Source organism: Aythya marila, assembly GCF_965140915.1.
Source record: "Aythya marila genome assembly, chromosome: 2".
Classification (NCBI taxonomy): domain Eukaryota; kingdom Metazoa; phylum Chordata; class Aves; order Anseriformes; family Anatidae; genus Aythya; species Aythya marila.
In genome coordinates, this window is record NC_139043.1 from 6712128 (window position 1) to 6960445 (window position 248318).

Consider the following 248318-nt stretch of genomic DNA (forward strand, 5'->3'; position numbering starts at 1 on the left):
ACTTGGTCCTAAGGAAAAACAGCATGAAATCCTCTAATATAGTAATATCTGCCTCACTTGTGGAATGCAGTCATTGAGTAATTTTTACTTATGTACTTCAGCTCACATTATTCCCTGAGCAAATGAGTTTATCGTACAAACCCTATATCAGTAGCAGCAGAATACTCTGAAATCTGAGCACAGTGGGTCACAGCTTACTTACTAGTTCATATTCCAGGTGATGCACACATGGCAACTCAAACCACTGCATCAATAGATATCAGTTGTTTCCACTTTTTAATCTTTTTTTTTTTTCTTTCCCCTTAAACACCCGTGGGCAAGGACAACGAAGGAAGTGGAAAGGCTGTTCTAAATCCTCTATTCCACTGATGTCTAGAAACAAAGATCTTCTGACATAGCATATTTCAATGTCCTTTGTTTAACCTTCCCCCTTGAAAGACTGGAACACAGAGTCTTTGTTTTCTGATGCTTTGTAGGCTAACCTACAGGTTATGCTTTGATAAATATCCAATGAGCTATGGAAACATCAAGGCTTCTCCTTAAGATGCATAGTTGCTATTTTGTCTAACATCTACTATTCTTGTTAGACATTATCATAAGTATTTAGGAGGCCTTTCTGCCTCTGAAGCTCTGTTTGCTGTTAGTACAGCATGTTAAAGTAGCCAGTGCTGGTATTTTATCTGTTTTAGCCACTTAAGACTTCATTGGGTCCTTTAGAATTCACACTTCTGACTCCGCCTCGGGAGAGGAGGCAGCGAGCTTCATCTTTACAAAACAATCACGTCCCTGGGGCTTGACACACACTTTAAAGCAAAAACAGAAACCCAATAGGAGTGATGTTGCAGCGCTCTGGAAGCAGGAGGCTGATAGTAAGTGACTATCCTGGCATAACACGAATAAGCTCGTGGCAAAGTTCCTATCACAGCCATGTCCATGCATATTACTCCTGATGTGCAGCGGGATGTATACATTCCTCCAGTCCTAGTCGCAGGAATTCCACCTTGTTGAGCTCATGGGCAGTTCCAGACCCCATAATCCTAGGTAAGGACAGTTTCCACCAGGGCTGCCTCCTAGGGAGGATATGCTGCAGTGAACAGCAAAACCATTACTGTCATTACCGATGACATACAAAAATCTCTGGAATAGAAATTGGTGGGATAAACCTACGTGATAAAACAGCAGAGAGGAAGTGGCTGCCGTCAGGGCTGCTTGCTTTGTGCACTGCATTTTGCTTCAGATCTTCACTGCTTTGAGATGTTGGGCCTAATTCTCTCCCGGATTACAAAGTGCTCTAAGTGCTTTTCCTCTTGAGTGTATTCCCTGGAGTCACCTTTCCTTTCTGAGGTTAGCCTCACTACTTCGCAAGGTCAACTGTGTCTGGATTTTTTTTTCAGTGCAGTTTCAGGTGAAACTCAGGCCAGCTGTTAGTCCCCATCAACCCCCAAGTGACTGAGATGAAAACTTCTGTACAGTTAATGTCTCCTTCTTTTCTCTGTGAAAACAAATGTGCCTGGAATGAACTAGTCTAGGAATCAGAAGACAGAATCCACACCTCTCAGGAGAGAGACAACAGACCCATCTTCCACTAGGAATAGAGGCTAACAGATCTACACACCTCCAAGATCAAGTGTGGTCCATTCCTGGGAGGAATTCACATCCCTTGTTGCATGTGGATGTTGGGTGAGCCAAGCATGTCCTCAGCTGCCCATAAGAATTTGCCTCTTTGGATTTGCCATCTTGTCCTTGGGTTACCATCAAAGTTTGTAGTTTTAATTAACCCGGGCTGCTGAAAGTCTTGCCCAGAAGACAGGGCAGGAAAGTAAGGCATGATTCAGTCTAACCTATGGTCTAAGCAAATTTTCCTCTACAGGCGTTAGTGAGCATACTTGTGCTAGGGCCACATCATCATTTTCAATTTCAAGATTGTTTTACAGACATTTAACAAACCACGTAAGTAATTCATGGCACGTTTGGGACAAGTTAAAGATGAACTTATGTTTAAAAGATTCATACCTGCTTGAGATGCCTGGGGCTGGAACTGAATAAAGTACAGTCTCCGGGTTTATTGTACACGGTGAATGATGAATGGCTGTTTTAATGCTAAGGGACTCATCGGGACAGAACACAAAGTTGCAATGCCAGAGTGTTAGGCTAATGTGCACTGAGGAGCTGCTGCAATTTTGGGGAGTAAGAAAATGCTTAAATTGTAAGGCTGTTCCACCTGGGAAGGTGTGGAGAGCAATTAGCACCAGAAGGCAAAGGGAAAGTGCAGGTGCCTGCACCGCCCCAAGCAAATATATCCAAGAATTTTCTGATGGATGAATGCACCAGAGTCTGCCTGCTTCTTACATGCAAGAAATGCACAGCTAAAATAGCACAGAGCATCATTTGGAGCATCTTGCAGAGCCTCCTGCAGCCAGAGCAGGCTCCTCAGGGCAAGCTCCCATCGCAGGCTATTGCTGAGATAATTATTATTTGTGACAAAGTGGAAAACTGTACTCTGTCCCTTCAGGGAGGAGAAATGAGCTGTAGTGGGGAAAGCAAACACGTGCTGCATATACAGGAGCTTTTTGTGTCAGTGCAGTGCACGCAGGCTGCCTCTCCTCATCACCCCACTGCACCAGAGGGGCTGAAACCCCAAAGAGTAACCAGGACAGCTCTTCTGCAGTAGGTCACTCTGACCAGAGCCTAGCAGTTGTCACCTCTGCAAATGTGTCACCTGCAATGCCATCCCCTCACTGCATTGTGTCAGCATGTCGTGTAAGACTGGGACCCTTGGGAAGTCCAAGCTGGTGAGAATGGGATCTACCAGGGGAGGTGTTGGCATTTTCCCTCCTGGTTTCAGCTGCCCTTCACCAAGCACAAAGTGCCCTGCTCCAGGATGAGACCCCCTCGTGCTCCAGGAGTATCAGAAATGCTATTAAAACCACAAAACACAGTGACACATACTTTAATTCTGCAAACACTGGAAACAGCCCCGATAGTATATTCCATCATAAAGCCATTAGATAACATATGCACATTTTGGAATCATCTTATTTTATATGTTCCTCATTAAACGTATTTCCTTCTGAGTGCTTTTTCTTCTTGAAGAACACAGAGCACATTTATAACTAAACCTCATTTCGGCCATTTTCCCTGAGAATAAGCAAAACATGCTGTTAGTCAGCACACTTTCCCCACTAAGCACACTGGGTGAGGGAGCAGGATGTGGGCACAGGAGCCCATGGCCACACACCTGCAGCTCCACGTGGTGAAGGTCTTCTCCATCCCCTGATCTGCACATTTTCTGCACATTTCCACCACCCAGGCTCCCCCTGTCACTTGCAGGCAGTGCTGTCAGTGCACCCACAGAAATACAATCACGCATTGCCTCTTCCAAGCACTTGTTCTCTGCTGGTTGTTTTCAGCATGCACAAAGCCCTCTTCACCAAAAAAAAAAAAAAAAAAAAAAAAAAAAAAAATTAAAGGCATGTGAAAGAAAGAGCCTAGAGAGCCAGGGCAGTGGCTTTGCCTGTGTTAACACTTGGTTCCCATCTGTCTTTTCTATTTTATTTTTTTTTTCTGCAGTTGTTAAGGAACTCCATCGTTTATATATGGGGAAACTGAGGCACGGACGTTGGAAAGAAGGTCACTCAGGTAGGACTTCATTTTGCTCTTCCACTCACATAAGCATGTGCTAGCAAATCTCCAACACAGATGCAGGTGATGTTAAATGTTTGCCCATTGCAAATACGCCATCATTGCTAGCACATAAAGCAAGGCCCCATGAAGGTAGGCCCTGTCACTAGAGAAATGGGTCTCTTCCCAGGGAAATAGCAACAGAACCCCTCAAAACTCAGAACACAAAAAGTACATTCAAGTGGGGCTTCCTTTTCCTGCCCCCGATGATGTCTGGCCACCACAGATCCCCCACTAATTTCCGAAAACCTCTTCCACCCTGGGTGTTCATTGAAGGTTTGCACTAAATGTGTCCCCTCAGAGCTCTTTTGCCATTTGCAAAGCCCAGGAAGAGCTTTGTGCATTTGTGAAGGCCACATAACTGCCCGTGAGGAACCACAACAGCCTGCAGGAGCCCTAATTAGCACAAATTACCTCTCTGATTGAGCTGCCCCGACTCCATAGGTCACTTGGGGAGCTGCCACCTGGGTGTCCACACTGCCTGGGACAAGGTTGGACCATGGGAGGCCCCAGGCACCCCAAGACCATATTTCACACACACCCAGCTGCTCTTGGAGAACTTCCCAGGTCCTCCAGCCACCCAGGAGGAAATCATGGGGTGTTATCACCCGGTCAGCCCACGAGCGGTGCAGCTTGCCTCCATGCTCTAAAGCAGGCCGAGGCTCCACAAAGCTTCCTGTAGTATCGCAGGAAAAGGTAAACAGCCCATCTGTGGAGCAGAATAACACAGGAAAAGGTAAATAGCCCATCTGTGGAGCAGAACAGGAGAGATGTCCCCATGCAGCCCAGCTTGCTTGACTGCCTGCGACAGCCTGACGGCGACAGAAGGGCAGAGCAGGAGCATCTCAGCCACTTGCTCTGCAATGCGTGGCCTCTTGCTGGGCACTCTCTTTCTGAAACATATGATGCACTAATGACGCCACCCAGGGATGACAAGCAGCTTAAGAGCTGGCTCTGTCCTCTGGACACCTGGCACATTAAGCCATGCAGCAAGAGGCATGTGCTGGCTTGGGAAAAAGCCATTACCGCTTTGGACAGCCACCGGGCCCAAATGTTAATCCAGTGCCTTCACCTCCCCTATTGCTATTAATATCAGAAGAGACAGGAAAAAAAAAAATCCAGGAGGAGGAATTGACTTGGCCATTGAAGCATGTTATTAGATTACTGATTCAAACCTCAGATGATGAGCTGCAATAGAATAGCGTAAAATAACAGTGAATTAAACCTGGGAACGCTCATGCGGTGTCTAATCATTACAGACTAACGATACCCGTCCCAAAATCAGCCCATGCTTTCTTTTCTGAGACTTAAGGACCAAAACCTGTCATAATGTGTGGGAGAAGCCCAAAACCCCACATCCAAACCTGGACATTGCTGCTGAGGAGCTGCTGCAGCAGGTCAGGGCTGGATCTGGCACCCCATGCACAACCAGGGCAGAAGGACCTGGTTACATGAGAGTTTATCCCCAAAGAAGCTCTCCTCACAACTGGAAGAGTGTTTTTTCCTCGTGCATGAAGGTTTAAGTGATTTCCATTGCCCTTATTTTTGCAAACTTAATTTCACATTCAATTAGGTTGCGAAAGGCCTCCAGAAGGGTTTGAAACCTAGACTGGAGTCAAAAGAAGCTGACAGGAGCCCCCTCCTGTGACACAGAATAGGGTCACAAGCTTAGATTATCTTATATGTGGACATTTAACATTCCTCCGGGAGGGCAGATAAATCTTTTATTTCCAACAGTGACCAACACCTCAACATTGTGTTGCTTTATCTGCAGAGAGAATTGGCTGCTGCAGAATTTCAGGGCTGCTGAAAAGACTGAAAAACACCCTCACACCATCATCTGCATGCACCAGAACCACAGAGCCCTGGGACACCTCTGTTCCTTAAACATACCGTTGTCCCTCCTCACACTCAGCAAACCTTCAGGGTCTGTTTTATGTAGTCACCTAGAGATGTTGCACATCGAAGTGATAAAGAGCAAAGGTTGCATAAAAAACACAAGCAGCTTTTGGACTGAGAGTTGCAATTGCAAGAACCCCCGGCTTTTATATTCAGGTCCTATCTGCTCTCCACACTGAGAGGACAAAGCTGCCCTCTGTGGATGCTCAGGTCAGTCACAAAGCAAATCCTCTTGTGTCACCAAGGCCACCGAGCAATCCACAGAAGTGTCAACACCTGGTCTCAAACCCTCCCCAGCACCAAGTGCAGGAGGAGGAAGTGCTGCAGTCGCCAGCGCACAGACAAACTGTGAGCTATTAGGAGTCTAAAATAAAATTCTACCACATACAGTGTAAAAATAAATAAAACAAAGCCCTTTTCTAATTAAATAGATGATGAAGGGGAAAGCTAACAAACGGTGCAGCTGGGAACCCTTTGAAATAATTAGATCTACCTACTTGGCTCTACAGGGTTTTTTTTGTTTTTATTTTTTTTTACTATCAGGAACATCAAGAAGGGTGTCAGCAAGAGACCTTCTCATTTCTTAGGGGAACGGCACTGAAGGATTTAAAATCTATTGAGAGAAGCCTGGGATTCTTTAAGTTCACTGAAGCCAAAGTAATTTACCCTGAATGAAGGCCCTGAAGGTGACTGTGGAGCTTAGAATAAGGATGTCAACACCGTGCTTTCATCGTTTGCTAGCAGAGCTGGTGCTGCACATGGAGCTTGCCTTGACCATTTAATTAATAAAGGGACCCACGCAGCTGGAATTAACGTGAACTTTCAAAGCATCAAAAAGTCCAGCAAAGGATCAAGCTGATATTTTCATTTATATATATTAGCTTATTCTGGGCCATTGTTGTACACCTCATTCACATGATACAGCAGCCTCTTACTCACACACACACCCTTACATATTTCCTTTCATTTTATCTCCACAGTGCTTCTGTGTGATGGGGGCTATCACCAATTAACACTGACAATGGGAGCTGGAAGGGAATTTTAGCAAGCACAGTAGGTTTTTTTTCTCCCCAAAATCTTTTAGGAAAGGGATTATTTCCCTCCTACTCCCTGAAAAAAAAAAAAAAGGAGGTCCGTGCCAATGTTTCTCTCTGATCTTTTTTTTTCTCTTCTTGGTTTTAGCAAGGAGGATCCTTCAAGAATATTTTCATTGTCGTGTGCTGAACAGAGCTGGCTTCAACGCTGCCAGGTCAAAACGTTCGCTCCACTCCTCAGCACTCCATGGGGTCCTATAAATTAGCCCGTGAGAATCCATCAGTTACTACTACCTCCAGTCCTTGTAAGCACTGCCTTTCCTCTTCTTCCAGTGCCAAGGGACAAAGGTCTTAATTAATATGATAACAAAATAATATCTGATAGCATTTGTCTATTTATAGACTCTACAGTTGCTGTTTCACTCCTATAATTCTCTAGCAAGATGGGACTTCTGGTTAAAGCAGTCTGCAAACATGAGTGATAAGGATTTCAAATTGACGCAGATGGTCTAATCAAACATAAGACCTTGGGCTCAGTGCACACATCAGTGGATGACATTTTCTACCTTCTATGTTCAAGAGAACAGAACAGATAATCAAATTGTCTCTTCTAGCCTTGAATCCTACTGATCCTCGGTACTATGAGTTCATCCACTATCCTGGTTTTCATGTTTCAGCTCTGTAGATAATCATCATTGAAGCCACGGTGGATCACTATTCCAGATGCTGAGGATGCTTGCACTTTAATGATCCATGCATCTTTTAGTTAGGTGGCAAAACAAGTAAAAATTGCTTCGTGTGAAGTCCCTTGTTCTAGGGAATGCTAAGTCTTTAAAATTCATCTCTTCTCTTATTCTCAATTAAGCACCCACTGAGGCCACTGCAAAGATTGCTTGTGATGGCCTCAGTGGGTATTTAATACAGCTTTAAAGAGCAAGAAATTGGTTCCCAACCAGTATCTTATCAAGCAGCTGCTCCTTGGATGAGAAATAAAACTGAGACTGTAAGCAATTATGAGTGCAGTAGAACACAGACATTTTCTCAAGATCATAGAATCATAGAATTGTTTTGGTTGGAAAGGGCCTTAAAGATATAATAGTAGAATCATTAAGGTTGGAAAAGACCTCTAAGATCATCTAGTCCAACCTTAATCTTCCAGTGCCATCCTTTACCATGGGCAGGGCCCCCTCCCAGCAGCCCAGGCTGCCCCCAGCCCCATCCAGCCTGGCCTTGGGCACTGCCAGGGATGGGGCAGCCACAGCTCCTCTGGGCAGCCTGGGGCAGGGCCTCACCGCCCTCTGAGTGAAGAATTTCCTTCTTTATATCTACTCGAAACCTACTCTCTTTCAGTTTAAAACCATTAGTTCTTGTCCTATCCCTACACCCCTGTCCAAGAGTCCCTCCCCAGCTCTCCTGCAGCCCCCTTTAGGCCCTGGCAGGCCGCTGGGAGGTCTCCCCGGAGCCTTCTCCTTTCCAGGCTGAACAACCCCAACTCCCTCAGCCTGGCTCCACAGCAGAGGTGCTCCAGCCTCTGATCATCCTTGTGGCCTCCTCTGGACTCACTCAAACAGCTCCCTGTCTTTCTTGTGCCCCAAAGCTGAACGCAGCACTCCATAAGAGCTATCTTTAGTGTCCTCACCAATTTGTGTTGAATTCCACTTGGCTTTTCAGGTCAACTTTTATTTCTCCTCCTCCAAAGCCATTAGCCAAATCCCTACTTTCAGGACATACCACATAGGTGTCATGATATGCGTGTTTACCAGAGCTGCCGTGTTCCTCCACAGAGGAATAAAATCATAGTTAGCCACCCTTTTTCAATAGCCTCAATTTGTGAGTCATCCTAAACATTAGGACTACAAGGGAGTTAAAGAAAAAAATACTTATTGGACAAGACGTTGACACTAATAACTAACATTAGTTCTGTGGGACTTAGGAAAAATCTGATGTCTTCAATATATGAGTGTGGTAACTTCTGTCTGTGAGTGGCCAAGGGAGGAATTAAGCATCACTAATATTTCAGGAATCAAGAAAATCACAAGTCAACTCTGATTTGCTGTGAACTCTCATCTGTCTCTAAAGAGGGACACAGGCCCTCAAGTATTGATACTCCCAAATCCAACTGCTACCAAAGCAGTCCAGATCCAAATGAGGTGCCCAAGGCTTCAGAGACCTGGAAAACAGGAGGGGAAAGACAAGAAATTCAAATCAGGATCCAGAAAAAACAGCCTGTGGATGACCCAGAGGCTGGTGGGCATCAGAGCTCTTACCTTGCAATGGTTTATACCGTGCTGCAGAAAGATGTCTCTCCTGATGCTATGCCCACAAATTCTCCTCCTTGGCAGGAGGGAGAAGAGTGGTACCATTTACTAGACTAAGTCCTGATGCTGCTGCCTATAGAGATATGAACACATTTTCTTGTCTCCCCAGAGATCGTATTAAGAAGCTTTTTGGGAAGTCTCCATCTTGTCTGCTCAACCTCTTCTACCTTACAGAAAGGAGTGAGATTGACTTGACGGTTAGCACATTCCTCTGCAGAGGAGGTGGAGAGACTCTCTGTTTTTAGGGCTGTCTGCACTTGATATTAAAAATATTCAGAAGAAAATGCATGATTCATTCCTGGAGTGAGGACTGGACATCCATAGGAAGCGTGGTGCTGGAGGTGCCCTACTTTTAAGCAATTACTGGTGATCAGAAGCCTGGGGAAGGAAGTAGGAGTCCTAGGTTTAATGACTTCCTCTGCCTCAAGGAGTTCAGATCCAGGTCTCCCACCGCGCAGGAGATACCATGCCTGCATGGTCTACTGGGGACTTAAGGGGACAATACTCTGAGAGCAGCTGAGGTAACTGACAGAAATACAAACTGTAACTCTTTGATGCAGACTAGAGAAGTCAAATAGCAAAAACTGCACAAGAGTAGATTTAACGTGTTTAACCTCCTGACTTAAATTGATAGGGATGCACCATATGCTCCAAAAATATGCCTATTTAATGAAGGAATTGGTCTCCGGGCACCAGTTTGAGACAGCACCCAACAAAGTCAAGACTGAAGTACTTCATTAATGACAGGTACTGGTGGGAACAGATTTCTCCTCTTATATCAGGCATTAAACTGTCCCCTGCTTCCCATTCCTGCCATCTCTTGTGTCTCTTTGAAGACCTTTCTTGCACAGGCTGTTGTCAGGCCAGAGTCACCACTGGATTGGAGCTTAATTTTGGACTTTAGTCAATCATTCTTCCCCAGGCAGAGAGCATGGGGGTAGGCTGATTCTCCCTCTGTGGGGGTTTATTCACCCCAGAAAATGCTTTCAGGGCAGAAACCGAGGTGGATGTGAAGTTTAGCACAACAGGACTAGGCAGAAGGTGGGGAGGGTTGCAAATCGCAGGGCTGCAGCTGAACCTCCCAAATCCAGCTGGAGTTGGCCTCCAATCTCTGGCTGGCACAGTGCAGCTCCCCTGGGCCTTGACTATTGGTTCAGTCACCTCCCAAAGTCTTCCTAAAGTGGAAACTCACAGAAGTTTCTGGATAAAACAGTATTCAATTGATTTCCACTAAAGTGTCTTTTACTAGAATCCCAATGTCTCTCTGAGAGTCTCAGTTAAATATTTTGGTAGCTCCACTAGCTGCTCCTCGGCACAGCCTGACAAACATTTCACACTGGTTGCACGCCTTTTGGTTGGAAGAAATCCCAGCTTTGTTGACACTGACTTCAGTCAACTTCAGAGGGCCTCTTAACTCTGCTTTTGGGCTTGTCAACACGCATTGGACTGAGACACACTGTCAGCAGGCAGCTCCTTCTAGAAAACATCATTCGAATCCAAATTGTCTCCCAGGCATTTTGTTTTAACTTCATATTGTGCGAGTAGCACGCTTGTCGGAATGGAAAATCTGGGTTACTCCTTCATTGTTCGTATTTGAAGATCATCCCTCCGATCCTGCCCCTCAACCCCAAAAGTATCACTTCCTGATCATTCAAATGTTTTCCATATGGCAATGAACAACCAAACCTAACACGGAGCTGCTGAATAATAACCATATGCAAAGACAGATGACCACAGTAGCACTTTGAGATTATTTATACTTAGAAAAATAACTTCATAAGAGGTGATTTTTAACTTATTTTACCTGAGCGATCAAATGCCATTATTGCTCTTTTGAACATGAAAATCTCACAGTCCCCTCTTATGCCTGTGGTCTCCAATAACAAGACAACACCTCTGCTTTAACATGGATATTGATATATTTAGTCCTGTTTAATCAATGCACTCCTGGGGTTCTCAGCCTAGATCTCTTTAAAAATACTCCACCACTTGCAAAACAGCCAAACCCCACAGGAAGCCTCCCCAGCACATCCTTCAGATACGTTCCACTTTATTCAAAGGAGAAAGTAGGGAAATAGCATCAAAGGGAGAGCTTTGCTCATCACTCCATAAGTATAAGACCAAACACTAATTTTACTACAAGTCTTGCTTTATCAGAAAACATTTATAGTGACCAAACTGAAAATGCTGTAGTTCTGTAGAAATTATAATCCTTTACCTGAATTAAAGAAGAGCCTAGAAATGTCAAGATTAAAGCCCCAGGATACTAGGCTTTGTACTGAGAGTAGAAAACTTTCAGGTTTTTGAAGAAGTTCTGCTCCAAACAGCACAAGCACACCACAGGTGAGGAGAGAAAACAGTCAGAAAATAAAATGTTTTATCCAAGAGCTTAAAGAAGTCAAGAATAAAACCTTGCTTTTCCTGCCACAGCACTTGGTGTATTGTATTGGGTTTACATGGCAAGGGTTTGGTAGCAGGGGGCTGCAGGGGTGGCCTCTGTGAGAAGAATCCTGAAGCTGCCCCATGACAGATAAGGGTCAGTGGATGAGATAAGGTGGATGTGGCCTGGAGGAGGCTGCGGCCCATGGAGAGCCCCTGCAGGAGCAGGCCCCAGGCCGGAGCTGCAGCCTGTGGAGAGGAGCCCATGCAGGAGCAGGGGATCTGGGGGGAGCTGCCACCAGTGGGGGACCCGTGCTGGAGCAGTTTGCTCCTGGGGGATGGACCCCATGGGACGGAGCCATGTGGGAGCAGTTCTTGAAGAGCTAATTTAGCTAATTCTTCCTCTATTTTTAATTCACAGAATCCAAGTGCAATTGGGCTGGGGAATGGCATGTTGGTAGAGAAAACCCACCAAGCTCCAGCACAGGAAAGTGTTTATCCATCTTATCACTAAAAGTAAATGTGAAGGAAGAGGAAAAATATTGTACAAACGTGCAGGAACCTGGTTGATCCATCCAGCTTCTGGCAGCCAGAAGCTCAGGTGTTTTTTTCTGAGCTGAAGTTTGGGTGCAAGCCATCATTAATAGCCACCAGTAATGCTATTAATTCTGCTATTAAAGCTATTAATGCATCATAAGTCTGTTTAGTCTTAAGTACACTTAAAAATTTGGTCTCCCCAGCATCCAGTGGCAATGAGTTCCACAGCTTTATTATGTGGAAAACACCACCTTTTGTTTGTTTCAGGTATGTCACCTGGTAATTTTGTTGGGTCAAGGTAGATCTTGCCTTTTGAGACAAGGTGGATAATTATTCCCTCTTTGCTTCCTCCTTTCCATCCCTGATTTTGGAGCCCTTGAATTTGTTCCCTCAATGTTACCTGCTTTCCAAATTAAAAAGACCTGACCTGTCCAGTCCCACCAGTGCTTCCTCCTGATGGTGTACAGGGCACGAATGCAATTTGTCTCCCTCAATGAGTCAAAGCCACTTCACCAATAGCTTCAGCTTCAGCCTTTAGCTCTGTACCCACCCAGAGAAGATGGAGGTCATGGAGATAAATGTCAACCAGGCTGGGGGAGCAGGAAAAAAAGAGTTAGAATACAGTGCTCTGAATATTGTGGCTGTTTCAGATGCAAAATCCCTCCAGGTTATTAAAATAAAAGAAAAAAATAAAATAAAAAGTAACTAAAACTGTAAATGTTACTTGCTTTTATTGTGGGAAAGAAAAGCTTTAAGTTTTTGTCCATCTTAAAATAAACAGACATTGGGATAGCTGCTTGCAAAGAATTTTGAAATTTCATAATTATTAAATAAGGTCTGGAATAAGCTACTGTGGATTTTTCCCATGCTTCAATTTCCTTTATGTCATCTTCATTTTTGTCTCCCTTTTTCCCAGCTATTTCAAAAATATCTGAAGATCAAGTGGGTAAAATTGAAAATGAAAAGGAAAGGATGAAAGAGAGAAGAAACAAAAGGAGAAAAAAGATTGGGGGGGGGGGGGGGGGGGGACCACCTGAAAAGGATTTCTCCAGAATGCAGAAGAAAACTGGTATTTTCAGTGCTTATTGGGAGTGTCCCCACCAGGTTGTCACTGCAGCTCCCATGGCTATGCTTAGGAAGCATTCTCCTTTTTCCCGTTGTTTGCAGCTCCTCAGACTCAAAGCGCCATATGGAAATTACTCACGTTGCTCTGACTGCAGATTTGGGCCACAACCACTCCTCTCTAAACCTCATTGGAGGCCAGGAAAAAACTTCTTTCTGCGAGTGCCAGCAATGGTCTATACCTACAAAGCAAACACCAGATGCTAGAAGGATGGGCAAATGTCCAAATAGATAGGACAACCCTAATTAAAAGAAGTTTTCTCATGAAAAGCTGGCGATTATTAAATAAGAAATGCTTAGCTGGGCAAAACAAACCACACTGCTATGCTGAGTGTACTGTAATACACTGTTAAGATATGCAAAGGTGTGGTTAAGTTTCCTGATAAGACAATGACAAAGGCACAGCATAAATTGTGATAAACTTGCTACACGTTGTCAGAGCAGATCAGTTACTTCAGAAAATTCTGATTTCTGCTTCTTTGCCTGGGTCTTGAAAAGCATGAAGTCAGGAAGTTGTCCTTATTCTAAACAGCTCTCAAATTTCCAGTTTGCTTCATCAGGACTGTGGGACCCTGGATCCAGGCTGTCCAAAGACAAGCTCTTCATGTTTCTCCACACTCCATGGACCTCTCTGCCACGCAAGGAAAAATACAGTTTAAAATGGGCAATTTGTTATTTCCTTGCAGAAGACAGCTCACCCTTGCAGAAGACAGCTCACCCAGCTCTCAGAGATCTTTACTGAAATGGATTTTTTCCTCCAGTGAACTACATTATCTTTTTTTCTATGATTTTTCTCACCATTTTGGTCTGCCAATGGACATAGGTTTTCACCACAACTATTCAGTATTCACAATGTACCAATGAGTGTTGTTTGTCTCAGGGCATTTCCCTTCTGATTTGGAACGAGGCACGGCCTGACATAGTCAATAAAGGTCTGGGGACAGAAATCAAGGTGTAAGAAAACTGGGTGCAAGGGAAAACTTCTGAGCTACTGGGAACTTGGGAGTAAAGTTGCAAAAAATCTCCATCAGCATCTTCAGAGCCTGGACACACAGCAACAGTGAGCAGACTACATGTGCCCAAAAAAGCCCCTGATCAGAAGAGCCCAGCTTAAATGTTAGAACTGTGCAATTATTGGGAGTGTTTTTAAGGAGTAAGTGCTTTTTCCCAAGGTAAGAAATAAAGCCATTGAAATGCTAAAGAAGGTTTTTTACAAGCTTCAGGCTTGGATAACATGAAGACATAGGATGATCAAACAAGATACCCTTTAGTGTGATTCAGTGATCAGAGGACAGGGCTGGGAGTCAAGGCTTCCCATTTATTCTTCTATTTACCTTTAAACAAATCCCTGATGGGATTCTTACTCTTCACAGACATCACATACCTGTGACTTCTCCTGACTTCAATTCAAAGTGCCTGTGTTCCAGCATCTCCATCGCATGGACCTTTGCTCTCTCTGGGCATTAAATTAGCCAGTGCCAAAATAGGGTTAATGCTACTGACCTTCTGTGATAGATTTTGCACCTATGTTTGAAGAGCAATTTGAGGTCCTCAAATGGGCTGCTCCACATGTGCAAAAATCTTGCAGTGATCCTTCTAAATAAACCCTGTGGTAGTTATTATGCAGAGAGTGCTGCCAGACCCAGAATGAAAGAGCAAATGTGTGCACAGCCATGGTGTTGGACAGCCTGGCACGTGAGCTTGTAACACAATCAAAACTTTTTTCTTGCATTGGTTTATCCCCAAATCAATAAAGGATTCCTTTCAAAATTACACTGGCAGAAGCACATTCCTTTGGTCTGTATCTGTGCACTTACTTACTGGTAGAGCATGCACTGTCTTAAGCAGGTGACAGAATCCAGCTGAGGAGCACAGATTTGATATGGGCCACAAAATATTTTGGGCCACAAAATATCAAATATTTAATGTACTATAAAACCAAGAGTGAAAAGAAGCCTGGTTTCTTCCGTGGGGCACAAAATGCGGGGGAAGGCAATAAATAAATAAATAAATAAATAAAATCAGCAAGTCAAATGCAAGGACACAGAGCCCAAAAATGATGCAGAGGACAGAGCTAGGAGTTGTGTGAGCCTTCTAGGGAAAAAGGAAGGAGAAAGGAGGGGGGACAGACAACAAGAAGTTTTAGATGATTGCTTTTCATTGGCCTAACTAGCAATAAAAACAAATTGGGCAAGCTCCTGAGAATAGCTCTTGGATAATCAACCACGGGTAACAGAATTAGGCAGAAGCACTGAGCAAGTGGCGGGACGTTAATTCAAGCTACATTTTTAACAGCCCTGGGTGAATAACTCCCAACAAAGTATTTCCTAGATGAAGTTTATGCATTTCTCTTTTTTTCAGTCTTTCTTTGCCACCTGGCCAAATGCAGAATACAGTCATCTCCAAAATTATTCATTACCTGGGATTCTGCACTGGATACTTTCTGTCACATATTCACAGAATCACAGAATCCCAGACCGGTGAGGCTGGCAGCACCTCAGGGTCCCTCGAGCCCAGCCCCTGCCCCAGCAGGGCCACCCAGAGCAGGGTGCCCAGGCCCATGTCCAGGTGTCTTTTGGAGCTCTCCAAGGAGGAGACCCCACAGCCTCTGGGCTACCTTGGGGTCAGGGGAACCTCCTGGGCTCCAGGCTGGGCCCACTGCCTCCTGTCCTGGCACTGGGCACCACTGGAAGGAGACGGGCTTGTTGCACCCTCCCTTCAGGTGCTTATGGATGTCAATGTGGCCTCCCTGAGCCTCCTTTACAGGCTGAACATGGAGGTTCTCCAGGCTTTTCATCCTCTTGGAGGCCCTGCACTGGGCTCTCTCCAGCATGTCCAGGCCTCTTTTACCCTGGGAGGCCCAGAACTGAATTACAGCCTTGTCAGTGCTGAGCAGGGAGGAAGGAGCACCTCCTTTAACATTCTCGTGATAATTCACCTAGTGCAGCCAAGCATCCTGTTAGCCTCTTAGCAGCAAGGGCACGTGACAGACCTGATATTTGACATGGTGTCTACCAGGAGGCCTAGGTTGTTTTCTGCCTTTCCAGCAGGGTGGCCCCCAGCATATCCAGGTGCCTGAGGCTGATCCTCCCAGGACTTCGCACATCTCGTTGTTGAACTTCATGAGATTTTTGTCAGCTTACTTGTCCAGCCTGTGAAGGTCCCTCTGGATGGCTGCATGGCCCTCTGGTGAGCCAGCCACTACCCTCAGTTTTGTGTCAGCTGATGTTTCTTCCAGATCATTAATAAAGATGTTAAACAGGACTGGACCCAGTATTGACCCCTGAGGGATTTCTGCTCATTAGTGGCCTCCCACAAGACTCTGCACCACTAACCATTCATGATCGGTAATATCTCAGCAGAGCTGTGTTTAGAATTGAGCCCCAAAAAGCCAGAAAGACCACCATCACTAAGGAAGGGGAAGGCAATATGGGCTGGCAGCCATTTCAAGAGAAGGTGTCCCCTACAAGCACCCCCATTCCCTGCCTTGCACAGTTGCTGCAGGGCTAGTACTGACCTGCTGCAGCAAGCAGGGGTCACAGAGGAGACTGGGGGGGCTGTGGGAAGAGCAATGCAAGCAGAGCAGCACCGTGTCAATATTACTAAGCTTACATATCCGGATCCTAAAATACATCCATCCCTGCTTGCACATCATTCAAATAGTACTTGGTGTGAACAATCTGATAGCACACTTCTCTATTCACTGCCACGTGGGATTGACCATACTGACCAAAAACCCTCTCCCATACAGATCCACTCCAAGTCTCACTTTGTGCATATATAGTACTTACTCAATGGGGTTCTCCTCCTGGCAAGCTTCTAGCAATGCTCCTATACTAGTACAGCACATAAAAGCGGCTGTACACATATTAATATTTCTCCTCCCCGTTGGAGAAAGTCTGATCTTAAAATTAGGTTTCTGCAGGGAATAAAAATAGTCACTCTGAATATTCAGTGTTTCTTTATATCTCACTGCTTCCACTAGCATTCCTGTCATTTAATTTGTTTGATAGACTATCCAGAGGAAACCAATATGTGGCACAAAGACAAGGAGAGCTAAAAGATGCTGAAATCTAAGCACATATTCAGTGTCATTAGCCACACTATTTGCCTGGCTCTACTATTTAAAGCTCAAGTCAAAGGGGAAGTTTTGTTTTTAAAAACAAAGACTTGCACACATATGAACTGCATCTCCTTTCCTCAGAAGCTCTGTTTGGATCAGACAGGTTCAGCAATCTGCATAGAAATAGGGAGCAGTAATATTGCACTTGCAATGAAACAGATTTAGCCCTGATGCAAGCACAGCCAGCACAATTCCCTGGCTTCAATAGGAGTTCTACCTGTTTATTCCGGACTCATAGCTGCTTCTAAGCTTCCTAGCCTGTTAGTGTTATCAAAATCTTAAATTAAAAGAAAAAAAGAAAAAAAAAAAAAAAAAGGAAGGAAAAAAAAAAAGGAAGGAAAGAAAAAACTGCTTTTGGAAACACTTACTTGCAATTGAATGTCCACTTCTAGAGACTTTAAGCAGGCAACATATTCAAATATTGGATTGCTGCCATGGTCTGAAATAGGACAGGGAAAAAATCAAGTTTTGACTCAAGTCAAAAGTAAAAACGTAAGTGCAAATACTAAGAAAGAAAAATGAAGTAGCATTTGCACATAATAGAGAGCGTTTCCATTAAATTTCCTACTTTGAGTAATGCGGTAATTTCTGCAGGTTATTGGCAACATTAAAAGACACAAGATTAACATTGCATGCCCTTTCTTCAGAGAGAATAAACAAACAGAGTATCTGAGCTTCAAGTATCTGTTCTTCCTGATTGGCTTGTTATAAAAATTCTCTTGTAAGACTGAAATAGTCAAATCAAAGTAATTTTGCTGTGAAGAATGTGTGTGCTAACAAAAAAAAATAGGTCCCCTGTATGGTGTGTACATAAATACCAGACCTTTAGCCTAACCTTCTGGTCTCAACTTTTGTATACATACTGTGGTTGCTCAGAATGGGCACCCTGTTGTGAATATTAACTGGAGTGGCTGAAGCAAGCCTGGGGCTGATAATTATAATTTGGTCCCCTGGATGGTTGAGAAGCCCAACATAGGACTGTGCAGTGCAACTTTAACAGCACTTGCCGATGCCTAACTAGAGAATATGTTTCAAAGGGGCTCCATGAATTGTAGGGTACAGTCAATTAACTTGAATATTAATTATCTATAATGAATGTACCCTTCTTCAGGGCTTGAAAAGAAGCAAATTACTTGGAGAGGGACTAATTAAGATGATGTAATCTTGACCATGAAGAATAATTTCTTCCTAGTGACAGAAATGATCTAATTGAAGTATCTCATTAATTAATGTCTCATGAAATTGACTGATAAAATGCCTCTATGAATGCCTCCTGAACTCGGGGCCAGCAGAGCATTGTAGCGCATACACTCCCGCTTCAGACCCTATTGCTGACAATATAATTAGGCCTTGGAAGCACGCTGTGCTCAGAAGGATTTATAACTCTGCAGTGTGGATAATCTACAAATGCAAAGTTAAGACAATGCAGCTTGCCACTGCAAGAATCCCGAAGTCAATGAGCGAAACCATAAATCAGGTATAATCCAATGGATGACAAGAAAATTCCCCCTCCCACCAGCTTTGTCAGCCTGCACCGAGACCAATCCCACAAAGCGCCGATAACCCTATACCAGGTGCTGGCAGCTCCAAATGGCTTCTTAACGGCACCATGTCCATGGGCTCTTTGTATTGTTTCCGAGATAAATAGAGTCAGATTCCAGGGGGGCAATTTTCCCTTTTCCACTAGATTAGTGCATGCCCATGGATTTTAGTTAATGATGCTCTAAGCCCCTGGAGAGTGAGGGGAAGCAGAAAGACCCTTCCCCCTGCTATGCAGAAGGTCTTTCTGGGGAGATCCTTCTGACAAGCAAGTCTTTATAAAGAAGATTTCAGTGGAGAGTCCAAGACTCCTGACGTGGCTCGGTGTCTTTTTGGAAATGAATGTCCTTGAAGAATGAAATTCCTGTTATTCGGGATCACAGGAGATGTTTGCATGGTTTATCCTTGAAGGTGGGAGATGTTCATCACTGGGACCACCCTGTGGGTGGCCATGGCCTTATCTGTGCCTCTTGGTGGGACGCAGGACCCCATGGTCCCCACTGTGGTTGGTCCCACTCTGATGACCTGCACCTACACCCCTTTGCTGCGAAGTGCCATCAGAAAAGAGTGTTCTTAGACCCTTCAGTAACAGGAACAGGGAGAAATCCCTGAAGTGCTGTTAGCTTCCAGGTGTGTAGAGTGCTGAGATACCTGTGACGAGTGCTGTATAAGAGCTCAGGAAAGGCAGGCAAGCTTTAAAGATGATCAGCACCTCTCCAGCGTGTCTGGACTTTGAACTTAACTTGCCTCGCATTAACTTACCGTAAAGTGGAAATAATAACCAGAGCTCCAAGACAGCTTTTTTTGACAACCAGTAAATACGCTAAAAATTCATTTTCATCAGTCTGGAGTTATGTGCAAATTTGGTCTTCTTATTCAGGCAGAGTAAATCAGATCTCTAGTCTCTGCAGCTCAGGCAGGCATCTCTCAGCTTATCTTGTTGGAGTCGGTCTGCTTTGAGCAGGTGACCCTCCTTGTAGGCATTCAGGACACACACACCATGAGGCGGTACACCCAAACCTACTCTCTCTTTTGGTAAACCAAAACCTACTCGAGGCCCATAAGCCTTTAGTTGCATAAAGTAAAATGGAGCCAAAGAGAAAAACCAAGTGCTTCTCACCCAAGACAAGCATTTCTCCTGGTGGCCAAAGTTTTCTCCTGGGAGGTGCAGGAGTGGATGCAGGTTTTCTCAGGCTGAAGCAGAAGCTAAATTTGGGTCTCTAACATCCTCCATGAGTCTTCTGAAATGCCCACTATTTGGGAAATTTGCTGGTCTTTGAGCCCTTACTTCCTAAACAAATGACCAAGCAAAATATATTCCTCCAGGTTGAAGGGAACATGCTGAGGCCAAGTGATATTTGGGGTTCTTTATTTTAGCCAGATAACCTGGATAAAAACATGATTTTGTTTAATCCGAATGGTATATATTTTAGTTTGACCACAAAAGTGGGGGAAAAAAATGCATTATTTGAAAGCTTTGGTAGTAGCATTTTTCCTATTTTATCTGTTTTTCCCTGCTGAGAGTCTTGAGCAAGGACCTCTAAAACTGACGGAGGTTCCTGGGCTCCAGTGAAATATGATAAGCAGTAATAAATGGTCTGTGGATGGTATAAAGGGAAATTTGAATCTCTGAGCTAACAATGATCAATTTACTACAAGCCTGCGGGAGCTAAAAATCATATAAGGAAAATGTAGAAACACAGCAGCCAGGCAGGCAAACAAGATGAAACTAGGCCAGTTTCAGGACACTATATTGTTATTTGTTTATGTCTTTCCTGTTAAAGTGAATTAAATGCCCACAGCTGATAAAAGGTTCATCTACCAGTGCTGGTGCTCCTGAGTATCTCATATTATTCCAGCACTAATTACATTTCATAAAGCTACCAAATATACCATAACTAACATTTATTGGCCAATGAAACATTGCTGTAAGTTAATAATTACAGATAGATGTAGACAATAAAAAGTGGAACATCAGCCTGGATGCAGGACGAGAGATTAAATGCTTTTGCTCTTACTGAGTATTACTGAGAGGCTAAATTTAAGACCAGAGGCCATATTGGCCCAGGAAAGCATGCAAGGACAGAAGAGAAAAAAGAGATGTGAATCTGGGGAGTTATCCAGGAGAGGGATATTTTACTGTACCCATCTGGAGTACACCTAGTGCTCCAAGACCACATATCCTTCTGTCTCTGAAAGAAGAACTCAAATGGAGGTCCTGGGACTTCTCCCTCCAGCTTGCACCCAAGTAGAAACTCCCATAACCGTAGTGATAGGGGGATTTCCTATTTTGCTGCCACCACATATCCCAGACCACTTTCAGCATGCACAGGTTTATACGATGCACAGAACAAACACCTCTTCCCTGCATCTCAGCATATCTCTGCCACCTCTGCTGGCTACCTGGGGGTGGCCTCCTGTTTTGGGACAGGTTAGGAGTGGAAAAGGTCCTGGCTAAAGCAGAGCTGTAATTCATCCTGTGAATACACAGCAAACATCAGGCCTGCTACAATTTTTTTTTTTTTTTTTTTTTTTTTTTTTTACATGCGCCAAACCAGCCTAAAGTAGTCCCCTATAGAAATAGAAAGCAGGTCACCTCCTCTCTGGTATTTCACCAAGGTAAGGATGAATCTGCTCAAACCACATCCAAACAAAATACCAGCAGTCAATGGTTGATTATTGTTATTAATTTTCTTTACCCAGATGAATTGGGAAAACGTTGGTTAAACCAAAAGGGAAGCAGAGAGAGGAATCAGCCTCCTTCTAAATCTTTTTTTGTCACTTGGCTGCCAGGTCACATCTTCACTCCCATTGATTCCCGTGTAGTCAGTAACCAGACACTGTGGAATTTTTTTTCACCCTGTAGTGCTTAGAGCCTTATTTGAGCTGGCCTGCTTGGGTACAGATTCTCCCTCTAAGACTCTTACTTCCTTATGTAATGAGATTAAAGCAGACTTAAAAGAGCAGTAAGGAGATGAGGAAGGTCAAAAGTGCCATTAGCTATAAATAAATGCTCTGTCACACGGAAGGCACAGCACCATCATGGTGCAGACAAACCTTCCTCTGCTTGAAAAGGTAGCGTTGAGCAGGCTGTCAGTCCTTGCAGACATGTCCCCGTGGGTGGGAAGGGAGGCTGGGAGAAGAGGGAATGATCTGTGGGGTGCTGATAGCGTAGGATGATGTGTTCCTGCTCTAGCAACACCTTGCAAATAGAGACAGGATCTCTGAGTAGGAGGCCAGGCTTGATTATCATCATGACCCCTGTGGTCTTTAAGGTTTTGAATAGATACACACTCCTGTCACTTACTATCGCTAGAGCACTAATGAATCCCAGTGAAAGGCTGCAGGGATGGTCTCTGCCAGGAAAGCATGAACTGGTGCAGATCACTGTGACAATGCAGCCCCAAAACTTAAAGAAAGTTTGAGGATTAAAAGATCAAACTAATGCCACAGATTTTGAGCATAGTGGCACTCTTGAAATGGTTTATATTTTTCTTCTTTATCACATAGATAGATTCACACCTGATCTGTGAGGCAGCTCTGTTATGCACACACAGCCCATGTCCCTTCACCAAAAAGAGAAGGGGATACAGGGATGCCTAAGGGCTCACACCCATGCACCATGAAGAGGGTCCCATTCCTTTTTCATATTCTACCCCACTACTGCTAGGCCAGGTAATGTCCCTTCAGAAGCCTTCAACCCAAGGAAAAAAGACACTTGAACTCCTGAAGTGGCAGGATTTCCCCTCTTAGAGACTGTTCCACAGCTCATGAAATGTGACAGTGCAAAGCGTGACCTAATATTCAAACTAAACTCCCCACCCCCTCAATTTTATCCCATCACTCCTAATTAATCCCCTTTGCAGCAACTGCTCGTCTTCCCTGGCATGTATAATTGCTGATTGTTGCCACAGGGCTAATTCCTTTCCACGTAGGGTTGGTATAAATCTATTCTATAGGGCAGCAGAACATTTGGGAGGTTAACTTTTGTCTTATTGCAATTCCATGGGGAAAACATTGCAAAACTATCTAGAAGTTGTCCTATTAGAAGCGAGAGAGCAAAGATGCCCTGGGCTGGGCACCGGAGTCGTGGAGTAAGAGAGATGGGAACTCTGTCTACTTATAACCATGGCATTGCTTCAGTATATCGGCATTCACTCCTTTCAGACCCGCCACAGCACATTGACCTCTACTATTTGCAGGTCGTTTCAGTACCATAAATGATGAAACAAGATGTCAGGCATTGGGGAATAGCCTCCTGTGGATGTAAGCACATAGCTCCCATTAATGTGAATGGGAGTTATGTACATGCATCGAGCTGAGGATGTGCTCTCCGGTCTGCAGAACACACTTGGCAAGTCTGAGTAATCTGTGGTTGATTTTAGTTTTCTCCCCAGAGCTCCCGATAAAGGGAGATACATGAGAAAGCTGGTGTGCAAGGCATTAGCATCGAGGCACAAGTGAAAGAGTGCTCAATGGGATTATTAGTGCTTATGCAGCACAAGTAATGGATGGTGTCCTATAGGAATACTTCACATTCAGAAGTCATGAGCCCGGCCCCTCTTCTCAGTGTAAATCAGGAGTGGTGGTTAAAGCAAAGGGGAATAAAGCTAAAAGCAGAGAAAGATATTTTTTCCTTTCCCTTTTTGTGGCTGGGAGATGTCATTTCTCTCTCCCATCTTCACTTAACTCTTGGTAGAGAGCCACTTGTATTGCCCATGTGCTCTGCACACTCACACTCTCTTCTGCTGATTAGTGCCCCTGTGTCCTTGCTGCCAATTTGGGCCACTAGTTCTCAGGCAAGATTTGGTCGTCACCTGCATGGAGAAAGCAGAGACCCACTTAGCAAAGAAGGAGAGAAACACTGGAGGTGAACCTTCACCTCCATGGGATGTGCACTCATAGCAGAGAATGATTGATATGTTGAGCCTACACTGGGACACTCAGAAAAATTAATTCCTTTTCTGTTCACACTTTAAGTTAATTTGGATTATTTAATCCACATTAGGCTCCTTTATGCACACTCTCATTCAGAATTAAAGTGTCCCTAATTCAGTTTACAAAGTAAATTAAGCTCAGCTAAATGAGTGCTATGTTATACTTGAATGAGGGTCTGTGAAGAGATTTAATGTGGTTTAATTACCCACTTTGCATATCAAAAAATGCATAAAATATCACATTAAATTACAAAAACAGTCCCTGGAGCAGGAGGGACAGGAAGCTGAAGCTTTTCCTCCCAAAATATGTCACTGGATGAGAGTCCAACTCCTTCATTTTAACTTGGGGGATCACCGTGTTATATGGGAAAAGTGGAAGCCTTTCAGCAGCTTGAGTAGAGGCGGTTGACCCCTCTTCCCTGCCCCTCATCATGACTGCAAGATAAATCTCCAGAGACACAAGGGATCGAAGTCTCCTGGCTGCTGAGAAGTGCTCTACTGGGTGAGACTGCTCACCCCTCTGTTTAGGACAGTGGCTCTGAATATTGTGCACAGTCCAGCAAGTATGCTTGAGGAGATGTTCACAGATCAAGCATTTTGGGGAGGTGCACAGAATAGTACCTGCTCTACATGTATCCCCAGGAGTTGCACAGCATGAGGTGAGGATCCAGCAGCTCAGCAATGAAGGACCCAGAAGGAAGAAAATAGCTAAGAAAGCATTGGCATTGGCTTTGCAATAGCAGGCTAAAAAAAAATCTAGAAGCCTTTGGCAGGGCTCGTCTGGATCTCATGAAAAGTGGTGGTGATTACAGGGAACTGGAAAATGGCCAACATAGAGGGAAGGGAGAGAAACAGTGGAAAACCAATTTAACTTCAATTTCTATAAAAATACTGGCACAACAAAGTTGTTTGTAAACATCTAAGAGATAGCCAGGAACACTGAGCAACACTCAGTTTGGATTTTTTGAGATCAAATCATTTCTAAACCAATCCAATGCTCTTATTTGGCAGCATGAATAGGAGAAGAGCAATAGAGTTCATACCTCAACTTCAGCAACTTTATCTTTTCACAACAAGGTGAAGCTGTCTAGGTGAAACTGCTATTGAACGTGCAAAAAAATCCAGGAAAAAAAAAAATGCATTTGTGGAGTAGTAAAAAACAGGAGGTATATAACAGGAAAAAATCTTCAAGGTTCTGACTGGGATGTCACACTATGCAATATTTTCCTTAACAATTTGTATGACACCGTAACCTTTATGTTTACATGTTCGCACACACACCACCACAGAGGGAGGGGCTACCAGCACACCAGAAAACACAGGGCTAGAGTTCAAAATCATCCTGGCAAATGATAGAAGTGGTCTAAAAAAAAAAAAAAAAAAAAAAAAAAAAAAGGATGCAAATGAGCTTTTGTTCTTACAGATATCAAGATCAAGGAGGAACAACAACTGCACCATTACAAACCAGGAACAACAGACTGGGTGGCAGCTCTGAAGAGAAGGACGTGAAGGTTGGAGTGGATATGCAGTTAGATGCAAATCAACAAGGTTACACTGAAAACAGCAAACACCATGCTGAGGCATGCAAAGAGCACCATCATATTTCAGACGTGTGAAGAAAGCCTTCTGCTCCATTTGCTGCTGGTAAAGGCTTTGCTGGAGGACTCTTTTCTGGTTTGGCCACTATATGTCAGGAGGAGTTAGATTAATGGGAAAGAGAGCAGAACAAAGCAAACAAGCAACAACAATAACAATAATAATAATAAATAAATAAATAGATAAAAAACAGCAGACCACCACCAGAGAGATAGAACACATGGCTTGCATAGAAAAAGACCAGGAAAGACAAGGGAAGAGAACATGGAAAAGTGGTGCCACTGCGGTTTCAAACACATAAGAAGCAGCTGCAAATACAAAGGGAATAAACTCTTTCTGATGACCACAGTGGGTAGAAGATGAAAACTGCCACAGATTGAATTAAGGGGACTTTACTTCAGACAAGAAGAAAGCTTTCCTATTAGTCTGTGCCAGGCTAGCCAATGGAATTGTCACTGGAAGATTTTAAGAACAAGATAGAGAAGTTTTTGCTTAAAATGTTGAGACATAGTCATGTCTGACGGACAGACTAGATCACTGGTCAGGGTCCCTCACAGTCTTTGTAGGTCAAAGAGTTTGGGGATTTGCTTCCATTTCTGGCAGGGCAATGTGATTTTGGCCAGATCAATAAATTTCTTTACTTATCAGTGTTCCCATATGTAAATATACAGAAACAAAATATTCTTCCCTTTTAAGGAAAACAAAATGCACCTAGAAGATCTGTTTGATCATAGATCTTCTGGGATGGTGCTGACTTCTGAAAACAGGAGGCAGTCTGCTCTACTCTACATGTAGATGGAGATAATGTAGATCAAGGTCCTCCAACTCATTTTGTATATCTGCAGTTATCATAAAAGAAAAGCTTTGCAACCTAAACAAATACCTGGTTTTAGTCATAAAGCCTCATTTCCTGGGAGACTGAGCAAATATAGTTCCTATAAAAATTTCACCCTTTGCAGCAAAGCAAGAAGAGATTCAAGACTGCAGGAGTGTACAGAAGTAACAGAGCATCGGCATCACTTTAACTTTGAACCTGCGTCCAACCACTTCTTGCTCAAAGGACAAAAACAAAATGTGTGCAAACACAATGAAAGGAGGATTGTTTATGTGCCACCCCCATACCAGCAACCGTGAACTCTGGCTGATTTTGCTTATCATCCATTAAGGGAAATGGCTATAGGTCATCTCTGTGATTACCTAACACTCAGGAGAAGCAATAAAGCTCAGCTGGAGTTGTCACACTGCAGCAAAAAAGGAAAGCAAGTCCAACTCTCGTTTTTGTTTTTCACTACATTACTTCAGTTAACATAGTGCACTGTTAACATTAACTCCTGGCCATATATTGCTTTATAGATAGACAATCAATACTGCGACTGAAATATGATTTTGTTAAAACGTCTAGGGGACTGTATGCATTTAGCTTTCACACTATTTTCAGAAAATGAACATCAATATAAAAATAATGAGCCTCATAAAATAAAGCCTAGTTCATGTGGCTGAGCTGGCTTTTAAGAAAGGGGGCAGAGATTTATACTAAAGGCATCACAAAGGAAACAGCTTAGAACAACATTCAGCATCTCTTTCAACCCCAAATGAAGGACGTTCAAGGCCAGCACTGAAACACAGTTTGCCTTTGCTCAGTAGGGCATGTGCTGTGATGGCAACACTTGGCAGCAGCTCTTGGATACACCAGCAAGAGGAAACTGCAGCAGGGCTTTTGACAGGAATACAAAATCACCTCGTATTTGGAGATCATTGAAATAAGTCACAAGCCTCATTTTTTTACTTGAGCTGCTTCTGCTTATGAAAGAACACAAGAAATTAAGCACAGTTCCTCCTAGTGACTGTAGGGACACCAAAGAGGACAGGAAAGTCCAAGGGACAGCAAGGGTACTGGTACTGGTGGTGGCAATGCAGGGAAAGTCCTGCTCCTCCTAAGGGAACCAGTGCATTGCACACCAATAGGCACTGTTGTCTTATCATCCGCTATTTTAGCTTAGGCTTCCTTGGGATGAAAATACAGGGGGTAGGGTTGGGGTTGAAACAGGGAGAAAAGGCACATTCCATCTCTTTGGCAGGCACATGATGTACCATGAACCTTCACATACTGTACCTCAAAAAATAAAGATTGTGGATCCTCACATGTGGCATGTGAGAGTGCCACATAAACAAGGCACAGCCTATGCTAAATAGTGCAAGACAGAAGCTATACATCAAAGCCAAGAGGAATTAGGACATGTACACTGAAAATGACGCCCCCCCGACCCTTCCCATCCCTGTATTTATCAGGATTTCCTAGTACTACTTTTGTTAGACCCTTCTGAAACATTTGTAGTGAATGAAGAGGTGACAGAGTTCTAGAAAGTCATGTTGAAAGGGAAGCCTGTAAAACAGCTGAATGACACTAGCCTGAATCAAAGCTGACGGGGGACAGTTCACTTTAGGATCAGATCCGTTTTAATTCATTTAAAGCAAGTCTTCCTCTGACCCCTCCAGCATTTTCACGGGATGTCTACATTCAGAAATGAAGGCACCATAACTCTTTGCCAAGCCGTGAACAATTTTCTGCTCATAGCTTTCCCTTTCTACTCAAGGGACATCACAGTCTTGGATGTCCCCAAGGAAAAGACAATCAAGTGTAAAGCTCAGCTTTGACATTTCCACGTTATACCTCTGTTCCAGCTAGCTCTGACCACACAGTGGTTGGTCATTGGCGTTGGCAGAACACCAGGAAGCACCACAAGAAGATCTGCTCAGGATCAGACCTAAATGGGTACCAGCCCACGAATGTTCCTCTTAGTACCAAAACTGGGATTAAACACACATCAGAATGAGCAAAAGATGCATTAGATCTGAAGAGCCTGAAGCAACTGACTGTACCTCATCTATTGTCAAGTTCACCTGAGTAGCTTAGTTTTCTTTTCTGTGTGTGATATGAATTTATGGAAACTTTAATTTTGTTTCAAACCCAATAAAATATGAAGTGTTTAAAAAAAATAGTTAATCATTTGTAATTTTAAATTAGGGACCTGCATGGACTGAACAACTTGTCACCCCAGTCAGGCAGGAGGAGGTGATTAAAAAACATCCCTTTTTGTAGGTGTTGTACAGTACCGACTGGTTTCTGCTTGCCTCAGGGAAAGTCCTTTCATCTATCACATGTTGTGTTACGGGTAGATTATGTCATATCAAATCCAATTACCTCATGTCATGTCAGTTCCTGACATAATGCAACAGAACATACTTGTGAGGTGCAGATCAATGTAGCAGGAGGCATCCTAAATGTTTAAAGGACGCAATGTTCCTTGCACCCATAGGGTGGCTTTGGGTGCTAAAGTGTCCTTTGGCAGTTATTTTTGTCCTGTGCAAGGGCAAATTCTTTCCTTACTACCTAAGTCTCAGTAATCCCTGCATGAACTCAAAAGTCGTTCTGGGATGAACTTCTTCAATCTGATGTAAGATGTGGGTAAGTCAGTCTGACATCAAGCAGCCAAAGTTTCAGATCACAGAATCACAGAATGGTTTGGGTTGGAAGGGACCTCAAAGCCCATCCATTTCCAACCCCAATTCCATGGACAAGGACACCTCCCAGCAGCCCAGGCTGCCACCAGCCCCATCCAGACTGGCCTTGGGCACTGCCACGGATGGGGCAGCCACAGCTCCTCTGGGCAGCCTGGGACAGGGCCTCACCGCCCCCACTGGGAAGAATTTCTTCCTTATATCTAAATCTCCCATCTTTCAGTTTAAAGCCATTTCTCCTTGTCCTATCACTTCACCTCTGCCCAAGAGTCCCTCCCCAGCTCTCCTGCAGCCCCCTTTAGGCCCTGGCAGGCCGCTGGGAGGTCTCCCTGGAGCCTTCTCCTCTCCAGGCTGAACAACCCCAACTCCCTCAGCCTGGCTCCACAGCAGAGCTGCTCCAGTCTCTGAGCATCCTCGTGGTCTCCTCTGGACTTACTCCAACAGGTCCCTGCCCTACTGTTGGGGGCCCCAGAGCTGAGCACAAGCTCCAGGTGGTCTCATGAAAGTAGAGCAGAGGGGGACAATCCCCTCCCTCACCCTGCTGCCCATGCTGCTGTTGGTGCAGCCCAGGACACAGTTGGCTTTCTGGGCTACAGGCTCATGTCAAGCTTCTTATCCACCAGCACCCCCAGGTCCTTCTCCTCAGGGCTACTCTCAATCCACTCATTGCCCAGTGTTTATTTGTGCTTGGGATTGCCCCATCCCAGATGAAACATTTCAAAACCTCCAAATCATGTGTTATGAGATATGGACAAAGCTTGAGTGCTTACATGAAAGGTTGACATATTTGATCTGCGGAATGGTCCTGCCTTGAGAAGGAAAAGAAGCTCTTAAATTCAGCCTGGGGGGACTTTGGGAAAGGAGAAAAACATCAGGACTGAATAATCAAGCATCATCTCCTAATCCATTTGGAGAAGCAGCAGAAGTCCTACTCCCACTTCAAAATTTTCAATGCATTGTATACCACAGGCACAAGGAGAAACAGCGACGGGTGCAGAGATAAAGACGGAGGGAGGCTGCAGAAAGGCTACCGCAGGCTGAAGCAAGCACAGAAACACAGGCATGCATATCTCCTTCAGCAGGCAACACAAGCAGCAGCCCAGAGCCTGATTAAATCGGGGAGGCTGGGCTGCCTGGTTTATATTTGTTTACATGTTTCCTTTCCTTTTTTCATTTGTCCCAGAAAGGCAAGCTCCCAGGGAAGGAATTTAATCACTATCCTCTCTCATTTAAGAGTGTGTCTGAAAGCAGCTCCTGAGAGGATGACAGGACTGCTATCCTTTCCTGCTGTGAGCACAGGGAATGGTTTCCTTTTAATCCTCAGTCCTGCGACTCTGTAACGCATTCTCCACTGCCTGCATGGGTGACTGTGAACATGAGGCACTGCCTCTTCCAACTTCCAACTCAAAGTTTACCTTTTTTTTTTTTTCTCCGGATTTGAAGTCAGCCACTCTCTGTGCCCTTTCCCAACACAAAAAGGTGTTAGCTAAGCACAACTGTACAGACCCTGGTTTGAGCAGGCTCTGATTTAACACACATCCCTCACTTTCCTCCGCCACCTCCCAGAGCTGGGTCCAGGGTGCACGTTGCTGCCTACTTGCAAGCTGGCAGGAGTCCCTGGATCCTGGCCAGCCCAGCTGCATGGAGTCTGAGGCTCTGCTGGAGCTTGTAGGACATTTGTGATCTTCACGCTAATACCTAAAGGATCAGCTATTGGCTCATGTGAGATTGCAGCGGCAGGAAAGTAATGCTGCAGGCAGCGATATGGTAGAGAAAAGCATGCACCATTTTGGAGTAATCACACAGAGCTTTATCCCCCATCCCTTTGATATTTTCTTTCAATGGCCTTTAATGTGTTTGATATGCTAAGATCCTTTTGTTTTACTCCAGGACAAGAGCTGACCTACTGGATCCTTCCCATTGCCCACATCAATAATTCCCACAAAAATTACCCTGAAATTTCTGAAGGTTCCTCTGCTGGCATAAGGCACTGAGGGAAAAGCCCAGAGGTGGGACAACCTAGGGCTTGCCATGGAGGTTCTCCTGTCCAAGCTAGCAACCTTTTCCATGCCTTACATGCCTTGCACTTTTTAAAAACTCCCTGGAGCAAGAGCTACAACTTTGTGTATTCATGCAGTATGTAGCACAACATGTCCTAATTGCTCCTGATTTATTTCGTAACATAAATATTAAGTAGCAATGTTATGACCCTTTGTTGATAACAGCACCAGGGTGATGAGGATTTTGGCACAGGATGAGCAATGTGTGCTTGGAGATTTTCATTAGATCCCTGATACTCCAATTACTCTACAAATTGCCAGCTGAAGAAATATGATCATATTGAGGATTTGGATCCTTACCAAAGAGATCAAGTCTCCTTCCTATACCATACGTAGTTTATACACTCATATTCTGTTCTGGCTGTTTTTACAACTATTGCTAGCACAGCGGTACTCTCCAGAGAGAGATATTAAGTCCCCCAGGTGAGGACAGCTCTGTTAGCAAAACCATCCTGGATGGCCTACCCCAACCTGCTGGGTAAAATGTGACTAAGAAGCTAAGTTGTGCATTGATGCCACCATGTAAATGTTAATTAGAAGGCTACTTCCCATAGGTAGATCAAAGACACTTGACTTTGCTGCTGCCTTGAAGTGCCTTGAGGTGTATGTCAGGTCCTGTATGTCGTGCATGACAGTTTTGTGCAGATGCACAAGAGAGAACTCCTAAAGAGCAGCACCAAGCATGGGACTATGCCTGAATTAATTAAGGCACTTTGCACAGGTAATGATCCTTTCAATTATTTTTCAAGATACCTGTCTATCATCATGGTCTACACAGGGACACGAGGAAACAGTCTGAATGCAGAGGTTTACAAGATTTACCACCCCATAAGTCCTGTCCTCTCTGCCAGACATTGGATTATTGCAGTTTTGGTAGCTTTGGTGAACAGGCTCCCAAATTGGTGGCCTTTATAGAAGATGATCTGGAGGTGGAGCATGGGAGAGGTGGATATGGGTTGTGGCAGATCTAGGGATAATGGTCAGAGTACAGTAAACTCTGAAGATTTATAGATTTAGCCTGATATCTAAAGCTCATCTAACCTTGCTATCTTGTGCATTTCCACACAAGGGGACCATGAATTAGGTGGAATAGTTTTACACACCCTTCAGTAGAAAAAGTTACTGTAATTAACAGAGTCTTTTCTTCCTAGTGGAACAGTGGGCAGCAAGACTATAGGGCTTTGACAGGTTCCATATAACATTAAAGCAAACAGTGAGATAATAGAAATCACATTTAACTGCCAATGAAGAAGAGAAAAGCCCAGCAGTTCTTATCTCAGTTTTATTAGTCCCTGTACGATGCTGTTAGCTTTTACTGTTGTTGATACACCCAGTGTCCATTCCCATAATTTGTACTGCATTACTTATCACCTGGAGGGGAACGTGAGAAGAATCTAGGTGTGTCTGAGGCACAGAAATTAAAGCAATGGGAGAGAGAGAACATCACAGCACAAAAGTTTTTCCTTTGCATTAGAGCTAGACTAAAATGAAGCTAGTGGTGTGCCTACATGGAAGGCACGGTCCCTCACACTTGACTTTGGGTATAAATCTAATCTGTATATGTTCCCCTTCCTGTGAACAAAAAACCTCTCTATTATAATCTTCACAGACAACCTCCTAATACTCACCTACACTCCAAATTCCTGACCTATCAAGAAAATCACAGAGTTGTATTGCAACCCTCTTTCCAGGCAAGAAGTCTCCAAGGTCCTGCCTTCAACATGCACTGTGAAATACATCAAAAATCCTCCAGAAAGCACTGAATGCACTACCCCAGAGTCAGAAGCCATTGGTGCACCTTTGGAAGAGTGCTAAATAGTCCTCCTGAGAAATGGGGCTTGTTAGGTTGGGCAGAGCACCTGACTAACCTGTCCTTGGATTCCAGCTGGATCCCAAAGGCTGTCCAGTTGTTGAATTGCCCTGCACATATCAGGCCGTGCCATTCTGGTCCAAGGTAAAAATCAACCAGGTGAACATGGGCAGGCAGAAAGAAAGGGACAAATACACATGAAACTGCAAGATGAGAGTCTTCTGTCACTGCAGAGTCACAAGTACCATAAGGGGAACTGGAATAAATTTGAGCCCTCACATAACAAAATCCATCAAACCCACAACATCAGAGTGATCAGCAGGATATTTAGAATAAAGATAATCCTGCCCATCTAAGACAGGGCTAGTACCTCTCCACAAGACTTCCTTCAGCCTCCACAGTAACAGGCTTAGTTCAAACAGCAATCTTGCTGATGATCTCCTGAGGTGTCCCAGCTGATGGACTCATTTCCATTTAGATGTCAGAGCAGCAAAGCATCTATGAACTTCATAATCTTGATCATCTTCAGCCTAGGGAGCCAGAGGCAATTGTGTTTTCGCTCAAGCAAGAAAAACACTTGAAACACCAACATGGGTAGAAACACTTAACTCTTTAAAATCTCAGCCGATGGCAGCTGTCATGTTTCAAACTTGATCATTCTGGTTTTAGGAACAATGGGCTGAAAGGTACAATTTTAAATTTAGGAACAACTGGAAGTGCTAATGGGCTGAACCAGGCAACCTTTAATTTCATACATATAGGATGTGGAATAGGAAGAAAAAAAAAAAAAAGAAAAAAAAAAAAAAGACTGTGAAAAGACTGTGGAGTGCACTTGAAAGCCCTGGTCAACCCAAGACGCTCCATTATCCTCCCGTGTCATGGAGGCCTTTCCACTTCCATAGCTCTCTACAGGCCATGTGCAACCCAACCAGTTCAGATGGATCTTGAGACTTGATGCCCCACAACAGGATCAAGGATTCAGTTTTCTGGATCAGCAAAGAGCACAGTGCAGGTCACCATACACATCAGTGAGTACAGCCCTGGCATATCATCCTGGGGAATTTTTCCAGACACGACTGTCCGAGGAAGTCCTAGAAGCCTGAAGAATCAATCATCTACATGCGTATTTTTGGTACCAAATAAAAGGTCTGATTTGCACATAGGTAGAGCTGTCTCCGCTCTCATTAGAGTTTGAGGTCTTCGTTGCGGGGCACTCACATGGCTGATTTCCATCTCCAAGTTTACAGTTTTGGCTGTTCAGTTTTAGAAGTTGCAGTTAAGTGGGTTGCATCAGCACAAGGCTGCTTTGCCAGCCTTATCTCAGCATCTCTCCTATTCTACCACTACCGCTGGGCCAGAGAGCAACTTGTCATTTAGCGTTGTGCCTAGGCATTTTGAGCAGTTACCTCCAGGTTAGCAGGAGTGTACCAGCTTCGTATTGATCACTTGTCAAATATCATGCACATGGATCTGAGGCTGGTTAAGAACCATTTCCTCTAAAAGTCAATATTTATTCATTAACAACCTTTTAGCTGGTTAATTGAAAGTGACAGGATGCATTTTGCCTAACAGATTGCATTTTACTGAGTAATTTCTAATTTACAGTAAATATGATTGAAAATAAAAGTTCATTCCTGCTATCAGTTTAAAAATGGTTTGTGCTTCCAACAATTGTACCATAGGGAGCTGCTCGGCACTGATTTATTTGTGCATGCGTGTGTGTGTGCATGTTTTCTGAATTGCAGTAACTTAGCCGAGTTTGTCTCTTAATTCTGGGTATCAGAGCAAAGGGACCTTGTGGTGAAGGTGACAGCAAATTGTGTTAAAGAGTGATTATTCTGTTATTTCACCTTCTGGCTCTTTTTTAAGCAGGATTAGATTTTTTTTTCCCTCTCCCTCCCTCTGGCATCTCTTACATGTTTAAAAACCTAAGCACCTAGGGGTTAATATGCTCCAGATAATAGTATAACAGAGATTTAAAAAACAAGTCAGACACAGAGAACTTTGAACAACACTACTTGCATTGTGGAAATACTTATAAATGGGCACAGAAAGGAATAATAGGTGCAAAGAGATTTTATTGCCTCAGTAACAAAAGCACTCAGCTTGTTAGCATGCCTTCCCCTCGGCTCCTCTCACTCTTACAGGTGAAGAGCACTATCCCTTTTGCTTGAAGTGTGTATTGCAGAGCAGATGAGAGCTTGAGGCCTCCCAGACTGTGTTCTCAGCTCAGCCAGGGTGTGGGAGATGCTCTGAAGGTAGCCCCAGGAGCTCCTTTGTATTGTGGTCCAGCAAGGTTATGTCCAGCATTCTTCATTTCCAAATAAAATAGTAAGCATGACTGTCTCTTCCACCCATCTTGTAAACTTATCCACTGTTCTCAATGTCCAGTGGGTTATATTTTGTTCATGTATCAAGGAAAAAGAAAGTATCCAGAGCTCGAACTGAGGAAACAAGCCCGCAGACAGGACAGGCATCAGATTAGAGCCCGCTTCCTCCCCTGCCCAATTCACACGGAGGGGCAGGCAAGGTGCAGCCCCTCTGCCCTAATTTCAGTTCCCAAAAGTCAGACATCAGAGACTTGCTCATCCTCAGCCTCTGTTATAGCCAGTGGTGAGATGGGAAGTGATCTCATCCTAAAATAAGCATCCAAGAGAGGTCAGAAGAACTGCCCTCTGGAAAGGGACACTTTTCTCACTGACAAAATGTGAAAGGATCCTGCAGAGATTGTTCCCCTGAATAAAAAAGAAATGTGCAATCACTGACTTTAAACTTAAAGACCTCTAAACTTCTCCACTGAAAGCATATCTAAATCAGATTAAATGACTCCTACTTTTAATTGATCAGTTATCCCACTGAAATCCTTTTAAAGCTGCCTATAAATTTTTCGGCAGCTCCCATATGGGGCTGAGCTGCAGCAGAAGACGCTGTCCCCAGCTGATCGAGTGGGCAGATGTACTTCTGCCTACAGGTAGTTGGCAGATCAGTGCAATGAGAAGATTATATTTCTCACTGAGATATTCCTCAGAGCCAGAGCCACGCTTTTGATCTCTGTAGGAATGGATAACGAACTATGAGGATAATCCCTGCACAACATTTAAGTACCAAACAGAATTGTTTTCCCGTTTAATTAATAACTGCTTTGTAGGGTGGAAGGAAGGTGTAATGTGATTACAGTAGCCTTAGCATATCATCAGAGACTGCTTAGGAATTGTTTTTTGACAACTTTACCCAAGCTAAGACAGCAAGCATGGACACACCAGGGAGCACGAGGGGTTAGTATTTCACAGGGCACCCTGTCCTCCATTTTCAGGGCAAGTTCCCTTAGTTCTAAGGGAGAGAGCCAGAGGGGGAAGGTTGTGCCACACACACCCCAGGAGCATTTTCCCCATCTATACTCATACCCATATTCCCACCATGTAAGCATTAATGTCAGGAATGTACCATAACTAACACTTCCTATATCTCAGTCCTAAAACAGGGTAACATTTTTTAAACAAAATTTCTTCTTTCTTCACCCAGTTTCTATAAGGTTTCACCACAAAACTCTGTGACTTTATGGTAGATTTGTCAATAAGGGAAACTTTAAAATCCAAGATAATTTTTTAAACCAATGCTTCATTTCCTCAATTATTTTGTAAAATAATAATAATAATAATAATAATAATAATAATAATAATAATAATAATAATAATAATAATAATAATAATAATAGATGAAGTACCAGCACACCATATTGTCAGCACAACTCTCCCAGGACATCCAACAACAGGTAGGAATTTTTCAGTAGTGCTTATCCAAAAATTTCTGTGAACAATATGAAAGGTGTCCCCTTCAAGCAGCAAGGGATGGATGTCAGCTTTTGGGGATGAAAATGAGCATCTTAGCATTGTGTGAAACCTGGAGGTGGGCAACAAAATCCATCTCCCATCCTGGGCATCCTACCCTCTCTATTGACCCCCTAGTTTCAGACACTAATCAATAAAATATTGGGTCAGTAATACGGATAAATATGTCTGCCCTATAACCAAGTTATCAGTAGTTTTCCATGGCTTTTGCTCCAATAATGAGAGGTCCTATTTCAACGTTTTGCTTCCTGAAAATCCCCCTGAAATCCTGGTAATGCTCACAGTACAAGGTCCCACATGGACTAATAACCTCGCTGAAGGACACCGGCGGCTTAAATACCTCATCTAGAATCTTTTACGGATCAGGAGACAAGAAATGCCATCCTTCCTGCATGACATTATGGGGAGGGGAGCAGTATGTTAAAACAGCACGTTGGACTCAGCGGAGAGTAGCATCACTGCCAAGTATCACAGCTCAGCCCGGAGACAGACCTCTTTTGTTTTAAATCTCTCTGGCTACACTTCCTTTGGGACGATGCAATCCTCAAAGCAAATTAACATACACAGGAATCTCCAGTGCACAGGAATATGTCATAAGAAATAACTATTTTTAATGGTGTTCTACCAGGGCTATGACAGAGTCAGCGAGTCAGCTGAATACAGAGATGCTTCTCCCCTGCAGTACATTCAGCGGTGCCAGAAATCCAAACCCCATGAACAGTCTTGAGTCTTTGTTGTTCTTTAAGTGCCCTCAACATGGAACTGGAAATAGAAAGAGCATTAAAAAAATAAAAACAAACGAATAGGGATGTTGTGATTGCAGGCGAATCTGAGCTGAAGGTTACTGTCATTTTTCCCCTGCTTATATTGTTCCTGTTGCACATTTATAGCACAATAAGGCTTATCTCCATGGCCTTTAAAGAGGTTTGAAGAAGTGAGGGTTTGTTCTTGGAAATCCCTGCTTCTCCTCTCTCCCGTTGCTACAGAAGAGACACAAAAAATCCTCTGTTTAAGGCCCTAGCTTGGGACTCAGGAGACCAGAGTTCAGTTCTCACTCTGCTGCAAATGTCCTGGGTTGCTTTGGGGAAGTCTTCTTGCTGGCTCTTTAAAGCTGATTTCAACAGGAGAGTCTCTCTGAAGCTTCAAGAATGCCTCAGTTGCTCATCTCCAAATGCCTTCAGCTTTCTCTGGCTGCAAAAATTATAATTACATCACAGTAGGAAGAAGAAAAACACAACCAACATTAGATATTACAGCACTCAACAGAAATCTCAGCGGTCAGGTGAGAAGCAACCCCAACGGGGATGCTAGTGGCTGACGCAGACTTTGAAAGCATCAACATGAAGAAAACAGTAAATGTGAGCTGTCAGCTTGTGAGAGGCAGTCTATGCCTCTGGTTTGTGTCTAACAGACTCTCTCCAGAGTTTCCTTAAACAGGACGAACTGCTTCCCCAGCAAGCAGCTAAAACGGCTGGTTTTCCTTCTGATATTGATTACTCTCTCTAGAGCTAGGAGAGGAGTCATCATATCCAAAGGAAATTAGATGGAGGTGGGAAAGTGTTGTCAACAGAGCTGTAAGAAATTAGGAAAAACTGCCTGGGGAAACAAGCTGACTTGTACTTCTTCTTAGAAAGGTCATCAGGATTAGGAGTCTTGGGAGAACTTCATTAAAGTCAGTAGAAAAAAAGAAAAATTGCAAGTGGGGAAATTAATTTGGGCAGCAAGAAATTAAACGTACACAGAAAGAGACATTGAAGTCGGTCGGGAAGGCGCCAAGAGGGAGATGCTGGTACAATTCACCCCGGATGGAAGGGTTAGAGAAGTGAGGGGCAGAGAAGGTCCCTGTTATGTTGAACAATGGGGTGCACACCTCACTGGAAACCTTCCCTACAGCTCAGACCACGTGTGCATTGCTGAGTTGGACACCAAGGCTCAAGGCCAGCCATAAACAAATTTTTCTAAGACGTGAATTAGTATCTGTGGAGGACAATTCTCTTCCAGAGTGGGGTGACACGGGGTTGCTGTGCATAAGGAAGCAGAGCTGCAGCAGGTTGGTCAGGGTATGAGTGTGATAAAGTGCACCTCACCGATAAGCAGACACTAAAATCCCCTCTGTGCCCTGGGGAATCAGTCTGGTGAAGGTATAAAAATTCATCTTGGGAAAGAACTACATTGAACAATGTGACAGAGGGTTGTTTAAAAGGCAAAAAGACCAAAGGAATGCTGTCTGACTTACTTTGCTTCATCAAACTACTGAAAAAAGAATAGAGGATAGAGTCATCTAGGCTGGAAATAGAGTCATCTAGGTTGGAAAAGATCTTCATGACACCTCGTAGCCCAGAGCAGGGTCTTGAAAGTGATCCTTGCACATCCAAGCCAAGTGTCTTACACATAATATGGCTTAGCTGACAGGAGTTAGTATCCATGTATCCCTTTCTAATTTTCTAGCATCCTTACCTCGAGAAACTCACCCTCCTGAAGTCACACAGATGGGTGCCTGTTCTGGGAAGAGCTCACTTTTGAAAGATGGGTGTTTTTGGAGTGGAAATTTCTTTGGAAGATTCCCACTTAGATCAAATCATAACAAAAGTGGAGAAGAAGCTGCATTTTTGAAGTGTAGATCCACATTGTGCCTTCAAAGGGAACCCCTGAAGATGCATCTTTCTCCTGGGTTTTCACTGCACAGAGTGAGGCAGCACTGAAGCCTTGGATCAATGCCCCACTGCGCGTTATTAAGGCCCCGTTTCAGCTGGATTTCAGCTTTGCTGCCTAAACCTATGGCAGCTTCATTATCCTAGGTGGAACTTAAAGCAGCAAAAAATGTAAGAATAGAAAATGACCTGCTCCTGAGTCTTTGAATCGCTCCTGATCATTTTCTTATAGGACTATCGGTTATAAATAGAGTTTCCATACTAGGAAACAACAGAGGCCTCTTTTCTCTAAGAAGGGCAGAAGAAAACCTTCTGCTGATCCCAGGGCAGGAGCAGACTGGTACGGGGTGACTGACACCAGCCGAGCTGCGAGCCATGGCCCTGTGATGCTCTAAGAAAAGGTACAGGTCCCCTCTTTTCCTCTTTGTGATTTCTAGCACTACCTAAAAAAAAAAAAAGAGTTTGACGCTAGAGAGGTGTGAGACAGCACGTCAGGATGGAGGCTAATTTAGGACTATTTGGGTCTGCTTTCTGCATATTCAGAAATAAAAATAAAAAAATAAAAATTAAAAAAAAAAAAAAAGGAGAGGGGCTGATCCTGGCCTGTTACAGGCAGCTGTGGAAAATGGAAAGCACTGGACTCTCAGTGCCCTCTGCACCATTTGTCAGGACCAAAGAGCTCTGCCACCTTCAGTTTCCAGACTCACACAGCCAGGAATGAGTAGTGCAAGGTTGGCACAACCAATTAAAAGTCTCTACTTGCATCCCAGGCATGAAGGCTTCTCCTTCAAAAGAGATGCCAGCTCTGTCTGGGCAACTCGATTACTTTCTCGAGTGTTTTTTGTACATCTTCACCACCCATGGAAGTACAAAATGATGCCCTGAGCATGCACAACTAGGGGAAGGCACCAAAACCCTCTCCCTCCAGGGCTCAGGTTTGGCATCATTTTTTGGACCTGCCCCATGTTCTCCAACCATCCACTGCCTCTGCACAGGGACAGGCACAGGACACGTGCCAGGCAGCTCCTCTGTGCTCGTAGCAGCTTGCAGCTCTGATCCAGGGGATTCAAGAGGGGCAGGGGGCTCTGCCCTACATTTTGCAGGGCACCCAGAAGCCCAAACCCAAGCAGTGCAGCTGTGGGGGGAACGGTTCTTTGCCAACTCCTCCTTGCAAAGCTGCTGCATGTAGCAGGGGTGATTACAGAGACAAAAATGCAGGTACCTTTGTTTGAAAAAGAGAACAAATAAGCAAAAGTGTTTGCAAAAGAGACATTTGTCATGAAAGAGGAACATAATTAACGGCCCTTCATGTGGCACTAAATATGGAGAGTAAATGAGCGCCCTCTGATCTCCAGGCTTTTATGTTTATTTCTCTATTTTGCTCTTGCTGGGGGACAAGAGCAGCTTTTCCCAACAAGAAGGCCCTCTCACAATAGCAGGTAATTAGTCAAGGGGCCCAAAGGGATCGAATCTTGTCAAGGGAAACTCATTTATACAGTCAGGTGATGAAGCCACATGATTGCAGCCGAGCGCCGCAGTGGCCCATTGAGACACAACGGCACGCTTGTCACATGCCCTCCACCAAGCTGGGAAATTGCTATTTTCAGACATTTCCCTTCCCCCAAAAAGGAGCCAGAAAGTGCAGCAAATAGGTTTGTGTGCCCAAGCATGCATGCATGGAGTGGGATGGGGGGACCAGACCCTGTGTGGAGAGGGAACAGGTTTGTGCAGCCAAGCTCCCCGTGATGCCTCGCAGAGCAATGACCATAACACATCTTGCCTTAAGAGCTCTTTCCCTGGGAAGATTGCTGGCCTGTTTATAAATATTGCCTATAACGAAGCCTCACACTACCCCATGTGAGCTATCCGAGTGCTATAATTAGGGCTGTGATGAATCCACATTGTTATGGATGCGCTGGACACCGAATATCAGGCCTTAAATTTCCGAGGATGCCAAACGCGAGCGTGGCAGATCAGACACTCTATCCCATTTGTTGAAAACAAATGTCTTATTTACGTTGCCCTGGTTGTAATCTCTATCCCCAAGCTGCTGTTATTAACTAACATGAGTTTTCTCGGATAGCTGAGCAAGAGACAAAGATCATCAGGGAGGCAGGAGTGTCACGGGAGAGGCAGGATTAGGAGCATACTTTACTCAGACAATTATTTTCAAAGCCTGTGGATGTTTAGGCCTTTATTATCTCCCCAAGAGCAGCACGGTTTCCCTCTGCCTCTAAACACTGAGGTATACGACCAGCTGCTTTTGCAGCACGATTCCCCGTACGCCGAAAACACAGCCTGTTCTCACCTGCTGGAGCCAGGAGGATATTCTGCAGTGCCCAGTGCTGATATAACACTCGTCATCCCCTGGTGGCCCACCTGGCCCATCTCCACCACTTCTGAGCCCACCCTCCAGTCCAGCTCCACCCAGCACCAGCCCACTCCTCAGCCTCGCTCTCCAGCAGCCAAGCCCAGCCCTGGAGGGCTCTCTCTGGGGAAGAGCAAGGACCCCAAGCCACATCCACGAAGTCTGGATGAAGGCAGCCCAAGTTCAGTGCTCCCAAAGCACCGTGGAGGTGTTGAACTCAAGCCAACAACTCGTGGTACAGAACAAAGTCAGAAAAGTCAGAAGCATTAGCACGGCTTGAAGCTGCCCACAGGTCCGAGCATCATTTCACAGCCTGGGGCAGAAATCAGGGTGGTTTTGAGCATTTTCTACAGCCACCCTGAGCTTTTACCTGCTGGCATCGGGAGCCAAATCTTCAGCATCAAAAGAGGAGTGAGAACTCGTGCGGCAGGCACCTTCCCACTGCGTGCCGAGGAGACGTTCCTCTGAGGTAATTTAAAACTCAGGGCTGATTATTCATTGCTTTGGGAACCATCCCAATTAAAACGGTCTGTCTGAAACTAAGCTTTGAGCTTAAAGCCTTTCCATCTGGGGCCACGGCGTGAGCTCTTCCTTGCAAACACTGGTCCCTGGGAAGCGTTCCTGGCTGGGGAAAAGTACCGCTAAGTACAGTCAGAAAGATGGAGAAAGCCAGGGCTGAACTTGCCTGCGCCTTTGTGCCTGCAAAACGTCTAACTGCATGCATAAGCACCTTGTTTGCGCAGGCAAATGTGGATTTAGCATGCACAGCCAGGCTCTGTGAAGTAATTTTACAGTCAGTACGTACGTGCCAACCTCTGAAAATTTGTCCTCAAACATCCTTTGGATTCCAGAGTTTATCCGTGCAGGAGTCAAAGCGACTCCTGTGTTTGTGCTTGCCGCGAAGTGCCTCCTTGGCAGAAACGAGGCAGGACCAAATTTTGTCCTTCCCTTTTCCTTTGGCTGGCTTTGGGGAGTGGGCTCTGGGGTGAAACGCTGCACCAGCACACATTCAGATGTAGCCCGGCTGCTTCCAGGAGCTGCGTTTGAGCCCTGCTCACCAGCCTGGGGCTCTGCCACTGGCCCAGGGGTGCAGGTATTTGGGAGAGATGTGCAGATCTGTAGGGGTTGGTGAGGAACTCATACAGGGGCACTGGGGAACGGTGGGTCAGGCCGAGGCTTTTTCCATTGCTTGTTTTTAAAATCCCTTGTCATGCACAAGCACACCCCCGCTGCAATAATAAGGTCCCAGAGGCCAAGAGAAGCCAGGGGTATTTAGGTTAAATTTACAGAGTGTTTTCATAAAGTCTTTACTTGTGTCCTTTATGATCTCCCTGCTCTTTCCCATAACCTTCCTCCCTCGGTCACCATCTTCCATCCTGAGAGGTCACTGGAGAGGTTTGGGGGGTCTGTAGGACGCTTTTCTTCACCTCCCCTCCTACTTTCCCAACTGCCTCAAAGAGCCAGAGACAGAAAGCACCAAATTCAGCTCAAGCTGCCCTCACATCAATATTGTTGAGCCAAAGGAGGCTGGTGGGCAGCAAAAGCCCAGCCCTGGGGGCCAGCTTGTGGCTGTTGTCACATACCCCACTGACTTCTGTGCTAGCAGACCATAGGATCAGCATAAGGATCACAAATGTGCTTTCTTCTATGGTAAATAAATAAATAAATAAATAAAAGAAGAAGAAAAATATCTTTGTGTGGGTGTATATTGATGATTGGGTGTAGATGCTGAGACACTGGTTTGATCTCTCACCAAGCACCTCTCCTGGGATGGGCCCATCCTAAAATTCACACCACCCTGAACTTATTCCCTGCTGCGAACCACATTTTCCGTAACTCTTCTTGGATCAACCACCCAATTTGCAGCAAATGATCCGATTCTGCAGAAAACCAGCACGCTTTTCTCCTCCTTCCCTTGAAGATCATGCAGCCCATGTTCAGCCTGCGGCTGGTGGGAGTTTTCGCGTTTAAAAATACACGTCCCCATCCTCTCTCACATACATGCATGGCTTGCACATGATGATCGTTTATTAAAACTCCTCGCTCGGAGGCGAGCGGCTGCTGCAGATGGATTGTTGCAGGAGAGCTGGCGATGGAGGAGGTGAGCACATCCCCACACCATCGCCGGAGGTGCCTCTGCCAAGCCGTGCCCGGCAGGTGGGCTTTCTCTCAGACCTGGCCCCTTATATCTTGGAGCTGCCGTGAGAGAAACCTCGCTGGGGCCACATCTTGGTCCTTATGTTCTTCCTCCCAGCTGCCCTCTTGTTTGCTCGTTTTATTCTGCCTCTTAGTTAATGATGAGCTCTGATGTGGTTAAACACTGACACAGCCAGCGAGACTGACTACAGTGATATATTTTTATTATTTCTTTTGTGCAGCACTTCATTTACAGTGGTTCATATTATACCAGGAATCTGTTTAAAACACGCTCTGGGGTCTCTTCTTCCTATTCACTGCATCCCATTAATGCATCCTGAAAGGGATTCTCACATATACACACTTTCTGTGCTTGCTATTTTCTGCCCTTTCTTCCCTTCACCAATCTGCATCTCTCCATCCTGCCGGGGGATTAGGGCCATTGTTGCTATTTAAAACAGCTTCCCTTTGGTCTGTGCTCTGAAGGCTGGACGCTGGCCCGTCACTTTCCCACCTGCTTGGATAGTCTCTGCTTGGGACTGAAATCCCTCATTATGTCCTTGACTTCAATGACGCAGATCTGCCGGGGAATCAGGGCCGTACACAATGGGCAGCCGGTGTGGTCCTGCCTCTGCAAGTACCGAATCAGGGCAGCCTTTCAACTGATCCACTTGGCCCACCGAAACCGAGAGGCGATGGCTTTGTGTCTACCATCATATGGAGAGCGGGCCTGGCTTCTCCTCCATCCCACAACATCACGCCTGGGGCACGCAGGTACACACAATTGCAGCTCCATCATCTGAACCTCATCTCCACGTCCAGCTGGGCTCAGCTTCGTGCAAGGTCTGCAATGAGGTAAGGAAAGAGCAATCAATCAATATATATATTTATTTATACATATATATATACATCATATATCTTATATATTGGGAGGAAACCAGCTTCAGCACTCGTTTCCTGCACTGGCTGTAACTCCTCTCCCGTCCTCCTCCCTCCAGCCTGAGCACAGGGCAGATGCAAATAGGGGCTGCCTCATCTTTATGCCACCTGAACATTAAGATGACAAGACGATCTCTGGCAGCAAGGCTAAAGCAGCTCTCCTTCCCTTTAATGTAGCTGGGGCGGTTTAAGAGACAGATCTAGGTGTTTGGGTCCAGCCCATTATGTTCAATGGAGCTGCATCCATTTGCAGCCGTGCCGCGTTTGACTCCCGTAAAACACATCGACACGGGGAATAAATGAGTTTCTATAGGTCCTGGAGTTGTACACAAATGCACAATGATCTCAGATCCATCTGCTCCCCAAGGCCTGAAAGTAAAATCTGCTTCCAATCTTATGTTTTATGCTTATTGCTGTCATGCTGTTTATACACCCGAATGCTGCACATTCTCGTTTTGTTTAACATAAACAACAACTATGCACCGTCTGCTGAAACTTTGTCAACTGCCTTTTCCTTCTGTCTGGATAATGAAAAGACACAATCCAGCAAATGCATCTTATTCTAACTGTTTGCTTCCAGACGTAATACATCAAGCCCGAACATAAGAGGCGAGGGGAAAAAAATTAGATGGATTTCATTTTGGTAGATGCAATTCAGCTTAGTTTCATGGAAGTCGGTACAACAGCAAGCAAGCAACAGCCAACAAACCATACCAGTGCTGTATCCTTCTAAATCCCATCCCAGAGCTTGCTGATGTGCCGTGCCAGGGTGGTCCACAATCAGCTTTATGCCTCATGGACAGATGTTGTGATCACTGGGACAATATTTGCTTTTAAGGTATCTTAAAGAAAGACCTGTACATGGAACAGCCTTCCCACCTCTGCAATGCTGGACTTTCCTTTGATACATAAAACTGTGGGCTGCATGGACCTTGTCCGGTATAGAAACAGAGGATACTGTGAACCTTTTAGGTATTGGATGCTAAATATTTGAATGCTCATAGCTCTTGTGCCCTATGATGCATCCAGTCGACAGTGGCCAACACCTTTAGGGGAGATGAAGCTATTGCTCTTCTCAGGGTCTCCATTACATCCAAATGTGTCCTGCACTGTGCTAGGCATTCTGCTCCTCCTAATTAGACTGAGCAGTGGTAATTCCCCTCTGAAAGTGAATTTTCTTCTAAATGAATGCTCTTATGCTCACAGCCAGGGTTTGAGAAGTGATGTGCAGAAACGAAGCTATCTGGCTGTCATTTTCTCCTGGACACCAGAAATGCAAGGATGTCAGCCCTGTCCAAACAGCGTGTCATTGCTGTTCCCTCAGCAAAATGACATCCAGCTCCTCGGCTTAAGCTGCAGAGCTTATATGAAGAACAACAGAAAATACAGAGAAAGAGAGAAGAGAGAAAGAAGGAGAGACATTGATAAACTGCTTTTAAACTCACTATGTGCATTACTGTTATAAAACATATGTATCATCTTAGCTTCTGTTGTGCTAACTGTGCCAAATTCAGGGGGGAAAAATACATAGAAAGCTCAGCAAAGCCCCATCCAAGAATACAGAATCTGAAAACTTCAGATTTCTCTCTCTCTTTTTTTTTTTTTTTTTCTTTCTCAACTCACATATCTGTGTAGTGGCAACAAAAATCAGTTGCCTAAAATTCTTTCCACCCTGAATTCACAAAGGGACATGGGTTTATGCAGGTCCCCTTCTTTACCCACAGCCTTCTTTCCTGTAGGATTTCTCCAAAGCTGCTCTCCACTACTAACCCTTGCGTCTCAGGTTCCCCCTGCTCTACCTGGCCAATTGCTCTATGCTGTATTTGCAAGTCCCAGCACCCTTAGCCCAAAATTCAGAGCATCCCTCAGACCAGAGATGTCCATCCCAAAGACATAGGGATGCTCCCCAGCAGCACGTCTCCACGGAGGAAAGGTAAGGGCCAACTTGGTGCCTCGCTGCTGCAGCATCCTCAGCACAATCCCTGTGCAGGGGTGTGGATTCCTGCACTGCACAAACCATCTTTCTTTGGCTTACCATAGCCTCCAGGCAGATTGCAGCAGAATTTACAACATCCTCATCGGGCAGAAAACAAACAGGAATGGACTATCATAATGTTTTGCAAATACAGAACGACTCAGGAGCGATGAAGAAAGCAAGAGCATGAAGAGTCACGGTAATGATAGTTACTGTTATTGATAACTACAAAATTACTGGGAAAAAAAAATTAAAAATAATGCATTACACATAGCTCTTGTCTGAGCAGTTTGATCATTCCATTTCCATTTTTGAATAAAGAAAAGCTTGTTTTGCTATTACAGCTTCTGAAGCAATCCGAGCCATATGCAGGGATGCCACACAGAGAAAATAAAACACACACACATCCACCACCAGAGACAGCCCGACATTTTCCAAACCTAAAAAAAAAAAAAAAAAAAAGAACCGTGAGTTTATCCTGAATGTGGGCGAGTTCTCATTTCACTGAGACAACTTTCTGGTGAAGATGGCTAAATAATCAGCTGGGAAACTAAAGGCACTAAAAATCACTTCACTGGAAGATTTCTGGGGCCTGGGATTTGACATAGAGCACAATTCATCCATGCAGTTCACTGCTCAGGTGAGTGCACACCCCTGAATGAGCTCAGTTCACTGCACATCTCTACAAGCCACAAGTTTAAGGCAGGGTTGGACATTTCGATAGCAAGAATGGCAAGAGTAATAAAACAAGGAGTTAAAAAAGCCCCATCAGTTCAGCAGGGATGTAAAAACCCTTGGTGGGAGGGATGGGAGAAGACGAAGAAGACAAAACAAGTATTTTGTAGGCAAGTTTCTCTCTGAGTAAATTCTTCCATAACAGTAGCATTTTTACTGTCTTTCCTGAAGCAGAAAGGAGCAATGGAGTGATAGGATGGGCATGAGGCAGGACTGTGGATCAATCGAAAATCCAGTTTTCTGCCTTCCACAAGAGAAGCGTATTCATCTCAAACAAGACAAGAAATGTAGCTGGAAGCCAGGACCCCATCTCTCATTCCTTCCAATCTATTTCCAGGTAGGTGTAAGAGCTAGCCTTCATTTTGGCTAAATCCTGTCCCTGCTGAGGCCACCAGGGAAGCTCAGAGGTCCCCAAGATGTGGTGTTTGTTTGGGGCAGGGTGCCCGAAGGTCTCCTGCCGGAGGGCTGAGCAGCCAGCTAGCTTTGTAACCATGGGTGCTGAGCACACACATTCCCCATGCTCAGCATCACCAGCTCTAAATCAGGCAACGGTGAGGTCAGTTCCTGAGAAGGCTGGAAAAGACAGAGCTGATATTATCACAAAAGCTCCTGTTGAGGGCTGTGTTTGCTGGCAGCAGCACAGTGGTGTTGCTCATGTCTGGAAGTGCCGGGAATGACAGCATTTCTGCAACAAAAATCCAGCCCGAGCCAACATGCAGGAGCAAGAGAGGAGCTAGAGGTCTGGCAGCTGACCCACCTGGAGAAGACCTTAGCTTCTGGGTCCACTGAGGAGGGCATGGGCTGCTCTATCAAAATAATAATAACGATTTTAAAAATGGGGATTCATGCACTGATGCTCTGAGATATGATACCCAGCTCACCCTTGCCCTGTTCTTGGTGCTGAGCAAGGGGCTAGCCAAGGTGGGTGTGGAGGAAGGATGGAAATTCACCTTGGGAGCCCTGCTGGAGCAAGCAGGTGTCTGTGATCTGGGGTGAAGCACTTGGTGAAAGCTTCCCTGAGCTCATGGCGTTTTGTCACCATGAATATTTAACTAGGCCACGGCCTGCCTGGCACTTTGCAAACACATTCCCAGTGCCATGGGGCTGCCCGAAGCCTCCACCAAGACAGAGGGGACATGGAAAGGGGTCCTCAACCTCAGGCCAACACTTCCACTCCTAGTCCATCCTAAACTCTTGACCTGCACACTTGGCTTGCTGGTTGGAGTTGTCACAATTGGCACACTAATGCCAGCTTTTCACATCCATCAGTAGGATTCACCCTTTTCAAACTAGGATCTTCAGAAAGATGAGCCTGTTCTTGTTCTCCCACCATCCCGAAATGCACCCAGCACCTCCCAGGGCAAATCCAGCACCAGGCTGAGCAAATCGGACACACTGCAGCCAGGAACACTGCATCTGTCAGCATCACTTTGGTTGAATCCCATGCCCAAGGGCAGCCAGAAGCCAATATCTTGAAGACAGTAGGTTTGAGGACTCTGCTGAGACCTGAGCACTGCATAGGCTTTTGAGAATGGAAATTTTTTCCTGAGAATTTGCTGTGGGTGACCACAGCAAATCTGGCAGCTCAGGACAGATAGTTTGACTCCAGGTAACTGCAGCCACTCTCAGGGATCACCATCCCCAGATCAGCTCTAAAAAGTGGTGCATCTCAGGCTGCTTCTTCTCTTTCTCCCATTCCTTTTCTGTTATTAGAGATGAAGGCATCTCCTTCAGTGAAAAAAAAATATATTAAAAAATAGCCCTGATCTCTTTCTCTCGGGCTCACATCTTTCCCATGAGCGCATAAACCTCAATCATCCTGACATTTTCATTGATTCCAATGAAAGGACAAATTAAAAGCTGATCATTAATTCACAGGCTCCCTCTGCCCCTCTCCCACATAGGAACATCGGCTTATTTATGTCAAATATTCACTTTGTGCTCTGTCCTCAAACGTGCCATTTATGCCCCAGAAGAAAACCCTCTGCATCATGAGAGCTTATTTGGGAATTATCTGGACTGCAACAGACTCTTGCCCACTGGAGGTCTCTCCTCAACCAACCCTTTCCCACCACTGCAGTCAGTTCCTAATTTTCTATGCTTTTAACCCCATCATGCCCCTTCATGCCAACTTGGCTTGGTTTTGAAGTCTCAGCAGGCTTCCAAAGGAAAAAATCAGCCTTAGGATCCTTTGACACCAGCTTGCCTGCTGTAGCCCATTGAAATTTAATTTACTCTTCAGTGGATGAGTCGTTGGCTTGCAACCACCCCGTGCAAATCAGCTTCTCTGCTGACATGCAACCACATTGCAACCAGCTCCAGTAAACGTGTCCTGCTCGTGCTCCAAACCTTCTTGCTGCCTGTAGCCTGACTGCTTCCCAAGTCTTTGCTTGGGAAAAATGCTGGAGTCAGGGAAAATCCTGACTCTTTCAGCCCCGGGGGCTGAGTCTGCTTGCACATAGCCCCTCACACCCCACCAGCTCAGCACAGCATTCCCTGAGCTCTTCCACCCAAACTTCATCTGCCATGAGCTTAGCATCAGCTCCCCCCACCCCAGACCATGCAACTTCGGCCGTGGCTTTGTGTTTGCATTGGTTTTCCAGGCAGAAAATGTGGTGCGTGTTAGAGACCCCAGAGCTGCAGCAGGAGGAGGTCAAATAACTTTGACAAAGTCACAGAAGAGAAGCTAAGAGAGGCCGTGGTCCGTCTGAGGCCTCCCAGCCCCATACATTAACTGCAGCCATCCTTGCCTTACATCTCATTTTATCCTCTAAATGCTGGAGGCTGTTTAGTGTCTCTTTTTTTTTCCTTTTTTTTTTTTCTTTTTTTTTTTTTTTTTTTTTTTTTTTTTCTGTTCAAATATTTTACTAGCTGCACTGAAAAGAGAGCTACAAACAGTGGGGGAGAATCTCTCATGGCCAGAATACAATGAAGTGCATAAGTGCGAGGGATTGCTCTTTACAATGCTCGAATCAAAGATAAACATGAAAAGAGCCACATCCTCAGAGCATAAAACAGAGGAAGACACCATTCCCAAGGGGAGCGGTAATGCCTTTAACAAATAAACTACCTCAGAGGTCAGAGCAATGTGGGGAAGGATATTTTTTTTCATCCTACGACCCACCTGAATTTCAAATCCTGGCAATTTGCTGGCAAACAGCTCTGGAGAACAGCACTGAGGTGTGGGATGTGCTGTCGACAGAGCCCCTCTTCCAGGGACCCTGGAACACTCTGAGGTCTCTAACTGAGGAAACTTCACAGCATCCCTACAAGCTGCCTGGAACATTCGTAATGTGACATCAGGCCCGTATCAGGCTGATGGATCACTTCTGGGCAGCCAGGAGCACAGTGTGCTCCTTGTGTTTTCCAACCTGGAGCTGCCTTGCAGAGTTTCAGGCCAAAATACCCCAGGGAAGCAGGCAGATTCCTTCCCAAATTCAGGAGCTGTAGTGGGTGCCTCCTGGGAGACCCTCCAAAGGGCAGGGAGAAGGCAGCATTTTCACTCGCTTTAGGAAACAGAGCATTTACAATATTCAAGACCCGCAAAACATGCAATCTCATGAAATTAAGAGGCACAGCAACAGGGACAGCCATTCCTAAATCACTATGGAAAGGCCAAAAATGAAGCCCCTGTAAGCTCCTCCGAGGAACCCCATTGCCCCGGATGGATCTCCCTGCCCAGGACTGCCCCATTTGAAGCCCTACACAGAGCATCACCCACAAGGGCAGAGCAGTCCTGCTCACGAATCACTTCTACAAGCTCTTCACCTCCCCTGGGATCAGCACCAATGTGACCCCCAGGCCAGGGTCCAGCAGTGCAGAAGTGACCTTCAGCATGGTCGCTGTGCACCAAAAGCATCGGGGCACGTCTGGAGCCCACCACCTTCATGTTCAGTCACCAGAGCGAATTGTAGCTGTGTCCGGGGGAGATGGAGGGCTGCTGAATATTTATCAGGCTTTGAGGAAAGCTGCCTTTCCCCAGCAGTCCCATAGAAACAGAGTCAGGGCCCTGCCACTGCTGGCTGTAGATGTCAAATTATTCTACGCTTACACCAAGTGTACAGCTCTGCAAAACTGCCCTGCAGCAGGGTCTACGCGCCCGGACTATCGGTAATTTTATTCAACACTGATGAAAAGATGCAGGAATCAGCCTGGCAGGGGAGGGACAGGGACGGACAAGTGCCCAGGACAGACCCTGGGACATGCTCAGCTGCTGCAGGCACAGCTGATGGTGGGGAGGAGGACATTTGGGGAGAGGAAAAAAGAAAGGAAAGATCAGAGAGGAAGCAAGCATGAGAAATAAAATGAGCAAAAAAGAAGCAGAGCACAGCTCCTTTCACTGGTATTCCCCCTAGCACCCGCAGGCAGCCGAAAAGTTGGGGGGAAAAAAGCGGTGTTGTCTTCCAGCAACTAATCCTTTGAGGGAGCAAATCAAATTGATGTACTGCCCAGGGAAAATAGGAGCCCACCAGCAGCACCAGAGGAATTCGATCGTAGGAGGGCTAAGTGAAGAAAATGCTTTTATATTTTATTCAATTTGAAGACGTCTTTTCCAGAAAAAGGGGGGGATCCCATTGTTAAGTTACATCAGTGCCCTCCCCGAGTCCCATGAAAGCCTTCTGTTGCCATCCACGAGCGTGGGAATGGGTCATCTGGGGCACGTCCCAGCCAAGGAGAGCTCCCCTTGCCAGATACCCACCAGACGGGGTTGGGTTCCCCACGGGACCCTTGTGCTTTATGTTTCAAGTCTGAGGACGCTCAGCCTGCACAGTTACCAGATAGTTATTCTGCCCAATTTATTGCCTTTTTGTGGAAATGGGACCTCTTTGTCTTGCTCCCTGAGCTGGAACAGCCTTTTCTGCTCACATACCCAGTCACCTGGGCACTTTTTCTGAGCTCCAACCTTGCTTGTGCTACAGGTTACTGTTGGTATTTCCTCTGCTATGTGATGACTGAGTTGAATAATGCTTAGGTTTCACCAAGGTGTCTGACACAGTTACTCCAGTTAGCACAAGAAACACACTGCTTTAAACAAGAATAAGAAAACACCTGCCTACATTCACCTGCCCCAAACCACAGCTCCTAAAACACAAGGCAGGCAGGAAAAGGTTAGCCTTAGCAGTTGCTGGCAGGCCTGAAAATCATCTCCGTTTCCACCTGGTGCCAAGGAAAGCTGCTCCCAAACCTCTCTCCTGCAGTGCGGATGAGTAACAGAACAAAGCTGAACCTGCTCCAAAATGTGGCTATGGGGCCAAGGTCGAACATGTGCTCAGGACAGGTAAAGGAGTGCTTTGCCCTCACTGGATTGGTAGGAGCCCAAGGAAACGGCTGCAAACGTGACCTCAGCCAGGCAGCAGACCACTTGTCTCTTCCCTGTGCTTCTTGACCCGCAAGAGACAGAAAGAAACACCCGTCAGACTGTATTTATGGCAAATTCACAGCTCTCGCTAGGTCTTGAGCAGCCCAACAGGACAAGCATCAGCAGCTCTTGCTTTTGACTACAACACAAAGCCACCACAGGTGAGACCAGCTCCTTGCACATCCCCTGGCTCGCTTTTCCTGCAAGATCTCTGCCAAGTGTTTGGTCCCTAGGAGAACAAATTGTCCACACTTTCTGTGCAGATACACCCCACTGGGAGCAGGGAGCACTGGGACTGAGATTTGCAAACTCTGGCTTGAAATCTTTTTTTTTTTTTTCTCCATCATTTTTAGTGATGGCATAATTATTTGCAAAAAGTAGCGGGGAAACTGGGCCACAACACTCGCACTCAGCCAGTGTCAAGGATGCCCAGCCTTACAGGCGAAGCAGCCCCCAGAAATGCAGCACACGGTTGCTGAGGGCCTCCCATTTGCACTGCTCGAGGTGGCCACGTTCCCCAGCAAGCACGGGGCTCAGGGAGAAGAAAGGCTTTTGCATGGTTCATGTGTCAGGCACGGCCCAGCAAGGTCAATCGGTTTTGCAGGGGGAGCCAACGGAGAGGGAAAACTGCAGCTGATCCCGAGGAAAGGGGGGGAAGGGGAGAAGGAATCCGGGGCTGTGCCAAGAGCTCTGCAAATAAACCTTGCTGCAGCCTCACAGATGAAAGAGCAGCGCCCGGCGAGGGGGCTCCTGTTCCTAGGCATAAATCAGGAGCTGCTCAAACCAAACCAAGGACACCCTGCTGGCACGGGCAGGAGGAGAATCACCCCCTCCTGGTCCCGAACAACAGCCCTGGGCCCCCAAACACACTGCCCAGCTCCCCGACGGGAGCAGCTCGCTCGGGTGGCAGCATGGCCATGGAGCTGGGGGAGATGCAAGCCCTGTTCGGGTTTTGGGAGCCATCAAGCTGCAGCCACCCATGGGAGGCACCTCCAGCCTTTGTTTCATCCTCCCAGCCTTGCCAAAACTCCTTGGACACCCGGCATCATACACGGGTGCCCAGGAAGGGAAAAGGGCGGCTTTCCCGAAAGGAGAAGAGCAGTGACAAAGACCACAGCTCGCTGACAGCACGCTGAGCCACAAGCCACTTTTTACACCCTTTTTACAACAAATATTAGCTGGAGGGGGGCTGCGCTTTTCCCACTCTCCCGCCAGCACAGCCTCTCATTGTTTACTCTCCCCCAGCAGCCCAGGCGCTCTCGTTAATGTGCTGTGATTGAGCACTTCGGAGGGGACGGGTTTGGGGTTAGCTCCCGGCTCCCTTCGGAGAGCTGTTTACTCTTTAGTGATGCCTATGGCCCGCTGAAGACAGCGCTCCTCCACCCCTGCTGGGCCCATCTGCTTTGTCTGCCTGTTTTCCTGCTGCCACCGGCAGGCAGCTGGCCCGCGCGTTTCAGCGAGCGCTCGCAAACCCCTGGAGGGGAAAATAAAATTAACCCGGTGAAGAAGGGGGCTGGGGAGGACAGGGAGGAAGGAGAGAGCAGGGTGGCTGGGGAGCCTGCGAGGACAGGACCCAGCTGACATCACGATGCTGCTGGCACCTGGTGAGGGCTTGGCGAGGTTTTTTTGTCTCATTTTGTGTGTTTTTACCTGGAGGAGACAGCGTGAAAGAAGACTTCAGCTCTTCTTGGGTCCTAACATTGCTGTCCCATAGTGTGAGGGCTTCAGACCCCATTTCTCCTGGTCATTGTGTTGTGCCATGGGTCTCCTCTGGTTGTCCTACCCCTGCACCGCTGTCACATCTGGCCCAGGCCACCTGCAGGCACCCATCCTTTCCCCAAAAAGAGCCCAGCACAAGAACATGGCTATCAGACCCCACAGTCACAGCCAGGGGCTGGCCTGCTCCCCCCTGCTGTCACCCCAGCTGTGCCTCTGTCATTGTCCTGCCAAAATGCCGCACTTGGCTGCAGCCACAGCTCCCTGGGAACCCACACATGGTCTCAAGGCTCATGAAAAAAAGGTCTAAAGAGAGCCGTGACCACGGCCACAGCTGGTACAAGCCACAGGGCTACATCCACAGGCACAGAGATTTCCTGATCGATGCCTTTGGAAAATCTGGCTCTGCCTCCTCCCACAAACAAGACCCTTTGCAACTCAGGTGGAGGTGTCAGCAGAAAATAAAAATGAAAAGTGAGTAGAGGTCTGTCCAGGGAACCCCCCTTCCCAAATTACAGCCATGTGCTGGGGGCAGGCAGGCTGATGCAAGCACGCACATGCATGCAGAAATTAATGTATTGCCTACACTTCATGTGCACACGTACACCCTGCAGAAATCACCAAGGGGGGGTTCTTCACATGGTATTTCCTCTAAAGCCCCCAGGTCTGAGCACTGGGAGCAACCAGGAACCAGGGGGGTCTCTGGTTCACCTTCATCCTGTTTCAGATCCGCAGGCATAAATGAGATCTACGCTTCCCCTCCCGGCTAATGGGGAAAGTAAGTGGAACCAGAAGTTGGCCACAGTTGTCAAGCCGATATTATATGCTGGGAAACCGGCAAGTGTCACTAATCTCCAGAGAAAACTGAAAGTCCCCGTGCACACAAATACCTATAGATAAATAGGTGTGTAGGATCGAGCATCCCCCAGGGGTCTCAGCTCCTGAGCCTGCTTGCTGGGTCTCCTGCTAAGGTATATTTTTTTCAGCTTTATGCCACCCACTAAGCCCATGCATCCCCTCTCCTTTGTGGCGAGGCAGCCGTGGCAGAGGGAGGGGGCAGTGTAGCACTCAGCAGGGCTCCAGATCATGCATGTGCACCATTGCCTGCTGCTACCACAACCAACAAAACGTTTGCAAAATGTGAGCCCCTGTACCATGCTCCCTCCCCAGCACGAAGGGGTGAGTGATCAACATGGCCTGCCTGGTATGTTTGCCCTGGTATCCTCCTCTACGGGTATGCACAGCTCCTGCTGGCATTAAAGGGAGATGCTCCAGTGCCTGCAGCAGAAAATAGATCCCACTCACTGTCTGAGCTGTATTTACAACAATCAAAGTCTCCGTAAATTACGGTTATCCAAATGTTCTGCTGGTCTGGATCCACTGGTGACACTTATTTTTCTTCCCTTCCTTTCCTTTCTCTCCTTCCACGTACCAGGCTTTGCCAGCACTGGTCCCATCGTGCTGCCCATCAGAAAGAGCTGAAGGGGGAAAGGCTGAGGATATTCACTCCCCAGAGCCTTTGACAGCACAGAAAAGGAAGAAAATGCCACCTGCTACCTGATGGGGACTAATTTCCTACCTGGAAAATCTGTTTGCTAAACATCTGGCCTGACAGGCCAGAGAGATGGCTTCCAGCAGAGCTGGGGAAGGCAGCAGCATGCATGCACTGCACTGGAGCCCTTGGCCACAGCTCAGCAGCACCAAGCTGCCCACAGAGAGAGCAACAACCACAAACCCCCTGATTTATCCTAAATTTCTCATACTGTAATCCTCTGCAAACTGTGCCCAGGGAGCTCAGCAGCACCTGTGTGTAGGGGGAGGGGAAAAAGCTCTTCCCCAGGTGAGAGCCATCCCAAAATGATGGGTGCGTTGTGTGAGTCAGGACCTCCAGCTGCGTCATGGCAGCCTATGTTTTGCAACACAGCTGCATGCTCAGAAATTTATTACCTTGCATTATGAACTATTTCTTGTAAGCTGGAGGTTGTGAGGAGATGATCTGGAAGAAGGTGAAGCTAACAGAGCAGCACACACAGCCACAGACGCGAGACAGCACGAGGACCCCTGGGTGTTGGAGCTCAGCCTCCTGCCCCTATTTCTTCCTCTAAGGCACATCACAAAAAGAGACACAACCTCTGTCCATGCTTTGGATACAAGGGGACTGATCTGATTTTGCTTTTCTTTTTTTTTTTTTTTTTTTCATGAAACGGAATGAGCTCTTTTTTAGCAGTCTGACAACAGAGGCTTGGCATTGTCACCATGAAGCATGAGAAAAACCATGAGCCAGGTTTGGAAATCATGAGATTGGCTTAAAAAGCAGAAGATTTTTTTCCCCCCCCCCTTATTATTCATGCATCTGTTTAGAAACAATACACATTCTTTGTGTTCAGCTCCATCCCTCTAAAATGTCAGGGACTGGGCTTTTAAGGAAATTTATCTTTTTCAGCCAGAAGGAATGAGAACTTACTTCTTTTCTCTTCTGCGATTCTTGTGCGGTTGCACGATACAGAGCTCTGGGTTTTGGGGTGGGGGAAGGAATAAAGACTTCCATGGGGTTCACTGTCAAATGACCGAGCTCCCTGCTCTCACCATGTGGCTGCACAAGCCAAGAGCATCCACGCTGCATGCAGGCACACAGGGCACACAGAGAAATCAAGGCCTGACTCCCTATTTGTCTACAGCATGCATTAAGTGAGGTTATCCCCCTGCACAAGGCGAATTTCTGACAAGATTTGTCAGACCTGAGCATCTGGACACGGGGGAACGTGGAGCCACTGTGGAGCCCATCAGCATCCCTGTGTGGAGATGGAGTTGTCAGGCTTGAGGTCTGCATCTTACCAGTCTCAAAAAGGAGGTGCTAAAGCCTTCCTGTTGCTTTGATGTAAATGTCATGGCTGAGAGTCATCACAATGGGTCATGCTATAAACAACCCCAACACGTTTTTCTGCCCAGGAGAAATCCCACTACAAATCTGGTGTTAGGCAGAGCCCATCCCCTGACACCAGCTAACACATACAAGCAGGACCAGAGTCAGGCCATTCATCAAAGAAGTGGGCAGTTTTCTCCAAGTCCTGCAGTAAAAAAAAAATAAAAATAAGAAATAAAAAATGACCATTGGTTTGCATGAAAAAGAAAACATAAACTTCTTATGAAGCATCCAGCCATGGAAATGCGCTTATGTGGCTCCTGGGACCCCTTTTCTTTCGTCAGACTTCACATGAAAAGCCCTCTCGTTGCTTCCCCATGTCAGCATTAACTCCTCCAAAGCGATCAGCTTCCTGAAGGGAAGGGAGCAGCAGTCGGTGACTTACAAACACGCTCAGGATCCTGCCTCGTGAACGGTAGCCAAACCCTAAAGATTTTCTGCAGTTGTACCTGCACGGGCGTTTCTGCCTCTGATTATCCACCACACCGGTCTTCCAATAGCACCGGAATTGCAAAGCTAATTGCACTGTAAAAGTAACGGCCTATGAAATTTTTAATGGAGCAGATTGCACTTATATTTTTTTCCTCTGTGGTTCAATATACTTCGATATCTTTTTTCTCTCTCGCAGCATTTCATTCAGGCTTACAGTGGATTTATACAATTGCTTTCCCCAGTGCTATAAAGGCTGGACCACAGGACAGCACTGGTTTGTTTTCCAGCTGGACCCAGGCAGCCGAAGCCCACAGCTGGGCACTCAAGTGTTTTGAGGAGCATCCAAAAATACATCCTCACCCCCAAATCACTGATACATAGATACGTGGAACAGTCACTCATCACTTCATAGCTGGCACAGCGTAGTGCAGGCTGAGGACGAGAGGCACAGGAAGGCATGGCTGATGGGCTTCTCCTGCTCCTCTCCTGAAAATACAACAGGGAAAGGGAAAAGCAGGGGAAAAAGAAAAAGGAAAAGGAAAAGGAAAAGGAAAAGGAAAAGGAAAAGGAAAAGGAAAAGGAAAAGGAAAAGGAAAAGGAAAAGGAAAAAGGAAAAAAGAAATAAAGGAGGAATATGTATGAGGGACAGAAGCCAAGCAGCATTTAAGGTAGGATGAGGATAAGTTTTAAAAGAAGTCACGAGGAGCGGTGTGATCGAACACAGAAATAAGAGCAGTGATGGAAGCATACCAATGGCAACAAGTTCTGTGCCAACTACAGCACTCAGGGTCACACGAATACAAAAAAAAAACAGGGCCAATGAAGGAGAAGAAGGAGAAGAAAGAGGAGAAGGAGGAGAACGAGGTAAAGTATTGGAGCTCTGTGTATGGGGTGAGGACAGCCAAGGAGCACAGGGATCCAGGGATGTTCCTTAGAAGACATCAAAATGAAAACATCCTCTTAGTTTTTTCATATCAATGTTGTGAAATTCCTGTTCCCTCTGAGGTAATGAAGTGGTCCATCTTCCATGCTGCCTCGGAGAATTCCTGGGCGAAGAATTCCAGCTCCAGACACTCCTAATGTCAGCAGACGGGCTGTGAAGCACCTGCCGAACCCACTGGAAGAGATGGGACCTCTTCAAAGCAGTGTGTCACTTGAAATAAAGAGCACAGAGAAAGAACAAATAGAAGAAATGTGGAAATGCCCACATCCCAGAATTAACTGACACCCTAAGCATGATCAGCCCCACCTTGAGCTGAACACATCATCTGATGATGACAAGTCCAGTGCTCCAGTCCCAGAGCCACCCATCACATTTGCAGAGAGCATCAATTTTAACAGTATAGCGTGAAGCTTGCATTACTAGTGCATGCAAACGTGTGCAATTCAGATATATTCTAATAGACAGCTCTGGCCCATGACATTCCTGCAGGTCAAAATTAAAATAAAAGGGAGAGACGCGCCGTGCACCTCTGGTTAGACTCCGGGCTGGCTCGGCGCAGAGGCAGCCTGCAGTTAATCAGCCTTCTTTCTCCACTAACTGTCACTGCAAACAAAGGAATTAGCAGAAGGTCTGTAGGGAGCATTGAGATAATTTGGCTGGCTGAAGAAAAGAGAAAGAAAAGAAAAGCAAAACAAAATTACTGAGAAATTTACTCGCGCTGACCTCTCCATAAATATTTAGATATAATCATCATTACCTTGGAGTAAATTAAGTTATAAACAGCCTCCACAATTGCTCATGATGAATGCGTATCGGCATCAGAGAGCACTTTATTGCAAGTTAATGTGGAAACGGAGCACCTCAATCAATCAGGACACAGAAATGCTGCCGGATGACATCAGCCTGGCTCACCCTATCCATGCTGGACACCGTACGCTCGCCCACCCGGCCTCCTCTGCCCCCGATGTGTTGTGTTAACAAATACACATCGAACCGATGGCAAGGGGTACGTATGTGGAGCCAAAACAACAGGGGAAGTACAACACGTGTCCTAGGATATGTTAGTGGTATTATTTATGCTACAGTAGTGTCTACAGGGATTGAGGATGTGTCTCAACTTCCATACAAAAATTCGCGTACGGAGCTCAATGTGCTGAGCTCCGTACACAAATGCAGCCAGCAACCTGGGGGGGATCCATCCAACCCAACCCAGACACCCACAACGGGGATGTCCGCGGCCGAGCTAAGTAATCCCCATCAGCCCCCTTCACAGCAAGCAGACAGAAATCATCACTTTTGGAGCTCAGCTCTCCAGACCTATTTGAGATGTCTAGTGGAAGCAGAGATGAATCGTGCCCCGGGCTCCTTTGGTGCCTTGGCTCCATCTCCATTTGGGAGCCCCGGGTGACTGCTGCTGAAGTCAGCATCTGCTCTGTGGATGCCGATTTGATGAGACGAGTCCCATCCGCTCCAACCAAGAGGCTTAGAAAAAGCAGACAACCACAGAGCAAGCAAACGGGAATCATCTCCCGGCTGCATTTTTGGACGTGAAACCCACGGAGCCTTGCAGGGCCGATGACTTCCCTGAGAGGTTTTTCAGAGTCCAGCTGCTGAAGAGGAGAGCGGCAGGGGGAGCATCTGCAGAGGCGTCCCTTTGCTTTTGGTGTGAGAACTGAGAAGTCAGGAGCTTTGTTTTCCATTCCAGTCACCACGTATGAGAAAAATCAAAATTGTTTCACACTCTGCCCCCTTGGGTCACCCACCTCCATCTCCTTCCCACCCAAGCCAGCACCGTGGCATGTATATGGCAGGTCACCCAGTGAGCTCAGCACTGGCGTCGCCTGGTAAAGGCAGGATTTAGGGTTTGGCTACTTCACGACACCTACTAATCACCCTCACTTTCCCATCACCACCACCCACAGCACCCAGTAGCTAGAGGTGCTGCACACAGAAGACTAAAAAGGGAGTTCCATGCTGCAAGGTAGGAAGGAATGAGGTACAAGACAAGCGGTGATGAAAGTGTTTCTAAAAAAAGGAGCATGATCAGAGATTCATTAAGGCTCATGACTTCAGCAAGATGTTGAAACTTGCAAGAGAATAAAGATTTAAAAATGGAGTTTATGTATGCCTAAACTTCTTAAGACACTCATTGAAATAGGCCCTAATGCCACAAAGAGATGAACTAGGGTCAATTCAAGAAATCAGTGCATCATGCTGTGCCAATGTTCTTAGGAAAAACCATCTTCATCTGGTCTTCATCTCACTTCAGGGCTTTTTCTTATGGAAAAACTTTGTTTGCATTTCCCATTAAAAAAAAAAAAAAAAAATAGTTATTATGATGTCCAGTTCATGGTGCTGCTTGTCTCGAATTTAGTGTTGGAAAACAACAACACCAACAGACTCAACAGATGAAAAGTGCCAGACAGAGAAAATAATTAAAATGCAAACAAAGTGGGCTGTGAAGATCCTTCTCGCAAGCAGGTATTTATAGCAAGAGGTGAAAGAGAGACAGCGTAGCACTGACTGTCTCTACCCTGTTGCAAGGTGAAATAAAAATACTCCTCCTCTTATCCTTCTTGCATACAGCCTAAATAGAATGAAATAAAACTTAGCTGGTAGTTGCCTCATTCCCTGAGTTGTGGGACCTTTCGAAAAGAATCGTCATGGATGAGTTTGCTGTTTTTGCTCCAGCATTATGAATTTCTCCTGACAAGACCTTATCTTCTGTCAGTGCTTCCCTCGGTGCTACAACACCGACCTCCATCTGACAATTTCCCAGCCCAGGACAATTAAACCCCCCTTCCCGGCTGAGGACAGCCTCCGACAGGGCTCCCACCAAGGCTCGTTTTGTCACCCGTGTCTCATCCCCACCGAGCCTTAGTCAGAAGGGAAAGAAAGAAATCTCTAAATCTTTTGACACAAGGCAAAGATTTCTATAGATACCAAAAATCTATTGACTGGCTCAGATCAAGGGGTTTTTAATTGAGTGAGCAACGTTAATTAGTAAATCTACTGACTTCTAAACACCACGAGGCCCAGGGCTTCGGATTGCCATTGTGCAAGGACAATGCTGCTTTCAAGGTCTAGAGAGCATTTTCCCTGGGCTGCCCTGCCCCCAAACACCAAAAAGTTTTGCAGCTAATTGTGGAGGCATTCGGGTGGTGGCAATCAGACATCTCTTCAGCTGAGGAAAGGGCTAAAAGGAGTCTTCAGGGATGTTTATCTTTGAAAGAAGTCTGGAAAAAAAGAAAGAAAGAAAAAAAAAAAAAAAAAAAAAAAAAAAACAAGGTGTTTCTTGAAAACAGAAAGATCAAAGGTAAAAGCATTTGGACGGATAAAATGGCTGCAAAGATTATTACTTCTTAACATATAAATTACTCAAATCTCTCCCATCTGTCTGCCTCCACTGCCATATGAGAAAGGAGACCAAAGGCTTAGCTCCCAATACATTAAATCCTAATAAATCCACCCATGTTTTAAGTTGTAATACACGAAACACTTTTCCTGGAAAAACTGTCTGCAGACCAGCAGCAAAGGCTTTAAAACATGTTTGTTATGGAATCAGGAAAAAGAAGGGATCAAACTGTAGCAGCTCAGCAGTGAAGGATTGCTGGAAAAGCAGAAACTAAAAATGTAATAACGGGAACACGAAGACAGGAGGAAGAAGCTTAGCAGAAGGAATGGCCTTGCTGGGGAAAATGTACCAGAGTTTATGGCCCTGCTCTTTATTAGCCAAGGAAGTCAATGCAGGCTTCTGGGGAAAAAATAGGAAAGGAAATAAAAAGGAGTTTAAGATCATTTTAATGGTTCGAGGCCAGATTCATAGCAGACCTGAGCTGTGCCTGGGGATCTCACCTCTATTTTTAACATTCCCTGAAGTCTTTCCAAAAAGCAATGACCAGGAGGCTGACAATGGCCATGTTTATCCCATTCATCCACCACCATGCCAGCCCACAAAATCCCACGAGTGGCACACAGCAAATGTTCAAACCACCCTCTGCTTTTGGAAGTCTTGGCCCCCTTTCTGGAAACATCAGGAGCCCTTTTACATCACAGCAGTGAGTGATGTGCCATGGCTGCACATATGAGACACACTTCTCCATTTGGAAACAACCCCTTTGCCAAACCATGGTGCCTCTGGGGTCTTACACAGACTCACACAGGGACATGGATGGGCAGGGGACATATCTCGGCATTCAGCCCTGGGTGAGGGCAGCCTGAGAATTTTTCAATGGCCACAACATCTTTGCATTTCAACTCAAACATCAACAGTAGAGGCAGGGACTTGACAAGGTACTTGTTCACAGTTTGTGCGTGCCCACAACACATTATACCCCTGGTCCATGCAAAGTCAGAATTTACAGAGTCCAGCAAAAAACAGGACAATCCCAGAGCAACTTGTAGTGACCTATTTTTGCCTTGACAAAGTCAAAGCCCAAAGGAGAGATACCTCCTAAGTCATGGACAGTTCACAGCCCCTGGTGGCATGGTGGCACTTCACCATTATTTTATTGGAATTCTCTTACAGGGTTTTGTTCTCTTGACAAGAACAGCTACCAGTGCAGCAAAAGGTTCTGCTGGGCTTTTTAGCATAATCTAGAGTTAAACCTCACAAGTGGTGTTTCCTGTGTCAGCTCACTGCTTCAGATCTTACCTGACATCCTGCATCATGCATGAGACATCTGCACGACACGTCGGCGGAACAAATCCGTCAGCAGCACGAACTTGCAGGGACAAATCCATCCCTGCTCCAACAGCAGTGGCCTTACCCCAGGGGACCACTTTTGGCCTGCTGGAGTCAAACGGGATTCGGAGCAAGTAGGTCCCTACGTGCAGCTTGGAAGACAAAATGAGTGACTAAAATAGCATTAGTGGAAGCAGGAGTGCTTGGTATGCTGAGATACCTCAGCTCGGCTGCGTCTGTGGCACTCACACTACGTTTGGCTTCAGATGGCCACCAATCAGTTATGCCCTATGCAAATCCCTCCCCCAGTATAAAATAAATAAATAAATAAAATAGAAGAAAAACTTCTTAAAGCCTATCTTGTGTTATGCCTTCAGGGCAAATTTGCTTTTATGAGCATAAATAATTCATGCATGTTCATTTATTATTAATTAATATTCCATGAACATGCATGGTTTATCCACCCAAACAAAGCCCCACGCCCCACGCGCCTTCCCCGCAGCCTGACATCAGCTGCTGGCTGCTGCCCGGCTGACCAAGGCATTAGATCAGTACCATTTATCACCTCTTTCTCCCCAGAAGCTGCTGAAAACTTTCTGAGACTCCTTGCAGGTCGCTGGCTTGCTACATTCCCAGGGCTGAAATAGGACGATTTGATTCTTCTGGGCATAAATATTTGGGAGAAGGTAGAAATGTGGCAAGAGGGAGGCATGAGGAGGAGTTAGGTTTTTGGGGCTTTTTTCCATTTCATGTGTCACTGGTGAGCATGGCTGGTGGGAGGACCTATTTCTCTCTCAGTGCCACATCACCAACACCCCCAGCAGCATCATGCAGGTGGAAATATCTCCCATTATGGGGACTCTGGCTCTTGCACATGCCTCTGGCAACTCTGGTCATCTGCAATTGGGGTCCCACTCTGTGCTGAGTGCCATATAAAGGCGGCAAAAGATAAATCCTAGCCCCAAAGCCTCATTTTTTTTGATAAAGAATTGAAAAATTTGGGAAAAAAATAGATTTACAGTGAGTTTTTTTCCCTTTTGCAGTGGAGTGAGTTAAAGGACCTTGGCTGTTACATTTAAGGTCCAGTGTGTCAGGTATGAAGATGGGGAAAGGGGTGGGAGGAGGCAGGCTCAGCACCATTTCATTGCTTATGGCAGGATCCATGCCAACCACGTTTCCGTGCTGTGCAGGCAGCTGGCTGAAAGCACACAGGGATTCCCCAGCAAAGCCAGGAAACTAATGAAAATCTCTTCCATCTCAATATAGATCCTCATGCGTATTGACTCCAGCATTGGTCCACGCTGAAGAGAGGCAGCCGGATTTTTCTTCTTGGTGTCTGTCTTCTGCAGATCCCACACTCGGTGGATTGGCTCTGTTGACTGAATCAGCCCCCGGTGCATGAGCAAATGCCTGCAGAGGTAGCACGCATCCTGGTCTGAGAAATCCCTGCGAGCCCCTCCAAGCAAGGTCAGAGCTGCCTCTTGTAGCTCTCTGCAGCCACCACCATCATCTAAAGACTATCAAAGCTCCACATTTTTCAAGAACAGGCAGTGCTACCAAGTGCTGTATAAAAACACCACCCACGACACTTCCTTCATTTCCACCTCTGCACAAGCACAGGACTCCAGGTGCATGCAGACTCAGGTCCCTGCCAATACCCACAGGACCCCACACAAGATGTTCAGCTCTCAAATCTTCACCTGGAAGCAGCAGCCTTGTCACAAGCCACTCCTGGATGCTCCATTCATGTCCCAGCTCTCCAAACACCCCCCTCACCTGCATCTTGGGTTACAGACATGAGGATGCAAGACCAAGAGCTGGATTTTCTTTATTTGGCCTGAAACATTGCAATCTCTTTATACGGTCCTATGTGAGTCCTGATTTCAAGCACAGGAATGCTGCGAGGAGATAGTAGAAAACTCCCTGTGCGTTAGACACTGGAACAGCTTCAAACCAAGAGTGAGCTGAGGCAAACAGAGACACGATTTTGGCATTTGCTAAGGGCTGAAGCAGAGCGCACAGAGAGAGGCAGAGAAGAAAGCATCACTTACAGGAGATGTTCCCATGGCACTCAGCACTGCGGGGACCCAAATCCCTTGATATTCCTCAGGTGGCACGTGGAGGAAGAGAGAAATGAGAATTTACAGCCATCCATGCACAGTTAGTGCTGGGTCCAAATCTCAGGTCTAGAGCCAGATATCCTCCTCTTTCAGGACCTGCAGGAGGGAGAGGAGTCGGTCTCCAGTGGGTGTGAATTGCCCAATTTCTCCTGTTTCTCTGTAATATTTTACACCAAAGGCCTGTGTCCAAATTCCCCCAACCTTCACGTGTTTCACAAGCAGACCTGAAGTGATTCCAGCAAATACCCTGGCAAATATTCCAGTATCCCAGCAAATACCACAGGAACCCGCCTATCGCCTCGTATTGTTTTACAAATAGAGATAAGTTCTATAACACCGAGAGTTACAGACAATTTAACACACAGGGGCTGCTCTGGGAAAACTTAAAACTGTCATAATTCATCCTCCCCTTCCCCCAGTCCAGAAATGAAAGATTAAACCTTGGAAGATTTATTAAACTGACATTTTAATAGAATTTTTAGACTTTCCCTGTTAATAGTTTAAATATAATTGAATTCCATGAAAGGGAGGAATATGGGATAAAGTCGGTGTCTCCCAACAATAAGAGCATTTTAAACACTGGGGCATATCGCTACTGCATAATTTAGTCTTATTTGCATGGCCCTTAGAACTGGGAGTAACGAAAACACAAATCTAATTAACAAAGTAAAAGAATTGCCTCTACCAGCAAACTTCATCACAAGCTCCACTACCACACACCCACCCTCCCCGAGTTACAAACACGAAACAGATGGCAAGAAGGAGAAAAAAAAGAAAAGACATCACACGTCAGCTCTTGGAGAGGAAGGGGGGGGGGAAATAAGAGAGAGAAAGCAGAAGGGACAGGATGGATAACTATGCTACTTGACGATGCAGCAATTAACTTGCTGAGGGTGGAATAATTCTTGCGCTGCCTCTCCGGTCGGAGCACTCTCCCAACTTAGCCAAGTAGTAGATGTATTGAGTGCAGCGGAGAGTAAACTAGTTTTCATAAATCCCAGCAGGACTCCGTTTCGCTTTATGAGATTCGTGTGAAAAATTGAAAATTCAGGTTTTTCCAAATGCATCTGTAATCAGCAGCCTGAGCTCTGCGGGTCCCCGGAGGTAACTGATCACAGACAGCACAAAGTAGGGTTTCACAATCACACTGAGCTTCTACACTGCATTTTTAAAGGTTAGACATTAATTCCTGATCAATACAAGGAACAGCAGGCTATCCCCTACCCCCACTCTCAGAATTGTCTTACATTATTAACTGAGCCATAGCTTTGTCCTAGAATTACTTCAAATCACAACTTGGGGCTGTAAGATGTGAAGTCCCTTTGGATGTTGAGCAGAGGGAGGTGAGAAAGACCCTCAGTGCCTTCTTCCCCCATACAAATCCACCAGATCCTAGTTCTGAGTGGCATTCACATTTTGTTGCAGCCCCATTTTATTTATTTATTTTTATCCTGCTAAAGGTTCACTCAGGTCACTGGTAGGTTTTGTCTTTTTCACTCTAGAGGTATCCCCTTGCTGGACAGCTGAAGGCAACAAGGCTTGCTGTGCTCAGCATGGCCCAGGCTGTCACCCAGTTAAACACAGATGGCAATGAAGACCTTTAGAGTTCAGCCATAACCACAGACCTCCTTCTAGTCAGCATTAAAACAGCCATGAAATCAAGGGCACAATTCATCCTATTCTAAAAGAAACAGCTAAGTTTAATCAGATGAATCACCCCCTAAAGGTCTGTGTTTCTGTCCATTGTAAGATACATTTGGACCAAATATTGAGAGGCTTTCTGATTCAATCCCCAGAGCACATTCACATGCATACACATCCATAAACACAGATTTCATATTTTGCACTCAAAAATAAAACCAGAACTCGATGCTTCTCCATGCCCAACAGTTCTAGCTGGATGATGTACAAACAAGCCATTCAAAGTTATTCTTCATGTCTGAGTATCCCTCCCCTAACAATGTGCCACACTAAACCCATTTTTGCTGGGTTCCTCTGTGCCGTTACCATTGCAAATTTCATTGACACCCAGAGAACTCCCTTGAGCCCTGAAAACAGCATGTCCCAAGCATCTAGTTTTCCAGCAGCTTAAGAAAAAAAAAAAAAAACAATCCAGGCTGCTCAACAGTCTTTAGGGATCAAAAATGTTCTGGTCTTCTCCACACTTGCATATTGGGCTGTTGTTACTTTCCACTTGTGTGATAGATAGGTGGTGGCTGCTCTTATGTGAAGACCTGATACAGTTTGACATGGTCTAGGTCAGCAGCAAGAGGGATGTAAGCAGGTCAATCAATTAGATTTAGGATCAATGTTTGACTGTTGGCTATGATGGAGAAGGAATCCTGCACCTTCCTTTCCCCGTGACAAAACTCCTGGAGCTCTGAAGGCCTCAGCTGGAGACCTGGAGAGAGTCTTGGAGGAGTCTTGGACTTCAGGCAGCCTTCTGGCGAGGTTTTGGAAATCTTCACAGATTTCTAGGCAGGCCCAGATTCATTAGCATGCACTCATGTTCTCATATTTTTACTGACTCTCTTCAGGGCTCATTTATTCCACTGAAATCAAACACAAGAATTCCCCCAAGGCATCCTTGTCAGATATGAAGTGACTGGGCTACACAACGCGCTCTTTCCAGGTACTGCAACAGGTACAGGAAGGCTTATTGCATTTTTCGGTGTCATATCAATTCATTATCAAAGAGAAATTGATGAATATCCACTTTTGCTGAATTAGAGAGTCTCCTGATGGTTAATGAGCGTGAATAAAACGTTATGCAAATTAGTGGCTGAGAAGGGACTTCTGGATCCGAACTTGAATATGAAACAGATCATTAATATGACATGTTTTTAGCATCTGTTGATTGTTTCAAGTGTTACATTTGTGGAGAAAATGGCTAAGATTCAGTGAGAAGAACATAAGATACCCCTGTTCTCATGCATGCACCCCTCTGAGTCCTGTGCCACTCTAGGTGTGAGAAAACAGAGAAATTCTGGAAAAACAAGCAGGCCCCTGCTCCTAGTGAGGAAACTCAGTTTATAGCCCAGATTGCTATTTGCTCACCTGTTCAGCACAGCTCAGTATTGTGTGTGCCTAGCCGGCTGTGCAGAGATCCTCATAAAATATGAATACTTCTTCCAGATACGGCTGGTTCTTAACTTGCGTTTACAGTATGAACAGTTATTGGGTTCTATTATTATTTATAAGCCTACGGTGTGAGAAACCTTTCTCTAATGCTTAAAAAGTGGCAACTTCTCTCTTGCCCTGAGCAGAAAGACAAGGGGACGCAGTAAAACAAAGTGGAACAAAAAACGAGATGCATAGACATGACAGCCTAGATTTTCTGTGAGCTGTACAGGCAGTCTAAATGTTTAAAAACAATTAAAACTGGGATGGATTCAGACTTTGTGGGCTTGGCAGTGTAAGGTACAGTTTGTGTCTTGTTATCCTGTTGGTACAATCCAGCCTGTCTGGGTTCCTTCTCGTGGGGTTACTTGTTTTTTGTTTAAGGTTGAAGAACAAGCGACAAGGGCCAGCAGATAAAATGGGAAAAACAGCTTCTTTGAAGTCAATCCGTGGTGTTTGTAAGTTCCTCCAAAGGGTCCCTGACACATCACATGGGAGGAGTGGCAACCTAATATTTTGAGGGAATCTTGCAGTGTTTTTTAAAAATGAGAAATGATTACTGTGACATTAAAAAAAAAAAAAAAAAAAAAAAAAAAAAACTGTCAGAGTAACAGAAATGTTCCTTTGTGAAAAACAGACATTTGGACACACAGACATCTGCACATCCCTTACCTCCCCTGGAACAGGATCAAGACCTCCCAGGAGGGCTAAGTCTGGGTAGGAAATGGTTATCATTACAAGACATTTAAAATCTGTTTCTCCAAAGCTGCAACCTTATGGTCTTCCAGACATTTAGAGGGAAGGAGGGAAGAAGTGAGGGAAAGCTCTTTCCTACCTTCTCCCTCGGCAATGGTTATTGAGCTACCCATATGAAGTGGGAAAGGTGCAAGAGTAGAAAAACAATCCAACCAACAAACTGTAAGCAGGGCAATATTCACAGGATGCAGAAAAGTGAGTTTCAAGCCATGGCAGTGACACAAGCTTCTGTTTCTCCCTTCTGAGGTGACCGCCCAACTCATTCCCACTCCAGGTATTTTAGGTGAGCATATTTCTCCCTGACCAGAAATTCTACCCATCCAACATAAAGTTTCAGCTTCCCCAAACTACTTTCTACCATCCTTACAGAAATTTCTACACAAGATTCCCGACAGAACAGCATAGTAGCTCTCATCCAAATGAGGTACATCCTCAGGAGGATATAAGAATGGCCTTGTTCTCCTGTCATTGCTTCAGGTCCAGCTCTTCATTCACATTCATCATTTATGAAAAGGAAAAGTAAATCAAATCTTTTGCCAACAGATTTTAATAGCTGGCACAAGTGGCCTACGCAAACCTCGGTCTAGAGGACATGACACTGATATTGGTCAGCAAAAGGAGTAAAGCAGAATACAACAATCACTTCAACCTGAGGCACACAACCAAGGAGACACAAATAGGATGACTCTTCAGGAGAAGGCTGGGATGTATTTCTTCAGAGACAATGCATGAAATGTCATTGAAATGAAAATTTAAGGAAAAAGAAAGAAAAAGGAATGACATTTTGACATCTTCCCAGCCAAACTCTGTGTAGTGTCTACACTTGCATATTACATATGAAATCTCAATCTGCATGATGTAGGACTTTTAATCCAATGTGTTGGTCTCCCCGCTGACAAGATGTGCCCAAGTTTTCTATCTCACATGGATAAGGATCACAAAACATTCCCTTCACCAGAGCAAGTGAGAGGGCAGAAGAATAGCAATGCAGGTACTCGGGTTGTAAAGATTCTCCTCAAAATCCATGGCAGTGTTCTCAAAGCCCTTATTCCAGGTGAGACCACCCCTATAAACAAGGGTCAAGAAGAGATGGTAACAAACTTTTTCCATCCAAGGTGTGTTGCAGCCCTCTGGATTGAAGCTCCAGGGTGGCATAAGGAATGAGAAGTCATGGGAGGGCAATGAAACCTGCAAGTCATGCAGTTCAACCATGGTCCACAGATTGGAGGTGCTGAGACATCACGCTACCAAGATCAAGAGTCACCTTATTTCTTGCAAGAGGACACAAAACCAAGTTCAAATAATCCTTTACAGGGCCCTCTATTTCTCATTCATTGCCTGCCAGCAGTCACCCCAGCAGCTTCATCTCCAGCCTGCAAACCACAGTGGTGGGCTACTATATTTATTTTCCCATCACAATTAACCACTTCTGATTAGTTCAACTAATTACTGGGTGCAAGCAATTATTCTCTGACAGGCCTCCTCAGTCTTTAATGGCTGTTCCCACAAGATCAAACAGGTGAAGGCCAAAAGAAGAAAGTAAAAAAACTAAACAAGTGGGAAATGAGGGAAAGAATTAAGAAATCCCTGAACAGATCCAGGTCCTTTGAGACCCAGAGTAGCAAACAGCCGAGCTAATTAGCATGCCTGTTGCCTTGCCAGCGTGCATGGAAATTTCCCCTCCAGCCCTTTTTCCTGCAGAAGTTCATGATCTGGGATACCTCCACAATACAAGCACAAGACAAGATGCATTTGTGCATTCTCATTTCAACACCGCAATGCCTCTTATTTGAGCAAAATCCAAAGCACTAAATCATGTCTGAGAAATTTTGTTTAGTGGGTGAATTTTGGATCCTAGTCCTCCAAGTGGGGGGATTTTCTTTGCGGCTGAAAGAAGACCTCTGACAATGGGAGGGATTAGGAGAGAATGGAAATGCTGACAAAGGGATAGCCTTAACTGATGGAGAACATACTTTTATGGATCTCAGAGGCAAAATCTTTAGGAGGATGCTCTAAACATTTTAATGGCAACTGTATGTTTTCTGCCTCGGATCCTGCTAACAGAATTGAATAGAAAACAAAGTGTTAAAGACATTCACAGAAGAATGTCTTCTCAAGAAGAGGGCTTGATCTGTATTAAATTCTCTAGGATACAAGAAAAAAAATCCATAGAATATTTGACAGAGGCGCATATTTGGCAGAGAATACTCATTCCTATTGCCATTGAATTTCATGTAATTTTCCCCAAAAGAAGAGTGCATCCAGATAATATTGTGGTTCCCAACTGTGTCTTTTTGCACCTCTGGTGGGGTTTTCAAATGGCTGGTGAGGTCGGCTGAGGTGCCAGCACCACCTTCAACTGTGCCTCAAGTCAGTCCCCTTAAAGCACCCTTGTCCATGGTAGCCATGGACACGATGGTTTCTTTGTGATGCAGATGTTTGTTTTCAGAGGGAAAGATGTTCAACTCTTTGAGCCTAGTTGTGCCACACATGCCACGGAAGGTTGGACATGGAAAAGGTTTTCTTAAGGAAATGGACAGAAAACACCACCCCCTTTGGACAAGCTTCAAGGGCACAGCCCTCATCCCTGGGGATGGGCATCAGACTTGGGTATCTGTGAGGGGTGTGATGAATCCCACTCAAAGCTGATAAATACAGGCGGGATCATCCACAGACCAGGTGGAGAAACACCAATCCTGCATGCACACAACTTTAGTCCCCCACGTGTGCACCCTACTCAAGAGGGGAAGGACAGAGAGTGTGGCAGGAGAGCTCAATCCCTGGCAAACAGCACCACGCAGGTCCTCCTGCTTTTTGAAGGAAAACAAGGGGAAGAGGGGGAGGGTTATGGCTAAAGCTAAATTGTCCCATAAAACATTTTACTACAACAAACCGATTAACATTTGACTCTGCTGTAGAACGCTGAACAATGCTACAGGCTGCAAAATGCCTCTCTGAAAAGCGATGCCAAACAATGCGGTCTCACAAAGAGCCCTTGGGGAGGCAGAGGGGCCCCTATACGGCCCCCGTATACATCCCCACCATCCAGCCCACGGCTGCTTTCATCTTCACGCTAGCTACCCATGCTGAAAAGGCACAGGAAAGGTGTTTTGTTTCAAAGCAAAATCCTTCTGTAGGAAGCATACATTGCAAAAAGGCAGGGCACAGCCCCCGTCACGATGGCGTTCTGCTTTTACAGCACTGACGGGAGGCATTTGCTCTCACAAATCAGAAATACTCCTGGTGTCCTGCTTTCTGCCTTCAAAGCTCTCTACCCATGCATGAACCCCAACAGGCTCAGCCCCGGGGGTCCCTCCTGTCCTGCTCGCGTGGAGGTCAGAAGGACACGGGGACCAGGGGAAGCAGTCGTGCAGCCACCCTGAACTCAGACAGACTTTTGCTACCTCTCTCTCTTCTTCACCTCTGCTGGTACTTTCATCTTCACAGAATCACAGCTTGGTGAGGCTGGCAGCACCTCGGGGTCCCTCCATCCCAGCCCCTGCCCCAGCAGGGCCACCCAGAGCAGGCTGCCCAGGCCCATGGCCAGGTGTCTTTTGGAGCTCTCCAAGGAGGAGACCCCACAGCCTCTCTAGGCAACCTAATAGGCTTATAAAAATTATCTTATACAACTTACATTTTTCTACACTACTGGGTGAGTTTTCTAGACCTAGTGAGGACATTATCCTTTGAACTGGATTGGGGAAGACTAAGAACTCATGGACTTTTGTAAATATATTCAACATTGGAAATCAGATGAGCAGCTACAAGTGTCTCACAGGTTAGATTTGATATTTTCAGTCAGTTATAAGCAATACTTTCTCCTTCAAACACATATGCACATAATACACTTTTTTCATTAAAACTCTATTCAGACCTTTCCACCTTTTTCCTTTATCTGCTTGCTGTTTCGGATCACAGAGCTGATCCCCACATGGTTGTTGCCAGTGGCATCCAGCATTTGGGGACCCAACAGGAAAGCAACAAGGGCTGATGTGCCACCATTTCATCCACCTTCCAAAATGCAGCAGGCTCAGGTGTCCAAGAATTTCCAAGAAAATCCAAACAGTGACATCCAGGAGCAGCAAGCCATGGCCTGAGGAAGGTGGGCAGAGGAGTGTCTGAGAGTGGCTGCCATCAGAAAACCTGCATCACTTGGGAGCCTCCTGGGTGGGAAAACATCAGACCCACTTGTTAGGCAGAGGACACAGGCTGATGAAGGCAAGTTTCTTGTTGTGTTTTCCTGGGGATTTTTGTGTGTGTGTACTCACAAGCAGAAATTCTGGCTCTATCACAGTCACAACGAGACACCTCTTGCAAAGCATCTCCTCTGCTCCTCCAGGCAGGCAGCACCCCAGCAACGATCAAGTCCAGCCTACAGCTCCAGGTCCACCAGAAGCAACTAGCATGTCATGGGCAGGTCAAGCAGCACTGGATGGGGGCTTGTTTTCAGGGCTCTGTGTCTGCAGGAAAGGGACTTGCTGTCCCTCAGGAGGGAGAGGTGCCCCAGGGAAGCCGTATTCCTCCCCTCCACCAAGGGGAGCACGAATATCCACACAGTTCTGGGGTGTTTAACATCAAACGGAGAGAGAATTAAAGTGCTTGTGTCTGTGGCTGCTTTACACATTAGCTTTTGACAGGATGAAAACATAACCCACTGTTTTTGCCTTTATAAGCGATACTTGGCTTTTTCTGCTCCCAAGCTTGTCTGCTGTGCAGCGTATTTCTTCTGCTGATAAATATTTATGCTCCATGATTTTGATTTATACGAAGGGCTTAAATATCATAAAGCTGGATAAAACCAGCATAAAATAACATAAAACAAAGCACTAGTATCCAGAATGGGATGGACTAAAAAGGCATGGCTCCCATGGCAGCCAAATTTTGCTCCAGAAATGACCTCTTTCCCCCCAAGAATGGCACAACTTGGCAGCTTCCCCCTCTCTGCATTACAATTGAGATTCCAAAACTGTGTGTATCAAACAGGAAAGGTGTTTGCAGTATTGCCAAGGTTACTAGAGTGAAAACATTGCAAATGTCATTTGCATGATTGTACTTTCAAATCCTAACTTGTAGCAACAGTGCATTTTAAATGAAGGTGATTTATAACTCCAACCAGAACACTAATCATATTTTGGAGTAATAGGATTTATTTGTTGGTTGTTTGGTGGTTGTGTTCTTTAACCTCAGAGACAACAAGCTATGTTCATGAAAAGGGACATGGCTGGGCTTAAACCCTACCCCAACAACATTTTGAAAGGATTAGAAAATAAACACGAATGAACTCTATTTTCAATATGCCGTTCAGAGTCTGGGTAGTCTTTAATGTTTCCTTGCTATGAGAACATCCTAAATTGCTAAGCAAGTTCAGACAATTTCCATTTTAAATGAAAAACTCAGATTAACACAAAAAAGGAGTTGTCGTTTGGGGATCAAGAATGGATGTTTAACAGCGCCCAGCTGTTCTCCAGCTCTGAAACTCCTTACCCAAAGCACATTGGGCTCATTACAAAGCAACATTCAGTCCTACACCAAGACTAGGATTTATAGCCCAATATTTTGACCAACTAAAACTGGAAGCAGTTGCCATGTTCTCTATGACACTGGATTTTTGGGACTGACCGTTAGGTGCTGGGGCACCTAACTTTGAGTCATGCAATATTTATGGGGAGAAACAGCTTGTTTAGGCCACAATTTAGGAGGCGCATTAAATCTCATCTCATGGCCCATATCCTTAACATCGAACAAATGGATTAGGTCAATACATACCACCCAAAGAGCTCGACTTTAACCTCCGTGCACACCAGACTTACAGGAACAAAGGGGTTCCACGAGGGACTAAAAGTTACAAGAAATAGTTCCAACAAATTCCCACCCACACCTTTAAAAAAAAAAATATTTTCCAGACATTTCTGACGTATCTCTGTAAAAAAAAAAAAAAAAAAAAAAAAAAAACGAACAACCACATTTAAGCCACCTTCTAGGACTTGTTTGAATATGACTATTCTCAGTGGAGGCCTGTTAAGCTAACCTGGTAGACGTGGGAAACCAGGAGGGTTCATGTGGTCTGTTGCTGCAGCCCAGCCGAAGGGATGATAAACTTCATCTGGCCACTGGGAACTTCATAAAACACACGCTAATGTGGCCACTTAAACTGCATGATCATACACTTATTGGCAATTGAGTTTGGGCTAGTTAAAAGGGTGTCAAGTGAAACGTCTAGAAACAGCACCTAAAGACTCGAGTTGTGCTTGGAAAATTTGGCCTTGAGTATGTTCACACACACACACACTGATTTTATACAGTGTGTGTATATATATGTGTGTGTGTATATATATATATGTATAATTTCACATGTACTTATACTCACATCTATAAATGAAAAAATTAATCTAAAATATGTCGCCCTGCAATCTGTCAAATAAAGCTGATATAATAAATATGTCACTTTATTTAACAACTGATGCTGAAGAGAACGAGGCAGAATGAAAGAAATCAAGACAAGGCTTAGTAAAAACACTGAGGAAGGCAGAAATTAAAGCAATCAATCACATTCTCGTGGAACGTCTACACCACTCGAAATAATATTTTATTGTCTGCTATTGATTGGATGCCACTGAACAAAATTGCAAACAATGAATCTGGTGTTATAAGCAAGAATCACAATAAGAATAACTTATTTCAAAGCCTCGGCCGCACAACAGTTTGCAGTTCCAGGCACGGAGCATTGGACTTCTTCTTGCTCTACCACTGAAACCTAGGAGAACATCCTTGTTCATTAACTACTGTAAGGTTCTTCTGCAACTCTGCCAGAAATAAGGGCACATTCCCCTTTTGCTCTCCTTTGTATTTTGTATGTGACCATGCAAACTGGCAAACTTTGGTAGAATTAGAGGGAAGGACAAGGAAGCCAGGGAGAAGTGGAACTGCTTCTTCAAATGGGGAGCTCTCCATTCACAGAGGAGGAGGAGGAGAACACCCTTAAGGAAAATACTCTACATCATTCACCAGCAGCCACACAGTTCAAACCCAAGCAATTTTGTGGAAAAGAAAATTTCCATGGGCCTTCCAGCAGGCCTAGCCCCTTCCCAGGTGCTTTGCCCTTGCTTGGATGGGATGCTGCCACACTGAGCTGTGCAGGGCCAGGACTTGGGCTCTCATTCAGTCCTGATGGAAAGAACTGGGTGCAGGACAAGCCATGAGAGGCCACATCCTCTTGCTGCTAACCAAAGCACAATTCTCATTGAACACCCCACGTGAAGCCACCAGGACAACCCAAGATGGATTCAGCTCCAGAAGGGATGAGTTGTCACAATACGGTGCTTTACAGCAGCAAGAAGGACATCCAAAGCTGGTACCCAAAACCCTTCTGAGCTTGGCTTGCTGTAAGGTGCAATGAATATGTGGCAGGGCTTTTTGTGCAACAGAGAGAAAGTCCCACTTCTTTCTTTCCTTTCAAAATGCACAGCCTGTGCCACCTCTACGAATGGTTAAACAGAGCATGATTCACACAGCCAGGAAAATCAAAGGGGGTGGTCTCTGGGTGAGCCATGCAATCCTGATAATATCCAGACTCTAAAACAAAGGCAGGCAATTATGAATGCAATAGGCTGGAAGAAGGAGCGGGCAGCCAGGCTGGATTAGGAGGACACATCACTCCCTGGGTTGTCTTATGGTCACGTTATCCATTTGCATACACGTGTGAACAGCACGAAAACTCTGGACCAGATCCATCCACAGTGCAAACTCATTCAGTTCCAGTGGCTGTACCCTGGGTGTTAATTGACATTTTTAATTACACCTCATATCACAGCTCTAATCTGCCCACAATGAGTAAGAAAGACATAACACACAGACTGGGGTCTGGCTCCAAGTGTGACAGAAACGGGTAGAAAAAAGTAAAATCATCCTTGGACCTGTGCAGTATGGCCAGAGGAAGAGGTGGAGGCTTCCCCCTGCTGAAGGAGCTTTTTACTCAACTGGTATTCAGGAATCAGATTGTTTCTAATTTACTGTGACTCAGCTGTAGGAGTTGGACTTGATGATCCTTATGGGTCCTTTCCAACTCGGGATATTCTAGGCATTCCCAAGGGGCTTCCAGTTAATCTGGAAGAGATTTTGGTACTCTCGGTATACCCACCTGCCAGTTTGGGAGGAAAAGTTCTTTCCTAATGTATTATAGTTACTTCAGAAAGGTTGCCTGCACAGTAGTATCTGTGGGCAGATCCATGGATCCTGGTGAATTCGGACCACGGATGCTCTGGGCCCAGAAATCACAATAACCTCAGGCTGTGGGAAACGCAAGGGAGGAAAGGATGCAAGTGGTTGAAAGACAGCGTGCAAAGTGGTTAGTGATGGCTCACTCCCAAACCTGCAGAGGCTTGCCTCAAATCCGGGCCTGGCCAATGTTTTAATTGATGCCTTTGAGGAAGGGTAGAGAAAATGTTTGAGAAATGCATAGTAGAACTCAGACCAAAAGGGGTATGAGTGCTCAAGAGGCGAGGAGCAGGCTTCAGACCAACCACGATCTGCAAGGCAGTGGTCTGAAAGAAGCAAGGAGAAATCTAGCGGGGAGAGCTGAACCTCCTGCCCCCGGGAAGGACGTGTCCAGAGTACAGGCATGAAATGAGATGCTGCTTTGTAGCCTCAGAGCAGGCAGAAGGCCACAAAGAGCCATCAATGGGAATGACAGCCCAGTAAGGGCTGCAGGGAAGGGGTACATGGGAGGCAGGAGGGGTTGGGGGGGGATTGCCCCAAACCTCCCTAGCAGGAGGGCTGAGGGCAGCTGCTGCTATTCCAGCCTCTGGGCTCCCTACCCAAGCCCAGGGATTATTCCTGCTGTCAGATCAATGCACCTCCTATGAGCAACACAATTTTTTCCGTGCCCGCCACCCTATTCCAAGAAGCAGCTCTGCCTTTCGGAGCAAGCCAGCCCGTGCCGAGGTGGACACCGCATGGATTTGAGGACGGCCGGCGGGCTCTCAGCAAGGCTGTGGCTCGTACAACGAGCAATTAAAGAGGGAGGAAGGAGCCAGCGAGGTGCACAAAGCCAAACCCCTCCAAACCTGGGCAGAGGTTCGCGTGCAAGGCAGGCGCGGAGGGAAGCGATCTGGCACCCTCTAGCGCGATGCTCCGGGAAGCGCTCGTCCCCCCGGCACCCATCGCCGGGCCCCAGCCGTGTCCCCTCGCCCTGCAGCCCCCCAGGCAGTCCGAGCCCATCTTTCCAGCCCAGCAGCCCCCTTTGGATGCCATTTGCTAGCCCAAGACACGTTATCTCCCCAGCAGAGGAGGCGCAGCTACAGCCGCCCACGAATGTTTCGCCTTTTACGACTTGGCTCTCGAGCTGTTGGAAGGGAAGCAGCTTTCTTCCTGTCCTCATCACCTTCACCGTCCTCTGGTGAACTTTTGGGTAATGTATGCTGTGTCACCGGAGCAGCACCAGCCTGTGCATGGCAATCAGGCACCCGCATGTTTCCCAGGAGGACATCTCACACCATCTCCGAAGCTGAGGAGCCTGCACGGAGCATGGGCAGGAGAAAAAAGATAACCCCAGCTCAGGGCACATCAGTCCCTTCCAGGGATTTGGACCAATTCCACAAAGCCTCCTGAACAAAACCTGCTCCTTTCCCGCGTTGTCACAAGCAGCATGGTTTGAGGGGCAGATGGGGGGGGTGGCCTCAGCATCACCACCCAGGAAGGTGCAGGTGGGACCGTGCAGAAGCCGTCACCACCAGGACAAACACCTCTGCGAGCCCTGAGACAGGGCAGGGCCAAGCCCTGAAATGTTGCTGTTGGTAAATGTTGCTTCTGGTCTTCCAAACGCATAAATGTGAGAGCTCCACTTGGACCTGGAGAGCTGGCACCACACCAACCTTCATGTCATTGAAAAACACCCTTCTTAGTTGCCTAGTCACTGACATTTTTGTTGAAAGTTTTTATTATCTGGGGAGAAATGGGTATTTTGTGCTCAGTGCAGGGCAAGCTTCCCATCCCAAAACACAGAGTCCACTTTATCAACCCCCCTTCCATTCTCTTTCTTGTCCCCTTAGTCCAAAACCAAAGGACTGCTTAGGCAGGAGTCAACCCACGTATCTCCTGCCCCACTCTCACCCCAAAACACCCTCCTCCATGTCCTGTGCTCCTCTGCACCAGCCAGATGCTTCCCATGAAAACCAGCTGCCAGTAATGCAAGCCACGGGTCTGGCTCAGCTCTGTCTCAAGCTGGATCCAATTTTACAAAACTCATCTCGCAAGCAAGTTCATCTCCTACGAATAAACATAAAACCTGGGATGTTTGCCTGGCCCCTGAAACAAAAGGACTTTTGCTACACAGCTTAAATTTTTATTGCTAGTTAGTGTAAGAGAGGGGGAAACACAAAAGCGAGGACTGAGCCAGGATCCGTGCACGCTTTTGCAGGCAGACCAGCCAGTGAATCCCCTTAACGACCTTTAAAAGGCTTCTTGCCTGTCGTGCTAATTGCGTGGTCACTTTGTGATGTGGACACATGTTCGCAGGATACTCAGCCGAGACCATCAGCGAGACAGATTGCTCTCAATTTATGCACATATTCTGAAAAGTGTGATTTTTCCCTCTTAAAGATGTAAGAGGCCTTTTTTAAAATCGGCTTACATTTCCAAACCACAGACCCACCAAACTGAATAAGCCGAATTCAGCGAGCCAGAGCTATCAGCAAGGAGACTCAAGCCCTGGTCAGGGTGTCAGAGTTATGACCACATCACTTGCTCCCAAGAAGCAGCAATTTTTTATTTTTTGGAGGCAGGGCAGGAGGATAAGCATTAAAGCAACTCGCTCACACTGGCTTTTCCACTTGAAAACCACAAAGCTTCCGCGGCACGTGCAATGCTTGCATCCTTTTAGAAGACCACAATAAGATCCAGCGTTGCCATAAAACCAGTACGAGAGCGGTGGCTTGCAGGAAATCACTAAAAAATGGTCTGGGCAATGTGGAGAGGTTGAGTAGTGCCCTCCCTGCTTCAGAACAACCAGTTAAGACTGTGTTAGATCAGGTGCATTTTTTAATTATGGATTACAGAAGACACAAAAGGGAAAGGAACAGGGGCATGGGCAGGATGCTTGGTGCCCATTTGAAGAGCAGGGCAACGTCGCACCCGTCCGTGCACACAGATGTTAAGTGCTAGTGCGGTGGAAAAACTAATGCAATAATACCCAAATCACTTGAGACGCCCTGTGCTCCCCCCTCCCTAGGAGCTTTAAATAAGAAGCATTAAATGAAAGCCGGAGGGCAGATTGTTGCTTGGGGTCAATCGATGTTTCTCCCGCACGGTCAGTGACGTTGCATCTGGCGAGTGCTCGGCCCCGGGGCTTCAGGGGCTGCGATGGTGAGAGCAAAGTCAGGGACAAGGAGAGAACAGCCTGGGCTGTGGTAGCACCAAGCAGCTGAAACCACCACCTCTCTGCCCATCCTGGGGAAAGAGAAGCGCAGGAGCAACAGCACATATCTGTGTTTGCACGATTAGGAGGAAAACTTGAAAGTTAACACGTTATTTCTTGGTTTCAAAATATTACTGAATCGGAAATGGATTTCTTTTTTTTTCTAAATATCCCTATTACCCTACTATTCTTGACTGCTCTTTAGTCATTACTTAGTTAACTCAAACTTGCTGGTGAATGTACTCCCATCAATGCTGGTCAAAAGAGCATCTAGGCACGTGCTTAACTCGAAGCAGATAACTAAGGCACATTCAGCGAAACTCACCCATCTGCCTCAGTGTTTTTTTTTCTCTGAATAGGGCCCCTCTGTCATTTTAAAAGCTATATTTCTTTTGAGCATAAAGTACTGCAGCAGTGAAAATCAATGCGTTGTGCTCCATCAGTGTGCATCTGTCACTCAGCTCCCAGCGCGGGGAAAAGGAAGCAACGCACGGAGAAAACACTCGCCCTGTCCCCTTCCTTTAAGAACAGCCAAGAGTAAAAAGATGCATAATTTAGTGGAATGGCTTTATTTGTGTGTTGGGTTATACTCAACGTCAGCCGAGGTTATGTTCTTGCCTTCGGTTGCTGCTGGGTGTTGCTTCAAAGTCATTCTGAGTCACTGCTCTCCGTCTTCATCTGCTGATGGGCCCCCAGGTAGTGATGGAAACATAACTTCCCTTGACATGGATAACCTCCAATAAAGGAGTGACTTCTCTTTTGACATGCTGATTAGAATAAATGCAGGGAGGCTGAAGGGAGGAGGAAGGGGGCCGTAGCTCCTGGAAAGCAAAGAAAATGGGTCACATCCTGCTCTGCCTCTGTGGCCGCAGATTCACTCCGAGCTATTTGCAAAGCAGCAAGGAACTCGTTAGGCTGCTGCTAGGGCTATTGATGGAAATGCAAATCTTTACCTACAATACCTTATTCCACAGCAAATGAACAGCAGCCTGGGGAAAACCAGAGAGCTGTAGTCTAGGGAACACAAACCTCCCGGTCCCGGAGTCCGTCAGGATTGAGGCATCGCCTCTCTTTTTCGGATCTTAGCCCGAAAAACAAACCCCGAGGTCTGACTTCACTCAGATTTTCCATTAGCTGTGTCAATACTGACTTTAAAGAAATTCCTCCAGGTTTCCACGAGCCTCAGGAAGGTGAGAATCAGAGCCTGAGTATTCAGTAAATCAGCCCTGGCTGGTGCAAAGGGAAAGGTCTGTGCTCAGAGGGACGCGGTCTGGCTGGCACTTTGCAAGACCAAGGGAAGTCTCCTCCGGAGCCGAGCTTTTGTTTCAGCCTGACACGAGGCTTGCCAAGGCCAGTAATTCTTTCCATTACGTTCAATGGGCTTTGGGTCAGGTTGTTTATAGTGAATTCAGCTTTGGCTGCCCAGAGCAATACGTTGTGAGATCAGCTCGCTCAGAAACCAGGTGGGGGGCTTCCAGAAAAATCCTGCCCTGGTCTTCCAAAGGATCCTTCTGCAACAGTGCCCCACTCACTGTACTGGTCCCAGTAATGCTACCTGCAATGGGATCACACAGCCAAGGGCTTCCCCTCTCTAGGAAAGAGCATTAACACTCCCCATCTCGACCCCTCAGTGGGGTCTGCACTTGCTGTCACATGCAGGCTTTCCACCGAGCACCAAACATTGTCATTTACACCCATAAAAAGCTGAATTCAGCACTCTTTCCATAAAACGGATCGTGAACCCTTACCACCACTTGCCTCTCCTTGGAATAATAAATTATGAGGACAAATGGCAGAATCATTATCAGTTTCAATACCCAGTCATAAATAGTCTTGTAAGAACACTGAAATGATGGTGTTTTATTGCGTTAGATATCACTTGCCATTAATTACAGCATGAAACTTTTGTACTTTGATGAAAAGCATTTTAGCCAGCTCAGTTATAAATTTAAAACAGCCTTAAAACAAAAGTCACCTCAAGATGTGTTGGCCTTTTTTTTTTTTTTCTCTATAGATCTAAACCCAAAATAGCATTTTAAGCTTGGACAGACACAAAAGCAAGATTTTATAAAGCTATTTTATTGCATGCACATTCAGCTTTCGCATTTACGGCAAACTAACAGTACCCATGGCTATTTTTTACAGTAACATCGTTGGCAGATGGATTTCACTGGTGCAGATACTTCATAGTTGGCTTGGTTTAGTACGGGTTTTCTTTGTAATGATCAAGTGCTGTTGTGAATCAACGTGATCTAGTTTACATTTCTGCCCTGTTTCCTCTGTTTGGATCATTTCTCTTCCCTTCTGTCACTGTAACCACAGAGGACAGAAGCAGCTGAGTGCAGAGCAAGCTTGAAGTCAACAGGAGCTGGTGGGCTCAGCTCCTAACAAATCTGGGGGACCCCCCAAGACGTCACATAAAGAAATTGATTTCAGCCTAACTTTGGTGCAACAACCCACAGGAGTGAAGCTAAAAATCTACATTTTCAAACATTTCAAACATTTTTTATGCAGAGGTCGAAGGGCTTCCTGCTGTGGCAGTTTAAGTCGCTGCTCCTGTGGAACAGGTTATCAGCCCGTGGCATTGATCCCATTTTGCATTCATTTACAGAAGGGATTATTCCACCCTGCTTTGGGATTGTAATCTTGAAGCCACTGCAGCCAAATCCCACAGAGAGCAGGATTCTGTCCTAACCTAATCCCAGCAGGATTGCTCACATCCATACATGAATTTATCTTGCTAAATCCAGATGAACAGCACCAGCTGTACTGGATCTCTTATTTTGAGTAGACTTGGAGAAGACATTTCTCTTTCCTTTCCCATTCCTCCAGGAGGGAAGCTGTGAGGCCCAGAATTTGAGTTAGTCTCATGAGACCTGGCAGGCCAAGGTTTGGCTTCTGCCCTGCCAAAGGCTCTTGTTTTGTCCAGGCACACCACAAGAACCTCCTCAGAGGTATGGTGGGAATCAGCTCAAGCTTAAAACAAGCCTAGGAGTGTGCCCATTTTACTTTACTAGCCCCTAAATTGATCCTCCCCACCTATAGGTAGAGCCCATCTTCCCCAAAATCTGCCACTGGACATAAAGAGGCTTGGCAGCACATCTTGCCAGTAAAGACAAAAGCAAAGCTTTTTCCATGTTCTTTATGACTAGGTTGGCCAAACCAATCAGCAGCAGATCAATATACTTCATGATTTTCCTTTTTCTGATTATTTACCTATAAAAAGCCTTATTCTTGCCCCTCACGTCCCTCATCATCAGTTTCATCTCGCTTCTGGCTTTTCTAATTCCATCCATGTTGGACCATATCTGAGATCTGAGGACAAGTGACGTTCCCCAGGACTGATGAGCACCTGCAAAAACAGATGTCATTATAGCAACTGAACTGGTGCTTGAAATGGTGACCATTTGCTTTTTGACACAAAAGTGAGAAATTGGAAAAAGAAAAAAACCAACAGCCTAATTGCTCATTTAAAGCAGCCTGTTCTTTCCCTTCTGCTTAGCCTCATTTGACAATCTGAGAGTTTAGCTCCCAGTGCTCTTGCTTAAAATATAACAGATGGCCTCTAATAAGTAAATTGAAAAGTGCAAATAAGGTTAAAACAATTTTTCTTTATTGAATATCATTAACTTCAAGGCTGTCCACTTTAAAATGCTAATTAAACCTCACTTCCTTTTGCAGGGTTCTAGTGAAGAAAGATTGCCACGGGGTAAATTCCTCTTGCTTGCAGAGGACTAACCCAGCAAGCCGAGAGCAAACGGGGCTGTTACGTGCCCCACTGTTACGAAGCTGAGTTGGAACCTCTCAATTTATCTGCCCCTTCCATGCTCCTTCTTCCCCACAAGTCCAACACAGTCAAGAGGAAATTCAGAAAGAGGTGAAGTGTGAAACCCCACTCGGCAAACAGCAGTTTCTCCCAGGGTCACTTCTGGTCCAAGGCTAATGTAGGGTTTCTGAGGGAGCAAGGGATTGCTGACATGGTGCTACGGCCCTGCCACGCGTCATGCTGCAAGCACGTGGCTCTGTGCTGCTGGCACCACACTCAGGGGACGGGAGGTCCTCCAGCACCTTCCCCCCGCCTCACTCCTAATTTCCAGTTCAAATTTATTCCTGGTGCGTGTCGTTTGCTTGTGTGCCAGCACTGTCCTTTGGCTTGAACAACTCTTCTCCTGCTCTTTACCCCCAACCTGAAGGATTTATGCTGCGTGATGGTGTTACCTCTCAGCTTCCACTTGGTAGGTTAAGCAAGCCAAGCTTTTAGGACAGCATTTCTCTTCCCCTGATCAACGCATCAGCCCTCTTCCTCGCTTGTTCCAGTTTAAATTCTGTCTTGAACACAAGAGCATCGATTTGCAAATGCCCTCCCCGACGGGGTCCCACCAGTGCCTTGCACGAAGCAATGCTCCTACCTCAACTGGAAAGGTGCCCAGCTGAGCTCAAGGACAACACTTAACCTTCATGGCCAGTTCACACTTAATTTCTAGTCACCATGTGGAGAAAAAAAAAAAGAAAAAGAAAGAAAAAAGTGTGTTGAAATCTTTCACTTCCTTTGTTACTGCTGAAGGCTGAGGTCCCAATCCAACACGAGGCCCTGGAGACACCACAACTCCACAGCCAGCCCCACACACACCTGAAAGCAGTGGCTGTGGGGCATTCAGCCTTTTGGACAGCAGCCTTGGGGTGCCAGCCCATCACGGGGAGCTCTGGTGCTACCTCTGCCTGGTGGGTTTAACCCCAGTTCCCAGTTAGTTCCCAGTTTGCAGACTGGGGGAAGCTCAGGGAGGGGGCCGTGTCCATGTCCCCTGGGAGCCTGGAGCACTGTAGAGAAACAAAGCAAGACACATCAGGGCAGAGGAGGGGTCCCTCCCCCTCCAAACACAGCATTCTCACTCATCTGAGAAATTTAATTTACTTCTTCATTTAAAGACTCAGAGCGTAAATTACAAAATGCTGGACTTGGTATATAAAACACTGAACTTGATACAAATTACCTGGCCAGTCTCACCTCAGTGATTTCTCATCTAGACAATCTGGCTCACCATCAGCACACCCACCCCCTACTCCAAAATACTCATGTTATGGACAATCCAACTGTGCCTGTCCCATGCCTGAGTCACAGCAAAGCTTCTAGGCCAGGAAAGAAGGCAGTTTTTTGATGTTCCTTCTGGCCTGTACTATGAGCACTTGTCCCAGCGGTGCCTCTTCTTTTTTTTGCTATGGAAAGCTCGTGCATGATGGGAGTGACTACTGACAGGCAGGGGAAGCTGTTAGCAACAGTTGTTTAATTATAAAGCATGCCAAAACTGCACACAGTACAGATCAAAGTAGAAAATCTACATTCTCTGGGCAAACAGCAAAAGGAGTCTTTGCAGAAAAGCATTTGGGAGAGTTTGCCACACGGCAAACACGGTGAAATGGAATCAAATAAAACACCACGGACATATCTTTGGAGCCAAGAGTCACAGTGAGAAAAAAAAAATGCTTTCACACCAAAAGAAGTCTTGAAACGCAGTTTATTTGCTTATTCATCCACATGAACTGACTAAATCACGTATTGGATTAGCTACATTCAATGCCTTCTTTCTCCCTCTGCTTAAGTAGGCATTTCTTCTAAGGGACAACAATGGCAGGCACCAGAATAATTAGGCTGAGAAATTGAAATTAGGGAAACGCATTGTTGCCTTTCAACAGTATCTTTCTTGATCAAAAGGGTATTTTTGCAATAAGCAACTGTCCTCAGGTTGAGTCCTTTAGGGCAGGAATCTAACAAAGAAACGTTATCAGGAGTGACAGGGGAATGTCCTGTCCTAGCCTAACAAGCCATGGCAGCAGTGCAAAGAGATGCTCTCAGGAGACGTAAGCTGTGACATCAAAGTTGTGTGAGAATCCTTTGCTTCATACTTGTTTTCTCTAATGTGTTTTATTTTGAGATGAAAGTCCTCAGCTAAGAAGCAGCTCCGTTTCTGCCCTTTTTCTCTAAGCTCTTCTTTTATCCAATGTGGCTCAGGCTGTTTTCAAGGAGAATGCCATCTTCCGACACAACGGCACTGGAACAGAGCTGAGGTTTCAGGAGGGTAGTGCATACATGTCAGTCAGAGAGTAAATATTGTCTCCCAACAGCAAGTTGAACAGACCTTTGTTTTCCTCTGCAATGCTTGTCTAGGTCTTAAGGGAGCTGTCTTTTACTGTACCAGAGTACTGAGCTTGCAGGCATAATACAAATGCCTGAAAGAGTCCGGCTTGAAGGGATAAACACAAGCAAGGGCATGCAGCAAAAGGACAAAAAGCAGAAACGTAACAAAGCTCCCGGCCCACGTCCGTTGGATATCTCCATGCAGGTGTACAAAACGGGCTGTCTGAAGGGAGCTGGGGAGGTCAATCTCATGGATTTGACAGTAAAAACAGAGCAGTCCTGGAACAAGAAAACTTTCTCGTTGTACAACAGTAACTGGGGACAACTCTTGCCTCCGAAGTTGAGAGCAGCTTTCAATCAAGTCTTCAAGAGTTTTGACACAACCTGAAAAACTGGCTTTTTCTGCCCTTTCTCCACAAAACTGCCTTTCTACTCCCTCTGTCAGCAGGGAAGAAGGGCTCACTCAGGAGACAATTCACCTGATCTCTTGTAGACATCTGCTGTAAGATAAGAAGAGCAGCAGCCAAGAACTCCTTTCCCTTGTCAACCTCTTCTTTGATTACAAAGAGAGCCCCCATCACAGGAGACAGATGTCTCCTATGTCTGGTCAGATGAATCCCATCCCAAAGGTAACCACAGACTTCTGTCTGATCAGATGCTAAGAGAGAAAGGACAACCAGAGAGATGCATCCCATAGGACTAAGACACAATTTATCCAATAAAAGCAGAGTTTGTAGCAGCATCTTAACAAGAAACATAGCACTAATTTCTGTCATCCAAAGGTCTTAGAGCAAGAAATGCTGCATGCAATAATAATATCCTCAGTTGTTCTAAGGGAAAGGTTGAATTATTGAGAACTGAGGCAACCAAGATCACCTAATCTCAGAAAACCAAGAGAATAGTGTTGGGGTTGACTTTCAGCAGGAAACAAGCTCACTCGGGAAAGTACCATGTAAGAGAAGTTCTTAGCATCCCCCAGAAGTGGAAACAGCTGTCCAGGCAAACCGTGTACGAGAAAAAATCGTATCTGCTGCTGAAGGAAAAAGGAAGAAAAAAATAGATCATGGGGGGAAAATATCTAGAAATCTTACATTCCAGCAATGTAAGCTTTGGTGACTGAAAGCTAAATCACTTGTACAGGCTAAGCACAAAGGCTTGACCTAGGCTGCAATCAAAGCACAGAGAGTGCGCAGGGGCTGTAACGACTCTGAAAACCTATGCTGAAGATGTCGTGTTAGCACACTTCAGAGACATACTCAGGAAGAAGCTGGTTACCAAAAAAAATCATCCTAAATTCTTTTTGCCTAGCACATCCCATTGCAATTTTGACCTGCGCCAAAGGAACAATGTAATAACAGATATGCACCTTTGGTGCAGATATGACTTTCTGCCCAATTCACATGTGTGAATTGTACCAAAACTTCACTGTAGTAAAAGTTCAAGCCACATGAGATCAGGACTACATTCACCTCTAGTGAAGTTTTGTAACACTCCTTGTGGGATGGTGATCCCCTGCTATCGGAGGGAATATCCACCCAGCTGCTCATCATCCTTGGCCATATTTTTAACCATTTACCAATTTCAACCCAATTTAACCAAGGGTTGAGATCTCATTAAGATCCAATTCCTGAAGGTTACATGAAAAACAGCAGTGGCTGAGAAAAAGAAAAATCAGAATTAGCAGCTTTCAGAGAGAAAGGGGTTATAACTTGGACCCGTATTCATGACAAGCACCAGATGCAGCCAGTTTAGTTCTCTAAAACAACTGTGCTTTTCTTCCCCACCCTCTAAGCTGCATACAGAAGTCTGGGGATGACAGCAAGAGAAATGTGGATAAAACAAATTCTGCTTTGGCTTTTTGCAGCTTTAGATACACGGCGCTGCTCTGTGATCTGTGGTGGTAGCCACGACTCCAAAGGAAAAGAAAGCTGAAAAACAAAAAGGTCCCACCGGGATCACACACGGCGCTACTCAGCTCAATTACTTATTAAAGCACCGACAGAGCGTGGACTTTTTCAGCACATTACTTATTCAATCAGAGCTCCAGCTCTTTCGGACCGATCCCTTAAGAAAACCCAAGCACCTTTCCCTGTTTGTTTCCAGTTGCATCACAAAAAGATTTTAAAGACTTCAGGCTGCCAAGAAAAGTGTCTCTGGGTCACGGTACACCGAGAGCTTGTGGGCGAATCCTCTGCAGCTCCAATTGACTGACGAGGGCACAGGGCCATCGAGCTGAGGAAGCTGCTTGGATTTTTCCATGTACCTCCACGACCCACCTACAACCTAGAGGGGCTCTGTTCCTACCAGGTGGAAGCTCTGGATCACACAGCACCGAACAACTTCCTTGTGGCTATAAAGTGTTTTGTTTTTTGTTTGTTTGTTTTTGGTTTTTTTTAGTCAAGGAGGTGAGATCAATCTTCCATACAAGTTCCAGCAGATTAATCTGGACCGGGAATAGCTCAGCAGGTCTTTAAACACAGAAGCTAGCCTTTCCTCTAGACCAGCTGGGGATACCTTGTGGCTAACCTTGAAGCACAGCAAGGTCCCTTGTTGCTAACCTCAAAGGTCCCTTGAGATGGAGGGTGGGCATCAATCCATGAGATACGTTGAGGTAGAATACATTGCTTTTAGGTTTGTGCTCACTAAGATCTTAATTAACAGGGTAACCTCTTTACTCCAGCCAGCCAGAACATGAGGTAGAGAAGCTGGCAAAATGAAAACAAAACAAACAAACAAACAAAAAACACTTGATTTTTGAAACTACATTGCACCAGTCTTCCATCACTGTGGGCTCCTTTACAGGGATGTGCACATGAGAGCAAGAAACCTGTGGTTCCTTGACGGGCTAACGTGCATTTCTAAGAAAGACAAAAAGAAAAGAGTGGTAAAAGTCTTAACCAAGGGAAAATCATGTTCGACCAAACTCATAGCCTTCTATGATGGCATTACCAGCTGGGTAGATGAGGGGAGAGCAGTGGACGTCATCTACCTTGATTAGCAAGGCTTTTGATACTGTCTCCCAGGTCATCCTGCTAGTAAAGCTGAGAAAGTGTGGGATAGAGGACTGGACAGTAAGGTGGGTTGAGAACTGGCCGAGCTCAGAGGGTTTTATTGACGGGCAACGTCAGTGTGCCCTGCACAATGCCACTGCCACCTCACTGGAGCAGTTTGAGTGGCCCTATCATAAAAACGTGCCCCTTGGAAGGTGGGGGACAAGGCGAGGCAGAGCTGGAGGTCCTGTCAAGGAAACCTCAGCCCTAGGAGGCCGGCACCGCCCTGCAGCCTCCTGGCACCCACTGGGTGCCCCAGCTCCATGCTGCCTAGCAACAAGCACCACCGGCCTCGCTATTGGCTGAGCCAAGAGGCGCCAAGGTAGGCGGCCAATGGGGCGGCGCCTGGCTGTGATGGAACAGAGGTGTCACAGAGCAGGGTGGGTGATGTGGTGCTGGGTGTGCCGGGGCTTCAGCACTCCAGCGATGGCAGCGCGACAGTGGGCTGCGTGTGGCCCCTGAGGAGTGCTTCTGGGGGCAGAAGTTCTTCATCATGCAGCTTTGGGTGTTTTCTCCACTGAGACCCTGAGGAATTCTTCATCGTCTGTCTTTTGGGGTTCTCCTCACATGTATCCCCCTGAGGAGAGCTTCATCATGCAGCTTTTCGTATCATTTTCACCCTGTTGCCCCTGAGAAGTGTTTCATACATGTATTTTAACTTTTGGTGTTTCTCTCTCATTCCAGGTCCCAAGGAGTTTTTCACCGTGCAGCTTTTGGTGTTCTCTTCACTGCAGCCTTTGAGGATTTCTTCATCGTGCAGCTTTGGGGGTTTTCTTCACTGCGGCCCTGTGGAGTTCTGCATTGTCCAGCTTTTGGAGTTCTCTTCACCATGTTTACCCAGAGGAGTTCTTCATCCTGCAGCTTTTGGTGTTTTCTTCGCTACAGCCCTGAGGAGCTCTCCATCGTGCAGCTTTTTGGGATCTCTTCACCACGTTTCCCACGAGGAGAGCTTCATCATTCAGCTTTTTGTGTTTTCTTCACTATGGCGCTCGAGGAGTAATTCTTCATGGAGCTTTTTGTGTTTTCTTCTCCTTGTCGGCCCTGCGGAGTGCTTCTGCTTGCTGCTTTTGGTGTTTTCTTCACTACGACCCTGAGGAGTTCTTTATCGTCCAGCTTTTGGGGTTCTCTTCACCACGTTTACCCTGAGGAGTTCTTCATCATGCAGCTTTTGGTGTTTTCTTCATTGCAGCCCATGAGGAGTTCTTCTTCGTGCAGCTCTTCGAGATCTCTTCACCACGTTTCCCCTGTGAAGAGCTTCATCGTCCAGCTTTTGGTGTTTCCTCATTGCAGCCTCTGAGCAGTGTTTTGTTGAGCAGCTTATGGTGTTTTCTTCGCTACAGCCCTGAGGAGTTCTTCATCGTGCAGCTTCTGGGGGTTTTCCCCACACCATGTTTCCCCTGAGGAGGCTTCATCATTCAGCTTTTTGTGTTTTCTTCACTATGGCGCTCGAGGAGTAATTCTTCGTGGAGCTTTTTGTGTTTTCTTCTCCTTGTTGCCCCTGAGGAGTGCTTCTGCTTGCAGCTTTTGGTGTTTTCTTTACTACGACCCTGAGGAGTTCTTTATCGTCCAGTTTTTGGGGTTCTCTTCACCACGTTTACCCTGAGGAGTTCTTCATCGTGCAGCTTTTGGTGTTTTCTTCACTGCATCCCTGTGGAGTTCTGCATTGTTCGGCTTTTGGGGTTCTCCTCACCATGTTTTCCCTGAGGTGAGCTTCATCATGAAGCTTTTCATGTTGTTTTCACCCTGTTGCCCCTGAGAAGTGCTTCATCTTGTAACTTTTGGTGTTTTTCTCTCATTCCAGGCCCTGAGGAGTTTCAGCGTGCAGCTTTTGGTGTTCTCTTCACTGCGCCCCCTGAGGACTTCTTCATCGTGCAGATTTGGGAGTTGCCTTCACTGAGGCCCTTTTTGGCATCTACCATGTCTGCAGCCAGACCGACCGCTCAGTGCCTGAAGTGTGAAGAAGCACATCCTCCCGTTTGTTTTCAATCTGCCAACTGATCCTTTCATGTAGAGCTCTTTCTTTTTTTACTAGGTGTCATGTGTAATCCTTTCTCCTCCTTTTCAGTTATGCTGCTATAAATCTCTTTCAAACCATTTATGAGTTCTCTTGCCTTATTCTATTTCAAACCGTTTATGAGTTCTCTTGAATAGGCTGCCACGGGAGGCTGTGGAGTCTCCTTCTCTGGAGATACTCAAGGCCTGTCTGGACGCTTACCTGGGCAACCTGCTCTAGGAACCTGCTTTGGCAGGGGGGTTGGACCCAATGATCTCTGGAGGTCCCTTCCATCCCTACAATTCTGTGATTCCGTAATCTCCTACAGCTGCGTCTTTTCAAAGGACTTTTCTAGGGGGAGATTTATTGAGTGTTATTCTATCTGACACTAGTCAGTGAACATGTGCAACTTTGGTGAGCTAGAAAAAAAAGAAAAAAAAAAAAAGATGTTGTCTATAAATTCTTATACTCCAGACACCGTTCCTCAGAGGCCAGCCCTAATAAACCCATCACCACAGCAATACTGTAATTCAGTGGTGCTCAGCTCCTGGTCTTCCAGAGTCTTTTTGCAGAGACTCCTGCAGCAAGCACACAGTGCATCAGCTGCCCTGGGGAAACAGCATTTTAATGCTGATACGGGACACATCAGAGAGCCCCAACCTGACTTACCGGGGCCAGAAATGTTCATATGTGGCTGCGGTACAGCCTTGAATGCAGAGAAGAGCTCAGGCCCTGAAAGTAACTAAACCACCTAAGCAATACCCCACTAACAGTACTGCTAATAATCTAGAGATGCTCTGACTACCAAAAAATAAATAAAATAAAAGTCCTTGTGCCTTGTAGCACTGTGCTATGAGCTGGGAGATGTGAGCTTGCTCACTTTCTTCAGCTCAGCAAGGAACTGAATCTCTTATTTCACTGGCAAAGCACCAAAGCTGGACGAGGTATCAGTCTGCTCACTCGGGTAAGCCAGCTGAGCTACTCAAACTGTCAGCAAAACCAGACAAACCTAAAACACCTCCGAATCCCACCTCTATCAATTAGTAATTAGCTAATGATTAATGATGACAAACTAGTAGGCATCGCTTAACTCGCATTAACAAATTCCTCGGTGCCTTTCCACAGCCCTTCTCAATGACAGAGCGACTGCTGAAGGTGGAGGCTTGTAAGAAGCATTACATGTTTTAGCACTGTACCTTGGGACTCAGAATAATAAGCGCATAAAAGAGATAAATGTGTATTTGTAATGCCACCTTTTAAAGCAATTGCTTAGAAGAAACCAGCTTTAGAAACTCGGAAATGTAATTCTTGACCCCGCTGAGTAATCTTGCTAATATCAGGCAAAGTTACAATTATTCAGTTATGAACAAAAAAGGCACTGTTCATACTCACAATGAAGCACTCATGTATAAAAGGGAGAGCAAAGGAGAAACGTGCCCATTCCCCTACCCCTCACCAGGTGAGTCACTGCAAGGGGTTCCCACTCCAACCACAGAGATGCGGCAGGGACAAGGTGAGTGCTGCTATCCCGCTGTAAGGTGAAGAACACGAGTCTGAGTCACCCATCTCCAGCAAATACCCAATAAAGAGACCTGCTCCCTACAGTTCCCTACCTTACTCCCTAGGCACTTTACAACTTCTGCAAGAACAGAAGAAAGGCTTCAGTCACTTACGTTAGAACAAGCCTACTTTATTCCCAGAAGAAATTTTATCCTAAGGGAAAAATATTGGCACTGTACAAGGGTGCAATAAGGTGTTCCCACTTGCAGAGGGTGATTTAGGATGTTCACTCGAATTCTGTGACTTCCACACATCTCTGTAGAAAGATCTGTATTTTCTCTGAGATTTTCCTCAACTAGCACCTACTTAATCGGGACTGGAACATTTGAAGTGGAAGAGTAGCATCAGAGCAAGACAGCTCAGCATTCTGCTCAGCATTTCCAAGAAAGAAAAATGGCATCCTGGTGGTATAAAAAACAAACAAAACATTGACCTTCCTGGCCTGTTTCTTCTGCACACACACTCAGCATGAAACAAAGAACTTCATGGCCATGACACCTGAAGGAGGAAAGGAAAACAGCAAACAATTACGCAGATGAAACCGACTCTTCATGAAACAGAGAGAAAGCATCTAAAACTTTCCGCATCTGACCCTTATTTTCATCTTTTCAAAGCTGTTGTCAGATAAAACTTCGTGCAGCTATGTGGGCATCACACAGGGTAAATACAATGCATCTACAGATGCCTCTGCAATTTCTGATTTCTAAAACCCAGTCACGTCATGTTCCATCACACGGTGGATTTTCATGAGGTAACAAGAATTCCCCATCTCTGAGGATCCCAGGGAGTGGACAAAAGCTTTAATCAGCCTTCACAGAACACATCCCCTGTGTACTGAAGGAAAATGGGATGGAGTATGCTTCAGCTTTCTGTTGGTGTTATGTGGGCATAGACGTAAATATAGATAAATTATGTAGGTGGAAGAGGTTGCGGAATTAAGATACTGCACTAGATGGGTACAGAGAGAGTCCAGCACACTGAACACATGGAATCAAAGCTGATGGAGATGGGTGGAGTGATTCGTATACACAATGGACGTGACTTGGTCAGCCAGCTATTCCAAAACAGCAAGCACCCTCTGAAAAGCACTCAGGAAAAATTGGGAGTCACACACAGAGAACAATAAGATATTTTTTTAATTAGGGTTTCGATCACAATGTAACTTTTTCCATCAACACATTCCAACTCGGCCATTTACAAATTATTCATCTACAATGAGGAAAAAATGATTTAAACAACTCCAGTAAATTCTGAGCAAATCTCTTTTGATCTCCTTGGGAGTCCACCACAGCCAATGTGTATATTTTGTTTGCTTATTATTTCACAGGAAAAGAGGTTGGGTTGTAGATCACCTTCTGTTCAAGCTCCGCATATCTTTTCAGAAGTGGACGATAGAGCTAAAAGGGAAAAAGAAACAAATACGTCAAATTTGAAAAATCAGATTTTTCAATCACACTGCAGTTAAAAATACCTTCGGATCTGAGAAATGTAGCATCTTCATAGGCACCTGGAGGTTTCAAGTTTTTTTTCCCCCAATTTACTGAAGAAAATGCTGCAGCGTCTTCCTTCTTCAAATGTCACTGTCCCTTTTACTGTCTCCTTTATAGCCTAATTTTATGACACGTGCAGGTTGTTCTTATTGTGATTGCGTTCTTGCTATAAGCAGAAGTCATTGCTTCCAGAGGAAGCAGCTCTGGTAAAGTCACCTCTCCGAGCCTGGTGTGCCCCCCCAGTTATAGCTGTCCTGACCACCCAGGCAGAACTCCGTCCTTGCCTCCCTCCCTCGGGACGGATCGCTGCCTCTGTCCCCTCCTCCTCTGCCTTGCTAATAGGCACGCCGCCACCCCCAGCACACTGAAATACCACTGCAAAAAGGTCCTCCTTGGCCAATGTGCTGACTGGGGCTTTCTAAAGTACATTTCCCACTCCCTCTCCCACCCCTCTTGTACTCCCTTATCTCCTTTAGCTTTACTTCTCCCTCACGCCTTCCAACACCCACAGCCCTTCCCATCTACGATGTGCTCACGGCCTGGCTCCTCGCCCTGCAATCCCAGGGCACAAACAAAGACCCAGCTCCCTTCCACAACCACACCAAGCATACCAGTAGCTTTCCCCTATTTCCTTAGCTGGAATCCACCAGGAATTTTTAGATCCAGAATTGTTCCAGCTATGAAAAGTACAAGAATCAACGTACTCAAAAACCCAGATTGAATATCTCGGGCTTTTGGATATGGCCAAGATCCTAGCCCTACTGTAGCCCTACTGCTCCAACCTTACATTATACCTCCAGATCTGAGAAATAAACCGCTTCGTTAGCTCCTGTACCCACTTTTAACTGTCTGTCTAATAAAAAAAGTAATTTGACGTGCCACACCAGGACAGCATCCCTTATTCGCTGGCCTTAGCGCAAAGAAGGGACAGCCAGGAGCCGGTGTAGGCTCTGGTACAGGCTCGAGCAGTCCTTAGGAGGATGCCATAAGGTCAGATCCCTGCTGCACTGAATCCTATGGGCCGCCAGTCTGGTCTACGAGCCCTCTGCACTGATGCTATACATAATCAGAGCAGTCTCGCTCCTGGCTCCGGGATCAGAGAGGTTACAGAGCCACAATGAATCATACCCAGTAAACTGAATTACTGCTCTCATCAATAAGTGAGATCCAGCATTTAAAGGCATGTGGCTCTTCCACATAAGAGCCACAACCAACAACTGTAGCTGCATGAAAAATTCAGGAGGGAGACGTTTTGAGTGCAAACTGTGAGGCTGCAGGAAGAGAGAGCGCTGTTCTTGCGGAGTTTTATGCACAGTCCTGCACTGGCCTCATATTTGCACCAGTCACTTTCTCAGATGAAAGAAAAAAAATGAAGTGTTTGCAGATTTTTCTCATCTAAGAAATAAAGAAGCGGAGTGTTTTATTCTTGTGGTTCGGTTGATGGCAAAATATGCAGTGCTCGCTTTCCTCTTCCCAAAGGGTAGTGTCAGTCTGCTGGGTGAAACCTGGAGGCACTGCTTCAGTCCCACTTCCACCTTCCTCTAGGGCAGGTGAGAGCGACCTAATGGACACGTTCTGCAGCAGGAGCCTGTTTGATCAACTCCTCCCTTTCACCAACACCATGGTGCAGCAGGTGAAGTACATTTCTTCAACAGATTAAATATATCAAGGGGAAGAAGAGAAGAAGCACCTACAGCAAGCAAGCACTGTTGTTTAGCCGTGACCTCTTCAGGACAGTTTTTTCAATCCATCTCACAGTAATTAATAGTCTTACAATGCCTTAAACTTACAATTAAAATAGATTAAAATGAGATTAAAATAGAGAAATCTACTCCCTCCTTCCTCGGCAACAGGCTAACTCAGTGGCCTTGGGCAAGTCATTTAACATGCACGTGCCCCAGCTCCTCTTCTCTACAGGACAGTGATGTTGAGGCCTGTAGAGGTTTATGCAGACTAAGGAGTTAGCAAATGAAAACAGTGCTATTGTTAAATGCCACATGACTCAGCATGACATTTTTAACTGACTACACAGGGACCTTGGGTGTTCAGTGAAGTCCATACACATATTATTTTCATGTGTCTGAAGAATGTTATTGCTCCCATTTCTGCTGAATGCACACATCACAGTAAACAAAATATTGAGCAGGCAACCACAGCTATACCAGGAATAACAGCATATCAGACAAAACCAGCTCTTTTAACCACTGAAGCGTTTATAATCAAGCTTCGCTATTTCTTATTTTGCTGTTCTGTAAATTTGGAAAGCCCTCAGTGTTTCTCAACAAGGATTCAGCACCACAGAGCTGCATTGGCAAGTGTGCTCAGCTGCTAAGAAAGGAGGCTCCTTATTACTTACCCAGCAGTGTTTTTACAAAATATACAACAGCACATTCACTGGAAGGCTGGGAAGTATTATTGTTAATACATCACTCTAAATTAAAATGTGTCAAAATAAAGGAACAACCACGTTAACTGATAACAGTTCCTTTTCCTGTTTATTAGACTTAAGCACTTAGCCTGCTAATTGACAAAATTCAGGCATTTGCAATACCCTTCCCAGCCGTTAGTGTAAATGAACATTGCATTGTGTACCCTCTGAAAAAATGCAAACAACAACTAAATTCAAGACCATTTCTTGTACTCTATTTATTTTCAATTGGGGTTAGAGGGAAAAAAAAAGGAGAAAAATAACAGCAGCACAGTTCAAAGGGCTAACACAAAGTTTTAAATTCCTCTTCATTAGGGAATTTGGCTGCAATACCTCATGGCTGGTAAGGGCAGCAGTGCTTCAAGCTTTTCATAAGCTGTGCTTTTCATGCCAGCCTTACAGCAGATGACGTTTGGGGCCAAAGCAGCACTGCTCCCATGAAGTACACACAAGAAATGCCAAAGCATCAGCTGAGAACCTGGCCTGAGCATGCAGCCAGCTACGCTTGTGAAAGATGCGTCTCCACATCTGCCATGACTGAACTGCCTCTGCAGAACCTCAGGCAACTCCTCCTAAGCGATTCCAGGACCCTTTTTCCTGAGGCAATTATATAGATTTATTTTTCTAATTGAGGTCCAAAGGGAATAAAGAACTCTCAATGATGCATAAAAACTCAAGTACATAAATTCCCTCTCTGTCATAGCTTCAAACCTAATATATCAGAGCATGATATTTAACGAAAGTAATTACATGTATCACAACATGAACCTTATTATTGTCCATAATTTAATTGTCCTTGCTATATTATGGCCTTTTCTCCTGCTTATCTCTATAGCCTACTCTGCAACATTAGCAATACTCCGATGGCTTCATTTACAAACCCTAAACTTCACTCCTGGGACAACTTGGCCACACTCCGACAATCCCACAAATAAATAAGAAAATGGTAATGACACATATTACCTTATAACAGAGGAAAAACTTGACCTGTCTTTCCTGGGAAATATGTTCAAATAAATGTATCTTGCTCTCTAGTCCAAATCAAGTATGTCATCCTCGTATTTTATCTCACCATAGTACTAGCCTATAAACTTAACACAGCTGTTACTATTTCCTCATGCAACGCCGAGGAAAATGGGACTTTGTCCCTCTACAAGCAAAACCAGCTACAAATTATTACAAGTGACAATCCTCACGGATCCTTCTGTCTCCTGCAATGCTGTGTTAGCCAATGATTGGAGCAATTCAAAATTTACAAATTACAAAGATGATGCTGATGATTATCTAATTTTAATCTACCCAAGTACATTTAATCTACCCTGAATAGATTAAAATCAATCAGTCCCTTGCAAACACTTGCTACTTTTGATAGGTTCTTTTTTTTTTTTTTTTTATTTATTTCAACCACATTCAAATTACTTCAGCATCAGAGATTTGCTTAAAAAAATCAAGAGAGACAGATATTTTATTTTTAAAATCATGGCAGTTGTTCACCTTTTTTAACACAGAATGAATATGCTTAAAGCAGAATGGATATGACAGTGTCTAGAAATACCCCGAAGACAACTCCAAGGAACCACACCCCAGTCTCTTTATCTACTCCATGTATTCATTCCATAAGCATATCTGAATCAGTTTAACAGGTTACAAAATTTATTGGCTTCACAAATCACTTTAATCAAACTTCCATCGATGCCTATTATCATATTTCTATAGCTGTATTATTATTACCTACTTTGCACTAAATTACCAACCGGCACCAATCCTAGAAAATAACCATCCCCCTCCAAAATCTAACTCAACAAAAAATATCGTTATTTCAAATCAATAAATAGGTCGTTATAACTTTCCTGGGTAACAGGGTCACTTCCATAAATACACATGCTTACAAGGCAGTTCACCAAAGTCAAGAAAACCATGTTTTCCCACGTTTTTCCTCCTTGAATTTTTGCAGAATTAATACATCTCAGTACAGTCAATAATGCAATCAAAATACATATCCAGAGGTAGTGAACTGCACCATGCCTTCCCCCTGCAAAACCCTACACAGTATTACAATAAATCTGGTGCTATGTCACAGGGACATGGTTTGTATCAACACAAGCAATCAACTCCAGATAACCATGTTCCTTCTCAAGCTTTTCTGTTAATTAAGCAACAAGCTAAACAACTCTGTTTTAATAGATTACTGAAACAGAGCTGAATTCTGATGCCATAATAATAGATTCTTTTTGTCCTTTAATATATATTTATTGCTCTAGAATCTCCTGGCTATTTCTGTCATGCTTAGTGGGTTCTGATTAATTTTTTTCCTTGGGGGATGAGACGGCTCCAAAGAGGTGAGATGACTTATTTTTGTTGTTCTGAAAATAGAGAAAGGAATTCATCAGGTTAACCTACAGATAGCTGACTTCAGCTAGCCTGGTTGAGTCATGACCAAAGATTTTTGGCACAGTGCTTACCACCAGAATTCTTTATGACCTGTTTGGGTATCTACAGAATTATAAATAAGCTCAAGGTAGTGATGGGCCCCCACGCTCTACAAATATTCTGTGAAGTTGTGTTCAGCTAAGAGGCTTAGGGTCAGCCACAGAGAGGAATTTATCCTCTTTGGAATAGTCTCTTCCACAGGAAAAATTGACATTTTCACCAGACAAGTTGCAACTTCTGGGACCTCGGTTTCCACTACTAACTCACCACACATCACAAGCTCTCTACTTCTCATCTTGTGACTCTGTTTTACCTGCTCATCAGCTTAACTGAACTGGAAGAATTGTTTTGTGTGTCCTGCTCTTCCTTTCAAAAGAAATCATACTCATTATTACAAAGGATCCTTTGGCAATCAAAGAAACACTTTTTGCGTTTTTGGTTCCTGCAAAGTCCTACTGCATGGATAAGCCTTGGCACCGAAGAAGCAGCCACATCAATCTGTCGCATTTGACCTCTTGTCTATAGGAGGTTTTCCTCCTTCCAAGGATGTAGCACATGTTGCCTTCAACCTCCACCAGGAAGAAAGGACAAAACCAGACCAGATTGCTGTGTTATGACTGTTTTTTCTCCGCACTGCCAAGATTTAGCTGTAGCTGTCCAGAAAATGTAGGGAAGTGGTCCAGGCAATTTCACATTGGTTAGCCAGACTCTTTCAGAAGAGCTCCTCAGTGAGACAGAACCTAACCTCGGGATGACTTTGAAGTTTATAAAAAGAACCGTCATTTAAGTGAAAGCCTCTAAACTCAACAGAATTAAATCGGAGGGACAGGGAGATGCAGCTCTGTAAGAAACAGAATCAAACTGACTCATCACATTATGAATTTTTACTGCACTGTTCATGCTAACACACTATTACTGACAGGCCCTCTGGCTTTCTGCAGTTTCACAGCCATGAAACTAGCCAGGGAATCCACCATCAACTGTAAAATTGTAAGACAGGAAGGAAAAAAATGGTGTGGAATACGTAATTGCAAGAAGCTGCTTTTAATGGAATGAAGCTGGCAAGCAAAGCTAAAGCAGAGGAGCGGTTATTCCTTTGCATGCTGTTTGGCCACTACCTTCTCTATCATTCACTCCCATCCATTGGGGCAATAATTCACTGCTGTACATCATTTAAAACCAATAAAAAGATGTGCTATGAGAGCCAGGTTTAACCAAGTGGAAAAGGAGAAGAAAAGTATCGAGAGGGAGATAATTAACTCTTTTAGCTTCCAGGCCATTTTATGCAGACAGTAAAATGGAAAGAGGTAAATGAATTCCCCACTGATCCTTCCAGCTAGGTTAGCCTGGCCCCTGCAGGGGCACAAGGTGCTTGCTGCTCTTGCAAGGCCTCTGTGAGTGACAGCTGTATCCCCTGCCCTTGAGCTTTCTAGCTGAAGCAGCACTGGGGGGTCAAAAGCAGGTCTCTGAGCACTCTCCACCTCCACCAAAGGCAGCCTGTCAGCTTTTCAGCAGAGAGCGTTTTGGGGGGAAACAAGGCAGCGACGGGAGGCTGAACCAGGCACCAGGGAGCTGCTCCCGAAGCCCCTGCAGGAGCCTTCAGCTGCAACACATGCGGCACAGGCCACTGCTGTTAATTATTTTATCTTTCAAAATGAGGGGGGAAGGTTGAGTAAATGAGATCAGATCAATCAAGTTTAAATTATTCAATGTCTTAATATTTCTGAAGGGGACTTCTATTCGATTACTGAGCTCCTTCATCTCAGTTAATAATTAAATAATATGCTGGCAGGCACAATGCAGCATGATCATTTCTATTATTACTCATGATGATATCTGGTGCTCCACTACACATGTAGCTGGGAGTTAGTACTTTTGGCAGATCATTAATTTCCCAGTTTAAATAAAAGCTTTAAAACCTTGTTGCCTGTAGTTAGGGCACAGCCAAATCTCATAAATGAAGAGCGTAAGGCTGTCTTGATTTAAAAAGTTTCTACACAGCTGAAGACGGAGGTAGACTTACCCTTTCTAATTTAAACCCCTATTTTCTAGGAATCTTGCTATATCTTACTGTTAATTTATTATCTGGCTTTATATTTCAGAAGCTGTTGTAAACTAAGGCCTTTGGCACTCAGTAGTGAGAGGTACGGGGTTGTACTGGAGGGCCTGAGACTGCAATTCCTTCCTTGGCAGGGATACGGGCAAGAACTGTGCTGCTAGCAACAGTGACTGCTTTGCTTTATCTCTGAAGCACAAGCTTCACCTTCAGATACGCTGAAATTCCCAGGGTGGGCAAGGTCCCAAGAAGACCTGTGACTACTGAATCCTCCCGGCTAGCACACTATTAGCTGTTCCAACTTGGAGCAACAAGAATTGCTGTCCTCTCTTTCAGACTGGAAGGATTTTGCTGATGTTTTCCAGTAAGCACCCCCACCGTGCTTTTTTTCAATGCTGCTTGCTGCAAGCAAGTAAAGACTGTTTTGTCAATTATTATCAGTTACAACCTGACCTGTATCCAAAGTCTACCTATTTTATAACTTTTTCTGTCCTTTAAGAAGCAGATTCTGCTCTCTGATCACACCCAGTTAGGAAAACACATCTCAGACCTGGATGGAGTGATCACACAGATTACTACATCGTTACAACACTAGGCATCTCCCCAGACAAAATCAATCTTTACAATAAGAACTGTGCAACAAAATAATTCTTGAATTAATCTATTGTATTAGAAAAAAATTAGTTAATGACTGCATTTTGAAGCAGACAGGAAACGAAAAGGAAAATGACATTTCCAGGCTTGCTCACCTCCTCAGCCCCAGTGGTTGGTGTAACAGCCAGTCTAGGCTCCGGTGCTAATTTCACAACATCAGCCAAGGACACATTTGTCTCAGCTACAAGTCCTGCAATGAGAATCACAATCCTGATCAATGCAAAAAGCAAGATGAGGGATGTGCCTTGACTCCCTGGCAAATTAATACTTTATATTGATCTTCCCTGTTCAGGTCAGCATTCGGGATTGAAGGATAAATGGCAAAAGATCTTACATTCCAATGCAGTGGGAAGTAGGGACTCTGTGATTGAGGTTTTTGCCAATCACTCAATTCGTACCCTGGAGAATAGGCAGGCAGCAGAAACGCTACTCAACAATATCAGTAATTATTTATGGTTACAACAATACAGTAAGCAGCAGTGGAAATACGTGGAAGCAAAGGATTCAAGGACAAAATGTGACCCAAAAAAAAAAGGAAGTGAAAACAGTGTCAAGAAAACCTGCTACAAGTCATTAAATATATTGATATATAACAAAGCAGAATAATAGCGGGGTCCCTCTACCATAGCTTTTTGCTTTGCAAGTGAATCACAGCATTTCAGGACTTCCTTGTTGCACCTGCTAAGAACCCCAGGCTAACTGTGGAAAACCCTGCTTGCAGATGTACACGGTAATGTTATTAAGGAGCCCCTGTCATCAATATTTCGTTTATATTAACTAGTCTTTGCTTTTACCCAATTCCTTTGCCTGGCCAACAGTGAGTCAGCTGAAGGCATCAATCAAAAATGGCATTTAGAAGCACACACAGCATGCCCCGGGGGCTTGGCTGGCAGAGTACCTGAGCGAAGAAACCCCTCTGTCAGCATGGCATCCAAAATCTTCCCTGAACCGCTCTGTCAAGCAAGCCCCAAGATTTCACATGCCAACTGGCAGAGGGAATTTACATCTTCCATACATATGAAATAACTGCAAAAACCTTAACGACAGCTTGACTCTGCAGCTCACTTATATTCGTGGGCAAGGGCTTTGCCTGTGGCATTACGAATAGGGAAGGTCCTGGTGGCTTCTGAAGCAGTAGGCAAATTTTGAGTAAAGAGTTTGGAGATTTGGCCCCCAAAGTGCAAAAAGGAACCCATTACGGCCTCAAACATACCGATAACCTAACAGTAGTGTTTCCACTGTCCTGCCATACTTTGCCTGACAGAACCCTTGTGTCTTTTCTGGAAATCAAGCAGAGAGCATGCTGTTTGTGTTAAACACGTTGACTCAAGCTTTTGGCTGTGCTGCTTTCAGATGCACGAGAGCATGTTGTCTTCAGATGCTCTAATGTGACAGCAGAATTGGCTTCTAAAATTAAAACATGGCTGATTTTTCCTGATGGCTGATGTTATCTTCTCCATGCTTGCTGCAATGCCATGGATTTTGTATGAACCTGTACAGAATCTATCCATTTCTTAAGGGCCAAATCCTAAAGCTTCTTATTAGAAAAACTGAGGCTAAACTGAGTTGGTCAAAGCAAGGACTTTACAATTTTATCCACATTCCCCAACTTATTTAGCACTAGGGTATTAGCACTAGGGTGTTTAGCACTAGGGTAGAAACTTTTAAAACTACTTTAATGAAATGTCCCGTCTGGGACTGAGCTCTTAAATGGCTGAGGGCCTACCCTGAACATACAACCCCATGCATTAATAAATACAAGTTCATTAACCCTTTAAATATGGGACTTGGACCGCTGTGCTACAGTGAGTGATGTAGTACAACGAACAAAATGACTGCATAACCTAAGAATATCCCACGATTTACACTTTTACAAGACAAAGTGCACACAGCTTGAGCGTGAAGCCCAGTATGCCTTGTATATCCTATGTCTTGACGTTTAAAAGCTGGAAGATATATATAGGTTTAATAACATTTACTCAGCTCGCAGTATTACTAGTCCTGTTGTCCCTGCCCTCTTGGATCTTATTTGCTTGGATTGATCCTTTGTTTGTTTTGACCATTTCAGCAGCCCAGTTTACAGCCTGGTCCACGATCCATGGCAGCAGGGTACGCTGACCTCTTCAGATGGCTGTATTCTTCCTCAGAAAAGAGGCACGGAGATCGTAACTTAACTCATTAAGCTCCTAGACCCTACCCTGCCGATCTCAGCAGTTTCCAGGCCCTATTCCCCTGGTTGAGGAGCAGCCTTGAATCAGACTTGAATTATAATGCAAATGCTATTCTTGGGCCTGATCCAAGTGTATTAAACCAAAAAAGAAATACCCTTTGACCTCAGTGACCTTCCAGTCAAATCCACACAGCTTTATTCTCTCCTTATTTTCAGTAATGTTAATCCCAAGTATTAACCAGCTGAAATTAAACGCCCAGGCTGCTCAGAAGTATCTCCTTACAGTCTTACCGTGAATTGCTCTGTAAGCACTTCCCAAACAAGCAGAGTTGGCGGTATCAATAGTGTACACCGGTGCGTTGAACACATCAGACAGGACCTGAGGAGTATCAAAGCTTCAGTTATAGCATGCCCGTGAAAGACAATAGGTAATCCCCTAACACTGCACAGAAAAACAAATGACTACTGTACACTCCAACCAAGCATTTGGGTACCCATGCAAAGAGGCCCTGAACTTGTCACACAATGGGGTATTGGTAAATCTGACCTAGAGATGTAACTGCAGCCAGGAAATGAAGCCCCATTTCTCTCCAAATCTCATTACTACAAGTTCAGAGGACTCTAAATTTGAGCATCACCTCCATCATAAGCCCACAATCTACCTAGGTACCTATCTAGGTAGATTTTGCACAATCTACCTGTGCAAAAGGCTTACATGAGGGCAAAGACATCCACTGAGGAACCCACAACTGGTTCCTCGTTCCCTCCATCAAGTTTACGACTGAGCCAAGCGGAAAGGAAGGAGAGAGGAGCCAGTTGTGTCTCCTCAGTTCTCAGCTTTGAAACAACAAAAGCTACAGCAATATGAAGGTCTACATTTGTCGCCTTTGCCTCCAGCACTCCCACCACATTACGGTTAGCAGGAAAAATGACACAGGAGCTGGTTACACAGGCTTTACACGCACTAGGAATCCTCCTGTACTTGTGGGATCCTTAGCTACGAAGACAAAGCAAGACTGCATGTTCTCAACTTTGCTTTGCAATACAAAGATAATTGTACAGACAAAGAATTGGCTATGATATCCGACAGACACTACAGTTACTCCACCACGCACCGTTCCACCCACTGCACTGAAATCTACACCAGGCATCTCATATTTAATGAATATATGCTCTATCCCCCACAGTGTAGGTATAAGGAAAAGAGATACAGAAGAGGAAAAATGAAGACAAATTTGAGTAAGGACAAAAGAGGTTCAAGAACTTTTTTTCTGAAAACACTGCCAATAAATTCATTCCAAATTAAACAGACATTCTGGTTTCATCACCCTGAGGTCTGCAGGTGTCCCTCGGGCTAGGCAACGCAAGAAGCAGGTAGGAATTGAGATTTAACTTGTGATGGTTATTACTTTTACCAAAGGCTACAGTGTATCACCCAATTTACATCAGTATGTAAGAGTCTGAAACGAGACCAGCATCCAAGAATCCAAACCATTCAGTTTCATCATCTGCAAACCCCAATCCAGGAATTAACAGCCCCACCAACCATGGGCTCCAGGGGTTCATAAAAGATGAGGAAGGAATTCAATTCATATATGCTGTACAAGAAATAGAATATTACATTTCTAAAGGATTTTGCCTCTTTCTCTGAAAGGTTAGGTCAAATCTGCAAATCAAAACCTTAGAAAATCATCTATTTTGGGACTTTTAAACAAAAGTGACTTGTTGCTAATAGGATTCATTGAGAGCCTGAGCTTATACACTTAACACTCATATATATCTAACTTCAGTTGCAAACAATCATTGAGCAGTACATGAGCTTCAGTGCTAGAGGACAAGTAGAAAATTAATCACAGTATCCATCAAAAAGTCCTCTGATAAAGGCCACAGAGTGCTGCTTCCACTGCCCATCCTGCTGGCCAGTAATACTGCGTGGTTTCAACACATCCCCCATCTGCTGCTTCATCTCTCCATCCCAAACAGGTGTTTCTTGTCTTATGCTTGAATTGTAAATTCCTGTGGACAACAGAGGTCTTTTGTTTTGCATAACTGCAGAGCCTTACACAATGCAGCTCTACTCCATCCTGAATGCTAACGAGTACTGTAATACTACAAATAATAACTATCTTGTGCCACATGATTATCAAATTAAAATGATTCAAAGTTCATATTTTTAGTATGTCATTTGAAACCACGATCTCTCTCATGAATAGGTTTAAAAGAAACTGTTAGAGGTTTTACTGTTAAAAATATTTCATTGTGTTTCATGTGGTCATTAATCAAGCACCAGGTATGTTATAAAAAGCTTCCCAGAACAGTGGAAAAAAGCTGCCCTACTATGGCTATATTTTTTAAGCACATTTTCCTAAGTTGCCTCCTTTACTACGTAAAATATAGGAGTTACTGAATGTTGATTAATTAAATGATACTCTTTTGTAGCCCTGGAACAAATTATCCAAAATTGAGCACGATAAGGGGGAAAGCTGTTATTCTTCATGCAACTGATATGGTTTCTGAGGTTTTGATTAAATTAAAAAGGAGGACCCAATTAACCAGCGATTGGATTAAGTGGATGACACTGTATTGATCATATTATTTTAAGACACCTCTAATGAGTTTTAAAAGCAGCTCCATTGTTGCACTTGAAGAGCAAGCACCACAGCACTCTCTCACCCCCACAATTTTCAGCTCTGTTTCAAAATCCCATGTTATAAAAACATCCTGCTCTCTGCCTTCATTCCACAGCAAGGAGAACCCCTTGCACCTAAATACTGCTTTAAAAACAAACTCAAACTAAACTAAATTCAAAACAAACCCTACTAATTCGATCTCTTCCTTGACATACTCTTAGTGGAACTACTTCAGCAAGGACCAATGTTTTAAGCAATTAAGCCATCAGCTAATTTCCCAATGTCAAGTTCCTGAGCAAAATAACCAAAGCAGATGAAGAGAAGTGACATCTACAGGCAAAACATGCCAAATCTGTTGTGTCCCAATCAGCTCTACACCCCATGGTTATACAAACATGCATTTTAGATGACTGAGGAGAAAGCGAGCTCTTCGCTCTTCAACCTCCATTTATTCCAACTTGGGTTTCGGAGAATGGAGGCAGTCACTTTGTACAACTGCAATTGGCAAAGAGCGTGGTGCACAGCTGACTTGCTGTAGCTGATGGAAAGGGACCGGCATCCACAGAAAGCAAACGCCCTGTGTTTGACTAACATCAGGGCCAGGACTCAGCCCAAGACTAAGACAGGTGCTTTTTGGTGCAGATGCCTACCTCCAGCCTCAGCGTGTGAGGCTTTAGTCAAAAGGAAGCTTGTCAGTGCAGTCAGTGGAGTACAGAAAGCTCTTTGGCTCACCCGGAGGGAGACACCTACGTCTGATAAGTTAAAACACCGTTTTCTTTGCACTGTAACTGCCTGGCTCTCCCCTGACTATTACAGGATTTTCAGTGACAGACCGCATACAGACATCGCATCACAGATGACTGGATTCAGACAACGTGAATCCTAACCCAGAGGTCTAATTCTGCGACAGCAAAATCTAGGTGAGAGGCCTCTCACCATCAGCAAGAGGCTTTGCTAAATCTCAGTGCTCGCTTCTGCTAAGTAAAAAACTGCCCAGATCTGTTGTTAGTGGCTAAGTGTCCCCACCCTAAATGCAACGCCACTCCTCTAATGCTGATTTTACAAGGGAGGCCAACAGTTAAAGAAGCTGTAGAGATTAAACAACCTTTCTATCACTTAGGAGAGTCCCGACAGGACAGGGCCGAAGTGCAGAAGCAGAGAGCACACCATACTCTGCTCCCAAGACATCTTCTTGAGACAGAGAATCTTAACCAGGGCTGGATGTGCAGCAACAGCAGGAGATGAGGAAGGTGGGAAGATGGAAGAGAGACTATACAGAAGCACAGCCTCCCCCACAATATGTGACACACTGCTAATACGTAACAGCTGCTCAAAACAATAGGGACAGGGTGTTTTGGTGGTGGTGGTAGTTTTTTTCTGTTTGGTTGTTTTTTTTAAGTGTTCAGAACCAGCACAATCCCTCTGCAGTTTAATTCTAAGGTCCAACTCTGGCTTTAATGACAAAAACTGCAAAAATATCAAGTATTTTAGCAAGCCTCTTCTTGATTTCTTTGCTGATTGATTTGACCTAAGTGATGAGATCTGGAAATCACCAGTGTTTCAGATACACGTTCATGAAACTAGTCAAGTATATAAAAAAAAATTAAACTTCAATACAAAATTAGCACTGGGCTAATGGTCTCTCCGCATTAAACATGAGGAAAAATCCCAAAGATCTGAAGCAGATTCATAATCTCATACCCACACCTTCCTGTGCAGCTGCAGTGGTTTGGATTCTGTACACCAAAATAAAAATGCAGATAAAACTGTGCTTGAGTTCAATGGATTTAATTTCCTACTTACCTGTAATATCTTCTTATTGTGGGATGCACCACCAGTAGCCAAAATCCTTGTTCTGGGCACTGCAACGCAATACAACACATAGATCAGACTGAAATTGCATATTGTCGAGATTTGCACTAAAATCTCTGAACCAAGCAATGAGAACGAGGTGGTGGGAGTCAAACGGTCTGGGCTCTCTCTCTGTACCTCTAATCTACCTTCTGTAAAAAAGGAGATAAGACTAATTACCCACCTTTCCAAGCCACATTAGAACACTTCTTTGGACAAGGCAATATAAATTTTGTTGATCTATTATTATTATAGCACTATCAAAGTCTGGGAGATTTGCAAAAGAGATAGCCAATACGAAAGGCTGAGTGTTATTACACTACAGCTCTGGTTTGAGGTCAGATTGGTTTGGCTCACAGCTGTATATATACAAGCTGACAGATAACCTTTAAAATCAGCAGTATTTTCCAAACTTGTCTCCTCGTGACGTTCACAATCAGAATTCACTGAAACCTGAGCAATCTCTATGTGCTTGACTGACAAGGAAGCGTGTCAAAAGGCAATTAGAGATAGTCTAAGTCAATTCCACAAAATAAAAAATGATCTGAATCTTCATCCAATTCAAACCCATAGATTTGGAGGTACTGAGAAAAAAAAAATTACCCTGCATTCTTCAGTCTTTAAGGAAACCCACCCTTCCTCATCATGTTCTTGAATTTCTGTCCAATGCCTCATTATTTATTTGTGTGCATGCTCCTCTGGAGCACAACATGCAACAAGCCAGACGTCTATCCACAATCACAATTCAGCAAGGTGTTATAAGCATCTGTAGTCCAAATATCTCACTGAAATTCTTTAAAGGCTTAACACTAAATAAATGCATAAATACTTCAATATTTTATATTTTAAAAAAGACATGTTTAATTATCCTAATCTATGACAATAACACCATCCTCCTGAAAGGGAAATTTTAGTGTGATATTATTATGTTATTTTAACCTCATTTTTAATAAAAGCTAGAGATAATTTATTTCATAGAAAGCAAACTTGGTCAACTTTTACTGAGGCTCAAAATGACTTCTTGTCATTTTATCTTTTCAAGTACCTTAATGACAAGGCCTCTGAAGACAGAACCAGCAACAAAGAAGATGGAGCTCACAAAGGTTCCTCATGCCATTTCTCGACCCACTACTAGATTCTCAGGTGGAGTCTAAGAACCAGCTAAAGCATGGAGGACCCTATTTTGCTGATAAATTTAATTTTATTTTCCTCTTTGGAGGATATTCAGAGATGCACAAATTGGGTTTTCAAAGCCATTAGGATCTCTGTCAATGTCAGTAAACAAATAAAACAAACAGCAGAGCGATTCCTCAGGGAAAACAAGTTTCAATTATACCAACACATAGTGACAGATCCCTGCCAAGATTATCACAACAACATAATAGCACAGAAACCAGTGAAAAATAACTGGTAAGCCTCTGTTCCTAGAGACCAAGCTGAACTCTGAATGATTTGCCTAGTAGTTGCAATTCTGTCTTGCTAAAACCTTATTGTGAATATAAATTCTTGCCAAAGTACCGTATCCAGCACGAAACCACATTTCAAAGACAGCCAGCAAGACAGAATTAGAAATAAATGTTTGCTACACTTCACAGTGACTAAACAAACCCAATGAATGAGGCGTGCTTACTGCCCCCTGCCTCTGGAAAGGGGCTTTGTGTACTTCTGGGGTATCCCCATTCGGAAAGGATGGTGCACAAGACACTGGTGGTAAAGCCAGGCAGTGACCACCTCTGCCTGGCTTTGTTTTTTTTGCAAACAAATCTTAGCTCAGCTGCTTCTGGTACTTCCACCTGCATGCCAGCTCTCTGCCTTAGGGCTGCCGCTACACGACTTTCCAAAAGTTTTGGGGTTCTGTCAGTAGATACTGCATCTTCTTTCACTGGCATAGTAACTGATAGGCCAGGTAGGGCTGCCTTGTGCCTTCAAGCTGACTTCAGTGTCCCTGTAACAGATAACATATCTGCATTAGGAAGTGAGGACTGGACAAGAGACTTCTACTCCTTGCTACATCAAAAGATTCGGGTTTTGCATCCATTAGCATTTTATGCCATAACTATCTCAGGATATTTCTGTATAAATACATTCCCCTAAGAAAAATAGGGGTAAAATTACACTGCACGAACTATTCTATAAAAATCACCCGTGAACCTACATTTACCCTAGTTCTAGTTGAGTTAAATACCTAACAATAGAGGAAACGACTTAAGCCTAGAAGTGCTTAACACCCTGATTATCTGCACACCTATCTTAATCTAGACTAATTCTTTTGTAGCTAAACACTACGAATTATTTCAGTAAATGGCTAACCTGCTGCATAAAAGAAACTGATGTAGTTTATGCAGTGAAGTTTCTGATGTTGGTTGGACATCTCAAGTTCTGAATGGGGTCAGTTTATGGGTACAAAAACACAGATACACATAAAAATAAATAAATAAATCCTATGCTGAAGCTACATAAAGGGCAAAACCATTCATCCTCCTCCACTTTGAATAAGTAGGATGGTTTGCTTCACCAAAACATATCCCAGTAGGCAACAGCCTAGTGAACCATAGCCATCACAATCTGACAACTGAATCTGACCCAGTGTGCTGGTGGGACTGGTCCATCAGGGCACGTAGAAGACAGATCTCAGGTGAACCCAGTGCTCCAGCAGCAGCTCTGTATGTGTCCAGAGCAGAAACAACAGCTTCACTGGTTGAGTTTTATTACAAACAAGAAGGTCCCAAAAGAATCGATCTGAATTCACTGAATTTTAGGTTTATTCCTCATTTCAATCTCTCCCTTGAGACTGGGGAAAAGGCATTGATCACTGATTACAGGATTGCCTTCTTAACGCCAATACTGTGTGCTTTACCGAATGGTGGACATTCGCTCTGAGGTGTGTAATTGGATACATCTTATAAATAAATAAAGCCCATCATTTATGTATACGGGGGCATTAACAAAGACATCGTTCATCCATCACTAGTGGTGTTCTCAGCCAGCTGCGTTTGAATCTGTCGGGAGCTACCATCTATCCCCTACGGCGGTGCACAGAAAGAACTTAAATACAGTGCTACAAAAAAAAAATAACAACAACTGTAGCAAACATAATTCATGAATTCAATTCTTTGACAGTTGAATCAGTTTAAACACCTTTTAATTAAAAGCTCCCTGCATAGTACCTAACCAACCAGTTTATTTCCTTCCTACTTAAAATTTTATGATTTTTTGAGCGCCGATACAGATTTTTAACCCTGTCTAGAAAGTGTTCACAGGGCATGGTGTCATCTTGCATCATGCACATCTTCCTCAGATCTATTATCTGCTGCGGAATGGGGTGACTAATTTAACGAAATTCAGTTAAAATAATAATTCCCATGGCAGCGGAGAGAGCGAGGGGGAGAAGAGGCAAGTAAAGAAGTTCACTTGCACAGCAAGATGGAGCATAAGGCTCCAAACACGACTGCGATGTTAGCCCTCCGAACGTGTTACTGCTCACACAGCCACCCCCACTCCGCCTTTCAGAGATCCAGCAAGAAGAATTGAATGATGTTAAAGTTCATCTCCTGGCTCTTGTTTTCAGTCAAAATATTGCTTTCATGGAAAGGCACAAAGGGGAACAAAAAGCTGTCACTGAGAAGACAGAGAAATTACAGTGGTTTGTATTACAGCAGTTTCAGTGCTCCCCAAAAGACTGAAGCTCTGTGCTGATGATGCCTTCCCAGAAAAGCAAGCAGCTTCATCGTGTTCAGACAAAAAGTTGGGGGGTGTGGAAGCAGCAGAACAAAAGTTTTAGAAAGTGCAAACTCAAAGAAAATTGCCCACATGGATTCAGCATGTGGAACAGGAACCAGTGGCACAGGGAGACGTCAATCCGGAGCAGCCCAGCATCCCCTCCAATGGTCTTGGCACATAACCATAGTTATTAAGAAAAATAATTACACGAGTAAACTCACATCAATCAGGTTAGTGCCGATGATTAGCACCAAGGAGGCTGGAGGTAGAAATTCACCCTCCTGTTCCACCAGGAGCGGGGTCGGAGCACAGAGCTAACAGGTCCAGGTGCTGAAATCGATGGGAAGACTCCTGGCCTCGAGGCTTTGGGATCTGGCTGTATTTCAGCTGACAGCAACAACGTGCCTGTGTCAGTCCTGAATTTTGCTAGCTCATGCATGGCCAAGTCAGAAAGCAGAATCTGAGGGTGAAAACCCTTCAACTTTTTCCTCTACATTTCCCAGCCCAGCCCTGATTTGTACCCCAAACTCCAAGCGCTAGCTGACATTCAAAACTCCTAAAAGACATTTCCAAGGCTTCATCCAAACAACTTCATAATGTCTTTCTCATCACAAATGAATCCATAAATAAAACAGAACAATAGAACATGCATTCAAAAAGCAGCTGATTACGCACACGAACCCACGCCAGCTATAAGCATGATTGCGAATAACTGCAATTTACAATTTGTAAGCAACAAGAAAAGTGTCAGCCCCTCCTTTATTTCTCTGATTAACTCCAAACACTATAATTTTAAAAAATATATTTTCTTGCTTTTCATTCAAGAAAAACAAAACAAAAATACATCATTATTTTGCCCCATTTATAAAGCCAATGTTCCAAAATCTTCCTCCTTGCAAATTAACTCTTCAAAAACTCGTGCTAATCATTCTTATTCAAATAAGCACTGTGAAACTGAACTCCCGCTATGGTAAAAGGCTTTTCTTGTCTATACCTTTCTAAATATGAAATTATGCAAGCTACAGGTTACCAAGTGACCCTTACGTCCCTGTGACTTCTAGGATTGGGTCCAAATGCACTTGCTGCTCTACCTTATTGTGCTCTGTTACTTCTAGCATCTCCAAGCATTTTGTAATACAAAAGAAACAGACTGCCACAGCCTTCAGCACATTAGACAACATCTGATTTTTAACTTTTTTTTTTTTTTTTTTAATTTAGAGATCCATACAGCTGCCCCAGTGAAAAAACTACAAGCTTGAAGCCAAATAATAAAACAAATTCATCCATCTTTACAATACTAAAAAGAAGAGTAATTCGTAAAAGCTTTTCCTGGCTTATAAGCAAACTTTTCATATTTCGTTAACAGACTTCTAATTTCATTGCGGGTTTCAATTGCTCAGCTGCATGTTAGAAGTTTTCCAGGCACAGAATTTATTTTTATTTTTTTTTTAAATGCAGTGCCCAAGGAAGAAAAATAACTTTTAAGGACAGAATTGATCATCAGCCTGTATGGCTACAGCTCCTATCAAAGCAGCTGTAATTCAACAGGAGAAAATAAAAGCCTTGATTTTCTCAGCAGCAGTGACAAATATGGCTAATATCCTCAACATTTACGCTACTTACATAGACAATGTCTCTACAATGATGTAGGGAAGAACAAGCATGATTCTTCTTGATCACACTGCTGCAAGGCAAGAATCATACCACTACAATGAGCTGATGTGCACATGCCTAAGTAAAACAGAGTAGAAATGTTACCCATAGTCAAGATTCATATGCTACTGGCAGTCTAGATGGCCTTGTGTTCTCATGCAACAATGCTGACTCCTAAGAGCAGAGATTGTTCTTCGTGAAGATGCCAAATTCAGCTTTCCTAAGACCTTGCTTCAATAAAGACAAAACTTCGTATTTCACAGCCTGAAACTTAAAGACACCAAATCACCTAACTCTGAAATTCTTCTTAATCTAACTCACTTCAGACAGGAAAAAGCCTTCCCCGTTTTAATGGATTTCAGGAAAAACCAACGTAGAAAAAAATGCGTACAAAAATTATCTTTTTAACCTCACCCTACTTCATTGCAAATTACCCCAAAAATACAAATAGTCCAAGACGTACTATAGGGAACCAGAAAAAAATTACGATACAACCCTACTGACAATTCAACTTCATTGACTTCAGCTGAGTTACGCAGCAAAGTTTGGTTCATGAACGCTAAAGACTTATTTGGGAACAAGCTGATCGATAGTCATAACAGTGCTATAGCATACATATTGACAAGTGCACTATGAGACCTCTGGAATATTTGCACTTCTTGTAGAAATACTTCAGAGCTGCAATTGCTTATCAATTCGCTGTGGTTTTTATTTTTTTGAAGACATGGATCTCTATTTGACGGAATATTTTCTTGAAGCCTGGGCTAAATTCCAAGTGTAACATATAAAAACATACCCACAACTCAGCACTAGGGTTTACAGTAAGCAGTTAAAAAAAAAAAAAAAAAAAAAAAAAAAAGGAGCCAATTCAGGCCAGAAGTTTTCATAGATACAACCTGAATAATTTGGGAAAACCTTCCTGCAGAAGCTTTTAAGGAAAGAGGCAGAAAGCAAACAAGAAGGAAACACTTAAAATCTATTTGGTCAAGACTGAAAATGTACTTGGGGAAAAGTCCTCTCCTGAAGACATTATTACTAGATGTAATTTAATAAATACTTGCTATCTCTTTGACTTGTATAAACTCTTGGTTCTGAATTAATTCCTTATAGAAAAAAATAAGTTACCATGAATTAGTGAGGTAAAATGCATTCACTTAGCAACAGAACTGGTTTACATCAAGTTGATTTATTTATTTTTTTGACACTCAACGTTTTCATCTTTTCTTTACCCAAAGTTTAAATATGGTAAGAACTGTGGAACTCAAAAATAGTGTGTTGGGAAAAAATACTAATCTGCACAAAAACTGTTCAGCAGTTGTCCAAACATCCATGAAGTAGCCAAGGCTGCCAAGGCTTCAATTAAAGGCTCAACAAAGTGTCACCTGCTTTGATTTACACCATGCCTCTGTTAATTATTCAGAGACTCTTGGCAACACCTCTGTGTTCCCTCTCCAGTTCAGAATTGTTGTCCTTCAGCAAATAAACATTACATCTGGAACCAATGGGACAAATTAATTGATTCTCAAAAAATGTTTTCAACCAGAACTTAGAGGAGACCAAAACTTAGAGGAAACCCAACCTGTGTATTTGAAATCTAGCCATTACATCCAGCTATTTAATAATCTACCGACAGAGAGCTCCAAAAATGTTAAAGGTCAGAAAAGACCATCTGTTTTAATGAGGTCACAAAACTTCAACACCATGATCCTACCCAACCACCATCCAATGCAGCAACGCATTTACTCAAGGACAGTAATGCGAAGAAGATACAGAAACTCTCAGTTGAGAGACACAAAGGGACAGAGAATTTACTGTGACTACTGGCTATTTTCATGCTGAATGAGACTTTAAAGTTAAATATTTATATTTTCCCATCATCATTTAGATTTGTATCTTTTAAACTTATAGCTAGTTGATCTTTGTGGGCTCAGCCTTCCAATTAAAACACTACTGTGGAGCTGGGCTTCCCCTTTATGTCTTGGCACTTACAGACCACAATTAAATTACACCTTGTCTTTCTTTTTTTGATAAGCTAAGTATATTAAGTTCTGCTACTCATTAAAAGGCATATTTCCAAGACCACAAACCGCTGATGCTTAGAGCCGCTGGTACCCTACCAGTACCTAGCAGAAACGTCTTCACCACCAAAACCGCTAGGAAAAAAGAGCGGAGTCAATGACAGCATTAAAAACATCTACCCTAGAATTATCTGATGCTGCATGTTGCCAGTTTGCCTATCCAAATATTTAGCAGGAAAGTGCCAGTGTATAAAATAGGTTACACAGAGAGGTGGTGGAGTCTCCATCCTTAGAGATCTTTAAAAGCCGCCTCGATGTGGTCTTGGGCAATCTGCTCTGGGTGGCCCAGCTTGAGGGGGGGTTGGACCAGGTGACCTCCAGAGGTGCCTTCCAACCACAGAATCACAGCACAGTTTGGGTTGGAATGGACCTTTACAGATCATCCAGTTTCAACCTTAACCATTCTGTGAAGAACTCCTGATTAATCAGAGAACCTTTGGCTTGAAATCTGCCAGGTTTCTTGGAGGCATGTGCCAGCTTTGAAGGTGTGCAGCTCTGGAAGATGTGCTGTGTAGAGTCCCACGGGAAGAGGGCAGGCATCCTCGGTCCCCATTGCAGGAAGCACCAGAGTTTGGGAGGGCTCTGCACCGATCCATGCAGCAATGACCCTAGGAACACTGAAGATGCAAAGCAAGAATTCCTACTGCTCTGTTCCCTGGACCGGAGGTGAGACGTTCACCTACAGTCAGGACCATGCAAGATGTTCCCAGAAACTGGTTTAAAAAAGAAATAAATAAATAAAGTCACCTCTACCTTAGGCATTTTCTACTAACTAAAAACTATTATTTTCTTCAACGTGCTCTGTTGCTAGCATTGCAGCACAGCTGAGTATTTCTTCAAAATATTCCAACACAAGAAACTCACGCCTGAACCTGAGCAAAATATATACCCTCCCATGCCTATCCCAGCTCTGACGTGAGTAATCATCACGTGGATTTAGAGACCACGCAGCAATGTATAGTGCTGCTGAGTTATTTAGAAGCACAAACTCACCATTGCTTCATTTTTAAAATCTATTAGTCCTCACACACAGCAATATTCATCCTTGCAAATCTTTTAAGGGGACTAAAAAAAATTCCATTGGCAAATCAACATATGACACCATCCATGGAAGGTTAAAATGGGAAAAGCAAGGAAGGAGATAAATGAGCTGCCCAAGGTCGCACAAAATCAGTAGAACAACCAAGAATAGAACAAAGGCCCCTTCATTACTTAGATCACAAATGCATTCGATTCTGCATTAGTTAATCTGCACAGTCTGCGCATCAGTAGCAAGACATGTCCACAGGAGAAAATATAATAATAATCAGCTGCAAGTTCAGCATTACCTAAAGCCACAGAATATAATTAAAAGGCACAGAGTGCGACGACTTGACCTTGAATGCCACTTGAGGGAAGAGAGGAAAGAACATCCTACGGGGTATTTTGATTTTCAACAAACCCAAAGCATGACAAACTTTGTGAAGAAACAGCTTGAGATCTAGGTTTGCAAACCAGACCTCTAGGAGATTGTAAATCTACTCTGCTTCTTTACAAGTTATCAAAAGACATTAACAAAGGCCTACAAATAACAGGAAAGAGTCAATGTCCAAGCATCATCTTATTTTTGCAAAGGAAAAACCAGATGAGAAACAGAAAAGAAAATACAAAACAAGGCAACTTTGGTGTTTGTATCTCTCTTCACGAGATATTAAAAAAAAAAAAAAAAAAAGTTTTACATGTTTGGTACTCACAAATGTTGCCTGTACCTCTCATTCTCCTAGTCCTGTAAGACTGCTTTGTGCTGGTGAAGAAATTTGCTTCTTGATTTTTCTCTTTAATACCTCCTGTTTCTCTCACTAGATGTAACCTACAGGTCATAAAGGACTTCAGAAGAATAAAACTAATTAATAAGAGGGGTTCACCTGCTTGCAAAACACCAGGCAAGTATTCTGAGGAAGACAGAAAATGTGCTTATCGGTTTCATACACCCAGAAGGGAAGCAAACAGAGTGAGTTGGCAACAGTTTCTCCTTTTTCTCCCTATAAACCATACAAAACTTACTATCAGAAAAAAAAAATAATAATAATAACAAACACTAATCTTCCTTACATGGCTATGGTGGGTCACTTCATTGCCCAGAACCTCCTCCTGTCTGTACCGACAGCACGCAGCACTGGGGACCGCTTGCATCAGCTGAGGCTCTGAACACTACTAAACTCCTCTGTTATTAATAAACCTCCTTCTTTCCGAGAGGATTACTTATAAATGAATTTTGTGACCTCTGGCGAACTGGAACTAAACAGAGAACAGAGGGGTTTTTTGCCTTTAACTAAAAAATAAAGGCTATAGGAAGACGAATAGAGAGGAGCAATTAATATTTCCTAATAATTGTCATAGCGAATGGGAGAAGCACTACGTTTCTAGGGGTTTCGGAGCAGAAAGGTTCCAGGTAGCTGTTCCTTCCCGGGCTGGGTTCATGTAAATCGGATGCAGTTGCCAAGCAACAATAGGTGCTAAGGAATGAAATACAGGCTGCAGAAACCTAATAGCCTGGAGAGAACAAGAACTACAAGCTGAGATTTATGGCAGATATAAAAGGAAAAGAATCATTCTCCCCCACACAAAGAACACAGATACTTTATTATCAGTGTCCTTAGCATGTTTTTTCTAAGGCATAATTAAGTAATAAAATCCCCACTCCACCCGAAATCAAACAGGTGATTTTTTTTTAACGCTTTGTTCATTAAGCTTTTTAGAAAAGGACCTTGAGAAATTAGCTACCAAGACAAAAGCTGAAATTGAACCCAAAAAGCTTTCTTTCGCACGAGAAAGATGTCAGCTACACAGACAGCGCTGCGACTGCCAGTCAGCGATCCACGTTACCTTCTTGTGTTTTTATACCCTGCTCATTAACATTGCATCTGATCATCAGAAATTCTCTTTAAGCTTATTAAGATTTTAAAATATTTTTAGCAAGTTAATTAGAATACATTAACAGAGCTCATCTGTGTTCACCCATCATGCATATTTTATTTTATTCAGGCAAATTGCTTTTAAATGAAATATTAGACCCAAGAAGGGTACACCGCTGGGCACTGTACCAAGGGGTTGCATCGTTCGATACTCCATTCCCAAACACCCCCAAAACTTCATGCTGCTGGAAATGGGGAGATCTGGTGGCAAATAGGGGGTTTTGTGGTGCCTGCTGTATCACATTCCCCTCTAGGTGGGGTGCGGGTACATCAACCTGATGGCTCTTCCTAGTAGATGAACCATCCTTAGCTGCCATCATGTTGCTGCACAGTTTCCAGGGGTCAATATAAATTAAAGGCATCAAGAGAGCACCTGAACGGGAACCAAAGGCACACACAACGAGTGCCTTCAACCCCTCACTCTGCAGTGGAGCTGCTCTTACAGATTCATGTATTTATTTTTGCTGTTGATGGTCTCTTAAGATGTTATCTTACCTTAAGGAAGGAGCCCAACCAGAAGCTTGGGCATGGTGTGGCACAGGTTTCCAGCAGGAAGAGGTACACATGGACTTGGCAGAACAGCAAGAAAAGCTCACAAAGAACAAGCCTGAAATATACTTTGCCTTAGCTGGAGTTATAAATTCTTCCCTTTAATGTGCACTAAATGTCACCAAATTCAATCACCTAAAATTAAATAACAGTTTATGAGGAAAAGGGAAACAGCAAAACCTACCTTGGGGTATTTTGGGCATGCCAATTCCAGATTTTTGCTCTAGTGAGATAAAATCCATCACCAGGCAGTGAAAAGTAACTATAATAATACTATAATAAGGCGTTCCTCAAGATCTGCTATTCATTCACTCAATCCAATCAAGTGTGACATGGTATATTTCAAATTGTTCCTCCAGACTCCATCTGGCCCAAATCCTTCCCATGTAAAGAAGGATGGAGAATGTCACTAATTTCATCAACACTTCTCAAGCTAAGCGCTTACTTTTAGAGGTCTGCTCATAGAAAAGGATGAATGAAGTTTGCCAGCCTCGTGCCTGATCCAGATTTTGCACTCTCACCGCATTTCAATTAACCCACCCCAGATTGCAGAGCTGACATATTTGCTTCAGACAGTAAAGAAAACATCCTTTAAAAAGCAACAGGTCTGAAGCTTTTGATGAGTGATCGCACAATTCATATCAAAACAGATATTTAAATCTCAGCCATCACACGTTTTGAGATCTGCATCATTAACACAGCCTGGTTTGAAGGATTTTGATAATGTTTACAATCCATAGAAGTTCTTTATCTCCAAGGCACTTAGTACTTTTAACCAATGACCACTATTTAGGTATGTGGTATTCCTGTAACCTTTCCTGACATGTTAACCTCTTCAGTTCTAGTGGCTGCTCTTCCATGAACTGATTCCCTATTTGCAGTTTTCTCCTGCTGAGGACCCCCAAAACTAGATGCATTTAGGACTTGGCTGAACACATCAACTGTGCTGGCACAGGGAACCTGAATCACAGCTGGGCAATTCTACGGCAAGCTCTTCCAAATGCCAAAGACAACAACTGTATGGATGGGTGGAGTCCCTTTTCTCTGACAATAACCCTATCGATTTCAGTGAATCCAAAACTACCCCATCATAACCTTCTCCTTTCGTTTCTGCGTTCATTAATCAACTCCAGCACCCAACCACTGGCTCCAGCCTACCCTTTCTCCTCCAGCTTGACTGGGCAGAAGTTTTGCTGTATGAAGGAATTCTCTGCTTCAGAAAGAGATTTCACCTCCCTGCAGCTGCCATGGCCAACAACCTGCGTCTTCGCATTAAAGGACACAAACTGTGTTGGTTTATTTTGTAACATTTAAGCAGAAATATGTCCTCTCCTAGGGAAAGCACCTACCTGGAAATCGATGCACATTTCTAACTACACCCTAATTGCAAAAGAGTAAAACGAGAATGAGCAAGGAAAGCAAGCTGACATTTTAATGTCATTTGGAGTGACCAAAGACACTGAAATATGTTGACAATTAAAAGCACTCGCTAAAATAATAAAATTTTTAAAAAAAAAAAAAAAGCATAACCAGCAGACAACAGTACAATAAAATGCAATTTAACAAAGCACATGTTGCCACTGACCTACCCTGGTGAGCATATGCTGTTCCTAGAATCCGTGGCTCAGCTACCCAGGCCAGCATGGTGTAAGCAAAACCCTACAATAACCCCATTAGAGCTGCATCTGTAGTGCAGCTACACTCCAGTTCTGCAGGCTCAGGATTTAAATGCGAAGCTGGAACCCTCCGGTGCTTGCAGAAACCTTGCTGTCAACCCAATGATCCCCAGAGCAGCCCAGAGCACATTACCCACCCCAACCCCCAGCTGGCTGCCTCTCCTCCAGAGAAGTCCTGGCTACCTTTATTGCAGGGCTGCAAAATTCCTCCTGTCCATTCTCCCCTCCTCCACAGCCCATACTCAGCAGAGAGGTTTCATGATCAATTCTTTCTGTTTTCTTCTGCAGAAGCCAAATTCTTTTGCCTCCAAAAACCCAGACCCGTCTAAAACATGCAGTGTCTCTGCAACAGCCACTGACCCTATAAATTATTCCCCAATCTGGGTCCGTCCTCTGTGTACCTGAGATGGGTTCACCACATAGACCTGAACGCAGCATATTGCAAATCCCATCTGCATTACATCCAACCCTGACACACGAACAGCAGTCACCAAAAACACACGACGCCTTTTCCCAATTCCTCACCCTTAACACATCAAGCGGCAATAAAGGGTGCAATGACTTTCCAAGGGCATCTACCTGTTTAATTATTCAAAAGCAAATTGACTCAGGCACCACGGTATGAAACACTAAAATATGCAAACGAAGGAAATTATGGGGGAAAGCAACAAAAGAGGGAAAACGATCGTGGCGAGAGGAACACATGGGGGCCCATTCTGATCTCCTCGCATGCTTGAGTGTCTCTATATGTTTCTACAGAAGAAGAAAAGGCTGTGAAGTAACAGGGTAATTATTATTTACTCCTTTCAGCACACTGACTAGGCTCTTGAAACCAGCTAACCATGCCAACAGCACCCTAAATAGAGTGTTATTTTCACCTATAGGCACGAAGCAATTTCTGAAAAAGGGACGTTTGCACCTTTCTAGGCAATCAAATCTTATTGCTGGGAAAACATTTGTTTCAACAGAGGCTCTGTGTATCAGATGCAGGATCTGATCCATCGCTGATTCCTGTTTATTCTGTATTAAGGTCCTGAAATACCTCATTAAATAATAAGAACAGCTTAACTGAGAGATACTTTAACACAACTTCTTGTTATTTTTCCATAAAACACAAATATCCCATTAAAACAAAGAGCATTTGGTTTTAGCTTGGACCAAAACCAATCTTTCCAATCAAGACCTCCAGTGAATTGAATGTCTCTTGTAAGCAGGTGCCACTGTGCTATATTTTTATCCAAACTGCTGAGAATAAGCTAGAAGAAAATGACAAAGTAAATTGAACAAGAAAGTATCTGATCTTGATGAATAATTCAATGATACAATGCAACAAATACGGATTTTTTTGTTCTGGTAAATGCAGTTTACAACTGTCCTTTGCTTAGAAAAATGACCTTCTGCTTGTAATTATGCTTTTGTCTTTAGGCACTGAATCACGGTCTCAGTAATACTTGCGATTCCAGTTCACAGCTCTTACTGATCTCAAAGCACTCCACTCCTGCTATGTATCTAATCTTTCCTTAACAAAATAATACACCGTATGAAGATCTTCAGCTGTAGTATTAGGGCCCCTGCTCGCTGACTGTTCTTTAACTGTTTTGGTCGCTTTTCTTGGGTCTGAAAAGACATGAAAGTATCTTTTAATAGAGCTTGTAGAGTGAAAACCTGCACATGGACTTGAGCCACGGTAACTGCAGCGTGATGGACGGGTCAAGGCAGGAGCGATGCCATCTGCCAGGGATGCGGCTGCTGAGCCGACACCTAACTTCTTACAGCAGCAGCCAGAACTGAAAGGTGAGGATTTTGTGATCCATATTCAGCATTAGCTATAGTCTACTAAAAGTACATTAAGTCTACTTTTGTCTATTAAAAGGTTTTAGACTAAACCCACAGCAGGAAAGCAGGATCCAGGGCTGTGGGACCATATTTCTGCCTTACACCATCACTGCCTCCTTCCATTACACTGGGCAACCTTTCTTCAGCCTTAAAGGTAGAACTCATATGCTTATAAACAGGCAGTGCTAACACTAAACTAGTGGAAACAGGATTAAAAAAGCATCCACAAGGAGAAGGGGAATAAGCTCTTCTCTGTGGAGAGAACAGAGACTGGCAATATTAAATCGTGGCGTGCCAAAGTTCAGTTTGTTGTGAGAAAAGCTTTTTAAGAGTCAAGGTAGCAAGACGTGGGCATAGGTTAAGCACCACTCGCATTCCCCAGGGAACTGACCTGACTCCTTGGGTAACAGCGTGAACAGACACCCATCTCTCTTCCCTTACAGAAAAGTCACCGTGCAGACAGGACTGCCAGAGCCACAGGTCCAGAATAACCACGGCCACGTTGTCTAATCAGAGAATTCACTGGGGAAGCACCTGAGCTGGTCACCAGTCTGTTCCCAGAACTATGTCCTTTATTCTTGACAATTAGACAATTATTCTTGACAATTATAAATAAGGATTCACCTGTCAGCCTAGTTGTATCCACAGCAAAGACAGCAGCAGAAGAACCCCACTCACTGGGGAGGTGGGCACAGATGGATGACCTAATAGCAACAGATCCTGATAAATCTTCCTTAGAGCTGGGGTACAACACAGTGTCTTCGGGTCCTTGTGTAAGTCACACCTGGCATATCAGCATTAGAAGTGGAAACTACGTGGTCACGACTTAAAAAGACTCTTTTTGTCTTTTTTTATCATTTATTTTTCACCAATTCTGCTGCATGTCTCTTTCTTGATGCATAGCCTTATTACAACCAAAAGATATAGGGAAGAATACAGATAGAAACAAAACAAACAAACAAAATTAACCTTACCAATCTCTGCGATATGAGACACATAGTGAGTAAGACTGGCTTAAACACAAGTAAGGACATAGGAACTCAGGTGCATATTTTCTGTCCCCTGCAATATATCAGCATCTCTTGCTCATGAATACTCAGATTGCATTTGGCCAGTTGGCAGCACTTCTTAACACCTAACAATCTCATAAAGATATATTTTTTCTCTGCGCTAGACAGATCTACCCACCTTCAACCTCTGCTACCCATAAAACACACAATTTATTCAAGTACCTTTACTCAGAGTATAATTAACCTTTTCAACGTACAAAAGCTTCTGTGCCTCTTAAATGAACAAAGAGCTATTAATGAACAAAAATACTTTCCTGATCAAATGTTTAATACTAGTTCTGGGAATACAGAGTATAATATTACTACACATACAGTGTATATTATATAGTATATAGTTCACACATTTTCTTCCAGAAGGTTTCTGTTTTCTGAGCATCATCATATTAGCCTGATTTTTAAACACCATGAGGAGACTTTAGACAGGTTACTGGATCCAGTCACAATAAGAAACTGCACAACACAGTCATGAAAAAGAAGTCTTATCTGCCTTAATTTTAAGCCAAATAATAAGAATAAGATGAATTTGATTTTACTAATTTCGAGGTTAGACTGTGAGGAGCCTTAACATCACACACGGACGTAAGTTTTCAAGGCACAGGCCGTGAACTCTTGGCAGCCCATAATGTAAAAGAAACAGGCCTGTTGTCTAGGAGACTTGAATCTTCCACATAAGAGAGCCAAGCCCATACTGAAAAATTTATGGAACTCCCAAATTTTACATCTGCAAATCAGTGACCAAGAGGAAAGAAGGTACGTGAGCTGTTATCTTCTTTCCCTGGTGCTAATTTCTTACTGAGATGAGAGATCAGGATTGGACTGAAGGCTTGAATTCACGTATGCCCCACATCTTCTGGTGGGCATGTTGTGCACTTTCCATGGGGGCAAATGCTAGCTTTAGTTCAGTAATTTTAGCTGTGTTTTAAACGAAAAGATGCCCTGAATCCTGCAGTAATGCAACTGTTGATCACACTCTGTTCAATAACAGAAGTCCTGTCAGATATTTAGCCTTAGTTACCAAAAACTACCTTCAGGGAGTACAAACATTTCCCCTCTGGCATCCTGTCAGTCACAGTGAATCTGTAAATAAACTGTCAAACTCCATTCCAATCATTCCTGAATCTGCAAGGGAAAAAGTAGTAAAATTGGTGCAGCTGGTTGAAGTCCCTGTAGAACAGGGCTGATTTCACAGCTTTAATATGGTTCACTACTTCACAGCAAGTCCGATCTGATATACAGCATGCAGAAATGAGTGACACCTTTGCTAATCATTTTCTTAAACTTATCACATGCGGAGGTAATAATGGATGCAATGACTTTTCAAGGGCACGGCCAGGTTAATTTTTCAAAAGCAAACGGATTCAAGTTCTGCAAAATTAAAAATCCACTAAGACACACTGTAAAGCTATCTAAATTATGGAAAATCACAAGAATAAAGGAAAAAAAAAAAAAAAGCTCTGGTCATGGGAGTCTTAGACTCTTCTTGTACCAGCATATAGAAAGTAGGAATACAGCAACTGCATACAAGCCAAGGATTTAACTAGAGATGCTGACTATAGCAAAGACTAGTTAAATAAAATGGGAAAACCCATGCATTATTACCTAGAACATATTGGCACCCTTGTTTTATAATTCATAACTTATGAAGTAGTTCTGAGAGAGCTGGTCAAGATTTTTTCTGTGAGATATTTTTTGTTGGACCATGACAGCTAATCAAAGAATTTTTCAGGGCCATGACAGAAAATTAATAACTGAAGAAAGATCAGAAAAAGAATAAACATTATCACCCCACTGCCCATGCACTCACCTAGGATGTAAATCACCTGATTTAGAGCAGGAACAGAACCTGAACAGGGGTCTGCTTTACCCCACAAATTTTCCTTCACCATCAAGTTATACAAAGTCACATTGTCTCTCTGGACCAGTGAATATTTCATAAGAAGTAGAATAGCCCCAAGCAGAAGACAGGCTGACTCGAAGCCCAATAGCAAATGCACTGGCTTGATTTATGTCAAATCCAGGTTCAAGACGAAGTCCTGTTATCAGTCAGAAAAGGGATTTCAGTTGCCATCTCCATGTCCAACTCTTTCACGTTTCTTCACAAAAGCCCCCCGAAGTGTACTTTTAATTATGTGACAGTTTGAAAACAGATTTTGAAAGCATAACCCCTTATGAAACAAAAAGGTACGTATCTGATTGCACATACTTCCTCAGCCTCCTGCTCTTGGGACATGTAAAACTTTTCATGGCAATAGCTGAACACAACAGAGGAAAGGATTAGGGTTAGTTGTTAAGGTCAGTATGACTGCAACGAGTATGATGATGAAAAAATACAGTGGCCCCTTAATTAGGGTCACTGTATGCTCAGACTTCTCTCTTCATCCTGTCTTTTTCAAGCTTAAAAGTTGGCTGGCTGGGAAGAGAGGAATACAAAATGCATCATGATGTGCCCTATGTGCCCTGGCCTCCTGTGTGCTACATGTGTCAGATCTGACATATCAGAGACATCGTGCTCGCCAGGCAGACTACGTGGCCTAGCACCTACTAGCTCCTTTCATAACCTTGCAGAATAAACAATAGAAATACTACACCACATCCATATCTTACATAAGTTTTAAGCAAAAGCAACAATTCCTGCCCTCCAGAACTGTGCACCAAACTGGTTTATTCTCCTTTACATGTATCTAAGTATCTCATCCAAGGTACAAGTTCAAGTTCAATTTGAACTTGAAAACATCAGTGACTCTGGACTAGACCTCTGTTGGTGTACAGGGTCCTTAGGAAGTTTTTCCATCAGAGGATTAACCACAAAGAAAAAAAAGGAAACCTCTGGCCCAAATTTTATTTCCCATATAACAACAGAGCTAGTTTATAATCCCAATCTGATAATGATCAATTCATCCTCAGAACGCCCTTAACAGCCAGGAATTATCATCGTTTGTATTTTAGGGGTAGAAAAACTATTCACCTACGTGAAGCAGGGCTGCGTGCCATGTCTCGTGAGTGAGAAAGCAGCACCCACATCACACCACCTTTTCGCTGCAAACCACGGTCAATGCTTTGCTTTAAAATCAATGAGACATCAAAATCCAGCCTGTACACTTCTTTCCATCAAAAAAAAAAAAAGCAATATCGTTTCAATTTCCAATAAGAAAGAAAATGGTTTATTGGATTGTCCTTCCAGTATCAAAAAATAAATAAATAAATTTACTTTGCATGCCGAAGTTTCGGTCCTAAAAGCCTGCAGTGAAACACAATCCTCTGGCAGACAGCACAGCAAAGCACAACAGCTCGTGACATGACATGAACCCTAAGATAACAGCTGACAAAAAAGGGGACTTTAGGTAAAAAGAATGAAATGATCCCAGTGGGAGTTGCTCCGGGGCACCTGTGCTAACTCCCCTGCCAAAAGCATTTTCAACTTTCCAATGGCCACAAACGATAAGAAAAACCGATGATGAAAGAAAGCCCACAAGGCTACACCTGCAAAGTGAAGTATTTTCTCAAAAATACTTCAGATACAGAGGCGGAAGCAATTAAAAACAAAAGAAAAAAAACGTGTGCTGCTGTCTTTGTTTTCACCCAAGCTGAACTTCCCCTGCGATTGAATCGCTGGCTGGGATCCTGAGCCGCGGGCAGGAAAAGCTTGTCTGGGAAATTGGAGCGGGTCTCGGGCCTGCCTCTTTGGAGATATGCCCATGGGGACACGCTCACCCAGCCTCACAGACCAAGGTCTGAGCCACACTACGGCAAACTGGACCTGGTGATGAAGGAGCAAAGCTCTTGATGCCCTCCTCACCTCAGTTTTTACTGCTAGGGTGTGTGTTCAGGTCCCTGAGACTGGAGGAGGGAAAACCTCTTCTCAGGGGAAAAGACCACACTGGGGAATGCTTAAATAAACTAAATAGACATATAAAAGGCCATGGGACCTCGTGGGATGCACCCGTCGGTGCTTAGGCAGCCTGGTGGTATCACTGTGAGGCCAGCCTTGATCATCTCTGGAGGTCATGGCAACTGGGGGAGGCTCCTGAGGGAATGGAAGGAAGCAAATGTCGCCATCTTCAACAGGGGGAGGAGGATAAAGGGAACTACAGGCCACTCAGGCTCACCTCTATCTTTGTAATGTGATGGAAGTAAATCCTCCTGGATACCATTTCCAAACATGATTAAAAAAGGTTATTGGCATTAGCAAGCATAGCCTTCTGAGGTGAGGTGACTGGTTTGGTGGGTGAAGGGAAAGGGGATGAAGAACACTGGATGTTGTTTACCTCAGCTTCAGAAAGGCTTTTGGCACCATCTCCCACAACATCCTCACTGACAAACTGATCAAGTACAGACTAGATAAGCGGTCAGTGAGGTGGATGGAAACCGGCTGAGCTGCTGGACTCAAAGGTGGTCATCAGAAGAACAAAGCCCAGCTGGAGGAGACTCGATGGTGGTGTACCCCGGGGTGGATACTGGAGCTGATGCTGTTCAACACTAACAGCCCTAGATGATGGGACAGAGTACACCCTCAGCAAGTTTGCAGACCGTCCAAAAATGGGAAAGGTTGATAAACAAGAGGGTTTTGCTGCCATCAAAAGGACCTCAAAAGACTGAGAAGGGCCAACAGGAGCAGCTTGGAAGAAAAAGGCCTGTGGTATCAGCATGTAAAAGAGTGGTATCAGCACGTCAAGGGAGCACTGCTCAGCACAGATGAGACCTCTGGAGTGCTGGGTCCTGTTTTGGGCATGAGTAATAAAAGAGAAACATGGACATACTGGAGCAAGTCCAGTGTAGGGCCATGAAGGTGATTCCAGAATTGGAACATGAAACCTTTGAGGAAAGGCTGAGAGGGCTGGGAGTCTTCAGCCTGGAGAAGGCTCCTGGGGGATCTTGTCAATAACATGAACAGTTTAAAAAACCCTAAAGACGACTTTTAAAAAAATCAGCCTGAAGTGTGAGATACTCATTTACAAATATTTGTTTTTCATCACTAAATGCTCCAGTTTGTAGAGATGAAATACTAAACAGCACATCAAAACATACTTTGAAATACAGAAACTAAACAGGGAGAAGGGAGTAGGAGCAAAACAGAAATCTGGTCACATGCCTGTAATTAAAAGTGCATCTTCAGTAGTTAGGGAAGAGCAAACTTGAGATGATAAAATAACTCCAGAAAGCACTATTATGAAGGCTTATTTTTGACTGGTAAGTAAAGAAATTTTTGAAGACATGACAATTACTTTGTAGAGCAGAAGCTTGTGAAGGTAGCCAACTCTGCTTTGTGGGAGCCTATTTGACCCCAACTAAGCCACCTGATTTCAACAGGAATTGGATATGATCAAGGCAACACAGTGCAACTTCACCTTGTGATAATCTAGCCCTGAAGATTTTAAGAAGAAACAAATGTGTCTGCTATAAAGGCTGTAGGTGTTCCATCCTTTTCATTTTTTTTTCTATAGCATTTCTTTATAAAATAACTGTACATTCTAGCATGCCTCGTAGTTTATTTTTCTAGTGAGGAAAAGAAGAATATATAGACAAGACGTGACTAAATTAATTTTGAAAAACTCCCGATTTTAAAGTGCCTGGTATTTAACATTGTGATAATTGCAGGGAGGAGAGTTGTCCCTAAGTATGTAAGGAGGAGAGAAAAGGAAGCACTCGGATACTGCAGAGAAATAGGCAGACGGACAGATTTACTTGACACGCTCTCTCGAAGCCCTGCAGGCTTCATCAGCGGTGCTTGTAAGGCCTTTGAAGTGTAGCTGTTGCACAGCTTGTAAGTCCCGTCCTCTGGAGCTGCCGAGGTTGTGGTGTTATAAGCTACTTAAGCTCCTTACTCCAGATCTAAGCAAACGGCTTGATGCACTTACAAGCTTCACTCCCTCTTATTCTGAAGATTTTAAGCTGCTTAGCTTACTGCCTTCAACTTTCAAATTCCTACAACCAAATCCTACCCATGCACCATGCACCCACCTTTATTAACCTGCTTCTCTTTGCTCAGGATCCTGACTCTCTTGTGCCAAGTCAATGGCAGAACAAAATCATCTTTTACAAGCTTAGCCCTCCCAAAGTCACAGCCAACACCTGAATCCTATTGTTTGGCAGCTACCACTCTGCAGTTTCAGGATTCATGGATTTACTGTAAAGCAAACAGGTTTTCCATCCTAACAAAGCTTTTTGTGAAGGAAGTCTATTTTTTTTGGTTACGGTTTAAAAAAAAATAAAATCCACACTGGCATAACTTCACTCTTGTAAATGTGAGCTTTTACTGTTAATTTTAGATTCAGGAGGAACTGCAGAAGCTTTTGGCAGCAGGGCTGCTTATACAGGAGAGATGAGTTTCATCTAAATCAAGCTGGTACCAGACTACTGGCATTTACAGTTAATAACGTTACGGGAGAGCCTTTAAACTAAGAAGCATAGTAAGGCTGGCACAAATGGACATGACACGTTTTCTAGGCCTGAAATCATTTTAACTTTGTATCCATAAATAAAAGATAGGACAGGCATTAATAAATCCGAATAAGAAACTGCAAAAAAAGTAATTCCATTTTAATCACAGCACAGAAAATAAGCTACTGGGCCAACTGTGTAAGTGCTGCTACACAGACACTAGAAAGCTAAAAAATATGATAGAAAACCTGAAGTGTTTAGTTTTCAATGAGGATATTGACAGAAGCAGCAGAGTAGTGAAAGGCAGATAATAATTGCCATGCTGTAAAATAAAAAGAACAAATCATATTGCAAAGCTATAGAAAAGCACAGCGATGAGATTGTTGCTATACATTAATGAAAACCTGGAGCCTGAACAGACAAGCAAGCTAATTACACCAACTTGTCACAGCATCACAGAGTCACAGGGATGGTCTGGGTTAGCAGGGACCTTAAGGACCATCCAGTGCCACCCCCTGCCATGGGCAGGGACCCCTGCCACCAGCCCAGGCTGCCCCCAGCCCCATCCAGCCTGGCCTTGGGCACTGCCACGGATGGGGCAGCCACAGCTCCTCTGGGCAGCCTGGGACAGGGCCCCACCACGCTCTGAGTGAAGAATTTCCTCCTAATATCTAATCTAAATCTCCCATCTTTCAGTTTAAAACCATTAGTTCTTGTCCTACCCCTACACCCCTGCCCAAGAGTCCCTCCCCAGCTCTCCTGCAGCCCCCTTTAGGCCCTGGCAGGCCGCTGGGAGGTCTCCCTGGAGCCTTCTCCTCTCCAGGCTGAACAACCCCAACTCACTCAGCCTGGCTCCACAGCAGAGCTGCTCCAGCCTCTGAGCATCCTCGTGGCCTCCTCTGGACTCACCCCAAAAGTCCCTGTCCTTCTGGTGCTGGGGCCCAGAGCTCCAGGTGGGGTCTCACAGGAGCAGAGCAGAGGGGGACAATCCCCTCCCTGCCCTGCTGCCCACGCTGCTGTCGGTGCAGCCCAGGACCCGGCTGGCCAAGCACACGTTGCTGGCTCACATTCAGTTTTTCATCCACCAACACCCCTGGGTCCTTCTCTGCAGGGCAGCTCTGAATCCACTCATCGCCCAGCCTGAATTCCTGCTTGGGATTGCTATCCATGGGATGAATCCATGTGGTTTGAATATCACACCAACACTGGGATCATAGAACAAGACTTGCCCAGAATGATGACAAACACAAAGGGAGCAGAGAGACTACCCTGGACAGAAAATACAGGAACACTGGGAGATTACAGTTAGCCCTTTATGGTTTAGGATAAACATCACACTCATGTATCTACATGGTATATGGGCTTTACATTATGATATAGATGTTAGATGCACTACAGTTACTCAAGAAACCTAGAAGAAAGAAAAGACATGGGTTCAGAAAGTTACTACTGAGGAACCCCTTTGTAATAGTTACTGTGAAGTATTTAGGTATATTGGACTGGGAAGAGCCAATAAATCAAAATAAATAAATAGGATAAAAACCCACAACAGAAGTGTTATTTCAATGAAATGGAGTACCAGAAAAAGCAGAGAGCACATTAAAAAAAGGCAGCAGACAAGAGCCTACAATGCTCATAAAGTAACCCAGACTATTAAAGAGCAGTGTATGAAGAAGCTCTTAATTCAGGATGTTTTTGAAGACGTGTCCCAGAATGAGGTGTCAACAAGGGAGGCACAACAACAAATAAAATAAATAAAAGAGGAGAAATAGATAGATGGTACCCATGCAAAGGGTGCACAGGAATCAAGTGTAAAATTGTTAAAATGTTCCCTGGGGGAAATAAAACCTAAAGAAAGGGCAAAAGGGGATACAGGGGGAGGCCAAGAGAACACAGCATTCAAGGAGATCAATAGGGAATAACTATTCGCTGTTTCTCATGATAGAAACCTACAGAGGAGCAAATGAAATTATCAGGTGAGACGTTCAACACAAAAAACAGGGGTTTCTCACACAATGCACAGCTCAGCTGAAGAGCTCAGTGCTACAGGATATTATGGGTGCCAGAAATCTACATGCTTTTAACAAGCCATTAGAGAAGTTCATGGGAAAAAGTTTGTCAACAACCGTGAAATAATAATTAAAAACACACCTCAGGCTCAGGATGTTGCTGAATTGCAGACTGGGAGGATGTTAATAGCTGTTGTAGCCTTCCCCGTGTAGCTTCCCCGAGACAGGCAAAGGAGGAGCCTTGTCTTGCTCGTCCTTTGGCCTGACTCAAGACAGCCTCGTTAACCTTCATTACAGCAAGTAAAAGCACTTCAGGGTTGAGCATTCTTGAAATCGTCCCCTCAAATTTCTGCCCCTTTTGAATGAGTCTGAAAAAGAGTTCAAACCAGAGCTGGTCCCAAAAGAATTCTTAATTGGGAAAACAAACCTCGCACATTTTTCCTTTCCCCATCACAAATAATAAGTCAGCAAATAGGGCAGCCTCAAATCTTGCAGACATTTGACTGTACCATGCCTAAATTTCCAGGTATAGCCATCCTCCCCTGGATGTGTTTGTTTTAAAAGTTATGACAAGTCTCACAACCTTTATTATATTTATCATGGTTCTGGAGATTGCAACAATCTTGACCTTTTTCCCACATCCTAATGCAATTTCAAATTAATCTCCTCTGTGTAACAAGAGTTATCAAATGCCACGGAGCATGTAAACCACATCTTGACTGCTGAGAAAACATCTCTTAACAGAACATTATTTAGGCACGCGTTTAAGCTTCATTGACCTCGCAGGTACCTGAGCACTTCCTCGCATCAACCATTTCTAATCCTGACAGCACCAAGAGTCAATGTGAGCTGGAAGTTTGCACTTCAGCTGCCAGACTTTCACTCCATCACATCCTCCTGAAAGGGCGGCTGGTCAAGATGCAGTTTTGCCTTTTTCCACCGTCATGAAGGGCAAAACACAATAAAGTTTAAAAGAGAAAGCATTCTTTATTTGTCAGAAGTAATTAAACATGTCACTGACTTTCTGCAAAGCTCAGGAGTCATCTGGGAAAAGAGCAGTGTGTCCCCTCATCCATCTGAGTGACAAGGTCAGAGCAGCCCTCACTTTCTTGCTTGCATCTCCATCACTGACTCTGTTCATCAAGCTGTAAATTAATCTGTAAAAATTTGGAGAGAGTACCTACTGTAATTAGCCCTATCTGTCCAAATGAGGCAAAACGAGATGGGGTGGCAGTGGAGGGCTCCAGTTGGCTTGTGGCTGCTGAGTGACAGAACTAGGTCAGTACACCAACTTGATTTGGAAAAAGAACAACATAAAATTAGCCTTGTGTCTTGTTACATTTCTGAGACAAGGCTTCAAGACCTTCAGTTACCAAGAGGCCAGTGATAAAATGCTTTATATTTTTATTCCTCCTTATGAAAATTTTGTTTTCCATATCCAGTTAGAATCCCTCAGCTGTTGTCACACGTTCTTCTGCCACGCACCTCAGCCTCCCTGAAGACTTCTCTTCTCCAGGCTGAACAAAACCAGCTTTCCCAGCCTTTTCTGCTCAGGGCAGCTCCCTCTAGCCCTCAACCACTTCACTCGCCCTCTCTCCTGCGGTTGCTCCAGTTTTATCAACGCATTTCTTGTATTTAGTGGCCCAAAACTGGGTGCAGTACTCCAAATGTGGTATAATACATGTTGAACAGAAGACTGTAGCTCACTTCCCTCGATAGCCAGCTGTGATGTTGATGCAGTCCGTAAGCTGTCAGCCTTCATTGCTCCAAGGAAGCATTGTTGGCTCTTTTTTAGCTAGACCTCCCAGGTTCCTTGCAGCAGTTTTTCCCCCAGCCTCTTATCAATGCAGGGAGTTCGTGTGCCCCAGGTGCAAGACTTGACATTTTTCCTTGTTGAATTTGATGAGGCTCCTGACAGACCATTCCTCTGTTTAACATGCAACTTACGTGATTTATTCAAGTCACAGGCATGAGCTTCTCATCATCATATCAGAGGATAATCCTGGAGATAGAGCTGAATGTGTAAAACAGGATTAAGTGCAGATAGGATGAAGTAGTGTGATGCACAGCTCACCTCTTTGGCCTTTTCTCATTATATCATAAGACCTTTCCCAATGTTTGTATTCACAGCTACTAATACACTGGAGGTCACTACACTAATAGTTCTCAATTCTGAGAAATTTGGCCCAAGCTACATCCCTGTTCAAGGGATTTCTGCAAGGAATTGCTAAGCATGCACTGGGTCACAAACGACACGACTCAGTTTTCTTGCTGGCTCTCAGCAGGAAGAGAAAAATTGAAGCTAGGAGCTCAGGAAACCACCTCAGAGCATGCCTAAACACAAGTAGCATCGCTAGCATAAGCAAGACAATGGGATGAAAATCTTTGCAGTTTAATCTACATACAAAAAATAGTTGAACTAGAAATAAAGCCCATAAATAAAAGTGTACGCTTTCTTCCAAAGGTACTTTCTTGACTCAGAGCTGGGATTTACGGGTAAAGAAATTTTCATTGCTCATGTCTGCACAGAACCTGTCCTGCAAGTAAAGAAGCAGTTGCAACTTCCACCACTACTGAACCTGCAGAAAGTCTGTTTTCTCTTGGGTTTGTTTCCTTCTCCATTTTCTGTGGACTTTTAAAGCGGATGGAAGTAGTTTGGGACTGGCTGCCTGAACTGGTAATGTCAGTTACAAAAAAATGTGTTTTTTTTTTTGTTGTTGTTGTTTTTGTTTTTTAAATTTTTGGGGGTGGGAGGGGTCTAGAAGACTTACCCTATTGTGTATGAGGGAAGAAGTGCAACTAAAATGACAAGTCAAGGATGTTTATGTATTTGGATTTTTGTATTTATATAAAAATATGGATACTTATGGATACAAACCAAGTATGTCCTAAGGTAAAATAATTTCCGCCTCTAAGATCAGAATAGCAGGACATCTGTGTAATTAAATAAACAAACAAAAAGAAATAAACATAGCAAATCACAGAAGTTTTAAAGACAGACTTTTCACTAAAAAAAAAAGTTCCAAAACAACTTCCCATTGCTTATTTATTAAAATTATTAATAATATTAATAAATTTGAACATTTCTCTTTCTTGTCAAATCCAGTGTATTAGGCAACTGGTACACCTGCCACGCAGAAGCACTTGGGGTTTTCATGTATGAGTGGCACTAGAAGGTCAGGGAGAGGTTAGTTTGTAGACACACAAAATGGGTTTGGTGAGGAGGAAGAGGAGGAAACACTGCACGGCTGCGGAAGAACATGGCATTTCAGCACACAAGGACACATCAGCTATTTTCTTCCTAGGCAAGAAGGGGAGTACACTGCCTGACGCCCCATATCTTGGCAAACTGAGCATTATAATTTTCACAAAACACAGAAGGGAAGGAGGGAATCACTTCTCGGTACACTGTGGGATTTGGTAAAGGATGAGCTGCTGTCCTCTAAGGGTCTGGACATGCCTTTTTTCTCTCCTGGTTACAAAACAATTTTAATCACGGTGGGAAGGAAACAGTTATTCCATCCTGTTCTGTAGCCGAACCATGAATCAAGATGTGAGCTATCAATTTACCCTCAGGAATCCTTTGTTGCACAAGTTAATTTACCTTTCCTCTTATGTAAACCCGGTGTCACCTTACTGTTTAATATTGAAAGTTATTGACAAGGGAAATGCTGATTCATGAAAGTGAGATTTTGTTCTAACGCATTCATGTGAAAACAAATGAGCCTGCACCGTTACACGGCCCTTCCTCTCGCTCGCATTTCATTCCAGCCCTGTCACAATTTCCAGTGGGGTGAGCGAATCCCCAGCAAATCCTGCAGCAAGTTCTTCTCAGTCAGGGGCCAATGAATTGGATTTCAAAGAACAGCTTCGTCCTCGGTGCAGTAAGAGCTGCCCTGGGAGTGTAAAAGGGCAGTGCCGCTCACAGACTGCAGCTGAGCTATCTGAAATGGGGGAATTTGTTTATCTAGTTTGTTTCCTATTAATATTTCCTTCACTCTGGTGACCAGAGATAGGATATAAGGGAACACCATGAATCAAGGGAGGGTCAGGCTGGGTGTTAGGGAAAGGGAAACACCACTCTCAGACACAGGGTCTGGTTTTGGGTGGTTTGTGTGGAGTCAGGAGTTGGACTTGATGATCCTTGAGGATCCCTTCCAAGTCAGGATATTCTGTGACTCTGTAGAGCAGAAATATGCCCTATTATGTTGCCGTAGCATAATCCTGATCAAGATTTATACTCTAATCCAGCACTACTTATCCTCACTATTCATACACCTGCACTGGGCCTGATTGCCTGGGCTGGATCGTAGCCTACAAATTACTTCAGCCACCCTGAAACCACCCAGCCATGGCTATGTGATAGGTGGCCAGAGGATTATTCTGGAACTCTGGTTATCCTCTGACAGTAAAAAGGCTCACAAATCTGGGAGAAGCACCCGAAAACATCTGTGTAAGTGCATTTTCAAAAATCTTCCAGAAGAAAAGCCCAAGCACTGTCAGCCTCAAAACCACAGCCCAACTCCTGCCAGGGAAAGCTCTCTGTTCCTAGCCCAGGAACTCCTCATCTACACCACTGCAAGCGGGCACTCAACAGCTGGCAACACCCTCTCCAAAGGGTGATGTATGGCAGGTTTTTGAGCTAGAATGATCTCATTTTTAGACCAGGCACAAAATGAGGACCCCAACGGCCAAGGGAATGGAGGAGCACGGATAAAGTAGACCGACAGACAGAGATGCTTGAGGGTGATGTTCTGGAGCCATCTTCTAAAGATTTGTGAAGTAATAGGTATGAGAGCAAAGTTTAAACAAAGGAAGGAAGCATTTTGCAAACTCTACAGTAGCAATTATTGAGCAGTCAAATGCGTGAAGCAGCACCATGGCATGCTGGTCTTCATCATGGTGCAGGAAAACGTTTTTTTCATTCACTCCAGTGACTAAACATTACAACCTCCTTCAGTGCCTTCACAGAACCATCTTCAATGACTCTGGATGCAGGTTGATCCAGAACTCAGAGAAACTGGAATCCCATCTCCCAAAGCCAAGTAATACAATACAGGTAGTCCAGCTACATCCACCAAGATGTAGGGAACAAGAGACAGTAAACACCTCACAAGCCTCCATCACATCACCTCTGACAATTATCCTGCCAGAGACAGCCAGCTTAACCACCGACTGAAGATGTATCAACCTGACTCACACGGATGCTAATGAAACCAATAGTGCTGCTTGCCTCATACACTGGGAAAAGAAGTCTCTATATATAGGGAAACCAGAGCAACAGCTGTAAGCTTCAGCATCTCCACTGCTTTGTCAGCATCCCACTTGTATGGTTTCCTCACCCAGGATGGATGCAGGGGCACGGGCACAAATCATACCCAGCTGTGCAAAGTGACACTCTCTCCAGGTGAGACTGCCGCAGGGCAGCTTTGACTACTTGGCTCCATTTCACCTCTCCGGATGAATTCTGAAGAAAACAGTTGCTTAAAAATGAAAAAGGAACTTTTATACAGATGAGTAACCTGCCTGTGCACAAAGCAGACTAGCCCGGGATGGCACCCGGACTTTCCTCTTCCTTAATTAGATTTCTACTGATTTCTGTCAGTTTAGGATACAGCATCTTCAAAATTATACACCAAAGCATAGAGAACAACTCAGAACGATCCAGTTCTGGTGCTAGAAAATATGCTTCATTTATTTTGGATGTTTTAATCACACGGGGAGATAAATCATCTGAAACTGGCGTGTTCCTCGCTAGCTACCAGTATTTTAAGCTAGCATAGCAGAAGCCAGTGAACATTTATTCAGGTGAACTCGTGTATGTAATGGAGTTGCCTTTAGCAACTCTCCCTTGCTTGTGGGCCTCCTGTGAGTACGCTGCCTAAAGTTTACCTTGATATTTCTCTGATGGTCACAGCTGGGCAGGATTTGTAAAACTTCAGGCTAGAAAGCCTTGCAGCCTGCATTATACACGGTGCTAACAGGCCAAACGAAGAGGCAAAAGCAGCAAGAGGTTTATTGTAATACTGGTATTTTCCTAGCTCTTATCGAGCAAAGCATTTAATCTGATGTATTACACTTAATGAAGAGTCAGGAACTTGTACTGCAAATAACAGATCAGATATAATTGGAATTTGTTCCACACCACTAGCCTACATACATCAATAAAAACAATAACCACATTGGATTTTGGGCTCACTTCATTTGCATTTCTTAATTTAGTGTTTAACTAATTTAACAATAGTAATGATTTAATTCAAATTAAAATCTAAGGAAAATAAAACAATTTTAAAAAGCCATTAAAGATTCCATTAAGTTCCATCTAAATTAATATTAGCTTTCTTAGTATTTTCAGTAAATGATTTTCGTCTCTCACTGCTGAAACAAACATGAAGTTTCCTCTGTGCAGTCAAGCTTTAGACAAACCTTGTTAGATTTATTGGTATTATTTCAAGCAATTAATTAATATACATTGGAGTTATTCAGAGGAAAAGCACAAAAATGGCAGGAAAATGGATGAAGCTGTTTTTAAAACACAGCATTCAACTTAGATAATTGTTCTCTGAGCCTTTTATGCAGAGTTCTCAGGTATACACTGTTAGATAACATTTCCCACACATTTGTGGTACTGCTCCTAAGCAGCAGACGCACAGGAGTTATCCAAGCCACACTAGTTTTACGAGACATCTTTCTGCATCTCCACATGCAGCAGTCACTTGCACATGAGTGGCTTTTCAGACAGGAGAGTTCATTTCAGGAATACATCAGTTACAGGAACTAAAAGGTAAGTTCTGTAAGTATCCAGCCCTGCTTCCCAGCCTCTAAACGGTACAGAAAAGTTATTTATATAATACCAGCTATATAGATTACCAGCTATCTAAATCTATATAAATTTAAACAAATAAATCTATTTAAAAATCTAAATCTATATAGATTTAGATAGAAACAGATAGATAGCATATGTACAGAAACTTTGGTGTTTTTATTCTACTGATGAAAACAAGAGTCCTAAATGTATTTTTGCTCTTACAGTCTCCAGGAATCTGCAGCTGATTTTGGAGGGTTGGATGTGCCATCACAAAGGATGCATGGAGGAGGGAAGTGCAAGAAGTCAAACCGAGACCTCTCTAAACCAGAACTGCTCACTACATCAGCTTAATCCCTTGGTTAAAGCAAAAAGTGGTGAAATGCTAAGGCCTCTGAAGAGCTACCTGGCTCATTTTCAAAGAAAATAGAAGTGCTGGAAATTAGGTTTATAGTCCTGCACTCTCCTGGTTCTCGTGATTAACCTTTATTCATGCAAATGGCAGCAGTGATATCAACAGGAACACTCCTGCAGTGATTATGCTTGCAAGTAACAGCTTGGCTAACATTTAAAACTTGCACTGGACTGTATTACAGCTCATAACAACAGCTGTAGTTGAAAGAATTTATTAATACTTGTAAGACACAAGTAAAAAAGGAGATTAAAGCAAAAATAAACAAGAAACCTTAGTCCTTCCAATTTACTTAAAAAGACAATTCCACCTTTCCAAACAGATATTGCAGCAGTTTTTTATTCTAATGTGCCACACTTCAAAAACAATGGCTCCAGATTTTCACCTGCATTTCAGTGGGTATCAGGCTTTTGCACTCACAGACAAAATTAGGTAGGAAATACAAAGCTTTGTATCACTTTCTCTGAAGCACAAGTGTTCACTTGCAGGTAAACTTAAGTCATCTAACTAGAAGTGCACTTAATTTGAAGAGATTACTCGAGCAGCTCTCCACTTGTACACTTGTATTACCATTATAATTAGAACTACTTCAAAACAACAAAAAGTTCAATTTTGACCACAATAAACACGGAGGAAAAAGATCAAGAGCACCTTGACTGAAGAGGATGAATGCTTTTGAAAAATATCCTTTTAAATCCCTCCAGCTCTGTGACCAGTGACCGCCTTCATTCCAACGCTACTTACAGGGCTGCAACTAGACAGGCTAATATATGACATTATTTTCTGCTATTTTGTATGCTTTAAGTAGCCATTGAGAGGCCTGAAATACATCACTGATTGGCAACAATGCTGAGTGCCCTCCAGCTTTCCATAATTACCGCTTCTTGAGATGCATACATGAAAATTGCTATGTACATATAAATATTGCCATTTACCTGTTAGGTAGCAGATACCAGCAAGGGAGAGGGAAGGAACTGAGTAACTGAGTAACCCAGCCCTGGAAAAACTGAGGAAGAGGTCAAGGATGTGTTGAAATAGAGCTTTCAGAAGCCTTCCTTCAGCACATGGGTACCTCTCTGTAGCAGCCTTGAAGAGCAGATCACCAGGTGCACAGTGACGAATGCTGTGAAGCGCAAGCCTCAGAACTACAGGTTTCATGCAGAGGAAAACACCAGCTCCACAATCTGCCTAGAAGACAAACTACGTATTGTTTTCAGCTACACTCTCTCTCTCTGCTTTAGTTCTTGACTTAGGAAGTCATCTGCGGACTGTCCTTTTGGCATGAAGCAGTCCTTTGAAACGTGTCCTTTGGTCAGTGCCTAGTAGGGTCAAAATATGATCCCAAACCTTCTACCAACAAAGCTTATACTTGAAACATAACAACGAGTAATCTTAATCTATTGAAAACAGGACATGAGAATGTCCTGAAGAAAGCTTCTATCACCCATGGAGGACTTGTCTAAGAACACTGAAACTTTGGCTACCAACTTTAGGCTAATGAAGTCCAATATACATTCAGGTCAGTTAATCTGTTGTCCAAAATATTACCTGAGTTTAATACTGCATATATAATACATCTGTATTGTTTAGCATCGTTACCTTCCATGGTCTTGTTGGCATGTAAAAAGAAAGAATTCACTATTACGTGTTTGTGCATACCAAGCACTTTCAAGTGGAGTTTTCCAGACAGGGCATTCAGCTCGGTCACACTCCTACGCAGCTGTTCCTTTCAGTTTGTGTTACTGCAAAAGGAGAAGTACAAAAGCACGCAGATTTGTATTTCAGTAAGATGCTAGCTGATTTCTACAATCAGGAGTGAGTTGAACTTTCCTCCATCAAAACTTCCAGAGACTTGTAAAAAGTATGCATTTCAAAAGAATCAGCAGAGATAAGCACACCTAGCGGTGAAATGCTAAGAGTTAAGTCTCACTTCAGTAATGTTTCTGGTAGAGATTAACAAGTGCATTTATATGCAGCAGTTATCCTCTAAAAAACTTCAAAGATCATTTTGAGACACTACCAAAAATAAAACCGTCACAAACGCACCCTCTGTTTATATATATGTGTGTATATATACACACACACTTCTATTTTCAATTTCAAATTTCCAACTTCCAGAAATGTCTTGATATGAACTTATTAAGCTTCAAATACTGTCAGATAGGAAAAAAAAAATACTTAAAACCAACATTAGTGATAGAGAACAGGTTGTTTTTAAACTCACTCTCTACTTGGGTAGTAACTGATGAACAATGCTTAGCAGGTGCTCCTGGATTTAGTTTTAAGTCTGTCTGATGCTGTACAATCACCGTAAGAGTTGCGGGAAAAAGACAATTTCTGATTCAAGGAAACTTTTTCTTTTTGCTCTTTTATCTAGTCTTTAGATTTTCCAGCTAGGAAAAGTATAGCACTGATGAGGCAAAGGGACACTGCAAAAGACCATCATGTCTGGGCTTACAAACATCAAAGAGAAATTATATCACTGTCCAGAAACTGGGAACAGGAATTTCATGTCACCTACCATATCAGCAGTAGATTTAATTCCATGGATGCTCTAATCCCATTCTTCCACACATCCAACCTTTTGTATTTTGGGTCAGTTTTGTCATTGATTCCAAATTTCAGTGTTTAAGTGCAAAGCTAAAAAACTTTCTGCTCCTACTTTCAAAGTTCTCTCTTTGACATGAGTAAATACTGCACTCAGAACTTATTTTCATGAACTTCCCATCCTTTGTCACCATTTACACTTGGACTAAACCGACACTGTGAAAGCCCTGGGGCTGAGACTTGTCACTTCACGTGCACCATGCATACCTGTTCTCGTGCATAGATTAGACAAAACATATACAGGCTAAAAAGCGTTACAGTTTAAAGGTGGAAAAAGAATACCCTCGGTTCTGAGGAACCACTGCCAGAAATAAGAAAGAAAAGCTGCCCAAATTAATCCTTTCATGTCTCAAGAGAATTAGATATACAAGTAGACTGCAAAATTCCACCTGTCCAAAGAAATGGGAATTTTTATTTGGTTTTTACTTACACAAGAAATTGGGGTAGGGAGTATTTTTCTTCCTTGATATCATTTAAATAAGCATTGAGTAACTGCCCTCCAGAAATCAGTCTGAAGGGAACCAAAGCTTTAGATGCTTAAAGCTGTTTTAAAAACGTAGGCTCCACTCTGTTTTAAAGCAGGTTAAATCTGTCTTGCCTAACCTCATCCAACAAACACAATCATAGCTAAAAAATCACCGTACGTGTAGGCAAATAGAGTAGGTAGGGAAAGAATGACTTATCTAGTAGAACCCCTGTTAACGCTGAAAAACTCGAGTGTGGGTTTGATGCAGCTGAAAGCATCGAGACACTTAGTGCTCAGAGCTGATGCATAACATGAGATGTGCAAGAGAGGCTGAATCACCTTAAATCAGAAAAAAAAAGGAAAGACAGGGTCTAGGGAAGCTTGGAAGAGCTGATTAGAGTTCACTAACAGGCCTGTCACATTTGAGCAACAAAAAGGAAAACACAAAGACAGAGAGAGATTTAAAGAGGAAGAGAGATTTAAAATAATAAATATCTAGCATTTGACTCAGTGTTAACAAAGGTAAACGTAGGATTTTACAAGCAGAACAATCATCAAAACAGGGGATCACTTAGGGTGATAGCAGCATTTGGTATAAATGATTAATAAAAAGGATTGTTTGGATAGTTCTGAATCAGATGAGCCTCCCAACAACTGCATCTCCTACAGACTCACATTTCTGAGGTGGAATGAACAACTCTGATCCTTCAAACTCACCCTTCAATAACATAAATGATCCCTTTACTAAAAACAGGATGCCTATTTTTAGAAAAAAAATCCATCTCGTTCTTAAAACTGTCAGAGCTTCAGAATCCACTACCCCACTGTCAATTGCTGCATCGTTTGATTTCAGTCTCTGTTAACAATCCGCACCTTGCTTGTCATTTGAGGTTTGCCTACCTTCAGCTTCCAGTTATTGAACCATAATGTTTCTGCCTGTAAGGCTCTAGAGCCCTATACTGTCAAGTTTCCTTTCCCAAAGAAGGTACTTAAGGACTGCAATCATGTCATTCCTTTGCTAATCTAAATGGATTTAGAACTATAGATCAGCCTCAAAAAACAAGTGATAGAAGGTGATTTATTAGATAACCCAACTGATCTCCAAATCCCTAGCTTCTAGAGATCCATGAAGCTCCAACAAAACCAGTCAACTGACAGCTTAACTATTTTTCAGAGTACTGCCTGACCAGTACATCCACTGCAACAGTTATAAACAATCTCTCCCCCCATCAGGGTACAGGAATTGAACCATTTAAATACTCAGTCTTTTGCTGACCAAACATTAAAAGTGATTGTTCAAACAACGACAACATTTCATCATTGTGTCAGGGAAGAAAGACAGATAGTGCCCCTTCCAACGTTTTTATTAACTCTTCGGATTTTCTGTCTTCATTGCGTTTCCTGTATATGTATAGCAACAATAAAACCAACTAAAAGCAAGACAATAGCCACGACATGAAAAAGCCTAGAGCACGTAAGCAACTTCCTTGTGGCACATTAGGTCATTTCCTTCAGAGACACTTTATCTAACCCGTTTCCAAACTAGCTAGGCTAATACTGTACTCTCCTGAGCCAAGCAATAATAAAGAGCCCTTTTTATAAAAGACTTGGTCAGGGAGTTGGTAACGAGCTAACCAACCTCTCACTCCAGATCACTGGCTTAAAATGAAGCCTTGCTTGTTGGTTCTTAAAACCAAGCCTTGCTTGATGGTGCCTAAAGGTTCAGCTGCAGGACAGCAACACAAGTCGGATGCTCTGTGGGAAACAAGAGGAGCTGCAATAAAGTTCTTGGCAAGGCATTGCCCATCTCAGGCTGGCATTCTTTTCAGCCAGAAGTTTCAGCAGAAAATACAAATATCCTCTGCAGCAGTATCAGTGACTTATCTGGGAGGAATATCCTGCCTTTGATGAATCTGAAAGTACTTTTTGAGCCAACACTCCTCCCTCAAATGTACATGTCCACCAGCATGGGGTGGACATACTTTGTTTGTACATACTTTGTTTGTACCACATATTAAGCAGTTCACTCTGCCCCATCACTATTCATATATGTTCCAATCTGACCATTACCACCATTCCCTATTATTTTAAACACAGAATTTCAACCTCCCGTCCAGGGCACTGTCCCCTAATTATTTTTAAACTGTTTTCACTCACTTGCTGAAGCAAAAGGCCCCTAACAAAGCCATCACCCTCGTGCTGCTGAAACCCCATCAGCACTCTTGGCAGCAAACATCGAGAGACAAGCATGAAGCCAACACAACATTTTAGTATTGATTTCTCCAAGAAATTTAAATCCCGTAGGGCATAAACATCAATTTAATCTGTATGCAACTACAAAATGGCTTCACTCGCCGCGTTCCTCATTTCAGCCAAAACACTGCTACAACTCGAGCAGAAACAGAGTCAGCAGTGAAGGCAAAGACTGATAGAACAAGTAGCCCAAAGCTGCTGGTAATTTGTAAGAGAATTGGAGACTACAACCACAGAAGCCATTCCTGTGAGGGTCCCAAAATCCGTGGCACCTCGCCTTGCCAAACCCGAGAGCCACTTATCATGGAGCAGAGTAGTGACAGCCTCACGCCTCACCTTTGGGCTTCTGTGCCTCCACCTGATAAGGTGAACAATGAAACACAACAGCTCCACGTTACACTAATTGGTATTTTCTGAGGTCCCCTCGCTCCATTAGACCGCTCTCCCTGCAGACAAAGAGGCACACGTTATTACTACCCTCGGCCCGCTGAAAAGAGCATCAGATGAAAACATCACCCGAAGAAAAAAGGAAATTGGGGAACGTGGAATTTGCCCTTGTGCGATCTTAGACTGAGCTCTCCGGAGTGAGAATGCTTATTTTCTGACTGCTGGAAAGTCAGGCCCAGCATGCTCTGACATTTCCTCATTTTTCTAGCACTGTATGACTGCTGTTTTGTGTCAGGATGCATCCCATTGTACACGTGACCAGCAAGATGCATTTTCACACACTCGAAACACCAGTAACATATGGCACTTCAAGAAAAAAAAGCATCTCATTCTTCTAACAGTGCAAAAACACAGTCATGTCTGCATCACCCCAGCCAACACACAGGCACCAAGTGCTGTCAGTAGAATTCAAGGCACCAACGTTATCTGCAAGTGATGGATTTATGTACGTAACAAACTGTAAATTCCATAATAAACACAGACGCGGGATTTTATGGACAATGCTTTCGCTTGTAAAACTTGGCACCTTCTATCCATCTCCCCCTGCTGATGATAGTTAGGTGGCAGAATCAGATTCCTAAAGGTACAAACACGACACAAACAGCACAGCGGGCACCTAAAGTATTAAGAACCCACCAACAGAGGTACCAAACGTGAACGCTGAGAGCCATGCCCAAAGCTAGCAGCTTCTACACAAACACACCCCTGCCCCAGATTATTTTTCTACCTCCAAGGCAGGATTTATTCATTGCTGCTGCAGTTCCACAGCTCTAGCACACAGCATTCACACACATACTGCTCAGATTGCCATCAACACAAAGGTTCCTATACTACCAGCACAGCATTGCAGTATCTATTGGCTGCTTGTGCAAACACCTACTTGCATACTGCCTTCCTTCAGCATACCCAACGCACACTGTGGCAATGTTTACTTCACCCACCAGTGGCCAGCGGGGTAGATTTTGCTCCCAAAATTAATGTTTTGTTGGTCTTCACCAGGACAGCTTCACTGGATGAGAGCAAAGACCACCATAACGTTCTCTGGCCAGTGTCAACATGAAGTTTAGGACTGCTTTGTCAGGAGTAGAATCAACTCTGAAGTTTATTAAAGATCATTATGAAGATTATTAAAGCAAATACTGGCAGATCACTCTAAGCCACGGAAAGTTTTATAGCTGCTGTGATCACCTGTGTCAACCAAACTGCACACGCTGTCATTTCTCTGTAAAGTTGCCATGGCTTGGACCAGAAAGGATGGGTATGTTCCTTACTACAATAGGTCCCCAAACCACGCACCAAGCATGTTTACACAGTCAGCATCTGAATTCCAGTTGTGAGCTTAGCTTTCAAAACGGGCTGGCTGTAAGCAGAAGAAGGAAGTGACAAAACAGAAGGTGTTTATGATATAATCAAAATCCAGGAAAATAAAGGCAAAACAGCAAACCTTCCCCTTATCTGCATGAATCTCTGAATGAGAGGATGTAAACAACAGGCACAGACCAAACTTTGCTTGTTTGTTTCTAGATCACAACGCTCTATCCAGCCCTTAAGCAAAACAGGATACAGGGTGTTACTGAATGATTTCCCCTGAAATCTGATTGAGAAAGATTAGAGCAATTAGAGCAAAGTGACACACACTTTTAAAACCCTTAAATCACGATTAATGTAAGGTCTAACTTTTCTCTCAAGGATTATCTGGTGACTCTGAGCCATTTCCAGAACAAGGCTGACACACACATTCCAGCCTGAAAGAAAAAAAAAATCATGAGGCAGAATCCCCTGCCCTCTACTGGCACAGGAGATGCACTGAAGCCTGTGCACACACCCACAGCCGAGCACAAACACAGCAGCTGAAGAGCTGTTTTAATTTTCTTTATACTAAGATTTGTAATTTGTGAAAGATCTATAATGTACCGGACACGTCAAACTGGCTGAAAAACCTTACATGTGAAATAATATTTTGGCATCACTGCACTTCTTCCTGCAGAGCCAGGTAGACCGAGGAGTTTTAAAATACTGCTAGCAAGATAACACATTCTTTAGCCAAAAATAAATTCTAAGGGATTATCTGACATTTTTGATGTTCACAGTGCATATCCAAGAACTCTGACAAACAGAAATATATTCTACGGAATTCTCTTCCACGCACATGGCTTTCTGGCTTACCTGCTGCCTTCCAGGTCACAGTCAGCCAAAGTGCGTTTGGCCCAGGAACTGAGAGGCAGGTTCACGACTCTGCAGAAAGGATTTTCCAGCACCTCGGTACCAGAGCTAGGGAAATTCTCAGCCATGATTCTGGCTCATTTGCACTATTGAGATGGTACCATATAAACCTTGGGATACCACAGGGAATTGCTTGCTGTGACTGACCGTGTCACTTCCATCTTCTGTGGCAGATCAATTTAATAAGTATCCTCATGTAACTTTCTGGGTCTTGTGAGAAGTTATTACTGTATTCTCTTATTGGTGAAAACAACAAACATAAAAAAAAAAAACACAAATGGTTTATGCTGCTGTACTTACATTTTTGAATGCAAATCTTGATTTCTGGAAAAAATAAATTGCCCGCATAAACAAAGCCCAACAGGAATTGAATAAACACAAGGGTCCTGACTGTATCTTTCTTCCAAAAGATAAATAAGCTTTTAAATCACATTAAAAACAAAAAAGCAGCCTGAAAAGGAGCTGCTATTAAACAACAGAAAGTCTGGTAATATCAGAGTAATTCCCACAATGCTCATCCGTACCCTGAAACACGTTCAGAACACACCCTGTTTTCAGAGCTGTCACACAACAAATGCAGATGTAAGCTTGCCATCACCACACAAACAACAGAATATGACATTTAAATGATACCACTAAGGAAAAGTGGGAGATGTATACAGCCTACACTACATGCAGCAGTTCTTTCTTAAAGCAACTCATCTGTTAGTTACCAAATAGCTAGACCCTTGGGATGAAACAAAACAAAAGCATACAAGGTTCCAAGGAAACTACAGGAACACAATGCAATCACACCCATCTCCTTTTTGCTGCAGATACCTACAACACTAAAAAAAAATAAAATAAAGACAATTCTAAAGCTTATGAAGCCACATCCTAAAACTAGTTAGGTTTTCACATGTTCTACTAAGCTTAAATGGGTAGAAATTATCTGTAAATTCAATTATTTCTGTGTCAGATTTGCCTGGTATCTTAAATCATTCTCCTCCTACTCTGGTGTTTGTCTAACCCCTGACCACTTAAAAATTACAAATGTATCCTCTTCAGCCATGAGCCTTCTAGTCTATATAAGCCAATCTTTTGGTACAGCAGAATCTAGGAATGAAGGATAAATGGTTATTTTAAACACGATCTATTTGAATCTCTGTCTCCATAAATAACCTCCACAATTAAATACTGTTTCAAGTATATAAGAAAACACGTAACAGGAAGATCTTTACAGTGTAAATTTATGAGGTGGTGTTGCCACGCCTTGTGATTTGTTCCAGTGTCTCTATATTTTCTTAACTTGCAGCTCCTGGACTTCCCTCTTCACAAACAAACCACTCTCTTTCGTGATTATGAATAAAAGTAAGAGATTCGAGAAAATAAATTGCTCAAAATATTAGGTCAGGATGGGCTGGTAAAATACATAAATGACCAACATTTTATTTTGTAAAATCACATGATTTCATAAAGCCATCAAGAAAAGGTAATCCAATGTTTTTGAGATGCCACTGGCTGACATACTGGCAGAAAATGCCAACAAAACAGCTTACCAAATTTCCTGTTTTTTTCCTAGAATTTCACATCACACTTATTTAAGTAAAATGCTAGCCTATTTTGCTGTTTCAATGTGCTAAAAACTATGTTATTAATTCTGGGGAGCAAGATCTCTTACTTTCTAAATCACAAGACAGAGAAAGGGCTTCAGCTTTATTAACAGAAAACTGTGGTAAAGAGGTAAGTGACCATTTTATGGCAGGTCCAGGAACTGAACATAGATTTCAGATTTTCTGAGTTACGGTCTTGTGCTTCAGGCAGAAGGCTGTTCTTCTTTTCACTTAACAAGCTATCGAAAATCCAAACTCTTATTTAAAAATTGACAATGCAGCTCAGTAACAATGAAATAGCAAGAATACGTGAAAAGAAGTAATCAAAGTTAAATCACCAGTCCTTCTAAATTTAACACCTGCAAAAATTTGTCCCCAGCACACTGTCAAAAATGTTTCCAAGAGGCTAGTTTAGAATTCATACCACTTTCTGTATCCGTTAGGGCATGAATCACGATACTGACATTACTGTCAGAACTCCTATCTTTGTGTTTGAACTCTAGTGCCATTAGTTCTGCAGCTTTTTCATCATACTTACTGACTTTATATCCCAGCTTTTCAGCGTGAATCCTCTTGGCCATGAACTGCCCTTCAATCAAGGCTCGTATTTCCACCTCCTTTGGAAAGTCTGAAACCTGTATCAAAGAACGAATACATTAAGTTAACCAGCACCTTGCACAGTATACAATGCCAAGCTGGAGACAGGTTAAAAGTACGAGGCAGATTTATAGTTCATTATCCTTGTCTTCACCCTGAAGTCAGCTTTCAACTAGGCCCAGCTCTGCAGTCACATACAAAAGGCACACCTGAAGACTCAAACGCAACCCATAACTGCAGAGCTGTTGGCAAATCCATCAGTCTTGAAATCAATGCCGGATGGATGGGAAGAGGTGCCTGGGTGAGTTGTAAACTCTTGGCATTTCTCGGCACAAAAAGCTGCTTAAAGATCAGTATCTCAAAAACATTAAATTAAAGCAAGTAGATAAAATTCAAATGCATTAAGCAATGTCACAAAAGTTTAAATCCATTTCTGTCTGCAGACAGAACAATCCTTTCATTAATTGCTATCTATAACATTTTTCTGTCCTTCTGTTAACTAGAAGAAAGGCAAAAGAGTTAGGAAAATGCTGAACTACAAACCACTACAAAAAACATTTCACAAAAAGTTCAGTTTTTCCATGCACTACAAATACAGCAAGAAGTGACTAAGCATTCATTTAAGCAGTAAGTGTTTAAAAGACCAGTGCTACACTGCAAACACAAGATAGTATCAATCTCTGTTCACCTAAGTGAGGTCTAATCAACGGGGAGTCGTGATTGATTAAAAACATCTGTTGAGTTCCAATGCCACCCAGAAAGCCAGGCATTTAAACAACACCCATTTCTCAAAAGAAAAATACAAACATAAAAAGAACTTTTCTTTTCATAACATAATTTTTATTTTAATTCCTGTTGTACTTGAGCTTGTGTTTACTTACTTACCACCATGTGGCCTGTAGGTTAACCAAAGACATGCAGGACAGCCAAATGAGGTCTTTGCACTCACATTTAGAGCAAGATAAAAGACGAAATCCTATAGCCCAATGTTTCAACACATTCTCATCTGTGTCCAAAATTTAGAAGGCAAGGACTAAGTGATGCAAGTTTAGCTTTAAGATTATTGAGAGCTTGGTAATCTTTTTTCAAAAATAGCTTTAGCTTTACTAAATCCACATTTTCTAGTAAAAAAAAAAAATATATATATATATATATATATATTTCCTTCAACAAAACACCAACAACATTTAAGTTCTAGTTCAGACTTTGTGTTATGGATGTTCTCTAGCTACAAACCAAACCTTATGTAACTCATCCCTTGGACTTGCATCAATCAATGAAATTCAAAAGCAAGCATCTCAAAGAAAAAAGATAATGGCAAAGATTTTGAGCTTTGAGAGTACTCCTTCAAGCTTTTGGACATTAACTAGATTATTACTACCTTTTGGTTGTCACTGTTGAATCTGTGAATCCCAACTGCTTCAGGAGTAATTTCCATCACATCAAAGTAGAAACCTGCATCAAGGAACATTAAAGAGTGTCATGTTTTCTCCTAGCCCAAAGTTGTAATCTTATTTCAGAACAGATGAAATGATAATAAATGTATGTCATATATTTGGAAAGACATTTGAGACACTGCACAGCTTGTTTCTTAATTCATTTCAGTCCAGATACTTACTAAATTTAATTACTTTCAGTTTACAAAAAAAAAAAAAGAGGATCTTAAACATATCTGGCTCAAAGCCTTTAATATTTCATTAGAAATCCAAATAATATAATAAAAGACAAGTCTACAAAAAACCACTTATCCACCAAAGCATGCACACATGCAAGTAATATAGTAATAAGATAATATGTAACACATCTCAGAAATAGTTCCAATAAATTATGTGCAAGGGTGAAAGAAAAAAAATGAAAAAAGTGAAAGTTAGTAAGAAGAGTACAGGAATAGTGGAACACTTCATGCACTGGATAAGATTTCATGAGTTTATTAGAGAGCATCAGATATTTTGAGTCATGAAGCAGAGCCGGTCTCTGAATAGTTTTGATGAGATCTAAAGAAATACAGTAACGCTTTGCAGGCAGCTAGACAAAAAGTGAGAAAAAGATTTCCTTTGTGTTGATGGCAAGTTGGTCAGAAAAGATATTCAAAAAAGGGGACCAAAAAAAAATAAAAAAGAAAATGAGAAAAGAAAAACTGAAAAGAATAGCTAAGAAACTAAGGGCAGTCAGCACAGCCTGTAAGACTCAGATCTTCGGAAGAAGACTATGCTGCCCTAGCAGCCCTATGAGTATTACCCCTCAAAAAAAAAACCACAGAAATAGCACTGTGCTTTAGCACACACAACCTTTTTGATTAAACATTCTAAAAGCCTGCCAGCAAGGAACACTGTGGGTTACAGATCTGCAGGCCCTACCAGGGAATTTATATCCCAGAATTTCCTTCTTGAACCTGCTGCCACCTGGCATATGAGGTGCTCAGGTAAACTTGCTGTTTTAATAGCTTTCTCAGGGACCTCCCAGCTGTGACAGGACCTTCTCCTCTTCACCACTCTTCTTTCTCTGTTTGTTACCCCTGTTACTCTCGTTATCCCAGCCTCACCCTACCCGCTGCCTCTGCTCATCTCCAGCTCTCCAAAGCTTCCAGTGGCATCTTCTTGCACAATAATGGGTGTGGGGAACAAGTGTCAAAAGGGAGGATGTCTAACCAGGTCCTTCTTCACTCTGCTTCCCTCAGGAACTCGGAGATTCCTGTATTTTTACATGTATGCTGTATCTTCAAGTAACACAGAAGTTAACCAAGGATACCAGTTACTGAAGATGATTTTCAGGAAACACATTTTTACAGGGTACTGAGTTATCCGAGTGAATATACAATAACACAAATTTTAGGACGTAAAGCCCGTGTCCTGGTATCCCTGAAATCACTAACAAGATTTCCATCAACTTTTTGTGTGTGTTTTGTTGTTGTTTTTTTTTTTTTTTTTAAATATCGTCTAAAATGGCTGACTTCTGGGTTTTGGAATAGCATCTTCCCATTTTCTGAAACACCTGAATTGATTTGTCTTCTAGGGAAAAGAGATGCCTGGCCATTTCAATACCCCACAGAAATTGGATTTGACAGACAACGTAACAGAGCTTCTAAAAACAAAATCAGTGCTAACATCACTGTCAAGAAACTGTATCTTTAATTCACTTTCCTAAGGAGTGGATTCTTCTATAGCTTAATTATCCTACTTTTTTAAAATTAATTTTAACATACCGATTCAGATCTAATATGATTGCAGTGATTTCAAATCCAGCTCTGCAATGGTTAAATTTTAATCTTGATTATACTCACCTTTCAATAAGTTATTGCAAAGCTATTTAATATACCCATGAAATGTTAAGCTTTATGAAAAAAATGTAGAATTTCAAATACATGGATTTATTAATATTTTTTTAAATGTTTCCATCATTTTATTTAGTTCACTGAGCATAATGTGGGAGGAAACAGGGATGAAGTGACTCTGTGACATACACTGGGGAAAATGCAGGACATCTGGGTACGATTTGATATTACTGCTTTGTTCACATGCACAGAGCACGATTCTAGAGTAATGTGCAGAGAGCAAAACCATTGAAGACAGAGAGAAACAGCATGGAGCTACTTGAACCACTTGATTTGAGTTTCAGCAAAAAGCAGCATACTTTCATGAAAGCCTCCTTCAGAAATTAGTAGTTCTAAACATTCTGTAGATAAGATGCCATAAAATGCTAACACTTTTTCAATGATCAAAAGAGCTCCATAAATATAATTTTCTTATTCAGTGGACACTGAAGAAAAATACTCTTATGACACTTACCCACCAACAGAGTATTTCTGAGCATACATTAGAAATTTCCCTTGCTTGGCTTAATTCTTGGTCTTTATCACAACCCAAGTAAAAGTAGGTGCAACTCCCAGCAAATTATGTCTCCAAACAAACCCTGGAACTCCCAGCCCTGCTAAGGCTCATACCCAAGTTTCCATTGTTTCCAGCAACAGTTGACGATAAGGCTTTGGAGAATTCATCCCAGGAGCCTGAAGCGCAGTCATCTCTGATCCTCTCCCTCATCAGAGAGCCGTTCTTAAAACTAAAACACACAAACACACCACATGCATTTTTCAAATCATTTGACTGTTTTTTAAGCAATTTGTTGTTTTACTTAATACTGCTGTTCGTTGTATCAGCTGAATACAGCCAGGCAAGCAGATACAATCATCTCTTCATTATGGAAAGAAACGCAGAGGAAGGAAACTAAAAAAAACAACTACAACAAGACACGATGAGGAAAACAATGCAGAGATGCTCTTCTACATCTCTCCAACGAGTGAATGGTTCAGATCTATTCTGGCAGGCCATGCCAAACACAAGCTAGCTCTGAACAGCTAACACGTCTCCTCAGAGCTCCACGTGCAGGATTTGCAGCCCAGTGCCTGACTTACTGCAGTTTCCTGAAGCCCAAAGCCCTGAAGACACACCGGGCACTGTCGCATCATGCTGGCCATGAGGCAGGACCTGTGGAGCTGGGTTTCTGCACTGTGCCAACACTCATCAAGGGCTTCATTGAGTCTGGCTGCACCCAAGAGCAAAGACAAACACCTGCTTTTGGACATCCCCCAGCTGGACCTAGTAACTGCTTTCAAGAGAAACGGTTTGTGCTGCGGGTGCAGAGGTAGCACTCGTGTGCCCTGCCAGCAGTACTCTGACACAGCACTAAAAAAAACTCACTTTGATATGGCTGTAAGGAGGAGCAAGAGTGTCTCCACGCTGCATTACATCATTTATGATTTCAGGGTCCAATAAAACTTATGAGGTCTAGATCCATGCCAGTATCTGGCAAAGGGAAGCACCACAGCTGCAGCTACACGGTTCTGTTCCAGAGCCCGTAAGCCATGCTGTAAAAATGCATCTGTTGAGTGTGCACGATCTGTGCACCCTTTGTGCCATCTCCTCCTTTGTCTCCTCTGTGAATATAATGCTCCTGCAGCATACTGCAGCACTGGACTCAGACCCAAAGGAAAGCAGTCTGAATCCTCTCCAACAGGGAGTCATCACACCAACTCAGCAGGAGAGGCACAAAAACATCCAAAAAGAGGGCAAGGAAATTATTGAACATGCTCTGTAGCAGCAACTGAAAGCATTCAAGTTTTCTATACATATATTCTGCCTGGGAGTTCAGGCACTTTTCCTACTAAAGCAGGCGAGTTCCCTATTAATTACACTGCTCCATTAGTAAAGGGGCACTGGTGCCAAAGGAGCAGTGTTAGGGCAGGACCAGCCAGACTGGCAGAACAGAAATTCTTTACATCTGCATGGCTACAGAAGTAGCCTGTGTTCTGAAGGACAAAGATTTGGCCTTCTGCACGTGTTAAGCTGGAGCAGAAGAATGGCAGCAGAGTGGTTATTCAGAAAAATGTCTCAGCGTCTCCTCTTACAAACAGGTTGTTTATAGAGCTCTTTCACCCAGCAAGCAGTGAGAAATAGAGAAAAATTGGGAAAAAGGAAAACTTGAATGCAAAGCTTCAAAAATAACCAACTGCCGGGAAATCATATTATGAAACTCAGTAACTTTCAATTGACATCACCCTTTTAAGCTCCACTTCACAACACAGTTCCCACTGTCATCTACAGCATCCTTTCACTGTGCAGGTAAGGCTCAACATCACAGCTAAAAGGCAGATTTGAGCTCTGTTGAAGTTTTCAGTTACAAGCACCTCCAGTTTGATTTTGTAGTGTTAGTGATACGAGGTAATCTCAGGATCCACAGGGAACAGGCTGAGTTAATCACTAATGCCATCAAATCTCCGCTTCGGAAAATGCCTCTACCTTATAGATCTGATCACTTGTAATAATTGAAACAATATTACTACTGCGACTTATAAGAGACAGTCCAAGCAGGGGAAAAAATAATAATACCTCTTAAGTCCTTAAGAGGGTTTTATGTGCACACTCGTAATTAACAGGCCTGTTACAGAAGTGCTGTCCACTTCCAAAGACCTTCCCAAGGAACAGCTCTACCCATTCCTGCCAATAACTGCTGCGTTGTGCTCTGTGCAATCCCAAGTATTTAAACACTAAATGTACCTGTGTATTACTTGTAAATATTTGCCTAAATGCTCTGACTTTGGAAGTTTTTCAGTTGAACATGTGGATTTGGTGAGGGACAACCCGCAGCTTCAGGCCTTCCTTCCTCCTACTTGGCTGGCGAGAGGCCAAACCATCCCCACATCACAGCAGCCAAAAGCTACCAGGAGAATCATTCTGTCAGCTGGGCTTCCTGAGATCTCAGTATTTGCCACGTGCACAGTCTAATATGTCCCTGAACAGCACTGATTATACTCGTCTATGAAAAGGAAGCCTTCACCTGCCCCATTATGTCCCCTCTGGACCACTAGAAGTTGCACAGTCCGGTCAAGCTTCTGACATTTCAGATTATTACATTTCAGAAGACTGCTATTCCTGTACATTAAATATATTACCTTCGATTCACAGCGAACTGGCCTTATGTATACATAAAAATAATTTTGTCTTTTTATCGCTGTGAGAATTTATCCTTCACAACTCTGCAGTTACCCACATTGAACAATGGGCATGCCATAATCCTGATGCAAATGTTTCAGCAGTAGGTTGCCATATACCATACGGAGCGCTGAACATTCTTTCCATTATCATTTTGCAAAAGAAATAAACCACTAATACAAAATATATATATATATATTATTGATCCTAGATGTACAAAAAAAATGGTATTACCATAAAAGTGCCATAAATGTTTGCGAATCAACAGGATTGCAGAGGATATGACCTTCTAAGGCAGGAGTCGGTTCCTGGATCCACAGAAACAATGTGTCACTTGTGCCGAGGCTAATCTGGAAGGAGAAAAAAAAAAAAAAGTAATTGAAGCGTTATCACAACGTGCACGGAAAGCAATACAGAAATTAAATTAAAACCATTTGTTATTACCACTAATTGTTTTTAAATTACACATTAAGTCAATTGGATTCGTATTGAAGCTAGCGCTGACTTTTAGGTTGTCACATCAGTGAAATACATACCAGACAGAGACTTGAGCTTTAGGGTCTAAAGCATTAGTTAAAAATAGTTGCAGTTTACTTAAAATCTTTCAGGCAGCTTGCAGATTGATAGAAATAAAACAAGAATGAAGGCAATAAAAAGAAAATCAACACTAGCAGATTAATTTAACTGATAACCTACAGCTATCGTCCTTGTTACCGTTTCACATTTCATGTATTCCATTTATTCAGGGATACAGATAGTTTTCAGGAATGTTTTGACTTACTGCAATATCTCCTTCTTGAAGTCTCATCCCTGCCAATGATGCTGAAAGCAGAATAACAGAGAAAAAGTTACTCGTATGACTCAATTTTAGCATGCTACTTGGGACATCACGGCACACTGCACTCGCTGTCTCAAAGTAGAAAAAATGGGAATTATGTTCATGATAACCTTGGCCTATACATTGTAAAAAAGGGGCCAAGAGCTTGGGTGAGAGCTTTAACACTTAATCAAAACACTCAAACAACTGCAGAACTGCAGGATTCTCTGAAGGTTTGTATGTTCAAGTTTGAAATACTGTGGACCCTTACTTAACAACACTCTTTAAAGTACAACACCACTCACCTGCATCAGACTACTCATATATTTATTGGACTAAACTGGACTTGAATTTCTAAAAGAAAAATTTGCCTTTCAAGAAATTCAGAGCTTAATCATGTCCCATAATATACATGGGAAATATACCATGATGAAGCCTACATCTTTATTCAAACCTGGATATGCTACTTTTACATGGATAAGTATTTTATTTTCATAGTCTTGAGAAAGATGACTTTGCTCTGCCCTGAAACAGTCATGAGGATTCCAAAAACTGATCCTAAATTAACACTCTCCCTTACACTGGGATATATCAGTCTGACAAAAGGACAGCTCTCATTCTTACAGAAAGGCTCTTTGATTCAAAAGATACAACAGCAGGGTTTGAATTCACATTTCCTAAGTTAGAAATGGAAGTAATTCATATTACAAATAGTTTATTCTCTTAGACAAACCAAAACCTAGAGTCACCTCTAATTACTAGGCTAAAGGGAATTCATTTGCAGTACCCAGCTTATCCAAGATGTCTATACCTCAGAAGAGCCAGTGATGGATGGCTGTTGGAAAAAGCTATTAATGCTGATAAACATGATATTCTTTCGCTGTATAAGGGAGCATCTGAGAATTAATGAGATTGATCTAGAATTTCAGTACATGCATAATGATATTCACTGAATCTTACACATTTAATCATCTCACCTGGGTTGTCTCCTGTAAAGGCTACTACTTTGCAGTCTGGGCTAAACCCATAACGCTGAATATAATACGGAGAAATGGACCCCTAAGGAAAGAAATACGGAGTGAAAAAACAGCTTAAAAAATGGAAAATGATCTTGCAGTGTATGATACAATTGGTTGTAGCACAGAGCTGAAAAACCCTAGAGCAGCTACAATAACCATTTCTGTATATTTAAGGCAGGAATATTTCATAGATTTTGAACCTTTTTTTTTTTTTTTTTTTTGTCGGAGAACCTCATAGAAATATCCTGAGATTAGATTTTGAAATACATGAAGTAAATAGCAGCATTTTAGCTCTGGGTCACTCTGGAATTCTTCACATCAAGTAATATAAACATACCCATCTATTTTGCACAGATGCATGAATATTAATACATAAAAATTAGAAATTCAATGCAAACAAAAGAGGAAACAACATTAATATACATCACAACATTAAAGGTTGAAATATGACACCTATTATTGTAGGGGTCAAGAACTGTATTCTTTTAAGCCACAGAGAAAACACAGGAGAAGAAAACCATCCTTAAAAAATACATGGACATTTATGCAGACTTTTGATTTGTTCCTCTCCATTATACATGATCAGCACAGGAATCACAAGTCAGCTACCTTACTAGCACTGAATTGAGAGGGATTAGGTGACAGATACCTACCCTGTTTTACATGTGTACCACCTAAAGCAATAGCTCTTTCTGTGCCGGACAGTAAGACTACATTTATTTACTCTAAGAGACATGGGTCTTGATTTCATCTTTAAGCTGCATAAACTGAGGAGCTCTAAACATCCCAAATGATTCGGGAAGATTAACTTATTAACTCTACAAACAGTATAAAACAAGGTCCTTGTTAAGCAACACAGATGTTGGGTTATGTTTCTGCAGTAATAAATACTGTGCATAGTTTTGCAGTCGTAGTTGTGGGCATATGGGAAGTCCAGAGAGAAGAACCCTAGTGATTCTTATCACTGCAGCATCTGCCAAAACCTTTATTTTCGGAGCCCAGGGCATGCAGGAATCCAAAGTGATCTGTGGCAAAAGCTATGACAGACACCAGCTACCAATTTTCAAAACTATCTATTTCTGCTCTGGCACACATCTCTGAAGGTAATTGTGCATGCATGCACACACACACACACAAATATACTCCAAGAAAGTACCATCAGCAGAACTCTCAGCACAAAGCCTTAGTTCTTCCAATGATTTTTTTTTTAAACTCTTCAAGACTGGCACATACCAGGACTGAATGTGATGGCACGGGGCTTCCCAGTTTCTCTTCTAATCCTGGTGCACAAGCATCAAGGCAGGACGCTGACCACACCTTTTCCCAGATTTGCAGCAGATTCATACCAGAACCTACAAGACAGAGATCAAACCAAGAAGCACAGATCATTAAACATAACAGCAGTGTAAAGAAAGCAGATAATATTGCATCAGAAAATTCCACCTTGTTACAGGCAACAGAAAGTTATCCTGGAAAGTTGTCCTGGTTTATAAAGTTAACTGAGGTTGGTTAGTGGCCAAATCTATGTAACTTCCTGAGCACTCCACATCCCTTGTTTGTATTTCTAAGATGCATTTAATTGCACATTTCATTAGACTTGAAAAATCCGTACACGCTTCTGGTTAGTGCTGTTCAGGGACATATTAGTCTTACTCTGGATTAACAACATTTTCATTTCAAAGACTGTTTAGCCCGTGACTTATTTATCTCAGAAACACAGCCACATTCTCAGCCGAGCACAGTGGAAAACTTCAAATTCAATTCAAAACATCTTTAAACTCGGTATAGCACAAAGAAGGTGAAGCTGACCAACAGGCAGAGTCTGTGGAATGAGGCTACACTTGCAATGCTGGGACACAGAGGAAGAGAAGAGTCCTAACCACATCTCAGCCAGCACGTTACAAGGCTCTAGTAGGACTCTTATTCTCAACAAGACCATAAGCCTTCCATATTCCCTGCACATACCCTACTGTTGGTTACACACGCACAAATAAGCTTACACTATCAATTCCCAGCAGCCTTTTTCACTTAATAATGAGTTTAATAATGTTTATTAACAAAACACCTATCTGTACAGTTGAATCCTAAGCACCAACACCATGGTCTGGACCCAGTGCTTTGCACGGCGCTGTAAATAGAAAGTGTTGCACGCTCCAGCTGAGACACCAGAATAAACCAAGCCAAACAGCAGGAAATTTGGACTATACTTAGCAACGTAGAAAATAGAATTACATTTATTAAATTCAATCAATCCCATTTCATGCAAATTGAACGCACTTAAATTATGCGCTGGTAAATTTGGCCTGTGATGCGGCAGCAGGAATTTGACAGAGCACAAAGTGTGCTTGCTCCCACAGGCAAAGGGTGCATTTCCCTTTTCTGCTGTCAGAGTCACTACCAGCAACAGGAGAAGGAAAGGTGGCAAGATTTAGTCCAGCTTCTCTCAATTCTCTCTTAAATCCAGCCATCCCCCCTGCCTTGGTAAATTGAATCCAGAATTGTTATCTGCACTTCCAAGACATGGAATGGAGCCTCTTCCCAAATCTCTCAGGTTTAATGAGGAAATATGCAAAGCTAGAAAGTTTCCTAGAAAAGACCCTAATGTAAAAGGACAAGAACACCTTAGCTAAATTAATCAGTGAGCCAGAGAATCTTTAAATAAAGAGGAATTTCATTAGAAAAAAAAAAAAGTTAGCTGTTGTTTCTTTCATTTTTTTGTTTTGTTTTTTTTTTTTTTTTTATGGTTTTCCTTGTTTCTTTTGTTTTTTAAAATCCTTCACCTCAACATCCTGCAAGCCCGAAGAAATGTTTAGCCAGTATCCTCCAATGCAATTCTGGAAGAATAAGCACAGCCTCTCCAATCTTTTCTGCCTAAACCAGGCAAACCACTAACCTTTGTGACTGAAAAGGTCTAAGCTGATATAGAAACTGAAACCACACTTCAGTTTTATTGACTGGTAGATACAGCTGCAAAGAGACTTTAACATGCCCTGAGAAAAGAAAGATGAACTAATTTATCCCACCCTCAAAAACTCATTTAAAAGATGTGAAACAACTATTTTACAAGAGCTACCCGTCTGTTGGCCTGGATTCATCCTATCCAGCTGCAGGAGCTTGAATGAGAATCTCGAGGCAGCAGAAAACCAAGACCAGAGAGCTGAAAGCTCCCTGGAACTGCTTCTCCTTCTCCTTCACTCACACAGGGAGAGATGCACAGTGAGCTCCTAAATCACACGTCTGGTCATGCAGATCTATGCCACTTTTAGAAATAAAAGTTAGTAAAAAATGGCATAAGCACACCATTGTAAGTTTAACATTAAAATAAACAGTAACTCTAGAAATAAAATCATAGGAAAAAAACAAAGGCAGTCTTCAGACTTGTCACTCCGACTGGGTATCCCACCAGCAACAAAGGTCAGTAGCCAAGCCCATGGTCTAGTAAGGACTGAGGAAAGGATTAACACGTGGAGGAGTAGGATTCAGTATTTCACTGCAAGCATCCCTGACTTAAAGTGACCAAGGAGCACAACTGGGACTTGCTAATATTTACTGCTTATACAAAAATATAATTATTTCAAGACTGGGGAAAAAAAAAAAAATCATTACAAAGACCAAAAGACACTGACTAACTGGCTTTATCAATCTGCAAGCTAAAGATCAATATTTGCATCCATTTAGAAACGGGTAAGTGCATCTATATTACAGCATTCTGGATTGCCTTTTCGGCGAGCAGTGCAGCTCTGCTGACACCAAACAAGCTACAGGAGGAGTAAATTCAGCCCAACAGGCTGCCTTCTGAAAAGGCTTCGGTTCAAAACAGCCTTAGTTGAGACAACAACAGAAACAAGTATGCTAAGCTACGATTTGCCTAAGGCTCTTGGAAAATCATTTCAAAAGATAAAGCTTCTCTAGGTCAAGAGCTGAATAGCTGTTCTTTAAGGTGTCTTCTGAAAGAAACAATGCCTCGAGTGTTTGAGTTATTTAGGTCCCAAATGTATCTTCCTTTTACCACCTGCACAATATAAATGAAAATCATTCTTCGTTCCACCAGAATGTAATTTAATTTTTTTGGAATCAATCACACAAGGTGCTCAGCCATTCATAAGCAGTGGTTTGAACCTTACAAGATTGGACCTTTAAGGAGAAAAATTCCTGAAACTGAGTAGCACATTTCCTACAATAACCCTCAAATTTAAAGAGAGAAGTTATTGTGCAGAGCTAAACAATTTGACAGGGTCTTTTAAAGACGATATGACCTGAAGTTAAACCTACAGAAATGAAGAATAGGTCTATTATCTGAGTATTATTTTGAGATGCATTTCAAACTACAATATACAGGTGCAACGTAAAAGATCAAGTGAATTGCAAGAAATCGTACATGACAAGAAAACAGGTTTTTAAGATGGATCCAAAAAACTATTGCATGCATTATAATTACATTTTATTACCAGAATTAGAATTCGCTCTCATTATGTTAACAGAAGAAAAGAACGTAGAAGACAAAATATAGCTTACAACACCGAAAACTCTTTTGTCTTGTAAAGAGAACTGTAACATCCTGCTTAGTTCCCTTATCTTTCTTCGCACAAAAATTTAATAATCTTACATGCTTTGAACAGTAGATAACATTGATTCAAGTTATGTAAATAGCCAGAGGTGTAACAGAACAGGCTCTCCTTAGAGCTGCTTGAAAAATGCAGCACATTTTCTATGAAAGTTCTCCAACGAAGCAAACTTTTGTTTTGTTTACAGTTTGAAACGTTTTGGTTTCCAACCAAACTGAATTGTTCATGTTCCAAAATAGAAGAAGCACAGATTTTCCTCACTTGCTTCCAACTAGAAAAGTCAGAGATAGCATTACCCAAAAAAATAAACAAAACAAAAAAAAAAAAACAGGATTTGTTTATTATTTGCTTATATTTTAAACAAAATGTGAATCAAAATAAACACTCACTGACAAAATAATCAACAATCAACATATTTCTTTGTCAGAAAAAAGGATCTTGGAGCTCTCACCATCCTTATTTGAAAAACAGTAGACACAGCCAGTTCTGTAGGCTGGTGAGTGGCCAAAATGCTCAGCACTCGGGACTACTGAGGAGCAAAGTGCAGCTCTCAACAGGTATTGTGGGCAATAATTCACAAAAAAAAATAAAATTTAGCTGTGAAAATACATGGCTAACAGAACAAGACCAGAAGACAGATGTAATAATCTCACAATTGCTGCAAAATAAGCGTGGATCGCCTTGCAATTTTTAAGGTCTCAAATATAAATGGGAAATCTAGTATTGAATAAGTTGTCCATTACCTAAAATTGAGGTGCCTTGCCTTTTCCTATGAGCTTTGATGGAACAATGAAGAGGAGAAAAAATAAGTTTGTCTTCGCACATGGGTGTCAACTATGGCTCTATAATGCAACATTTCCTTAGAGAGCCTTGTTATCTAACCTTTCAGCTCTGAAATGTATCTCCTCTTATTTTCAGAGAAGGAATCAAAAATGCTATTTAGAAATGACAGCACAGCTCCCAGGAAGTAGGTATCCCTCATAAAGGCTGTTTAAATTTGCCGTTTAAAAGCTGGATAGCCGAGATAACACACAACAGAAAAGAGAGACACGTGTCCGGTCACTTTTTTGTCTTTGTTATGATGAATGAAGAGATAAAAAAGGTTAGATTTTATTCTTTTTAACTGAGCTTGCTTAGTTTTGTGGGTTTTTTTTCTTGCTTGGCTTTGCTTATCCTTTTAAAAATGAACCAGAGGAAATTTCTGTTACAGATCCTTACTCCAGTTAGGCATGGGGGCGTGTGGAATAATCACAGTATACATCTTATTTACATCCTGTGCAACTCAGAGCTAAGCCAGCAAAACCAAAAAATATCAGAACTATGAAGTCTACCTGAAAATCCACAGTTTTTAATGCTTTTAAATAGATATGTCAACATTCCTTTCACATCAGAAAGTAATGAAAAAGGTTCACTTTCATTTAAGAACTTTTTCTCTGGCTCCATTTTATAGAAATTGGAATCATGGTACGATGGGGATGAATAAGCAAAGCTGACAACACTATCAAGAGTAGCAACAAACTAAAAGGAATAACTTAGTTGAAAATCTAACAGACTTGCAATTAAAGCTTAAAGACTGAAAATAAATGGTAGAGAGCCTGTCCACCTTTTATGTAAGGCGGGGAGGAATAGAGAGAAAAATTTCCTTCTTGAATTGTCACTACCAGAAAAGCCCACGCACTTACCATCACTGTAATCGATGGGTGCATAAGCTCCTAGGAAAAGGGAAGCTGCGAAACTACTAACCAAAGAGATTCTCTGAAAGTAAAAAAAAAAAAAAAAAAAAAAAAAAAAAAAAAAAAAAAAAAAGGAGTGTGAGAGTGATTCCCATCAGTACTCACTTCAAAGAAAATAAATAAGTAATTGGAAGCAGCAAATGTTAATAGATGCTTAATGTTAGACACAGAATGCACACAGAAATACACCTAGAAGGATTATTCAGCTTTATATTCCTGCCTAAGTAACGCAGCAGATATCAATCTAAAAGTAACCCCATGATAAAAGCTGTTAATAGCTCTGCATTCTGAAACATGCAAAATACACCTAGTATATTAGCATATTCTATGTTATCATGAATTAATTCACAACTGTGGTGTATCACAGGACTTCAGTTAAGGTAAAATACTCACCGAGAAAAAAAACTGTGTGTGGATGACCGGGAAAACGCCCAGAAGACATGAATTGGTCAACTCAGGGTACAGGTCTGCGAGCTTTCTAGTCACTGGCAAGGCTCTGATAGCACCTTTACGTGAGCTCTTACCTTCTTCCCATCCATGACCTCCTCCCAGCTGAGACCCCAGCCCTCCCAGGAGTTACTCCCCGGAGTTGGGAATAATCAGCTCTGCACTAAACCACTGCCTGCAGTTCTGCCTCTGGATATGTTCCAGCAATGCGTGAAATCCAGCTGCAGGGCTCCTAGTACTGGCCCCAAAATGCCCTGGCCATGTAACACAAAGCACTGATCCTACACGGACTCACCTCTGTTTCAAGCCTGCTAGAGAAACCACCGAGTTAAGCAGGCCAGCTTTCTGCAGGATCAAGTATTGTATGTTCCCCAGAAGCTGGCATAAAAGCTGTCAAATTCCTTATTGTGTGCTCTAATTCAAAAGAAATATGATTGTCACCCAATAACTAATCAGAATCAAATCTCTACTGGTGGAGCAAGCCTGCAGTGACAGGTTTTTGTATTAGTGATTATGAAACCACTGCTTCACACAGCATTCAGAGACGGACTATAGCCAGAGCTCTAAGAAGTGGTTACAATGGCCAGGAAACTTAATGATGCACTCGCTCTTCATGCGTCTCTCCCCAAGAATATATCACATTGTGCTTAGATAACGAAGGCCTACCTTCTCTGGTGCCCCAATGGGCACTAGCTGCCTGAAATGGAAGGAAAAGGATGGAGTTAAACTGTGAATCAGCCAGTTCAGCAAGCTGACCTAGAGGAGGAAAAACATCCACCTTCCACATGTCACTCAGACTGCCAGGCTGCTAAGTGCTGCTTGAAGGTCCCCTAAAGTAACTCTGTCATGGAAATACTTGTACTAGAACACAACTTCTTGCATATCCTTTACTGCCACAAGGTGCCATCAGTGCCACCAGCCCTCAAAGTCTTAGCTGACTTAGTCTGACCAATTCTCAGTTCCCAAGGACTTGTCTCCCACCCTGCCTCTTCTATTGATACATCTTTTGCTAAACTTACTCTTAAACTTGTGATCAAGCTGTATTAGTGTTCTGTTCCATCCCATCCCTTACTGAGCACAAAGGTTATACAATGAAAAGACAGAAAAAGAAATTTTAAAAAATGAAGCATTCTCCCCAGAAAACTTTGCCACTCACTCCTCCATGAAATCAAATGTTTCATGCAGAGGTGAGATTCTAAAAAACAGAAAATTTGTTATCAATACTGACAAGAACTACAGGAATATAAAAACACAGGACACCTGACTTCACAGCTCAGGATGTTTGGTGTTTTCTAATCACAGGGTAGGAGCCTTTCCCTCATGTATATCGTACCTGTATGGAGGTTTCACCTTGCTTCAAACCATTTTAGTCGCAGCTAGATGCAGACTTGAATTGAAGCAATAGAATTGCACATTGATTTCTAAAAATTAAAAAGCAGAAGGAAACTACACGATGCAATTCATTTGTAGTAACAGAATCAAAGTAGCTCCTCAAGGGAAAATCTATTAAAAAAAATCTAGGATTGATTGCAGTTTTTTTCCTATGCACATCTGCAGGGATGCCAGCTTTGTATGGCAGAGCAACCACATTTCTGTATGCAAACAGACAATTCTGAGTGCTAAAATTTCAACTGTGTGCTTAGTTACCCACTTGTATTTGAACTGCTGAACATACAATTTACTGCCACCCAAACGAAAGCTTGGTTTAAAAAACTTCTTCCACAAAGGCAAGATCCAATAGAGCCCGCTGTGTTAAATATAACATTCAAGATGGAACTGATGCCTGATTTTTATCTGCCTAATGACTAAGAATATAACAACAAAAAAAAAGCATTTTTTTAATTTTATTTTCAAAAGCAAACAGAAGAATAAAATATTTTTAGCCAAAAAAGAATAATAATCTGACATCTGCACAAAATTCTTTTTAAAAGATTTTCAACTGTGATTTCCAATAAGTATATTGAAGTTGAGCCAACCTCAGTTTGCGCGTAGACCTCAGGATTCTGGCTGTAAATCTTTGCTATCTGGTTTCCTGTAAAACGCTGAGAAAGAAATGCAAATGCTTAGAAACACAAACCTTAAATGGAGTCAATAATCATTAACTCTGTGTAATGAGTTCAGTACATTGCACTTTGGATATTTAATTTGCCTGATGCATGATGAAAGTCAGTGCACAGCAGGCAATCTGCACTAAACAGGCTATAACACATAGTCTCATTATGAGAATTTTGCTCACCTTTTGAAAAAAAAAGCTTGTGAAAAAGCATTACTATCCATAATTTACATTTCAGAAATGACAGTTCAATGGAATGAATCACTCTTATTACATGCCCAGGAACCAACACTATTCAAATGCTGCCTTCAGATTCTTTAAAAGATTTAGGCTACCCAACCTATGCACCTCTCTGTGAGGAATGGAAGCAGGCAGCGAGTTTAATACTCAAAGAAACAACTTGAGCACAAGCTAACGGCAGTTCTAAGAATACTTATTTTTCATCCATGTATTGTATCAAACAACAAAAATCTTCTAACACCGAACTTCTGAAACCTTAACCTTTGGCAAGTTAAAAACAAACTGTTAGAGGTATGCAAAGACTGATTTCAAACACTGGCCTTATGGCCAGTGCATGATTCAAAAACAGAATCAGCAATTCTGGGGGTTAGAGCCTTATTCTATTGAACCAACAGTAAGAGCAGCCAGGTGCCAAGATGCCTGGAGGGCAGCCCCACTCCCACTCATTGTCATAGTTAAAAGAGAGGAAAGGGTTGGAAAGAGGAGATGAGTGACTGTGTACTCTCTGATAGGGTCCCGAACTTCGGAAACTCATTTCTCTCTTAGGTTGACAGCTACTTGTTAGCCTTCAAGGAACATTAAAAGGGCAATTCTTATTCTTTTAACTGAAGAAGTAACCTAGAGCATTTATCCCCAGACATCGACTCATAACCCTGAATAAGCCTGTAACACAAATTAATTTGTCATTAAACATGGAAATTTGGCTGCACAGGAGCTCACAATGGAGAATTCAGCCCTGGGAACCACTGACCAAGTGCAACAGCTCACTACAGTCACCATTTCTGCACTGGTTCCTGCAGTAGAAATTCCAATGTTTTGCTTAATTTCACCTTAAAATTCCCATAGAATACGGTTTCCACCTCTTCCTTTGTGAGGCTACTACAAAGCACAGTACTATGGGAGGTTCTTCAAAAACACTGAATAAAATTCTCTCTTTCATAGTTAATGCCTGCTCATTATCTGCTGTGGTATAACTTAAGGGCAGAATCTTTTCTGTCACCCGACTCTGCCGAGGATTTCTTCTCCCTGCTCCTCACCTCATAGGCTCGAGATCCAGTGATAGCCGCTAGGCGCTGTGCTCCTCCCACAGCCTTCTCCAGATTGCTGCACTGGGAAGCTGTACTCGAATCCATCCAGATGGGGCTGTTACTGACAGCAAAACATGCCTGGAACAAACAATATTCTTTATTAATACCATCTGAGCTCTTAGAAGTCCCTGCTGGAACAATAATAATAGAGCAGACCTAGCTGTCAGCTCACAGTTCAGTGCTCTGAGGTACCTTCTGATCCCCTCTCGATAATTATAGGAAAACAGATATTGGACAGCACGTTGGTCAGCAGTGGAAAACCTAACCCAAACTTCACACTTGAGGGAAGCAGCAGACTCCACCTGATGGTAATTCACACACGCCCTGCCGCAGGGTGTGCTATGGCAATGTATTGCTAACACTCCTTTGGTAGCCAAAGCCCCAGGTCATTTTATACAGGTTTAGACCCATTTTTTTGAACTTCTCTTCAAATATTTAAGACTATCCAGAGCTGTTCTAACAGATTTCTCTTCAGTGACTGGTATAACCAATGCAAGTGAGGCTTGCCATAAGCAATGCATGTGAGTCTTAGTATCACCAGAGAGTATTCTAATTCCACCCCCAAGAGTTTTGCACAGATGAAGTATTTCAAAAAGTAATCATTTAATAGATCATTTACACAAACGCCTCCTTTTCCATATACGACTGTTGTTTCTGATCTTAGAATCACAGAACATCCTGAGTTGGGAGGGAGCCACATCGAGTCCAACTCTAGCTCCACACAGGACCACCCCAAAACCAGACCCTGTGTCTGAGAGCGGTGTCCAAATGCTCCTTGAACTCCTGCAGCTCAGTGCCAGGACCACGTCCCTGGGCAGCCTGTCCCAGTGCCCGACCACCTCTGGGTGCAGACCCTTCCCCTAACCCCCAGCCTGACCCTCCCCTGTCCCAGCTCCATGCCGTCTCCTCGGGTCCTGTCGCTGTCCCCAGAGAGCAGAGCTCAGCGCCTGCCCCTCCGCTCCCCTCGTGAGGGAGCTGCAGGCCGCCATGAGGCCTCCCCTCAGCCTGCTCTGCTGTGGGCTGAACAAACCAAGGGGCCTCAGCTGCTCCTCACCAGTCTTCCCCTCCAGACCCTTCCCCATCTTTCCAGCCCTCCTTTGGACATTCTCTGAGAGTTTTATGTCCTTTTTATATTGTGGTACACAAAACTTGCACACAGCACTTGAGGTGAGGCCACACAGCGCAGAGCAGAGCAGGACAATCCTTTCCCTAGCCTTGCCATGCCTCATGCACCCCAGGGTACAGCTGGATACAGATCTTGAAGTAAGGAAGGTCAGAGACTCTGAAAGGAAAGCTCTTTTCTCCCTACTTCTCTTTTCAAATAAAACTGTCAAGTCTATATTCAAAACATACTAAACACAACAAAAATAGTGTTGAGGTTCAACAATTTACTTGTTACGAGGTTCTGTCCTCACAGCATTACACTTCAATGGTTTCACAGGGAAATGTAAATTGATTTTTTTTTTTTTTAATATTTTCTAAAGAAATCTCAGGCATTACAAGGAAACTCAGCTACAATAATATTCTTCATTGCAATTTTTTTTGTTAATACAAATAAAAAAATGACAATACTTACAGGTTGTTTACAAAATATAATGTTTCCTAGAAGAACAAACAAGCTGTTACTCTGACATAAAAAGATTGTGGAATGCCTGCCCACTGACACCTGTAAGCTTTTAGAGCAGTACACACTGTCAATCAGGAGAACGGGAAATGTCAAAAGCCCTGGAGCTGAAGGAGTAACCTGTATATTTCACTTTATGCTGCAGGGACATGCAACTCAGTTAAACACGAGGAAAGGTTGGCAAGGAAAAAAGCAATGCCTAAGTATCAGAACAAGTGTAGCTCTCCCTTCAGAGCTCTTTATGCACATTACCTTTAGTAGCTGATGTAAAGGCAGTTCGGGTGATGCATTCTTTAAAGTCTGGATGCTTCCTTTCTTCCAGTACACACTCCCATGTTGCTGTAGGAAAGTACAGAAACCAAAGTTGGAGATGGCCTCTCAGGCTGCAAAGTTCATATCCTGATCTGAATTTCAAGCTCTAAGGGACAGAGAACTCTCTCCAAACAAGGAGAAGAAAATGCACGTTTTCAAATCAAGTGTCCCATTAGAAGACACTTCAAGACTGAGCAAAGCATATAATGAAACAGTAGACACAGGAGTCAATACAATAATGATCTTGAATTATACCAAGTATACCAATGAAACTAGATATACACAAAGAAATCCCCCAGGCCCATAGTTCTTGACCCACAGTATCATCCAGATTGCTTCAACATCTCTCTTCTGGTTCTTCTGACAATTGAAACCAGTTTGCCCCTCCTCTGGGGACAAAAACTGGCACATCAGTGTACCTCTGCTGTCTGATCTGCAGCACAGAAACAAGGTTCTTAACGGAGAAAAGGAAAAGACTATGTGTGTTGGCAGGTGACAGCTAAGTGAAATCCATTCTACCTGAAAGAACCTGAATATAGCACCAAGTTGATACCCCAGCTTGTGGAATTAAGAGGAAAACAAAGGGAACACTGGTAGTCTGGAAAAAACCTTCCTACCTTCACTTGAGTGAGTTGGGGTTGCCTGGCAGTCCCTAACTTCTGTTCCACTGAGGAATTCTTAACAGAGCCTTGATACAAACTATGACTTTCAGACATGTTGCTCAGACTTTCAACTGAAAGCAATGAAACATGGAGATTAAAGCAAAAATTTTGATTAATTAGCCCCAGATATATCAAGATGAATAACTAAACCTCATGCATCACAATCAGCTATCACTTCAGTGCTGTCCTTACCCTGAATATAATTTTTAAATCTGTAAATGGTATAAAAGACTTCCTTATCTCACCACAGTACTAGGAGACTGGAGAACTGACTTGGTATCAGAATGGGTTTTATAAACCTCAAAAAATGTACTAAAGGATAAGAAATGGCCAAGCAGCATATTTGTCCTCTTTGCATCAAAGACTATCATAATTTGTTTTCTTTTGTTCCTAGGCAGATCTCCATCCTAGCCAACAAAAGCAGTGCTCAACGGGACTTTACTAAGCCCTCAGCTATGTCAACTAGTCACTGTTTTTCTATCCTATTCCACGAGCACCTGGATAAAGTGAAATTCAAAATGACCCTAGTCATTTCAGAATCTGCATGTATAAAGAATTTAAGCAACAGGGAAACAACTAGCAGCTAGTTTTGCACTACACTGATCTTAACAATTACAGAATAAAGCTCATGCTCCAGTCCTACTACCTTCTGTAGATTGCTCTGAATGCTTCAGGTTTTAGGTTACCTTGAGTAACATGTGTCTTTTAATGGATGCTTACACAGAAGCTTTGATCTTACTTGATGTCTTTAAGGTCTTCTGCAATACAACTATTTAAAATTTATCTGCATACCTTGTACTATATTGAAGAAATACAGTAAGATTGATTTATTTCTTTATAAACTAACCTGGCCAGCACCAGACAAAGCTCTGACTTGAGCGAAGTTAAAGCCGGAAGATTTCATCTTTTCTAAAACCATATCCAGAGCCTACGAGAACAAACAGAATCAAGAATGACTGTAACGAGCTACCAAATTATGCATACTCACAATCCTTGGAATTAAAGAGTAAATTCATGTCATCACTGATAAGAGTTCATTGGCAGATAATGAAAAATTAGCTAATGACTATGGACTTTTCAAGAAGCTGCATAAATTAATTTACTAAGTAAGAGTCCATAAAAGAAAAGTTGAATCACACAACGGAGGAAAAAAAATCTTTAAACAAGCTCAATCACAAAGAATCATTCTTTGAAACCTAAACAAGCGGCAAGATTTAAAGAATTCCAATTCATTAAAAAACATCTATTAAGAGTGCCAGACACAAGACATGATTATCTTTGTCTGTTCTTACTTTTGGAAATCTATGAAATCTTTAACAGTGTGCACCCTGCACCCCATTGTACAAGATGCTAGGAATCCTCAATCCATTGTGTCTGCTGAAAACTCAGAACCTCTTTAATTCAAGCGATTTTTTGCACTTTAAGCCCCTAGGTTACTTTTGTTCTTGCCACATTTTACTACATTTTAAAACCAAAAAGCAATATATCTTTATATAGTCCCATTCGGATCAGCGTTTGCCAGACTTTGTTGACAAATGGACCGCTGTAAGGCTTTAGAATTTCCCAAGAAACCATATTCCTCTATCACATACCTGTACCATCATATTATTAATTTAATAATTACAACTGTTCCTGTTTATTATGGTTCAAAAGACCAACTGCGAACAATTTACCAAATCTTTATGGATCATCAGACAGAACTACAGTGGAGCACCAACTGGGGATTCCATGACCTTTTAGATGTCTTAACTATTCAAATCGTGCTAGTAAAACAGATTGACGCAGCACCACGTGAGAGCAAGCATTGCAGAATCTGCACAGAGGCAAAGAAGGCCTGCTTTTAAAACAGAAGAGAATGTTATCTGTATTTCAAAATAAACACCAGTCAAAGTGACTGGGAATTACTGAATAAATTGCTCTTTAACCACCTGCCATTTGAGAAATCAATTTGTTAGCAAAGCTTATTCTAAAAAGACAGTGCAAGTAACCTGGATGCTGGGGAAAAAAAAAAAAAAAAAACAGAATTAAGTTAGGCAAAGCTGCAGTGGTCCATTTTGCATACGAAACAGGAAGATGGAGGGGGAAAAAAAAATAGCATGTTAAAAGTAGGGGAAATCCAGGAAAGGATTTTTCATGCATACAATGCTATAAGTAGCAGAGAGTGAAGAAAGAAACAAAGAAACAATATTATGAGTAACTAAAGTGGAAGTTGTTTACATTAACATCTGCATCCCAAAGACATAGAACAGCACTTTAAAAAGCAGAAAATAAGCAAAAGGACTACAATGATTTTAATGACAAGTTTCACTGTTGTTTTCAACATGTATTTATTTCAATGGCAGCAAGAAGAAGTTGAGTCATACAGTACAAATACTTCCAAAAGGCTGACAATAAAGTTTGTTCATACCTTGACCCACATTAGCACAGGAGAAGTGACTGTCAGCCTGTCACTGTGAACATAGGCTCCACCTTGAGTCCTACAGAAAAATGGTATTTTCTCTTGGTAAATTCAGTCTCTTTTCACCACCAAGCAATGTTATTTAAGTTTAGTAATAACCAAAGAAAGTTGCAATGTTTTGGTTTTTTTTTGTTAGGAGCAAAGATAAGATCAGTGTTTGAAACCTTAAAAACTAAAAGCCAGCTCCTAGGAAATGACATTAGAGAAGTTTGACTCAATTGCAAAGGAAACAAATTGCAAGAAAGGGTCATGGTCCTGAAGTAAGACCTGTGACAGACTCCAGTGCTGACGCTGCTCATGGCTCCATGCAAGTCACGGTTATCGCTAAGTTTCCTAACTGTCCCCATTAGTGGCTTGAATCTAGAAGATGAAATTCAATTTTTGCTGTTAAACCATCAAGTAGATAAATGCATTTTATTGGCACTTGTGACTATGATGGAAGAAATCTGTAAATCTGTAAATTCTAGTCTACAAATTGAGTTTATACATCTTAATGTGCCATTTGGAGCCACTGAATTTGTCTCCAAATGCCTCTTAGAAGTTTCCCTCATGCAATTTATTTCCTGTTGTCATAACATTCCATCCTGACATAAAGGTGGTGCTTACTTCTGTGTCCCAAAAAGAAACCGCCACGTCCAAAAGTCTGAAGTTCCAAAAGAAAAAAACGTTGGTTAATTTACACCACGTTGGTTAATGATACTTTAGGGTGGGAGGGTCTTTTTATTTCCTGTCGGGAGTTCTTGCCATGCTTACACACAAAGCAAGGCAAAAGGGCATACTTCCATTGCCAAGTATGAAACACAAACACAGCATTAACTTTTTCCACGCCTCCACACATATCAATAAGACCAAAGTAGGGAACAGCCCCCCCCATCCTAGTCCCCAAAGTTTTACATTGTATTATCCAAGTAAAACATAAAAAAACCTTACTTAAATTCTGGAAGATCTTTATCAAAATGAACATTATCCTCATAAATGACTCTCAGATGTTCATCAATGGCAATGACTTTCAGCTAGAAGAAATAAAACAGGATGTTAACAAAAACTGTCTGGAACAGTAACTAGATAGTACTGATAATTCATTTATAATAATTCAATTCTCATACTTGAAATGGGAAGGAAGAAGTAGGGATCACCCCAATCCATACAACTAACTGTAAGTATGGGCACAATTTTACACGAAACAAGTTATTATGTGAGTTTACAGCATTGACATACACATATCCAGCAACATGTGTATTTGTTTGCTACATTTTCTCCCTCCTTAAACACAGAAGGAGATGCTTTGCTAAAGAACAGCAAATAAGTTATATGGTTTCCAGTTTGCATCACAGTAACCAAGTTCTCCAAAGAGTACAGTATCTTAGGTTAAAGATGTCACATGGTGTTGGCTTTATTTTCTTAAAAGCCTCATCTTACCAAGGAAACTTTGGGATACCTTCCCTCCTGCCCAGTGTCTGAACTGAACTCTACCAGTCTGCAAAGCTCTGAGGCCATCCCACAGCTGCATGCTCAGCTTCTGCAGCCTGTGCAGAGCTACATCCAAATCCCAAATCCATCGAGCTGGGCTTTCCTGCAAGCACTGACTAGAAGAGTGCCACAAACTAGCTTTTCTCAAGCTCACCTGGCACAGAAGAAAAGCATGAAGCACCTCAAAGAAAAGCAGGCACGTCGTTCACATCCTGCATACGTTTTAACAAGGGAGAGTGCAACCTGCTGCTAAAGGACTGAAAAAAACCTACAAAGAGCGAGTTAACTCAAAGGAGCTGTATTCAAATAATAAAACCATCCCCGTTTGGGGGCGGGCTACTTCAATTTTAGCCATACCAACGTAGGGCCTCGTTTATGCACTAGCACAACTCATTACCAAGCCGGTGCACGGCGCTAGCTTAAGAACGGCTCTGACCCAGTGCGGCTTAATTGGCTTTCTGCTTGCGGTGCACCCCCTTGGAAAACACTTGATCGACATCCAGGGTAACCTGGATATGTCTTTGCAAGCTCCCAAACTTCAGCGCAGCTGTAGCGAAGTGATTTCTGCCCGAGGAGGGGAGGGAGGAGGCCGCGGTACCTGCTGCGTGCTGAAATCCCAGCCCAGGAAGCAGGGGGCGGCCATGTCGCGGCCGGCGGCGGGGAAGCCCTCACAGGGGCCGGCTGCTCGGGGCTCTTCCCCCCGGCTTCCCTGAGCCCTTCCCCCGGTTTCCCTGAGCCCTCCCCCGGCTTCTCAGGGCCCTTCCCCCGGAAAGGAGCCGCCAGCCCGGCCCCGTTGTGGTGCCGTGGGTGGGGAAGGGCCTGAGGGCGGGCGGGTTGAAGGAGCTGGGCGAGGAGGAGCAGCCCCCTCGTCCCTCCGCAGCCCCCTCGAAGGGGTTTGTGAGGGAGCTGCGGCTGGGGAAAAAGTCCCTCCGGAGCTGATCCCATGGCAGCTCGCTCGGCTTTGTTCAGCTCAGCTGAGCTGCCGAGATCTGGAGGAGAAAACGCCGAAGCAGCCGCACGGCGATCGGCCTAAACCGAGGCACAACGAGCAGGGCAAATCTACGCCACAGCCCGAAGCAATCCGCTGAATTTTTAGTATATTATGTGTACGGGTCGTGGTGTAGCATCACACCCTGCGTTTGTGTAAAAACATTCCCACAAAATTCTGTTTGGGGAGGTTTTAGGGTTTTGCATTTTCTCCTATAGCAATGTGACAGAGGCGTTGCCTAATCTAAGGAGGGCTTATCTGAGAAATACTCCATCCTGCAGCCCCGGCTGTATCTCAGCAGAGCTTTAACGAGATTTTGCATGCCCAGGATCCTAAACTGTTTTAAGAGTACAAATATTTACTTTGAAATGCCCTTCGAACTATAAAACATTAGTACATTTTGTCATATACTGAACAATTTGAAGATCCTGTAAATACTCCCAATAATTTCTCAAAGGCCCAATACCCAAAGCTTATGCTTCAAGGTTTCTAGTTACTATTGAAAATAAAAACCTCTAAAAAAATAATCCTGAAGACTTTAAATCTAGAATGCAGACACCATTCTAATATACTGACTTTTAAACAAATCCCACTCCATCACATCACCTTTGAATACCCTGTGTTGGCAGTACCCGTATTAGAACTCCCAAAGACATGGGATCATAAAATCTTTAAAAAAAGAGTTTAATTTAAAGATGTTGAGGAAACATTGACAGTGTGGGGATCCCTTCAAAGGCATACAGTGGTATTTTCCAGCACTTTAGAGTTTAATCCTGTGAATGTATCTAAATAGTTTGCAATCAGGAAAAGTCCAAATGAAGAAAGCACTGACAGGCCACTTGAAAGCAAAGTTATGTAGAATTGTCACTGAATTTGTAGTTTGGCTTCCTTAAATCAGAAGGCTTCCAGTGTCTGGTATTGGTGGTTTTTACCTGCCCCGAAAGAGTTCATGCTAGATGGACCTGTCCCAAACAAAGGTCTCGTTTAAGCAAGAAGAAACTGTAGAAAAATACAGTTTTTAAAATGTTACCAAGAACTGTTTCCTTAGTATAACTCTCACCAGAAGAGAAAGGATCAAATAACACACCGAGGCTTTTCCATTAATGCAGAATGTGACTGGTGAGCCAGGGAGGAGAAGCTTGCTTTGCCCTTTAACTTACTGCATATTTCCGATAAATAAGTAACAGATACGGAATTTGAAGGCTGCAGTTTTCAAAGTACAACTACTTGCAAAAAGAGAAATTGAAGTCAGTCCTGAAGAAAGCCATAAAAATAATAAATGACTTCAGAAAGAGACAGCTGTGCAACTTTTGAAAAGAAAATAGAAGGAGGTGGTAGTTACGCGAAAGGAAACAATAGTTTATAAATACGTAAAGCAATCCTGTGGGGATGTAAGAATCCATTATATTCTTCGGCAATGAGATCATTCAATGGACAGATTGCTGCATGAAATACTTCATTTTAAACAGCACAGAAGAGTTATGGGATTGGGATAACAAACCACATGTTATCAGATCTCCTTAAACTGGAACATCATTGCAAGTTTGGTAGAATCCACTCAAGGACAGAATTGGAAAGTTATTGTTGTTACTTTTCAGGTTTTTCTAACAAAAATAGGGAAGTTTAGAGAAGAATTGTCTCATCCTGTTGCTCTGTTGCACATCCTTCCATCAAGTCAGTGTTCTCTCAAATTTAGTAGTTTGTGTGTGGAAAATTTGCATTGCTGTTGTTCTTTCTGCATTTAAAGCTCATGCTGGCAGTTACTACCATAACCTCTAAAATTGTTTCTTGAAAGCAAGCAAGGCTTAACTGTACAGCTATCAGTGAAGTTGCATTCACGTGCCATTGATGTTTTAGCACTGACAAATCCAAAATTTCCAGAGGGGATGGACAGAATGCCATTTATAATTGAAATGTCACGATCACAGATTAACAGCTTGAGGCAAAGCACAGATTAATCACACAGGACACATAAAGCAGGGTAGAGGGAAAAGGGAGTTTCTTCCCCTTTTCCTATCAACCAGTTTCTGCAGTTACACAAAGAGCTGACAGAGAAGCAATACTTTTATGCTCCGCTAAGCCATTGGATCTTTTAGTAAGTTATAACTGTCAAGTTAAGTTCTATCCCACACTTATTTCAACTCATTGCAAAACAAATTATTTTAACCGTATTGCATAATCCTACATACAAGGTGTTTTCACTTTTTATTCTCACTTCAAGTTTCAAACTCTGCCTCTGATCCCAGTTTTACCCTGATGTAAAAACTTAGATTTAACTGCAGCCTTCAGCTTTGCACAGGTGTGCAGGTAACAAAGAAACCATACAAATTCGAGCAGTGAACTCTTTCAAAAATAGTGCCAGCCTAATTACCATGCTTTGATATCATCACATCATCTTAGATGTGCCAACAAACTAGGGAACAGCTAGAGCAACCCTTTGTTTGATATAAGTTAGGATTACCATACTGACTTTAGTCCAGCTATCCTGATTTATGCAGGCCACATAAAATACTTGTACCTGCCTACGAAGGTACGAGAAGTCCATGAACAACTACAAAGCGACCAATCCTTCTGCTTCCAGCAGACCTGGGGCCTCTACCTAGCTATTTTATGCAGCGGGGCAGCCAAATATTCTTAAGTCCCAAACTGATTGTTCAAGTTTGTACCTCAACAGAGGTTGGCGCAGCAGAAATGAGACAGCTAAGACTCATTGCACAGCCCTCAGTTATGCACATGCAATACCAAGGCAGCCCATGTTAGACCTGGCACTGTTAGGCCTGCTGGCACGGTTATCCTTTTCCCAGTAAGAATTCTCCGGGGTCTTTAATTAGCCTCAGAAACATTAAACACACTAAGCTGGGTCAGATAAATTCCTGTGTATTTGCCAAGTAATCTGACAGTCACATGCAATGCTGCTAATTAAGTGGGAGATGTTTACAACGCTAAGCTCCACATAACACAACACTAAAACAACACCTCAACAAAAACCTCAGCACGAGCACTGGACCTACCTACTGGAAAGATATCTGAGCCCTAATAATTCTCTAAAGGTCATCCCTTTTCTGCTTAGCACCGCTGGTACTCTGTTATCACACGATCTCCAGCAATGTTCAACCAAGTACTGATAACACGGAATACCACAGTACCATAAATTAAATACAAAGCTGCTGTTATCTTTAATGAGATAGCTTTGTAGCATCAACAAATGTTTTCCTTTCTGTAAATATGGCCTTAGCTGTGGAAGTTACTTTTGCACTTGATTTTGTGGTAGCCATTTTATTTGATCATACCTCCAAATGCTGTGGAGAGTCTCATTATTCATTCTAAGAATAAATACTCAATATTTAAAAGCAATGTGTCAGGACAGCTATTATGCACTTTAATTTTACCAGTTCTCCTGTGAATGGGTGAAAATTTGTAAGACAAAGATCCAGCAAAGGCCTTATGTACGAGTTCCACTAGAGGAAGCCCAAACCAGTTACGCAGAGACACAGGTGTTACACTGAGACTGAAGACATATCTTATTTGGGTGTAATCATTCCACAATCTTATTAGATAATTTAGTTCCTGATGTGCCCAAGGCCAGGCTGAATGGGGCTGGGGGCAGCCTGGGCTGGTGGAAGGGGGCCCTGCCCATGGCAGGGGGTGGCACGGGGTGGGCTTTAAGGGCTCTTGCAACCCAAACCACTCTGTGATTCTATGCTATTGAAGCTCTTAGACACTGGACTGCATTAACTAATTAAAGTGCTTTAATGAAGAGGAGCCTCTCATGAAGATTTGGCACAGGATTCCGTATAAAAGCACATGAATGTACAGGAACAAAAGATATAAGCAAAGAATTCAGATGAAGGCTCAACTGCACAATCTCAGCAATATCGTCAGTTTCATGTGTTTTGGTCAATTTGCAGCCTGTATTTAATCAAGTACATAAAATCCTCCAATTTCACTTCTACTGAATTCAACAGAAATTGTTGACTTCAGGAGGTACTGAGTCAGGCACTGTGAAATTGTTTCTGGTTTTACATACTCCAGTTTTACAGATGTAATTTCATTGACTTCAGTTAGGCTACTAGTGATTATGAAGGGCAGTACAAATTCCTCATGAGATCTCTGCATGGAAGTGAAGTGAAGAACGTTTCTGAATAGCAACTTATTTTTAGGACACTTTCCTCCCCTGTACAGATTTCAAGTCCATATTCATTCTCACAATAGCAGTAGCACTTAACCATCCTTTTCAGAGAACTACCTTAACTAGAGTAATTTGCAAGGCTTATTAAAACTTACACACCTGGCAGATTTCCTTGAAGATGAATTCTTAAGTTGTTTGTGTCCTAAAGCTCAAAAGCAAGATGTTGTCATCCAGATAAAACTTTTCATTAACAAGAGATTAACCAGTTCTTTTATGCTGCATTTGATTCTTATCAAACTCCACTTACAGATAAGTACATTTTATCGATTGAAAACAATCAAAGATCAATTCATTCCTGCTCAAACAATGCCTTAAATGGAAAATAATAAGGGCCAAGCCTCACACTTCTCCGCATTACCCTGCAAGGATCAAAAAAAAAAAAAAAAGAAAAATTTACCATCAAAAATATATCAAAATCATGTAGTTTAGAGGTGGAAAAAAAAACAAGGCAGAAAATTTACATAGCTTATCCAATTCTTTTTAGGCCCTATTTGAAATTAGGGCTTCTTCCTGAGATCCTCTCTGGTTATGTCTGTTGCAAGAACAAATTAACACAGGTTGATGTCATCTCACAGAGATGTAGCCATCATAACTATATGCATAGGAAACACTCTTGAGAAGTAGCTGGTGTAAAGACATTTACATAGCAGTACCACAAACGTGATCGCTGCTCAACAGTAACTGGAATTTAAGACATGCAGAATCAAGGAAACTTCAATGAATTTCCAAAATCCTCTCAAGGTCTATCCATGAAGGTGACCCACCTTCTATCTCACCCTCTTCTCATGGATAGCTTTATGATGTCAAAATACTCTGAACATAACCATCTTGTTCACAATAATTTAAGAAACACTAGAACTACGAAGGAAGGTAAACGGTGAAGGAAGATGTCAGGGTTCATTTGTTTAGAAAGTCTAAATCGTAAATAACTTCAGTTTCTTCTTTGACTTCCCTCTCCACACTGCCACTTCTAAAAGGGCATCTCAGAAATGCTCAGTGGGCAAGGACAACAAAACTACAAAATGAACACCAAAACCTGTCCCTAAGTTTTGGATGCTAATTGTTCATACAGAGGGAGAAATTCTAGTCCTAATGGTGCAGGCAGCCAACAGAGTAAGCAGCCCTCTAAAAGATGAAAATTTAGTATTTTAATTTACTTTCCATAGCAGTTAACAACCTAAAGGAAGGTTATTTAATCCTCAGCACCAACAGAGTCAAGACAGAAGAAAAGGTTTTTAAATGAACCTAAGCCAGGCACAAAAAAAAAAAAAAAAAAAAAAAAAAAAAACAGCACATACAGGACATCTGCTGCATTTAACTCCTCACAGCCAGCAGAGTTTAATTTGACTTAGGTGAACCCAGTGATTTCAGTGTGGCTGCATTTACCACCCACAAAAAGAAAACAAAGAACAAAATCCACTGTGGTTCTGCAAAGGGTATTGCTTAGCACCAAGTACAGATGAAAGCATATACCTAAATACACACACATTACATAATTATATTTGCCTAAAGTCCCCAAGAGATAACAGGGGAAAATAGAATCCTATCAAGGAAAGGTGAAGATGGACTACCTAAGAACCAGGCTCACCAAACCTTCAGAGGGACTTGAGGACAGCTGGGCTGCTCTCCCTTTGATGAACTTGAACCCTTCATGTCTGAAAGCACCTGAAAGGTCAGCAGATCAGAAGAAAGGTCTCAAAATCCTTCTGAAAACTTGCTTCATAGGCACCTTCATCCCATTAGCATGGACATGCAGAGAACACCAAAAAAAGGTCTTGCATCATCGGAGTCCTGTGCTCAAACTCCTTAACCAATCCGTGACATGCTTTAAGGTTGTGATTCCAAATAACAGAAACAAACGCGCCCTTATAAAAAAAAAAAAAAAAAAAAGATTAAAAAGTAAATAATTACAATTGATTCTGATAAGATTGTCTGAAGCACAAATAATAGCAGTCACCTTGTTTCTACCTTTTTTTTTTTTGTTCCTAAATTTTCTAACAACAGTCAGTTTCTTACACTTGAATACTGTGTACGAGTGAAAAAAAGCATATAGAAAGTTACAGAAAGGGGATTATCATAGTAACTTTTTCCATCTCAGTGTCACTTAAAAAGCTAGCTATTTGTATTCTACCTTTACAAGCTGCACAAACAGTGTAGGACATATGTCTGTAATTCTCCACATGAATAATCTGAATAACCATACATACCTCCAGTCCCAGGTGTGCAGGAAAATCCAGTGCTGTAGGAAGCGCATTCAGTCACAGTTAACTGTTAGGAGCATTTTTTAATTATCTTTAAATCAACAATTATTGCTATAAGATCCCCCAAACATTTTTTAATAAAAAATTAATTTGCTAGTCACAAATTAATTAGTCTGAGATAAAATTAGTTGCATCTTTTTAAATGAGATTTTGCAATGAAGGTCAAGGGCAGTAAGCGTCTACTTCAAGTTCTAAAAGCCATTGCTTTTGGATTATGAAGTACTCTCAAATTTATTTTGCCTCAAGGAAATGAAAAATTGCTTCCATTGTGTGATGAAAGAACAGACTTAAGAGAAAATACAGCACTTCAGACTTCAGTGGATAATCAAATTAAAATCACTCAGACGACGTTTTTGAGAGGAGTTTGTTCAATTAGAGCAAGCCAAGTTTGTACAGAAACCTAATCACGGCAGTAAGTTTTCAAAACCTGTGGTATTGTTAGGACATACATCTACCGGTGCTAAGAAATGGCTCGACTGCTCCTATTCCTCAGCAACCTACAAGCCAAATCTGGCCCTCTAACATTTTAGGACTAAGGCAGCCTGCAGCCATACCACTCCAATAGTGCCATCTGCTGCGTATTTTCAAAGCGCACAGGGGTCTGCAGATGCAAGTGTGTAAGGACTGAACGACTGATTTAAACCAGTGTCATCATTTCAATTCTGTGTGTGTATATGATAAGATTTTTCTTTTCATTAGCAAAACTTAGACAGTTGTTCCATTATGGTGTAAGAACAGAAGCCAGTTTGCAAGTTTATGTCTGTGGTATAACAAGGATTAGCTGCATCAACTCGCCATACATCCAAAACACATCCCTATTTACTTTGTGAGCCTCTGTAAATTAGCCCTGCACCTCACTTTATGAATCATATCCTGGCTGCAACTTATTCACAAAACACACACGCGTATGTATGCACATACACACCTTGAGAGCAAGCAAAGTACAGGCTCACAAATACATATGTACACACGAGCACACCTCCTGAGACCCGGTCAAGATGCCATGTTCACAAGCTTCCCCTGAAAAGAAAAAACTGCAGCGTGTAAGGGGCTGGCTCAGTAACACAAAACCACTCCTATTCCTGGTTCCACTGATCTTCAGGCTTCTGTTTTCTGTCCCCTGTTTATATTTTTGCTATTTACCCACGCAACTTGGGAAGAGACCGCCCTGTATAATGCATTTGTGGAGCTAAGAGTGATGGCTCTTCCACCAGCCTGAGGTGCTGGTATTGTACAAATGATTAAAAATCATAATAGTTTCTGATCAGATGAAAACTCACACTTTAAATGCCCTTCTAATGAGAAGTTAAATGTCTGTCTTTTAAGACAGAGCCTACATGTCACGTCAAAGGATGTTACCGCAGTAATTCTGCCTGCAACACACACTCAGGTTGTACAAGTCACTTTCTTAGGAGGGCAGTGAGTCAAACACTGTGCCTGGAATTTTAAAAAGCTTGGGTAACTTTTACAAGCATTAATAATGTTTGTATTGAGTGCAAGCTCAAACTGTAATGGGGTTAATTAAATCACCTGCCCCAATGTAAGAAACCAACTGCATGAAGGTCCAGGGGGAGACTCCACGTGCCACCAAGTCAGAAGACTGAAAAAACAAGGTGACTCAGGTACTCCTTTCCGCAGATCACCAGGTGTTTGCCACTGCTGAAGGCAGGATATCCACACAGATATAGCAGAGCCATGACACATCAGAACAACTCTTAGCACAACACATGATTTTTCAAGGGTTAAGAGAGGGAAGCTAACCTGAGGAGTGTCCACAGCGTCTGATAAAGTATTGTGCTTACTTTTGTTTCCCTGGCAAGGGCAGAAAAAGCCTGCAGCTGAGGTAGGGAATGTGTTTTGCAAGACACAAACACATTGGGAAGCCAGAAGCAATTAATGAGTGAATTAAAGCAGGTTTACACCTGAGCCTGTTGAGCCTTACCAGAACTCTATGCACCTAACTCTGTAGCTGAAGCTTTGTCACCTGCAAACACACAACTTCCAAACAGGTTCCTCAGACCTGTAGATTTTGAACCCGATTCAGTCAATCATTTATAATGCAAATGAGAGCATAATTTCTGCCAGTAACTGGAAAAATACAGCACACAGGCATTCCCTCCACACTCTGCCCTTTCACACTGTTTTTGTGCAATGTTTCTCATCGCGAGGAACCTAGCAGCTGAACAATTATATTGACTCTGCTGTTTAACAGCATTATTTTCTCCCATGCGACTCTCTTGGACCCTTGTAACAGCATCAAGAGGAGATATTTCAGGGACAGAAACTTGCAGCTGATACTTCAGACAGTCTCATACTTTAATTGACATGATCCAAAGCCATGCACTTTTTTTTAATATAATTATTAGATAACACTGTAACATGTAAGAATGTTTAAAATGTGGCTCACCACGTGTTCAAAGAGTTTATTCAGCTCTCAGTACATAAATTATTTCTGCAGCTTATTTCATTTTATAGAAATGCAGAAAAAAATGAATGAGTGCAAGGAAGGAATTTCTATCTCTGGCTTCCCAGTTTCAAGTGTCATTGGCACACACTGTTTTGTCTTTGCACCCAGGAATACTTCAAACACATTCTGAAAAGGGAGCAATAAGAACAAGTTGTTATTAAGGTTCTCAGTCCAGTCCCCATCCCACTGCCCAAAGAAGCTGCAACAAGAATGAAGCTGGATGAAAATTAAGGAAGGGAGAGCAGAGGGGGGAAAAGGCACAAAATACACAGAAAGAAACCTGAGGAAAGGTTTTTTTCCTGATGCAATTACTGTCATGGGCAGGTCACCACGACAGCATCCCTTTAAGAATTAACATTACTATATAAACCAGTATTATCCGGCCCTCTTTGCACCTGACTGTGTTCAATGAGGTTTTGTATTTCACTGTTTTTTTTGGCAAAGCCTCATGCGCTCACAACCTTAAGTCAACATTGAATCTAACTATCCAGTCATAATCATGAACCCTGTATGCAGGAGCTCAAGACACGCTGCACAAGAACAAGCTGACGGATATCCACGACTTCAGAGTAGACAGCACAACTTCTGAAAGAAATCACCATACTCAGAAGAAAGTTACTTCTTCATTTAGGAAGATTTCAGATGCTTCATATTTGATTTTTTTTGTATTATTATTATTATTTTTTTTTTTGCCAGCACAATGAAGGAAGTGGCCTGCTTTTGCATGAGTTTTTCTTCCTTGTGGGAACAGATGGTAAAGGCTTACAAATACATAACTGGTATTTTTTCAGTGACTCATACCTCAGAGCAACAAGCTTCAGATCGTGATAAGCAGCCAACCAAGATGGATGTAACCTTACTTGAGGAGCAGTACGACCATATAAAACAGAAGCAAAAGCTGCAGTCACACATTATTGTATTTAAAACAGGTATGCTCTGATTTCTAGGAAACAATGTAAATGTAGATGTAAAAACTTTTACTTTAAATACTGAATAACTTTCTTTGTTCTTTTTATTCTCACCTTCAAGAGAGGTACAAAGTGAATTCCTTTTCTGTCATTTCGTTGTGTGTGTTTTTTTTTTTATTCATTTCACTAAAAGGCAGTCTTATGGTTATATCAATCAGTTTCACAGCAGTGAAACACTAACGTGAATGTGAAACAGATGAACATATTTGATATAAGGTTTTAGTCAGGAAAGTAGAGTTCTTAATCTCTTACAGGAGCCACGTACTTCACATCTATCATCAGGTTTTTTTGTGCGATGTACTCTGCAACATTTCTGCTTTCTTGAATGCTTCTGTCAGAACAATCAATGCTGGGTCTTCTCTTTCTTTTTCTCTTCTCCTTTACCTATGTAGAGAAATGCCTTCTGCAAGACTGCAAGAAGTAATAGCAAATATCAGGCATAAGCTGGGTTTTTGATTAACAACAACAACGAAAAATGTACTCTTATAGTGGGTAACTAATATACAATCTTTGAACAAAAGGCTTCTGAAAGCATTTTCATTGCACATAGCTCAGAAAATATATAAATTAAATAAATAAAAAAGTAATGAAGTATCAATCATCTACCTGCTATGTCAGACAGCTTTTACAAAACAAACATTCAACTACTTTGAAGTTTTTAGTTAGTCTGCTGCTTACCATATTGCTCTGATGTGTTTTCATTTCATTTCTAAGTTAAAGTGATATTGAGAATACTAACTCCATTAATGAAGTTGTTTTTGAATGTAATATTATGTAATAATGAATGAATGTAATAATAATATGCAAAACCTGCTTCCTTCACCTCCAATATTAGTATTTAGCTCAACAAATGCAGAACTTGGGCTATTTCATTCTTTACATTTTCCCCTATATTTTTCAGCAGTTTTGGATTTTGGTGGTCAGACCTTATCATCAAAACAATTGAAAAAACACATCATGAGCCATAAAACAGATTAACTTCTTCAGTATCATTTCATTCAAATGTCTAGAAATTGTAATGTTAAAAGAATTTAAGCCTCTGTGAGGAAGAAAAGGATATGAATACACAGGCTTATTTTATCAGGTATGAGAAGGAAACTAACATGAAGACAAAACAGGCCATCTAGTCAACTATTGCAACAACAAAACCAGGTAAAGAAAGGAAGCAGAGGTCTGTATTTAGGTGAAATTCAGACGAAACTTCAGATATAATGAATGTAGCCTTTTTTTTTTTTTTTTTTTTTTTTTTCCAGTACAGCAATAGAAGTTTAAAGAATGATAAAGCAGGGCTGTACAGTTTCTAGGAAGTTTAAAATTTAGAAGTTCACATACATGTTTTCATGTACATACACAGAAACCAAAACATCCACATAAACATAGCCCTCTGCATTGAACTTTTCAGCAAGCCATGTGGAAAGGATTAATGTTGCAGTTAGAAGCAGCTGATTGTTGTTGTTATTGTGCTGAGTTCTCTGTGTCCTGAGAATTAATCTTAAGCATTCCTATGGTTTGGAATTTGGAAAAACCTATTACATAGCTCAGCACTTTGAAGCTGTTACATGAATCAGTTTCTAAGAGCACGTCAAGCAGCAACACACATCGAGACAGCATATTGCCCTCTGCTCCTTCAGTTACAAGCTTGAACTAACCAGAGCTGTTAAGAAATAATGAGTTACTAACTGGTAAGCCACCTGAAAACAACTTTCTTCTGTTCCTTCCCCAAAACACACAGCCACAGTCACACTTCTGCCTGTTCCTGATTATTTGAGAAGAAAAGCTGACAAGACTTGAAACTCCCCAGGTAGGGGATGATACAGCAGTGCATTCATTATTCATTGACTGTGAAGCAGAAAAGCAGTGTTTGCTGTAGGAATTAAAATAGCATTTGGAGCACTGCAGTGGCAACAGAGTAAACACTGGGCCTTTGACTGCAGAAATCTCCTCCAAGAATTTCCCAAGCTAACTTGAAGCAAGATCAACTTTTGTTACTTCACAACCGTAAAAGCACCTGTGATGACATAGAAAAGGCCGCATGGTAGACAACCCTGCAACAAGGCTATTATGTGCAATTAAAAAAATAATCTGTCTTTTCCAATGATCAAAGATCTGATTCGAGCTTTCTTTAGAAGTTCAGAGTGCTGAATGTTTGTTAATTCAACAGAGGACTTGGACATTCCTATCAGAGCTCATTGCTCAATTTTGTGTGCCACACCTGCAGCCAAGGAATCAAATCAAACCTGAACCGAAAACCAGTTCAGGCTATTTGACTTGGACTGGTGCGTTACCCTGAACTCTCTGATCAGCTCAAGCCAGCCTGGAATTCTCCTGATGACCAGTTCAAATGGTTCTAGATAATACCTGACATTGCCTATCAATGCCAGTTCATCCAGGAGTGTAGTTATACCCACAAAAAATGTGCAAAGCTGCATCCCTTCAGTCTCTCAGTTCCTCCTTCCTCTCGTCTCACAAGTGAAGAACAAGCCCTGCTTTGTAGGTTGGTGCTGCACTGTGCTGTTCTGCAGGCTTTAGAAGGATCTCCTTTGCAAGTGAACTTTTTTGCAGCCCCCAAGCTGAGCTTTATTTCCTGGGCAAAGTCCAGTTGTAGCTTTGATTCTCACTGCTCCACAATAGAGCACTGTGTGATCTTATCTCTAAGAATGGTTTCACCCTAGGAAATTCTCTGAGCGTATTTCACTGTATAGACATGTGCAGAGACACATCCGTACCTCTACTCGCCACGTCCTTTCATCTCTTCTCTTCCAGTGGCACTGCAGGGGGATGGAAGAAATGGGCTCACGTGGTTCCCACTGCCAAGAGCCACCAAGCAGCCCATATCAGATCAACCTTACTCGGCCAGCTGAGGGAGCAGAAAAAATTCAGTGAAACTGTGCCGATGTCACTGCTTGAGCAGTGGGAGCCAGAGACGGTGACGGAAGCCCCTCCTCAGCTGAAGCCCTGTTGCACAGGACCATTTACTGCCAGTATATCAGCTGGTCCTGACATCTTCAAATAGGTCCTTGTTAAATGGCATGAAAGGCAGCTATAAGGTTTTTTGTGTGCGCATGCATTTTTTAAGGCAACTTCCTATTCAAACCAGCTTCATTTCAAATTCAAGGTGACAATTCTTTGGAGCAGCTATTCAGCTCTCCTGTTTCAAAACACAATCACCACTCTATTTTTTTCACTTCAATATGCTTTATAATTCCTCTTGCAACAGACACAGTTCCTGTAACTCAACCCTGTAAATAAGGTCAGCATTCTCTTATTCCTACTCCTACTTTAAACTATATTTATAGTAACTGAAGTGTATTTCATTAGCACTTACAATGACAACAGCGCTGTTTGCTTATCTTTAGTATAATGGTTCAGCTGCTATTCATTTCCAAGGCACAGGCCAGTTGTGTTCAGGAATCTGATGGCTGCTATGTGTAATTAAGGTAGTGTTAGCATTTCTATCCTTAATATCTTATACGTGTCTAACAGTAACTTTCATACCGCATGAGAAATTAAGCCATAGAGATGGAAAACAATACAATTAAAAAATAAAATACACACCTCTGTGTTAATGACCCTTGTTCAGAAAAAGAAGAAATTTTCAGATGATTTTTAGGTTGTGAATACAAGCCTCAAGCAGTATCGAATTAAACATTTTTCTCTCTCACATCACAGTACCTATCAACACACTGAGCAAGCCCTCGTTCACCTTAAGAATTTTTGCTTACAAGCAGTTAATTACTAAAAGTCAATTCTCAATCTGTGCTGTTAATGAGTCTTAGAGTAGTGCTTAGATCAATATTGACTTGATAAATCTCCATTATCTTTTGACTGATCCTATCGTAGCATTTATGTCCTCAAAACTGAACGTGAAATACTTCTACTCCGTAATCTGGCATCAAACGAACTTGTACTACTCTCAGTCAAAGATGGAAAGAGTACAGATAAACTCAGCTGAAGAGCTTTAAAGGAGGAGTGTGTGCTACAGAAATTAGACCCTTAATTTCTGCCACAGTAATAAATTGCATATATGCAATTCTCTTGCAGGTGCACAGGAATCTGTTCTCCCAGAATCGATGGTCAGTGCTGTTTTAATTAATAAAAAAGTTAGAAAATCGAAGTCATTTACAGAACATGTTCCCATCAGAAAGGTCAGACTGGAGGTGACCAGCAATGGCAACGTGCAAGACAACTCACCATGGCGCACTCACCTGGGAATTCACCGCCTGGCGCAAGCCCCTTGTCAAGAAGTTCCCTGGGATCCTTCTCACTGCAGGAATGGACCGTGCAGTTTTGACAACCAGAGACTGATTTCAAAGGAAAACAGCCCACTGCAGCACCAGGAATTAAAAGGTGAGGGTGAACTATCCGCACTCAGTCAGCTGGGAAGTTCGAGCATGGTGAACGGTTTCAGCAAAGAGAACGGCAGCAACGTTGCAGAAAGCTGCCCAAAGCCTCCTCCGAAATCAGCCACTTCGGCAGTTTGGATGCAGCAATACATTTCCTCTACAAAATGCACGCCAGCTTGCCACAAGCTAGACTTTTACCCTTTCCCCAATAAGAAAGCACCCAGAATTTCCGAAGCAGCAAGGAGGCTTGGGTTGTACGTCTCGCGATGAAGACCTTCAGTAATACCTAAAATTTAGTCCAAAAAAAAAAATGAATAAAGCTTAAAACAGCAAAACAGTCTTCCTAGTTACCCTGATCAACCTGCTGAAGGCCTAATTAGTCAAGGAAGATCTTCTCTAAGTAATCTGTTGCTTTACAGTCCAATGTAAAGTGACATTTTGTAATGAAGATGCTGGACTGCAACAGAAACTCACTTCTGCTGCTATTCCAGATACAGGAGCAATTATCTGTTTGTTTGTTTCCTTCTCTATTTTCAGGTTACTTGTTTTAGAAACTAAAATTTTATCACAACAGCATTCGAAATACCTGAAAGAGCTGGAGCAAAGATTAGCAAAACTGCTAATGAAGCAACTTGGCTAAATTTCAGTGTGTTACAATTTGACTAGACAAATAAGTAATGAAGCAGTATTGAAGGTGATTTATACAGTAAACATGATTCGATAATTATCTTTCCTTTTGGAACGTTGAAAAGATATTCGTGATACTTCTCAATGTACTTTTAAAATCAATGAATAAAACCTGTGCTCATTTCTATTGTTGTTTTAATGGGATATAGTAAATGGCACCTTTTCCCTATATGTAAATCCTATTAAAACATACTTCTGGTTCCATTCCGCCCCCAGAATTTCATTAAAAAAAAACAAAATTCTGAAATAGTTATTTCATTCCCCAATACCCTACAGCAACATACCTTCCTTACCAGAAATATAACACACCTTTCTGCTGCTACAGCTGGATGCACTCAAAGGGGATGTAACCTACACAAATATAACTGCAGTGACACAATTTCTTATGTATAAGGCTTAATGTTTGCTGTTGTGGCACAACTGTACCACAAACCCATGCTATTTTTATTTTTTAAAGGAAGTTGTTATTTCTGTCTCCCTTCCTTTTACACCTTTGTCAAAGGAGACTGTCCCAGGTGCTTTTCAATGAAAAAAGAAAACATGCTACATATCGCCCACTTTTGGAGGCAAGTGTTAGGACAGGTCTCTCTGACAGGTAAGTTTCAGGAAAACTGAAGAGTTGAGATGTCTCCTTATTTCATGAGGACTGATTTTGAACTATACCCCTGGCAGCCACTGGCTCTTCTGAACTATTCCACATCTACCACAGCCCTAAGAGGAGAGCAAAAGAAGGATCGGGTGGATGGCCCAAAAACTTCACAGCCCTACAAAGAGCCAGCTGGCACACAGCCATCACAGCCTATGCTTCCATTGCAGGAGGTTTATAGCCATAAGTACAGAAGCAGAGAATGGTTTGGGTTGGAAGGGACCTCAGAGTCCACCTGGTTACAATGCCCTGCGATGGGCAGGGCCCCCTCCCAGCAGCCCAGGCTGCCCCCAGCCCCATCCAGCCTGGCCTTGGGCACTGCCAGGGTTGGGGCAGCCACAGCTCCTCTGGGCAGCCTGGGGCAGGGCCTCACCTCCCTCTGAGTGAAGAATTTCCTTCTTTGTATCTACTCAAAACCTACTCTCTTTCAGTTTAAAACCATTAGTTCTTGTCGTATCCCTACACCCCCTGACCAAGAGTCCCTCCCCAGCTCTCCTGCAGCCCCCTTCAGGCCCTGGCAGGTCGCTGGGAGGTCTCCCCAGAGCCTTCTCCTCTCCAGGCTGAACAACCCCAACTCCCTCAGCCTGGCTCCACAGCAGAGCTGCTCCAGCTTCTGAGCATCCTCGTGGCCTCCTCTGGACTCACCCCAAAAGTCCCTGTCCTGCCGGTGCTGGGGGCCCCTGATCTGGATGCAATCCCTGTGAGAATACCCCAGTACCATGGCACACAGTACTACGGTGTTTCGTAAGAGCGCAGAAAATTAAAGAATATCATAGAATATAATGCTGTTCTAACCCCTCTTGCCAAGCCTCCTTTTTTTCTGTGCCACTCAACACCATTCCAGACCTAAATTCTCTCATGTCCCACACTGATCCAGCCAACATCAGTAGCCAGGCAGGCAACTGTCTCCTGGAAGTGACCATTCTTACGAGAAAGGCAAAAGAATATCGAGGTTCCTTAACAAAATTCTCTAAAGATATACTTCAGTAGCTTTTACTGATCTTCTTGCTCAGGACTTGCTTAGTAATGTATTTTGAGATGCCACGCTGAAAAGCAGCAGCTGTTACCGATAGTGATGAGTATGCCCCAGTAACTCCTCAAGAATTTTTCATTCATCTTTAGTAAAAGCAGCAGATTGAAGACATCAGTTTGGTAGAAGCATTCACTGTGATTTTTCAGTGTTTTCAAATTTTTTTTTTTGATGTTTTCAATAAACTGGCTTGCCACAGACTGGTTTCCAGCTCAGATACCGATTCCTATTTCAGTGTAGGCATGAAACATCAATAAGCAATCATAAACACTTAAAGAAACAAACCAAAACAGCAACAAAAACAGTACTTAGAGTACTTAAAGAAAGATTAGAAAGGAAAAAAAATAGATAAAACAGATATGAATAAGAGGTATAGGTACAACAGGGATAAAATACTAAATAACCAGCCATAAGAAAGTACCTGGAGAGAAATATTGAGGGACAATGATTTTTTTGAACTATGTGATGCACGTTAGCTTTCTATTTACCTGACTTTCTTATTACAGAGTATATTGATTTGTACTCCAGCCTTTCATTATACTGGAGTGTTATTTTTGTTGCATCTCCAAGTCTGTAGACCATAAGAGAATCACATAAAGCCAAAGGAATAACTGAAAAAAAAATCCCATGCTAGCAAGAAGCCACTATAAGAACTATTAAAAATTTAATTTAAGGTCATATTGGCTGGGTACTTGCAGTAAAATAGTCAAAAACATTTCAGTGAATGCAACTTCTAAACTTTTAAATCATTATCACAGAAATTTTAAAATGTTATCTGGCCACTTACCTACTCCATAAACCTATTTGATTAAATTAGCGATATTATTTTCTGCAAATACTTTTAAATTGTTTTAAAGTGCTTTGAATTAGTTATCTTAATTAAACATAGACCTTGAGTACTTTGATTTAAAACTCGGTGAAAGTTTATGCATGGACTAAGTAACTCAATCCTTTGTAGGCACTTTCATGCAAACACTTCAGCCTTTCCTGAGTGTTCTCCAGCAAACTTGCTTGCTTTTTGCTTTGTACTAGCTGGAGCTTAATTAGGAAGGGCATTCTGCCTCTGGAGAAGTCTTTCAGCTTAATTCCTAAGGTCATTATGGAAGATAAATTTCAACGAATTTTCACTTGTTAGTGGAGTATTTTTAGTTCTGAGAAAAGTTGTTACATTTCAGGAGACTGAAATGTTACACAGGTACATTGCCTGAGGAGAATTCTACTTTTTTTTTTTTTTTTTTTTTTTTTTTTTTTTTTTTTTTTTTCCCCTCTAAAGCAGCCCTCATATAAATGAAAATGAAATAAAGGACACATTTCATGAGAAGAAAAATGGAAACCTTCAGATATTAGCAAGTCCCAATTCTCAAGTGCTCCTGATTTGCAAAACCCTTTGCTGTTTGGAGCTTCTTCATGTTTGGAGATCATGGGGGAGTAACTACCATCACTGTGTTACTCAGCTTCAGCAGAGTTTCAAGCATTGAACTCAAGACTTGTCATAAAAGCAAGTTCAGTAACAATACCCTTACTTCACCCATGGGCAAACTTGAATGATTTATGCACGTGGGGGAGCCTGGAATCCTGAAATTCTAGTTCAGAGTCGTGTTCACGAACCACAGTACCTATGAAGTTCCCATTTTCTAAGCTTCAGTATGCAGCACCCCCACCTAGCTTCATGACTGAGTAAGGAATATGTTTTACATAAGGACTGACCTGCAGGGCCATCTGTTCTGGAATAAGTAATATTCTTGGGCAGCGCTTTAACTTTATCAGAGCAGTTAGAAGAAAATCCCTTAGCTACTGGGACAACTGGGCACAAAAGAGTATCAACTCACAAGTTAAAGCATTCTTTTAATGGGTTACACCAGAAATAATGATGTCTTTTACAGGCCCCAACAGGGTTCCAGGAGCAAGCTGAATTCTGATTTTTGGGTACACCTGGAGCCAGGAGTTTGACTCAGTGGTCCTTGTGGGACCCTTCCAACTCAGGATATTCTGTGTTTCTATGAGCTGCAAACTTTTGGGAGTCTCTGGTACAAGTGTAGCACCAGACAGCCCACCTGGCCTCACAGCCTGTTCCCAGCGATGGGGCACTACGGGGATGGCAGCAGGAGGTAAAAGGCATGCCCATGGACCACAACACACGATGTATTGCTCCACTCAGGTCTCTGAACCCAGTTTAATTTTAACACCCGCACAACAAGCACAAATCTGTTCTCCAAATCATTTTCGAGGGGACAAGCAGACATTGATTCTTGAAATAACTCTACAACTCAAAGTAAATGAGTTAGAAAGTAGGTGTGTGGTTTATTTTGGCACTGGGATAGCTCCCAAGTGCATGCACACCTCAACACTTGACTTGCTTTGGTTATATACAGGAAAAAGTTATATATGCATGAAGTTTCCCAATACACCTATACATATGAATAACCTATCTCAGCTTTGTATTAAAATTAGCTCCAAGAAGTCATTTCCACAGACTCCTCCCATCTGCGCCTGCTGGTGGTCATTGGGGGGTCATGGGGACGAAGGCCGATAACTCCTCTTCATCACCACTGCTTGACCCCCTGCCTTTGTACAGACTCAGCTGCTCCTTGGCTCTTGTCCAAACCACATGGTTGTTCTCAGCTGGTTTTTGAGACAGGTTTTCCCCATTTTTGTCAGGAAACATCCTCTTGGGAGGGGGCCCAAGACTCCTCGTTTGGGTTCATTTGCACAGCAGTAAGCAAAGACAACTCAGCAACGTCTATTGGAGTGAAATTAAGCAACCCCCCCAGCCCTTCATTCCTGGCTTTGATAATTACGATTGCTTTATTTAGCCATTTATTTAATTTATTTGTTTATTTATTTAATTTATTTATTATTTAATTAATTAAATTTAAAATTATTTATTTAATTAATTTATTATTTAATTAAATAAATCTAAAATTATTTAATTTATTTATTATTTAATTAAACATTTATTACAACTAAGCAAGCCCCCACTCTTTCATCCCTGATTTCAACCTAACATTGCTAAAATAAATCCGCCCCCCCCCGAAACTGAGGGCAAAGCCCTAAGATGGCGGCGGGGGCTCGGCTTCACCCACGTGACGCCCGCCCGTTCTCCCCGGGCTCCTTCCGGCCTTGCTGAGGCAACCGGCCTCCAGCGGCCGCCGCCCGCTCCGTGAGGCCGAGGAGGCGGCCGCCATCCCCCGGAGCCCCCGAGGGGGGCTGAGGGGCCGCCGGGCAGCACCCCCAAGACCCCCCCCCGAGCCCCTCAGGGATCTTCTGGGCCCCCAGGCCCGGCCTCCGCCGTGGAGGCTCAGGTGGGTGCCCCCCCTTTCTTAGGGCGCGGGGAGATTTTGGGGGTGGGGGCTGTCGCCATGGTGTCGTGACAGGGGTGATGGTGGTGACAGGGGTTTGGGGTGCCAAAAGTGCTTCGTGGTTTTGCCCGTGGTGCTGCTTGAGGCTGCGCAGCCGCCCTCGAGCTGCGGGGGTACCAAGTGGATGCTCCAGGGAGCCTCGGTTTCACCCATATCTTTTTATTTTAACCTCAATAATATTATTTATAACTGCTGTGGTATTTATTATTTATAACCTCACTGAGCATCTTCTGCCCCTTCCCTTAAAAATTTATTTTTTCACCCTTATTTCTATATTTATTTTCATTTCTCTCACCTATGAGGCCAGCTGGCCCCAGAGGATAACCCCCGAGCTACCAAAACTCCCCCCCTGGCATCCCAAAGCCCCTCCCAATTCTTCACCAAAACAGTTTTGAGAAAGTCCCTTTAAACCCTTACCGAAAGTGAAAGCATTTCAGGCACACTTGTTGTGCTGGCTGGTGGCGAGGTAAGTCACAAAGGCGTCGTTAGAGATCCTCTTGCGATTTGGTTACATTGAAATATTAATTTATGAAAAACGGGAGATATTTTACATATAGAGGGATAGATTTGTGGTTGTGAAAGGGAAACTTGCCCCTTTTTTTTATGCAGGATGGGAACGGGTAAGTTTAATCGGAGGCTGCAGTGTTGTTTTCTGGCTTAGTAGATGAGTAAGAAATCACAAACGTACAAAACTATAAAATAGGATATTCATAAAAAGGTAAGTGTACAACTTGTAGCCTTATTTAACCTTACTGCAACTTTAGACTTTGTCTGGATGCCCCAAAGCTGTGGATACATTTTTGCTTCTTAGGTTTATGTTAAATAGACTATATATAGGTATGAGGCACTCATTCAGCATACTCTGAATATGCAAAACTCAGTGTTTAAAGTTATTAATGGGAATTACGTGACATAGTTTGGAAAAGGAGAACAGCTCTGTCAGTAACTTTAAGACAATCTTTGGAAAATGGAATGTGTCTGTTGGGTTCTACTTGTAAACGCCATATTTTGCTGTAGCTGTAAGGTAATAACAGCATCTCAGCAAGAAAAAGCCGGGCTGCCTCACCTGATTTGGCCAGACACTATGTAAATGACAGGAAACAAAGCAGAAGGGTTGTTAAAATCCCCATTTGTTTCAGTTAGCCACTCTGGCTCTTCTCTAGAAGAGACTCTTGTCTTTGTAGCATTCAAAGATTCTTTGTAGCTCACTAAAGCTGGGGCTGAGATGCCGCTGACAAGTGAATTTAGGAGCTGTTGGATTTTTGCCTAGTGTGTCTTTTTGTTGTTTTTGCTTTATTTTCAGAAAGCATGCCTTAAGCAAGGAACAGGCTTTGTGCAAATGGGTGGTAGCATCTGATTCTCCTATTCTGTCCCCTTCTTCCTGAGAGCTCTGTGCTGATCTACAAGAATAAGAAAATGAAACCATTCTCAAAAGAAAAATGAAACCACTTAATCAGTTTTGATGCCAATCTCAGGGCACAAATGCCAACACTTTAAGTGCCTTTCTATATAAATTAAAAGATGTCTTGCATATGATTCCAAATGTCCAAAAGCCAAGTGCTCCATGCTTTAATATCCAAATCGATTTTTTTTTCTGTCGAGATCACTGCATCTGCCTTTCCTTGCCCTCTCTCTGCCTTCCCTGTTTCTTGTTGTGGTTTTTGTTTGTTCTGCTTAGTTTTCAGGGACATGCTGCTTCCCTCACAGAGGTTACTGCTTCCTCTCAGCTGAATAACCTCTGGTGATGAATTCAGCCTAAACTATTACCTGGGAGACAGGGAACTGCTCTGCTCAGCCACAACCATCTTCTCCCCAGCGATGGGAACTTCATCGCCTGCTGCAGATTTACAGCACACATCACCTCTAATCTCCGCCTCTGTTGTGCCTTTTCTAACTTTGCAGTGGGAGTGGGAAGAGCATCTCTTGGACTGTGACAAGTGATGCCCTGCTGTTTCATTGTTGTGATACCAGAATTTTACAGTTCCATTTAATGATACTGTTCAACATGCTTTCTTGTCAAACGACTGAGACTGGGGAGACAAAGATCTCTCTCATCCCTGTAGCAGGTCTCACTTTGCCAGAGGGATAAGAACTTTGCCCTATGGTATTCTCATGGTGAGGCTCGTGGTACTGAGATGCTTCTTCCTGATAGCTCCTTTCTGTCTTGCCAAAGAGGGTAATAATTCATGTTCAGCCTCCGCTGGTGTAGAAAGGCTGTTGAAGCAAGGAAGCAGGAGAAGCAGAAAGGCAGAGGTACAGCAAAAAAATGTTTTAAATGGGGATTGGAATGAGCAGCCCTTTCCAGGGCAGGGCAGAAGAATTGTATCACAGAGGCTGATGAATCAGCACATTCTGTAATTCCATTTTACGTGAGGGGTTAGGAAGAGATTTCATTTCACTTGAAATACCAAGGTGCAAAGCAGGAGACCCCTGGATTAGCTCTGTCTCAGTCCAGCTTTCACCCTCTTTCCAGGGTTTTTGATAATAGTTTGGTTGTCAGATTCCCGTCATCACCAAAATACATGGGATGCATTTTATACTCAAGGGAATTGTTTGTTTGTTTGCTTGTGTTGTTTCTGTTTGTTTGTTTGTTTTTACAGAGTTCTGCAATATTGTTTAGGCTCAGTAAAAAAAACACTATCTTAATACAGGAAAGCTATATGAAAAGACTGATTATTTTCCTTTCTTTTTCCTTCCAACAATGCTTTTGTTTTAAAAGGATGGCACAAAAGAAGTATTTAATAGCAAAACTGACAAGTTGCTTACGAGAAGACAAAATTCAGCTATGGAAACCACCATACACAAATGAGAATAAGGAAGCTGGTGAAGAGATGAAGGTAAATATTCTGTCTTGAGTTGGTGTCACGTGCTTTTCATGTCCTGTTACTGGTGTATTTTGCCAGTTTTTTTTCTTGCTGTTTCCTTAGGAGCTTGCACAGAAATATTCATCCAAGCTGAATATCAATGAGAATGATGCAGAGAATATGCTTGAAGAAATACGATGTAAAGCAATTGAGCGTGGAACAGGAAATGAAAATTTTAAAGTGACTGGGATTGCGAGACTTGATATATATCTGCCTCGAAGAAAAGTAAGTGCCACTGCAGAAAAGTTAGGATAAGTACCTAGGCCATAGGATTATGGCCTTTTGAGTACTATTTTTTTTGTATCTAATTCAAATGTTTTCACTTCCCTAACTTGTAGGGGTGATTTGCATAAGAGATCTGTGTTGAGGTATAAAAAATACATTGGGGAGAAGTTCTGTAGGTATATTTTAGTTTCCCAGATAGATGGAAATAGCACAGCAAAGGAATATAATTGAATATAATATTGAGAGATTAGTAATTGTCTTTCCTTTAGGATTTAATGAGAAATGATCTTTCAATTAAGAAAAGTACATTAGATTTAAGCGTCTGTCTAGTTCAATTTGATTCCTTCTGATTTAACCGCTCACATTAGCAGTAAAGAGCAGATATATTTTTTTCTGTTGTGAAATACCTAAAGTTGCATTAGCATATGAGTATCACTTTATTACCATTATCCTTGTTTGAATGACAGCTTTTTTCTTTAAAAAAAAGAAAACTTTAAGTGCGATAAGCAGCTTGAATGCAGTGTCATCTTTAGCTGCGTGTGGATGATGATATTGGACAGAACTGCTTTGGCTTTTAACCGTGGCATTTGGCAGGGTTTTTACAGTGACTTTACATCATCCTTGTGTAACTCCTCCAGCCCAGGCACTACACCTACTTTAAGGTACATCCAGTGTTTGAACTTGGAAAGGAGAGGGATGGTTTTCTGTTGTGAAGGTACGCATCTATTCTAAGTCCAGACCAAAAAGCCTGACATAATTAGAATTCGCTAAGTCTTGCTTTTTTAAAGCCAGGCTTCAGCCTTTGGTGCGTGCTATGCATGAAAACAGAATAATGAAGTGAATCTGACGAAGTCTGTGTCATGCAGGTCACCCTACTGGATTCTGTGGCTATGTCTACCCTTGTCAGCTCAACTCTCACGGGGCCGGCTGGCCGCTGTTCCACAGTCAGACATCCTGTGGGTTGTTAGCATCATCTCTGAGGCAGTTTTGCCCAGTCCACCTGGTATTCTGCCAAGCCACAGCCAGGTGCAGTGTAAGGCTGATGTGGGCCAGGGACTGATTTCTATCAGTTTGGACACAGCTGCTCGGCTTTGAAGGCTGGGAGATTTCAGCCCTGTGCAAGTCAGTCACAGGACAGAGGACGGGCTCTTGGTTAGGGTTTGTAGTAGTGCAGACAAAGCCAGTCTCTGGCAAGCACAACTGTGATTTCCAGACAGTTCCCAGTTTTGATCCCGCTCTGAGGGAGCAGCATCTTCCCCAGTGCTGTACATCTTTGTCCACTCTGATAACAGGAAAAGAGAACTCCCCTACTTAGGGACACTTAAAGATTGTCATCAGCAACAGAAGTGAGTGGTCATCCTGGAAAAGGGTAGTATTTTCTACTGAAGATGATGATCTTAGATGATAACCTCTGCTTCAGAAGGATTTTTTGTTGTTGTTACCGAATAATTTAAAAAACACAGCACAGTCATAATTGTTCTCTCTCCTGTAGTGAAAATTAATTACTAGGGGATGTGATGGGCAAAAGGGTAGAGGGTGTTAAGTGATTGCTGTGCAGTTAAGGCAAACAAATAGTTTCATAATTTCTCTTTTCAATGCTACTGGGCATAAGGGAATTAATTCATTTAAAATTCCAGTTTATCTAATCTGGGACCAGACACACTAATAAGGAATTAATCATAACTTAGCCAGTCACAGGTGAGTGGCATAATTACGAAGCAGAGTTCAGATTGGAAGTGCATAATTAAATTAGTCAGTTTAAATTGTTTGGTTCTGAATTTGGATTTATCTAATTCTCCATCTTCTGCTGTGGTAATGCTTATTTTTAGCACTGTATAGCAAGTGCAAGACTCCCTGCCCAGAAATTACTAATATGTATGCCAAGCCATAACCCTGTTAACATGATTATTATTTGAGAAAGAAATTGTAGTTGTTGTAAAACAGTTAATTAAGAAAATGTCCAAAGTATCTTGATATCATGCTCTTTTCCTTCCCTCCTCCTTACCCCACCCAATATAATTACTACAGAGCAGAAAAATCCCACTGGAAACCAGCCTGTTCATCACAGGCAAGGAACTCAGATCACAGTAAGTGTAATCACCTTTTGGCTCTTCTTTTCTGAAGTAGCATACTGTCATACGGTACTAAAACTACAAATGGTGTGCTATTTGTCATGTTATCTTGAGTATTTTCTTAGCATTGAGCATGTCTGAATAGGATGCCCAGTGATACAGAGGGCAGTTCTTCATGTAAAAAGCAGTTTAACAGAAAAAAGAAAAGTTACAACTGTGGAAGGGGACTTTCCTCTATAAGTCACCAACAAGTACCTGAGAAGGCACCACTGATTAGTGCTCCAAATCTGTAACGGGTCTGCTGAGCAGTGGCCATCAGCTTCTCTCCCTTCTATATGTTTAACCGTACTAAAATCACATTCTTTTCTGCCTGTTTTGCTTTTCCCATTTTGCATCCCATCTTTTCCCTAAGCGATTCAGAAAGCTTTCTGATGCTATTTTTATTTCCAGCAGCCTTTTGTAGCAAAAGGTTAAACCAGTTATGAATGTATTCATTTTCTAGAAACACTGTTTATCCTTACAAATTTATATTAATGGGTGCAATGATTTATTTCACAGGATAGCACAGGAACATGGATTAAAAGAAAATGCCATCAAAATAATCATAAATAAGAAGCAGCTTGACCTGGGTATGTATCTCTAGTTGAGTATACTTCTGTGTTTTCAATTTTATTGCTTCTCAGAGGCAAAGTTTCTTGCAGTTTTATTAATTTCTAAAATCCCCAAGGAATAGCAGTTATATTTGTCAGGTTTTGCTCTATAGGAAATGTAAGAAATCATAATGATCAAAAACCTCAGAAAGAATTAGAGTGATTATATGAATCCCTTCAGAAAGTAGATTTTCATCATTTATTAAGTGTTGAAACGCCCAAAATATGTTTAAGAGAAACCATAAACTTCTCCAAAGTCCATATTGTATAACAGCACATTCAAAAACTTTTTGTAATGTCTTACACATGTTCAACTTCAGCTACTTTCCTTTTATTGATTCCCTAAGCATATTTAGTTCCCTTGGAAGAGGTCAGATGTAGGTAAAGCCATAAACTTGATAATAAGAACTTGGCTTCAATTCCCACTTCATCTGTCCTGGTACTGTTGTGGTGTATGATTCTGGACACGTTGTTTAACCTCACGTTATTCCACTTTTTGCCTGGAGATCTACTAACTGAAATAGAAACACTCATATTTCTTGAACGCTTTGGAAAAAAGCAAGCAAAGAAACATACCAGACATTTTAAAAGCATTTTTAAAATACCAGTCTGCTTCTAGTTTCTGAATTTCTGCTGAAGATGTCAGTAGTTGACCCAAGTACTCAGTCAAAACCACTGTCTAGTAATTACTGTAGTTCTCCAGTACAGTGCAAGTAAGGCAAGGAGCTGTTTAGGTTGTTTTTTTATCTTCCAGAGGTAGTACAACATAAAATGGTCTCTCTTTGTAAAATTAGTATTTATATTTCATTCATCATACTTTATTTTACAGGAAGAACTCTTGAAGATCAGGGTGTAACTCACAACGCGAAAGTGATGGTGCTTCAACTGGAACAGAGCGATGAGGAAACTAAAAGAAAGGTTCAGGAAGAGGAACTTCAGCGCAAGAAAGAGAAAGACATCAGTGACAAGATGCAAAGGACTAAGAAGGGTTTGGAAATTCTAGCAGAGAGAGGTGAGGCAGAAATGGTTTGGAGGTGGAGAGCTGGTTGTTAAGTCTTGCTGATCAAAACTTGTCTTCTCAATGGCCTTTCAGTGTAGAAGAGTACCTGTTCCATGACCAGACTTCAGCTTATACTGGTGTAGTTTTCTACCAACTTGAAAACTGCATTTTAAGTTGATTAAAACTGCCTCTTCTACTCTAACTCCTATAAAACTGGAATGCTAGAAAATATTTGGCACTTTGAGAGGGACATAAAATGAATCAATTATTATTTAATTGACACTTGACAGTTAGGGGACTGGCAACTCTGCGAACAGGCTTCAAATTTATTGTACACATAAGCACAGTGGAATAATGTATTATAAGTCATTACACACTTCTCTGTAGTTTAACTCAGATATGGCTGTGCGTAACCATGGTTTCATTGTGCAGAACAGCTCTCTTGTCACTCTGATCTATAATGTGGCTGTTCTTTTCTCATTGTGTTTGATGCTGATTGCTAGCAACTGTGGATTAAGTTAAAGGGATATAGTCAATTTAACAGTAATAATTTTTCAAAATGAGGTTAAGTGTGCCCATGAATTGCACTGCTAGATGGTGAGTTTCAATCATTTTGCTACTTTATTGTTTTGAAAAATCCACAAACAAGAAACTGAAATTGAGTATGTAATGAGTTCCTGCCAAATGCAACAAAAATACGTGAACAAAGCTGCTTTTAACGCCCAGTGACAGCCTGTTTCTTACTGTAATGTCAGATTTTGGACAAATTAAAAGAAGTGATTCCTTTTATTGACTTAAGGGGTAATTTAGATCCCAAGCCTTGGATCCTGTATAGGGCATTTTAAAGATATTTACCACTGTCAGTTATAGCATAATGCCACAGTATGGCATGGAGTCCATAATTGTTTCACAGGCTCAAGGCTCTCTTCAAAGCTATGTGAAATTTAAAAAAGACTTAACAAACCTTTTGTAAGCTTTTAATCTCAGCAAACTTCTCTTAATTGTCTTTTATTTATAAGAAAAACATCTTTTTATTTTAAATCAAGTGTAGGTGAGAACAAAATTGATAGCTTGGTCACAAACATTAAATATATGGGGAATGGAAAATACTGAGCTGTATTTTTCTTTGTTTTTTTATCAGCTGTGCTGAGGATTTCCTTGTATTCTGTAAGGTTTATTTGATAAAGTATTTCAAGTGTCATATCACGTAAAATGTAGGTGGTTTTGTCTTCTGAAAAAAACTCTTTACAATTCACATAAATTTCTGGATGCTCATAGACAGCTCTCTAAGTAAGAGACCCTAAAAGTTTCTTGGGCTTGGCTAGTTGACAACATTGGTGGCAGATCTGTCCCAAACCAGCCTTCATATGGAATTCAGAATTTTTGGGTTTGTTTACTTTTTGTTTAACCATGCACTTAATGACATAATTTTATGACAGCAATGTTATTCTGCTGGAAGGTGGTACTTGAAACTAAGACTGCTTTTTCTTATGTTTCAGAGGAGTACTTGGATCCAGATACTGCTCCATATCTAGATATAGCTAATCAGACTGGGAGGTCAATTGAGATTCCTCCTCAAGCTAAAAAAGTAAGTAAAAAATATCTTACAAAGGTAATAAGATAGCTTTGTAAAGCTTAATTAGTGAAGTATGTCAAATGTGAGATTGAAATACACTCAGGCTTTTTGGGGATTGTACACTGGGTCCAGTAGATGTATGCTTAACAGAAATAATTTTGAAATAAAAGAAGAACTGAGGATACTTTAGTCAAGACAGACCCCTAATTGCTGATACAATTGATGTAATCTTGCCTTATTTTTGTGTTTTAAGATGAGCTGTAACTTTGTTATAGCATACCACCTGTTTTAAATTTGAGTTGCCCGAGAACCACATGAAAATAACTTGTTCTTTAGGCTCAGTCGGTTTCAGTTGGGAACTTGCTGAGTCTCACAAAATCGGGAGTCTCTCAGATTTAAATCTGTTCACGTTCAAGGCCAACATTCTCAGCTGAAAATCTTTGGCTGGGTGCGTGCATTGAATTGTAGTAGGAGTGACACACCTGATGTTGGCTGCTGAAGCAGAAGAGTGGTGGTAGACACTGTCTTTTCAGATTTTTGGATTTGGTGAAGATAAATAGAAAATTTTCTACAAACTGCTTGGAATTATGCCTGGAAAAAAAAAAAAATAAAAAGGGGGGGGGGAAATGAGCAGGCCCCAACATGTGTTAATTGCAGCTCTAGCATCAGTTTTCTGGTTCATCTCGAGTTTCTGGATGATTGGAAAAAATAACTGCCTGTTCCCCCAGCGCATATTGTTGTGATAAAGTGCTGAAAGTAGTAACTCACCCTAAGAGTTGAAGAATCAAAAGTGCAATCACACCAGCTTTCATCACTATTGAACATGGGTGAGAAGAACTATTGCAGATTGTTTCTATCAAGAAATATTATTTGTATTTCCATTTGTCATGCTGCAGGAACGAGAGTGTTTTCCTGCCACATTCAAGATTTAATTTTCAGTTCTGAGGTTTTGCAGGAGGTGAATCATTAAAGTTTACAAGGTAGCATTGATAGCTAAGCAAAACAAAATTGATACTGCTAGGAAGTGTAGGACCTACAAAATACTTAGCTTTTTATCAGTCATTATTGAAAATCTATCTAGTTTCAATCTTAAATTTGGTACAGCATCTCATGTGTCAGTAGCATTCACTGCTTTTAATTGGACAATATATTAATATTAGTAGATGGGAGGAAAGTATGAAGCAATGTGAAACAGTGTTGCTCTTACTGAACTGATAGAATGGTACTTTCTTGGAAAGAACAAGGGCACTATTGGATTACCTAGATATGTCTTTTCAGTTATAAAAGTGAGCTGGGGGGTGTGCAGAAATGTCTCAATATGTTTTTCACAGGCGCTTCATTTTTTCAGGCACTTGTGCTGGCCATGGGTTATCATGAGAAGGGCAGAGCATTAATGAAGAAGAAAGAATACGAAATAGCACTGCCATATCTGTTGGATGCTGATAAACACTTCTGGTAAGAACTTTTTTGAGTCCTTATACCTGGCTTTCCTGTACTCTCAACCAAATACAGGAACACTGCTAGCTCTGTCTGTGCCTGTAATTCAGGGCCTGTTTTGCCCAGGATTACTTCTGCAGACGGGAAATAGCAGACAAAGGCTCTGACTTTTGGTGACAGGTGGCTTCGTGGAGAACAGCTGAAACAGATATTGCCACGGGGCAGTTTAGTCTTTCATATAACGTAAACAAACCATCAATATTCATGTACTGGGCTATAAATTGCTGTAGCTGGAGAGGCAGATGCAGCTACTCTTCTGCAATTGCTCCTGTGAAGGAATAATTTCCTGCAAAGGGTGGAGCAGATAGCAGAGGTCAGTAAGCACGTCAGGGTTTCTGCAGGTAAACTATTTTGGGGTCAGCAGTCAGAACCTTAAGTTGCTCTTTTGAGAACACCAGAAGTATCGTTGTCCCCGTCTGCTTCTCATCTGTGTGGAGCAAGGAGACTGGCACAGAACCCAGCGTGATCACTTGCGCTGAGAAAGATGATTGATCTCTGTCCTCTTAAAGGTTATATGGGGTTTAATTCATTCTGCATTTAAAGAGATGCTTGAATAGTAACAAAATTAACTGTGACTGTTGTAATTCTTTGAGGTGTAGTGTTATCATTCATGTCCTATGTATTAGTGAATATGTTGGGAGATCGATGTTTTATTAAAGTTCCATTGGTGTCAGTTTGCCTCAGATAAGAAGCACGTGCTTCCTCAAATATGTGAGTATACATGCTTCTAGCATGTTGCTTCATTAGTATTTAAAAAAAAAAAAAGGTGTGGAAAAAGCAAACAGCCACCCCCTTGCTTTCCCCTGCCCCCAAAAAATTAAAGTTTTGTTTTCCAGTGAGTGTAGCACAGAGCTGCTGAACACCGTCGATAATTACGCAGTGCTGCAGCTGGACATAGTGTGGTGCTACTTCCGCCTGGAGCAGCTGGACTGCCTGGATGATGCCGAGAAAAAGCTGACCACAGCCCATAGATGCTTCCAGAGGTGCTATGGGGAGAACCACGAAAGGCTGATTGATATCAAAGTACGCTGGTTTTGGTTTAATTCAGATGTCTTTGTTTTTTTCTTCATAAAAAAGAAGAGTTCTTACTCAAATATTACAAGGTCCTCTTGTAGAAGTTTAATGTTTCCTCATGCTTCCTTTGCTGGCTATCTAGTTGTGTCACTGCCAGCATGGTGAAAGTGTTGGACGTGACAAGATCACAGCAAATGTGCTTATATGCACAGATGTCCTTGTTCTAGACGTGATGCTTTATCTGCATACAAAGTGCTGTATATTAGAGACTACGTTTTCTTTGTGTGTACAGTGTTCTCTTAGTAATAAATTCATGTTCTCATTTATGTTTCCCCTTCTTCCCATCTTTGCTTAACAATTCTTTAGGGAAGCTATGGTCGTGAGAAGGTTTTGTTTCTACGGCTTTACCTTCTTCAAGGGATAGGACACTATCACAGCGGCAGAGAAAAGGAGGCTGCTGAGTACATTCAGAAGGTAAGACACAATTAGGGAAAACTTTCAGGTTGTTCGCACCAGAAACCTTGTTCAAGGAAAAGTGCTGCTCTGTTTGGGCTCTGTGTTGCACCTGCCTGCTCTTTGCTTACTCAGAAAAATGGAGAAAAACATTCTTTTCCATTTGTATGTCAGCAACAGTGTTGGTAACACCACTTTTGTTCCATTTACCTGCAGGCATCTCATTTATATGAAGAGCTGTACATAGATCCTGAAAAAGTCTATCGCCTGTCGCTCCTGGGATTCTCCGAACAGGAAGCCCGCCTTGCCCTGCGAGCGTGCCATGGGAACGTGGAGCACGCTGCCAACCTCATCACCAACAGGAGGGAGGTATGGTGCAGGACTGTGTCTGTTGGGGTGTCTGTTAGATCGTGCCTTGCGTGACTAATGCACCGTGGTGCTAAATTAGGGGCTTTGATTATTCTGCTTTGGCGCTGTTACTGGAACTAACAGCTTGACATCTGCTGCCACAAGTTTGAAACCAAAACTTAATAAAACAAGAGAAGCTCTATCCCAAAACACTTGGGAGGAGAGAGCCAAAGACCTGTGATTGGTGCAAACCCTTTCAGTGTAGTACAGTGTTTGCTACTCAGCTCTTGTCTTGTATGCAAACAAAGCCACCGAGGTGAAAGTTATCATTCCTGGGCTTGACTGGCATGGAAGACAGGAGGTTGCACAATAAAGTGCTGTTAGGGTGACCGTGAGGCCGCACTGTATGGCTTTGGGCTTAGAAGACTTACAAGATCCACAAGGAGAGAAGGCTGTTCTGTGTTGGTGTGAAAGAGGCTGAGGGTGTTGTCCAGATTTGAAGCGCCTGAAGTCACTTTTGGTAAGTCGAAGTGGCACTTCTGGACTTCAGGCACTGAAACGTGGATAGAAAAGTCAAACGGCTCAGAACTTGTTGGCTACATGCCTGCTTCTGACTGCGTGTCCTTGGCAAGTCTCATCTATGGGCCCATCTGCCAGACTGGTTTATCACTTACCACACAGGGCCTATAATAGCTGTGATGGCATAAGAATCTGATCTGCTGAGACTTCAGAGCAGAAGTACAGCCACGGTGCTTGCTCATGGGAATACAACTTTATTTAGGGATGAGTGTCTGGCAGTAATATCTATATTTAAAACAAAAAATCCTTTTTCCTCAAATTCTTACACAAAGAAGTAAATCCAAGAAAGCCCATATGCACCAGGGGAAGGCCGAAGCATTGCCATGCACAGTTAGCTTTGTAATGCTGTGTTCTTGCAGGAAAAAGCACAGATAAGGAGGGAGGAGAGAGCTAAAAGAAGGCAGCGACTAGAGGACATAAACACCTTGAAAAGTATGGGCTATTCAGAGAGAGCTGCTCAAGTAGCTCTTCATCATGCACAAGGAAACCTGGACCAAGCCTTTAAGGTAAGTGGTTTTCAGGAGCAGTGCTTCTGTACCAAAAAAAGTACTTTTTTTTTAATTGCTTAGCAGATTTTCTGCCTTATGTAGTGGTTAGCTCCGAGCTACCATTTTTTTTGAACTGTAACAACTGAACTGCTTCCTGACCCAGTGAATCAGACATCATCTAAGATGATCCATACCGAGGACTAATACGACTGCATTGCTCTATTCTAATCCCTCTCTATTTTACTGTAGTTTATTCTGGACAATCCAGAATTACTGTTGGAAAACGATGACGACGACGATTCCGTGGCCATGGACCAGTTTCAAGTTTCCCAAGAAAGTATTGATCAAGTGAGTCAGACCTCTTTTCTTTCTCGGGAGCTCATAGTCATGTTTATGAATTGTCTTCAGCCCCTCCAGATCTTCCTTAAGCGAAGCTGCACAAATATTCTTTGTGCCATGTCCCTCGTGAGCTGTCACACTTCCATTATCTCGCATCCGCCCCACACAGTGAACTCGCGCTCCGGCTGAATTGTAATTCCTGTTTACTTCCTGCCCCTCACACCAAGCTGTCGTGCACAAATGCTAAGGGAAATGTGTGCACTTGAGTGCTCCAACCCTAAAAAGACAGCAGATGAGAAATGCATTCAAGTCTTTAAGCATATTGTAGCGCAAAAGGGAAAGAGTTGGGCTGTGTCTTTCTCACCACAGGCCATCTGAAAAGCTCCACAGCAGTTTGTGTGGCTCTGCAATTAGTGTCAGATAGGCAGGAAGACCAGATTGTGTAGAAAAAGTAAATAGCATTCCAGGAATGTGAATGTGCTGGAGTGCTTTGAAGTTTCCTTTTTGAAAACAGAAGAAGAGTTGGTCTGATGTTCAAGAAGAGGCTCTTGATTCTGCCCAACATCCCCATTCCTTTAATGGGTCACTGCCCTGTTGTTAACTGTTCCAGTAAGGCAGAGTCAGTGTCCTGGAATTCCTGGTATGCAACGCTTTCCTCTGTGCGAGAGGAGTGACTGTCAGACACACAGTCAGATTCCTGTCAGTCACTGGTGCTGAATGAGCTTGGATTTCTCCATATGTACTGATTTTATTTTTTTCCTCCCTCCTGTAGCTGACGTACATGGGTTTCAGCCATGAGTCGGCAAAGCAAGCTTTAAAGGTCTTTAGAGGCAACATCCACTTAGCTTCCCAGACCCTTGCTCACTATGGGGGAGTTCTGCCTGCCTCCCTGCAGCTGTCTTCTGAAGGGTCCAGTCCATCAGAAGAATCTGCTTCATCTAAGGACTCACCCACAGAGTCTGCAGGTAAGAATTCCTGTGTGCCACAAGCACCTAACACTAATCGCTCCCACCTACCTGTACTCATCACACCAATTAGAATTAACACCAAACAAACCTCTCCCTGCCTGTACCCTTCAGAGAGCAAGCAGTAAGCTAAGACTGTCATTCTTTCTGGACCTACAGCACTGTAGATGACTTTTTTTTGGCTTGCTGATACCTGATTTTTGATTGCTAAGAAGTTTTATTCCAAATCTGTGCGATGCAGTAGCTGATTTGACCACATATCCCTTACTGTGATACAGCTGTAACTGATACCACTTACAGTAACTGGTTCTTGTAAAGCAGTCATGCTGATGAAGGAGGGAAAGTATAAACTTCTTCCAGCAATGAAATCACCACTGTTTGGGGGGTTTTGTTTTTCTTTTTTATTGAAGGTTCTTCTAGCTCACAGACAGACGAAGACATGGAGACCGATGCAGTCAATGAAATCCTGGAGGATATTCCTGAACACGAAGAGGATTATCTGGATTTAACACTGGAGGAGGAAGAACAGATCATTCATGAATACTTATCCTATATACAAGTACCACAGCATTAAATCTCATTACCTCTACTTCAGTTACATGCTTTTCCCCTGACAAATTGAGTTTGGATTATAAACGCATCTTCAGCTTATCTCTTACTAAATGCCTCGAATTCAGTTAAACTATAGGTGAAACACTTAATTCCTGCGTATTTATAAATCTGCTTAAAGCCTACAGTTGTGATACATTGTAATTTATTGTCATAGCAAAAAAAAAAAATAGAAGCGTTTATTTTCAGAAGAAAATTTAATAGAACTTAACTATATTTTTATTGTGAAATAAGTTGATTCACTTAGAATACAGGTAAATAAGCATTTCTATGCCACTTTAAAATACCAGCTTTAAAAACCGGTTGTAAATGAGAAACCTAGGTGATGAGGCTGGAGAGGTGTCTATTTACAAACCGTTCTTTTCTTCTGAAGGATTTCTAAGAGTCATTTATGTATCCGTGCATGGATTTATACTGCATCTCGCTTGTCACTTCATGCAGGTGTTACACAGGCAATAAAGATAACGATATGCTGCTTCAGCTTTTGGCCAGTCTTCCGTTCTTTGCTCTTAAAAAGCTGCAGGAACCCCTCTGTAGGCTGTGTGTTTGTGTAGGGGGGTGTAATTCGGTTTGTACCTAAATAACCAGTTTCCCCAAGCAGCTTTTCCTCCTGTTATAGGTACCCAACACACCTCAGGTTGATTGAAGTGTTTAATTTCACGCGGACCAGGTTCTTTAACTGGCTGTTGAACAAAACCCAGCTCAGCCACTCTGGCAGTGGTTGTACCCGGCTAAATGGGTTCTCAACGTTGTGGAGAAGTACTTGGGTTTGAGTGCCTTTTATAGTATCCAGGTTTCTGCTCTGTAAGCACTCCTTTCCACCTGGAAGGCAAGTTCACCGTGTTAGCTCTTCTTAAAAATGGTTTATCTACTTCCAGTAACTTCAGTCTCGCGGTAGAGGGAGCTCATGGCCTACCTGCTCCAGGCAGAGGCGCTGAAGCTGGTGGGAACGCAGAAACTAGCCAGGATCTTTGCTTAGAGGTAGGTCCGAAAAACTGAGAACCTTTTATGTGGTGCCAGTTCATTCTTACCCAGCATTTACCAATGGGGGAAATGAGGGCTTGCAGCTGTGTTAGGGCACACACAGTGCTGTAAGCAGAGCCACAGCCTGCAACCCGACAGCACCATTCCAGTTACGGATTTGATAGGCTTCAGTAATGGACTTTTCTTTTTTATCTGGCTACCTTAGTCAAGGGCAGCAAAAGGCAGGGGATGATTACACTGTTAAGGAACTGTTTATTTTACACTTGTGCATCAAGACAAATGCTACAAAAATGAGGTAGTTTTGTATCTTGTCCTCATAGGTTGAAGCATTTCTAAAGCCAGTAATACAAAATGCTGAGGAAAGAAACGGCAACTGTTCTATCCCATTTCTATAGGGGAGAGCACTGAAGAACTACTGAATGATAATGAGCAAAAAATATATAAATATACAACAGAATGGGAAAAAAAAAAAGTCCATGGACAAGAAATAACAAGAAATGGGTGGGAAAGCATGAGTTTTTGCTTTCCTTCAGCTAAAAGGTTCACAAACCTACCGGCATGATGGCATTGCCTTATCCAACCCCTAAGGCATGCACTGAAGGCAGCGTTGTGCTGCACAGGGCTCTTTTCTTTGAAGTGGCTTGCATAGCAAAGTGGCAATGACAGCTCGAGAAGTGCACATTTGTCCTTGAGGAATTTAAAATTAGCATCACAACATGCGGTGTCTGCCAGAGAAGCCATTCCTCAGTGATGTAATCCTGCCAGCACTGCCCCCCAGTAACTGTGCGTGCAGTTTTAAGCCGGGCGGGAGGCATTGGCTAAAAGGTGTAGTTAATTTTGAACCTGTGCTTGAAGACGTCGATATCTTTAGCAGCAGGCAGAAGTGGTACTGACTCACTAATTCTGCTCGAGGAGCTCTGCATCTATAAAATCCATTTGTGACCTCCCTGTGCAGCTGCTCGCTGACGGGCTCTCACGTCTGCCCCAAAATGCCTGCAGTTCAGAGTTTTGAACACAAAGAATGTGCCAGGCCATCTGTGCAGCTCTGTCCATCTCTGCTGAAGGCCTGCTACTTAGCATAGATTTCCAAGCACCACACAACTCAACTGAGCTGCGTGCCGAGCCTGCACCCCCAGCAACCAAGGGAAACATTTCCTGCAGGGCCAGCACTGAGCTACAAAGGGGCCCGCCAGAGTTACAGGGGAATGAGTGTACAGTATGCAGATGCCCTCCAAAGCTGGTCTCTTAGCAGGCGTTTAACATAATTAAAACGTTCTTCCCAACTCGCTGCAGAAACCCGCCAGGTAAGAGCTAAGGAAGCTGCTCAGCAGGAGAGGCGAGCAGCGTACGTAGCAGCACTGACAGCCCTGACCCAGCGCTTCAGCTGCTGTGCGTGGCTCCTCATCACACGCAATTTTTCCTTAGTATTGTGCTCTGGTTTGGGGCCAGTCACCCCTTCCCCTGACTACAGACACTAAGCTCGATCCGTCCGGTCACGGGCAGGAGGCAGGACAGCTCCGCAGCGCGCCTGCCTGGCCCCAGCACTGAGGGAAAGGAAAGAAATGTTTTCAAAAGCGTATGTTTATTTTTCCATATTCCAGCCATTCTTTGCTGCTGCGCTTCTGCAGGCGGCCAAATCCCCGCCAAACACGAGTAATAAGCAGGCAGTTATCTGTAAATGCCACATGTTTATTAGTCCATTCTAAAAAGGAATTACAGCATTATTTTTTTTATCTTGCCGTAGTACAGAATAAATAAAGCCATAAAAATAAAAACATGTGGGTAGCTATTTTTGTACTGGGCCTACAAAGAGCTATATCTGCGAATAGAAAAATAGAAGAACCCTTGTTTATTCATGGCTCAGTGGTTATCAGAAAGGAATGAACCTGGAAAAAGACTGGGAGAAGTACCCTCGACTTCAACTGCTTAGCGACCCAATAAATCTTCCTGTTTTGCCTCAAAAACATGCTCAAAACTCCCCATGGATAGAAGGAGGATGCCCAGCTTCCAGCCCCGGCTGTGCTGAGGCCCGTCCCAGACGCACGTAAGGAGTTTCCCATCTGGGAAACTGTGCCTGGGGAAAAACAGGTGGTTGGCAGCGTGTGCACCCCTGGCAACACACACGAGAAGCACACGGGGCCACTGCTGCTTCCTTTCTGAAGCGTGAGAGCTTAAAGAAGGATCCTACGAGGCGGCTGGGAGAAGGACAACTTGCTGTGCCTTAGCCCAAGAGGTCTGAGGTGTAGCTTGGTCTCTCATTTAGCAATTTAATCTCTGTCCTGATGCTCTCAGCTTCCCAGAGAGGTCTCCAGCCTGCTTTAAACTCCTCCCTGCTAGGCCGAATCCTCCTGCCTTCATCCGTCTGGTCAGCAAAAAATTGAGCTGAAGGTCAGCCTTGATCATTGAACTCATAGTCCCACTGCAAGGCACCTTCACTTGCTACATTCAGCTGGACAGAGGGCATGCGAGCAGGCAACAGGAACGGGAGGAAACGCTTCTCATTAGGTACCAGACAGGCAGAAGTGTGAAATGCCTCTGTGCCAGAGAAATTGGAAAAAAAGCAGTTGTAAATCAAGTCCTTAATTACACACCCAGCACAGAGACATCACCTGACCCCCCCCATGCTCAGCTGAGAGTCAGCTGGGGGGGGTGGCCTGACTGGAGTCTTGTCTGCCAGTCCCAGAGAATCAATCCCGGCTTGTAAAAGGCTCGAGCAAAGCAGTTTCCCATCTCTTCTTCCCAAGTTCTGGGTTACATGGACACAGTGGTGCAGAAAACAAAAGGTTCAGCTTTGGTCACGGCTGAGAAGTCCCTTCCGGACAGTCACATGAGTTCAACGGTCTCGTGGTCGCCGTTCTCCTGCTGCACCATGCAGCCCACTTTGTTGTTGAAAAGCCGAGGGAGGCTTCCCTTCTGCGAGCTCCTGCCCTGCGCCGACCGCTCCTTCTTCAAGCGCCGCTTATTCCTCTTGCATATCCCCCGGATGTCCCAGATCCTTAGCGTGCCGTCGTGGGAAGCCGTGTACAGCAACTCGTTGTGGATCTGCAACAACAGGGTCACACAGCATCAAACTGCACGGCTCCGAATGAGCACAACCCAAAATCAGAGCGAACGCAGCTTGAACCGAGCCTTAAGACCCGATAGCTCGTCGCAGGAGCCGGTATAAATTACCACGAAAACGGCTGGAGTGGGATGAGATGTTACCAAGTCAGGCTTCGTTTCTCAGCCACTTCACAGAGCCATCAAATATAAACAGCAAGGGTTATAAATAACTTAAATCTACCAGAAAAGCAACGGGGAGCTAACTTCTTAGTGTCGGTGTAGGCTGGAGCTGGGAATTTCTGTGCTGGTTTCAGCCTGCTGGTTTTGAAGCTGAAGGCAGCACCGAAAATCAGCACCGGTGGGTGGGTCAGGAGTTGTCCTTACCACCTCCCTTCTTCCTCTGCAGTACACAATCTGCACAATTCCCCCTCTGAAATCTTTTGTTCTTGCAAACCCCCAGAAATGTAACCTCAATGCCTGCCTGTAGTTTGTATTTCTCAACACAACATTCTCTCCGTTGGCAGTGTTTCCAGTTACCCCCCTGCCCCCAGAAGAAAGCCATCGGCCTCGTTCATCCTCCCCTTCCCACACCGGTTCAGATTAAGGTCGCCACTTCTCAGTCCTCTCCTTTCCCGGGATGTTTTACCCTTGGGAATTAAATTACAAAAAAGTACAGAGGCAAGCTCTACTCTCGGCAGTGCTGCGAAGTGATTCTCGCAGCTGTTACCCAACTTCACCTGCATCCAGGTGACCCTCTGCTACAAAACCTGCTCAACAGCCAAGCATTTGCAGTTTAAGACCAGCTAGCCACGTGCTAATTCAGAAAAAAAAACATACAAGAGGAACATATTCACAAGTATGTACGCTTGGGATCAGCTCCAACAGGAATTTCATCCCCTCTCGTTTTTCTTTCGACCTTCAGCCTGCCAAAAATGCTGACAGAGTCTCATGCTCTTCATCAAAAACCTCATCCTGTGCTCAGCTTGTACTGAGAGCCTGACGTGGGGAAATGTGGATCACCCAAAGCACCCAGGGATTCAAACTTTCCCTCCAGGACTCCTTGCAGTGTAATTTAAACCACAAAACTGGTCTTAGCACTGCCCGCAAGGATTACTAACGTCCCCACTTTTATACTGAAACGCCCGTAGCCCTTGAGGACAACGTGTGTGCAACTTTTGAAGGGCTTCAATTAACTTCCAGAACATTTTTAACCCAGCAGCAGAGACTCTTCCCTTTGTCTGGTAGGAGGTGGACCAGATGTCAATACAAAGCTGCTCTGTCATCTTCATACCTATAGAAAAATATATGCCGGAGGCAGTATTTTATTATTTTATATAGGGTTTTATAAGGTTTCGCTTATCCTCAATAGAGTTTTTCTAAAATTGCATGGGGAATGTTTGAGTCTGTGACGCTTCATCTTAGCCCAGCACATCACAGGGAGAAGAGCCACAGCAGCTCACGGAACCAACGGGGGATAAATCAGAAGTGAAACCCCAGCAGAGAAGCCCCTTTGGTACCTGGATGCAGTTGATGATGAACTTGTGTCCTCGGAAGATCTTCTGCAGGACGCCGCTCCTGGAATTGAAAGCTCTGGCGCAGGCATCCCCGCTTCCTGTGAACACTGCAAAGCAACCACACGGCGTGGCACGAGGCCAGGCGTGAGCAGCCACGTAACACCAGCTCACACCAGTTCACAAACCTTCTCAAAACCAGTTCACAAAGGACCGGGGCATATCAGCATTTGGCCTGAGCCTCTTCTCAGGTAGAGCAAGTTCTGATCATTTCAATTTCAGCCCCCGCACGCCTGACTTCATTTGTAGTCTTCAAACACTGAACTCCCTCCACACATCCCTTTGTAGCTATTTCCCATTCTGATCAGATGAATTTGGCCCCAGCTTCATCATTTTACGTATTTTCCCCCATTTTCAACCAAAAGCTTACTGTCAAAACGTCTGGCTGTCTCTGTTAAAATATCACGGGTAGATCTGGCCTCGGAGGTGAGCAGCAGGTGCAGGCAGCTTTACGGGAAGCTTTATAAACTCTTCCAGCGTGGTAGATTTCTTCAGCTAAATCCTGCAGCTTAGGGTCTTTGCAAGCAGCAGAGCCTTTAAGCGACTCAAGGCCTGGGCTATAACCTGATTCGGTACAGAACTATTTGAGGATTTGGGCTGTAACTCTTCTCTTCTAGGTGCTAGACATTGTAAATGTGCCGCGAGATTTTTGTTTTTAAACTAAATTAAGCACGAGCAGGGATTTTGACTGAGGATCAGGTTTCCGCAGGGTATCTTAACATGCTCAGAGAACAATTTCTCAGCTTTTCAGGAGCTTCATGTTAGACCCTGGATTTGCTGCAGCCAGGAAGCGTAAGGCAGTATTGAACATTTAGGCTGTGTGCTTAGCATTATGCCCCAAAGGGAGCACATCTGCATGCTTTAAGGGTTACAAACTGTCCTTGTGAACAGTTATTTTCCCTTCACTTACCCCAAATTCCTCGAGTTTATCTAGAGATAAAAATTTCAGATGTGCAAAAAGCAACATACTCACTGCTCCCTGCCTTTCATGGCTCTGCAAAAGCCACTAGAGTGGAAAGACTTTTACAGAACTGAAATGCCTGAAAACAACAGATTGCTGATGTCTTATCTTTTGGGAGTAGCTGGGCAATGGATTTCTAAATAGATGTGAAGAAATTAGCACGTTGGTAAATTAACACATGGTAAATTCAGGGCTAAAGTAAGAGATGAGAACGGGCTACCTACTGCCACCAGCTTTTCAGCTTCCAATTAAACAGCAGGAGGCTGGGTACTTCGGGGTACACCTTCAAGAAACATCTGGATGTGGAAAAATCTGCCTCATTTTCTATGGGCCTGCACAAACTCAGTTGCCAACACAATCCTAAAAAAGCATTTGTCCCATTCTGCAAAGCAGTAACACCAATGTAAAGCACAGAACAAGGTATTTTTTTTTCAGTGAATGGGAATCACTTAATGCCTACTACACACACACACACCGAGTAAGAACCAATTAAGAGTTGTTTTCGCTGTGCAGCTGTCAGTTTGTTTCAGCTATCAGGATTTTGCTTTTGACAAGCATCCTTTACGTCTTTTGAACTGCCACTCCAGATTTAGGGAGCTTCTCTGCAGCTCCGAGTTTTAGAGCCGAGCTGTTGATCTAACCCAGATTCAGCATTTAAATATGGTTATATGTGCACCTCTGTGAAACAAGCAATTAATATATAAAAATAACAATTCATTTTTTATAATTTACTTAAATTTCACAGTATCTTGGGAGGGTGGACAGGTTTTAAACGTTCCCTTGGGAATTTTGTGTCATGAAAAAAAAATAAACTGAATTAAATTTTTAATGACCATGCACATACTGCAGGAGAGAAATAACCAAGCCAATATCATTAAGTTAATGAAGCTGAGAACAAGCTTTAATATTCCCCATGCTATTAATTCCAGAAGCGTACTGAGGAAAGCCACTAGAAACATATTCTGATTATTTTAGGCTTAGTTCTCAGATCTGTCTGGCCTGCCTATATGATAGAGCCATTTAGGAAACACGTGTATATTTTTCCTGCCCTCCTCTGACTACGTTTCCTTATTTACACTGTGAAATCTTTGAGGCACCAAGCCTGTGGGTACTGATCAGATAACAAGCAAAAAAATTCAGATCTTCTAAAAGAAAATTACCACTTCTCAGCCGAGATTCCTTCTGTCTTCTTGGGCAGGTGCACGTGCGACATAACGGAAAACAAAGTTAATTTATCTGGAATTATTTTCTCCACGTTTTTGAAAAGCAGAGAATGCACGCACAGTGCCCATCTGTCCTAGGTGAGCAGCTCGAATTTCAAGCTACATTAACTCTAATATTTGGTATCGAGTGCATATGCCTTTGATCACTTACTTACCCAGTAGCTAATAGCTGTGTTTCAATCACAACTGCAGCTATTAGAGAATTGCATTACTTAACACAACCAATCATAGTATATAAATTCATTTTTAGAGGGAAATTTCCTCCTTCAAGAATTAAAACGCATCTGGATTATTATTCAGTCGCAGCCCCAGCATTTTTCCATGACGTGTATTCCACCCCTCAAGTGGAAGGATTCAATTTGCCCTGTTTGACACCTTTACTATTTCTGCATCTGATTTAAAAATGAGATTTTTAACTAACACTACGCACACTTCTCTCACACTAGCAGGATGTTCTTCACAGGTCTGACTAAATGCAGCAACAACACTGCCTGCATTTTGAGAGACTGCGAGGGAAACGCAGTGATGTGTACGGCAGGGACAGGGCGTGGGGCTGAGGGGGAAGAGAAAGAAAGCCGCAGGGTTGGTGGGGGTGGCCCCAGATGATTAAACTTCTGTCTGAGCCTGACTTTCTTCTTTTGAGCAATAACAATTTTGCAGCATAAGCTCAGACCCCTTTCCCTTCCATTTCAGCCTTTTAGCCACCTGCACAAGTTTAAATCAGCAGCAACTAAAGCACAGGGCAGTTCTGGGAGCTGAAATGAATTATGATTAACTATTTTAATAGAGGCTGGTAGTGCTGTGGGTCCATTAAAAGGAAGGCCAAAAAAAAAAAAAAAAAAAAAAGGCTTACCTGCTAAAAATCTAAATCTACCTACGGGTTTGGTTTCGTGTTGTTTCCAAACACGATTAAGCAATGAGTTCGGTTACTGGATGATGAGTGTGGTCAGGTATTTGGCCATGTCCAACAGCCCATTCATCACCACCATGCCAATAATCTTCCAAAAGAGTTATTAAGGCCCAATAGTAACCATTCTTTTAGTCTCACGTGTTGGTTGCAGAGCTGAAGTACAGAAATCACAAGCAGAAAAGCTCTGCAGTTTCTAGAGCAGCTAAAGACAGGTATTCCTTCACTGGATGACATGGATGGCAGAGAAATACTTGTCTGGGAAGTGAATGAAGGCTCATCAGGTCTGATGTCAGTGGCAGAAGAACAGGCTGATAAAAGCAGAGCCGTAGCCTTGCAACCCAAACCCCGAAGCACACAGATGGCATGCAGAAGGAAAACCAGCCAGGAGAGGGATTTAAAGAGATTTCTTGGTCAGAGCATGCTATGTGGACTCGAGATGTGGTTCTGGTTTAGGACAATCCCTTACACAGCGCTGACAGGGTGGCAGAGGCAGGCACAGGGCAGCACTTTGTGTCCCCAAATACGCAGCAGAAGCAGACTGACAGACATCAGACTGGTGAAGCCAAAGCGTGGCCGTACAAACAGCCCCCAGACAGCTCTGGATCCAAGCCCCTTCCCTTCCTAGCAGAAATAAAGCAGCTGCCCCTTCACATGCTGGAAGAGGGAGGTGGGAAATGATGGGAAGATCGAAGCTTCTCACATGGAGCAGCGCAGCAGAGTTTGATACCGAGCACAAAACATGCTGGAGCTGAAAAAAGTGACGGTTTCACAAGCCTTAGCAGCTACTGTGTCCTCTAGGAACAAGCTTTGATCAAAGACAAACATCCACAAGGAGACAGGGGATTGCTGAACACAGGAAAGGCAACTTACAGATGCCAGCGTGGTATTTCAAAGTGCTAACGCTGTGCTTGTGAGCCTTGTAGGTTTGGATTCGCTCCCCAGTGTCCACCAACCAGCACTTCACCGTCCTGTCCGCGCTGCCTGAGTACAGGTGCCGGTTCACTAGCTGAAGGAAAAAAAAAAAAAAAAAAACATCAGCAAGAGTCTCTCAGGCCTGCTGGTGAGAGAGCTGCGCTGCAGTGACTCATCTGAAGTCACGGCTTCTGACTGAACAGCCTCAAAAAAGGGGAAAAAAAAAAAACACAACAAACCTGCGTGGCGGTCTCTGCAGAGCCTCACTGACAAGAACACTTAATTAAAACACTTCGTTTTAATTAAAACGAAAACCCCAGAACAATCTCGAGTAACAAAAAAATGTAAATTCAAAATACATTTCCACCCAACAGAAACCCGAGAATAACAGGATCGCTCTGCACAAGGTCGTTTGGAAACGCTCACTCTTCCTCGGGTCTTGTACCTTTGTTTCCTGAAGTCTTTTTGGACCATTACCTAGAGATTAGATGAGTAACTATTCTCACACGGGTTTCTAAACATTTTCAACCAGATTCTCTTCTGCTGGGAGTGTAGAGCAAGCCTGCCTGTAAAACCCAAAGAACAGCTCTTCGTGGATGGCCGTCATCCTCCACCCTGTGAGCTCAGCAGTGAATGAGGTTGTTTTCTCCTTTCCACGCAGACACAGCCAAGGGAAGGATTGCAGGAGGGAAATTGAGACAGTGAGGACGTTACCGACCCGTGCAAGGCTGTGAAGCCAGCTGGTACACACCAACAGCTTCGCAGGGAAGCCCTCTGGTGCAAAGAAAAGCCTTGCACTCGGTGTTCAGCTGAGGAAAATGAGCGGAAGGTTTGAACAGCCACAGTTCCACGGAGCTGTGAGCCCAGGCTGAGAGCTGGCCCACCACCTGGAGGCAGGAGGACAACGTGCTCTCACAGCCACCCTTCGAGGTAAGGTTCAGAGACTTGTGGCAATCCGTTTCAAAGGCACAGAGAGCCGGGAGGGGGAATCCCAACTCCCCAGGGACACAGGATTTATGTTAAGGAGGAACAACGCCATGGTTCCCCTCCCCACGCACAGATCAGAAGGCTCAAGGGACTGGCAGACACCTGCAGGAAACCAAGCGCAGAACAAATGACAAAAAACTGGAGCTGGGTCTTGCTCTGAGGTCACTTTTAAGGGGCTGGCTCTTCCACCACCTTGCATTGTTATAAACCCTCCTTCTCTGCTCTTTGCACGCTGTTTCTGCCAGGTTGAAATGTTTTTCGCCCTCTCCCACCTCCATCCCCACTCCCAAAAGGCGTCGTTCCTATCAGAAATCCCATCAGAAATCCCAGCAGGTGGAGCAGCCCGCTGGATGGCACAGACCAAGCCCAACAGCAGAACTGTGGTGCTTGCAAAATGCAGGGCACGAAGGAGCTGCTGGTGGGGAAACCCAGCGAGAGCCATCAGCTCAGGGTGAAGATGTAAATCAGATCCACCAGCAGCAGGACCACGCAGGTATCTACACCTAAATGGATGGAGATACTTACAGCTAAGACAGCTCCTTGCAGTCACTGCAGCCTAGGGCACGACTCCTCTCATCCTGAAGCAGATATCTGAAACAGTTTCTACCTTAAAACGGAGCATGCTGCCTTCTCCACCTGAAGGCAAGACCCAATTTTGTGTCCGGGCATCCAGGTGCGCTCATTTTCAGCAAACACTTGTGGGCTTGCAGCCCCCCGTCACAAACTACCAGGCCTTTTCCCTCCCCTCATCCCAACAGGCTGTGAAATCCCTACCCAATTCCCTATCCCCAGCCCTGTTCTTAGTGAAGAATTTAACTTCTTTATGATTTAAAAGGAAAAACGTAAAATTTCACCCAATAGATTTCCCGAATATACCCCAGCCTGTCAGCTATTGGTTTCCAAACGATCAGGAGAAAGAGTTACATGCTGTAATCTGCAAGTGCCTGGAGAAGCAGTGATATTTTCAGAGCTGTATTTCCCTTGGCTGGCTTCGAAGCCCTTTGTTCCCTTTGGCTAAGAGCCTGACAAAGTTCCGGACGAGGCAAAGCATGGCAAGGCGAGGCAAGGCCACCTGTGGCAGAGCACACAGCACCCGAGGGACTCGCAGCTCGGATACTAACAAGCTGAGTGGGCATTTCAGACCCGAGGAGCTTCAAAAGAATAAAAAAAAAAAAAAAAAAAAAAAAAAAAGCTGATGACAATCAGATGCCCGGTTTTAAAGCCTGAGCCAGACAGAGGGGAAAAAAAAAAAATCACCACGTTGATAGCTGTAATTCTGGCCCGTTCGTTTTTCCTCGTTGCTTTGAGGGACTTTGTTTTGCACCAGATGCAACCCAGACACCAGAAGGAAGGAAATTCGTCTCAGTCCTTAGCCCGAAGTCCTGGAGGTGTGCTGGTCCGTGAAGAAGCTCAGTGACACCGGCCTTTAAGCTGCAAAGATACAGCAGTGGCAGACTACAGGTTGCAAACACTGAAGCATTTCCAGGTTTTACTTAAAACTGCTCAATTTATGCAGCCCTGCTGGTGGTGGCAGCCCCTAGACACGCCACAGCTCCACCAAACAGCAAACCAAGGGCCGGTCTCTCAAGGCAGTCCCAACCCTGTTGCTCCACGGGCTTGGCTGAAGTCAATACTTGCAGCAGCTTAAGACAATTTCCACCTGTGTGAATGCCAACAGCACAGCAGCAGAATTATTTAGCAGGTATTTCACCCCGCAGCTTCCAGGAACGGACTTTGCTCTCCCCATTGTGTCTCCCAAAATTGTGTAAGCCACAATTTAGCCCCCAGCCAGCTGCCAGGAGCTCGAGTTCACGTTGGCCCCATTTCCCACTGCCAGTTCATCGTCTTCGTGGGGGTCGGTGTTCCTACAACCTGTCAGCTGGGTCTTCTGCTCGCAGCTGCTTCCAAGTCAGCAATCACCAGCTTGGAGCAGCCTCAAGTTACAGCTCCGCGAGCCTTCAGCCGAGTTAGACTTTCAGGATCCCATTCAAACCACATTCATTTTAATGAGCTAAAGAACTCCCTGTGGGCAAGGGATTGGGTTTTGTTTTTGTTGTTGTTTTTTTTTTTTTTTAAGCTGAGAATCCATCTAGAGTGAGCTCTCTGGTCTGGCTGCTAAAGAGCGTTTTTCAACTTCTTCAGTGCAATGTAATGGTCCTAGAAGCACGACCCTTTTCTAAAGGTGTTGTACAAGTTCAGATCCCTCTAATTCGTATCTTCACCCTCTGATGAATTATGCAACGAATTACAAAACCTACGTGCACTTCATTCAGTTGATGTGACAAGGAAAACAATTCTGTCCCCGTGCTCACAACAGTTAAGCGCACAAGCAGAGTTCAGGCAATGGCTTTGCTCAAAGCATTCTTTTCTCCTCGCCAGCTCGGAGAGACGACCAAAGGGAATGTTCCCAACAAAGGATCTCTTGCAGGAAAACCAGAAGCAAGCCCTTGCCCACGCGTGTTCATTTAAAACTCCTTTTGCAATTCTCATCCTCCTAAGAACGTTCCCTGTAGCATCCAAGCTAAATACCAAGCTGGATCGTTTTCCTCCTGCCAGCTTCTGGCAGCACAGCTTTTACAAATACTCGGCCTGAACAATCGGCAAACGACAAAGCAATCCCTGAGAACGATTTGCAAAACCGCTTTGGAGGCGTTTGGAACAACATACACAAGGAAATATTTAGGCCAGGGTTACTGCAGACGGCCGCGTTAAGGAAAAGCAAAATCGATTATTAATTACAAATAGCAGGGCTCCGAGTTTTTTAAGTGGAAGAAGCGGAACGAGCTGCGTGATTCCTCTCAGCCCACCCTTGCTTCTTCCCCGTTGCTTCCTATAAAACCTCACCGCTGGCTCTCGGGTGGAGAGGGAGCACGCAGAACAGCTGCTGGCCCTCGCCTGCCAAGCTCTCGACGCGCTGCGGGAGAGCAGGGAGGGAGCTCTGGCTGCCGGTTACCTCGCCTGACTGCCTGAGCTGCCACGGCACCGAGCTCGGACACGATCCTCGCAGCAGGCAGCAAATCTTCTGGGAAAACATCAGTGGAAGCAGGAGGAGAGGCAGGAGGGGAAGCTGGGACCTGCAGCGGAACAATGAGGGGAGCACAGCACGTGCGGGACCGTCAGCCCGGGCAGGACGAGGCACAGGAAGATGGGAACGGCTCGCTCTTCACTCCGTCCTCCAGGTTCTCCAAGGAAAGGGGAAAAAGGAGAGCTAAAAGCTAACCAGGGCTTTCTCTCCTAGTTTAGGATCCTCAGGCTCCTCCAATCGATGCACCTAAAGGATCTCAGAGCAACCGAGGAACATTCAAAATCCAAACGTGTCCACGGCATCACCTCTCTGCTCTTCATGCTGCAGGAAGCAAGGTGGAAAACACAAGTGTGCTTTGTGCTATCTGCCCAGAAAGGCTCCATCCACGCTACAGAAAGGCTCCTGGTATTTACTGGAAAGCAACGGGAACAGCCCAGGCCTCATTTCAGCAGTTCAGAGCATCCCGGGGCACTCCGGGTAATGACAGCGCATTTTAAAGTTGGGGAAAAAACACGGTCTCGATATCCAAACTTTCCCTGTCCTCTGGCCAAAGTCATTTTCGCAAACTTTTTGAAAGGTCAGCCTGCCTTTGGAGCCTTTTTTTGCATAAATAAAATGAAAACAAGGACTTTTTTTTTGCCCCATCAGCCTCCTCACACAAGCATTTACCAGCCGGTGAGGAGGTAACAACCGCCTGTAATTGCTGGGACCAGCTCTGCTCCTCCAGGACAGGGGAGTAAAAATCTGGGGTAATTAGCAGCTCACTCTTCTATCCCCCGAAGAAAGCAATTACTGCCAACAATTAAAACTGCTGGCTACCGGGAGGGACTCGCAACTACCTCCCAGCCCTCCCTGGCCCACTGTTAGAAAAATGCTCCGCTAACTCCCTGACACAGATTGCAACACCGACAGAAAGAAGCCCCGGGCAAAGAAGGCTCCAAAAGCTTCGGGAGAACAAAAAGTCGTTAGGACAAAGAGCAGAGCAAACAAACAACAAGAAAAAAAAATAATAATAAAAAACAAAACACCTCTGTTCAGGAAGTTTCCCTTCTGTTGTGCCACCTTTGTATGGATTCTGGTGACTGACCTTTTTATAAAAGGCTGAAAAATCCCACGTGGGCTGCACGGAGAGGCAGCCAAGTGGAACAGAAGGGCTCGAGTTGAACCCAGTGCAAAAGAGGAAGGATCGACGGGCTGAAGCTGTTCAGCAGCGACTCTTCAAGCTGGGGTAGGGTTTAGAGGCCTTAAAACTGCAGGGTCTCTGTGGGGCAGCGTGTACCCAGCCTCAGACACCAACCAGCGATGGGCTCCGGGAAGAGGATTTGGCCAGGAGCGCTGCCAGCACAGCCTTGGCAGCAGCAGGCCTCCTCTACCCCGAATTGTTCAGGTTTTCCAAGGAGATGTGTTGGGTTCGCCTTTCTTCTCCCCCCCCCACAAGAAGCTGTGTTTGTTTAAAGCCATTGTTTAACTCCGTGCTCACGAGCGGAGGAGCACTGCTCATTCTGGAGCATTCAACAAACTTAATTGAATTTCCCAGGCTTCTGGGAGAGGGTCAAGCCAGTTTTGTCTAACGATTTTAGCGAGAGCCCAATTAAATTAAAGCAAGCTCTGTCCTTGCCAATCTGTGCCTCGGAGAAGGGCAGCAATTAAGCAGCAAAACATAGCGTGACACTAGGAACGGCAGCAGCTTTACTTGAGCATCCTCAAAGACATGACCACGCTATCTCAGGACCAAGCTGTAACACCCAAGCAAGACAAAGATTACTCCAGGGCATCACAATTTAGCTCTTTTCTCCTTTCTAAGACTGCAGGAAAACAGAATTCCTTCAGTAAAAACCCCATTCCTTGGGTTTTCAGTCCATTAGTGTCGGCTGTGACCATCTTCTTCAGAAACAAAGGCAACTTTTATTGCACAGCTATTAAAAACAGATACTGCAGCCTCCCTAAAGGAAAAGCTGGTAGGGCCATAAACAAGCAGAGCAGTGAGAAAACTATTGTCTGATGGAAGTTAATATGACACATCTATTCAAACACATTTTTTCCTGACCTGAAATTTAAGTTACAAACCTCCTTTAAACACCCCATTCATATTTTCTGGTGAATAACGGACTTTGCAGGACAAATACTTGTTCCGTGGTTCCCCTTTTCCTTCTTCATCTCCTTAACCCCTTTCCCTCCCCTCCAACATTAGCAAACTTGGCAACATCCACCAGCCAAACACTGCAAACAGAAAAATAAGGTACAGTTTTTCAATTCACACTAATTTTTCCCCCTCTTTCCCTCACTATTTCCAATTTTTCTCCCCCAAGCTCTACTCTCTTCCACTTTCCTTGCCCATTCTGCTGTTTGGCCATCTCTTTCTCAGAATATGTTTGCGTGGTTTTAACAGCAGGATTTCTTTCAGCTTTACGCTCTCCTAGTATCTCTTGCCCATAATTTTGGGTTGTTTTTTGGTGTCTTGTCCTTTTTTTTCTTTGGAAGGTATCTGCTTTACTCTGATTTTTACCCTCCCCTTTTTAAGTTATCCATCCCTGTGTCTGGGGATGGGACTCAGGTTAAATTTCTTCAGAGTTTGGTGAACACAGACCCTACATAACCCTCCTCAGAACAGTGCTCCCTGCTAACCCCACATAAATTTCAAGACCTAGGAAGCTCGGAATAAATACTGAGGTAGAAGTTAAACCAAGACAGCCACTAGAAGCCAAGAGGACACCGTAACACGTTTCAGAGAAAGAAGAGTTGTTCCAAGATCACAGAGCACAATTATTTTGTTATTTCATGAATGTTTCACGCTCACCATTTAAAACCTGTCTCAGAAGAGCTTCCATTCTGTGAATGGAAGAGAAAATTGAGGCCCACACACTCAGGATATGGACACCCACTTCGAATGGCTCTTGAGAAGGCCTCCGTTCTTACCTCTAGACAAATTATTGATCCTTGGTGCTCTTTGAACACTTTCAACTGCTCACCAGTGACAATATTCCACGTTCGAATGGTGTAATCCGTGCTGCCAGAGAACAGCTCCCTGTTTGGTGCGTCAAGTATAAGGCATAAAACAGCCCCAGTGTGTCCCAGCAGAGTCTGGTAACAGCGCCCGCTGGACACCCACCAGACCTTAACAGTGCAGTCCGTGCTACCTGTCACCAGGAGGTCTCTGCTCACTTTCTCCTCCTCTTCCTCCTCCTCCTCCTCCTCTTCGAGGACATCCTTGGAGGAGTAGTGAGCTAGAGTCAGGACACAGTTCCGATGGCCCCGGAATTCCTGGATTTGGTTCTCCTTGTCCACACTCCAGCAGCGGGCCGTCCTGTCATAGGAGCCACTAAAGAGATAGTCTTTGGCAACGAGGATCCTGTCAAAAATAACATTTATATCTATTAACACTACCACTCTTTTGACGTAATCTGTTTTTTTTGTCACTATTTTCCTTCCAAGCACACTGAAGTTAGCAACAGTAGCATGAACACAACACCTATAACTCTGATTCAGCCTGTTTCAAACACATTATTTATGAACAGACATCTTTCTACACTTTCTACTCCTTTCCAGCAGCACTACTACTTTTTTTTTTTTTTTTTAAGTTATACATGCTAATTAACAGCTGTTAATTTGTTAGGGGCAGTGTGGGGGCGGGTAGTGTCGTGGTTCTTCTGCGTGTTTTTCTAGTTGGCGGTGGATTTTTGTTTTTACAAAAAGCTCATTTTTCTTGATAAGTGTGTATTAGTATTTCTTTGCAGATAATTACTTATAAACTGACCTACGAAAATCGCTTGGAATTAAACTACAAAATACATTCCAAGAACCTGGACTGTAACTAATGATGTAGAAATACAAACATATTTCTATCAACAGATAGAGAGTGCAGAAAAAAAATACTGTACAGCTAATTTCTCATAGTGCAGGATCTTAAAAAGGGTAGAGCAAGAGCACCCCAATTCTAACAGGACTAAAGAGCAAACTAGAGATTGCAGCTCAAGAATTCAGCTCACTGGGCCTCCGCAATAACGAGCTGAAGCTGCACAAACACGTAACAGATAACAGAACAATCTCTGCGGTTCACATTTCCCAACTGGAGATAGGTTATAATGTTCCCTATCTCCTTTGTCAGCTGAGTTTGGTCCTCTGGAACCTTTCAAACTGGCAACAAAGACTTATGAATAGGGAACACATTTCCCCATTTGCTGATTCAAGCAAAATCAGGCCAGTGCCAAAACACAGACGGAGCCAGCCCTCCTATTTACAGGATCCAGCTACACATCGTATGTGTTTTGTGTTCGGTAAAGAACAAAAAAAACACACATAAAAAGAAATCAATCTTTTACTGCTCTGTTTGTGATGAATTAAAACCATCCCAGCGATTAAGAGGACTTTACAATGGGCCGATCAGTCATGCACAATCAGCTTCATACTAAACTTCATGTGCACGAGCAGGAATAGTAACTGCAGAAACAGCCCCGACTTTATGCCTCTCAGTGACTCAAAGGCTTGACGTGATGTTTTTACATCTCTTTATCAGAAGCATCTGTTATCAATTGAATAATTTCTTGTGGAATTTCATTCCTAGCACTGGATTCAATTCCCCTGCTGTGTGCCTTTCATTTCTCTCCTATCTGCTGTCTGTGGATGTGTCAGCACTGTTGCTAGGAAAACGAATCATTACAGCACGGAACACGTGTAGCTTGCACTCAAAGGTTTACACAACCTATTTTATTAGCGCGGTAATGGAAAGTTGCAGTAAAACGACAACACACGTGGTAACAGGAGCACAATGGAAGAACTGCGTGGAACCAACCTGTTAACAATTGAGGTGTGTCCTCGGTAAATGGCCAGGCACTGGCCCGTCACCACGTCCCACTTCCGAATGGTGTGGTCGGCGCTGCACGTGAAGGCGGCCTCGTTCTCTAAGTGGCAGAAGGTGATGTAGCTTTCATGCCCTAGGAACAGGAACAGAGAGGTACAGACATTCAACCACAGTGCACGCAGGCAGGGCAGACTAGGTGTGCTCTTCAGCTTAACTCAAAGTCCAACAAACAAACAGACTGAAGCCCTAGTTTTAAATGCAAAACCATGTTCTTCACATTTAAGGATTTGTGTAAAACACAACGTGTTTAATTAACAGTAGGAAACTCTGCTTCATTGATATAAGGATCAAGTGAAAGGGTAAAACAGCACAGTTCCACGCATCAGGCAGCTCGTATCATTTTATAAAAGCATAATGGGCTAAATTAGGATCAGTATAATAAAATTTAGCCTACTGGAGTTTAAAACTCATTTTAAAAAGGGGGGTGGGGGCTGCTTGTTTGTTTTAAATAAAAAATGGTTTGGCTTTCTTCTTCTGGTCAGGAAAAAAAAAGGCTGCATTTCAACTCAGCCCATTATCAGGACACAAACAACAGTCCTAAACTAAATCATGAAACTATGAAAAAAGGAAGAGACGTGAGCCTTAGCAGCAAGTTTAGTTTCACTGTCCAAGCAGAATGAAACACAAACAAAAAAACGTAACTAACTAAAAGTCAACCAGTAGTTTCCCCACTAGGACTAATAACCTGAGTGAAAACACGGTGTTCAAAACATCAGTGCACTTTTAGGAAATGACACAGAAAGAAAGAATACGAGCAGAATTGTTTACACAGTAATCAGAGTATGTTGGGAATTTACTGTTACAATAGACAAAACCGCTACGCTACAATTTCATGCTGAAAAATATGGTAGTGGTAGCGAAGAGGAATCTACATTGCAACCCGAGGCTTCTGTTGCTGCTTTGCAAGATGTGATGTTGTTTTATGAAACATAACTGCATTTAAAACCACCTTAGGATTTGGGGCCCGGCTTTGTCCAAGATTTCTTCTGTGAAATATTGTCACCGATCTAGGTAACTGATAAGATTGTTACCCAGATTTTAGCTCTTACACTTTTTTGTATTTATATATTCAGACTAAGTTTTCAGACCAGAACTGTTTCTTCTGAAGTGTCACAAGAGAGCCCCAGACTTTGGCTGAAGCCAGGAGGCCTTACTGGGATTTAGAAAAGAGAAAAATATAAAAAGAACAAGTGTGATTAAAGGGAGAGAAGTGGACAAAGACACTAGAAAAACAGAATCATGTTGTACAAACAAGTTACTAAACAACTGAGGGAAAGCAGACTGTCCAGTAAAACACTTGGGTTCGCTGACTGCAAAAATGTGATTTTGTTAAAATTCCTCTACTTCAAGAGCCTTTTAGTAATCAGCAAATCAGAATCCACATTACAAAACACACAGGCTTGTTTTCTCTTAAGCAAATTCGCCAGATGTCAAAAATTAAACAGGCCTGTAAGTAGGACTGTAAGTAAACTATACCCATCCTCATATTACTTGAAAACGTTTTGCAAAGCAGCTTAAACGGGGCAGGTTTCAACCACTGGCATTTTTCTTGCAGCAGCTTCTTCTAATCCTGCTCTTAGAAGATCAAAACAGCATTTTCGTTACTGAAATAAAGTCTGTCAGTCAGATTTTAACCATCGATACTACTTGAGCCACACAAAGGATGGCAAAACCCCCTCTGGCAGACAGGGTCTGGTGATGGTCTGGTCAAAAACAGCCACCACAGAAGTCGGTCGGTTATGCTGTGGTGGAAGCTTGAAGCTGTGCTCCAGATACAGGTTGATTAGTAATTATAGCTCTTATAACATGAATTTACACTAGAATTGTGTGAGTGCATGGATATAAAATACATACAATTATCTGATTCAATTGACAGCTCACAAACAATCTATCCAACCTTCTTTAAGTTTACCCCCAAAGCTATCAGTTCGCAGCCAGATCCTGAATATAGAATATCCAGTATCCTTATCTTTCTAGTCCAAAGTTAATTAGTGCTTTAAATGGATTTCTGACCCTAAAGAGCAAATGCAGGGAGTTTTCCAGGAGACAGAACTATGGCAGGATGTGGGGGAAAAGACAATACTCTATCATTAAAAACAAGCAGACAAACTAACAAAAAAAAATCCAAACAATGTTTATTTTTGGAAGAAAAAAGGATCAGAAATTCCAAATGTTAAGAGCTTCCTTCTTTTTTTTTTTTTTTTTTTTCTCCCTGTTTTAAGAGAAAAAGAACACGAGTGAGTGAGAATACAAACATAATCTTTGGTCCACAGAGTGACCCCTCATGAATGGGTTCTGCAGAGCTTTTCCTCTCCTTTTAATTATTCAAATGTTAGTTTAAGGATAATAAATTTTGTTCATAATGCAAAAACAATTTAGAATGAAAAAGCCCAGCAGCTAACATTTCTGTGTCAAATGTAAAGTTCTGTGGGGAAAAAAAATAACTTATTTATTACAGTTTCTTTCCAGAAACTTCAGTTTCTGGGTCAAAAGCTTCTAAATAAAGATCATCTGAAAAGTGAGATGATTAAAAGGACCAAAAGAAATACAGAGACAATAATAAGAAGTCAAGATTTCATCAGGCTGTAAAACAGAAGGCTTCTGGAAGGAGACAGAAGTTAAACTGCTGTGTTCCACACCCTGAGATAAAAGGATCCATGCCTTCAGTAGTGCTGGTAACCTGGTTTGGGTTGAAAGAGCTTCTGCTTAACATTACAGCAACCAACCCTCAGAAAAGCCCAGAAGAAAACAAGCATGATTTTGGCCGCGCAGCAGGCAGCAGGAACTGAAAGAGCCCAGAACATGCTGTGTGGCCTGTCCCAGGCTCCCAGCCTCGAAAAGCAGGCAAAAAGCAACCACCCTACCTTGGAAGTGGCCGTGGCACTGGCTGTCGGCCGTGCTCCAGAGCCTCGCGGTGCCATCCTCGCTCCCTGTCAGCAGGCGCTGCCCGTCGGGGCTGAGGCTCAGCCAGTTGATGCCTCCTTGGTGATCGGCACAGACCTTGACGGCGGAGCCGCTGTTCCCCATCCCGGCGAAGGCAGCAGAGGCTTGGGGGTCAACTCATGGGCGCTGGGCACCCCCTTGGCACCGCCGTGGGTCTCCAGCCGTCTCCCACCGACCCACTTCAGCCATTACCTTGACTCCGAAAAACTCAGCCGGGGGGTCCTGACTCCTGTACAGGGACACAGAGTAGTGAGATAAGGACATGCCGAATCCCATAACCTCCCCAAATCCCATAACCTCCCCCGTGGACGCATCGCTGCCTCAAGCAGGATGCCGTCAGGCTCTCGAGCACCCCTCTCTCCACAGAAAGCCCCACTGTGGAAGATGGGTTTCCAACCACTCCTGCACCTTCTCCACAGGCATCCAACCCCTTGGGAGAGGACCAAACCCTCCCAGCCCCACAACGTGGGCACCTGGAGCCCTGTGCTGAGGCAGCGGGGCGCGCTTCGTCTTTTTAAACCACCTCAAGGCTGAAGAGGAGACGCCTCAGAGCAGGGTGGACCCAACCCTATGGGGGGACCCCAACCCTATGGGGGGACCCCAACCCCATGGGGCCCCCAGAGCCCAAAGGCACTGCCTGTCCCCGTCCCCCTCGTTCCCCCCTCAGCTCCACGGCCACCACGGGCTCACCTCAGGGACCCTCCTCGCCATCTCTCCCACACGACCCCCAGCATCTCCGTCCCGGGCTCGGCTCTTTGCGAGGGGAACGGAGCTAGGGCGGGGCTCAGCTTCTCTCTCAGAAGGATGAACCCCCTCCCCCGGCTCCGTATGGTTTTTCTGGGGAGGTCAGAGGGGCAAAAACAACCGAGGTGCTGCCCGAGGGGGAAGAGGGAAGGGCTCCCCCCGCCGCCGCCGTGCCCCCCTCAGGCCACCCCGGGGTGGGTCCCCGGCGCCGGCTCTCCCTCCATGTTAGAGCCGCTTCCCCCCCGGGCGGGAACCGCGGCCTCTCCCCGGCCCTCTGCTGCTTCCTCGGAGCTCCCTCTTTGTGCTCCCGGCACGGCAGCCCCCTTTTTTCAAGAAAAAGAGGCACCCCCAACAAAAAAAGAGGCGCCCCAAAGCTCCCCCCCCACCTCCACGGGGCTGTAGCTGCCCCTTACCTCTCCTTCCAGTCACCCGGCGCTGAGGCGGCGGGGGGGAAGAGTCGCCGGGGCGGGAGGGTCGTTCCCAGCTGGGACCCTGCAATGACCGCCCTAAAAGCGCTCGGATCCCACACCCCCTTCGCCCTCACACACCCGCCGAGTCCCCGGGCTCGTCCTCGGGGGGAGGCAGCGCTTCCTGCGGCACGTTTCGCCCCCTCAGGCTGCCTCCCGGCTCCGCGGCGCGGCTGCGCCATTCCCCCCCGCCTCAGGGCGACCCCCGGGGGGCAGCGGCCCCGCCGCCGGTTCCCCGGAGGGCAGCCGCGCTTCTTTTCCTCCTTCCCCTTCCCAAAGGCTCCAGTTTTGGCTCCCTCAGCCCCTCCGCCTGTCCCCCTCCCCGTGCTGCCGAGCCGGGGGCTGGCTTTGAGGGAAGCCATCGCCTTTTGTTCCTCCTCTCGCCCCCCCCCCCCTCCTCGCCTTCCCCGAGGACCGGCTGAGGTTGGGCTTCTCCTCACGGGAGCCCCAAATATCCACGTCTTCCTCGGAGCTTTTGGGGCTGTTTCTCGTTTAATGGGATCCCTCATCCTCTCTGCCCCATGGGTTAACTAGGCTGGCGGCAGAGCCCATGACTTCGGCCCCAAAGTGGGATGTGGGGTGGTGGGGTGGGGATGCTATGAAACGGGGCTCCGCTGTGCCAGTAGACGTACAAAACAAAGATAAGAAGGGTCCCATCCCACCACAGCATAATTAAATGTATAAAAGGTAAGCCCATGAGGTAGAAAAGGTGATGAGAGCCCCCAGCAAGGGGTTGAGGGGATCAGACACAGATCCTGTTGCCCAAACTAGTCAACTATGAAACGGGCAGCTGAGGAACCCATGCTGCTAAAAACACACCTGCAAAGTAGGATACAGAGCAAAACCCCACTTTTCTTGTCTCCCACTCCATTAAATCAGAGAAGCACCTTTGCATGTCAAGTCACCAGCCTTGAAACGGGCCCGCCGGCTCCATTTCACCCTGTCGTGTTCGATCTGGAGGTTCACCAGACATTGAACAAGACAGCGGCCCAGCTCCTGCGTGATGTATTTCAGTGCGTGGGCTGTGCAGAAATACATGCATTAAATGGATACTTAATGGGATATTTCATTTTGCACAGCGCGTTCTGGCAGACGTGGAACGGAGCTGATACGTCCCGCCCAACACCAACATGAGATGGTCCTGACGCTGCTGCTGGCTGTAACCACACGACCACGGGGAGGCTCACTGGAGATGCAGCTGCAGATTTGTGTTTTGTGTGGCACGGTGTCACCGGCCAGCCCTTTTCTGACAGCAAGTCCTTCTGCACCATCCCTAGGACGAAGGCTGCACGCTCAAGAAGGTAGCCAGTAACTTTCGGGTGTGAGACGTGAGCACTGGGTTTCTTCCCTCCTGGATTTCTTCCCTCTGAAAATCACATTATCCGTGGAAAGATATTTTTTTGGATATGTCGGCCTGGGAATCGGCTGCTCTCAGGGAGTGTCCCTCACCATCTGCTCGTACATCTGTCAAATCCACTCACAAACCACTGCCCGGAGTCCCTGTTTGGGAAACTGTAGGATAGATTAGCACTCCTTTTTTATTTTCCTATGCCAGAGTGATGAGAACACAAGGGAAAATTCAGATGGAAGGGGTATTTTGTTAGGTGGGAGGCAGGTACGGACATTTTAAACATAAACATTTTAAATCTCCAGGGAAGGATGAGCTGCAGGGGAAACCCTTGGCCACAGCTCAGGAGGCCGTGCATTGACTGCAGGAGCCTGTGGGAACAGAGGTTGTGCTGTTCCCTCCCCCTTTTTTTAAAGCCCTTTTAAGGTTTTTTATTATTATTTCAAATGAATATTTCCCTCCTGTGGTGACTGATGAAAGAATCTGAGCTTTTGAACATTTTCATGAATATTTATTCATTTTCTTGGGGTTTTTAATATTCTTTTTCTATGACTTTTATCTGCTTGAATTTCAGATTATGTTTCTTTATTGCATTTGTATACTCCTTTTTCCATTTTTAATTGTCATGAGGAAGGCAAAATAAAATTATCAGCTGTTTGATTTTGCTCTTCAGGGCCCAAACCCTGCAATGAATCCTTCGTCATCCAGACACACAAGCACAAAACTCAGTGTTGCTGGTATACATTTCACTTGTCATTCTCCAACAATTTTCTGTTAGCTATTCACATAAATATAGATATCTGCATACACAGATGCATGAGCTGCTCCTGTAACATCCGGATAAATATAAAGCTTTGAGAAGGCATCTAGATGTTTGTGTCTAGATTTGCACTACATGATTTGAGGGCTCCAATGGCTATTGCTAAGTTTAGAGCCAAGTTGTTTAAACTCTTTTACTAGTTACCGAGGAGAGGCAAGTGCCTTCCAAATAAAGAATTTAGAGTTCATTTACATTGTATTTTATAAGGGGAAGGGATATGTCTATCCTTCAACATGGACTAAGCTAGGGGTCCAATATGAGCAGGTTCCTAATTCTTTTCCATTAAGTAGGATGAACTGGGACCTTTGTCTTTAAACCATTCTTTCTTTCCAACACAGCTTCAGCTTCTGGTGTCTCTGATCTGGTAACAACACGGTGCAGGGAGATTCCTTAAATCATCCCCAAGAGAGTAGATGATCAGGTGGAAAAGCCTCTACCAGCAACCTTCATCCCAAATTACTTCTATTTAGGGTCTCACTTGACAGACCTTGACAAGCAGTGTAGGCTCCATCTCATGTATAGCTGTAAAATGTAAATGCTGAAGAGCACTTCCCGTAATAAGACTTGAGTGATAATGCAAATGATTTCAGTAATCTTATTGATGTAATTTGTGGGGGACGGAGAACAGGCAGCTCTGCCACCTCCCCCTTCTCAGGCTTTGGGTATGTGGATGGAATTGCAATGGTCTTTATGGACGACAAAGGCACTTTTGTTCTGTCAAAGAAGCAGAGCCAATAATGCCCCAAAGAAGTCAGCACCAGAGCTCCGCTCACCCGACCAAAAACAAAAGAATAAAGTGTGCAGCAATGCAAATTATCTTTCTTAGAGGATTAACCCCTTCCTCCACACAAACCCCTCCACATTCCCACAGAAGGACCTTTATGGCTGCCAGCCTCTTTTCACCGAACCCTATTGCTCTGCTTCAGGCTATCAGCACCAGTCACCATCAGATTGGCGGATAATTAAGCATTGCTTCCTCTTTCTTCACCTCAGAAAATCACAAAAGCCAACCAACTCGCTCCTGAAAATACTGTCTGGGTCCCAGAAAATTGATACTGGCATATCCTGCACTGATTTTTTTTTTAATACCAACCACATCGTTATAGTGATTGAGAACAGTTAACCTCAAAAGGCCGTGTGGTGTCTCCAGTGGCAAAGTTCCTCACAGAGCAAACCTAGTCTCTACGAAGAAAATTTCTCTACTAGGGTTAAATTTGATTTTAAAATTGATCTAGTTTCGCTGGTACAGTGTAAATAAAATTTAACCTTAAACGGATTTCGATGTAGCTTCCACTGGTTTGATTGAATTCAGAATGTCATCGACGTCTAAATAGCTTTGCTTGCATTAAGGGTTGGTATTGGCAAAGGCAGATTGATTTTTACATGGATTTAATTATCAGAGCTCGAGCAGATGTAGCCTTACTCTGAAGGGATGGGGGAGTAGCAGTCAGCACAGCTTCACAGCCCCAGCAAGTGCATTGCTCCAAGAGGAGCTACTCTCTCCTCTTCCCTGCATCCTTTTGTAGGTTCAATAAGAGCAACGCTCAACTTTTCCTGGCAGAGCCACGCTGCAGCTAAAGGATGGGCACAGAGCTTTGTGTTAAAATGCAACAGCATAGCTTTGTAGGATAAAATGTCTTGATTTCCCAGCCCGATGCCGCAAGTATGAGGGCAAGCCAGATAGTTCTCAGCTCTGAAAGGAAATACCTTTTAGGCAACATGTAATCAGCCCGTGGAAGTCATTGCCACAGGATGCTGTTGTGGCCAGGAGTTTCACAAAGAAATTCCCTAACAAGTCATACCAGCAGGACCCTGCCAGCCCTCAACATTTACCGGAGACCGCCGTGTAGCTCCAGATCCATGTGGGGCCGTGCCCCCGGGTCACAGCGCAGAGGAAGGCTGTGACCGTGCCTTACATCTGGGCTGGGTGCGAGATTTCTTGGGGCCTCTTTGAAAGGAAGGGTTGGTTTGATCCGCAGCCCAGTTGCAGTCTTCTGGCCATGGTAATGTCTACATGTGGGATCAGGAGCTCTTTAGAGCAGCCCTTTTACCACCCAAATAGGAAGCCCTGTTGGTATAGGGTCCCTTCCCTTGTAAGCAGCTCGGGCAGGACACTGCTTGCCTGCACATCTCTCCGTGATGCCCAACAGAGCCAGGCTTTCCACTCCAGGACACCAGTTCTGTGTGAGGTATTGCTTGGGAACAGGACTGAAGAAGCTCACATGGAGGTTCACAAAAAAAAAAAAAAAAAAAAAAAAAAAAACAAACTGCAGGGTTGGCAATTGTATTAAGAAACACCAAAAAAAAAAATCGTTTTGGAAAGTATATTGACCCTCCCTGTTCGCCTGCTCTGGAATTTCTTGCATTTTCCCAGGGTCATCCAAAGGCCTTTGGAGGCTCTGGGCACCAGGCTCGTGTGTGCACACAGTCTGAAGCTATCCTTGCGGACTTCAGACTCAGATATCACAACTGAAAGCAGCACTGCAGATCCTTCTGAACCCTCTGTGACCGGCCTCTGATACAGGCAACACTACATGAAGGTGACAGATCTCCCTTTCCTCATCTAAGTGTGGATCCTTTGCAGTTAAAAATCTCCCAGGGTGCTCAGAAGTCTAGCTTGGGTATCAAGATTTAGCAAATTCCCCCTACAGGGATAAAAAGATGGTTTGAAACTGTCACATAGCCCAGGATTTCCTGTAAATGTCTACTAACTTCTTTCGGTTTTTAATCAGATCAGAAGCAGTGGTTTCCAAACCGTTCTTTCAAAAAAAAAATGCTTGGTTTTCTAGGTTTTCTGTTACGTCTATAACAAGAATGCCTCTCAGCTAAACTCAGATACATCTCTGCCGTCCACTGCTACTTTACCCAGCTGGACGGACTGCTCTCTATCAACATCAGGAGTCTGAAAACCCGAGATTTGGAAAATCAAGTGGTATTCAGTGAGCTAGGTTAGGTGATGGTAATATTGCTGGTCATATTGGGGTCTTAGCACCTAACCCCTGTCGGCAATGGGAGTTTAGCCACAAACTCTCGGGGGGGTTGAATTGACTTTTTGCTGTGATGAACTGATGGCTTTAAACCCACTGCTGTGAAGGAATCTTATCTTGCTGGCTCAGAAAGCAGATGTCATTTCCTAGAAATTTTTAAGATGCTACATGCCAGGACGTGCAAGGTCTTTACTGTAAACAGCTTTCCCCTCACGTAGGCTATAGATGGCAAGGTCCTTCCATCGTGTCACTGTATAGCGGGAACTTTGCTGCATCATTCAAAATCATAAATATTTACAAAATTGCAAAATAATGGTAAAAAGCTCATTTTACCCTCTTCCCTACTTTGATGGGAGCCCTGCTGTTCCTTCCAGACGGTAAGCTGGCCTCTTGCCCAGACCATATATCTCTTATGACAGACTCCTTAAGGACCACATCTACATGGAAGCCAAAAGAAATCTGTCTTACTAAGTGACACAAGACTGACTTTCTGAGCCCAATTCTGAGCCTGTCTTAACTGATTTTGCCCTGATACAACCCTGCTGGCTTTGACTGCATCAATCCAGATTTATACTGACGCAGGCTGAGAGACTTTTGACATTGGTACAAAACCCCAGATTTCTAAAAATGCTGAAGATACAACCAGTGACCTGTGCAGTGTTATAACAACTGTATTCACATCTGGCCTCTAAAAGATTTATCTGTTTTTCATCTGCCTGGCTGTCAAAATTGCCGTGCTGCCTTAGGTAAGGTAGGAGCGTTCATGATCTCTTCCACCTCCTTGCTGCTAAGAGCCTTGTACCAACAACTGATATCAAACCCATAGATCAAACCAGAAAAGTATTCTAGAGCTGACTAAGCTTTGCTCTTCGCAGCCAGCCCTGCTCCTGACCCCAGTACAGCAGGAATTGCAATCTTGTTCCAGGAGGCTTTTTTTTTTTTTAATTTATTTATTTTTATTTTTTTTTTACTAGGATTTACTAGCACCTCTGCAGTGTGAGCCGCTCGAATGCAGCATCCCAGTTGGTTTCACAGGGAAAATCTTCACATGATGCACCTACTCTTTTGGGGCACATATATTTTAATTAGAAGGTGCATTTTCTTTTTCACCTACAACAAATACAGCACCGTGTTTTCAAGTACACTTGCCCTTAGGGCTTGATTTTACTTCTAGCTGACCTAATATAGGTTTGTGTAGGGAAACTGCACTGCAACAGCCTCAACCTCTGGCCACCAGCAGTAACTTCATACATGACTTGAGCTCTCTGGGCTCACCAGTGAACACGTTTTGTCTCCTTTTCTTATTGCTGTCAGGCTGAGGAGAGCTGGCACATGCTGCTGCAGCCTCACCAGGCCCAAGCAAAACCCCACTGAAATCAGTGTCCTAAAGAGGGTGTGAAGGACTGGTGAGGTGGTGGCTGGTGTTGTGCTGAGGGGACACAGAATGGCAGCTGCAGGGTACCACAAGGAAGCTCAACACCGTGCGCTGCTAACAGCATGACAGGTAGTGGGATGTCAGTCTGCTTTCACTTCCCAAACATCCCCACGGTTTGCTTGGTGAATAAACCTTTCCTCATCGCTGTTCTCCTTTTTTCCTCCTCTACCAGTGTTCATTTTAGCCTTTTTTTTTTTACAAAAAGGCACCCCCGCTGGAGTCCTTTGCTGTCGGGAGGCAAGAGCGCAATTTAGCTGGTCCGCGGCCGTCTGTTTCCATTCATTCCTGAGGTTTTCCAGCTGCCCACAAAAACAATGCACTGATACACTCTGGGTGGACTTGAACCATGGCCAATGCAGAGGGTTAGGTGGGGCCGGGAGATCCGCAGTGCTTTTTGTCCTACAGAACGGAGTGGATATCAGCGCCACATGGCCAGAGGCACGATGGCCAGGAGCACGGAGGAGCAGTTTGCTGAGTCCTGCAGCCCACACGTGCCATCCAGCTTCTCGCCAGGCAAATATCAGCAAACTCAAGCATCTAAGGGCTGGGATTAAAAACAAACTGAATTTCAAGGAGGTCTGGAGCTGTTTGCACTTTCACGGGTGTGACGTAGACAGATCCCATCAGAAAGGATGCGATATTTAGCTATTTTTTTTTCCATTAAATTCCTCTTTTCTCCTTTTATCGTCCTTCTTGCTCATGCAGAGGCATGGAGTGAGTAATAAAAAATGCACAAAACAGCACAACTCCTTGATTTATACCACCAGCAGATCTCAGGCAGAACTCCCTGTTGAGTTGGAGGGAACAGCCTGATTAAAAATTGATGCCACAATATGGTCTGTCTTAGCAACGACACTCGCAGGCGAGATTCATCTAGGATATAAACCGTGACATTTAAAAAGCCAGTTGGGTGAAACTTGACCAAAAATATAAAAAATACAAATCGGTGGGCGCAGCCCCGGGGAATAAAGTCAATTGCCGTTCCGCTTTATGGAGCATCGCGTGTGGCTCACTGCAGCCATTAAGTCGTCTTCTGCTGCCTCTTTTCTGGCCTCAAGAGGTTAAATTCTTCCCAGAGCCATCCACCGGGGTGGGAAATTAAAAGTGAGTGTGTGTGCCACAGAGCTATGTCGGCCTGGGTATGTGGGTGAACTCGGTTTCGTGTTGTTTGCCTGAGAGGTCCAATAGGGTGGATAATGAAGGGGGTCGGAAGAGGAATGTGCTTTCTGCCCAGAGTGGTCTTTCAAGCAGGCCTTTGCTTATTTGTTGGGGGAGATTACTCACAGGGTCACCTGGCAAAAATGACTGGAAGTTATGAAAGAAAGGGCCTCCTGCCAACTATTTAGGAGAAAGAGGGAGAGAAGTGGAGAAGAAACAGAAGAAAGAGCAGCGAGTTGGCTGCAGGGCAAGGGACATTTTGTGATTTGGGGGAGAAGCCAAGAACCAAGGCTGTAAAGGGAGGGAGAGGACCCTGGGCTCCTTAGGAGGCTCCGTGCTGTGTTCTGGTGACATTCAAGCACAAATGGAAAGAAAGAAAAAAAGCGCAGGAGCTTAAATGTGCCTCGTGGAGCCTTTATGGCAGCTCTGTCTGTACCTGCAGAGCATGGGCAGGGGTGAGCACGAAGCCTGGGGGTGCTGCTGGTGGAGGCCCGGCTGGTCCTCCCCGGCCTAACGCTGGGCCTCAAAACATGGTTGTCGTTTGTCACTGCTCCCACAGAGGTGCTTTTAGGGCACTGCTGAGACAACCCCATAACTCCCAGCCCTCGTCGAGCCAGAAGGGCCCTTCAGCGGCCTAGGCAGGGCGGGATGTCGGAGAATTGGGCCTTGAGCACCCCAAGAAAGGCACGGATGGGCCCAGCATGGCTCCCTGCGGCTCGCACCACTTTGGCGAAACATCTGCTTGTCTGAAACACAAATCCCTGCCATACCCCGAGCAGATTCAGTTCCCCCCGAACGCAATCGGAGCTGCTGCATCTGCTCACGCCACAGCCAGGCTTCAGCCCCAGGAGGATGAGGCCTTAGCGAAGTCAGGCCGAGCTGCCTGCTCTGCCTGACGCTCTCCTGTGAATAACTTTTCTTATTACACCTCTCTGCTCCGGCGCCAAACCCCAAACAGGCAGGAAAGGCATCCAAAATTCAGAAGAATTATGACAGAGGCTCAGGCATTGCGGGGTTTTGGAAAGGTTATTCGTTTAGTAAAAAAAAAATAATAAATAAATAAAATAAATGTGCAAATCAAACTCTCTGGCAGCTTTTGTGTGATGATAATCGTGCTGATTAAGTGTTTGAGCCTCAGGAAATGCTGGGAACGGCGCTAGGACCTAGGAAATAACCACTGCGAGCTGTTGGAAGACAGCTGCGGGCTCTTCCTGTTCTGCTCTGTAAGTGATCCATCTCCTCTCACAGATCTGTGCATTTTGGATGCAATTGCACAAAATATGCATTACTTATGGCCATGCAGATAAATACAGAGGAGACCAGCAGTTGTGCTGTTAACCCCTCGCATCCCCCTTAGGCCTGGACGTGCAACGAGGCAGCAGCAGAGTCAGAGCCCAGTTTTACCTACAGCTGACTTTGATGAAGCCATGGCTACATTAGCTAAGGGTATTAAGCTTAGGGAATATATTCTTCCTCTCCCTCTCTAAATTTGGCTGTGGTTTCCATTGCCCTTTGCTGATGAGGAAGGTGCTCATTCTGATATCCGTGGCGGTGAAGCCAAGAAGAAGCTGCTCAAACCAGTGGCCTTGATTCACTTTCAACCTTAAATTTGATGTATCATCTACAAGAAATCAGAGCTCTGCGCAGGTTGACGTGAGTGCTCGATGTATTGAGCACAGAGTTGATTTCCCAGGAATTTACAGTAGCCCAGAAAGGGGCAGGAGGAAAGAATGAGGACGGAGAAGATGCTGTTTACCTTGGTCAGCTGCTCTGGGACTTTCCTCCCCCCTCAAGCGTGGATTTCACAACAAAACCACTGAAATGATAAAAACAATAGCTACTTTTCTGTGGCACTGCTGAACTATGCAGCCTCGGAGCTCCTGCAGGGGAATGGAAATGTGAAGAACAATCTTTAACCATATAGGAACGTATGCGCAGTGTTGGCCAGCTATTTGGCAGCCGTAAATCAGTGCAGTCGGGCTAAACAAACTCGATAGTGCTACGTGGCTTGCTCGATGAGCCAGCTCTGCACCAGAGCCCTGCGCCAGGCTGTGGCCCTCTGGGACCGGCTGCGTTAGCCAGCACACAGCTCCGGGACTGCCTTAATTGATGGTAATTGGCACTGCCTGCCTTCAGCGTTGGGTAATCGCACTTTGGGGCTGGGAAATCAGAGCTTCCCCGCCGCTGCTGCACCCAGCAAAAGTCAAGAACTGCAAAAGGACTGAGGCTGGAGTCTCCCGAGACAGTTTTGAGTCTTTTCCATACAAGCTAAAGCATCTGCTCCTTCTTTCAAAAGCTGATTTGGCCCCAAATGGAAAAATCACTGATTTGACTGTTTTTATTATTATTGTTAGTGGTATTATTCTTACGATTACCATTCCTTCGAACTAGGTCGTGGGGAAAGAGCACCTTCTGTAAGAAATCAGTGCAAGCTTTGAGAATCTGGTAACCTGTGCCCTCCCCTTGACCTTCCAGCATCTTGACTGCAAGTTTGACCTGAATATTCAGATGCCAATTTAAAAGGAAAAAAAAAGAAAAAAGAAAAAAGAAAAAAAAAAAAAAAAAGAAAGAAAAAGGAAAAAGAAAAATACCCCAAGAACTGGAACAAGGGAAACTCTGTCTGGTATTTCTTTCCAGCCAAAGAACTTTTTAATAGCAATCTATTAGACAAATCCCAGGCCTGGGGGTCTGTTACAGAGTTTTTGGATCCTTACCAGACTTACTTTTTTTTTTTTTTGTCTCCAAACCTGTGTTGCCTGAATGCAGCTGAAAAGGAGAATCAGTCAATGCAGTCAGAAGGTTTTCCAGTGCTGTGGAAGTCCCTGTTTCTGATGGGGCATGTCATCTTTTATTGTCAAGGGAGCTGACTGTTATATAGCTCTTATTAATAAATTATAGAAAAAGACGTCTGAAACCTGTGAAATGCAGATTGCCAGCTCTGTAGTAAGACCTGAACTGAAACGATAAATTCCAGAAGCCAGAATGGTGTTTGCCTACTTTTTTTTTTTTTTCTCTCTTTCTTTTAAAGGTAGAAGATAAATGAATCTGGCCCCAGCCCCCAGTTGAAAAAAAGAAGCTCTATTATTATTATTATTCTCAGAAAAATAATTTCAAAGGACAAGTCAATAATAGCAGGATACACACAAAATAAAACCTTTGGAATCCTGTTATTATTATTATTATTATTGTAGGTTCAGATGACTCAAATGTTATTATTTTCTTCTTGCATTACCAGCCAAGAAAACCAATGACAACCACATAAAGCTCTGCAAATCTCAGCAGTTTTGGTTCCCACTTACATTACTGGAACAGCTGCTGTGCTCGCATAGCTGAGCCGGTCAGCTCTGCGTGTGGACGGGACCACACGGTGCTTTCTCACTGCGAAAGCTGGAGGATGATTTACGCCCAGGATTTATGTTCATCCCACCCTGCAAAGCGGAACGGAGCCTGGAGAGGCAGGCACGTCACCGTGTCGGGGCAGGCTCGGTTATGTGCTGGTGCCCCGTGGCACACAGAACATAGAGAAATCATTCACGGAGAGGGAAGAGACTTCTTTTGGTGGTGGCTGCCTTCATGAAGGCACGCGAGGAAGAGGACGATGGCACAGACACCTTTTCAGGGGTGATCAGTGACTGATCCTTCAGTGTCCCAGACCCTGTGCTGCCCTAGCAGGATCACATAAAGCCATCCCTTCCAACAGAGGGGAAGGCGTTAGTGCATTTTGGATGGTGTGAGTGCAGGTGTGAATGCCTACCCCAAGCGCAGCCTTACCACAACCCACTGGAGATCATCCTATTTACAGAAGGAATCGACATTAACCATTTCAGTATGATTTCGGGTTTTCTCCACACACAATTTGACTGTGAACACTGATGCATCCCTCCACGTGCCAGCACACTTGAAGCAGGGCAGCTTGACTCGGTTACAAATGGATTTGTGCCAAACCACATCAAGACGGTCAGCCGTCCGTGGAAAACACGGCGTTCCCGTTTGCTCCTCCCTGTTTCTGTCCCTCCATGGAAAACTAAAACCCTCCTGTCCTTTTCCACGCTTTCTTCCATGTGGGTGTGTTTGGTTTCCTTCGTTGTCACCAATTTGTCACCAGTTGTATGGGAACGGCTCAAAACTGTTATTGCAGCTCCTCTACTGATTGAACGATGGCTGATATGGAACTTTTGGATCAAGAGGACACCAAGCCACAGCCCCTACAGGAGTCCCTGTCACTGGAGGTTGATTGAGCTGGCTTTAACCTCTCCGATAGACCAGGGGGGTTAGGAATTGCCATTTGTGATGCTGAGGATGCTGACCACATAAGGCACACAGATATCATCCGCCTCAAGGGCTTCTCAGCTCCGTCAGATTTACTCCTGGGCAATAGTCTGAGCCCATGGAATGAAAATCCCCAAGCCAAACCTGTTTTCACCCCAGGCAGCTTCTCCTTAACTTGAACACAACAGGGAAGAGAAAGCTAAAACCAGACTTTGCATGGGAGCCAGAATACCTGTCCACAAAGAAAACAGCTCTAGCAGACATGGAAGAGTGAATTCATTGCTACGTGGTCCAGAGAAGTGGCTCTGGAGGAAGAGAAAAGAAAGCACAGGAGGGTCTCTCCATGCGCTGGGTAATGTAGCAATGCAGAAGCACTGTAGCTGTGCAGATGTCTTCCACAGATTCATTTGCAAAAGATATTCCATCAAATTCCCACATTATCCAGCTACAGAGAAAGGACATTCGTGTATAAAGGCATTCTGGCAGGAGCTACTTGCTTTGGGGCCAGATGTAATTCAAAGTTATTCTGAATATTACACTGCAGCAGCCTGGCCAAGCCCAGTAATGCTGATTATTAGGGCTTTCCTGGCTTTCCAGATGGAGCTGATTTAATTTAGTTCCCTCTCTTGTAATTAATAACTTGTCCCTTTTGTTCATTTTTTTTTTTTTCTGAATCTTTGTTTCACCCTGGCATTTTGTAGGACGCTTTCCAATTTACTTAATCCTTTGCTTGCTGCCTGGGTGCACGTAGCAGAGCTCGTTCAGCCGTGCAGTTTAATGCCGTGCGGCTCGGAGCTCTGCTCCACGATTTCACATCCACTTCCCAGAGGGCTGGCACTTCTGTCACCGAGCTCAACCACACAAATCAGGCCGTTTCATACCCGAGCAATGGCAGTAATCTTAAGAACAGCCACCACCCTAACCGCCAGCGTGCATATGGGATCCGTACGCTCTGTCCTTTAAACAAGTGCAGATTTAGCAAGGAGGAGGAGGGAAGGCGAGCTGCATCCCCCCGCTGCCAACGCAGTGCACGTTCTGCAGCACCACCAGGCTCGTGTCCACCACATTTAGCTTTCAAAACAACAAAAAAAAAAAACAGGAAAAACTCAATTCCCCGCCGCCAGCTGCCAGTGATACAACGCTTCTACGTACGGAGGATGGTTTTCAATGAAGTGTTCCCATGAGGCTGGCTCCTTGCGCTGGGAGGGTGCTCGTAAATGGGATCTCACGTGTTAATAAGTGATGAGCGTGTGGTCTGGAGGCGTAGCACGGACATGTGTAAGGCGGGCTCTAGGTAGCTAAGTGCTGGTTACACGCAACCGCACGGCTTAACCAGGCTGCTTCTTCTCTGTTTTTAACCCTAGCAGGGTTCAGCCCGGGGCTGGGGCTCCTGGCTACCTCCGCAGTGTAAATAATGAGTAGTAACCCACCCAAACCCATAAAAACCTGAATTTGAAATGTTTAGAAGGAGTGGACCTGCACGCAGTGCCTGTATGGCCGAGTGGGGCTGTACATCTGTGTGTACATGCACGGTCCCATACATGCATTAAGGAAGGGGAGGGATGGCCGTGCTCCCCCCTAAGGGCTGAGCCACCGCAATCTGGAATCCGTACAGCTCAGCTCCCTGGGGTTTCTCAGGTCTGACCCAGCTTCAGCAGGACAGCCAAGTGTGGAGAAACCCAGGTGTGCGGATTTCTGGTCTTAGACCGCTGCTCTCGGGGGAATTGGGGTGGCTGGTTTGGATGGTTCCTCGTTATTTTCCTTGCTTTTGTCCTCCAGCCACACAGAGCATCTGGGATTCCTGGTAGGGCTTCTTTAAAACCCTTTGTTTCTGCTTCCCATGAATGAAACTCCTTTAAAGCTACTCACAGTTCAATGCCCGTCTTTCTTTGGGAGCACATTTGTGTTTGTTGTTTTTTTTTTTTTTTTTTAACAGATTACTGTCCGGAAGGTCACAACAAAGAGCACCGCGTGTGACTGAATATTAACTTTTCATATGAACTCGGGAGCCGATTAGAGCTTTCACGAAGCAAGAGCAATGCTAATCCTGGAAGAACTCCTAAAATCTTTCATAAGCTGCATTTAATTAAAAGAAAATGAAGTACGCAAGAGTTGATGCATGAGTTGTATGTTTGTGCATCCTACTCAATGAATGAATCATTTCCCTGCCTTCTTTTCCGACCCAGAAATACCTTGCAATCCATCAAGGATGCTTCAACATTTTTAGGGTCCCAGCAGACCGTGTGTCACTGCAAGCCACCCAGGACATGGCCAGCACAGTCTGGAGCTGTTGTCCATCGGGGGACATCACTGCCTGTATTGCTGCTGAGGGAAATGTCAGCTGAACCGTTGGTAGAGTCACTCTGTAGGTTTTTTAAGCTGTTTCCATACCCCCTTAACACATATGTGACCTATGCGGGCACACTGCATGCTTTGCTGCCCCCCCTAAAATGTTTTTATTTTATTTGGAAGCTGGTTTTGATTTGGTTTTCAGCGTGTGCTGATCTAAGCTCAGAGTAAGTCAGGAGGAATTATTTCCATCGCCTTCGAACCAGGACCAGCGCCTGGCACTCAGACAGTCCCTGTGGGTCCATCAGATCGGGGCACGAGCCTCACGTGTGTCCCTGCATGGCAAGAGCAGCTCG

At 43.5% G+C, this 248318-nt stretch overlaps 4 protein-coding genes across 5 annotated transcripts; 2 read left to right on the top strand and 2 right to left on the bottom strand.

The window, feature by feature from the left end:
• Positions 1 to 94528: 94528 nt before the first annotated feature.
• On the bottom strand, positions 94529 to 176105 carry XYLB (xylulokinase). 2 transcript variants are annotated; one of them, XM_082752081.1, is made up of 19 exons: positions 176011 to 176105; positions 174873 to 174955; positions 173892 to 173961; positions 172332 to 172412; positions 170763 to 170849; positions 168836 to 168964; positions 167482 to 167547; positions 165008 to 165080; positions 159994 to 160112; positions 158719 to 158800; positions 157706 to 157746; positions 157159 to 157274; positions 154380 to 154495; positions 151821 to 151894; positions 150381 to 150477; positions 109067 to 109125; positions 104925 to 105012; positions 102559 to 102653; positions 94529 to 94802 (listed from the first exon to the last, which is right to left on the bottom strand). In XM_082752081.1, the coding sequence occupies exons 1-19, from the start codon at positions 176053 to 176055 to the stop codon at positions 94722 to 94724; spliced, it is 1602 nt and encodes a 533-aa protein (XP_082608207.1). In that variant the 5' UTR covers positions 176056 to 176105; the 3' UTR covers positions 94529 to 94721. The 2 variants fall into 2 exon arrangements, with proteins under 2 accessions (XP_082608207.1, XP_082608208.1); XM_082752082.1 differs by lacking the exon at positions 176011 to 176105 and adding an exon at positions 175567 to 175856.
• Positions 176106 to 185725: 9620 nt separating this feature from the next.
• On the top strand, positions 185726 to 191512 carry LOC309875393 (uncharacterized protein C9orf152). The gene is made up of 2 exons (XM_082754782.1): positions 185726 to 186246; positions 190327 to 191512. The coding sequence occupies exons 1-2, from the start codon at positions 186018 to 186020 to the stop codon at positions 190896 to 190898; spliced, it is 801 nt and encodes a 266-aa protein (XP_082610908.1). The 5' UTR covers positions 185726 to 186017; the 3' UTR covers positions 190899 to 191512.
• Positions 191513 to 196110: 4598 nt separating this feature from the next.
• NUB1 (negative regulator of ubiquitin like proteins 1) lies at positions 196111 to 211509 on the top strand. The gene is made up of 15 exons (XM_082754381.1): positions 196111 to 196293; positions 199070 to 199187; positions 199278 to 199439; positions 201468 to 201526; positions 202070 to 202140; positions 202991 to 203173; positions 204661 to 204749; positions 206086 to 206192; positions 207071 to 207257; positions 207615 to 207722; positions 207918 to 208070; positions 208988 to 209134; positions 209366 to 209464; positions 210228 to 210420; positions 210831 to 211509. Exons 2-15 carry the CDS (start codon positions 199071 to 199073, stop codon positions 210992 to 210994), a joined length of 1839 nt encoding a protein of 612 aa, XP_082610507.1. The 5' UTR covers positions 196111 to 196293; position 199070; the 3' UTR covers positions 210995 to 211509.
• Positions 211510 to 212246: 737 nt separating this feature from the next.
• WDR86 (WD repeat domain 86) lies at positions 212247 to 233983 on the bottom strand. The gene is made up of 7 exons (XM_082752738.1): positions 233603 to 233983; positions 232367 to 232674; positions 229434 to 229575; positions 227561 to 227993; positions 220591 to 220726; positions 216573 to 216676; positions 212247 to 215055 (listed from the first exon to the last, which is right to left on the bottom strand). Exons 2-7 carry the CDS (start codon positions 232527 to 232529, stop codon positions 214837 to 214839), a joined length of 1197 nt encoding a protein of 398 aa, XP_082608864.1. The 5' UTR covers positions 232530 to 232674; positions 233603 to 233983; the 3' UTR covers positions 212247 to 214836.
• Between the last annotated feature and the right edge of the window lie 14335 nt (positions 233984 to 248318).

Bases quoted from the DNA above. Each gene is read 5' to 3' on its own strand.
- XYLB (XM_082752081.1), bottom strand. From the start codon at position 176,055: ATGGCCGCCCCCTGCTTCCTGGGCTGGGATTTCAGCACGCAGCAG. The intron at 157,275-157,705 runs GTAAGTCAAAAC...TTCTCCTTCCAG, and splicing joins TTCAAGAAGGAGATATTGCA to ATTAGCCTCGGCACAAGTGA. The intron at 154,496-157,158 runs GTAATACCATTT...TGTGTGTTTTAG, and splicing joins ACATTTATGGCACTTTTATG to TTTTAAGAACGGCTCTCTGA.
- LOC309875393 (XM_082754782.1), top strand. From the start codon at position 186,018: ATGAAGGAAGTGGCCTGCTTTTGCATGAGTTTTTCTTCCTTGTGGGAA. The intron at 186,247-190,326 runs GTATGCTCTGAT...ATTCTCTTGCAG, and splicing joins CATTATTGTATTTAAAACAG to GTGCACAGGAATCTGTTCTC.
- NUB1 (XM_082754381.1), top strand. From the start codon at position 199,071: ATGGCACAAAAGAAGTATTTAATAGCAAAACTGACAAGTTGCTTACGA. The intron at 201,527-202,069 runs GTAAGTGTAATC...TTTATTTCACAG, and splicing joins GGCAAGGAACTCAGATCACA to GATAGCACAGGAACATGGAT. The intron at 203,174-204,660 runs GTGAGGCAGAAA...CTTATGTTTCAG, and splicing joins GGAAATTCTAGCAGAGAGAG to AGGAGTACTTGGATCCAGAT.
- WDR86 (XM_082752738.1), bottom strand. From the start codon at position 232,529: ATGGGGAACAGCGGCTCCGCCGTCAAGGTCTGTGCCGATCACCAAGGA. The intron at 220,727-227,560 runs GTAAGAACGGAG...TTTTTCCTTCAG, and splicing joins GATCAATAATTTGTCTAGAG to CTAGTGAACCGGCACCTGTA. The intron at 215,056-216,572 runs GTACCAAAGGGG...CTGTTGTTGCAG, and splicing joins TCATCATCAACTGCATCCAG to ATCCACAACGAGTTGCTGTA.